The sequence below is a fragment of the Capricornis sumatraensis genome, chromosome 9, assembly GCF_032405125.1.
Source record: "Capricornis sumatraensis isolate serow.1 chromosome 9, serow.2, whole genome shotgun sequence".
NCBI classification, from domain to species: domain Eukaryota; kingdom Metazoa; phylum Chordata; class Mammalia; order Artiodactyla; family Bovidae; genus Capricornis; species Capricornis sumatraensis.
Genome location: NC_091077.1, coordinates 35,479,226 through 35,767,583, shown reverse-complemented (window position 1 = coordinate 35,767,583; position 288,358 = coordinate 35,479,226).

Here is a 288,358-nt window from a genome sequence, read left to right as displayed (position 1 = left end):
CCTCCCTGTCCATCACCATCTCCCGGAGTTCACTCAGACTCATGTCCATCGAGTCCGTGATGCCATCCAGCTGTCTCATCCTCTGTCGTCCCTTTCTCCTCCTGCCTCCAATCCCTCCCAGCATCAAAGTCTTTTCCAATGAGTCAACTCTTCACATGAGGTGGCCAAAGTACTGGAGTTTCAGTTTTAGCATCATTCCTTCCAAAGAAATCCCAGGGCTGATCTCCTTGCAGTCCAAGAGACTCTCAAGAGTCTTCTCCAACACCACAGTTCAAAAGCATCAATTCTTCATCATTCAGCTTTCTTCACAGTCCAACTCTCACATCTATACATGACCACAGGAAAAACCGTAGCCTTGACTAGATGGACCTTAGTCGGCAAAGTAATGTCTCTGCTTTTTTATATCCCTCCCCTTCAAATCTTTACTTCAAGGTTGAAAAGTATTTCTATAATTTGGAAAAAACAGAATAGGATGTATAAACTCCCAATAAGTTACTGATGAAATCATGTCCCCCACACCCTATATGCATTTTATTCAGCAAATAAAAAGTGAATTTGTAAATTGAGTTCACTGAAGCTTAAATCAGATTTAAGCTTGAAAAGCTCATAGCATTTGGTTTTGCTTATAAATAGTGCCTGACACTTCCCAAATTCAATTAGCTTCAATTCTTGCAAAGTCATATTCTAAGCAAAACTTGAGTCTATAAGCCTATTTTAAAATGGCCTCAGTACATTTTAGTGTGTGAGATTTTAATTTTGCTTTGTGTTTTAAATTGTTACTGCGTTTCAGGGAGTAGATCAGTTCATTTTTTAAAATCACAAATGTAGCACTATTGGAAATTTGGGAGACTGGAGATTTTTATTTGATCCTTTTCAGATTTTGCATTCTTTAATAACTTCATTTCAGTGCTGAAATCAGGGAAACTATGGTTAATTTTTTCTTGCCTTATACAAGCTAGAAGTGTCTGGTCAAGTAGGCCTTACTGACAACTGTTATCTGACAACTGTTATCTGACAACTGTTTTATGCAGAGATGTTCTCATTTATTTATTTATTTTTCCCTTAAAGACTCACAACAGGTGTTTGGAATAAATATAGTAAGCAAACGTCATATCAAATAAAATCCAGGTCAAGAGCTATTCCTTGTTTGTGAAATATTACTTTTAAAATATCTTTTTTCCAAAATCAATCTTGGTCTCTAGAAGAGATACTGATTATAAGAAAAATAAAAAGGAAAGCAAGAAGAAAAAAAAAGAACTAAAAATCTTCTACCTTGAAGGAAAGTTATGACTAACCTAGCTAGCATATTAAAAAGCAGACGCATTACTTTGCCAACAAAGGTCCGTCTAGTCAAGGCTATGGTTTTTCCTGTGGTCATGTATGGATGTCAGAGTTGGACTGTGAAGAAAGCTGAGCACTAAAGGATTGATGCTTTTGAACTGTGATGTTGGAGAAGACTCTTGAGAGTCCCTTGGACTGCAAGGAGATCCAATCAGTCCATTCTAAAGGAGATCAGTCCTGGGTATTCTTTGGAAGGACTGATGCTAAAGCTGAAATTCCAGTAATTTGTTCACATCATGCGAAGAGCTGACTCACTGAAAATGACTCTGATGCTGGGAGGGATTGGAGGCAGGAGAAGAAGGGGATGACAGAGGATGAGATGGCTACATGGCATCACCGAATTGATGGATGTGAGTCTGAGTGAACTCCGGGAGTTGGTGATGGACAGGGAGGCATGGTGTGCTGCGATTCATGGGGTCACAAAGAGTTGGGCATGACTGAGAGACTGAACTGAAGTGAAGTGAAGTCGCTCGGTTGTGTCCGACTCTTTGTGACCCCATGGACTGTAGCCTTCCAGGCTCCTCTGTCCATGGGATTTTCTAGGCAATATACTGGAGTGGATTGCCATTTCCTTCTCCAGGGGATCTTCCCAACCCAGGATTGAACCCGGGTCTCTCACACTGTAGACAGACACTTTACCATCTGAGCCACCAGCGACTGAACTGAACAGTAGAACATGAGATGGGTGTCCAGCAGAACATTTAGAAAAGAGAGGCAGGCATGAAAATAAAATAGACAAAAAATTCGATAACCTCAAAACTCAAAGATAACTTTCGTTAACGATTTTATAGACATTCTTAGTAATTCTTTCTTCTTTATGTAAATGACATTTAAAATAAGAAAATTACTTAAAATGTGCCCAGCAGTGATACTAGTTGTCATTGCTGTTATGGCTATATTTAATCCACTCCATATTGGGTTAGTCATTCATATATTCATTCAGCACAGATCTTTTCAGTATCTACTATACTTCTACTATTCTTGGAAAGTGGAAAAAGCAGTAGAGAAGGCATTAGAAGCTATCTTTCTGGTGTTTACATTCCATGTGGAAGGAGGCATACCAGGGAGTGTGTGTGGGTGTGGGTATCAGTGTGTAACTGACAGACCTTCAGATAGGTGCTAAAAGGCAAAATTATAGGATACTGACAGAGGAATTTCCCAGGTCGGTAAGTGCCAATATGCTACTAGAGATCAGTGGAGAAATAACTCCAGAAAAAATGAAGGGATGGAGCCAAAGCAAAAACAATACTCAGTTGTGGATGTGACTGGCAATAGAAGCAAAGTCCGATGCTGTAAAGAGCAATATTGCATAGGAACCTGGAATGTTAGGTCCATGAATCAAGGCAAATTGGAAGTGGTCAAACAGGAGATGGCAAGAGTGAACATCGACATTCTAGGAATCAGTGAACTAGTGAACAAGTTCATTGCAGTGAACAAGATGGACTGCAATGGGTGAACTTAACTCAGAGGACCATTATATCTATTACTGCGGGCAGGAATCCCTTAGAAGAAATGGAGTAGACATCATGGTCAACAAAAGAGTCTGAAATGCAATACGTGGATGCAATCTCAAAAATGACAAAATGATGTCTGTTCATTTCCAAGGCAAACCATTCAATATCATGGTGATCCAAGTCTATGCCCCAACCAGTAACGCTGAAGAAGCTGAAGCTGAAAGGTTCTATGAAGACCTACAAGACCTTTTAGAACTAACACCCAAACAAGATGTCCTTTTCCTTATCAGGGACTGGAATGCAAAAGCAGGAAGTCAAGAAACACCTGGAGTAACAGGCAAATTTGGCCGTGGAGTACAGAATGAAACAGGGCAAAGGCTAATAGAATTTTGCCAAGAGAACACACTGGTCATAGCAAACACCCTCTTCCAACAACACCAGAGAAGACTCTACACATGGACATCACCAGATGGCCAACACTGAAATCAGATTGATTATATTCTTTGCAACCAAAGATGGAGAAGCTCTATACAGTCAGCAAAAACAAGACTGGGAGCTGACTGTGGCTCAGATCATGAACTCCTTATGGCCAAGTTTAGACTGAAATTGAGGAAAGTAGGGAAAACCATTAGACCACTCAGGTATGACCTAAATCAAAACCCTTATGATTATACAGTGGAAGTGAGAAATAGATTTAAGGGCCTAGATCTGATAGAAGGAGTGCCTGATGAACTATGGAATGAGGTTCGTGACATTGTATAGGAGACAGGGATCAAGACCATCCCCATGGAAAAGAAATGCAAAAAAGCAAAATGGCTCTCTGGAGAGGTCTTACAAATAGCTGTGAAAAGAAGAGAGGCAAAAAGCAAAGGAGAAAAGGAAAGATATAAGCATCTGAATGCAGAGTTCCAAAGAATAGCAAGGAGAGTTAAGAAAGCCATCTTCAGTGATCAATGCAAAGAAATAGAGGAAAACAGTAGAATGGGAAAGAATAGAGATCTCTTCAAGAAAATTAGAGATACCAAGGGAACATTTCATGCAAAGATGGGCTCGATAAAGGACAGAAATGGTATGGACCTAACAGAACCAGAAGATACTAAGAAGAGGTGGCAAGAATACACAGAAAAACTGTACAAAAAAGAGCTTCACGGCCAAGCTAGTCATGATGGAATTCAGACATCCTGGTATTCAGATTCAGACATCCTGGAATCTGAAGTCAAATGGGCCTGAGAAAGCATCAGTATGAACAAAGCTAATGGAGGTGACAGAATTCCAGTTGAGCTATTCAAGTCCTGAAAGATGATTCTGTGAAAGTGCTGAACTCAATATGCCAGCAAATTTGGAAAACTCAGCAGTCGCCACAGGACTGGAAAATATCAGTTTTCATTCCAATTCCAAAGAAAGGCAATGCCAAAGAATGCTCAAACTACCACACAATTTTACTCATCTCACACGCTAGCAAAGTAATGCTCAAAATTCTCCAACCCAGGCTTCATGAACCGTGAACTTCCAGATGTTCAAGCTGGTTTTAGAAAAGGCAAAGGAACCAGAGATCAAATTGCCAACATCCGCTGGAACGTGGAAAAAGCAAGAGAGTTCCAGAAAAACATCTATTTCTGCTTTATTGACTATGCCAAAACCTTTGACTGTGTAGATCACAAGAAACTGTGGAAAATCCTGAAAGAGATGGGAATACCAGACCATCTGACCTGCCTCTTGAGAAACCTGTACGCAGGTCAGAAAGCAAGAGTTAGAACTGAACATGGAACAACAGACTGGTTCCAAACAGGAAAAGGAGTAGGTCAAGGCTGTATATTGTCACCCTGCTTATTTAACTTCTATGCAGAGTACATCATGAGAAACACTGGGCTGGAAGAAGCACAAGCTGGAATCAAGATTGCCGGGAGAAATATCAATAACCTCAGATATGCAGATGACACCACCCTTATGGCAATAGGTGAAGAGGACCTAAAAAGCCTCTTGATGAAAGCGAAAGAGGAGAGTAAAAGAAGTTGGTTTAAGGCTCAACATTCAGAAAACTAAGATCCTGGCATCTGGTCCCATCATTTCATGGGAAATAGATGGGGAAACAGTGGAAACAGTGTCAGACTTTATTTTGGGGAGCTCCAAAATCACTGCAGATTGTGTTCTCAGCCATGAAATTAAAAGATGCTTACCTCTTGGAAGGAAAGTTATGACCAACCTAGATAGCATATTCAATAGCAGAGACATTTCTTTGCCAACAAAGGTCAGTCTAGTCGAGGCTATGGTTTTTCCAGTGGTCATGTATGGATGTGAGAGTTGGACTGTGAAGAAGCTGAGCGCTGAAGAATTGATGGTTTTAAACTGTGGTGTTGAAGAAGACTCTTGAGAGTCCCTTGGACTGCAAGGAGATCCAATCAGTCCATTCTGAAGGAGATCAGTCCTGGTTGTTCTTTGGAAGGACTCATGTTGAAGCTGAAACTCCAATACTTTGGCCACCTCATGTGAAGAGTTGACTCATTGGAAAAGACTCTGATGCTGGGAGGGACTGGGGGCAGGAAATAAGGGGACAACAGAGGATGAGATGGCATCACCAACTCGATGGACATAGTTTGAGTGAACTCTGGGAGTTGGTGATGGACAGGTATGCCTAGTGTGCTGCAGTTCATGGGGTCGCAGAGAGTCGGAAATGACTGAGTGTCTGAGATGAACTGAACTGAACTGAACATGCTAGGAAGAGATAATTGCTATGAAGCAGTTGAAGAGAATATAGAGGCAATAATAGAGGGTGGGGAGGGGTTGCAGTTGGAAATAAGTTGGTCATGGAAGCCTTGCTATCAAGGATATTTTGAAAAGACTTTAAGAAGGTAAGGAAGAAAAATTACACTAAAATTTAGGGGCAGAGTATACAGGAAGTGAGTGCCACTCATGTTTGGAAGAAAGTCAGTGGCAGGAACAGTATAGGTAAGGAAGAAAAGTGTAGGAGATGGGGTGGATTGCAATAAGGTAGGGTTTCAAAGGCCACTAAAGCATTTGAATTTTGACTATGGTATTAAATGGTTTGCCATTCCAGAGTTTTGAGCAGAAGAGTGGCATACTCTGGTTTATAATGTCCAACGACCATCTTGAATACTGTGTTGCGGTTAGAATGAATATGTGGGACATGGTGAGCAAGGTTGCAGGAGAAACAAGGAAATGAGTAAGAAAGCTGTTACAACAATCCAGTTGAGAGAAAATGATGGGCTGAACCAGGGCGATAACAGCACAGATAGTAGAAATGCATTAGGACATATATAAGAAAAAGTGTAATCTAGAATGACTCCAAGGCTCTGGGAGGAAGAAGTTGCCACTGATGTCAAGTTTAAAATGAAAGTTGTTCAGCACTATTTGACTCTTTGTGACCCTGTGGGGTATACAGTCCACGGAATTCGCCAGGTCACAATACCAGAGTGGGCAGCCTTTCCCTTCTCCAGGGGATCTTCCCAACCCAGGGATCGAACCCAGGTCTCCCAGGTTACAGGCAGGTTCTTTACCAGCTAAGGGGTCTATTATACACCCAAATGTAAATATTTAATAGGAAGTTGGATGGGTGAGTTTGGAGTTCAGTGGAATCTTCAGAGTAGAGATGTACAACTGATAAGAATTAAACGAAAATCAACTGGGTGAATATAGTAGAGATAAAAAGGATTAAGGGCTGATCACTAGCAAACTACAATCTGGAGATTGTATATGTGAGGAAAGATCTTCAAAGAAGACAAAAAAAAAAAAATCAGTGAGTGAGTTAAGAGTGCAAAAGTAGTTGGTGACTAGAAGCCAAGAGAATGCAGTGCTCCATACAGAAAGTACTAATGAATTGTTTTAATGGTAGATGATTGAGGCATTCCTGGATTCTATGGTCTGGTGATATGCTATTCATAACTGAAGTTTTTTTGCAAGAAAGGAGGGAAGATAGTCTGAAAATGGCATTGAGGAACAAGAAGGTTATATGTTCTACTTAAGGTCCAAGAGGATGACAGATGTGGGAGGAAAAGAAGAACCACTGTGTGAGAGGACATCAGGGGAAGAGTTAACTTAGGAAAAGATGGCTTTTTTATGAGAACAAGAAGAGAGGAAAACATTGAGATCACAGAGGAGTTGGCTAACGATTGATGTTTGCTCTTAATGTGCACAGTAGAACTGAAAGAACTGGGGAAAAAAAGGAGGGAGGGAGATGAAGATCAGAAAAAAAGGACATTCAGAGCCTTAAACAGTAGAAGCCAGAATACAATGAAATACCTATAAATTTTGAGTATCTTGCAACCATTGACATAAAGAAGAACTGTACAAAAAAGATCTTAATGACCTGGATAAACATGATGGTGTGTTCACTTACCCAAAGCCAGATATTCTGGAGTATGTCATTAAGTGGGCCTTAGGAAGCACTGCTGCTGATATAGTTAGTGGAGGTGATGGAATTCCAGCTGAGCTATTTAACTCCTAAAAGATGATGCTATTAAAGTGCTATATTCAGTATGTCAGCAAATTTAGAAAACCCAGAAGTGGCCACAAGACTTGAAAAGGTCAGTCTTCTGCCCAGTTCCCAAGAAGGGCAGTACTAAAGAATGCTCAAACTACCAGATAATTACACTCACCTCCCATGCTAGTGAGGTTATGCTCAAGGTTCTTCAGGTTAGGCTTCAGCAGTTATATGAGTTGAGAAATTTTAGGCATTCAAGTTGGGTTAAAGACAGAGGAACTAGAAATCAAATTGCAAACAATTTGCTGGATCATAGAAAAAGCAAGAGAATTACAGAAAAACATCTGCCTCTGTTTCATTGACTACACTAAAGCCTTTGACTGTGTGGATCATGAAAGACTGTGGAAAACTCTTAAAGAGGTGGGAATACCACACCATCTTACCCGTCTCCTGAGAAACCTGTATACAGGTCAAGAAGAAACAGTTAGAACCCTGTATGGAACAACTGACCAGTTCAGGATTGAGAAAGGAGTATGACAAAGCTATTTATTGTCACTCTGTATATTTAACTTATACACAGAGCACATCATGCAAAATGAGAGCTGGATGAGTTACAAGCTGGAATCAAGATCGCTGGGAGAAATAGCAACCTCAGATATGTAGCCTTTGACTGTGTGGATCATAAGAAATTATGGAAAATTCTTAAAGAGATGGGAGTACCAGACCACCCAACCTGCCCCCTGAGAAATCTGTATGCAGGTCAAAAAGCAACAGTTAGAACTGGACATGAAAAAACACACTGGTTCCAAATCAGGAAAGGAGTACTTCAAGGCTGTATATTGTCACCCCGCTTATTTAACTTATATGCAGAGTACATCATGAGAAACGCTGGGCTGGAAGAAGCAGAAGTGGAATCAATATTGCCAGGAGAAATATCAGTACCCCCAGATATGCAGATGACACCACCATTATGGCAGAAAGTGAAGAACTAAAGAGCCTCTTGGTGAAAGTGAAAGAGGAGAGCGAAAAAATTGGCTTAAAGCTCAACATTCAGAAAACTAAGATCATGGCATCCAGTCCCATCACCTCATGGCAAATAGTTGGGGAAACAATGACAGACTTTATATTTTGGGGCTCCAAAATCACTGTTGATGACATTACACTGTATCCATGAAATTAAAAGATACTTGCTCCTTGGAATAAAAGTTATGACCAACCTAGACAGCATAATCAGAGACATTACTTTGTCAACAAAGGTCCATCTAGTCAAGGCTATGGTTTTTCCAGTAGTCATGTATGGATGTGAGAAAGTTGAGTGCTGAAGAATTGATGGTTTTGAACTGTGGTGTTAGAGAAGACTCTTGAGAGTCCTTGGACTGCAAGGAGATCCAACCTGTCAATCCTAAAAGAAATCAGTCCTGAATACTCATTAGAAAGACTGATGCTGAAGTCCCAATACTTTGGCTACCTGATGAGAAGAACTGACTCATTGGAAAAGACCCTGATGCTGGGAAAGACTGAAGGCAGGAGATGGAGATGATAGAGGGTGAGATAGATGGCATCACCAACTCAATGGACATGAGTTTGAGTAAGCTCTGGGAACCAGTGATGGACAGGGAAGACTGATGTGCTGCAGTGCATGGGGTCCATAAAGAGTCAGGCATGACTGAGTGACTGAACTGACTGACCACTTTAATGGTAGAAAGCAAAGAGGAACTAAAGAGCCTCTTGATGGGGGTGAAAGAGGAGAGCGAAAAAGCCAACAACTTAAATCTCAGTACTAAAAAAACTAGGATCATGGCATCTAGTCCCATCACTTCATGGTAAATAGAAGAGGAAAAGTTGGAAGCAATGACAGATTTCCTCTTCTTGGGCTCTAAAATCACTGCAGATGGTGACTGCAGCTAGGAAATTAGAAGACAATTGCTTTTTGGCAGGAAAGCTATGACAAACATAGTGTATTAAAAAGAAAAGACATCAATTTGGTGACAAACGTTTGTATAGTCAAGGCTATGGTCTTTCCAGTAGTCATGTATAAATGTGACAATTGGACTATAAAGAAGGCAGAGTACCAAAGAATTGATGCTTTTGAAATGTGCTGGAGAAGAGTTGAGAGTCCCTTGGACAGCAAGGGGATCAAACCAGTCAGTCCTAAAGGAAATCAACCCTAAATACTCACTGGAAGGAATGATGCTGAAGCTGAAATTCCAATATTTTGGCCACCTGACCCTAACAGTCAACTCATTGGACAAGCCCATGATGCTGGAAAGATTGCGGGCAGGAGGAGAAGGGTATAACAGGATGAGATGGTTGGATGGCATCACCAATTCAATGTACTTGTTCTTGGGCAAACTCTGGAAGGTAAGGGACAGGGAAGCCTAGCATGCAGTCCATGGGGTCACAGAGTCGGACATGGCTTGGTGACTGGACAACAATATGGACATATTGTTTCTTCGGTTTTATTTTCCTATTTTTTAATATAATTTTTATGCAACTAGAATAGACAAGTGGAATCATGGAAGAAATAATTAAAGATGTCCCTAGGAATTAAACTTTTGGAGTAAGAGGCTAAACATGCTATTTCTCAACAGAAAACATGCAGGAAGTTTTGACCAGTATCCCTGGGCTTCCTTGGTAGCTCAGCTGGTAAAGAATCTGCCTGCATTGCAGGAGACCCTGGTTCAATTCCTAGGTTGGGAAGATCTTCTGGAGAAGGGATAGGCTACCCACTCCAGTATTGGAATAGGCTACCCACTCCAGTATTTGGCTTCCCTGGAGGCTCAGCTCATAAAGAATCTGTCTGCAATGCAGGAGACCTGTGTTCGATCCCTGGCTTGGGAAGATCCCCTGGAGAAGGCAACGGCTACCCACTCCAGTATTCTGGCCTGGAGAATTCCATGGACTGTATTGTGCATGGGGTCGCAAAGAGTCAGACACTACTGACCAACTTTTACTTTCACTTTCCATATTAGAAGAGACTTTGTTTAAGAGGCCTTAAAGTTACTTATTTGCCTGGACTTTCAATTTAACAGCTCATAAAAAAACAAGGATAAATGAATCTAACTGCCTTTTAAGATTGTTGTGACGATGTAAAGTATATAGCAAATGTTAACTATTATTTTTATCACTATTTTGCTGCTAAGTCACTTCAGTTGTGTCCGACTGTGCGACCCCATAGACGGCAGCCCGCCAGGTTCCCCTGACCCTGGGATTCTCTAGGCAAGAACACTGGAGTGGGTTGCCATTTCCTTCTCCAATGCATTAAAGTGAAAAGTGAAAGTGAAGTAGCTCAGTCGTGTCCGACTCTTAGCGACCCCATGGACTGCAGCCTACCAGGCTCTTCTGCCCATAGGATTTTCCAGACAAGAGTACTCGAATGGGTTGCCATTGCCTTCTCCGATCACTATTTTAGCAGGACCAAATACATGTCCCTGGGATGACTAGAAAAACTATTAAAAAGGAGAAGAGCATTCAGAGTTATTTTATTATTTTAAATATTCAATTTTTTGAATTTGTTCTATTAAAAAGTCTTGACAAAAATGCTTGGCTTTGTTAGACAAAAGCTTAATTGGCTAAGGAATCAGGGTGCTCTCAAAACAATACCTTCAGAAAGAAGCTCAGCTAAGATATCAATTGTATTAACTCATAGAACAAGTTGCTTCTAGGATTATCCAAGCATATTTCTGGTATAAGTCCATGTAAATTATAAAGGAAATAATTTCTCCTCTGCCCTCCATTAAAAGTATGCTGGGGAAGTGCCCCAGAAAATGGCTGTGATACATCATAGCTGGCTGTAATCTAAGTTATATTTAAGGTAAGTGGTTCTGAAAGGAGATAAAATTAAAATTCATAAAGCTTTTCACAAAAGGCATCAAGTTGGTAACTGCAGTTATTAGTTCATATCCAAAATTTTTATGTGGACTTTTGTAACTCTATTCTATCCATATATTTGAAAGTACAGTAGTCTTTATTTCCATATTGTAGCTTTTGTTTCCATATTGTTTCATGTTTACGCAGACTTGAGGAGTAAATACTTTCGGTCAACACATGGACAAGATGCACTCAAATAATGGTGAAATGTCAGCCATCTCATCACTATGATCAATATAAATTGGAACCTATGAAAAAAATCACTGTGCTTGATTAAATATTGGCATTAATATTTTAGTGATAGAAATTTCAAAATGTCCTTTCTCTCCTTGAGTTCATTAAGCCCTCAGAGAAGCTTTGCAGACTCATTATCTCATTCCATGTTGGGATTTTCATCTGTGAATCTTGAAGAGTAAAAATGAGATTTAATGACTTTTGAGGTCATGGTACTTTTCACACCTACAGTATTACACAAAAGATATACTTCATTGACTTTATTTTGACCCGCTATTTGACCCTGAACTTGCAAAATTTAAATGCCAGAGTCTTTTCTTTTTTAACTGAAGTATGATACAAATAAAAAAACTGCACTGATCATTAAGAGATAGTTCAATGTATTATCACAATTGAGCATATCTGTGAAAGCCCACCCAGTTCCAGAAATAGAATGTACCAACACCTCAGAACATCATTTCTCTAAACATAAAAGAATCCTTTTTCTTCTCTCTTTCTTCTCATTTTTATTTTTAATTTATTTTTATAAATATAAAGGTTACATTTACAGTTATTACAAAATACTGGCTAAATTCACCATGTTGTACAATACATCCTTGCAGAATATCTTACACACAATAGTTCATACATCCCACTCCCTGACCCCTATATTGTCCCTCCCCTCATTTGTGAATGATATGACTGGTAAGGGATTAATATCACTTTCATTCTTTTTAATATAAATTAAACTACAACCTTCATATCCATTGAATCTGTATACATACTCATAAACCCCAGAGAAAAACATCTTGAAATCTCTGAATTAGAGGAACTAATTATTTCTATTTTCCATAAAATTCTAAACCCTAGCCTATAGTATTATTCAATTGATTTAATTTTTTAGGATGTATAAAATTCTCCATCACTGGGATTCATTCAAATAGATTTATCTCTACATTATTAAGCAGTGTTCCCTTGAGTTTATAACTGTCTATAGCTTCCAGTAAATAATCCTAATATAATATTTTACAACAACACAATAATTTAATTTACATTTCAAAAGCAGATTTTTAGACTCTTTTTTTTGAGTTTGAATTTCAAAACTAGTGATCACCAATCAGTAGTTCTTAGGTGAGGGTCAGTCGAGTTCTTTGAAAGATCATAGGTGGAGTTTGTTTTCCTCCCACCTGAATGCTGATTTGCCTCATTTACCTTCTCAAATATATTACTTCATGAATACTTAATCTTAAGTATAAAAATACTTGATATTACACATTAATTTTTAAGTCCCCAATTAATGAGTGATAATTTTAGTTAAAGTTCATCTGTCTTCAACATAGGTAGTCACAGAAGTAAGAGTTTGCTTATGTGATTAAAAACTGTGTTTGACTTATGCAAATAACTTTTAAATTATTTTTTAAATTTAAGAAATTTCTAAGTGAAAAAGGTTTCAGATGCAGCAAAAACTCCACTCCTTATCATTTTTCACTTTCTAATAATTGGTAATCCTATCCCTAAAGTTCTCTAAATTATCCCTATGTATGTCTATGTTTTTTTAATAGATGTTTATAATCATCAGTAAGATGACTATATCATACTATATGTATCCTTTTACAACTTGATTTTTTATTTAGTATATATTTGGCAATTGTTTTAGGTGGTAAATTTATTTCTGTACCTTTGTATTTCATTTGTATTTTAGTAAATAAATCATAGTTCCTCCATTCCCTTTTTAGGAAATGAAGTTTTTCCATTTCTTTGTTAATATAATAGTGCTCTAAAGACCATCTTTATAGCCATTTCCTTGTACATATGAAAGTTTATGTGGGCCAGAATTCAAAAGTGCTGTCTCTAACTTTATTCAGAATTCCAAATCATTTTTCCAGAGCAGTTACATTAATTTTACTTAAAATAACAATATGCAACAATTCTCCTTTCTTAAAACCTTATCAGTAGTTAGCATTTTCAAATATTGTGTCATTAAACTGAGGACTGAGAAATCTATAGTTCCAAAGCACTGAACAGAGCAGTCAAGTTTGAACAGAGTAGTCAAGAAACTAGAAGGTCAAAAAAAAAAAAAAGAAAAAGAAAACTTCTGCATGCCTTGGGCTTCCCTGGTTCAGATGGTAAAGAATCAGCTTGCAATGCAGGAAACCTAGGTTTAATCCCTGGGTTGGGAAGATCCCCTGGAGAAGGGAATGGCACCAGTATTCTTGCCAGGAGAATTCCATGGACAGAGGAGCCTGGCAGGCCACAGTCCATTGGGTCGCAAAGAGTCAGACAGAACTGAGTAACTAACACTTTCACTTTGACTTTTCTGCATGTCTTAAACTGTCAAATCCAAAATTATATTTTAATTTTTAAAAGTGGTATTATTAGGCCAATCACCAACACAGACTTTTTTTTTTTTTTTTTTTGTATTTATAACACAGCATGCTAGCTAAATACTCTGGAAAGACTAGTGAGTATGAAGAGATGTTTTTCTCTCCTATTTTCTCTTTTAAAATTCCTCCTGCCAATGCAGGAGACATAAGAGATACAGATTCGATCCCTAGGTCCAGAAGATTCCCCATGAGGAGGGCATGGCAACCCATTCCAGTATTCTTTCCTGGAGAATTTCATGGACAATGGAGCCTGGCAGGCTACTGTCCATAGGGTCGCAAAAAGCTGGACATAATTGAAGCAACTTACCACAACACGCATTTTCTCTTACAAAGAGAGCCACAAATATCAGATGACAGTCATCCATATTTTGGCCCCAACTTAAATATTTACTGAATATTTGAGTCTTTTTCCATCTTTTATCCTTTCCTTTAGGGGCTTCCCTGGTGGCTCAGAGCATAAAGCGTCTGCCTACAATGCAGGAGAACCGGGTTCGATCCCTGGGTTGGGAAGATACCTTGGAAAAGGAAATGGCAACCCACTCCAGTATTCTTTCCTGGAGAATCCCATGGACGGAGGAGCCTGGCAGGCTACAGTCCACGGGGTTGCAAAGAGTCGGATGCGACTGAGCAACTTCACTTTCACTTTCTTTCTTTAGGTACTATGACAAAGATATCCAGCCTCTTACGTAATTATTTCACCTATATGCTGCATCCCAATTATTTCCTTCTTCTTCCTCAAGGAATTGGTGTCATGATTCACATGTCCTCTTCCCCGTTCTTTTCCTTTCTCCTCTTTCAAGGGTCGTTTCCTCAGCATTTCATTTGGCTCAAAACTTTTCTTTATTACTACTCCACGTTTCCCACCATTGCTCTAACACCCTTTCCCTTTACTGCTGAGGTCTTTAAGAGTAGACTCCTCTTTAATATCCATTCACTGCTTGCTCATCTGCTTACTGATGTGTGCCAGCAGACTCCAGAGTAAAGGGTCTCTCCAGGCCTTTTCTTTATTAAATTCTACTTGATACACTTCCATTCCTATTTCACTAAAATTTATGTAGCATTTGACACTACTGATTTATCACTCTATTAAACAAACTATCATCTACTGGTTTACTTCTGATAATACATTAAACAGTTTATTTTAGAAAGTTTCAGACAGAAAGTTGTTTTATGATCACCTTTAATACAACCATGCAGAAGTGCCTACATTTAGTGTGTGTATGCAAGACTCTTGTTTTGGTTTCAGGTTTGTTTACTGTAATTATCTATAATACATAATGATGTACACTGCTTTCTCACTCAATATTTTGAAATTGCCATTAAGTCAAATTTGAATTTTTACTTTAAAAGGTAACGTTGCTTAATGTTATGACAGCATGTATAATAACAACTCTTATTTTTCCAACATAATTATCTTACTAATTGTAAATAAGACTATAATTAATATACATATAAATAAATCCTTGTGAATATCCCTCATTATTAATAGGACTCGTATCTGGCAATAAAATAATGAGGTAAAGGTTTTTGAAACAATTATTTTTAATTTCACTATATACATTTTAGAAAATATAAAAATATGCAAAGATTTAAAAAAAAAATACCTAGTTAGAAGTTCTTTTTGAATGCACATCATTTCTAAAAATATTTAAATTACTACCATGCATGCTAATTTCATGACAAATATTTTATGTAAAGAATGAAAAAATATTGATAATTTCATAGCATAGTTAATATTCTGCAAAAATATCATTTTTTTTAACTTAGCAAGTACTTATCTCTCATACATTCACTATAATAATAGTTCTGCTCCAATCACAGAATGCCTTAACTAGTATGCTTTAAATTTTGGCATTGTATTTCCTATTAAAACACTTTTTCATAATAATAGCTATTCTAATAGATGAAGTATGTAAACATCAAGTGAAAAGTGAGGTCGCTCAGTCATGACCAACTCTTTGTGACCCCGTGGACTAGGTAGATAGTCCATGGAATACTCCAGGCCAGAATACTGGAGTGGGTAGTCTTTCTCTTCTCCAGTAAACATAAAGCAAAAGAGTAAAATTATTTTTTTTACTTTTAACTTACCAAAATGATTTCAAATTCAATGGAAAATGATTTATGGCATTATGATACTAAGTAATCAGATTTGATAAATACTTCATTTTCTTTTTAATTCAACAAATTTTCAGTTTTTGACATATTTATTCAGCAATACGTGAATTGTGAACTTCCAGATGTTCAAGCTGGTTTTAGAAAAGGCAGATGAACCAGAGATCAAATTGCCAACATCTGCTGGATCATGGAAAAAGCAAGAGAGTTCCAGAAAAACATCTATTTCTGCTTTATTGACTATGCCAAAACCTTTGATCGTGTGGATCACAATAAACTGTGGAAAATTCTGAAAGAGATGGGAATACCAGACCACCTGACCTGCCTCTTGAGAAACCTATATGCAGGTCAGGAACCAACAGTTAGAACTGGACATGGAACAACAGACTGGTTCCAAATAGGAAAAGGAGTACGTCAAGGCTGTATATTGTCACCCTGCTTATTTAACTTCTATGCAGAGTACATCATGAGAAACTCTGGGCTGGAGGAAGCACAAGCTGGAATCAAGATTGCCAGGAGAAATATTAATAACCTCAGATATGCAGATGATACCACCTTTATGGCAAAAAGTGAAGAAGAACTAAAGGGCCTCTTGATGAAAGTGAAAGAGGAGGGTGAAAAAGTTGGCTTAAAGCTCAACATTCAGAAAACTAAGATCATGGCATCTGGTCCCATCACTTCATGGGAAATAGGTGGGGAATCAGTGGAAACAGTGTCAGACTTTATTTTGGGGGGCTCCAAAATCACTGCAGGTGGTGATTGCTCCTTGGAAGGAAAGTTATGACCAACCTAGATAGCATATTTAAAAGCAGAGACATTACTTTGCCAATAAAGGTCCATCTAGTCAAGGCTATGGTTTTTCCAGTAGTCATGTATGGATGTGAGAGTTGGACTATAAAGAAAACTGAGCTCCAAAGAATTGATGCTTTTGAACTGTGGAGTTGGAGAAGACTCTTGAGAGTCCCTTGGACTGCAAGGAGATCCAGGCAGTCCATCCTAAAGGAGATCAGTCCTTGATGTTCATTGGTAGGACTGATGTTGAACTTGAAACTTCTATACTTTCGCCATCAGATGTGAAGAGCTGACTCATTTGAAAAGACCCGGGTGCTGGGAAAGACTGAGGGCAGTAGGAGAAGGGGATGACAGAGGATGAGATGGCTGGATGGCATCATTGACTCAATGGACATGGGTTTGGGTGGACTCTGGGAGTTGGTGATGGACAGGGAGACCTGGTGTGCTGCAGTTCATGGGGTCGCAAAGAGTCGGACACGACTGAGGGACTGAACTGATCTGAACTGATTTTTGTATCATTTATCTCTTCTTTTGAAATGCAAATAATTTAATTCTGCTAAAGTATGAATGGAAATTTTATTTTCAGTAATTTTCCAGAAGGTTGTTACTATTTTAACTAAGTCTGAAATATCTGCATTTAATTTGTCTTTCTATGCTAGACATTAAGTCCTTAAGTGGTTAATTGTTAATTATATAAATAGTATTTGAAACAATGTGTTTTTCTCAATTTCTACAACTTGTATATCTCTATTACTGCTTCAAGACTTATTACTTTTTTAAATAACTTCTAAAACAATATTAAATAATAATTTATATAGCAAATGTACTTTGCTTATTACTGATATTAATTGAAATGATAGTTTTGGATCATTTTATGATGGAGGCAGAATATTGGGGTAAATTCATCAAAGAATACCCATGATTCCAAAATTATTAAGACTTTGTAAAGAAAGAAAAATAATTCATGTTTTTCAAATATTCATTAATAAAGTCAGGGTAGTAATATAACTAATAGCTAATCTATATTAAACTATCATTGGTTTAATAGATGAAAACTTACATTCTGGATTTCCAGATATTGAAAGACAATAGTAGATTTCAGGGATTTCTCAATAATCCCTTCAAAAACAGTACAAAACAAGAAAAAAAAACACTATACAAAAATCATGTCCTCAGCATAACTGAATATAGAACACACATAAACATCAAAATATTAAAAAGGCAAAAATATATGACACTGAAAGATGAACCCCCTAGGTCAGTAGGTGTCCAATATGCTACTCAAAAAGAGCGAAGAAATAACTTCAGAAGGAATGAAGAGGCTGAACCAAAGCAGAAATGAAGCCGAGCTGTGGATGTGTCTCATGGTAAAAGTAAAGTCTGATAGTGTAAAGAAAAATATTGCATAGGAACTCGAATGTTAGTTCCATGAGCCAAGATAAATTGAAACTTTTCAAACAGGAGATGGAAAGAGTGAACATCAACATTTTAGCAATCTGTGAATTAAAATGGATGGGAAGAGGCAGACTTAATTCAGATGACTATTATATCTACTACTGTGGGCAATAATCCCTTAAAAGAAATGGAGTAGCCTTGATAATCAACAAAAGAGTCCAACAATACAGTACTTGGGTTCAACCTCAAAAACAACAGAAGGATCTCGGTTGTTTCCAAGCAAACAATTCAGTATCACTGTAATCCAAGTCTACACCCCAACCACTAATGCTGAAGAAGCTGAAGTTGAATGGTTCCATGAAGACCTACCAGACCTTCTAGAACTAACACCAAAAAAAGATGTCCTTTCCATCATAAAGGACTGGAATGCATAAGTAGGAAGTCAAGAGATACCTAGAGTAACAGGCAAGTTTGGCCTTGGATTACAAAATGAAACAGAGCAAAGGCTAACAGAGTTTTTTGCCAAGAGAATGCATGGGTCATAGAACATGGTCTTCCAACAAAGATGACTCTGCACATGGATAACACAAGATGGCCAATACCAAAATCAGATTGATTGTATTATTTGCAGCAGAAGATGGAGAAGCTCTACGCAGTCAGCAGAAACATGGCCAGGAGCTGACTGTGGCTCAGATCATGAACTCATTGCAAAAATGAGACTTAAATTGAAGAAAGCAGGGAAAACCACTTGGCCATTCAGGTATGACCTAAATCAAGTCCCTTACGATTATACAGTGGAAGTGACAAACAAATTCAAAGGATTAGACCTGATAGAATGTCTGAAGAATGATGGACTTGAAAGTTTGTAACACTGTGCAGGAGGTGGTGATCAAAACCATCCCCAAGAAAAAGAAATACAAAAACACAAAATGGTTGTCTGAGGAGGCCTTACAAAAGCTGAGAAAGGAAGAGAAGTGAAAGGCAGAGAAAAGGAAAGATATAACCTTCTGAATGCAGAGTTCCAAAGAATAGCAAGGAGAGATAAGAATGCCTCCCTAACTGAATAATGCAAAGAAACAGAGGAAAACAATAGAATGGGAAAGACTAGCGATATCTTCAAGAAAACTAGAGATACCAAGGGAATATATCATTCAAACATAGGCACAGTAAAGGATAGAAACTGTATGGACCTAACAAAAGCAGAACATATTAGGAAGAGATGGCAAGAATACACAGAAGTACTTTAAAAAAACAGGTCTTAATGATTCAGATAACCACAATGGCGTGATCACTCACCTAGAGCCAGACATCCTGGAGGGTGAAGTCAAGTGGGTCTTAGGAAGCATTACTTAGAACAAAGCTACTGGAGGTGATGGAATTCCAGCTGAACTATTTCAAATCTTAAAAGACAATGCTGTTAAAGTGTTGCAGTCAATATGCCAGCAAATTTGGAAAACTCACCATTTGCTACAAGATTGGAAAAGGTCAAATTTCACTCCAATCCCAAAAAAGGTCAATCCCAAAGAATATTCAAGTAAGTAAGTAAGTAAAGTCACTCAGTCGTGTCCGACTCTTTGCAACCCCATGGACTGTAGCCTACCAGGCTCCTCCCTCCATGGGATTCTCCAGGCAAGAGTACTGGAGTGGGTTGCCATTTCCTTAAAGAATGTTCAAACTACCACAAAATTTCACTCATTTCACATGCTAGTAAACTAATGCCCCAAATTCTCCAAGCGAGGCTTCAACAGCACATGAACTAAAAACTTCCATATATTCAAGATGTATCCAGAAAAGGTAGAGGAACCAGAGATCAAATTGCCAACATCTATTGGATCATAGAAAAAGCAAGGGAATTCCAGAAAAAAAACATCAACTTCTGCTTCATTGACTACACTAATGCCTTTGACTGTGTGGATTAAAACAAACTGTGGAAAATTCTTGAAGCAGTGGGAAAACCAGACCACATTACCTGGCTCCTGAGAAATCTGCATGCAAGTCAAGATGCAACAGAAACAGACATGGAACAACAGAGTGGTTCCAAATTGTTTAAGGTGTGTGTCAGGCTGTATATTGTCATCCTGCTTATTTAACTTATATGCAGATTGCTTCATGTGAAATTCCAGGGTGGATGAAGCACAAGCTGGCCTACAGGTTGCAGGGAGATAAATATCAATAACCTCAGATATGCAGATGATACCACCCTAATGGCAGAAAGTAAAGAGGAACTAAAGAGCTTCTTGATGAATGTTAAAGTAGAGAGTAAAAAATCTGGCTTAAAATTCAGAAACCTAAGATCATGGCATCTGGTTCCACCACTTCATGGCAAAATGGATGGACAAAAATTGGAAACAATGACAGACTATTTTCTTGGACTCCAAAATCACTGCAGATGGTGACTTCAGCCAATAAATTAAAAGACACTTACTCCTTGGGAGAAAAGCTATAGCCAACCTAGACAGTGTATTAAAAAGCAGAGATATTACTCTTCCAACAAAGGTCTGAACAGTCAAAGCTATGGTTTTTCCACTAGTTATGTATGGATGTGTGATTTGGACCATAAAGAAAGATGAGTGCTGAAAAATTGATTCTTTTGAACTGTGGTGCTGGAGAAAACTCTTGAGAGTCCCTTGGACTGCAAGAAGATTAAACCCATCAATCCTAAAGGAAATCAACCCTGAATATTCACTGGAACAACTTATGGAGAAGCTCTAATACTTTGGCCCCCTGATGCAAAGAGCTGACTCATTGCAAATGCCCCTGATTCTGTGAAAGATTGAAGGCAGGAGAAGGGGACAGCAGAGGATGAGATGATTGGATGGCATCACTGATTCAGTAGGCATGAGTTTGACCTAGCTCCGGGGGTTAGTGAAGGACAGGGATCCTGGCCTACTGCAATCTATGGGGTTGCAAAGAGTTGTACATCACTGAGCGATTGAACAACAAACAACAAAAATACACATAACTAAGAAGAGAAAAATCCTCCATACATCCCAGAGCATGATCTTACATATTCCTGCTCCACCTTGTCTCTGCCATGAGCCTTCACAGACAGCAAAAGCAGATTCTAACATATACATACTACTATATACAACAGATAATCAACAAGGACCCACCATATAGAAAAAGGATCTATATTTAATACTCTGCAATAACCTTTATGGAAAGACTGAGAAAGAACTAACATATGTATGTGGATAACTGAATCATTTGGCTATACTCTTGAAACTAGCACAACTATAATATAAAATTAAAATTAAAATCAAAAGCTGATTCTTTGAGAGGAAATAAATTTATAAATCCCTTATCAGATTAACCATGAAAGAAAAGATGTATGTTAATAACATAAGATTTGAAAGAGGTGACATCACTACAAGTTCTAGTCAGCTTCAATGTGGAATAGGGGAGAAAAATATGAATTGTGGAAAACTAAGGAGAAACCTATGGGGTTGTGCTAAAATTGGAGTTGTCAGAGTGAGGTCACAGTTAAATTTCTCAGCTCTGTTCCTGGAAAGGCCCTAGAGGCAATCACATCCAAATATCAGTGAGCCCACATAGCACCCAGATTTTGGCTTCAAAATAACTATTTCAAAGGATATTGCAGCATTTCACAATTATTGACAAACTGCAGTAAAAATACAAAAAAAAAAAAAAATACAACTGAGACAAACCCAATTAATGGAACACATTACTTGGACAACTTCATTAAGCACAGAAAGTAACTTGTATAGTTTTCAGTGATCCCTTCTACCCTCAAAGTTCTTAGTGCTACATTCCCAACTAAGACCACTGGGTCTCTGACTTAGAGTAAAAAAAAAAAAAAAATTATTAAAAATGTCCACAACCACCTCTCATGATTCAGTTCAGTTCAGTTCAGTTGCTCAGCCATGTCTGACTCTGCGACCTCACAGACTGCAGCACGCCAGGCCTCCTTGTCCATCACCAACTCCCTAAGTTTACTCAAACCCATGTCCATCGAGTCGGTGATGCCATCTAACTATCTCATCCTCTGTCGACCCCTTCTCCTCCCTCCTTCAATCTCTCCCACCATCAGCATTGTCTCAAATGAGTCAGTTTTTCTCATCAGGTGGCCAAAGTATTGGAGTTTCAGCTTCAGCATCAGTCCTTCCAATGAATATTCAAGACTGATTTCCTTTAAGATGCACTGGTTGGATCTCCTTGCAGTCCAAGGGACTCTCAAGAGTCTTCTCCAGTACCATAGTTCAAAAGCATCAATTCTTTGGCACTCAGCTTTCTATATAATCCAATCCTCACATCCATACATGACTATCAGAAAAACCATAGCTTTTACTACACAACATTTGTTTGCAAAGTAATATCTCTGCTTTTTAATATGCTGTCTAGGTTGATCATAACTTTTCTAGGAGCAAGTATCTTTTTTATTTCATGGCTGCAGTCATCATCTACAGTGATTTTTGCATCCTCTCCCAAATAAATAAATAAATAAAGTTTGTCACTGTTTCCCCTGTTTACCCATCTATTTGCCATGAAGTGATGGGACTATATGCCATGATCCTAGTTTTCTGAATGTTGAGCTTTAAGCCAGCTTTTTCATTCTCCTCTTTCACTTTCATCAAGAGGCTCTTCAGTTCTTCTTCATTTTCTGCTGTAAGTGTGGTGTCATCTGCATATCTGAGGTTACTGATATTTCTCCCAGCAATCTTGATTCCAGCTTGTGCTTCATCTTGTCCAGTATTTCTCATGATCTACATATAAGTTAAATAAGCAGAATGACAATATACAGCCTTGATATACTTCTTTCCTGTTTTGGAACCAGTCTGTTGTTCCATGTCCAGTTCTAACTGCTGCATCTTGACCTGAATACAGATTTCTCGGACGGCAGGTCAGGTGATTTGTTGTTTCCATCTCTTTAAGAATTTTCCACAGTTTGAGGTGATCCACACAGTTAAAGACTTTAGCATAGTCAATAAAGCAGAAGCAGATGTTATTCTGGTTCTCTCGTTTTTTTGATGATCCAATGGATATTGGCAATTTGATGTCTGGTTCCCCTTGAACATCCAGCTTGAACATCTGGAAGTTCATGGTTCACATACTGTTGAAGACTGGCTTGGAGAATTTTGAGCATTATTTTGCTAGCATGTGAGATGAGTGCAATTGTGTGGTAGTTTGAGCATTCTTTGGCATTGCCTTTCTTTGGGATTGGAATGAAAACTGAGCTTTTCCAGTCCTGTGGCCCCTGCTGGGTTTTCCAAATTTGCTGGCATATTGAGTGCAGCACTTTCACAGCATCTCTTTTAGGATTTGAAATAGCTCAACTGGAATTCCAGCACATGCACTAGCTTTGCTCATAGTGATGCTTCCTAAAGCCCACTTGACTTTGCATTCTAGGATGTCTGGCTCTAGGTGAGTGATCACACCGTCATAGTTATCTGGGTCATTAAGATCTTTTTTGTATAGTTCTTCTGTATATTCTTGCCACCTCTTTTTAATATCTTCTGCTTCTCTTAGGTCCACACAATTTCTGTCCTTTATTGTGCCCATCTTTTCATGAAATGTTCCCTTGATATCTCTAATTGTCTTGAAGAGATCTCTAGTCTTTCCCATTCTATTGTTTTCCTCTATTTCTTTGCATTGATCACTGAGGAAGGTTTCTTATCTCTCCTTGCTTTTCTTTAGAACTCTACATTCAAATCAGTATATCTTTCCTTTTCTCCTTTGCCTTTTGCTTCTCTTCTTTTCACATATTTATAAGACCTCCTCAGACAACCATTTTGCATTTTTGCATTTCTTTTTCTGTGGATCATCTTGATCACTGCCTCCTGTATAATGTCACGAACCCCCGTCCATAGTTCTTCAGGCACTCTGTCTATCAGATATAATCCCTTGAATCTATTTGTCTCTTCTACTGTATAATTGTAAGGGATTTGATTTAGGTCATACCTGAACAGTCTAATGGTTTTCCCCACTTTCTTCAATTTAAGTTTGAATTTGGCATTAAGGAGTTCATGATCTGAGCCACAGTCAGCTCCTGGTCTTGTTTTTGCTGACTCTATAGAGCTTCTCCATCTTTGGCTAAAAAGAATATAATCAATCTGATATCGGTATTGACCATCTGGTGATGTCTACGTGTAGTGTCTTCTCTTGTGTTGTTGAAAGAGGTTGTTTACTATGACCAGTGTGTTCTCTTGGCAAAACGCTATTAGCCTTTGCCATGCTTCGTTCTGTACTCCAAGGCCAAATTTGCCAATTACTCAGGTGTTTCTTGACTTTCTACTTTTGCATTCCAGACCCGTATAATGGAATGCACATCTTTTTTGGGTGTTAGTTCTAGAAAGTCTTATAGGTCTCCAAAGAACCATTCAACTTCAGCATCTTCAGCATTACTGGTTGGGGCATAGACTTGGATTACCGAGATATTGAATGGTTTGCCTTGGAAATGAACAGAGATCATTCTGTTGTTTTTGAGATTGCATCCAAGTACTGCATTTTGGACTCTTCTGTTGACTATGATGGCTACTCCACTTTCTCTAAGGGATTCTTGCCCACAGTAGTAGATATAATGGTCTTCTGAGTTAGATTCACCCATTCCAGTCCAGTTTAGTTCACTGATTCCTAAAATGTCGACGTTCACTCTTGCCATCTCCTGTTTGACCACTTCCAATTTGCCTTGATTCATGGACCTGACATTCCAGGTTCCTATGCAATATTGCTCTTTACAGCATTGGACTTTACTTCTATCTCCAATCACATCCACAACTGGGTGTTGTTTTTGCTTTGGCTCCATCTCTTCATTCTTTCTGGAGTTATTTCTCCACTGATCTCCAGTTGCATATTGGGCACCTACTGACCTGGGGAGTTCATCTTTCAGTGTCCTATCTTTTGCCTTTTCATCCTGTTCATGGGGTTCTCAAGGCAAGAATACTGAAGTGGTTTGCCATTCCCTTCTCCAGTGGCCTCTCATGATTAAGTCCGTACAATGGGGCTGGAAGTTATAATTCAGATACAAGACTGAAAAAAGACCACAGCATTCTGTAACTTCTGAGTGAGAGTCACATTTTCTCTTCTTTCTAAAACAAATATTAATCTTATCCATTTACTCTGTTCATGGTGCTAATCTTATGTATATGTCAGTTTGCCCTTGGATTTATCACTAGTATTTATTTTAATCTGTTCCCAGGAGGCAAGAGACATGTTAAATTGATGTATCCACTACTCTGCACAAAAGATAATTTAATGAATTTTGCCTTAATGATAATTAGAGTTTTAAAAAACAGTACTAAATGGGAAGTTTACAGATTTGCCTCCTCTTACTTCTGATGGTCATTGCATTGACTGTGATGAACAGATGGTATGTGGAGAATTGTAAACTATTTCCCACAGAGATGATGTTCCTTCTCAGGTTTCCTCAGCCTGAAATATCATGTAACCTTATGGCTTTTTCCTAATGATACATTGTGCCAAGCATTCCATGAAATTCTCTTAGCTTTTAAAAATCTTATCACCAACATATAATAGTGGTCTCAAACAAAATGTTGAAAGCCTAATTGTCATATAAATTCACAGTGAGCATGTGTCAAAATTTTGTTTGACTCACTAATGATGGGCCAGCAGAATGACAAAAGTGGTTCAAGAGAGAGTGCAAAAAGACATATAAGAATGGAAAAAACTTTGCAAAAATGTGTTTAGATTTTTTAAAATGATTCAAAAAATAATAATCTTGGAACATATCTTCTTTATAAGACAGAAATCAATAAATCAGTATTGTACCAAAATAGCTTGCATATTATCTGTTTTCTCCAAGTTAAACTTTAACGTTAAAGAATCTGGGTCCTGATTAATCCTAAACAGAAAGTCAAATAAGTCACATTCCCTTAGAAATTCAGATGACCTAGTTTGATAGGTAAAACTCTAATATGACCTTGAAAGAGCATAAAACCATTTAAGCCTTATTTCCAGGTTTTAAGTTACTTTTACAAAAGAGTAAGTTTATTTTTAATGTTAAATACAACATATATTAATGGGTTATATAAAATACAACAAAATACTTCTCTAAATTCTCATAAAATCAAGTTACTTTTTCTTTTTTGGGCCACACCATGCCCTAACCACTGAATTGTCAGGGAATTTCTTCAAATTACTTTTTAATAGTTGAATTTTGCAAACTATATTTCCCAGACATGGGAAGTATAGAGTAAAAAGGTGCAATTTTTCAGTTTAAAATACACACATAAAATACACATGTGTATATATGTACATACAAACATACTCATACATAAGCAAACATATACTGATGTGAATATAAGTTTCCATGTTGGGGCATTATTTTATAATCTTAATCTGGTCAAGGAAGTAAAATAGTAAAAGTGAAGCTGAGCAAAATATCTGATGTCATTGATGTTGGTTTGGCAGTGCAATATATAATGTGTGTGCATGGGTGTGTGTGTATATCATTTATTTTATAATCTTAATCTGGTCAAGGAAGTAAAACAGTAAAAGTGAAGCTGAGAAAAATATCTGATGTCACTGATGTTGGTTTGGCAGTGTAGTATATAATATGTGTGCATGGGGGTGTGTGTGTGTGTATATCACTGATGTTCAGTCATTGTGATCCCATGGACTGCAGCACTGTCTCCTAGAGCTTGTTCAAACTCACGTCCATATGGTTAGTGATACGATCCAACTATCACTTCCTCTGTCATCCCTGTCTCCTCCTTCCTTCAATCTTTCCCAGCATCAGGGGCTTTTCTAATGAGTTGGCTCTTCACATCAGGTGGCCAAAGAATCGGAGCTTCAGCTTCAGCATCAGTCCTTCCAATGAATATCAGGATTGGTTTCCTTTAATATTGACTGGTTTGATCTCCACGCAGTCCAAGGGACTCTCAAGAGTCTTCTCCAACACCACAGTTCAAAAGCATCAGTTTTTCAGTGCTCAGCCTTCTTTATGGTCCAATTCTCACATCCATATTTGACCACTGGAAAAACCATAGCTTTGACTAGACGAACTTCTGTCAGCAAAATAATGTCTCTGCTTTTTAATATGATGTCTAAGGTAGTCATAGCTTTACTTCCAAGCAGCGAGCATCTTTTTTTTTTTTTTTTTCCTTAATTTCATGGCTGCAGTCTCCATCTGCAGTGATCTTGGAGCTCAAGAAAATACAATCTGTCACTATTTCTATTGTTCCCCCATCTATTTGCCATGAAGTGATGAGACCAGATGCCATGATCTTCATTTTTTGAATGTTGAGTTTTAAGTCAGCTTTTTCACTCTCCTCTTTGACCTTCTTCAAGAGGCTCTCTAGTTCTTTGCTTTCTGCCATAAGGGTGGTATTATCTGCAAATCTGAGGCTATTGATATTTCTCCTGGCAATCTTTATTCCAGCATGTGCTTCACCCAGCCCGGCATTCCGCATGATGTTCTCTGCATAGAAGTTAAATAAGCAGGGTGATAATATACAGCCTTGATATACTCCTTTCCTAGTTTTGAACCAGTCCATTGTTCCATGTCTGGTTCTAACTGTTGCTTCTTGACCTGCATATAGGTTTCTCAGGAGGCAGGTCAGGTGGTCTGGTATTCCCATCTCTTGAAGAATTTTCCACAGTTTGCTATGATCCACACAGTCAAAGGCTTTAGTGTAGTCAGTGAAGCAGAAGTAGATGTTCTCGAATTCTCTCACTTTTTTTTGTGATCCAAATGTTGGCAATTTAATCTCTGGTCCTCTGCCTTTTCTAAATCCAGCTTGAACATCTGGAAGTTTTCAGTTCCCATACTGTTGAAGCCTAGCTTGGAGAATTTTGAGCATTACTTTGCTAGCCTGTGGAATGAGTGCGATTGTGCGGTAGTTTGAACGTTTTTGGGACTGGAATGAAAACTGATCTTTTCCAGTCCTATGGCCCCTGCTGAGTTTTCCAAATTGGCTGGCATATTAAGTGCTGTACTTTCACAGCATCATCTTTTAGAATTTGAAATAGCTCAGCTGGAATTCTATCACCTCCTCTAGCTTTGTTCATAGTGATGCTTTCTAAGGTCCACTAGACTTCACACTCCAGAATGTCTGGCTTTGGGTGAGTGATCACACCATCATAGTTATCTGGGTCATTAAGTTCTCTTTTTTATAGTGCGTGTGTGTATGCTCAGTCATCTCTGACTCTTTGCCTCCTCATAGACTGTAGCCTGCAGCGCTCCCTTCTGGGATGATCACATTTAGAATACTGGGGTGGCTTGCCATTCCCTCCTCCACTGGATCTTCCTGACCTACAAATCTAACCCACATGCCTTATGTCTCATGCACTGGCAGATGGATTCTTCACTACTTCACTACCTGGGAAGTCCCAGATGTAATATATTATTGACACCTATTTGATGAGTGTTCAGGTCTCACTAGATAGTTCCTAGTTTCTTATCCTCAGTAGATTTATTGAAAAATTATAATTTATACTTGGTCCACAGATTTAGAAAATTCTTCTAGAAATTTGCTTTTGCATTTCAAATGCTCTATAGCTGAACTACTTAATATTCATAGTTATTTTTAATACAAAGAAAAATATCAAATTGCTCTTGCTATTTCAGAAATATCCCTACACTACTTTCCTAATATCATCTGTAGCTATATTCTGTTTCCCTGAACACATTTGAATGTACATGTTTTTCCTCAAAGATCGAAATTCATTTGTTATGATAGTCGCTTCATGTATGGGTCACTGGCATGATTTGGGTCATTTATTTCCTTGATAGCTTAGATTTATATTTGCATTTATTTGAAAAGAGAACACATGATTCGAGAACTATTACAAGGAGGAATATGTTAAATGTTTAGTTTAGGAAACTAATCTTAAGTGAGTTCTATTAAATTACTGTCATAATAAATCACTTTCTGCTTTCTGAAACTGATCAAAACTAAACGGTGCAGGTATTGAGTAATTTCAGGTTTCAGAATTTCAAAGCATTGGGAATGATGGCCTGCTTTTCTGTTTAGTCAAGTGATATGACGGAGAAGGCAATGGCAACCCACTCCAGTACTCTTGCCTGGAGAATCCCACATACAGAGGAGCCTGGTAGGCTGCAGTCTATGGGGGCGCTAAGAGTTGGGCACTACTGAGCGACTTCACTTTCACTTTTCACTTTCATGCATTGGAGAAGGAAATGGCAACCTGCTCCAGTGTTCTTGCCTGGAGAATCCCAGGGACGGGGGAGCCTGGTGGGCTGCCATCTATGGTGTCACACAGTCGGACACGACTGAAGTGACTTAGCAGCAGCAATAGCAAGTGATATGAAAGTGCATGAACATCCATAAGATATATTTAATACATGAATAAAAAATATTCTTAAATCCTTAAATTATTTTCACTAGCTCTCAGAAAACTAGGAAGCTTTAAGTCACCTTGATTGCTGATCAGGTTTTTAGAGAAAAGACCTCTCTCAGTTCTTACTTTTTTTGTTAACTAAGCACCATTTGATTCTCATTTTGCAACCTACCAAAACTATTTACAATAAGACACTCTTAAATGCACAGTGTCTGTACAGACTTTCTAATACAACAGTACTGATATGTAGAGTCTTCGAAATCGCATCTACTTTCTTTTCAGCAACTGAGCTATTACTGTCTGATATTATATACAACAGTGCATATACAGTGAACTATGTGCATTGAAGAACATTTACAAAACTGGAATCTACCTTAGGACACAAAGCATTCATTATTTAAAAAGTCAGAAATAATACACATCACTTCTGAATCCACCTATTAGCAAAACCTGACATTAATGATAGATTGGGAAGTTTTTTAACTCAATCACTTGAAAACATAAACATATAAAATGCTAGAGGTAGGTTACTCAATATATAAGCCAGTAACCTCCATGTGACCATTTAAATTTAAATCAATTAAAATTAATAGCATTAAAATTGTGTTCTTCAGTCACACTAGCCACATCTGAAGTATGCAATAGCCACATATATCTAGTAGTTATAATAGTGTATAGAAAGCTGATATGAATTATGCAAATACAGAGCATTTCATCATTGCTGAATGTTTTATTACACAGTGCTGGGCTACAGTGGCCAATACACACTTCTCTATTAGACTGGCTCTAATAATGTGCAGATAATTTTTATTCTGATTTTATCTACATCAAGTGAATGTTTGAATGAACCATAATCCATGTTTACATATATTCATATATTCATTTTTATCAGTTGAGTAGCAAAAAGCATTACTACTTTATTGCATACATTTTTCCTGGCCAGAACTGAAAATGATACATTAAAATTTACTACTAATTGGGTTCCTGTTAATTTACACTTGCATGTTTAACAATCTTTCCTTAAAAGTTATATTGCCAATTTATTTACTGCTTAGAAGTTGAGAGCTATAATATTTTCTGATTGACTTATAACTTTCATTAATAGAAAATTCATCCTTGCCCTATTTATCTTAAAAAAAATTCCAAAATGACTATGATCCTATTTTTGGTTGAGGACAATGATATATAGCAAAAAAAAAATAATAATAATAATAATAAAATTGGAAAACAATGTTTTATTTTCTTTTATTTCCTACTGTGACTTGCTTATAATCTAGTTTTTAATTCTCCTAGTGTATGGGGGGTGGGGGGAACGTATACTTAATACTCTAAGGAACACCGCAAGCCTGATTTCTTCCTGCTTCCAAGGTTTAAACTAAAATGTATGATTCACTATTTCCCAAACATATACTGAGTTTCCTATTTGCTTTTTTCAGGTTGTATCCTTTCCAGAATTCCCATTTCACTCCATTCCACCTTTAAAATTACTGCAGATCTTACCATTCCTAATATCCATTGAGTCATTTTTATTCCTATAATTCATTAATTATTCTCCCACCCCATTAACTTCCTGAGTGTGTTCTATGTATATGTTAGGTGTTTAATATATATTAGGCAGATTTAATTGGCTCATCAAAGTGTCAATTAACAATGAAATATGACTGTTATCTTTGAAAATAGGAAACCTGAAGACACTAGATTACTAACATTTTTTACTTAACAAAAACTTAGAAAATGAACACCGGGAATAATACAGTAATTTTCATACCTGTGAAAGTAAAAGTCACTCAGATGTGTCCGACTCTTTGCGACCCCATGGATTATACACTTCATGGAATTCATCAGGCCAAAATACTGGAGTGGGTAGCTTTTCCCTTCTCTAGGGGATCTTCCCAACCCAGGGATTGAACCCAAGTCTCCTGCATTGCAGGCAGATTGTTCACCAGCTGAGCCACCAAGGAAGCCCAATTAACCCTAAATTAAAGAATGTTATTCTCTTTTACCATATTTGCTCCAGATCATTCCTTTTTAAATAAATCATACATATTCAGTTGGATTACCTTTCAAACCTTCCCCAGTCTCATTTCCCCTCAAGGAACAACCACCCTGACATTGTATGCCTCCTTACTTATGCTTCAATTTTCACAGTAGTATGTTTTTAAGGTTAACTATTATGACAAAAACTCATTCAGAGGTGATTTATCCATGTGTACATTCAATCATTTATGTTAATATTTGTCAAGATTTTAGTTCTAAATGAATGACTTTGCTTACCATTTTGAACCATGAAACAACAAAGAATATTTCTTAAGTAGATAATTATTTTTGCTATATTTTATTTCTGAACTCTTGTTCGGAGGAAAATTACATGCCTTTGAGAGGTTTTTTTTTTTTTTTTTAATTCCTTTTCTCTGACTCCACAGATAAATAAATACTGTCTGCCAATTTTACTTTCATGATAATTGATCCAAATTATCTAGTCCAAAGCTCTTTGAAAAATGAAAACTGCAGTCACTCCTTAGAAATGCAATTAATTAGAAGTCCAGGTCTAACTGGACCTGGACTATGCCCTTGAAAGATGCACAAAGTGTTCCTTTAGAAACCTCATGACTAAATCAGTGTTTTAAGAGGGCAATTATCAGGGATCTTTTAATGGCAGAGCACTGTGGTAGGTGTTGGGAATAAAATGAGACAATGGAAACTGGTGAACAATACATGACCTTGTGTAATTAAATCTAGAAGAGTCTTCTGCAAACTATAAATCCTATTGGATTTGTGAATTAAAAAAAAAAGATCAATGAGACCTGAAGTAACAGAAGAATATGTAATGAGAGTGATTTGAAGAGTGAATAGGGCTTGCATATGTTATAGCAAGAAGTGCATTCCTAGCAATGGAATCCCCTAACTGCTGTGGCTGGTGACATTGAAGAAAAGTGGAAATAGGTATGGATTAAAATAAAATAGGGGATATAATGGAATCTAACACAAACTCTAGTTAGTCTTTAAAAGTCCTTAACTTTTATGATTTCTTTCTGGTTACAACCTTGATTAACCAATAATTATAAGCTCTTAACACACCTGTATCTTTCTCTTTCACTTCTTAAAAAAAAAGCTTGCAAAAGTATAGGGCTGTTGTAATGTCAGGTGATAGAACTAAGTTTGAATCCAAACTTAAGGCGAAAATAATCTTTGCGGGTGGGTTTTCTTACAGCCATTCCACCAGATGTGTTAGAAGAACATTCACAAATTTATTAGGAAGAGAAATGAGGCGTAGAGAAATAAAGTAGTTCAGCCATCAGCCAACAGTGCTTCTGGGACAGACTGGAAGAGAATCCTAAGGTTGAAAGAAACAGTCAGAGGTCATCAACTGTCACTCTCATTGGACTGCTGCGTTATTCAGTGCCCTCCAGAGGAGACATCTGTGTCCTTTTTCACTGACCTCTCCAAAGTTTACAAGTCCATGTTAGTTATCTCTCCTAGAACTGCTCCTGCCTGACTGCAGCCCACTTAGAGTGAATATCTCTCCAACCAATGTGTTTCCTAGTATTTCAATTGCTTGCACATAAAGCACAGTACTGCCAGTTTGATTCATTTCCAATGTAAATTTGAAAACCATGTCCACTACAAAGTTAGGAAGGATTTTTATTTTTTGGTCACATCAGGTGGCATGGCATGTGGGATCTTAGTTTCCCAACCAGGGATTGAACTGGTGCCCCCTGCAGTGGAAGTTTAGAGTCTTAACTGCTGGATCACCGGGGGAGTCCTTAGGAGGTTGGACTTTAATACATGAAATAAGGTATAACTAAGTTACCACACACAAAATTTGAATTTATGTGACTTGTTACATATTCTATTTCTCTTCAGTATAGTGTGTTCATGTGACTAGCATGCTCTATGCTGAAAAGCAATTGAGTTGACAAGAAAAATACATGTCATCCCAGTAGGAGTCACAGAACATCACCCTATTCCTCTACTCCAGATTTCTATACCACCTCATTTGTACCACTAAAATGTGTGTTTCGGGCCCTGGGGTTGGGGAATGGTAGTAAAGTACGATACCACTGCAACAGGTTTCAGAAGCTTTCAGGCCAAACTTCACAAATGTGAAAAACAAACGTTTTTTCCAACATGATTTCCAACTTCTCTTCAAATGTTAAATATAATGGCAGAATAACATTGTTATAGGTTGCTGAACTCAATAATTTGATGAGAGATCTATGAAAGGAAACTCTTCTAGAGTCACCTTCTAAAAATGACTTTTTTAAAATGAGTAGGAAACAACCTAAGATTTCCTTCCCTAGGTTTTCCTCTAATAAGCATAAATTTAATGTCACTGAAATATTTAATGGGGAAAAGAAATAGGTCACTTTATAATTAGATGCATACATTTTGATAACCACTGGTTAACACTACTTTGTTCAAAGATCAGTTAGATGCCAGTTTCTTTCACCTTCAAAGGTACATCACTCCAGCAATTCCCCACTCTCTTGTGTTCATATTTTCCCTTGATGCTGGATCACTGCACAGAAAAACTCCAGCGACCAGCTTCAGGGTTTGTTTCAGTTGCAGAAAGCTGCCTTACCCAACCAAGCACATGCCCCTCCCAGTGCACATGCATCCAATGACTGATTGTACCAGGTTATTAATATCCAGATATTTGAGCCCACACCCTTGACACTCCAGTTATGTTCTTAGCACTCCATAGAACTGCCCAACCCTTTTTAGAACCTGCCTCAACATGCAAATGCATCATGGCTCAGGTTCATCCTCTACTCCATTTTGCTTTCTTATTCTCCCTCCACAGGGGTGGATCTCTAATATATACCTAGGATGCTGAGGTCCATATCAGTGTCTGCTTATGTAGAATGCCATGCTGGGAAGTTCTTGTCAAAGTCAGAATATGGCCATCATGCTGCTAAGTCTAATGACCACCCTTCAGTTCTTATCCACTTAGACTAGTAACTGGCTTTTGTCCTCTTCTCATGCCCTAAATTCTTCAGTCTATTCACATATAACAACCAGAGCAATCCTTTATAAAATATAAGAAAACTCATCTCTCTCTTCTGCTCAAGACTCTCCAATGTTTGCCTGCTCGATCTTAGTAGCAGTTTTCCCTTTCTCACCAATGTTCAACATAGTAACTCCTTCACTCCAACCCATTGATTTCATCCCCTACTACTCTTCCTCTGGTTCATTTTGCTTCAGTCACATTAGTCGTAATACTGTTCCTTGACCCACTGTATGATGATGCCAGTCATACTCCCGTCTATTGGCATATCCTAAATACAAAGCGAGTAGAGGTGATGGAACTCCAGTTGAGCTGTTTCAAATCCTTAAAAGATGATACTGTGAAAGTGCTGCACTCAATATGCCAGCAAATTTGGAAAACTCAGCAGTAGCCACAGGACTGGAAAAGGTCAGCTTTCATTCCAATCCCTAAGAAAGGCAATGCCAAAGAATGCTCAAGCTACTGCACAATTGCACTCATCTCACACACTAGTAAAGTAATGCTCAAAATTCTCCAAGCCAGGCTTCAGCAATATGTGAACCATGAATTTCCAGATGTTCAAGCTGGATTTAGAAAAGGAAAAGGAACCAGAGATCAAATTTCCAACATCTGTTGAATCATCAAAAAAGCAAGAGAGTTCCAGAAAAACATCTATTTCTGCTTTATTGACTATGCCAAAGCCTTTGACTGTGTGGATCACAACAAACTGGAAAATTCTGAAAGAGATGGGAATACCAGACCACCTGACCTGTCTCCTGAGAAATCTGTATGCAGGTCAGGAAGCCACAGTCAGAATTGGACATGGAACAACAGACTGGTTCCAAATAGGCAAAGGAGTATGTCAAGGCTGCATATTGTCATCACCCTGCTCATTCAACGTATATGCAGAGTACATCATGAGAAATTTTGAGCTGGATGAGGCACAAACTGGGATCAAATTGCTGGGAGAAATATCATAACCTCAGATATGCAGATGACACCACCCTTATGGCAGAAAGCGAAGAACAAATAAACAGCCTCTTGGTGAAAGTGAAAGAGGAGAGTGAAAAAGTTGGCTTAACATTCAACATTCAGAAAACGAAGATCATGGCATCCGGTCCCATCACTTCATGGGAAATAGATGGGGAAACAGTGGAAAGAGTGGCTGACTTTATTTCTTGGGGCTCCAAAATCTCTGCAGATGGTGACTGCAGCCATGAAATTAAAAGACGCTTACTCCTTGGAAGAAAAGCTATGACCAACCTAGATAGCATATTAAAAAGCAGAGACATTACTTTGCCAACAAAGGTCTGTCTAGTCAAGGCTATGGTTTTGCCAGTATTCATGTATGGATGTGAGAGTTGGATTGTAAAGAAAGCTGAGCGCTGAAGATTTGGTGCTTTTGAACTGTGGTGTTGGAGAAGACTCTTGAGAATCCCTTGGATGGCAAGTAGGTCAAACCAGCCCATCCTAAAGGAAACCAGTCCTGAGTGTTCATTGGAAGGACTGATTCTGAAGCTGAAAAATACTTTGGCCACCTGATACGAAGAACTGACTCATTTGAAAAGACCCTGATGCTGAGAAAGATTGAAGGCAGGAGAAGGGGACGACAGAGGATGAGATGGTTGGATGGCATCATTGACTCAATGGACATGAGTTTGAGTAAACTCTGGGAGTTGGTGATGGACAGGGAAGCCTGGCTTGCTGCAGTCCATGGGGTTGCAAAGAGTTGGACATGACTGAGTGACTGAACTGGACTAAACTATGACTAGCTCCCTCATTTCCTCCCATATTCTAACAGTGCCTTTGTAGAGTGATTTCATCTAGCTACATTTTTTATACCACCCCTTCCTACCTCCTTGCTTTTCTATTTCTTATACCTTTATTTTCCCATAGCATTTTTAAAGTGTTGATTTGTTGTTTGTCTCTTCCCATTAAAAAGTAAGTTCCATAAAGCAAAAGGACTTGTTTGTTCACTATTGTAATCACAGGATGCAAATAATTCAATAAATTCCACAAATTTAACAAATAATCATAGAATGACTGAATTAATGAAGGAATCAACTTCTGAGAATTCAATGCATCTTCTTGGGAATGATAATAGAGCTACATTGGGTATAAAATATATTGTAGTCTAGTATTTTACTATATGCTGTGAATCCACAGCAATCTCATACACTTATGAGGTGAATGTATCTGAAACACTCACCTATTGTTTGACATCCTTTCTGAGTAAATGCCTTTCCAAAACCGTGGCTATTGGAAGAATCACCAAACATCCTTTGGCTTGGGAACATTTCTAAGTTCCAGGGCTGTTCTGAATGCTGCCATTATATATGGAAATGACAGTAAAGTTTTATCTAGATTTCTATTTTAAGAAAAGGTTAGGAGGTTCAGTTACTACAATAATGACTCTGGTATATATTAGTTTGCAAGGAAGATAGACCAGGATAGGGTGTTCTCAAAATACTGTAGAGTTTAAAAATTCTTTTTGAACTAAGTAAGCAAAGATCTTATGCCAATTTTAGGATAAATGCCACTAAATCAAGAATGCTAAGTAGTATTTAATCAGCCAGACTCTGTGGCTAATGGACTGACCTGGTCAAGGCCGCTAAGGATCCAGACTTACTTGCCAATCTGCATTACCTTATCTAAATATAGGGTGTGGATGTCATTAATAATGAAAAGGCATCTTGACTACATTGACCTCGTGCAGCAAGGTAGTTTGATTATAGCTGTCTCCAAGGATAAAAAGAAAAGAAAAAAGAAGAAACACATTTAGGATTCCTGGTTAAATGATGATCATGCTGGCAGAAAAATGAACATCTGGCTACATCTGCCAATTTTTCATGAAAAAAGCATCTACACTTGGGGTATGTACCTGCATTATGAATACATGATTTCTTTTTTATGCAAATGTAGAGGGGAAATATAAAACTTTTTCATTAGTAATGAATAAAGCTCTAAGAATAATTTATTTGAGGAAAAATACATAAAAGTTGTTATGGTTGGGACAATCTGTTTTCAGATGTAAAGAGGGACCAATTTTTTAAAAATTTTAATAAACAAGTATTTGCAATTGACAAATGTAAAACTTTTTACATTTTATATTAAAAACTAGATGGAGAAATATACAGTTTAAAACACCCCAAGTTTATAGTTAAGTACTAATAGTATATCATAATCATATATTTAATTTTGCCTTTAACTTTAAGAAAACATTTTAAATTTTTAAAATTAAAGGCTTCAACATTGATCAGAGCAGTAGTCTCCAAAAGTGCGCAATGTCCTAACTATGAAAGTAAAGATAAGTGGAATTTTAAAATGATTGTTTATAGAAAGGATTGTTCCCTGAAGCTTATGGGTAATTTTATAGAATTGAGTTATCAATAATATTTATAATATTAAAATATTCATAGCTAACCTTTATTAAGTGCTGTGTGCCAGCTAGTATTTTAAGCTTTTTCCATGTATTTTTCTCTTATTTTCTCTCCTCGGGTGTGAATTACTATTTTGATAACCATTTACAGATGAGAAAACTGAGACTGAAAATTCAAACACTCTGGGCAAGGACACGGAACTGATAGGTGATGGGGCCACAATCCTGCCCCTTGTACTCTAACCTCAAAGCCCATGTTTTCAATTCTACAGTGTTAACACAAAGTACTAGCTTGGGGAATAAAAGGTTGAAGTAAAGAGCTCCAGCTGTAAGTCTGTCTTGTTGGTGCCAGCAAAGGCAGTTGTAAATCGCAAACTCCAGGCAACCTTCAGGTCATTTTCTCTCCCCAATGGCAAATAAACAGCTTGACTAGTAGTTTTGACAGGGCACATCAGTTGATTTGGCATCAGCAGGCAAAGTCATTGTCTAGCCACCATATACTATAGGGAGGCTCTTGGCCAGAGTCTCCGTCAGCATTGTTTCACAGCACCGTGAATCATGTATTCCCAGCAGAGGTTCAGGCCACAGCAGAGTACATCAGCCCCAGTCTTCACAGCTCAGCGGGTTTCAGGGAAATTTAGAGGACAGTACCATGCCCTCTACATCATCTTATTGCCAGCTTAACAGATTTACTCTGAGACATGACTTTAGGAGTTTGGCTACACAAAGAACATTTTCAAATCCTAGAAGAGTTAAATAGGTTAGTGGTAACAAAGCTTTTCAAAATGAAGTTCACATGCATTTTTGTTACAAATTAGGTGTGATAGCAAATCAAATTAGGTGTGATTGCAAATGTTACAGAATGGTTGGGTGTCAGAAAGACTAGATGTACAAAAACTATTATACTTACCTGCCACACACACATATATACACCATCAAACTTTTTTAGCCTCTACATTCCACATTTAGAAGGTTCATCCTTTATGTTTTAATTTGACTATCCGCTCTAGGTGAATAACCCTCAAACAACATCTAAGTTTATAAAATTAGTAGGCCTTAGCAACTCAACTTCTTGGAAGGAGACTACTATTTTGGCATCTTTTATAGGTCCCTTGGGATACAGTTAAAGGGAGACACTTGATGTTGAATTTTAATGACATTCAGAACTTCAGTAAATAGCATCTTGTGCCAGTCCACCTGGATCTCAAAGTTGAGAGACCAGGTTTACTGTCCAGGCTGACCTAATCCAGAAGTTGACTTGATTGAATATACAAATCTGAGTCAGAAATCACTAGATGGCAAGGAAACTAGGTCATGGGGATCCTAAGAAGGACGAGTTAGGGAAGTAACAGTCTAAAGAGAGGGATATAAAGACAGGTGGGATCATAATGATGCTAATGAACAATCCTATGGGTTTTATGCCTCCAAGGAGCATTAGTTATATTTTGTGTAGCAAGTTACCCCAGAATTTAGCACCTTACACTAAGTATTGATTATCTCATAGTTTCTGTGGGTCAGGAGTCAGGGCACAATGCAGCTGGTGCCTCTGGTACAAGGTCCTCAGACAGGCTGTCAGCCGGGCTACTGCCCTCATCTCAAGATTTGCCTGGGGCTGAAGGATCCAATTCCAGACCCACTCTCTTGAGCCTCTAGATCAGCCTCACAACAGGCAGCTGGCCTCCTGCAGGGTGATTGTCTAAGGGAACGGAAGAGAGAACAGAACACACTGGAGCCCTAAGTTATGTTCTCTTTGTAGCCTCATCTCAGAAGAGAAGTCCCATTACTTTGTCATTCAACAGAATCAAGTTATGAGGTTCAGCTGACACTGAGAAAGGAGATACACAAGGGAGTGACTACCAGGAGTGAAGAGCAGTTGGCAGCTGCTTTAGAAGATATCTACCAAAAAGGATAACAGAAAAACTAGAATAAGTACTATCCAGCCAGAAGAAGCCTAGCTTCATTTAGATTTTATCTAAATACATGCCTTTGCATGTCAGTGTGCATTAAAGGCACCTGGAGAGCATATTAAACCCTTAGCTTTTATATCTCATCACTATAAAGCTCAATTCAAGAGGCCAAAGCCGGGGGGAGGTGGACCCATATTTTTATCACTCCCTCTAGAGATTACAACATAAATGATGTGCAGACCATGATTTGAGGGAACAGTGATCCAGGTAAATGGTTTTTTTTTTCATGACCTAAGCATTGAATTAATTATAGTCCCCACTCCCAAAACATACACACACACACTGAAATGTTTTTAAAAATAAGAATATTAGACTTTAAAATAAGTATAAACAAATGTAACAAAATTCCATTTTTTACTTACAAAGCAATTTCAAAGCTCTTTTTGAAATGTCACCTGAAAACGTTTACCCCCTCTGTTGGGTGGAGTTCTGAATTTGTTGCTTCCTGCAATTAGTTTGCCTATTGAGTCATTCCTAGGGAATTCGAATGTCAATTAGTGGAAAGAGTGGCCTGATGTTTCTAGGGATTGAATTTTCATGCTATCAAGGACTATATGTGTGGACTGTTTCAACTTGTCCAACTTCTGTTTTTTCGTTTTAAAGGTGTGGGTAACAGCATCTGTATCGGTTGAGAATTCAATGGGCTAGCAAATAGAAGTGAACCCATTAGTGCAAAGGAGGTGCTCAATTTGCAGCATTCAAAAATAAATCTTGAACTCAATGAGTGTTAACTGTTGTCATGATAACTGCAGTAGATGCTTTGTGATTATAGATGGTTCTAGTTCTCTTTGAGTGAATTTTCCCATTTGGGTAAGGCAAGATCATCACTGTTATGTGCTATTTCGTTTGCTCACTGTTTTATAGACACTACTATTCAGCTTCAAAATTTTTGAAAGCCTTCTTTCATGTGAATTTACCTGATTTTCAAAGTCATGAACTAATTGGTATCTCTTGAATCTCTTCCTTTTATATAAAACTAGTAACTCACCAGGTTTTCACTGACCTTTGATGATGTGTCTATTTTTTTAACATTTGTTAGTATGGGATTTGGAGTTTGGCATATGTGTCTGTGTTGTTACTTCCTATGTTTTAAATTACTTTGCCACTATATGGCTATATGTTGTAATAATTGTCATGGCTACATGGGCAATTGTATGTTTAAATGGCTTCAGAGATCATCTCCATCCCATTAAACAAAACATTCACTATTCTTGAGCTTTACTTAACTAAAATGTCACTGTAAAATATGTGTGTGTGTGTGTGTGTGTGTGTATTTCAGTAGCAGGTTGATAATGTTTTTAATGCTTTGTTTCTGCTATAAAATGTTGCATTCAGAAAGATAATTTCAGTATATATTTTACAAATTGTAAAATTTTCTCTTGAAACTTTGCAGTTATTGCTCCATTATTGTTCCATATTTATTGCTAAAGAGTAAAACTCGGAATTCATTCTGACTTCTCTTATTTGGTAAGGAAACCATATTTTTAGCACAGATGCTTGTAAAAATTTGTTTTCGATCTCTGTAATTGTTTTGCCAGAATGTGTCTAGACTCATTGACCTCTCTTTAGATATACTTACATTGTTATAAGCCATTTTAATATGCTCTTACTGATTCTTTTTCTTTGTTGTAAAGCAGGGTTCATAAATTCCAATAACTCCAGTGTCTAGGCAAGTAATGTAAACATTAAAATGTATCCTGAGGGAAAATACAGGCCCAACCTAAGGGGAGCAGTTGCTACTCAAACTTAAGAAATGGTTGCCATTTGGAAATGGGGTCTAAGTGTACCCAAACAGTCTCATTTTTCAAGAGAAGGTATGAAATCACACTGTCTACATGTTGGATTAAATCTGTTTCTCTTTGAGTGACATTGCACGAGCCAAGTAAAATATACCTGCTAGTCTTATTTGCTTATAAACTATCATTTGACAACATTTAGGTAATTATCATCAATTAATCTTTCCTTAATTCAAACATTTAGCAAGTATTAACTGAGTGACTATATTATCCAGTCATGATCTAGGAGCAAGGTATATAGTTGTTTCTTTTGTAGTAAATACTACTGATTTAAACTTTTTTCCTTTGTAATTTTTCTGAACTTCCTAAGAAAAGTTTTAGGTTGGATGCCATTTTCTGCACTTTGCATTTTCATCTCCTTTCTTAGTTTTATGTCTTCTATTTCTATTTTAAAGTTTATCATCCACATCATGGATTCATTTTCTGCAATGTCAGATCCCTTCTTTGTCTTCTATGATGAGTTGAATTATACTACAATTTTAGTCTCCTTGAAATTCTTCTTTATTTTGCACATTCCTTTTCAAATTTCTTCTTTTTTTTTTTTTTTTTTTGCTTCTGCTTAGTATAGACCATATAATCATGGATTATACCAAAAATCACTTTTGAAATACTCTTCCTCAGAATATTTAAGATTATATTTTCTATCTTTTGTACTATAGTATCTGTTTGTAGGTCCTACGTTGGTTAGTTTTTTAAAAAACAAACAACTTATTCTTTCTCTTATTAGGAGAAAAACTCTCTTGATGCAGTGATTGCTCACAGAGAGGTGGACCTTAGAACTACGCTCAGATCTTAGATCTGTACTCTTATTCTGATGAAAAGCTTCACTTAGATTTAAGAAGTAGAATAGCTTTATATGAACGGTACCCAGCGAAATGCTCAGTGTCCTGTATAAATGTGATACTGTGGTTGTGATCACTGAGAACAAGATGACAAAATAAGAGCCGTCTGGAGCTCACATTGCTACTGAGTTTCCTCCAGGTTCCAATTCTCCTATAACACTGAATGTGTAGACTCTATAATTATATAATTTTTATGATAAAATGTGCTTCCACTAACCTCCTTGCCCTTCCCCTTTCCAGCAAACTCCATTTCCTGTCTTGATTAGTTGTTCTGAATAGAATAAGAAAGATGAAGTACAAAGATGAATAATGTCTTCTCAGCACTACTATTATGCTGGCATGTATAAACCCCCAGTATATGATCAGAATCCATCAGATCAAATTTTAGTTTTTGAATTTTTTTAATCAGGTCTAAATATTTGTGAGAATTAATATTTAATAACTTTTATTCTTGCTTAAATTTTTCCTGGTATCAGAGAGAAATTTTACTCATTTTGCAAAACATAAAATACATATTCAGTCTTGCTATTACCCAATCCATCCATAGAGCCCTTTATATGCATGCCACATTATGGAACTTTTGGTCTTAATTTTTGTATATCTTCATATAGTTTATTATTAATCATTTTAGAGATTATTAATCATTTTAGAGTTTATTTTATCATTAATGTTCATTATACATCACTTATCACCACTGATGTTTGAAACAGGAATAGAGAAAACAGGATAGAAGAGTCCAGAAGGATGATATATTTCCTTCCTTAGTTTTCTTATTATATTGTCTAAAGTTTTATACCACCTTTCAAGAAAGTATAAAAGAAGGCTGAAGACACTTGTTGTATTTTGTTTTTTACTTATATTAGATACAAATGAGAATTCAGAATTTTTAAATTTCTACCCAAACCACCACAGGAAGAAAACTGACAGAAGGAGATGTCTCACAAGTCTGAGAGCAGAACCCTAGACTTTAGTAATGACAGTGCAATTGTTCCTATAAGTGAAATCTGAGATGAATTTTCTTAAAACTAAAGAAGTTCTGAGTGAAAAATGCCTTTGTGAGAACAGAAAGAAAAAACATATTACCAACCAGTTAGCCATAAAACAAGTAGGACCTTAACCTAACTATCCACGTACTATTTCATAGCAAGAACCTAGATGATCCCATTTTGCTAAAAAATATATGTGACAATATTCTTTCACCTTTTATCTGGTTGTATACCACAGTTCTTTGATACCAAAAATGTTGCCAGGTTTATATTAACAAATCTAGTTATTTTTATTATCTCCTTATTCTTATTGCTGTAAATTTTCATAAAATGACAAAAATTTACAACAACCTAAAAAGGTTTATTGGACCCAGATGGTAAATGCATTAAACCATATTCCTGGTTTCCTAAAGGCTTAGTAAATATTATATGCTGCTAAGTGTTTATAGTTAAAGTATATTTGGTGGCTCTCTTTGGTTATGGTTGTCATAATTCTCATCATCACCAACCTAATCATTTAAGCCATGAATGGGCCCCTGATAATTTATCTTAATTAAAACATACCTTCACTATAATGACAAGAGGTACTCTGCTCATCTTTACTTAAGGCAACATTCCCTCTTTACTTCCATGCACGCATCGGTGGGAAAATAGGAAGTCTACAGGGAAAACTGTTGAGTGTCATTTTAAATTAGAAGTCTGTACATTTGTTTGTTGTAGGGAAAAATCAGAGAAAATGAAAGAAATCTAGATACAAAAATGACAAAGGAAAATAAAACCAGAAATAAAAAGAATAATCAATGGAGAAAATAAGAAAGCCAGTTCAGAGAAAAAGATATAAAGAGTTGAAAGGACCTTTGGAAAGAGTGAGAGATTATCCAGTTCAAACATTGTAACACTAAGACACTTATCAGCCACATATTTACTCAGCATTGCATCTAAATGTGCCAAGAGCTGTGCTAAGAACACAAAGATAGAATACTATCTTCTAAGGATTTGTAGTGCAGTGGCACAATTAACAAATAAACAACCTTCACCTATCCCGAGTTTCACAGAACGTCTTCTGTTTCCTGCGCAATTCCATCCTGACTGACATATTCAGGTGGACTAAAAGTTCTGCTGCCAGCATTAATGGAGTAGCCAGATGAGATGAGCCGACAAGAAATAAAAGTACAATAGAAGTCAAAAGTGGAAAGGTAGAATTCTACCATTTACCAAGAAAATAGCATGCTATCTCATCTTTCACCCACTAAGAAACCCCACTAAACACTGTACAGTTCCATTTAGAAATAAATGTGAAATATATAAGAAGACAGAGAAAGAAGGAATTAATCATGGTTGGTGGAGATCTTAGGGGAATTAATCAAGGTAGGTTTCACACAATAGGTGACATAATAATTGTCTTTTTAAAGTAAGAACCTTGGGTGTATAAGAAGGAAAAGGACATTTTAAAGACAGAAAAGAAATGCACAGGGCTTGGCAGGAAAGAAAACTGTTGTATTTAGGAAACAGAAAGTCACCATATTTGAATAGAATCTAAGTATACACACAAGATATAAAATTTTGGTGGCAGAAAACATTGCCAAGAAACCACCCATACTAGACAGTGTCCAGGCTGGGATCAATACATCATTCAGAAGGCAATGAGAAGCTATTTAAGCAAGAAGTGCCAATCTGCAAACATGTGTTGGAAGAATAAATACTACCAAAATGACTATACTACCCAAGGCAATCTACAGATTCAATGCAATCCCCATCAAATTACCAATGGCATATTTCACAGAACTAGAACAAAAAAAATCTTATATAACTATGGAGACATAAAAGAGCCTGATAGTCAAACAATCTTGAGAAAGAATAACAGAGCTGAAGGAATTGGGCTCCCTGACTTTGGACTATACTGCAAAGCTAGTCATCAGAACAGTATTGTACTGGCACAAAAATAGAAATATAGATCAATGGAACAGGATAGAAAACCCAGAAATAAACCCATGTGTCTATGGCCAATTAACTATGAAAAGGGAGGTAGGATTACACAATATTGGAAAGAAAGTGTCTTCAACAAATGGTGCTGGGAAAAACTGAACAGTTCCATGTAAGAAAATAAAATTAGATCATTCTTTAACCCCATACAGAAAAATAAGCTCAAAATGTGACCTAAATGTAAGACCAGACACTATAAAACTCCTAGAGAAAACATAGAATATTCTCTGACATAAATCCCAGTAACATCTTTTTTGATCTGTCTCCCTGAATGATGGAAATAAAAATGGCACCTACTTAAAAGCTTTTACACAGCAAAGGAAACAATAAATGAAACAAAAAACAACCCACATATTGGGAGAAATTATTTGCAAATGATGTGATCGACAAGGGATTAGTCTCCAAAATTTACAGAAAGCTCATGGTGCTTAACAGAATCAAAACAAACAACTCAATCAACAAATGACAGAAGACTTAAATGGACATTTCTCCAAAGAAGACATATCGATGGCCAAGAGGCACATGAAAAGATGTTCAATATCATAAATTATTAGAGAAATATAAATCAAAACTACAATGCAATATCACCTCACAGCAGCCAGAAAGACTAGCATCAAAAAATCCACAAACAATAAATGCTGTAGTGGGTGTGGAGAGAAGAGAGCCCTTCTACACTGTTGATGGGAATGTAAATTGGTACAGCCACTATGGAGAACAGTGGATATTCCTTAAAAAACTAAAAATAGAGCTACCATGAGAGTGAAAGGGAAAGAAAGTGTTAGTTCCTCAATCATGTCCAACTCTTTACAACCCCATGGACAATAGCTTACCAGGCTCTTCTGTCCATAGAATTCTCTAGGCAAGAATGATGGAGTAGGTAGCCATTCCCTTCTCCAAGGGATTTTCCCAACCCAAGGATTTAACTTGTGTCTCCTACATTATAGATGGATTCTTTACCATCTGAGCCAACAGGAAAGGACACTGCAGTCTACTCCTGGGCATATATCTGAAGAAACACATGATCCAAAGTGATACATGTACCCCAGTGTTCATTGCCGCACAATTTACAATAGCCAAGATACAGAAACAACTTTAATGTCCATTGACAGAGGAATGGGTAAAGAAGATGTGGTACATACATACAATGGAACATTATTCAGCCATTGAAAAGAATGAAATAATGCCATTTGTAGCAACATGGATGGATCTAGAGATTATCATAATGAGTGAAGTAAGCCAGAGTAGGAGAAATATCATATGATATCTCCTATATGTGTAATATAAAAATAAATGATACAAATGAACTTACAAAACAGAAAGAGACTCAGAAATTTAGAGAACAAACGTATGGTTGCCAGGGGGACGGGACAGTTAGCGAGTTTGCAATGGACAGGTATACACTGCTTTATTTAAAATGGATTACCAACAAGGACCTACTGTACAGAATATGGAACTCTGCTCAATGTTATGTGGCAGCCTGGAAGGGAGGGGAGTTTGGAGGAGAATGGGTATATGTAGATGATGGCTAAGTCCCTTTGCTGTCCACCTGAAACTATCACAACATTGTTAATCAGCTATGCCCCAATACAAAATAAATAGCTTAAAAAATTAATGAAAAAGTATAATTTATATTTTCTCTCCATTTTTATAAATGATAAAATTGAGTGATGTATAAAAATGATAAATGATAAAATTTAAAGTAGGATTTTAAAATTGATTTTATGATATCCTGGATTCTGTTTTTGCTGATAACAAAAGGAGTGCAAGGTAAATAAACTTAACCTGCCCAGTGAAAAACAACTTGGTTATTCTGGTTTAAGATAGAGTTTTTTAGCTTTACTTTTTCTATCAGTTCAAAGCTCAGGTTCAAAACCAAGTCTGCTTCCCCTTCTGAAAGCATTTTCTTCCCTTTTCTCTTGCTTAAAATGTCCCAGGCGCAGAGAGAAGAAAGAGCTCATCTCCTCTTAAAGGAGGAGGAGGAGGGCTCTCTGGTTCCTATGCAATGTGTATTTGTGGGAATTGATGAAGGCATTGTTTCTTAAATGTCTTGATCTGAGGATCCCCTTCACATTAAAAACTATTAAGAAATCCATACAAACTAGTGAATATAACAAAAAGGAAACAGACTCACGAATATAGAGAACAAAGCAGTGGCTACCAGTGGGGAGCGGGACAGGGTGGCAGAGGGGCAATATTGGGGTAGCTGACTAAGAGGTACAAACTACTATGTATAAGACAAGCTACAAGGATATGTAACTATAAATGGAGTCTAACCTTTAAAACTGTGGATCACTATACTGTACACTCGTAACTGATATAATATTGTACACTATACTTCAATTTAAAAAAAAGAAACCAAAAAAAATGTGTTTATGTGGGTTGCTTTGCTTTTGTGATTATGTGGGTCATTGATAATCACCATATTAGAAATCAAAACAGAAAAATGTTAAAGGCACATTAATTTTAAATTAACACTAAAAATTCATTATATTAACATAAAAATATTCTTATGAAAAATAACATTTTCCAAAAAGTAGTGGTAAGAATGGCATTCCTTTACATTTTACAAATCTCTTTAATGTCTGGCTAACTAACCTAATAGAAGCTACTTGGATTTTCATAAATATTTCACTCAATCTGCTGAGATATGTTCTTTGAATTGAAATATTTGAAGAAAATCCTGGCTCATACACATATTTTATTAGCAAAAGAAGGAGTATTATAATAGTCTTTTCATATGATTTTGGATATTCTTTGATACTGTAACAAAACCCAACTCAATGGGTGAGAACATCTTGAAAGCAAATAATAGCTAAGTAATCGGAAACCATATCAATAATCTTTTGTTTGTTTTTTCCTTCTCAAGTTTACTTTGTAATTTGAATAGCTCTTCTAGTCATGTATGATTTCCCAACATCTCTTGGAAAATATTGGTTGAATAATTTATGCAGATCTTCCATTTGGTTGACACATTTCATTACACAGAGTCAAAAATAAAATCCATTAGTAATACCACTGATCTCATGAGCAATGTCTCTTGAGCATAAGGTAACAAATAAAAGTTTTCCAAATGTATCAGTTTTCTGTTGTTGCCATAATAAATTACCACTAGTTTATGACCTCACAGTTGTGTTGTTTGGGAGTCCCAGTTCTGCAGACCATATTTTGATAACTGCTAAGCTCCAAAGCCTACATCTTTTGAGAAACTATATGTTTGACTGTGGCAAAAATTAACCCTGAAATATAAGTGATTTAATACACAAACGACTACTTCTCACTCATAAAATGCCCACTCCTGGGGTAGGAGAGTCACCCAGAAAATTCTTCTCCATGTAGGATGAAGTGTTCCTGGCCTGTCATGCAATTATCTATTGTACTGTTGTCCTGTCTCTCATGGATCTGTGGACTAACAGCTCTATTGAAGGGTTATAACTTAAGGTTCCTTATATAGAAACATCTGAAATCAACTGAGGTTACAGATATGCTTAAGAGAGCAGCTGGGTTAGGCATCCGATCTAGTTCTCTTATATCACTGGATGCACCTGGCAGGTCAGCTGAGGCTGTTGACCTGAACACCTGCATGAAACTTCCTCTTGTAGTTTGAGCTTCTCAAAACAATGAGTTTAGAGATTCTCAGAGGGTGTGTCCCAAGAGCATGTGTTTCAAGAGACAGGAAGAAAAGTGTGCCTGCCCCAGAAGGCCTGGGTATGAAAACTGGCATGTTATTTCCATTACGTTATGTTGGTCAGAACATTTACAGAACCTGATCTGATATAAGGGGAGGGTGATATAATCCCCACTACATGATGGGAGGAATATAAGAAAATTTTGGTTGTTTGTATTCTATTATTGCTTGGCTGAATCTCAAGAAGCAATAATGTCCACCATACTGTCCTGTGGACACTCACTGGAAAATAGTCACTCTGATCTGGTCCCTGGTACTCTACTGCTAAATTTGTTTATCAGAGCATCAAAAGTGTATCAGCTTTTGAAGTTCATGGTCCCTTATAGATTCCACTATTATGAACCTATGAAACCCCTTCATCTCAAACACCAGGCTTCTTAACTACCTGTCCTTTCAGTACCTTGCTGCTTGCTTCCAGGGCAACAGGATATTGTAAATCTCCTCTAAGCCATCAGCAACTAAGTATGCCAGAAGAGATACTCAGGCCATGTCAACCACCACCTTCTGCCAAAGTTGCTCTACAACATTTAATAACTTGGGGATAAGGTACCTCTTTAATGAGCTATAATTTGGAGGGATATACATTGGGAGTTCATGACAATTTCCAGTCTTCTGAAATCTTTCCCTCCAAATTTTTTACCCTTATCCTTGTAATTTGAGTTAAGACCTTGTGAAAAAAAATGCAAGAGCTCTAATGTCCACTTGCATTTCTCTCATCTTTTTCTTTGGCTTCACCTCTCAGATCCAGAAAGTCTTTCTACTTCCCTTTCTTGTCTTTTAGGAATATCCCATAAATCCATTCCTCTGTTCAATAGCTAATTGTAAAAATGCTCATTTCCTTAGAACTAGTTCTTACTTTTCTTCCTCAATGAAATCTGAATTGCAAGAATATTTTCACTATGATAAAATTCATCATTGCCCTATTTGTGTAGCAGGCAAGCTACAGGGGTGTACTTAGTTGCTCAGTAGTGTCCAGCTCTTTGCTACCCCATGGACTATAGCCCGCCAGGCTCCTCTGTGCATGGGTTTTCTCCTGGCAAGAATACTAGAGTAGGTTGCCATGCCCTTCTCCAGGGGATCTTCTCAACCCAGAGACGGAATCCAGGTCTCCTGCATTGCAGGCAGATTCATTAAAGTCTGAGCTACCAGGGAAGCCAAGCTATAGTATGCAAGCCCAATTCAGTCCCTGGGCTAAACTGAGTCTGCTTTTGAATGGTCCAGGTACTAAGAATAGACTGTACATTTCACAGATGTTTCAAGATTTATTATATATAGAATGAATAAACAACAAGATCCTATCATATAGCACAGGAAGCTATATTCAATATTCTGTGATAAACCATAATGGAAAATAATTTGAAAAACAGTATGTATACATAACTCAATCACTTTGCTATGCAACAGAAATTAACATGACAGTGTAAATCAACTATACTTTAATACAGTTTAATAAATAAATTAAAGAAGTTGCTAAAGAACAAACAAATGGCCAAAGAACCCTTAGTCAAAGAAGAATATGAGACAAAAATGATACTTGGCTTAATGAGTCTTCTACAGATAAAGCTTGCCAATCCTTGTTCTCTTTGGTATCTTCTCTCCTACAGAAGTTATGAACGACTTAGTTTAAATGCTTGGAAAGGCACAGTAAAGCTTGGTAAATGTTTAACACTTTAAAAACATCCCCATTTCAAAGATAAGAAAAGATCTATTTCAATATCTGACATATACTGAGTGTTCAATAAATGTTCATTTCCTTTCCAGACCTCTTCTTCTCAATGAGGATGATGAGAAAGAATAAAAGTATGTAACTTAAACCAAAAAGATCAAAACATTGTTATTTTAGGTGCTTAAAAGGCATTTGCTTAAGTGAAACTGAAATGCTTAAAAGGAATCTCAGGGGAAGAGAATGTGGTAATTTCTTTCTTTTTTTTTTTTCTTTTTTTACATACAAGCTGAGCTTCTAATGGTGCTAGGGAGTCATTTGTAAATATGGAAGTAATTTGAAAAAACAATTGGGTTTTGAGTAGATAAACATGCTTCACGTTTGGGAAAATATGTGACAATTGGAACTACCAGAGTATAAGAGTCAATTTATTAAAAAGGAAATCAGAAATGAGGAAATCCAAATACTGGAGACCAGAAGCAAGTTAAGAGTTTTAAGAGATAGAAAGGAGAAATCAAAGAAAAATCAGTCAGAAAGGCAGCAATACAATCAAGAACAAGTTTTGTTGGGTACCAAATTAATCATTAATAAGGAAAATAATATCCTAAGAAGATAAGCAATTTCCCCAAGACCTTCCAGCTAGATAATCACAGAGTCATTCTTCCAGATATCAAATCTAGCACTACTAAATCCTGACATACCCCTCCTTCACAATTTCCATTAGTTTCCTGTTTGCTATTGTTAACAAAATTAAGTGTATTTCTCTTACAATTCTAGAGACAAGGGGTCTGAAATGGGTCACACTAAGCTAAAAGCAACATTTCAGTAGGGTTGGCTCATTTCTGGAGGCATTAGAGTAGGACCTATTCCTTTGCCTATTCCAGCTTCTAGAAACTGCCTACATTCATTGGCTTGTGGCTTCTTTTCATTTACAAAGCCAAGAGAGGCCCCTCAAGTCTGACATGGTATCACTCAGATATGGAAACTTCTGCTTCTTTCTTCCAAAACTTAAGGACACTTGTGACCACACTGGGCCAACCTAGATTATCCAAAATAATCTGCATATTTTAAGGTCAGCTGACTAGCAACCTAAATTCCATCTGCAACCTTAATTCCCCTTTGCCATATAACCTAACATATTCACAGGTCTCATAACAGGCATATAAATTTGAGGGCCATTATTCTCCTCTAGATAGCATATTGAAAAGCAGAGAGATTACTTTGCCAACAAAGATCCATCCAGTCAAGGCTATGGTTTTCCCAGTGGTCATGTATGGATGTGAGAGTTGGACTGTGAAGAAAGCTGAGTGCTGAAGAATTGGTGCTTTTGAACTGTGGTGTTGGAGAAGACTGTTCAGAGTCCCTTGGACTGCAAGGAGATCCAACCAGTCCATCCTAAAGGATATCAGCCCTGGGATTTCTTTGGAAGGAATGATGCTAAAGCTGAAACTCCAGTACTTTGGCCACCTCATGTGAAGAGTTGACTCACTGGAAAAGACCCCAATGCTGGGAGGGACTGGAGGCTGGAGGAAAAGGGGACGACAGTGGATGAAATGGCTAGATGGCATCACTGATTCAATGGATGTGAGTCTGAGTGAACTCCGGGAGATGATGATGGACAGGGAGGCCTGGTGTGCTGCGATTCATGGGGTCGCAAAGAGTCAGACACGACTGAGAGACTGAACTGAACTGAACTGATGCTCCCTAGTGTACCACTCCACTTCAAATGCGTCCCATCTTTTAGTCATTCCATCTCAAAAGCTAGGAGCCACTTTTGTTTCAATTCTACCATCAGTTGTTAATGACAAGGCTCCTTTTATTCATTTATTCATCATTTAACAAGTACCTACAGAGTGACTTCAGGTTCAAAGTATTATTTGTGACTTTAAAAAAGGAATAAGGTATAATGCTTGTCTTCATGGACCTAAAATATGCTGAGTCAATCTGATATGCTTTTTTCCTTCCTTTGTCTTCATATCTGAACTAAAATCCTGTTCTTTCTGTTTTCTTTTCTATCTCCTTTTCTTTAAATTTTGCACACATCCAGTTGTTATATTTATCTGAATGTTCAACTCAGTATCACTTTTTTATGTACTTGCCTCTTTATTTCAACATTTACAGTGTTCTTTACCACCTGCCCACTGTTCAAAAGCTGTCTTGTCAGAGATAGACCTTGCAGCTTTTTCCATCTCCTGTACTGCTTATTCTTGTATATGAACCCAAATATATCTTCTCTCACTTTTTTTGTAAACAGATACTTCTCCCAGAAACTTCCTGATTCACAGTGCTTCTTCCTTGTTCAGAGTCTGTACAGAAGCTTCTCTTAACCTATCAAGCTTTTCAACACCCAATCTAAAAAGCCCATATTTTATTATCAGAACCTCTCTGCCTATGAATTCCATGACTGGGATGGAGTCACCTTCTACTGCAGACAATCCATCTCCACACTTTCCAATCCTATCATGCTCATACCACCCTTGAAGACTTAAGTTTCTTCTCCTGTTCCTGCCTGGAGTAGCTTCTCACTTCTCTGCCCTGTCCCAATCATCTTTGAATCTCATGCCCAGGATTCTTCTGAAAGCCTCCCCCTTCAATATTTTCTGCCTAATGATGATGTAGTTTTCACTGTTTCAGCTTCCATTTCATAGAACTGATTGTCTTTATCACTAGCATATCATAAGACACCAGCCAGTTAGAAAACAAACCGTAAATGTTAAAATAGCTGGGCAGAAGTTAAGAACAGGGACAAAAAAGATGTTCGGATATTATGAATATATAACAAATACACGTCACAACTTGGTCTCACAGAACGTGCAAAAATTAGCATCAATAAACATATTCTTTGAAAACTAACACTACTCTCCATTATGTAGTCCTCTAACTATTAAGTATTTGTAACTTTAGACATATCAACCGTATATTTGCTTTTTCCAAAGTAATTCACGCCTCATATATATCCAACTAAACTTGAAGTATTTATTATAGAATTGAACATTTTCTTCATAGTTTTATAACTTTAGCATCTCACAGTAGAACAACAATTTTTTAAAATAATGTAAAATTCATACTTGAGCCAAATCATGCCCAAGCCTTATTAGTGTCCAAAAACAATTTTTACTGATGAGCCAACTCCCAGCCAAAGTCAATTTACATCCCAAACCACTTTTTATTGATGAGACATTTAAAAACTGCAACAGAAAATTTGCCACCTTAGAACAAAACAGGCACAAATAAATATTGAGGAAACAAATTGAAATAATCAAGCCAAAGCATAAGCTGACAAGTAAGAAAGGCTGAGAGAAGTATCAACTCCAAGAACTAAACAAGTGGGTCATATTGTCTTCCTTATGGCTCTGTTGCCCAGTTCTACTCAATGACATCATGTTTAATTTCTTGAAAAAATAATCACAATCATCCCTGCTTAATTCTCAGAATCAACTAAATCATCTTAGACCACTGATGATAGCCTTCCTGAATCCTCCTCTTAAAGAAAAGTCACAAACACACTCATCTAAAAGAGGGAGAAAGAACAACAAGATGTTATCTCAGAGACGGTACCTTGTGGCCGTCCTTTTACTTCATCTAGGTATTGACAATGGTATTTCTAAAGCTCTTCAGGGCTTGATCTGGAATAATGCAATCTTTCTACAGAAAAACAATCTTACATCCCAACATGTGAGCAGAGGAAAAAAAAAAGGTCATAGTACCTCATTATGCACAGAGTTGCTGAGTTATTGCAGAGGTGATGAGACATTGCTGTAAGCAACAACAGGTTTCTCAGCCTGAGATCTGAAACAAAACAAGACAAAACAGTCAAAGGGAGTTGTTGTACATGTATCCACTCTTCTGGTGCTCAGAAGGTTTTAATTGTATATCATAAATCATATTATTTGAGATGTACTAAAATGAAATACAAAGAATGATAAAGTGTTTCCATTGTAAATGATTTTCTAATTGTAAGAATTGGGAAGTATGTTGATAAATCACTTTGGAAATACTTTCATATTTCTGCATATTATGGGGCATTTCATTTGAAGATATCAAATTTTCATAACCAGTAGCCAGATTGTTATACAGACATTTTCTCTAGAGTACCTTCCCAGAACTCTCCTTTAATTCATTTCCGAAATAAAAACCGTCAAAACTCAAAAGGACTTAGAGAAAAAAACTGAAGGGATGAAGATAGTCTTTGAGGATATGTATTTAAAATTGGTTGACTTATTTGCATGTAATAATATATTTTGGCACATGACAAACATCATCGACCAGCCTATCTTGAAATTCCTTTACATGTAAAGCACTATGTTTATGTGAGTAGTTTCTAGCATTACCTAACAAAATCAAACATCAATAGGGAATGTGAGGTTTGACACTGATTACCAGAAAATGTAGGAAAGAGGAAACTATTATCTAGGAATCACCTCAAATAAATATTTGTGCATTAACTTTTTGTGTGTATTGTGCATTAACTCCAAAAGTTGTTGTTTTGTCACTAAATTGTACCCCACTCTTTTGCAACCCCATTGACTGTAGCCCACCAGGCTCCTGTGTCCATGGGATTGCTGGACAAGAATACTGGAGTGGGTTGCCATCTCTCTCTCCAGGGGAACTTCCTAACCAACTCCAAAAGTGCATTATTCCAAATGTCTCCATTACGTGAGAACCATGAGAGTTTGGAAGTGATTAACCTGAAATCTCCTGAAATGATTCTTTCTTGGACCACAAATGATGCTAACATTTCCATTTTAGTATTTAAGATAAACTGTCTTGCTTCCTTGGTTTCAAGCCAAGGGCCCATAGTGCTGTATTTGCTTGCCCCCACATGTGAATGAGGGCTTCACAGGTGATGCTAGTTGTAAAAAATCCACCTGCCAATGTAGAAGCACAAGAAATGTGGGTTCAGTCCCTAGGTTGGGAAGATTTCCTGGAGGAGGGCATGGCAACCCACTCCAGTATTCTTGCCTGGAAAATCCTATGGACAAAGGATCCTGGTGGCTTACTCCATAGGGTTGCAAAGAGTCAGATAGAACTGAAGCAACTTAGCACACAGCACACACATAACATATGTGAATTATGGTAATGTCTAAGATAAGAATGAAAAAGAGAATCTAAGGTTAAAGAGAGGTGATATATTAATCTAAGGACTAAAATGTTAGCTAGAAGGCTTGTCTGGCTATCTCTAACTCCCAGGAGGAGTTAAAGGATAAGAAAGAAGATTGTTTTCACAGTTACACTTAGAAAACAACTTGGATAGGTGATCTTAAAGTGTTGGTGAACTTTATTTCATTTGTTTTGTTCTCTACATGTTATTATTAGTGAAAACGCTGAAAAGGAAACAGACAATAAACCTGAAAATGTGTTCATTCCTAAATAGCTACTGTATGGGAAGGAGAAGATTTTATATCATTTGGTTTCAGACTGTAAAAGAAGGATAGTTATAAGAGGAAAGAGCTGCAGTTTTTCTACAGCAATGGTTTAGAGAAACAGGTCAATTCCTATAGTAGAAAACAAAAAAAATCTAAGAAGTATTCAGGAAGCCATCCCTAAACCCAGAAGTGATTCTTGAGGAGTATTTTCAGGAAGACTCTTAGGTAAATCTAGACATATCTCAATACAGCTGGAAAATGAGGAAAGGTATTGAATCACCAGATGAAAGGTGAAGAAAACACGAAGTATCACATATGACCAGCACCTGCCCACCATTCTCTCGACAAGAGACAACAGTCCATAAGAGGTGATCACATTAGTGAAAACCAACTCTGTGTCGGAGTCAGACTTTTGAAATACTGAATTCAAGGCCTCAACTTAAATCATAACCTCTGGGGAAGAGATTTAATAATCTCTGTCTTTTAAAAACTCTTTAGTGATCTTGGTAATCAGCTCTTAATACTTGAGAAACTACTACTTTATAAGTAACTCTTACTTAGAGAAGTGTGACTTTTTTGGAAGAGTTTGAAAAGCACTGACTTGATTCAAAGCATTCTTCTTTGAATGCTTTGTACAATTCAATAGTGATGTCATCTGGTCCCAGGGTTTTCTTCATTTGTAGGAAGGTTTTTGAATACTGATACAATCTCCATACTAGTGTATCTGTTTGCTTGCCCTCTTTCTCTATGATTTAATTTTATCATATTATACATTTCTAGGAATTTATTCATTTGTTCTCAGATTTCCAAATTGTTGGCATAAAATCTCTTATAATCATTTTAATTTCTGTGTCATCAGTTGTAATGTCTCTTCTTTCACTGGATTTTATTTAATCTCTTCTCTTTGTTAGTCAGTCTAGCTCAAGTTCTGTTAATTTTATGTTTTCAAAACACCAACTCAGTTTCAATTATTTTCTTCTTTTGTTTTTCTATCTTATTTATTTGTGCTCCTGTCTTTTTTTTTTCCTGTCCCCCTTGTAAATGTGGGTGTGACTTGTTTTTCTAGCTCCTTGAGATATAAAGTTAAGGTGTTTGAGATATTCCTTCTCTTATAATCTACTTCTTTAACTTCTATATGTTTTAATATCTGTATCTATGAATATACCTAGGATTACAGTAGTTATGAAAAATGAAACTGATAAAACTGATATAAAGTTTATATATTAAAAATCTAGCAAAATATCTATTATAAAGCAGACAATAAATGAATTACTTATCATTATTTCATGAAAAACATTATATATGATCAAAGTCTATCTTTACTGAACTATAATGACATATTATATACACACTGTCAATGAGACGTACTCTTTGAACAGTGACAATTAGAATACAACTCACAACTTTTAAATAGAGACTAATCAACTAAATTCCATTAAATAACATTGGAGGGCATTTTTAGATGTCTTGAAATTTGCAAGAATACTGTCTTTATTGACATTCTATTTGCCATATAAAAACTTTCACACCCCCATGCATTCTCATATGCATTTAGATGTTGGCCTTAAAATGAATGTTGACTTGGCTCATCTAAGACATAACTGAAGCATGAAAGAGCTAAAACTAATTAAAGAATAAATCATGTAAATATATAGATCATAAATTTTCATTTTGTTTCAGAATTACTTAAAAGTAGCACCAACTAAAGAAGTTTTTAATAGAACAAATAAATGTCAAATGTTAGATACATATTTATGCCACTGTGTAAGAAAGCATAATATATCCAAATGGTACATAATGATCATATATGGTAAGAGAAAAAAAAAATTTTTTTTCATTGAAGCTGGAGATGTACATATGCTCAGTATACTTCATAGAGTATTACAAATCAGTAGAGAATTTATTGATTATTGAGGGAAAATATAATGAGATTCTCATTTAACATAACACATAATTTCCAAATGGATAAGAGTTATAAATAAACAGAAGAAACAAAGAGACAAAATAAAACAAAAAAAACCTATAAATTATAGGGATAATGTATAAATAATTAACCCTATGAACTCAAACTTTTAATGAACTTGATGGTATAATGACTGAACTTACAAAATAAAATGTATTGGTAAACTAACAAAAGACAAGCCATGTAATAGGGAATCATCTGAAATACATCTCTCTACCCTGGCTAATATTTTCAACATGCAAACAGTTTCTACAAATCCATAACCAAAAATATCTTATTAGACAACATCAGAAATCATTCCAGCGATCTATTTCCTTCATCTTTAAAACGGGGATTATAGGGGCATCTCATGATTTAAAAGGTTGTTGTGAGGATCAAGTAAATCAATAAATGTTAAACACTCAGAATAGTCCCTGGTATACATTAAGTGTTAGAAAAAAGTCTTGTCAATAGGTTCACACAAAAAACCCACAGAAGTCAAAGTATTGGTAAATATTTAACTATAGTACTAAAAAAAATTTATAACTCAATATAAAATGACTGTGCCATGAAATCCATATTTTAAAATAACAATGTTTAATAGAATAAAATTACTATGCAACAGATATTCTCAACCATTTTTTGTTTGAAATGAATACAATCATTCTGAAAAGCAATTTGATAATATATATCAACAACTTTTTACACATATTCAAACATAATAGACAAGAAAATCTTTATTTTAAAATTCAGATAAGCTACAGCCCAAGTTATTTCATAATTACTCTTATCTATAATATGGAATTATTTAGATGCCTAATAATAGAAAACATGTTACCTATAGGAAAATTATCACTTATATAATGGAGAGTATGCTTTGGTTATTGTGATATTAAGAAACAACTTTAGGACATGAGAAAATACCATTATTTACATTTATGTACTTTTCTCCATTCATTCAACAAACTTTATTATACTTATTGAGTATTTATAATGTGATAGAAATTATATTTAGCTAAAAGACAACACTAAAAATGTTAACAGATCTTATTTTAATACATAAATAATATATAAAATTTTAATATTTTTCACTTTTTTTGGTATTTCCTACTTTCTATAGTGAGGAGAAATTACTTCTAAAACTTTTTTAAACATTTATAACTAGCACTGTATCATTCTATGAGGATATTAAAAGCAAAATTTAAGCTTAGAGAAATCTGAGTCAGAGTATGGCTCTATGCATTGTTTATGAGATCAGCTACTCAATTTGTAAATCAATAAGTGAAAGCTGAGTTGTTTTGAGCTTTTCCTTGGGCTTTGCTATTGCACTGGAGTGTAACTAGAATTGTTTAAAAACATTGATTTAAAACCCTGAGCTCTAAGAGTAAACAAAAAAATCAGTGAGAAGATGTATTTTAACTTGCCACCACATATTCTGAACTATACAAACCTAAAAAAAAGTAAATAAACATACAGATTTGTCTTTTAAAGATCAGATTACACCCACAAAACAGCCATCATTTGGTGACTCTCACTGAAAATGAAAACGAATGAGTACATTCTTACTTGGATGAAACTGGATTTGGATTATCACAGAGTCCTAGTATGTCCTGTCAATGGACAAGCAACCTCCAGAAACAGACTGACTTCAGTTTGAAAAGAGAAACAAGACAAAGAAAAATTTAATCTGACACATACTGCTATTATTCAGCAAAATGTAGTTAAGAACTGTCTCATAGAGAAACACAAGGATGTGGTTCAAAAGGGATATTTAATCAAAATAAATGGTGCTCTAAGCTTAGCACGTGGGATTCTCAAGAGATGTTGTGCCAAAGTTCAAATGATTTTGGTCTCATTTTATATGTGGTACAGCTTGAGGTTTGCCCAGCGTGTCACAGAAAAGCAGTCTATGAAGAAAAGTAACCTAGCCCTCTGTCATTTATCACAGTGACTTGAACTGCAAACTGGTGTTTTTCAATGATGGTTTAGAAAAGGAATTTGAATGGCACCTGTGCAAAGTCCACAGCCAATGAAAGCAAGCAGAGTGAAAGGAACTCTGGGAAGCAGAAAATGTGAAAGATCCTACATTCAAACAGGGTATAGGTATCAGAGAAGATTTTGATCTATGGGAATGGCATTTTAGAATGATTATTTTGAGTGGAATGAAAAAAAAAATGGACTGGAGTGATCAATAAAGGAGTCAGAGGGATAGGGTAAGAAATATCAGGTGATGACTGCCTAAGCTAGGGCTGGAACACTGCAACTGGAAAGTAGTGGACAGTTGGGTGAGTTAAAGAGCATGGGAAAAGCAGCCCTTAGTGACTGATTGAACTTGGGAGATGTAACAGATAGCGAAGAATCAAACTTGATTCCTGGTTTTTCTTTGACAAATGAAAATGTTTTCACTCACTGAAATTGGTAACATAAAAGATAGGACAGTTTGGTCAGAAGTGGAAAATAGAAAAATGCCAATTCAATAAGGGAAAGGTGGACATATCCAGTAGGAAAATAGTTATAAATGTTTGAAGCTCAACAGAGAGTTCTGACCCACAGAGCATTTTTTTTTTTTTTTTTTTGCCACAGGTATAAAGAGGACCATCTAGAAAGAGAAAAGAATATGATGGGAATAAAAAAATTGAAGGATGAGCAGTCACAGAAATAAGAGAAAATGTGGTGATAGCAATGTCACAGAGGTCAAAGAAATAGTATTTTAAGAAGGAAGAAATGGTTATCAATGTTTACTACTATGCAGAAGATTATACTGGAACTAAAGAATCCTTTAGGCTCAGAGTATAAATGGGCATTGGTGACTCATTGAGAGTTATTATCAGTGAAATCGTGACAGAAATGAGGGAGATAAATCAAGAGCAGAAATTATTCTTTTTAAAATGTTTATAATAAAAACTATGAAACTAGGCTGAGGGAGGAATCAGTTTACTTAAAATAAGGTAAAGACTTGAATGCATATTAAAGAAGTTGGACATAGAGGAAGTCATAATTCACAGAGAAACTATAAGAGCTAGGATTCAGGGTACAAGCATAGAGATGAATTCTATTAATTTAGTAAGAGTGTTATCATTGTAGTAATTTTTACATGTAACTGTGTTCTTCCAAGGGATTCCCTGGTGGCTCAGATGGTGAAGAGTCTTCAAATATGTCTCACATCTTACAGAAATACACGAAGCAATGTAGCAGATTGATCAAGATGGCAGAGTAAGGGCTTCCCTCGTGGCTCAGTGCTAAAGAATCTGCCTGCCAATGCAGGAGACACAGGTTCTATCTCTGATCCAGGAAGATTCCAAATGCCTCGAAGCAACCTAAGCCCATGCACCACAGCTACTGAGTGAGCCTATGATCTGGATCCCAGGAAGCACAGCTACTGAAGCCCGTGCGCTCTAAAACCTGTGCTCCACAGCAAGAGAAGCCACTGAAATGAGAAGCCTGTGCACTGCAACTATATAAAAGCTGGTGCAGCAATGAAGACCCAGCATAGCCAAAAAATAAACAAATTAGGAAAAAAAAGATGGCAGAGTAAGAGAATATGGAACTCACCTCCCCACAGGAATGAATCAAAAATCTGTCTACATGTGTAATAATTCTCACTGGAAACTAACTGGAAACTGGCAGTAGAGCTTCTGTACAATCAAAGCTATAAGAAAGATACACATGTAATCAGCCATGTAGGAAGGGAAGAAAAGCAATCAAGCTTGGACCTGTACCCTAGGAGGGGACCCAGAAGAAAAGGGAGAATATATGGGCAGACACCTGCCCTGGGGAGTGAGTGATGAGAACCATAGCCTGGGCACCCTAAGCCTGAGGTCCTATGCACAACAGACAAGCCCACTTTGCTAGCTGAAAGACCTCAGGGATTAACAGAGAGACTGAAGGAAACCTGGAATCTACTACTGAGGAGGAACACAGGGATGCTGGCTTGCCCCTCGGCAAGGCAGAGAGAGGTCTGCCAGATTAGATGATAGGTTTCCCATGACCCAAGTCAAGTGAACAATCTAACCTTGTTTGAGCAGCACTATGTCATATCACAGAGCAGAACTGGATATGGGGCAGTCATGACCAGGAAGAATACTTGACCACGGACACAGAGGTTACCTGGTCTGAAGAAGAACTTGAGTGGGTAGATACAAGCACTGTTGGCACAAATTAAGCAGTGCATCAGAAACGGTCCAGATCTCTGACAGCAGCCACTCCATCACAGCTCACCCACTGATGTATGCTGAGAGTCCTTGCTGATGCCCACAGCCCCGCAATGTAGCCCCACAACCAGGCAGGGGTGGCACAAGTGGGAGGCAGCAATCAGCTGTGAGGGACAAAGGGGACTTGCACCCGAGGCTGAGTCTAAGTGGAATGAGGAAAGCCAGCTGCAGTCATCTACACAGGTAGCTCATTGAAGACCACTTAGACCTCTGTCTGGAGCCAACACAGGCCAATAGCCCCACACAGGCCCCACTCACAAAGATACACGAAAACCCTTTCAAGACTGCAATAGAGGCAAAAAGAATTAAGAAAAACGAAGAGGCAGAGGAACTGGTCTCAACTTAAAAAGCAAGGGCAAACTCCTAATAAGTAAATAATGAAACAGAAATAAATGATCAACTAGATTAAGAGAATACATTCAAGGCAATGGTAATAAAAATATGAACTGAATGAAGGAAGACAAGAGATAGGCACACTGAATATTTAACAATGAACTGGAAATCATAAAAAACACACAATCTGATATGAAGAATTTAATACCCAAATAAAAACACGCTAGAAGGCATGAATAGCAGACTAACCTATATAGAAGAATGCATAAGTGATCAGAAAGACAGAATAATGGGAATCATCTCATCAGAAGATTAAAAAAAATTTTTTTAAATGAAACCTGTATAAGAGACATTTCAGATAAATTAAGAATACCAATATTGAGAGCATTGCGAGAAGATGGTAGAGGAATAAGACGGGAAGATCTCCAGGTTCTCACAAATACACCTGCTCCTGCTTCTGCTAAGTCGCTTTAGTCGTATCTGACTCTGTGTGACCCCATAGACAGCAGGCAGCCCACCAGGCTCCTCTGTCCCTGGGATTCTCCAGGCAAGAATACTGGAGTGGGTCGCCATTTCCTTCTCCACTGCATGCATGCATGCATGCTAAGTCGCTTCAGTCACGTCCAACTCTGTGTGATTCTATGGACAGCAGCCCACCAGGCTCCTCTGTCCATGGAATTCTCTTGACAAGAATACTGGAGTGGGTTGCCCTTTTCTTCTCCACACAAATACATCTAAAACTCATCAAGATATGGAACAACTTCTACAAAGCAACCTCTAGGCGACAGCAGAAGACCCCAGGCCTCCATGGGGGCAGTCTAAGCTCCCTGGAATTATATAGGAGAGAGGATAAAGACATAAAAAGGAAAAAGACAGAGAACTTCTATAGGAGCTTGTGCCCCAGGGAAGGGAGTCATTAAGGAGGAAGAGTTTCCAGGCCCCGGGGAGCTCCCTCACAGGTGGAACCAAGGGGGAGCTTTAAAACCTCTGAGAGCTGGGCAAGGCGGGGACCCAGAGGGAAGAATGCAAATAAAGCTGCACTTCTCAGCTTATAAGCAGCTCACAGACCTTGGCTCCAACCAGAGAGTGGCTTCTGGGAGCCAAGAGATGTGCACACAAGACCCATGGCACAGAGGGCAAGCTCAGAGTGCCAAGGGAAGCACACACAAGTCTCCACTAAGCAGAGGGCAAGGTCAGTAGCTGAGAAAAGTACACCACGCAATCGCCTTCCCAGCAAGCTTCGGCCTGCAATGCAGGGCAGGACCTGGGGATGGAAGCTATGACAAACATTCCAGGGATAAGTAGGGGGCTGGCAGTGGTGAGGATGCACAAGGTCCTCTATGATCCGCTTCCTAGAGTAATGGAAATAAAAACAGAAAAAAATGGGACCTAATTAAACTTAAGTGCTTTTGCACACCAAAGAAAACTATAAACAAAGTAAAAAAAGACAACCCTCAGAATGGGAGAAAATAATAGCAAATGAAACACCTGACAAAGGATTAATTTCCAAAATATACAAGCAGTTCATAACAACTCAACACCAGAAAAACAAATGACCCAATCAAAAAGTGGGGGAAAGACCTAAACAGATATTTCTCCAAAGAAGACATACAGGTGGCTAATAACCATATGAAAAGATTCTCAGTATCACTCATTATTACAGAAATGCTAATCAAAACTACAATGAGGTATCACCTCACACCAGTCAGAATAGCCATCATCTAAAAGTCTACAAACAATAAATTCTAGAGAGGATGTGGAGAAAAGGGAACGCTCTTGCACTGTTGGTGGGAATGTAAATTGATACAGCCACTAGGAAGACAGTATGGAGATTCTGTAAAAAAAACTAGGAGTAAAACCACCATATGACCCAGCAATCCCACTCCTAGGCATATTCCCTGAAGAAACCAAAACTGAAAAAGACACATGTATTCCACTATTTATTGCAGCACTATTTACAATAGCTAAGACGTGGAAGCAACCTAGATGTCCATCGACAGATGAATGGATAAAGAAGCTGTGGTACATATACACAGTGGAATACTACTCAGCCATAGAAGGAAACAGTTTGGAGTCAGTTCTAATAAGGTGGATGAACCGAGAGCCTATTATACAGAGTGAAGTAAGTCAGAAAGAGAAAAACAAATATCATATATTAACACATATATATGGAATTTAGAAGGATATTAGTGATGAATCTGGTTTCAAAGCAGCAATGGAGATGCAGACATAGAGAACAGACTTATGGACAAGGGTCGGGGAGAAGAGGGAGCAGGTGAGATGAATGGAGAGAGTAGCATGGAGGCATATACACTAACATGTGCAACTAGACAGCCAATGGGAATTTGCTGTATGACTCAGGGAAACCAAACTGGGGATCTGTAATAACCTAGAGGGGTGGCCATGGGTGGGAGGTTGGAGGGAGATTCAAGAGGGAGGGGACATATGTACACCGATGGTTAATTCATTTGATATATGACAAATCAAATCAATATTGTAAAGCAATCACCAATCAATTAAAAATAAATGTTAAAAAAAGAATACCAATATTGTGTTATAGAGGCCCCAGGAAGATAAGAAAGAGAGGGAGAAAGAGAAGAGAATCAAAAATGTACTTGAGAAACATACGCCTGAAAATTTCCCAAACCTAAAGAAGGACACAGATATCCAAGTACAGGAAGCACAGAGGTCCCCAAACAATATAAATCTAAGCAGATTCAAACCCAAACATATCATAATTAAAATGGCTAATTCAAAGATAAAGAATTCTAAAGTCAGCAATATAAAAACAGAGTCACATACAAAGGAATTACCAGAAGACTATTAGCTTATTTCTCTGCAGAAAAATTGCAGGCTAGAGGGATTTGTATAAGATATTTGAAGTGCTGTAGGGGAATACCTGCAAATGAGGCATTCTACCCGATAAGATTATCTTTTAGAATAAAGGAGAAACAAATAACTTGTCAGACAAGGAAAAACTAAAAACGTTTCTCAATACAAAAGCAATCCTAAAAGAAATGTTAACAGCTCTCATCTAAGTGGGAAAGAAGAAAGAATCAATAAGAGAGGTAGAATCCCAGAAGGAAAGGCAAATATATAGTATGGGCTCAGGATTGACCATGGTTTAAAAAAAAAAAGTTATAAAGGTACAAAAAACAAAGAAACAAAGATATAAAAAACAAAAATATGTAAAAGCAACTATGACTACAATAAACAGTAAAAGGGTAACCATAAGATGATATGATATCAGGAACATGATGTGGGGGAGGGGAGAAAAAGGTATATCTTCTGAAAAGTGTTTGAACTAAATGACTATTAGTTTCAAACAAGACGATAAAGTTATAGCCCAAACATATATGACTACTATGGTAATCACAAATAAAAATCTACAACAGATACATGGAAACTAAAGACAGGAACGCAAGCATACTATTAAATAACACTATTAAATAAAACTAATAAAACTTCCCTTTCAATGAAAGAGAAGAAGCAAAAGAAAAAGAGAGGAACATAGAAGAAATACAAAAATAATCAGGAAATAAGTAATAAAATGGCAATAAGTACATACTTGTCAATAATTACTCTAATTATCAATGGACTAAATGCTCTAATCAAAAGACATAGTGTGTGGGACTTCTCTGGTGGTCCAGTAGTTAAGAATCTGCCTTCCAAGGTAGAGACATGAGTTTGATCCCTGGTCAAGGAACTAAGTGGAGAAGGCAATGGCACCCCACTCCAGTACTCTTGCCTGGAAAATCCCATGGACGGAGGAGCCCGGTGGGATGCAGTCCATGGGGTCACTGAGAGTTGGACACGACTCAGTGACTTCACTTTCACTTTGCACTTTCCTGCATTGGAGAAGGAAATGGCAACCGACTCTAGTGTTCCTGCCTGGAGAATCCCAGGGACGGGGGAGCCTGGTGGGTTGCCGTCTATGGGGTCTCACAGAGTCGGACACGACTGAAGCGACTTAGCAGCAGCAGCAGCACGGAACTAAGATCCCACATGCCACAGGGCAGCTAAGCCCCACATGAACCACAACTAGTGAGCCCTGATGCCACAACTAGGGAGAAGCCCACACACTGCAGTGAAGAGCCTGCATGCCTCAACCAACACCCACTGCAGTCAAGTAAGTAAATGAATAGTAACAACAACAAAAAGACCTAAATATACGATCTGAAATAATAAAATGCCGACTTGAGAACATAGGCAGCCTGCATGCCTCAACCAACACCCACTGCAGTCAAATAAGTAACTAAATAGTAACAACAACAAAAAGACCTAAATATACGATCTGAAATAATAAAATGCCGACTTGAGAACATAGGCAATTTAAAATAAACTGTAGCAATATTTTTTTTGATCTATCTCCAAGGCAAAAAGAAAAATAAAGCGAACTTCAAGGGGTTAATACTCTAAATATATAAACAGCTCATACAAGTCAATATCAAAAAACAAAAACAAGCAATCAATCAAAAAATAGGCAGAAGATCTGAATAGTCATTTTTCCAAAGAAGACATACAGCTGGCCAACAGGCTCATGACAAAATGTTCAAATCACTAGTTATCAGAGAAATGCAAAACAACGAGATATTACTTCACACCCATCAAAATAGTTATCATCAAAAAATCTACAAGTAAAAAATGTTGGCAAGGATGCACATAAAAGGGAACACTCCTACACTGATGGTGGGAATGCAAATTGGTGCCATTACTATGGAAAACAATATAGAGGTACCTCAGAAAACAAACAAAACATTACCATACAATTCAACGATTCTACTCTTGGGTATAGAGCCAGAAAAAAACAACACTCTTGAAAACATATATGCACCCCAGTGATCGCAGCAGCATTATTTCTAAAAGTCAAGATATGGAAGCAACTAAAGTATCCATAAACAAAAGGATGGATTCAGAAGTTAGATGTATGCACACAGACACACAGACACAATGGAATATTACTCAGCCATAAAAAGAATGAAATTCTGCCATTTGTAGAAACATCGATTGACCCAGAGAATATTATACTTAGTGAAATCTCAGACCCAGAAGGATGAATGTTATATGGTATCAGTTATATGTTGAATCTAAAAAATAAAATAAATGAATGTATATAGCAAGACAAATCAGACTCATTCATATAGAAAACAAGCTACTGTTTACCAGTGAGGAGAAAGAAGGGTATAGTGGCAAAACAGGAGTATGAGATCTTACAAAATACTAACTACTAGGTATAGTATAAGTAAGAAGCAAGGATATATTGTATAGCGTAGGGAATTATAGCCATTATCTTGTAATTACTTTTAATGGAGTATAATCTCTAAAAACACTTAAACCTTTCTGCTGTACATCTGAAACTAGTGTATTATAAATCAACTATCCTTCAATAAAGAAGAAAACACACAAAGAAAAAAAAAATAATTCAATTACTAATGATACAGTTAAAGCCCTTTTAATTCTTGTAAGCTTTTCCTCTCTACATTCTCTGTGATCATGAGCGAAGGTGTTGTCAGCAGTCTTCTTTACCCTGATGAGAGTTTCAGAAAGCCAAAGAAAGGGATGTATATCCAGAGAGTGAATGGCAATAGATGAATTAGAGACCTAACACGTTTGGGAATCGAGTTTTAAAAAGAGATTCTAATCTATCGATTAGGAACACAGACCGAGAGGAAACAGCTGGTGAGTACTTTATTGGGGGAAATGTATTTTCAGATCAAGCAAAGCAATATAAATTGTGAAGTAAAAGAAAATATCCGTTTGCTGATACCTTTCCTTGTGGATCATTCCAATTATCGACCATTTGCTCTAACAATGTCCCCAAACGTCGTCACTTAAAATAATAATGCTAAATTATTTGAGTCAAAACTCTGCAAGGTGGGCAAGTTCATCTCTGCTCCATAAGAAATCAGCTAGGGCAGCTGGATCAGGGTAGAGGGACAGTTTCAAAGATAGCACTTTCCTACTGGCTGTTAATGTAAATTCATCTAGAATGGGTAAAGAAGTTGTGGTACACATATCAAATAGAAAATTACTCAGCTATAGAAAGGAATGAATTTGAGTCAACTGAACTGAGGGGGAGGAAGCTCCACCTGTTATGCAGAGCCTGTTATACAGAGTGAAGTCAGAAAAAAACAAAACAAATATTGTGTATTAATGCACATATATGGGATCTAGAAAAATGATACTGATGAAACTATTTCCAAGGCAGGTATAGAGAGGCAGATGCAGAAAATGAACTCGTGGACGCAGTGAGAGAAGGAGAGGGTGGGATCAATTGAGAGAGTAGTGTTAAAATATATACATTACCAGATGTAAAATAGCTAGCTAGTGGGAAGCTGCTGCATAACACAGGGAGCTCATCCCTATGCTTTGTGAAGACCTAGAGGGGTGGGCTGAGAGGGCGTGGTGGAAGGCAAGCTCAAGAAGGAGGGGATATATATACATACATACATATATATACACAAACACACATATACATACACACACCACACACATACACACATATACACACACTCACGGCTAAATAATTTTGTAGGGCAGCAACCATTACAACATTGTAAAGAAATTATCCTCCAATTGAAAAAAAAAAAACTCATCTAAAACTGTGATCTGGGGCCCCAGCTCCTCTCTACAGGAGCCTGTCCAATGGCATTGCTTTGGTTTCCTCACACCTGGGTTCCAAAAGTGACTGTCAGAGATACCAAATGGACACTTGCCACATCTAGAGTCTGAGTGTGAAAACACACAAAATCGCTTCACGATATTTTATTGGCCAACACAGTCACAGGGTCTCCTCATACTTAAGGAGAAGAAACACAGACCTCCATTTCTCGATAAGCACCGTGTCAAGGAGTGGACAACCCTCTTTAATCTACTCCTGTACATGTCTTTTTAATTTCTCTAACAGTAGGAGATTGGGAGGGTTTCCATTCCTCTTCCTTTTAGGAAGCTATCATGTTGTCTTGAGCAATGCTTTTAGTGAAAATATTAATTTAAGATCATACATATGTTTGCCTTTCAAATGGATGTGGGGGTGGGGAGTATTTTCAAACACATGTACCAAAGGATCATTTGGGAGGCACAGGTTTCTGAAGAACTCTGCCAGATGTACAGTCTAATGACTATTTCCCCCAGGAAATCCCGATGAGTCTAGAGCCCCTCTGTGTGCACATCTGGCTTCATTTGCAGCTTCTTGGTCCCCATCTCCAGAATAACTGTTAATTTTAGTGATACTGCCCATAGAGCTGAGGTCTATTAAGGCCAGCCAATTACATTAGCTTGCTAATTGTATTAGAATATTTAACCAAGCAGAGCCTCTTGCTGTGTTGACAGATAGATTGTACTCCATAAATAAAAGTGTTTATTCAAAGTGGCAAATGTGCTTCCAGATTTTCCTAGGAGATGGCAGTTAGGTAGGTATGACCCTCTGCCATTAGTTTTTAGGATTCACATTCCACATTTTCTAGACGCTTTTGGAGTCTCAACACAGGAAACAATAATACTTTGTCAAGTACTTTAGCAGAATCAGCAAATCCACCTCCTCCCAATGACAGAGGGATGCAGATCCTGGTCATGTTTTATCATCTTGCTCTAATGCACAGAGTCCAAATCTCTAAAATGTGAGTTGTTGGTTTTAAACTTTGGTCTGGGAGATTTGTCATTCTAAACTGGTGCCAGGGACTATTTTCCTATCAGCAAAACAGGGGAAACCATATTTGCAAATTCTTCAAGATCTCCCAAGTCAATCTGTTATAAACATGAAAACTATTATTATGACAGGACTTAGCCCATAATTTATTTGTTGTGCCATAGTAATCTCCTTATTTATTCTGATTGAAGGCAATCACAAGCCTGCTCAACACTCAGAGTGAGTGGAAGAAAGCCAGCTGCAGTCTGAACACAGAACAGAAATCATAGGCACTCGGGCAATTTCAGAGTAAATGCCTGAGTGTGCAAGGTGACACAGGGTGCTGACCTTGAGTGTGCAGACAAATTCAATACTTGTACTAGAATCTAAAAACTGAGACTTCATCCTACCCCCAAAGAAAGGAGTTTAACTTCATCTACTGTAATAAGCAGAGGTCAGTTAACGCTATCAAAAATGGCATGAGTTATAAAAATGCATACGGTAAAGGAACATTTTTTTTTCTTGGCTCTTGACATGTCTTCCTCCCTTACCTCCACTTCATCGCCCAAAACAAGAGCCCTCACTGAGCCCTGAGTAAAGGTCTTCAACTGCTATAAACCTGGGATACCAATGAATGCTTCTTGTTAATTATTTCCAATGGCATTCTATCTAAACCAGTCTGAAATTCATATTCACATATTTGCTTTGATCTTTGTTTAATTCAAAACATCCAATTCAATGGTTCAAACTTTGTGAACTATCTCCTGTTATTTTAGGATAACCTCTAAGGACATATGTACATATTTGGAGACCAAAATAACTTTAATGGATAGAGGCTATTGAAAAAGTGACCCAATAAAGCATTAAGCTAATTATGACTTGGCATGACGCTGAGTTTCGGGCAACTGAGGAGAAAACAAATATCAGTGGTTTAATGGATCAGGGAGCTTACATGTTTGAAGCAAGGTCCTGGAGCAACACCCCACAACGCGCAGTAGAGGGTGGGCAGGACATGGGAGCTGTCTTTGCTGGGGTGACGGTGAGATTGCCAGATTGCCAGTTACAGGGGGAATAGATATCAGGTGGGCTCACCAGTTACCAGGGAAACCAGCAAAAGGGCATGCCCCTCACCACCCCTTTGATTAAAACAATCACCAGCTGGGGCCCGGAGTAAGTATGTAGTAAGACCAGTCATGTGAAGAGCATGTACATGAAGCAGGCCTTGGTCAAGCAGACGTACAGAGAGCAAGAGAACAGTCACCTTGAGTGGCCTGACCATACAGGACCCAGCCTAGTTGAGAAAATATTTTGAATCACATTTATGTGCTGATTTATCTTTCTATGAGCCTATCCAATTAGGAATCACCTGTGACCCTCACCATAAATGCTAAAAAAGGCATCTGATGATTAACTTTCTACCCTGCTTTTGACACACACTATAAATAGATGCATATTTCATTCTTTTCTTCCCTATCTCCATCAATTTTCCAAAAATGTATTTTTAAGGTAGAAATTACTATAATTGAAATTACTAAAGTAGACGATGCCAGCTGTCCTACTGGTTCTTTCATATTGTTGTTTAATTACTAAGTCATGTCCTACTCTTTGTGACCCTGTAAACTGTAGCCCATCAGACTCCTCTGCCCATGGGATTTCCCAGGCAAGCACACTGGAGTGGGTTGCCATTTCCTTCTCCAGGGGATCTTCCTGATCCAGGGATTGAACCTGCGTCTCCTGCATTGGCAGGTGGATTCTTTACTGCTGAGCCACCACGGAAACCCAGTGTTCTCTATATCCTTGTTACAAACTTCAGTAACATAGTATCCTATGTAGCTAAAAGCATAGGAGGGAAATAAAATAGATGTGAATGATTAAGCAGTCTTCATCACAAAGTGAAAGGGAAAGTCATTCAGTCTTGTCTGACTCTTTGCCACCTCATGAACTATAGAGTCCATAGCATTCTCCAGGCCAGAATACTGGAGTGGGTGGTTGTTCCCTTCTCCAGGGGATCTTCCCAACCCAGGAATTGAACCCAGGTCTCCTGCACTGCAGGTAGATTCTTTACCAGGTGAGCCACAAGGGAAGCCCTTCATCACAAAAGCCTATATAATAAGCTTTAGTGTATTATGATAACAAAAGTATATATTTCAAGATCACTAAGACCCAAGTCTCTAAAATCTAAATTTTTCTCCCTTTCAGAGTAATTTTTTTAAATGAAAATAGCTCTGCACCTAATGCCTTCATTTGTTCCCACCTGCAATATACCTCATTCTAAGTAAAATCACTCTTATCTTGTCCATCAACCAGCTGCAGCTATTTCAGTGATTGAGTCATTTAATCCCAGACCATGATTTGCCTTGGTCCAGGGCTTAGAAGAACCTTGTGTTCTCTCTGCATGCTATTGTGTTTTCAGCTCACTCTCTAGGCTCTGTAGCTGAGAATCAACTCCTTAACTCTGTAACTGAACACAGCTAATAGGCAATCCCAGTGGCTTCTCTCCTGTACCCTCCTATCCTCTGGGGAACCACTGCTTGAATCTTTGCACGAGTGCAACTACTTTTGACTTAATAAGGTAGAGTGCTCGGAGCATAATCCTTGACCCCTGACTCCCTCCATCCAAATGTCTGAACTTTAGGAGCACCTTTCCACTAACTGTTGTCACTATTCTACATCTTTGGGAATTGATCTCACTATCTAAATGCTCCTCCATGTCACCCATAATCAGGAGAGAGAGAAGGCATCCTGAGAAACATAACCCAAAGTGTTCTGGATGAGTTTACAGTGTTGATGCTAAGGAAAGTACTAATTAAGCAAATCTGAGGCACAGTTAAATGGAACCAGATCCAAAAACAGATTTCCTGGGGCTATAAAGTATTAAGAAAGGGTTCTCAAATTCAAGATAAAAGGAACAGAAAGTCGTTTGATAGGACAGTGACAGTAATAAATACCTCAGAGACTGTTAAACTTGCACCAAGATTCTCAGTTGCCAAGACTTATTTTCTACATCTGCATTAGGGGAAAAAATTAAAATGCACTTATTTTCAGTCTCCCCACGATCACCTTCCTTGATTATATAACCAATTTATTCTTGAATTTCAACTTGCTGAAAATAGACCCCAAAGCAGTTTTCTCAAACGTCTGCCCTAGGTGTATTACATCCAGTCCTTTTTCTTACAGGATAATGACTTTGTTAAGAAGTATTGAGTTTTCTATGCTCTCCCTTTTCCTGACCATTCAGAATCTCAATACATTTTTACTGAGACTCAGTTTTGCCAGTTCTTTTGAAGTTATAATCTTATTTTTAATTAAATAGCATCAACAGACTTTCCCGTCCTCTTTCCTCAATCTTCCCCACTACAGCGATTACGGTTACAGAGACTGAATCGGTAGTTGCCCAGGGACAAAGAGAGAAGAGCAAGGTTTCCCTTCACACAAACCCGCTGTCTGATGTGGGAGCAAATGGGACAGGGGAGGCAGAGCTTTGCCGCGTGAAGACCCAGGGCTGCTTTGCAAAACCCTCTCTGTTCTTAACTGCTTTCTCTGAGGATTGTCTTTCTGTGACAGTATACAAATCCCAGCTTCTGCTTGAGGTATGTCGTGTCTATGCTCTCTTCGACGAGCACCCCCATACATCCGGGTGTGACCTTCGCCCATATTCAGTCTTAGGACCTGGTAGTACAGCCCTTGGGGATCTCGCAGGACCCTTAGGAGCCTGGGGTACATGGAAGAGAAACAGAACACTGTAGGACCCTGGGTCCACCTGACCTAATTTCAAAATCATACAGTTTCTCTTTAAATATGCAGGGGTGATTATTTATCAAAAATAAATTCTTAGAAGCCAAGAAATACAAGCACGTGTCAATACGGTTTTTGGTTTCTACTCATCGTTCTTTTAATGCCAACGGTCTCTTCTTTTTACTGAAGATAGAGAGTTAAATTTCCACTTGCAGGATCTGGATATTTCATTTAGGAGGCAAAGAAAACCAAACAAAACCACTACCAGAACCTCTATTTATGCTAGAACAGCATAGATCCAGTTCTGAAATAAGAGCTTGAGAAGAAGAGTAGCTAAACTGCTTTCTCCAAGAAGGTTGGGAATTGTCACGAGTTGGACAAGAGGATGCTTTCTGGGAAAGGCATGAAATTAGTGAGACTCCAGGAAATCTGAAGTTTGCTACTCACACTGGATGCTTAGGAGAATGTAGCAGAAAAGAAATGGGGGAGTTGTAAGCTTTCCCTGGAGAACCTCAAAAATCCTGAGGGAACATGATAATCCCTACAATTTTTGTAGCCACACTTGTATGGTAAATGCCCTACGATGGCTGTTCATTGAAAGACAAATAAAGGCTAATAGATGAGGGACAAAATCAATACCAAACAGTCAAGATAGTCACCTTCCCTTGATCAGAAAACACACTGCAGTAAAGAACAAAAATAAAGAAGAATTGGTGCAAAAAAATGCGCTATTGTCATTTCACTGATGTGGAAATAGAGCCAGAGTTATTTTCTTTGTATAATAACACAGAGTTGCTAATGGAACCAAGAATAGTTAAACTACCATGTGGTATCCATTAGCGTTCATTCTTTAATCTTATTTTTAAAAAAGCATTGATAATCAAACCTAAATAGCATATAGTGAACCTTTGTACTCTAAAAAGTTTTCAAATTCCATACGTTTCCAAGTACACTTTCCATCATCTGGTCTGTTAGTATTTCAAAGTAGCATTTTACTATATACTTTTACAGCTTCCTGGGTGGCTCAATGGTAAAGAATCCACCTGCCAATGCAGCAGATGTGGATTTGATCCCTAGGTTGGGAAGATGCCCTGGAGAAGGAAATGGCAACTCACCTGAGTATTCTTGCCTGGGAAATCCTATGGACAGAGGAGCCTGCCGGGCTAGTCTTTGGGGTTGCAAGAGTCGGACACAACTGAGTGAGTGAGCACACACACTAAGCCTTACATTCAGATAATAAACTGGCAAAAACAGTATCATATTGAAAAATAGTAGAATATACAATCTAAATTGGTTTAAATACATCACAAATTTGTATACTCAAATGAGATAATTCAGAAAATTTGGGGTGAGCCATCTGAAACTCTTTTCAAATATAAGGTCTCATTAGCTGGTATACTGCCCATTTTTCTTTAGCTTGTGATAGTTTTAGTGAAGTAAAGAAAATTCTCATGGTATTTCTACTTGAAGGAGCTGGTATTATGTGGAAACTTTATTTTCTATTGTTGTCAGAGTGGTAAGCACAAATATTTGAAAATGTTTAACTTATTTTGAAACAAGACTCCCTCCTGTCCTCTCCCATCAGCTTAAAGGAAAATGGATTTTTATTTAATTGCTTAAGACATGCTATCTATTTCTGAAATTAGCAGAAAGATCCAGTCTCAGAATTCATTTAAATCATGTTTCACCACCACAGAAAATAACAGAACTCAGTATTATGGCTTTTTTTAAAACATGGAAAGTCTCTGGATAAAACTGTCAGGCTTTACTGTGCTCAGTTTCACTATTAAATCCTTATAACTCTGTATGCAAATATGATACTTATAAGGGATCTTCATCTGATATTTTCATTTTAAAATAAGCTAACTAAAGGTTCTCTGAGTTCATTTTTCCTATCTCTTTATTGTTATTCACATTATTATGTTAATATTATCTATTTATTAAAACACCTTTCAGCTAAGGATATTAAAGAGCTTGACAACCACGAATTGGCACAAAGCTACAATAGACTGATAGGTGGTAAGACAAAAAATAATGTAGAGGTTAAGTTCCCCTACTCTAGGACAATCCATGAGATAATGTCTGTGCTTCATCCAAAAGTTTAACCCTTTGCAAATGAAGAACCCAAGTGACACTATTCAGACAAAATTCTTGCAAGGCTGAACTTCGGAGAATGAGGTTTCTGAAAAGGCAATGTGACAAGCTCTTAAGCTTGACTACCTCTTAAGTGCAACTAATGAATGGTCCTCATAAGTACATATTTTGGTGATAGTTATTGATGTATACACTGGGCTGATCATTCCAGTCTTGGGAGGCAAGAAATTAGGAAAAAGCCCACATGGTCTAAGTTTGCTCAATCCATAGGCATCTCATTTTTTCTTCTAGTATTTCTAGTATGTGTTTGACATCAAAGAAAGATGCATATGAAAGAACCACCTAGTATCCCTCTATAATTTCCTTCAACTGAATCTAACACACATATCTGCTTCTGTTATGAAATAAGTGTAAGTCACATTGAAGACATAATTATTTTATGCATGTATTTAAGATGCAGTAGGAGAATGTCAATAAATAGATTAGTGGTTGAATAAGTTTATAGTTCTGTAGAAGGCAATGGCACCCCACTCCAGTACTCTTGCCTGGAAAATCCCATGGACGGAGGAGCCTGGTGGGCTGCAGTCCATAGGGTCGTGAAGAGTCAGACATGACTGAGCGACTTCACTTTCACTTTTCACTTTCATGCATTGGAGAAGGAAATGGCAACCCACTCCAGTGTTCTTGCCTGGAGAATCCCAGGGATGGGGGAGCCTAGTGGGCTGCCGTCTATGGGGTCACCCAGAGTTGGACACAACTGAAGCGACTTAGCAGCAAGTTTATAGTTCATTGACATTTGGATTGTTCAGAAATACTTAAAAACATTAGGCAGTTCCAAGTTCATGGACATGAGGAATTCTAATATGTATTTTCATATTTTAAATTGTAGAACATTATGCCATGATCTTACTGATTGCAGAAAACATCTCTGCTATATATGAGTGCATGCTTGTATGATTCATAAAAATTAAGGATACAAGCTCTGTTTGTTTCTACAGAGGGAAGTAGAACTGGTAAGCAAAGGAATTTCAGCTTTTGCTGTCTGTATATGTATTATTCTAATGCTTAGGAATTGTGCATGCACTTATGTTATGTGGACAATTTATACAACTCGAAAAGGCACCATACCATAGTGATTAAGAGTACAGGCTCTGGAGCCATATTGCCTGTGTTCAAACCCAGATTAACACTCTGTATGGCCTTGTGTAATGTACTCTGTGTGTCTAATAAAAGGTGAATAACAATGACTCACACCTTATAGAGAGTTACAAGCAAAATTAAACGAATGAATATAAGCTATTTGTTTAGAGTCATCCTCAACGAAAAGAAAGGATTTAAAAACATTTACTATTATTATCTTCATATTAGATGATTTTGAGGATGATGATGATAATAACAGATAGGGCATCAGAGGAGAATCTTGTATGAATAAGGAAGGAACGTAGTTAAGTTGAAAAAGATGATGTGGGTGGCATCAGCATTAAACCATGGCAACATTTAACCTCAAAAGACACTAGAGAATTAGGAACTTTGAGAAACAAAGTGTGCTCCAAGGACTATATAACATGATAGGGAGTCACACAATTATTAGGAAAACAAATAGTAATGTTGAAATAATCAAGCCAATACAGTACCATAAACATTGCTTATTACTTGTTAAAGTCTGTCTAGAATACAGAACAGTACAGAGATTAAAATAGCAAATACCACGTATTTAACAGTTCCATTCTATGTCAAATCTTCATGTTTTATCTACTCCCCCCACTTCTGCCCCATCTCTTACAAATACAGCTGAACTTATTTCCTCTTGAACTCTCCCATTCCACTCTCTCTCCACTCATGTCTAAGTGTAAATGCTTGTCTGAATTTAATGTTTATATTTCCCATGAATGCTCCAGGAACTTATTTAAAATGTTTATTAAATAATATAATAAACTTCTGCATGTTTTAAACTATATATAAAAAGAAACTGAAAATGGGATTTTTCTTGCTTCAGTTTCAATGAAGGCCTTAATGTGATAGATACCCAATACAACAGTTAGGATGTATATCAAAAGGCACATTTTCCAATGTCGGTTTTCAAAAAGTAATTGTATTAGTTTGGGGTCCTTCTTAGGTACTCTTAGATTAATAAAATAAAAATTCTACAGATTAGAGAGGAGAAAATAAATTTTTGAAAAGATTCCTTGGAGAGAATTACTTCCATAATATAATCTGCCTTCCAGGGGGAGGGGATGCTGCTTCCTTCAGCATAACCTTAGAAAGAAGAGGCTTTGAAAGAACCATTTGGGAGAGTCAGAGATGTTGCCCTTGAGTCTGAAATTTCACTTGACTCTGAGCTGACACATACCTGATGAATCTAAAGATGGGAAGCATCGGAGAAGAGAGAAAAGAGGGCATTGTCTAAGGAGAAATAACCCACTGACAGGTGAAGAAGTTGAGGTTAACATTTTCCCTCTACAAAAATGTCAAGAGTGTGAAGGGTCTGAGACTTTAGCTTACTTTTGAGCTAACAAGGCATGCTGCCCAAATTTCCTATAAACTAACAGGAGAAACAAGAGTCCTGAGTCAGAGACAAAAGCTGATTTACTAGTCACAGAAATAGTAATAGCTGGAGAATCAGCGTTTGAACTACTTGCCCAAGCCCCAGCACCCACAGGGTGATACGAGAGAACTAAGACACACTTTCACAGGCATTGGGCTGGATCACAAGAGAGGAACCCTGAGCTTAAAGAACACAGGGCTTTAGAGCTAGCAGTACTCCATATGATATTTACCCCAGGGGCAGATATTATTTGTATTATACTGAACAACAAATCAATCCCTCTTTGCCCTGGAGTTAGAAATTCTTTGTTTTCCAAGAGTGCTCCCTATACAAACATTCTTGGAAAGGTAGTCTGGAACAAAGACAGATGGTGCCTAGGCTCAAAAGACACACATGAACACAACAGACACTTGGATAACTGTCTCCCAACACAGATATGAAATACTGAGAAATAGATCCACCCTTGAGCCAGCTTACATCCAGCTGAAGGAGGACAGTCTGGCAAGGGTGGGTGATCAACCCTGGAAAACCAGATGCTGAGGATGGAAACCACTAGCAAAAGAGAAGGCATAATCTTATTCATGGGCACTGCAGCCTGAGAGACCCAGCAAAGGAGGAATTATAACTTATTTAAGACACCAGGAAAAATATGGCCTTTAAATTAAGAATGAGTTGATCAGAGTTGAGATTGAACATATTCAGCTGGAAGAGAATATGCAGTCAAAAATGGGAATCAAGGTGTGGTTTGGGGAACAGAAAGGAATCCAATGTTAGTGAAAGGAAATTCAAGAATTATTTTGATGAACATTTTAAATTCTCATTTCTCAAAATACTATATCCTTGTTCCTCTCTCTGGTCATGTATTGGATTGGCCAAAAAGTTTGAATTTTTTGTATGATGTTACAGAAAAACCTGAACAAACTTTTGGCCAACCCAATAGTAATTTGAAATGGGCAGCAGTCTTCCAGATGACTCAGTGGTAAAGAACTCACCTACAGTGCAGGAGACATAAGAGACTCGGGTTCTATCTCTGGGTCGGGAAGTTTCCCTGGAGGAGGGCATGGCAACCCACTCCAGTATTCTTGCCTGGAGAATCCCACTGACAGTGGAGTCTGGTGGGCTACAGTCAACGGGGTAGCAAAGAGTCAGATACGACTGAAGCGACTTAGCACATAACGTGCACACACAATGAGCAGCAATGCTGCTTTCAACTGGTCATACACGAGGGAGGAGGAATTGAGTCTGTAAAGAACTAAGCTGAATACAATTCACACTACAAAGATATTTAATATTTCTATCGGCTAAAAGAAAATGTAATAGAAACCTACTTGGATTTTCAAAGACTGAACACGGCACCAACAACCATAAGGAATTTGAAAGCAAAGTCTTTGTAACAGCCAGCTAAAATATACATTGTCTTTATTATTGCTTTACTTTCTAGAAGAATTTAATTTTTTTAAGCTTTCTGTCCCTTTTTTGTAACTATACAAATGCAACTTATTTTCATGAATGATAATAGATTCTGATCTAAAGTAACATGTTTTACTTTGACATTTACAAACACACAGCTGCGGGAACAGATAAATCTGGCACAATGTTTATTTTCTAAGTGTGTGAAAGGAAATGGGACACTTCTGCTTCATAGAACTCGTATAGCATTATAAATCTGAACAATATTATAAAACTGTCCCTGAAATGGAAAAAAGTGATAGCATAATTTGACATGTCCTTTATATTATGTAACATTATGTTGTCTTAGTGTTTCACACAACATGATATACAGCCATTTAGAATCAGGTAACACTGAATTGCATTTACTCCAATTCACACATTTGGAAAATGAGAAAAGGATGCTTAATATATGCATAACAGTGAAAACTTCTATTAAAAATTCAGATGAAGAATGAAATGATTGAGCTCCAATCATGTAGTCCAAGAAAGACTTGATTATCATATATGCCTCTAGAATACAGCTATTAGATATTTCCAGTGATAAACCACCCCTGAAATATTTTACAAATCTCCCGAGGATTAAACAGCCATCGACTCTCTCCATTACACTTTTCATTCTTTCTGCACCCAATTTCCATCTTTTTCCAATTAGATGGTTTCTCCTACACTCACAGCTACCATGACCTAAACAATGATAAATATTAAGTGAGGAACACATTCCTTAGATGAACAGACAATACTATTATTCAACAAAAACAGAATATAGGATTAAAACAATTTGAGAGGGTAATTAAAATATAGTTTCTCTCAGATCAGTTGTTCTTAGTGGAAGATGAGAGTGGAAGGTAATTTTACTTCTGGGGGACAAATGGCAATTTGGAAACATTTTTGAACATCATGATTTTAGGTGGGGGTTACTACTGAAATCTAGTAGATCTTGATTGAAAGGAAAAGGCTTAATATAAGAGATATGAGTCTCAGTTTTGTTCAGGGACTTTACAGAGGACTATAGCCAAGGAATATATATACATATATATATATATATATATACATATATATATATATATATTCTTATATTCTTATATATATTTGACTATGTAGTAAAGGAATTGCAGAAAAATATCTACTTCTGCTTCACTGACTACCTCTTTGACTGTGTGGCTCACAACAAACTTGGAAAATTCTTAAAGAGGTGGAAATACCAGACCACCTTACCTGTCTCCTGAGACACTTGCATGCAGGTCAAGAAGCAACAGTTAGAACCAGATGTGAAACAATGAAATGGTTCAAAATTGGGAAAGGGGTACTTCAAGGCTAAATATTGTCACCCTGCTTATTTAATTTTTTATATGAAGAGTACATTCAGAAAACTAAGATCATGGCATGTGGTCCCATCACTTCATGGCAAATAGATGGGAAACAATGCAAACAATGAGAGATTTAATTTTGGGGGCTCCAAAATCACTGCAGATGGTGACTGCAGCCATGAAATTAAAAGATGCTTGCTCCTTGGAAGAAAAGCCATGACCAACCTAGAAAGCTTATCAAAAAGCACAGACAGCACTTGGCCAACAAAGGTCTGTCTAGTCAAAGCTATGGTTTTTCCAGCAGTCATGTATGGGTGTGGGAGTTGGACTATAAAGAAAGTTGAGTGCTGAAGAATTGATGTTTTTGAACTGTGGTGTTGGCAAAGACTCTTGAGAATCCCTTGGACTGCAAGGAGATCCAACCAGTCAATCCTAAAGGAAATCAGTCCTGAATATTCATCAGAAGGACTAGTGCTGAAGCTGAAGCTCCAATAATTTGACCACCTGATGCAAAGAGCTGACTCATTGGAAAAGACCCTGAGAAAGACTGAAGGCAGGAGGAGAAGGGGATGACAGAGGACTAGATGGTTGGATGGCATCGCTGATCAATGAACATGAGTTTGAGCAAATTCTGGGAGATAGTGAAGGACAGGGAGGCCTGGCATGTTGCAGTCCATGGGGTCACAAAGAGCTGGACAGAACTTAGTGACTAAACAACAACAGTCTAGGAAACAGCCTCCCAGAACATCTGAAAGACCTCTTCTGAATAGACAGAGGGAAAAGCCAGAATATATAGGATTTGGGGCTAAGGAATACATGCACTAAAGCTTATATCTTGGTGGAAGGTCACTGCTAGTCTAAAAGAACATATATCTCAAGCCATTGATATTAGTGCCCTCCTCTGTATGAGAAGATCCAAAACCTTGGTTCCTTAAAATGCTTTCTGAGATATACATCTAACTATCTAAGGCAACTGTTTTTCCCAAAGCCCAGAGTTACACATGTTTTTTTTTGTCCTGAATTCCTTCCATACTGCATTGTTGGTCAGTGAGTGCAGTGGCTAGTGATTTAAACCATGCAGAAGTGAATAGTGGGCAATAGTCTTTGGTTTACAGGATTAAAGCCCAGGAATGATGCTTAATATCCTGCAGTGGATAGGGCATCCCCCACAACAAAAAAATCATCCAACCCCAAATGTCAATAATGTTGAGGTAGAGAAAAGTGAAAGTGAAGTCTCTCAGTCGTGTCCGACTCTTTGCGATCCCATGGACTGTAGCCTATCAGGCTCCTCCGTCCATGGGATTTTCCAGGCAAGAGTGCTGGAGTGGATTGCCATTTCCTTCTCCAGGGGATCTTCCCGACCCAGTAATCAAACCTGGGTCTCCCGCATTGCAGGCAGACGCTTTACCGTCTGAGCCACAAGACCTGCCCAAGAGAGATACTTCACCCCACATCACTTCCATCTGGTCTTCTCCATGTCTTTTCTCCCAGCAAACTTTTGCCTCCTATAATAGAATGTTTCTTGCAAAGCACTAGTTGTCCATGCGCCAACTAGTTTCAATCAACTCTTCTAACGCCTATAACTTGTTCTTACTTATTATCTCCAGTTTAATGGAGTGCAAGGCACTGATGGCCTTCTAACTATATAATATGAGTCTGTGGTCCGTGGAAACTCACCTATTTCTATAATATTCCTTGAACAACAGCAACAAAATCTCTGGGAAAGTGATGACATTTGTGGCTGCCCATTCTCTGGGTCTCAAAATGCCCTTTGCTCCTGAGGATGCTATCAAAAATCTTTTGGCTTGTTAGTTAGTTAAATCATCAGGCAAAATTTGTGATATATCTTGCGGAGTCAAATCACCCTCATCTCAACCAAAGTATGCTTAAAAGATTGAAATAATCAGGAATTCAATAGTGGGACATTTGTATTCAAGGATTTTCACCAGTATTTATTTTGGGAAGAAATATGATAGTTAATTTACTTGGGCAAGTGATTTTTTTTTTTAAATTCCTGCATCTGCCTGGATCCTTCAACTGGATTGTTATAACTGTCGTTAGCCTGATCTAGTGAACACTCGGCTGTGCAGCTGGGATCCCCCTTCAGAATTCATAGGTTTGTTCCCTGAGCTGTTGGGAGTGCTGTCATTTAAGTTCTGTCCTGAACTTGAGGATAGTCACCTTGGCCAAGGTCACACCCTTTCCCCTGACCATCCTGTATATAGTGACTGATCAAGAGTACAAGGACCTAACCCCAAATCTATATATCTTGGGTGGGTATCCAAGGCATCAGGCTCCTCGTGGGAAAGGATGTACCTTTGGTATTACTGCCTGGGAGCCCACCTTCTTCCTCTGTATCATCCAGCTTCCTTCGCTTGCTGGGACATTGCCTGGTAAACTTTCTGCTAAATTTCATTTCAGAATCTCAGAGAACTGACCTGCAGCCCCAGATTTATTAGATCACCTTGTTTTTATACTGTAACAAGCATATATTTTGTACAACAATAATGCCTATTATATATAAAAATAGGTAAGGCTCATGACAGTGAAGATGAAATTGGGATTTAGACCTTCATTGTTAAGTAAAATATGTTCAACCCAAATGAGTGCTTTTTTTCCCTCTACGTGCCAAGGATTTCAATAGAGGGCTATATTTATTCCACTTCCTAACATGCATCAGTGTGCTGATGATTATTTGCTTGTTGAGTACAAATGTAGAAGGGTGCAATTTTGCTAACAGTTCTTTCTCTCCTTTCCTTCCTTTTTTTTTTTTTTTTTTTTGACAGAGCCTGGATTGATGGACTAACTAATTTATGGGACCCGCTGTGAGAGATAAGACTCAGTTTGATTATCAGGACTGTCTCAGGTGGAAAACTGAAATCACTATGTATTCAATTAGTTATCGAATCTTGACACACCAGGTGCAGGGGTCACTCCACAAAGTGGTTGCTGTGGAGTAAGAAAACATTCAGAAAAGGAGTTTAGAAAAACTTGGCACTGTTGAGCCTCTTCGTGATAGATTACCTGAAATGGCCCGTGTTCAACATCAGAACAGGGCTGCTTTGACAGTAGGTAAGAGGATAAATCAATGCATTTGGCAGTGCTGTAAACAAATCAATATAAAAAAGGAAGAAAAATTGGGCTTTCAAGAAATGGTCAGACGCACTCTCTGGATTCAGATAAAACAGGCTGGATATCATGAGGCCCTCACATTTAGGGATAGAACAGGCCAGGGCGAAATAAGGCTGCACCATGTCCTGGCCTTGTCATTTGTGAATTTGCTGATTAAAAATTAGCAGGTGGAAGGAGGAAATACACATAAAAATTCAGCCTTTTTCATAAACGTTGATCATGGGAAGGAATTCCCTAGGTCCTGGGTTTATGATTAGAAGAATGAATTAACCTTACCAGCCAACATACATCTAGCTTACTCTGGGGACATACCCATAAGTCAAGGAAACTGTATTATATAATGTGAATCTCTCCAGCTGTTTCACCTGCCTTGTTTCACCCTTTGTTTCACCCAGATGAAAAGGTAGGCGATGGGGAGTGTGGGGACAGGAGAGCAACGACAGGTACTGCTGAGTCTCCCTTCCCACTCATTCGCTCGCTTCAAGAAAAGCAGGTGAAAATTAAACAAGTCACCTGGTGATACTAGTTTCTCTTGTGCTCTCTGCAAAGAAAGCTACCACTCTGCAAGCCTGGCCACAATTGGAGCTCCATCACCTCTTTGATGGGTTTTGAGGGCCTTGTCAGAAAAGCTTGTCGTTATCAAGAATCTTCTCCTCTGACCTTATCCTCTTTGTTTACATGCTGTTTACAGATCTTCTCCTCTTCCTTCATTCTCCTATATCAAGAAAGAGTAATTTTATTTGAGACAGTCTCCTCAAAAGTCACTAATCCTTCCTGGGAAATCTTTAGATCTCATCTACACAGAAATGATTCACACAGAATCATGGCATGACCATCCTCACATTCTTCCCCAGAACAGTAGTTATCCTTGGCATTAATTACCGGGAAGGAAAAGAAAGATGTATAAAAATATCACTTCTGGCTTCTTTCTAATAGATTATCCTGTCTTTCAGTGATGTAAATATTTATCCATATTCAAAGTTTTCCCTAACCACAGTGCTCAGAAATACACCTGTTGCACAATATACCTGTTTCTGTATAATTGTGTGTTTGTTTGTTTTTTTTTCCATTCTCCTTGAACCAAAATCACCAAGTGGCAGAATTTAGCAGAAAGTTTACTAGGTAATGTCCCAGGAGGCAAAGGAAGCTGGAATGCAGAGGAAGAAGGTGGGCTCGCAGGCAGTAATACCAAAGTTACATCCTTCTCCACGAGGAGCAGAATTTGTCACTCCAAAAATATGTCGCTTTGGCATCAGGATTATCCTGAGTTAAAGGCAATTGAAACCCAGCAAATTCAGGAAAAGCTTTTTACTGTGTCAACTGTCTACATTTTCTTTGGAAAGGGGGCCTGTACCAGGAAGAGAACCACTACCAGAGACACCTTTTGAGCTCAGAAACTTACCTGCATAACAGAGAAACCTTTGTTTTCTAAACATCCTCTCTGCCCTCCTGGGAATGTTCTTTCTCTCCTTTGTATTCCCAGACCCCTTTCCTTCTTTTAGCTCATGATGTTATGTAAGCTTTAATTATCTGGCTGCCTTTGGAGTCTTCATACCTTTATGGCACGCCTGTATGTAAGTAATTTTGTTTTTTTTTTTCTCCAGTTAATCTCTCATGTCAATTTAATTATTAGATCAGCCAAAAAACTTAGAAAGGAATAAGGGAAATTTTTTCCACCCTTACAATTTCTTCTCGCATAACTTAGATAATACTGTGAATAGTAACAACATAAAAGGACAAAGAGCCTTACCAACATCCAATTACACAAGGGTAATATTTCAGCCCACTGAGAGTGCACCCCAAGAGGGAGAGGAATAAAAACAGGGTGAGACACTCTGCGCTTTGTTTGAAGCATGCCTTTAGACAGTTAGATGCATATCCCTGGAAGAATTTCAGTGACCACGGATTCTTCTTCCTATACTTAAGAAAGCACTAAAATCATTAGTTTGAAATATCTATTCTTTGAGATTAGCACTAAACTTTTACCAAAATGTGTGCTTGACTACACATCATAGCAGTTCCTCAAAGCTGTCTTTTCAGGCAATAGTCCCAGGTAAGACTCTAAATAAAACTTAAATTCACAGTTCTTATGCTGCATATCTTTCTGCAAGTCAGCAATACCCTGCTCCCCCAATTCATATATGTATTCACTTCTTTTTTGTGTCAGACAAATCTGGTAAAATGTCTTGACGTTTGACTTCAGATGTAAGGCAAAGGGTTTCACGGTCTGCAACTTCAAATTACTTCCAGACTTTTTGAGATGCTGGTCTCTGTAAAATTTCATACACATAAGTGCATGAGTTTTACAGAACAAATATTATTTCTTCAAACTGGTCTCTTAAATTTTGTTGTGTGTGTATCTCATTTAAAATGCACACTTGGTAAGACTTTTGAAGTCAAACGTATAAGGTAGAACACATGAATGTAACTATCGTATTTATTGTGGGTGTATGCACTCAGTTGTTTCTGACTCTGCAACCCTATCGACTGTAGCTGCCAGGCTCCTCTGTCCATGGGGATTCTCCAGGCAAGAACAATGGACTGGGTTGCCATTTCCTCCTCCAGGGGATCTTCTCAACCCAAGGACTGAGCCCACATCACTTGCATCTCCCGCGCTGACAGGCAGATTTTTGCTCTCTCTGCCACCTGGGAAGCCCATCATATTTATTAGTATAAGAAAAAATGAAATAATGACAAATTGGTGACAGATTGACCAGAAAAAGAAAGAATACAAACTTTGAACCCAGTTTGGCTTTCAGATAGGATGACCAATTTTATCAGTTTGCCCAGGATTGTTCTTGTTTTAAAGCTAAGAAATCTCACAGTCTGGGAACGCCTCAGTTCTGGGCCATTACTCACTTTATTTCCAAAAGAGATCTCAAAACATCAAAAACAATTTATAGCAGAAAGTCTTAATCATCTACCTTGAGAGCAACAGCATAAAAACATCAATATGGTGGATAAAACAGACAAGCCCTTTGAGGGCTACAGTAATAAAATATGCTGCATACTTTGATTATTCAGAAACGTCTACATTGACCAACTGTCTCAGACTTGAAGTTGGAAATCATTGATCGTGTAACATGTGTTTATGATTGGATACTGTTTCAATCAGCAGCATGTATATGCATAGTCAAGAAAAAGGCAAAAGAAAGCATTTTGAAAAATTCAAAAAATTAAGCAGTTATGATTCTAAACAGTTGCATGGATGCAAAATGAACATGATATTTGGGGCAGCAGTGAGATTAACAATGATTTAAAAATAGAAATAGCATTTAGTTCAAAAATGAGACCTGTGTAATAGTGTACAGGCTAAATGAACAATTTGAATCCTAAATTAAATCTTATAGAATACCTTAAACATTTCTGAATTTAATGTAACTATGGCCTACTAGCAGGGCTTAGAGGCTCAGCAGTAAATAATCTGCCTGCAATGCAGGAGATGTGAGTTCAGTCTCTGGGTCAGGAAGATTCCTGGGAGGAAGGCAAGGCAACCCATTCTGGTATTCTTGTCTAGAGGATTCCACAGACAAAGGAGCCTGGAGAGCTGCAGTCCATGGGGTCACTAACAGTCTGACGACATGACTGAAACGACTGGGCACACAAAGGTCTGCCAGAATTTCTAGAATGAAATTCTCTGAAGAAAAGATGTGAAATGTCTATGGTTCCAGGTGAGAGGGAGCAAAATCTACAACCCAAATACGCCTCTTTGGCATACTGATTATTGTGAGCTGGTTATTTTTAAGAAACAGCAAACTAAGGTGAGGCTATGTAAACTAAGTAGGAGTTACCCTTTTCAGGAGATATTTATATTTATAAAGAAAATTTCCATTTATAAGAGTGTCTTCCTCTTTGTACCAGTAAGAGAATGTTGACTATGAATCTGCAGAAGCTCATTAATGCATCAGGCAATGATTTATATCCCCATAACAACCTTATTCGGTTTATTGTGCTTTTCCTGGTAACCTCCCATAACTGACTCCCCAGTCGGAACATCTTCTTCTGTCTTTAACTTAAGATGGTATTTAAGGTGCTAAACCAATTCAGGGTTTCCCCCATGGCACAGATGGTAAAGAATCTGCCTACAATGCAGGAGACCTGGCTTCAATCCCTGGGTTGGGAATACCCCTGAGAAGGAAATGGCAACCCACTCCAGTATTCCTGCCTGAGAAATCCATGGACAGAGGAACCTGGCGGGCTACAGTCCATAGGGTCACAAAGAGTCAGACATGACTGAGTGAACAGTCTTGGACTGTTTCAGGGAGTTTCTCAGTTTTCCTGGGTATCTCCCATGTATCCAGAAACTATACATGTTATTAAACTTCTATTTGTTTTTCTGTTACTATTTGGGGGGAGAGGTAGGATCTCAGCTAAGAGCCTAAAATGATATATAGCAGAAAAATTACTTTTCCTCCTCCACACAGGCATAGAGTGGGACATTAAGGATGCATCCCAAAGATCTATATCTAGACACAGTGGAATATAATTAGATAGGATTTGAAGGAAGATTAGACCCAGTGTTCCACAGCAGCTGAATCTGAGTCCCCCTAAAACTGAACTCCCCTAACAAGTTTATGATGAACTTCTCCATCCAAAACTTATTTCCTTTCTTATCCTATCCTTGTTCCCCTCAGTATTGAGGAGTATTAAAGGAAAGGGGAACTTGAAACTGAGCAGGACCCTATGGGGCCTTCCTGGGTACCAAAGCCCCTCTGGTCTCTCATTGCTATTTGTAGGAAAGGCTTAGTTTCCTAGGCCCTCCCTGAGTTCCAAAGAGTAGACTCAAGCAGACTCCCTACTAATTAGGGAAATGAAGAAATGCAAAAACAAAGAAAAAGCAATCAAAAAACTATAATTTAGCAATCAAACAAAGTCCTAGTTACTACTCAAGGGATGTCTGAAGCATATTTTTTAGTTTTTCTGCAGAAAATAACCACCCCATCCAGGTAGCTGACCACTGCTGACCACAAGCATGCAGACCCTAGACTGGTTGAAACCAGAAGGATGAAGATTGAGAGTCCTGAACAGTCACCCTGTTATCTCACTTGGCAGTGAGAATGAATTCACAATCAGAATGAACTCCATGACTAAAACCCTCACCCCAAGTGCTATCTTTTAAAACTCTTTCCTAAATGCTATCAGGGAGTTCCAGTCTTTTGAACAAGAGTTGCCCTTTGTTCCTGGCCTGTTGTCGTGCAAATAAACACCATCAGTTCAGTTCAGTTCAGTTCAGTTCAATTCAGCCGCTCAGTCATGTCCAACTCTTTGCGACCCCATGGATTGCAGCACGCCAGGCCTCCCTGTCCATCACCAACTCCCGGAGTTCACTCAGACTCACGTCCATCAAGTCAGTGATGCCATCCAGCCATCTCATCCTCTGTCGTCCCCTTCTCCTCTGCCCTCAATCCCTCCCAGCATCAAAGTCTTTTCCAATGAGTCAACTCTTCGCATGAGGTGGCCAAAGTACTGGAGTTTCAGCTTTAGCATCATTCCTTCCAAAGAAATCCCAGGGCTGATCTCCTTCAGAATGGACTGGTTGGATCTCCTTGCAGTCCAAGGGACTCTCAAGAGTCTTCTCCAACACCACAGTTCAAAAGCATCAATTCTTCGGCGCTCAGCCTTCTTCACAGTCCGTAGCCTTGACTAGACGGACATTAGTCGGCAAAGTAATGTCTCTGCTTTTGAATATACTATCTAGGTTGGTCATAACTTTTAATGACCAAGGAGTAAGCGTATTTTAATTTCATGGCTGCAATCACCATCTGCAGTGATTTGGGAGCCCCAAAAAATAAAGTCTGACACTGTTTCTACTGTTTCCCCATCTATTTCCCATGAAGTGATGGGACTAGATGCCATGATCTTCGTTTTCTGAATGTTGAGCTTTAAGCCAACTTTTTCGCTCTCCTCTTCTACTTTCATCAAGAGGCTTTTTAGTTCCTCTTCAATTTCTGCCATAAGGGTGGTGTCATCTGCATATCTGAGGTTATTGATATTTCTCCCAGCAATCTTGATTCCAGCTTGTGTTTCTTCAGTCCAGTGTTTCTCATGATGTACTCTGCATAGAAGTTAAATAAGCAGGATGACAATATACAGCCTTGACGTACTCCTTTTCCTATTTGGAACCAGTCTGTTGTTCCATGTCCAGTTCTAACTGTTGCTTCCTGACCTGCATACAGATTTCTCAAGAGGCAGGTCAGGTGGTCTGGTATTCCCATCTCTCTCAGAATCTTCCACAGTTTATTGTGATCCACACAGTCAAAGGCTTTGGCATAGTCAATAAAGCATAACAAACAGGTGTCAAAATTGGAACAAGCAGACCCTGTCATTTCAGTAACAGAGTTTTGGGTGAATGCCTATGGAAAGTTACTTAGGAATACACTAAGCTCACAAAGATATCAAAGAGAACTGCTCTAGCTACTCAACAATGTCCATCAACACTTCTTATGTTCCCATAGTTTGATCTCCTAAGTGAAATATTTCATATGTTTTCCAGTTTTCTCAATATGATATCCAGTGGTCTTGGCCTGCAGCAGTTTGGAGTGGGACTTGGGTTACTAGCTGAAGAGTGAGGCCAGGCTGTGGTGGTGAAAGCACCAGATCCTAACTACTAGACCAGCAGTCAGTGACAAGGGCCCTGGCTCTTCGGCTTTGCAGAAAAGAATATCCCCAAGGACAGAAAGTAGTGAAGCAAGTAAAGTGTTTATTAAGAGGAAAGAGAGTACAGTACATGTGAATAGACACATGGGCAGACTCAGAGGGAGAGTCCCTGAGTTGGGCCTGTGTGGTGGTTTAAATTGCTTAGAGAGGGCATTTCTTCCAGTTTTACTCCAGCCAATCATTTTGATTTACCTGGTTCATAGTCCATATTTGGTACATCTCAGGACCCTTCCATGTTTGCACACACATCTCTTAGCCAAGATAGATCCTACCACAAGCATCTGGGTAGAGCATCCCTTGACATCACTCTTCCTTTGGCCTGCAAGAAGCCCTTTTTGTGTGGATTTGGTCAAGGAGGTCTCCTGACTTCAGGAACAAGAAACATGTGGTCTGGGCAGGGCTCAGCCTCCCTGCCTTAATTATCTGCTGTTCCTGTCTTGAAGTTTTGGTTAACAGGGAATGAATCTCCAATTACTTTACCCTGGACCCATCTGCCTCCTACCTCAAAACTTCCTACCAATCTTTGACATTCACCTTAAAAAATTATTTTTGCTTTATTTATCCCAGATACAGTAAATGCATTCTGTAAATTTTCAGTCACCTAATTAACAAATTGTTCTGCATTCACACCCATCCTTCCTCATTCTCTCTGCTTACAATGAAGTTTACTCCTTTCTAAGACAAATTGCTCAACAAAATCTGGAGAATTCATCACCACCCAACCTCTCAGGGAACTCACACTATTCCATTTCCCTCTCACACCCTACTTCCCCTTCCTTTAGCATTTTATTTTTATTTAATTGCACCTCTTTTCTGTTTTTATTTTCTTGATCAGGACTCCCCTAAAATTTTCTACTGTAAAGGCTTAAAAAAAAAAAAAAAGAATTAGCTTTCTTTTCTTCTGATCTCCTTTCATACATTCTTGCTTTCAACCATATTCCCTTTAAATCTTTATTTTCTTCTTCTACCTTCTTTTATTTTCTGTTTCTTTTTTAATTACTTGAAATGTACTCTTTGCTCACTATTCTAATATAAGCCTATGTTTTATGCTAATGTAAATCTGTATTTTATTCTAATACAAACCTATCAGGTTATATTTTTCACAGCAAAGATTTATCTGCATCTCACAAAATTTTATATTTAATATTTATTTTTAATTGAAATAGTTTTCTAATTTTTTAAGATTTCTTTTTTCATGTGCTTGACCGTGGCTAGACAGCCACTCCAATATTCTTGTGTGGAAAATTAATATGGACAAAGGAGCCTGGTCAGCTATAGTCCACGGGGTCACAAGGAGTCAGACACCACTGAGCACGCACACATACATTTTCACTGCATTTGCTTTGAAAAATGGTCAGCATGGACTATTAATTAGAATATATCTGAACTTAAAGGAAAATGAGTAGTGTGGGTTCTCTAAATCTGAATGTCCTTCACTGATCCATTTCAGAAGGCAAAATAATCCCTCTCTCAAGATGTTCATGTCCTAAGTCCAGAATCAGAGAATATATCACATAACAGGGCAAAAGATACTTTGTACATGCTATCAAATTAAGGACAATAAGATAGAGGGAGTAGTCTGGATTACCCATAGCAATCCTGTGATTACAACAGCCAATATAACTGCACAAACTCTTAGAACAGAAAGTTTCCAAGCTGTGGTCAGAAACAGAGAGATGATATATGACAAAGGGGGAAGGGTCAAAGAGATGCAATGCTACCGGCTTCAGAGATGCAGAAGAGGGGACACAAGCCAGGGAAAGTGGGGGGACTCTAGAAACTGGGAAGGGTGAAGAGACAAATTTCCCCTAGAATTTTCTGAAAGAAATACAGCTCTGAAGAGTCCTTGATGTTTGCTCAGCAAGACCCTTGTCTTCCTTGAACTCTTCTGCCATAGGAAAATAAAATTCTGTAGTTTTAAGTCACCAAGTTTGTAGTGCAACAGCAGTATCAATAGGAAATCAATGTTTATCTTATTTTTATGTTTTCCATATAATTTAGCACTTCTTTCTTGAACTCTCCTCATGGTTTTATGATTCCATACTCCTCTGTTTTCTTCCTTTGTTGGGGTAGACTTTATTCACTATGTTTTGAAAATGGTTCTTTGTTTATGTATGCAATTAATGTTGGTGTAACTGGTAATTTTTCCCTATCCTAGTAAATTTCCCAACTAACTTTTTGCCTTGGTTATATCCTCTATGGGCTTCCCTGGTGGCTCAGCTGGTAAAGAATCCACCTGGAACGCAGGAGACCTGGGTTCGATCCCTGGGTTGGGAAGATACCCTGGAGAATGAAACACTACCCACTCCAGTATTCCGGCCTGGAGAATTCCATGGACTGTATAGTCCATGGGCTTGCAGAGTCAGACACGACTGAGCAACTTTTACTTTCACTCTTTTTTCATATCCTCTATGTCAGTGCTTCTCATTCGGGGCAATTTTGACCTCCAGGGGACAGCTGACAAGGTCTGGAGTCTGTTTTCACAGCTTGAGGATCTGTGACACCTAGAGAGTAAAGGGCAGGGATGCTACACAGCATGTACAATGCATAGAATATTACCCCACAACAAAGAGTCGTTGTGTACAGGATGTCAAGGTTGAGAAATCCTAATCTAGTCAACCACTCTATATCTAAAAATTGAAATGATAATATCCCCTCCAACTTGCTAAAATTTTCATTATTAAAATAAATGGCAATATCATTTTGCTAGTTTCTCAAAATGGTATTTGGGGTATCATTTGTGTCTCTTTTAAATTCTATCATTTCACAAATCCTGTGACTTTCCTTCTCTGAAACTCCATGTAAACTTAGATTTTTAAGAGAGTTCTCAGGGCAAAATTCTCATTTTATGGTGGAATAAATACTTTTAAGGATCTTATTGTAGTTTATCTCTTCAGCCTTTATGTCTTATCATTTCATCTCTTATAGGCACAGAATAACTATTAGCACTGTCAACTTAGTAATATCCTCAAGAAATCTCGTATCTAACAAGAGATTTAGAATAAACTGTCAGATCCCTAGCATCAAAGACTGACTCAAATGTAAAAAGATAGCTAGCATTTGGGGTATATCTCCGGGAGATGGTGATGGACAGGGAGGCCTGGCGTGCTGCGATTCATGGGGTCACAAAGAGTCGGACATGACTGAGCGACTGAACTGAACTGAACTGAACTGATGAGAGAATTTAGTGGAAAATAAGAATGGATGGTAATCTTGCTGTCCTGGAACTGGACCCAATAGAAGTCAGCACCCTGTCCTTCTTCCATCTTATCAAAGGAGAACTAGCTGGTTAACAGCATCTGTTTGCATAACCTGTACTTCTTGTCATCATCACTGTGACACGGAAGGAAAGAATTAGAATGAGAGTGAAAGGTAGTCAGGAGAATCAAAGGTGCTTTGCCTCAGTGGGGTTTAGATGCCTACCACTTTCCACTCTACCAAGAAAGGGCATAGGATTGGAAAAGGATGATGGAGTTAGACTTCATATACTAAGAAACTGGGTAATGCAGAGGCTTCTGAAGGACTTTCCAAAAAATTTACACATGTGCTCCAAGGAGTTTTTGGATTCAGACACCTCAGAACAATGGCACACTTCCATGCTTGGTTTCAGGGAAAATACTTTGTTTCTTTCCTCTGATGCATCCTTCCTACTCCAGTACCAGAAAAAGAAGAAACAGAATGGAAAGAATGGTCCGTTCCCCAGTTCCCTCCAAGCCAAGGTCAAGACAAAGTGAAGAAGATGAGATCAGAGGTTTAAAATGGGCCTACTTGTGCTTTTAAATAAACAAAACTGACAGGAAAATTATATGATAGTTTAGTGATGATAAAGGATGATTTGATATGCATAAATACATACTATTTGAAAGAGAGATGAGATTAAAAATAATTCTACTTCAAGTTTAATATCACTTCAAGTTCAGATTGTTTAATAGATGGTTTAATTTACAATTCTGATATTTAAAATATCTAGAAAAATCACCCTAGAGTACAGTTGGGGGAAAATGTCTGCAAGAATATTCATTCATGAAAAAATATCTGAGGTAGCAAACTTTTACTTTAATCTTTATATTTTTATTCTGCTATTAAAGAATATTATACAGAAATAAACCAAAAAAAGAGATTATTAATCTCATTACTCAAAGAACCCCTGTTGACATTAAAATGCATATTGCATGTAAATGGTCAGAAAATACTTACAAAAGTCTTTGATATGAAATGCGAATATCCTTTTTTAAATTCCTATACCCAATTTCCTTTGTGTATTTCCTCAAAGGTAAGGACATTTTTACAAATGTGTTTTTCTGATAGAGTGTATATGCTGGCATATATATAGTATTTACTTGTTTATTTTTATCAAAAGGATCCCATATCACTATGTCAAAACATGCAGATTTTACTTCATTCTATTTAACATGTGAGAAGTACAATTAAAATTTTTACCCACTTCCTAGCTAATATTCTAGATTTTCACTATTATAAATAATGCTACAAGGCATATCATATTGTGCATTTTGGCTTCTTTCATGAAATATAAGAGTTTCTGCTTGGCAATTTATGTGTCAACACCAAACATCATTAAGATTTTTAAATAGTTGCCAACATTATGGATTAAAGTATTATCTGTTATTTTGCCTTATATTTATTTAATTACAAGTAAGACTGAGTTTCTAATATATTTATTAATATCTTTAGTTTTTATTCAATGAAATAATCATGCATATAACTCGTATATTATTTTCTATAAGTTTTTTTGTTTTGTATTTTTCTCATTAACTTGCATGTGATCTGTAAATCAAGAAAATGTGCTTTTTGACTGAAATTTGCAATACATTCATTTTTCATTATGTATGATGTATCATTTAACATTTTCTTGGTTATTTTTATCATCTAAAAGCAGTAAAATTACCCTAATCTTTCTCTTTATAGACTCTCCTCTATTGTTCAGAATAGCCTGTGTGTGTGTTTGTGTGTGTGTGTGTGTTTGTGTGTGTGTGCATGAGCATGCTAAGTCGCTTCAGTCATGTCCAACTATTTGTGACCCTGTGGATCATAACCCACCAGGCTCCTCTGTCCATGGAATTCTCCAAGCAAGAATGCTGGTGTGAATAGCCTACCTTATTCCAGTAAATAAATTCATTCTTACCTTCTTCTAACAAGTTTATAAATTAAATCTTTACAATTAAAGCTTTACTGCACCTGAAATGTATTTGGGTATATGAAGAAAGACATATATAAAATGAAGTAGCCGGTCATTTCTCTATCCTATGTATAGAATAATCCTCATATTTCCCCACTTATATGAAATGCAACTTGCTCACATAGAGTATATTCATATTTACTAAGTCCAGAACAAGACATCAATCCCCATTGTGTCACCACTGTTGTTTACCCTTTCTAGAAGATCATGATGTAACTTGACAAGATACAGAAATAAGCAATATAAAACTTATACAAGAGTAGAAAAAATGTTCACTTTCTCTCAGATAATTTGACTGCAATACTAGAAATTTCCCTCATAAAATCAACTGACAAACTATTCAAAATATAGGAATTTAGTAACTGGCATGGTGATAACATTAGTAGTTTTTAAATTTCCTCATTCTCTACAGTATTGTATTTGTTACCATTGAGTAATGGTTTCTTTTCTTTTCTTCTTTTTATACATGGCATGAACTTTAACTGGCCATGATATACTGGCATATTATGCTTCTGCATCATCTAATTCAATTTGCTAATACAGGCATTTCTTTATCTGAATGAATTCTGAAAAGTCTTTGAATATTAAATTTTGAATAACAGGAGTCTTTGTTCTATTATTTTAAATGTGAAAAATATTTTGTTCCAAGTCTATTTCAAAATCTCAACCAATTTTCCCCAAATACTACTTATACACCCTAAGTACTTCCATAATAACTTACTGAGAATTCCTTTACTGTGTAATACATTTAAAACACTCATTATCCAATTATTCAATAATTAAACACACAAAGGCATATATATATATGAGAGATAAATAAAAATTCTGTTTAGAATACAATAATACAACTTTAGATACAAACTATGTTTTGAGTTGATAAGGAAAAAATAAAACCTTTGATATGTAACAAAACTTCACCTGAATTTATTGCTAGAAAAAGCAGGAAAACTTTAATACAACACAGAAGGGTTAGACCTTGTGGAATGAGGTTTTCAGGGAAAGAAATGAGTAGGATTTTATTTTATTTCATTTTATTTTATTTTATTTTTTTAGTGAATATCTCCTAAGCAACCTTAAATCATATTAGCCCTGGAGAATCGCTTGTTTGACTGGTTGAATCCAAACGGTCCAGTTCAATCATGCATAGTAAACAGTCACAGTTTCATGCCTAGGCCACTTCTCTGCTCTTTGACTATCAGGGCTTCCCTGATAGCTCAGTTGGTAAAGAATCCACCTGTAATTCAGGAGGATTCGATTCTTGGTTTGGGAAGATCTGCTGGAGAAGGAAAAGGCTGCCCAGTCCAGTATTCCTGGGCTTCCCTTGTGGCTTACCTGGTAAAGAATCCACCTGCAGTGCAGGAGACCTGGGTTCTATCCCTGGGTTGGGAAGATCCCCTGGAGAGGGAAAAGGCTACCCACTCAAGTATTCTAACCTGGAGAAGTCCATGAAGTCTATAGTCCATGGGGTCGCAAAGAGTTAGACACGACTGAGCAATGTTCACTCACTAAGAAGAGTACTTCTATTGCCTTTTTCTGATTGCTTATTACTTTCTATTCTGAGGTACTGCATACTTCTAGGCTAGGCTTCTGTATAAGTGTCATTTGAGACTTCTATCCTATAATACATCCCATAGAAGTCACCTTCTATCCTGTGATACATTCCATATTATAAGTGAAAACTAAAATATTATAATAAGAATACCTAAAGCATTGAATTAATAGATCAAATTCAGTTGGATTCATCATAGGCTCTGGCGTCCTAGGGGCTTCTTTTTCCCCATCCTTATCCTCTTGGATTTTCCTTCCATTATGTGTGCATTAAAAAAAAATGATAATAACTCCTGATTTTTAAAGCTCAGCTAGGTAAAATAGGCAAGGGTGATTGGAACCAAAGGTGAGTCTCCCCATCACTGTTGTTCTAAGGTGAGCCTGTGCCGCTGTCTCAAGAGCCTTCTTGAGCTTTTAGAGCAGGAGGCCACAGGAGGGAATATTTCAGAGGACAAATGAGATCTAGCGCCAACCATACGATCGTTCTGATGGAATTACTCATCAAATTCAGAGAGAAACTGAGCGAAACAGCAGAGTAAAAGATTTGAATTTGCCTCTACCGTGAACAGGTCAAAAATATATCTACATATAGAACAATTCTCACTGAAAATAACTGGAAAATAGCAGAAAGACTCCCATACAACCAAGAGGTAACAAATATTAAAAAATGAAAACAGCTTAAAGGATCTCAGCAAAATACACATTTTTTTCAAGTGCACATGTAATGGTCTCCAAGATTGATCACACACTAGGCCACAGTATAAATCTCACCAAATTTTTTTTACTTATTATTTTATATTGGGTATAGCTGATTAAGAATGTTGTGATAATTTCAGGTGAACAGCAAAGGGACTCAGCCAAACGTATACATGTATTCATTCTTCCTCAAACTCCCCTTCTTTCCAGGATACCACATAACATTGGGCAGAGTTTAATGTGCTATACAGTAGATCCTTGTTGGTTATCCATTTCAAATACAGCATTGTGTACATGTCCACCCCAAATTCCCAAACCATCCTTTCTCCCTATCTTTCCCCATAGCAACCATAAGATTTTTCCCTAAGTCTGTGAATTCTCACCAAATTTAAGAGGATGGAAATTATGTCAATTTTTTTTTTCCTGACCACAAAGGTATGCAACTAAAAAATCAACCACAGAAAGAAAAATGGGAAAAGAACAAACATAAAGACTAAACAACATGCTACTAAAAACTCAATGAGTCAATGAAGAAATCAAAAAGAACTCAGAAATACTTGATAAAAATGAAAGCAGAAACACATCACTCCAAAATCTATGGAATTCAGTAAAAGCAGTTCTACGGAGAAAGTTTATAGTGGTAAAGGCCATCCTCATGAAATCAGAAAAATAAACAACCTTATCTACCACCTAAAGGAAAAAAAAAGAAGAGATAAAGCACAAAAGAAGCAGGAGAAAGGAAGCAATAAAAATCAGAGAATGAAACAGAGAACAAAATAAAAACAAGAAAAGATCAATGAAACCTAGAGTTATTTTAATTTTAGAGATAAACAAAATTGATAAACTTTTAGCCAGGTTCATCAAGAAGAAAAAAAGAGAGGCCTTAAGCAAAATAAGAAATGAAAAGAGAAAAATAATGGATACCACAAAGGTTGAAAAAACATTCATAAGAGAATACTGCAAGCAGATGTATGCCAATAAATTAGAGAACTTAGAAGAAACAGACAGATTTCAAGATACATAAAACCTGCTGAGATTGAAGCATGAAGAAGCAGACAATTTAAACTAACCAATCACTACCCATGAATTTTAAGAAAATCAGAAATAAAATAATATTTAAAATAAAGTAAAACTCCCAGCAAACACAAGTCCAGGACAAGATGGCTTCAGAACAATCTTACCAAACATATTAAGAAGAGCTAATAACTAGTCTTTTCAAACTATTTTTTAAAAAATTGAAGAGACTGCAACACTCCCAAATTCATTCTACAAACCCACTATTACCCTAATACAAAAACCAGACAAAGGCACTACATTCAAAGAAAATTACAGGCCAATATCTTTCATAAATACAGATATAAACATTCTCAACAAAATGTTAGCAAACTGAATTAAACAACATATGAAAAGGAATCAAGTAGGATTTATTCTAAGGACCTTTGGATAGTTCAATATTCACAAATCAACCATGTGGTCCATCACACTAACAAAATCAAGAGTAAAAGGCTTACAATCTTCTCAAAAATGCCAAAAAGTCATTTGGCAAAATTCAAAATCCATAAAATCTATAAAATCTCTCATTGAAGTGGGTTTAGAGGGTACATGTCTCAACATAGTAAAGCCTGTGTATAACAAACCCACAGCTAAGATTATCATCATGATGAATAACAGAAAGCCTTTCCTCCAAAATGAGGAATAAGACAAGTATGTTCACTTTCTCCACTTCTATTTAAGATACTATTGAGAATTCCAGCTATAGCAATCAGACAAGAAAAAGAAATAAAAATCTTCCATTGGAAGGGAAAAGTAAAAATGTCACTATTTGCAGATAACATGATACTTCATATAAAAAACTGAAATCCTCACCAAAAATTATTAGAACTAATAAATCCAGTACAGGTATTTGTAGAATATAAGATTGATACACAGAAATCTGTTGCTTTTCTACATACTAATAATAAACTATATGAAAAAAAGCAAAACAAAAAAATCCCATTTAAAATCACATCAAACAAGGTAAATATCTAAGAATAAACTCAACCAAGGAGGCAAAAGAATTATGCTCTGAAAATTATAAAACAATAACGAAGGAAACTGAAGATGATACTAAGAAATAGAAAGATATTCCATGCTCTTGGTTGAAAGAATTAAAGTTGTTAAAATAGCCATAATACCCAAAGCAATCTATAGATTTAATGCAATCCCTATCAAAATGCCCATGAAATTTTCCATGGAACTAGAGGAAATAATTGTGCAGATCAATGGATTTTTTCAAACTAAACATATTCAAGAATCAGTGTCCTGGAAGCGATTTAGATGTCTATCAACAGATGCATGGATAAAGAAGTTGTGGCATATATATACACAGTGGAATATTACTCAGCCATAAAAGGAATGCATGTGGGTCTGTTGAGCTGAAGTGGATGAACCTAGAGCCAATTGCACAGAGTGAAGTAAGTCAGAAAAACAAATATCATATATTAATGCATATATATGAAATCTAGTAAGTACAGTACTGATGAATCTATTTGCAGGGCAGAAATAGTGATGCAGATGAAGAGAATGGACTTGTGGACACAGCAGGGGAAGGAGAACTGGATGAACTGAGAGAGTAGCATTGACATATATACATTACCATACATAAAATAGATAGCTAGTGGAGGCTGCTAAAGAACACTTAGTGCCCAACCTGTCCCTCTGTGATGACCTAGAAGGGTAGGATGAGGGGGTAGGAGGCAGATTCAAGAGGGAGAGGAATTTTGGCTGATTCATGGTGTTGGTTTCTATTATGCAGAAACCAACATGACATTGTAAAGCAATTATCTTATAATTTAAAAAATTAAAAGATTCAATGTCCAAGCCTAGACACAAAATTCAACCACATGCTAGACTAAGAAACTGACACGCTTGCATCCCCTTTCCACATGGAAGCACTTCTTGTCATCGTCCTCTTCCATCACTAAGCTTGCCAGGGAAAGCTCTATTCAGACTTGGTAGCTGAAATGAATTCTGCTCATTTTACCATGAATTTTTGCCAAAACAATCACCTTTGGCATAAAGATCTAAACAAAAATAAAAGAAGCTAATTATATGGAGATCTTGCATAAGAGCATTTCTGGCAAAGACCAAGTTCCTAGATTGGTTTGACTGAACTGATTTGAAATAGTAAAGCAAGGTAGGCAGGCATCAGGCCATGTAACACTCTATGGGCCAAGCAAAGATTTTAGGATGTATTCTAAATGCAAAATTTTCTGCTCTGATCTTCATTTTACGGGGAATTTTTCCTCTGGTTCATTCTATTTGTCTCCATATTGAATGCAGGGGCCAGATACTGAGGAGATTTTTCATGATCTGTCCCTTAACCTTTTTTTCCCAACTTGTGAATGTAAAAGTTATAGTCATATCTGACTCTTTGTAACTCCAGTGGACTATACAGTCCATAGAGTTCTCCAGGCCAGAATACTAGAGTGGGTAGCGTTTCCCTTCTCCAGGGAATCTTCCCAACTCAGGGATAGAAGCCAGGTCTCCCACATTGCAGGAGGATTCTTTACCATCTGAGCCACCTGGGAAGCCCAACTTGTGCATAGGAAGGGAATTGGACTGATTAAGCAATAGTTATTTAAAACCTTCTCTTTTATCTTTGACTATGTCTTTTCGATATATATAACAATGCATTTTCTTTTATCATTTTTTTCTGACTTTTATTTATTTATTTGAGTTTCTTTTGTAGGTTTTGAGGGACAGAGATAGTTTTCTTTTACCATGTCCCCCTTTACCTCTGAAGATATTAACTGCTTTTTCACTAAAAAGCAAAGATGTGAAACACAACCATTTAAATCATTATTGCCTACCTGTGACTTTTTCAGTTGATTGGTTTCAAAGCAAAAACTGTATCTGGATGCATTTTTCTAAACATAAGACATTCCGGTGCTCTGTGACAACCTGGAGAAATAGGGTGGGGAGGGAAAGGGGAGGGGTTTCAGGATGAGGGGGGACACATATGCCTATGGCTGACTCACATTGATGTATGGCAAAAAAAAAAAATCACACTATTGTAAAATAATCATCCACCAATTAAAATTAATAAAAATTTTAAAAAGCTTGTGAGTTACAGCTAAAATAGACAAGAAGTGATTTTCTAGCCAATAAATATAGAAGTATGCCAAAACAGAAGTTGAGGTTAACTAGGTAATTTATTCATCAATTTTTTGTAAATGAGTTAAGGAGAAGAAAAGCCATGAGATAAGAAAAATGGATGCTGAGCTTGTCATAAAAACACACAAAGGAACTTCAGGGGAGAAGGAGAAGTTCTGTCAAATGTCTTTTTTTGTTTGTTTGTTTGTGTGTTTGTATAACATAGTAGTTCAGCTGGTAAAGAATCCACCTGCAATGCAGGAGACCCCAGTTCAATTCCTGGGTGGGGAAGTTCCTCTGGAGAAAGAATAGGCTACCCACTCCAGTATTCTTGGGCTTCCCTAATGACTTAGATGGTAAAGAATCTGTTGGCAATGCAGGAGACCTGAGTTCGATCTCTGGGTTGGAAAGATCCCCTGGAGGAAGGCATGGCACCCCACTCCAGTATTCTTGCCTGAAGAATCTCCATGGACAGAGGAGCCTAGTGGGCTATAGTCCATGGGATCACAAACAGTTGGACACAACTGAAGCAACTAAGCACAGTAGAGCACAAGGAGAGAGAGAGAGTTCACAGTTTTCAATAGAATGCTCAGTTCTGGTATTTTGTGCAACATTCAACCAAGCAAAAGTTAACAGGAGGGTGTGTGTGTGTGTGGTGTGTGCATAAGGGAGGATGGTTATGGGAGACAAAACAATGTGAAACTCAATCTCTGTATTTTTCTCTCAAGCTAGTAGTTCTAGTAATTTACAGGAGAAAAGTCAAGAGAGAGCTTCTCAGGTGGCTCCGTGGTAAAGAATATACCTGCCAATGCAGGAGGCGCAGGTTTGATTCCTGAGTCAGGAAGATCCTCTGGAGAAGGAAATGCAACCCACTCCAGTGTGCTTGCCTGGAAAATCCCACGGACACAGGAGCCTGGTGAGCTAAAGTCCAAAGGGTCACAGAGTCAGACATGACTGAGCCCATGAGCACAGAGACTTGGACAACTTGATTCATTTGTTTTTCAATAACAAAATATAAAAGCATCTGTCAATGTTATGTAAGATGCTAAAAATATATTCCTGATCTCAGGTTTCTTTTCCCCAGTTCTTGAACTCTCCTCAGTCTTGAATTATATTTCCCTCTCTCACTCTCATCTAGGCTTAGGGAGATGGTCAGAGATGGGTAAAGTAGATTATGTCACAAGTTGTGCATCAAAACATGAAAAGGACTTTTTCTGTCAACCAAAATGGCATAACTGAGACTAGATTTACCCTCTCACTTGATACGACTGAAAAACCAGACAAAAAATATGAAACAATAGTGTTCAGACATTGGAAAGCACAGAACACAAACAAGATCAGCCTCACAGTAACCCCGGTATACTACCTGGAATGATTAAAAATCATATCTTCAACGACAAAAGTAGAAACCCAAAAAGAACAACGTCATTTCCTTGCATGAAGTACGCTGAGTTAGAAGTACAGGGAAGCCAAGTCAGCTTGAAGTGGCAAGGTGAAGCACAGGAAAGACAGGCTACACAGACACACGACTGTGAGGATCCCCAGAGGTCCCCTCCTGCATCAGCTGAGAGTTAGTCAGCAGAATGCGTCATCAGACCAGCTGGCTCTGAAACACACACACTCTTGAAGTACATCCGCCCTGCCTCTCCACAGAAAGACCACAGGGAAAGGGGGGATTCCTTTCATCTGCGTTTAGATCTTTTAGTCCCTCTTCTTATTTTCCTATTTAGTTAGCATTATTATGAATGTTTGGAGATTTCCTGGTAGCTCAGACAGTAAAGAATCCACCTGCAGTGCAGGAGACCTGGGTTTGATCTCTGGGTCAGGAAGATTCCCCTGGAGAAGAAATGGCTACCCAGTCCAATATTCTTGCCTGAAGAATCCCAAGGACAGAGGAACCTGGTGGGCTACACTGGTCCACGAGGTCAGAAAGAGTCGGACACAACTGAGTGACTAAGCAACACATGAAGTTTCTCTTTTATTATTAATTCATATTAATTTTGCTATTTTTTAGAAGATATCTCTAAACCAGTAGCCACCTGAGTCTTTTAGTCAGTTCAGTAGCACAGTCGTGTCTGACTCTTTGTGACCCTGTGAATCACAGCACGTCAGGCCTCCCTTTCCATCTGCAACTCCCAGAGTTCACTCAGACTCACATCCATCGAGTCAGTGATGCCATCCAGCCATCTCATCCTCGGTCGTCCCCTTCTCCTCCTGCCCCCAATCCCTCCCAGCATCAGAGTCTTTTCCAGTGAGTCAACTCTTCGCATGAGGTGGCCAAAGTATGGAGTTTCAGCTTTAGCATCATTCCTTCCAAAGAAATCCCAGGGCTGATCTCCTTCAGAATGGACTGGTTGGATCTCCTTGCAGTCCAAGGGACTCTCAAGAGTCTTCTCCAACACCACAGTTCAAAAGCCTCTTTCGACACATGAAAATTAGACCTAATCTTTTCATCACTTTGGCACAGACAATAGAATATAAATAGAATATATGGGCAGACTTGTCCAAACAAAGCCAGTTGTTTTTCTCATTTAGTTAAATGGTATCTTTAAGTAAAGCAGTAAAAAAAAAAAAAAAATGTATATTACTGGGTTTTTCTATAAAGCATTTACTCCCTATGTTTACTGTTTACCATTTCTTATAAATAATGAGTAAAGGGAGAAGTTTTTTTTTTTTATTTTTCATATTAAGGGCAATTTAATGGAATAAACATAAGAAAAAAATCATAGAATAAAAGGTCAACTGAGAATTCTAACAATTGGCTTCCAGTAAAATTTTGCCAATTTATGTCACCTAGGTCAGACACGACTGAGCGACTTCACTTTCACTTTTCACTTTCATGCATTGGAGAAGGAAATGGCAACCCAGTCCAGTGTTTTTGCCTGGAGAATCCCAGGGACTGGGAAGCCTGGTAGGCTGCCGTCTCTGGGGTCGCACAGAGTCAGACTGCAGCGACTTAGCAGCAGCGGCAGCAGGTAAGCCATAATGTCTTGTTTCAATTTTCTCATTTGTAAAAATGGAGAACCATGTGGAGATTCCTTAAAAAACTAGAAATAGAACTGCCTTATGACCCAGCAATCCCACTGCTGGGCATATACACAGAGGAAACCAGAATTGAAAGAGACACGTGTACCCCAATGTTCATCGCAGCACTGTTTATAATAGCCAGGACATGGAAGCAACCTAGATGTCCATCAGCAGATGAATGGATAAGAAAGCCTGTGGTACATATAGACAATGGAGTATTACTCAGCATTAAAAAGAATACATTTCAATCAGTTCTAATGAGGTGGATGAAGCTGGAGCTGATTATACAGAGTGAAGTAAGCCAGAAAGAAAAACACCAATACAGTATGCTGCTGCTGCTGCTAAGTCGTTTCAGTCGTGTCCGACTCTGTGTGATCCCGCAGACGGCAGCCCACCAGGCTCCGCTGCCCCTGGGATTCTCCAGGCAAGAACACTGGAGTGGGTTGCCATTTCCTTCTCCAATGCATGAAACTGAAAATTGCAAGTGAATTCGCTCAGGCGTGTCAGACTCTTAGTGACCCCATGGACTGCAGCCCACCAGGCTCCTCCATCCATGGGATTTTTCAGGCAAGAGTATTGGAGTGGGGTGCCATTATCTTCTCCCCAGTACAGTATACTAATGCATATATATGGAATTTAGAAAGATGGTAATGATAACCCTGTATGTGAGACAGCAAAAGAGACACAGATGTATAGAACAGTCTTTTGGACTCTGTGGGAGAGGGAGAGGGTGGGATGATTTGGGAGAATGGCACTGAAACATGTATAATATCATATATGAAATGAGTCACCAGCCCAGGTTCAATGCATGATACTGGATGCTTGGGGCTGGTACACTGGGATGACCCAGAGGGATGGTGTGGGGAGGGAGGAGGGAGAGGGGTTCAGGATGGGGAACATGTGTATACCTGTGGCGGATACATGTTGATGTATGGCAAAACCAATACAATATTGTAAAGTAATTAACCTCCAATTAAAATAAATAAATTTATTTAAAAAAATAAGACACTTAGAATAATCTCTAAGATGTTCCAGCTTCATAATCTCATGAGCTTTAAGCTATCAAACAATGTTGCTGAGACAAATCTAACTGGTATGAACCCTGGGTTTCCAATATTCAAACACATTCACCAAATGGTGTATTCATTTTAAAATTCTTATAATTTTATTTCTTTTAGATAATTTATTCATGTGTGATTATAACAGGAGCAACAACAAAAGAATGTCTGCAACTTCTTCAAATTCAAACACTAAGGTAAAGAAAAAATAAAGTGAAAAAGTTTAGGCCATTTTACAAACTTACCATTTATTTTTTGTCTTTTTCTCAACTTCTGAGTTGTCTGATTTTCTGAAAATCACATCAGTCAATTCTGTAAACAGGGAAAGAAAAACTTTTATTATGATTAGATAGTCATGCTTTCCCCAGGAGGTAATCTCAAAAGAATCTACTCTTGTGGAATTTTAAGTTCAAAGAGATCTGGATAATTTTTCTGATAAACATCTTCTATATTTCATGTTTTAATCATGATGCAGCTTTTATGTTTTAGTAATTATTCAGAAAATGTCTAATGACAGAATCATAGGTTTGCATAATCTAGAGATAAATAAAAGGTTCCACAGATTAGCCTATTCACCTCCCATCAGGAAAATATTCAAATTTGTTCTGCCAATTTAAAATGTATACAGGCATCCAGGTTTGCTTCATAAACTCTTCCATCCAATTCAACCCATGAAGCTTCCAGAAGAGCTTTACAGCACTCCTTAGCGTTAACAGTCCATTCACTGTGCAGTTATCTGCATGTGAATAACAATGTAATCTCTTGGACTGTATCCCATTATATCTGGCTTTTCCTGTTTAAATACTTTGAATCTGAGTCAAAATCAGAAAGCCATGAGATTTTCATGTGTAATAGAAATGTCTGTGCAATAAAAAAACACATATCTAAGTTTGAGAAATATTTTTAGGAAAGTGTTTTGCTTTGCTGTGTTTTAAAATTTGGTGTTAAGAGACTCCTACTATTGGTAACCTACTCCAGTACTCTTGCCTGGAAAATCCCATGGACAGAGGAGCCTGGTAGGCTACACTCCACAGGGTCGCAAAGAGTCAGACACGACTGAGTGATGTAACTTTCACTGTATTCTCCAGGCTTCCCAGGTGGTGCTAAGTGGTAAAGAACCACCTGCCAAAGCAGGAGATTTGGATTCAACCCTGAATATTCATTGGAAGGACAGATGCTAAAGCTGAAGTCCCAACTTGTTATGAAGAGCCAACTCACTGGAAAAGACCCTGATGCCTGAAAAGATTGAGGGCAGGAGGAAAAAGGGGAGACAGAGGATGAGACAGTTGGATGGCATCATTGACTCAATAGACATGAGTTTGAGCAAACTCTGGGAGATAGTGAAGGACATGAAAGCCTGGTGTGGTGTGTTGCAGTCAATGGGGTTGCAAAGAGTCAGGCCTGACTGAGTGACTGAACAACACTATATTCTCCTAATTTCTCTCGATTTTATTATTCCATTAGTTAACCATTTTTTCCTTGAAACTCCTTCCCATTTACAATTTGCTTCCTAAAATACCAACTCAAGATGATGTACATGGAACAAGTAGATGAACAAGTCTGTGTCTGGGGAATCACCCTTTTCATCCATTTGTATTTAGAATGCAAACCTCTCTTCAGGGCAAAGATATTGACCTCATGTGGGACCTTAACAGCTTTCTACTCCTTTCCGCTGGCATGCCTGCTCTTGCCATCATCGCTGAGACAAAGCCAGCAGGACTCAGTTTTAGACCTGAGGTTGGAAGGAGTCCCTGCTAACTTCCAGTACTGACATTCTGAGGGATACTCTTGACGAAAGTGGTGCCATAAGTGGTAATTAGGTACTCAGTTTAACCTACATATATCCAGCAAATAGTGTTTCTTAGAAGTAGTAATGTAAGGCAAATGAGACTACCACTTAATGGGTAAGAATATGAATTTTGATGTTTGACAGTCTTGGTTTCAAATAAGGACTCTGCCACTTCCTGAATGCTGCTGCTGCTGCTGCTAAGTCGCTTCAGTCGTGTCCGACTCGGTGCGACCCCATAGACGGCTAGTGGCACACTAAATATCTGTAAGTCTTGGCTCTTCATTTATAAATTGAGTATAACATTTGCATCTATTTCACTGGGCACTTGGGAAGGATAAATGAGATAATGTACATATAGTTTTTATTGTAGAATATTTAGCATAAGTTCTCAGTAAATGGTCACTCATTATTATTATTAAACAAGTATGTTGTAGAATATGTTAGGTAAGAAATCATGTCCCCAGTAGGGAATAGGACACAGAGCCTGATACATAGTATGTGTGCCATAAATATAAATTTAAATTAACTGTATTCTAATTACTATTTCTTCAATCATTATTATGGAAAATCCATTCCCTATTGCAAAAAATAAAACTACAAACAAGACTTGGATGTCTAGTTTCTGAGTAAGTTGTAGACTATTTATGCTATTTTTACATGCTTTCTTAATATTTTAACAAACTATCAATATATGCATATATCCTGTCAATCACACACAGGATTTTTAAGTTTGAATAAGTGGTACAGAGAATATAAATTAGATGTTCCATTTTAGTAAGGCACAATAGAATTAAAAGGCAAGAAATTAAGAATAGATAAAAAGAAATAATTCTCTGCATAAAGCTGAGTTAACCCATGGAACTAGTTCCCAAAGGAAATTATTGAAGCAAATAGTTTAGTATGATTCCAAAAAGGATTAGGCATAATGAAGCAACATTTGAAAGTGGCTTGCAAATTTATGCCTGCAGATTTTCAAGGGAAAATGAGATTTGCCCATGAAGTGTGCACTCTGGCATGCAGAGAAACCAGAGGTGAAAAATTAACGGTCTATCTCGAAAGCTAAAAGTTGATTTTGCTTCTGTAAATTGATTTCAATTAGTAAAATATTCCAAATTTGGTACTGCAAACAGACTAAGACATTTATAGACAGAAATAGAAAACTGTCATCAGTCTGTAATCAAAGATGGAGAAATTTCAAATACACATAATGCATTCTAACCTATTTGGGGAAGAAAGATTTTAAAAATGGCAAGCAAATAAATGATTACTACATACAGAACCCAAAGGAGTATTCTACTCAGGGCAGAGGCAGCCCTGTGCCCAGTATTTTCTATAAGACCAGAGGCTCCACAATGATTGGTGATGTTCCTGACTATGGTAGTAACAATGGCATTTGGGAAGGGCATTGCATAATATACTCAGCATAAATGTTCTTATTAATCTCTTCAGCCTTAAGAGCAGATGTTAGTCCGTTTTTACATTATTTTTTAAACAACTGAACAAGCTGAAATTGAAACTAAAATTATCTAACCTCACATTCAATTCAGTTCAGTTGCTCAGTCCTGTCAGACTCTTTGTGATCCCATGGACTTCAGAACACCAGGCTCCTGTCCATCAAAAACTCACAGAGTTTACTCAAAGTCATGTCCATTGAGTCAGTGATGCCATCCAACCATCTCATCCTTTGCCATCCCTTCTCCTCCTACCTTCAATCTTTCACAGCATCAGGATCTTTTCAGATGAGTCAGTTCTTTGCATCAGGTAGTCAAAGTACAGGAATTTCAGCTTCAGCATCAGTCCTTCCAATGAATATTCAAGACTGATTTCCTTTAGGAGGCACTGGTTGGATCTCCCTGCTATTCAAGGGACTCTCAAGAGTCTTCTCCAACACCACAGCTCAAGAGCATCAATTCTTCCGCACTCAGCTTACTTTATAATCCAACTCCCACATCCATACATGACTACTGGAAAAACCACAGCCTTGACTAGATGGACCTTTGTTGACAAAGTAATGTCTCTGCTTTTGAATATGTGATCTAGGTTGGGCATAGCTTTTCTTCCAAGGAGTAAGCATCTTTTAATTTCACAGCTGCAATCACCATCTGCAGTGATTTTTGGAGCCCAAAAATACAAAGTCTGTCACTGTTTCCATTGTTTCTCCATCTATTTGCCATGAAGTGATGGGACCGGATGGCATGATCTTAGTTTTCTGAATGTTGAGTTTTAAGCTAACTTTTTCACTTTCCTCTTTCCCCTTTATCAAGAGGCTCTTTGTTTCTTCTTCACTTTCTGCCATAAGGGAGGCGTCATCTGCATATCTGAGCTATTGATATTTCTCCAGGCAATCCTGATTCCAGCTTGTGCTTCATCCAGTACATTTCTCATCATGCACTCTGCATAGAAGTAAAATAAGCAGAGTGACAATATACAGCCATGACATACTTCTTTCCCGATCTGGAACCAGTCTGTTGTTCCATATACAGTTCTAACTGTTGCTTCTTGACCTGCATGCAGATTTCTCCAAAGGCAGGTAAGGTGGTCTGGTATTCCCATCTCTTTAAGAATTTTCCACAGTTTGTTGCGATCCACACAGTCAAAGGCTTTAGCATAGTCAATAAAGCAGAAATAGATGTTATTCTGGAACTCTCTTGCTTTTCCATTGATCCAACAAATGTTGGCAATTTGATCTCTCATTCCTCTGCCTTTTCTAAATCCAGCTTGAATATCTGCAAGTTCACGGTTCACGTACTGGGGAAGCCTAGCTTGGAGAATTTTGAGCATTACTTTGCTAATGTGTGAGATAAGTCCAATTGTATGGTAGTTTGAGCATTCTTTGGCATTGCCTTTCTTTGGGATTAGAATGAAAACTGACCTTTTCCAGTCCTGTAGCCACTGCTGAGTTTTCCAAATTTGCTGGCATATTGAGTGTAACACTTTCACAGCATCATCTTTTAGGATTTGAAATAGCTCAACTGGAATTCCATTACCTCCACTAGTTTTGTTCATAGTGATGCTTCCTAAGCATCCCATTTGATGCTTCCCACTGACTTTGCATTCCAGAATGTCTGGTTCTAGGTGAGTGATCACACCATAATGATTATCTGGGTCATGAAGATCGTTTTCATATAGTTCTTCTCTGTATTGTTGCCACCTCTTCTTAATATCTTCTGATTCTTTAAAGTCCATACTGTTTCTGTCCTTTATTATGCCCATCTTTGCATGAAAAATTTCCATAGTGTCTCTAATTTTCTTAAAGAGATCTCTAGTCTTTCCCATTCTATTGTTTTCCAGTGCAGCATGGAGTGACTGTGAGGAGATATCCCACATTCAAGCGAAAAGGTGAAGCCCAAAAAGAATGGTAGGAGGGGTGAAATCGTGTTTAGAATCAAACCCCATACCCCCAGAGAAACTCAGAGGCCTCAAACATACCTTGTGCACACCAGGACCCAGAGACCCCACAGACACTGAGACAGAACTGTGTTTGGGTGTCTCCTGAGGAGGTACGTGTCAGCAGCGGACTGTTGGGGGGGCAGGGGCTCTGGGTGCAGTAGACCTGGGTATGGCATAGGCTCTTTGGAGGTGTCGCCATTAACCCACCATAGAACCACCAGAACTTACACAGGACTGGGAGACAGACTCTGGGAGAGCACAAACAGAACCTTGTGTGCACCAGGACCCAGGAAAAAGGAGCAGTGACCTCACAGGAGCCTGGCCCAGACTTGCCCGTGAGGGTCCAGGCGTCTCCAGTGGAGGTGTGGGTCGGTGGTGGCCTGCTGCAGGGTAGGGGGCACTGAGTGTACCAGAGCCTGCATGAGACCTTTTGAAGGAGGTCTCCATTATCTTCATTATCTCTAGCACAGTTTGGCCTCAGGTCAAGTAACAGGGAGGGAACACTGTCCTGTCCTTCAACAGAAAATTGGATTAGAGATTTATTGAGCATGGCCCTGCCCATCAGAACAAGACCCAGTTTCCCCCTTAGTCAGTTTCTCCTTTCACGTAGCTTCCATAAGCCTCTTATCCTTCTCCATTAGAGGGAAGCTAGACTGAAATCCACAATCACAGAAAACTAACCAATCTGATCATATGGACCACAGCCTTGTGTAACTCAAGGAAACTATGAGCCATGACAGGTAGGGCCACCCAAGACAGACTGGTTATGGTGAAGAGTTCTGACAAAATGTGGTCCACTGGAGAAGGGAATGGCAAGCTACTTCAGTATTCTTGCCTTGAGAATCCCATGCACAGCATAAAAAGGCAAAAAGATAGGACACTGAACTTCCCAGATCGGTAGGTGCTCAATATGCTTACTGGAGATCAGTGGAGAAATAGCTCCAGAAAGAATGACAATACAGAACCTCATGCAAGTAGCAGAAAAAAAGCCAGAATAAAAGTGGTCTGACCTGAGATTATTTATTTTATGATCTTGAAAACGTATACGAGCAATCTTCAAAGGAGGTTGTCTTTTGGTTAATTTTATTGTTGATTACTTCCTTTTACATTATTTCTGAGAGAGTATGAGTCCTATAACAGATTATAAATTAAGTAATATACAAAGTTTCTATATACATGTGATCTCAAAAAACTGTTATCATTTATGCACCTAAACATAAGACTGCTTTGTAGTAAAGGAACCTCAACCACATGAACACATCACCTCCTTTTTTTTTTTTTGGTCAGTATATAATTTTACATCTCTTAGGACTGACATGATAGTAAAGGTCAAGAAACGACTTGAGAATGTGGACATTATGAATTTTGGACCTTATTTGTTATTAATTTTTAGTTATCTTAGTTGTCTTCAATTTTTCAGAAGGAAAATAAAATATTCTTTGCCACAGCTATCTCCTTTGCCACATCATTGTGACAGTTTCATCTACAAAAGGAAATTAAATAGAAAATTAATTTAGTAACTATGGTAGTATCTGCTTTTCACTATTTGCCAGATTGTTTAAGTACGGGATCTCAGATCCTCAAAACAATTTTAACCACATGTTTTAATATCCTCATTTTGTAAATATGGAAATATTTCAAGTTAAGTAATTTACCTGCATACATACAGCCAGGGTTGTCTGAGTTGACAATCAAACCAAGTCTATGGGACTTATAAACCAAATGCTTACCAATATCCCAAGCTGCTTCTTATCTACCATTTATATTTGGTTTTCTGCCTCTAAATTGATATTGTATATATTTTGGACAGACGGAAATAACTCTATTTAAACATAAGAACCAATAGTAACATACTAATAGCAATATATAAACTTCACAAAACCCAGTCAATATTCTTATTATTATCATTAATGTTTAATGAAATATTAGACACTGATATTATTTATATAATATTAAGCTTAACTGACACTGCAAGATGAATTTGAGGCAAGATGTAGATGAGCTCCCAGGGCAAAGAGTTGGAGTTCATTTTCTGTATACTCTAAGACAAAAACAGCAGGATAATCAAAGGAGGAGGCTGGGCCCTGCCCAGATAGAAGAGACCACATATATTTCTTATTCTCAGAGTCAGGAGACCTCTTCGACTACACATGCACAGAAAGGCTCCTTGGAAGTCCAAAGAGAGGGAACGTCACCTCATAGTAAGTGATGTCAACCTACCCATAGGCCTCTTTGCTAGAGTCCATCTTGGCTAAGAGATGCACGCACACTCATGGAAGGACCCTGAGATAAATCAAATACAAACTCTGAACCAGGAAAAGCTAGATGACTGATTAAAGGAAATCCAGAAGAAATGCTCCATAAATGTGATTTAAACTATCACACTATCACAAAAGAGCAATTATCTCTGAATCTACCCATGTGTCTATCTACACGTGCTGTACTCTTTTTCCCTGCTAATAAATTGTCTGTTTCACTATTTTCTGTCTTTGTAGGGATGCTTTTCTGCAAAGCAAAGGGCCAGTGGTCTTGTGGCTAGGATTCAGTGTTCCCCGACTTCAATCTCTGTCTGGGAACAAAGCTTCACTTGTAGCTGCTGCAGGCTGACACCACCCAAGATCAAGATGATATCAAGTTTTTCCATTAGTCTAGCAGTATCCACAAGGCAGGTGACACCTACCATGACCTTACAAAGAAGTCCAAAAATAAGTAGCAATTCATATATGATCACACCAAATTAGTTCAGAAGCAGAGCCCAAACATAAACTTGGCTACTCAGACTCAAATTCAAAGGCAGAAATAACCTGCTTTATAATTCTTTTGTAAAATAGATTAATGGAGCTTGAGGCAACATGAGTGAACATTTTAAATATGGGATTTAGAGCCCGTAAATCTGATTCTAGCTTTGGCTCTATTATTTGCTAACTGTATGAATACAGAAAAATGCTTTTATTTCCAAGACTGTTTCCTCATCTGTGAAGTAGCAGTCAATAGCAACTATGAAATAAAACTGTGTTAAGACTCACTGGAAAAGACCCCGATGCTGGGAGGGATTGGGGGCAGGAGGAGAAGGGGATGACAGAGGATGAGATGGCTGGATGACATCACCGACTCGATGCACATGAGTTTGGGTGAACTCCAGGAGTTGGTGATGGACAGGGAGGCCTGGCGTGCTGTGATTCATGGGATCGCAAAGAGTTGGACACGACTGAGCGACTGAACTGAACTGAACTGAAGAACTAATTGAAAGATATGCCCAAATGGTTTTTGACAAGTCATCAAGATTTCATACAGTTCCTCTGACCCCAGATTTAAAACAAATCTTTTTGCTTTATATAAATGAAATAAAAAGTCTATAATTTAGGCTAATATTAGGTACATGATGCAAAAAAAAAATGCTAACATGCTAGCCTTTTAATGTACTAATTGATCCTTAAATCTTATAAACTTCTTACTATATTGTTTTCAATCTCTCCTCTGACTTCCATCAACTTTGACTGATTAAAATAATTTCCTTACTAGTTGTTACCATTAGAGACACAATATCTTCTGTCGCAGCCGATGTTCTTTTCCCCTTAGATTTGACTAAGAGGTAAGCTTCTGTCTAGATTCAGAATACAGCAAAGCTGTTTTTCAGATGGTGCTCACACCACAGTTTCTACACTACATATTTACTCTGTTGTGCTGACAGAGTGGAAAATAGATTTTAATCATAGAGTTTAACAGATATGACATCGGGGTTACATGGAAATTAGATTTATGTAGTAACTAAGGGTTATTTAGTCTCAGTCTTCTGACATATCATAAAGCAGGAAGAAGCCTACAGCCACATATTATCCTGTCTTGCCCAGTTGTATTTTCACTAATCTTTGTCCCAGATCCACCAGTTCATCTGGGCATGCCCAGGAAACACAATTTCGATATGTCACCTTTGCTGTGTAAAATCTTTTAGTGTTTCCCCATTTCTATTAGAAGAAAAACAGTCCAAATTCCTTGTCGTTGTTTAGTCGATAAATTTTGTCCAACTCTTTGTGAGCCCATGGATTGCAGCACACCATGGGCACATCCTCTGCCCTCCCCTATCTCCAATAATTAGCTCAAATTCATGTCCATTGAGTCAGTGATGCTATCTAACCATCTCATCCCCTGCTACCCCTTCTCCTTTTGCCTTCAGTCTTTCCCATCAGCAAGGTCTCTTCCAAATTCTTTGACACAGCAAACAAATTTCCTTAAAACCTAGTCTTAAAATGCCCTCCTCTCACACCATTAACTATACAATTTATGCTGATGCCAAAATGTGAATGTCTGAGTAACCAGAACTTTCCCAGGGCTTTCTCTTTGTCATCTACACTCCATCTGATATGCTTCCCTCTGTTTATATATTAAAATTCTTTCCTATCTTCTAGGTAAGTTTAAGTATCCCTTCCTTCTGGAAGATTCCCCTGAAAAACTGAAGTCCACCTCAGAATACTACCAATATTTCTTTTGTAATAATTGTCTCATTGTTCCTTAGAAGTAACTAAATGTGAGTAGCCTTGTATACTTTTATAGTTTATAAATCTCTTGGAAGCTTAACTTTGCTTTATCTATATATCTGCACCTTTCTCAATGCTAAATACAGTACCTGACCCCAGTAATTATTTAGTAACTCTTAAATCATTATCCTTGGGCTATGAAATCACTTCTTGGGCTCTAAAGTCACTGCGGATGGTGATTCCAACTATGAAATAAGAAGACAATTGCTTCTTGGCAGGAAAGCTATGACAAACCTAGACAGTATGTTGAAAAGCAGAGACTCTGCTGACAAAGGTCTGTATAATCAAGGCTATGGTATTCCTGTGGTCACATATGGTTGTGAGAGCTTAACTGTAAAGAAGGCAGAGTGCCAAAGAATTGATGCCTTCCAACTGTGGTGCTGGAGAAGACTCCTGAGAGTCCTTTGGACAGCAAGGAGATCAATTCTGTCAATCTTAGCAGAAATTATGTTTTCTGGAGAGTAAATACCAGCTGCTATTATAAAGGAATAAGCAAAATCAAGAAGCAGCTTTTGTTCTTTCTCATCTTTAGATTTATGCAGGCACTTGAACACAGATGCTTTTTCCAACAGTGCCATGTTATATCCTTGAGCCATAGAAGCATCCTCTGGCTGCAGAAAGTGAAAGTAAAAGTCACTATGTCATGTGTCCAGCTCCTTGTGACCCCATGGACTATACAGCCCATGGAATTCTCCAGGCCACCATACTGGACTAGGTAGCCTTTCCTTTCTCCAGGAGGATCTTCCCAACCCAGGGATCGAACCCAGGTCTCATACACTGCAGGCGGATTCTTTCCCAGCTAAGCCACAAGGGAAGCCCAAGAATATTGGAGTGGGTAGCATATCCATTCTCCAGTAGATTTCCCTGACCCAGGAATGACTGAGAAATAGATTTAAGGGTCAAGATCTGATAGATAGAGTGCCTGATGAACTATGGAATGAGGTTCGTGACATTGTACAGGAGACAGGGATCAAGACCATCCCCATGGAAAAGAAATGAAGAAAAGCAAAATGGCTGTCTGGGGAGTCCTTACAAAAGCTGTGAAAAGAAGAGAGGTGAAAACCAAAGGAGAAAAGGAAAGATATAAGCATTTGAATGCAGAGTTCCAAAAAATAACAAGAAGAAATAAGAAAGCCTTCTTTAGTGATCATTGCAAAGAAATAGAGGAAAAGAACAGAATGGGAAAGACTAGAGATCTCTTCAAGAAAATTAGAGATACCAAGGGAACATTTCATGCAAAGATGGGATCGATAAAGGACAGAAATGGTCTGGATCTAACAGAAGCAGAAGATATTAAGAAGAGGTGGCAAGAATACACAGAAGAACTGTACAAAAAAGATCTTCACGACCCAGATACTCATGATGATGTGATCACTAATCTAGAGCCAGACATCTTGGAATGTGAAGTCAAGTGGGCCTTAGAAAGCATCACTATGAGCAAAGCTAGTGGAGGTAATGGAATTCCAGTCGAGCTATTTCAAAGCCTGAAAGATGATGCTGTGAAAGTGCTGCACTCAATATGCCAGCAAATTTGGAAAACTCAGCAGTGGCCACAGGACTGGAAAAGTCAGTTTTCATTCCAATCCCAAAGAAAAGCAATGTAGAAGAATGGTCAAACTACTGCACAATTGCACTCATCTCACATGCTAGTAAAGTAATGCTCAAAATTCTCCAAGCCAGACTTTAGCAATATGTGAACCCTTCCTGATGTTCAAGCTGGTTTTAGAAAAGGCAGAGGAACCAGGGATCAAATTGCCAACATCCACTGGATCATGGAAAAACCAAGAGAGTTCCAGAAAAACATTTATTTCTGCTTTATTGACTATGCCAAAGCCTTTGACTGTGTGGATCACAATAAACTGTGGAAAATTCTGAAAGAGATGGGAATACCAGACCACCTAACCTGCCTCTTGAGAAATCTGTATGCAGGTCAGGAAGCAACAGTTAGAACTGGAAATGGAACAACAGACTGGTTCCAAATAGGAAAAGGACTACTTCAAGGCTGTATATTGTCACCCTGCTTATTTAAATTATATGCAGAGTACATCATGAGAAACGCTGGACTGGAAGAAACACAAGCAGGAATCAAGATTGCCGGGAGAAATATCAATAACCTCAGATATGCAGATGACACCACCCTTATGGCAGAAAGTGAAGAGGAGCTAAAAAGCCTCGTGATGAAATTGAAAGAGGAGAGTGAAAAAGTTGGCTTAAAGCTCAACATTCAGAAAACGAAGATCATGGCATCCGGTCCCATCACTTCATGGGAAATAGATGGGAAAACAGTGGAAACAGTGTCAGACTGTATTTTTTTCGGCTCCAAAATCACTGCAGATGGTGACTGCAGCCATGAAATTAAAAGATGCTTACTCCTTGGAAGGAAAGTTATGACCAACCTAGATAGTATATTCAAAAGCAGAGATATTACTTTGCCGACTAAGGTCCGTCTAGTCAAGGCTATGGTTTTTCCTATGGTCATGCATGGATGTGAGAGTTGGACTGTGAAGAAAGCTGAGCACCAAAGAACTGATGCTTTTGAACTGTGGTGTTGGAGAAGACTCTTGAGGGTCCCTTGGACTGCAAGGAGATCCAACCAGTCCATTCCGAAGGAGATCAACCCTGGGATTTCTTTGGAAGGAATGATGCTAAAGCTGAAGCTCCAGTACTTTGGCCACCTCATGTGAAGAGTTGACTCATTGGAAAAGACTCTGATGCTGGGAGGGATTGGGGGCAGGAGGAGAAGGGGACGACCGAGGATGAGATGGCTGGATGGCATCACGGACTCGATGGACATGAGTCTTAGTGAACTCTGGGAGATGGTGATGGACAGGGAGGCCTGGCATGCTGCGATTCATGGGGTCACAAAGAGTCAGACACAACTGAGCAACTGAACTGAACTGAACTCCTGCATTGTAGGTGGATTCTTTACCAACTGAGTTACAAGGGCTTCAGAGAAGTTACATTTTTCCTCATCCACTTTTCCAATCATAACATGTATGCCTCATTCATGTTCAATGACATTCTTGTAAGCAATGACCATCAATGCATGCATTGCAGGAGCTTGAAAAGAATCCCATCCACCTTATTTTTTTCCAGTTCTCTATCTTATTCAAAGAAAATACAACGTCAGGGATATAGCTTATACTTTTGAAGGTAGCAGTGTATCACTACTATAGCAGAAACATAATAGCAAATTGCTCTTATGTCACTTTGAAGAAATATCTGGGTTTCTAGCTGACAGAGAGTATGATTTGCCTCTTGGTAATTTTTCTTTTTTCATACTGTTCATGGGGTTCTCAAGGTAAGAATACTGAAGTGGTTTGCCATTCCCTTCTCCAGTGGACTACATTTTGCCAGAACTCTCCACCATGACCCGTCTGTCTTGGGTGGCCCTACACAGCAACAGCAATGGTGGCAACAAACAACAGTATGTATTGTTGCTGTTGTTTAGTAGCTAAGTCATGTTTGACTTGTAATTCCATACACCACAGAGAGTCATGTTCGACTCTTTTGCAACCCCATAGACTGTTACACAGGCTACTTCTGCTCATAGGATTTCCCAGGAAAGAATACCAGTGTGGCTAGCCATTCCCTGCTCCAGGGGATCCTCCCAACCCAGGGATTGAATCCACATCTCCTGAACTGGCAGGAGGATTCTTAAACTGCTGAGCCTCCAGAGAAGCCTACCAGTCTATATACCAGGAGATTAATATATGCTGCTGCTTCTGTCATTTAACCAATCTGAACCCTGAGACTGCAAACAAGGGATTTTGCTTAGATTATTTCTAATGTCTCTGATGAGGGTAGCAGTGTATCACTGCTGTATCATTTCTATATCCATATCACAGCATCACTTTAGTTCAGTCACTCAGTCATGTCCAACTCTTTGTGACACCACGGACTGCAGCATACCAGGCCTCCCTGTCCATCACCAACTTCTGGAGTTTACTCAAACACATGTCCATTGAGTCAGTGATGCCATCTAACCATCTCATCCTCTGTCATCCCTTTTTCCTCCCACCTTCAATCTTTCCCAGCATCAGGGTCTTTTCCAATGAATGAGTTCTTTGCATCAGGTGGCCATAGTATTGGAATTTCAGCTTCAACATCAGTCCTTCTAATGAACACTCAGGACTGATCTCCTTTAGAATGGACTGGTTGGATCTCCTTGCAGTCCAAGGGACTCTCAAGAGTCTTCTCCAACACCACAGTTCAAAAGCATCAATTTTTCAGCACTCGCTTTCTTTATAGTCCAAATCTCACATCTGTACATGACCACTGGAAAAACTATAGCCTTGACTAGACGGACTTTTGTTGGCAAAGTAATTCTCTGCTTTTTAATATGCTGTCTAGATTGGTCATAACTTTTCTTCCAAGGAGTAAGCATCTTTTAATTTCATGGCTGCAATCACCATCTGCAGTGATTTTGGATCCCATAAAAATAAAATCAGCCACTGTTTCCACTGTTTCCCCATCCATTTGCCATGAAGTGATGGGACCAGATGCCATGATTTTAGTTTTCTTAATGTTGAGCTTTAAGCCAACTTTTTCACTCTCCTCTTTCACTTTCATCAAGAGGCTCTTTAGTTCTTCTTCACTTTCTGCCATAAGGGTGCACTAATATCACAAAGGGTGCAATAATATCACAGCACATTATTGCTTAATTAGAAATAAATAATAATTAAAATGATAGTGTCAAGAATTTCTACCACCTGTCAGGGACTATTAAATGGACTTTAGGTGCATTTACTCATGTAATCCTCCCAATAAACTTATAAAGGTAAACTCATCAAGATCCCATTTTACAGATTAGGAGACTGATGCATAGTGTATTCATCCCACTTTCCCATCTGGGTACGTGTTAGAATGCACAGTTCGACTCCTAAAGTAAAAAGTGCTCCAAAGCTTTGCCACTCACACTGTGTTACACAGCCCAGCAGTATTCAACATCTCTTAGAAGCTTGTTGAGTTTTTCTTCACTTTTCTGCCTTTGCATTGAAACATTATTTATATTTTTAAAAGAAATATTGAAAATAAAATGCATAATCTATTGCTATTAAACTTCAAAAAGCTATTTTTAGTGTATGATCTCACTTCCTCAAAAAAAACTGGTACCCTTTCCAAAACAGGATGGCTTATTTCTTAAAGGGAATCATATTTGGATCATGTGAATACGTTTCTTCAAGCTTATCATCATTTCTTGAGGAGAAGGTTGCAATAAACTTTCTGAGAGTGGATGAGAAATGTCTTCATATAAAAGGAGATTCATATGTGAGATTATATTAAGTTTCTTCTGAGAACTTAAAATTGATGCTATATTTGACTATTAAGAGGATCATATCAAAAAATGGAAGTCTGTCTCAAAAATACCTGGTCTGCAAAGAATTAGTCAAGTTAAATCTCTCACATGACATTTCAATTTCTAAATATATTTTTAAATGTTATGTTTGACTATGTGGCTTGTATAGCATTATTTGTTGAAATCAATCTCTTCCAAATACTCTAAAATAAAATTATTCCTAATTTTAAAATGTCTATTTATATCTGCCTTCATATGATTATCATTGTGTATTATATTTATAGTTACATAATATTTTGTTGTCTTGAGAATATACTGTTTAATATTTTCCAGAGGAAATATATCTGACGAATAAGTCAGAGCAGGCATAATATTTTTTTCTGAAAGTTGCTAATAGCCTTGAATTAACTGCTTTACCAAATCTGAAAGATACAGAAGTTTATTTTGGAAGAAACATTTATCTAAGACCAGGGTACATAAAAATGATCTATTCAAATATCCAGAGGTCAAAACCGAAACAATATTTTTGAATCTCTTTGATGTATTTTGCTGACCTTGTATATTTTAGCACAGGAGCTGTAACAAATGGATAGAAAGAATAAACTTTAAATACCTAACTATAAAGTACTCAAAAAATAAGTAAAGGTGCATCCTGTTGAACTTTAAGAGGAAAATGGTGAAATTTTTTCACAGATATTCTCCACTGTATGAACGGGGCATTAATTATTTGATGAAAAGGAAAAAATGTCCCTGTTACTTTTAGCTATCACTTTATGTGACCTTTCCCTATCTCTTAACGAAGTTCCTTATTTCTAACTCTTCTTATCTGAAAATCAATATTGACAAAACTTAATGCCATCCTCTAAAGCATCTAAGAATTTCTGAAGGACCCCAGCTGTTAATATGGGTGATCATTAATATGGATAAATAAGTTTAAGATGAAAACAGGTAAAAAACTCAATTTTTAAAATGAGTTAAGGATATGAACAAGCAATCTATGCACACACACACCCTTACATAAACCTTTAAGTAACCAACACAATTATTGAAAGAAAAGCACATCAAAATTTTGTGATATCAATTTTTCTCTCTTAGTTTAGAAAAAGAAAGTTTATTATAGACAGTGTGAGCATTCACACATTCTTGTTGGAAGTATAAATTTGTACTGTCTCTTTGGAAGATATTTTGGTAGTAGCTAATAAAATTTTAGATGTACACATTTTTTGAGCCAGCAATTTTACTTCCAAAAATCCATTCTATAAATATAAATAACACTGAACATATTTGTTACATGTACAAATCATTAATTCTTAAAACTAGCATTAAAAAAACTGGCATAAATGAGACATTCTACATGTACTGATAAATGGAAAACTATTAATTAACTGTTTATTTAACTTGGGTCAATAGCATATTAACCTGATCATGTTGTGATATAGAACAGTCATTTGTATTACTATGTGTATGTGTATTTATGGCATTTTGAGGTATGGTTCATAGTTTCATTGAGTTACACAAGGCTCTGGTCCATATGATCAGATTGGTTAGTTTTCTGTGATTGTGGTTTTCAGTCCTCTGATAGAGAAGGATAAGAGGCTTATGGAAACTTCCTGAAGGGAGAAACTGACTGAGGGGGAAACTAGGTCTTCTTCTGATGGGCGGGGCCATGCTCAGTAAATCCCTAATCCAGTTTTCTGTTGAAGGGGAGACTGTGCTCCCTCCCTGTTATCTGACCTGAGGCCAAACTGTGCTAGAGATAATGAAGATAATGGAGACCTCCTTCAAAAGGTCTCATGCAGGCTCTGGTACACTCAGTGCCCCCTACCCTGCAGCAGGCCACCACCGACCCACACCTCCACTGGAGACGCCTGGACCCTCATGGGCAAGTCTGGGTCAGGCTCCTGTGAGGTCACTGCTCCTTTTTCCTGGGTCCTGGTGCACACAAGGTTCTGTTTGTGCTCTCCCAGAGTCTGTTTCCCAGTCCTGTGTAAGTTCTGGTGGCGCTATGGTGGGTTAATGGCGACACCTCCAAAGAGCTTATGCCATACCCAGGTCTACTGCACCCAGAGCCCCTGCCCCCTCAGCAGTCTGCTGCTGACACGTACCTCCTCAGGAGACACCCAAACACAGTTCTGTCTCAGTGTCTGTGGGGTCTCTGGGTCCTGGTGTGCACAAGGTATGTTTGAGGCCTCTGAGTTTCTCTGGGGGTATGGGGTTTGATTCTAAACGCGATTTCACCCCTCCTACCATCCTTTTGGGGCTCCACCTGTGCCCATGGACATGGGGTATCTCCTCAAAGTCACTCCAGCACCATGCAGCCGCTGCTCCAGCACCTACCGTCTTGCTGGGGCTTCTCTGCCCTTGGACGTGTAGGGCCACCCAAGACAGACAAGTAATGATGGAGAGTTCTGACAAAACGTGGTCCACTGGAGAAGGGAATTGCAAACCACTTCAGTATTCTTGCCTTGAGAACCCTATGAAAAGGCAAAAAGATAGGACACTGAAAGATCAACTCCCCAGGTCAGTAGGTGCCCAATATGCCACTGGATATCAGTGGAGAAATAACTCCAGAGAGAATGAAGAGACAGAGCCAAGGCAAAAACAACGCCCAGTTGTGTATGTGATTGGTGATGGAAGTAAAGTCCAATGCTGTAAAGAGCAATATTGCATAGGAACCTGAATGTTAGGCCCATGAATTAAAGCAAATTGGAAGTGGTCAAACAGGAGGTGGCAAGAGTGAATACTGACATTTTAGGAATCAAGAGAACTAAAATGGCCTGGAATGGGTGAATTTAACTCAGATGACTATTATATCTACTACTCTGGGCAAGAATCCCTTAGAAGAAGTGGAGTAGCCATCATAGTCAACAAAAGAGTCTGAAATGCAGTACTTGGAGGAAATATCAAAAACGACAGAATGATCTTTGTTTACTTCCAAGGCAAAATATTCAATATCACAGTAATCCAAGTCTATGCCCCATAAAATAATGCTGAAGAAGCTGAAGTTGAATGGTTCTAGGAAGAACTACAAGACCTTCTAGAACTAACAGCCAAAAAATGTTATTTTCCTTATAGGGGACTGGAATGAAAAAGTAGGAGGTCAAGAAATACCTGGAGTAACAGGCAAATTTGGCCTTGGAGTACAGAGTTAAGCAGAACAAAGGGTAACAGAGTTTGCCAAGAGAGCGCACTGATCATCGCAAACACTCTCTTCCAACAACACAAGAGAAGACTTATATATGGACATCGCCAGAAGGTCAATACCAAAATCAGATTGATTATATTCTTTTTAGCCAAAGGTGTAGAAGCTCTATAGAGTCAGCAAAAACAAGACGGATCTGACTGTGGCTTAGATCATGAACTTCTTATTGCCAAATTCAGACTTAAAATGAAGAAAGTAAGGAAAATCACTAGACCATACTGGTATGACCTAAGTCAAATTCCATACAACTATTCAGTGGAAGTGACAAATAGATTTGAAGGATTAGATCTGATAGATAGAGTGCCTGAAGAACTATGCCTAACACAGAACTATGTCAGAGTGCCTGAAGAGGTTTGTGACATAGTACAGGAGGCAGTGATCAAGACCATCCCCAAGAAAAAGAAATGAAAAAAGGCAAAATGGTTGTCTAATGCAGGTATTAAAACGCCTAAGAAAAGAAGAGACGTGAAAGGCAAAGGAGAAAAGGAAAGATAAACCCATTTGAATGCAGAGTTCCAAAGAATAGCAAGTAGAGGTGTGAAAGTCTTCCTCAGTGATCAATCAAAGAAATAAAGGAAAACAATAGAATGAGAAAGACTAGAGATCTCTTCAAGAAAATTAGAGACACCAAGGGAACTTTTCATGTGACCTAACAGAAGCAGAAGATATTAAGAAGAGCTAGCAAGAATACACAGGAGAATAATATAAAAATGATTTTTATGACTCAGATAATCATGATGGTGTGATCATTCACCTAGAGCCAGACATTCTGGAATGCGAATTCAAGTGGGCCTTAGGACACAACACTACAAACAAAGCTAGTGGAGGTGATGGAATTCGAGTTGAGCTATTTCAAATCCTAAAGGATGATGCTGTGAAAGTGTTACACTCAACATGCCAGCAAGTTTGGAGAACTCAGCAGTGGCCACAGGACAGGAAAAGGTCAGTTTTCATTCCAACCCCAAAGAAAGGCAATGCCAAAGAATACTCAAACTACTGCACAATTGCACTCATCTCACATGCTAGCAAAGTAATGCTCAAAATTCTCCAAGCTAGGCTTCAACAGTATGTGAACTGTGAACAACCAGAGATCAAATTGCCAACATCCGTTGGGTCATCAAAAATGTGAGAGGGTTCCAGAAAAACATCTATTTCTGATTTATTGACCATGCCAAAGCCTTTGACTGTATGGATCACAACAAACAGTGGAAAATTCTGAAAGAGATGGGAATACCAGACCACCTGACCTGCCTCTTGAGAAACCTATATGCAGGTCAGGAAGCAACAGTTAGAAGTGGACATGGAACAACAGACTGGTTCCAAATCGGGAAAGGAGTGTGTCAAGGCTGTATATTGTCACCTTGCTTATTTAAGTTATATGCAGAGTACATCATGAGAAACGCTGGGCTGGATGAAGCACACATTAGATTAAGATTACTGAGAGAAATATCAATAACCTCAGATATGCACACGACACCACCCTTATGGCAGAAAGCGAAGAAGTAAAGAGCCTCTTTTTTCAGGATTAGGAACACATGTACACCCATGGTGGATTCATGTTGATGTATGGCAAAACCAATACAATATTGTAAAGTAAAAAATAATAATAATAATAAAATAAAATATGAAAAAAAAAAAGTGAAAGAGGAGAGTGAAAAAGTTGGCTTAAAACTCAACATTCAGAAAACTAAGATTATGACATCTGGTTCCATTACTGCATGGCAAATAGATGGGGAAACAGTGGAAACAGTGTCAGACTTTATTTTTGGGGGCTCCAAAATCACTGTAGATGGTGATTGCAGCCATGAAATCAAAAGATGCTTGTTCCTTGGAAGAAAAGCTATGACCAACCTAAACAGCTTATTAAAAACCACAGACATTCCTTTGCCAACAAATGTTCATCTATTCAATGCTATGGTTTTTCCAGTGGTCATGTACAGATGTTAGATTTGGGCTATAAAGAAAGCTGAGCACCAAAGAATTGATGCCTTTGAATTCTGGTGCTGGAGAAGACACTTGAGAGTCCCTTGGACAGCAATTAGATCCAAACAGTTCATCCTAAAGGAAATCCATTCTGAATATTCATTTGAAGGACTGATGTTGAAGCTGAAACTCCAATACTTTGGCCACCTAATGCGAAGAACTAACTCACTGGAAAAAACTCTGATGCTGGGCAAGATTGAAGGTGGGAGGAGAAGGGGATGACAGGGGATGAGATGTTTGGTTGGCATCACCGACTCAATGGACGTGTTTGAGTAAACTCCAGGAGTTGGTGATGGACATGGAGGCCTGGAGTGCTGCAGTCCATGGGGTCACAAAGAGTTGGACATGGCTGAACCACTGAACTGAACTGAACTGAAGGTACGGTACCGAAGGTATTTAATTATAATTCTAATCTGTGAAATTTCAAATAATAAATATATATCCACATTTCCTAAAGCAGAGCATAATTCTACTTTTATAATGACTAGAACTTAACACTACAGAGTCTTTAATAATATAATATGATATTGATGAGAATTGTAATTTATTTGATAACTTCTTAATACAATAAGTTCAATTTTGGCATTGCTCTGTAGCAGAGCATGTTCTTTGGCCAGTTAACTTCATAATCTGGTTTCAAGGAATATATCAAACCAAAAAGAGTACTAGTGGTATAGCAATAATAACAACAAATATGTATACAACTATTACTCAGTACTACATTTTTCTCTGTACACTTGACACCTACTGATTATATCATGAGAAACTCTGGGCTGGAAGAAGCACAAGCTGGAATCAAGGTTGCTGGGAAAAATATCAATAACCTCAGATATGCAGATGACACCACCCTTATGGCAGAAACTGAAGAGGAACTAAAAAGCCTCTTGAAGAAAGTGAAAGAGGAGAGTGAAAAAGTTGGCTTAAAACTCAACATTCAGAAAACTAAGATCATATGGCATCTGGTCCCATCACTTCGTGGGAAATAGATGAGGAAACAGTGGAAACAGTGTCAAACTTTATTTTTTGGGCTCCAAAATCACTGCAGATGGTGACTGCAGCCATGAAATTAAAAGATGCTTACTCCTTGAAAGAATTGTTATGACCAACCTAGATAGCATATTGAAAAGCAGAGATATTACTTTGCCAACAAGGTTCATTTAGTCAAGGCTATGGTTTTTCCAGTGGTCATGTATGGATGCGACAGTTGGACTGTGAAGAAGGCTGAGCACCGAAGAATTAATGCTTTTGGACTGTGGTGTTGGAGAAGACTCTTGAGAGTCCCTTGGGCTGCAAGGAGATCCAACCAGTCCATTCTAAAGGAGATCAGCCCTGGGTGTTCTTTGGAAGGAATAATGCTAAAGCTGAAACTCCAGTACTTTGGCCACCTCCTGCGAAGAGTTGACTCATTGGAAAAAACTCTGATGCTGGGAGGGATTGGGGGCAGGAGGAGAAGGGGACGACAGAGGATGAGATGGCTGGATGGCATCACTGATTCGATGGACGTGAGTTTGAGTGAACTCCGGGAGATGGTGATGGACAGGGAGGCCTGGCGTGCTGTGATTCATGGGGTTGCAAAGAGTTGGACACGACTGAGCGACTGAGCTGAACTGAACTGATTATCATCTCTGTTTTACAGTTGTAAAAAATGAGTCACAGAGACGTTTAGTAACTAGACACAGTTAATAGATCTAGTAACGCAGAATCCAAATTTGAATCCAGGCCATACTCTTTACTACAGCATAAGATTTTTTCCTTAAAAACCTAACTAGCAGAGAGGTCTGATGATGATAGGAATGTGTTGGCATTATATAGTGTCCAAAATTTACTAGATTAGGTGTGTCATTTCATGTATATGTGTGTGCAGGTATGCATTAAACCGTTTATTGTTTTTAGTTGCTAAGTTTTGTTCCTCTCTTTTGTGACCCCATGGCCTATAGCCTGCAAGGCTCCTCTGTCCATGGGACTCTCCAGCTAAATAAGCAGGAGGGAGATACACTTAAATGAAAACCTAAACAGGCATCATTTCAAAGAAGGATTCCATGTGATTAAGAGTGCTGATATAAGACTGAGGTGGTAACATAGTTGGATAGCTCAGCTCATTCAAGTCAGATTTTTTTAAAAAAAAGAAAGCTGTGTTTGTTTTTTTTTTTTGTTTTCCTGGGGTAGGGGGTGACAGGGGAGAGGGGAGAAAAAGCTCTTATTTTCAACCTTGCCAGCACAAACATAAATCCACAATTAAAAAAATAGATGCCCCATAATTTCCTGGATTTGGGACTTGGCATGTGATCTGCAGTTGAAATTGTGTATTAAGAGATTTCATACATACACTGCATCCACCACCTCCCCCCCACCAAGAATAAACAACAACAGCCCTGGACATTTGTTTACAGCCTTCCAGTAAAGAAGAACTTTGATGCTAAAGGAAACATGCAAAAGAAAAAGCTTTTTCAGGTCCAGTTATTTAATCTTACAGCAAAACACTATACTGTCATGTATGTGAGTTATTTGAGAGAAGAATAGGGTGTCAAAATGCAGTATGATGATTTGGCCAAGGAACATCCATCTGATGAAGATATTTATACAAGTCTCAAGCTCTCCTTTTATTACCATCTTTTAGCTTTATAATCACTGATCCATTTGGTGTTTTATATCTAGCCTCTCAATTTAACAATTCAATAACTCACATAAAAAAAGTTTCTTAATTTGTCTCACTTTTCTAGAGTTTAAATACCATAAGTAAAAATGAGAGTGATTTTATCAAAGTAGTCAATAAGAAAATATTTGCCTTACATTGTGTACATGGCCCTTTTTTATACTAATACAGTGTTTCTCAATTCTTGGCTGCATGTTAAAAACACCTGTGGAGATTTTTTTTTAAATCTGATGACACCCAGGCCACACTCCAGACCAAGTACATCAAATATTTTGGAAAGGGATACAAACAGCAATATTTTTTTAAGTTCCCTCAGTGATACCAATGTATAACTCATTAAACACTATGGAAAGAGAAATGCTCATAGAAAAGCTCATAGAAATACATGATCTTCAGGAAGGCAAGGATTTTTGTCCGATTTCAGTAATATATTCCAATTCTTGTAACAGTGCTTAGAATTCATTAAATACTTGTGAAAATAAATACTGTATTTTAAAGATTTATTCCTTTAGAATCTTCTGATGTCACCTAACCTCAACATCATGAAGTCTTATTTTGAGAAAAATGAACACATATAAATGGAAAATACCCAGGACCTATTTACAAGTAGAAACAAAAGGCCAAAGTATGTGCCTATTTGTAAATAGAAGTCTGAAACAAAGTTAAAGAAGGAAACTATAGGACCAAACTTCATTTACATCAATTCAATGAATTCAAAGAAAATAAAATTTCTGCATGAAACTATATGAATAGCATCTGATAACTAGTATCTTAGTCCGATCAGGCTGCTGCAACTCAAAAACTTGGACAAGATGACTTAAACAACATGTATAAATTTGTCACAAGTCTGGAGGCTGGAAATCTGAGATCAGGGTACCAGCACGGTTGGCTCTGGCTGGGAATTCTTCTCCCGGTTTACAGATGGCCATCTTTTTCCAGTGTCTTCCAGTGTCTTCACAGGTTAGAAAATAGAGTGGAAGCAAGCTTTCCAGTGTTTCTTCTTTTAAGGACACTAATCTCACTGACAAGGGCTCCATCCTCATAATTTAATCACCCCGAGAGGATGCACGTCCTAATACCATCATATTGAAAGTTAGGCTTTCAACATATGAACTTCTGAAGGATACGTTCACTCCATAACGATGAACCATTTTAAGTAGACAAAACAAACCTATAGATTTTTGTATTACCCACTTTTCTCATCTTTTTTTTTTTTTGTCATCATTATTTTAATTTTCTTCTCACTTCTGTTGGTGTGCTGTGGTTTTGTGTGTGAGCTTCTATGATATTTTAAATTTATTTTGGAGTAAGGTAAGCTATGAACTAATGAATAGAACTGAAAACTGATAATGTAGAAAATTATTTAAATTCAAAGAAAAGGCTTAAGAAAGACATTATTGACTCAAGGCCTATATTACATTTAAGTTACTCTTTAACATTACTAAGAATGCATCCCTTTGCGAAGAATACTCCCCTTAGATTCCTAGGACAAAGCCTAGGGACCTGAGAAAGATGGACCAATGGAAGGGAGACTGGGAGACAGACCTTGCTTAGAGATACTCCAGAAGGTATATCTACATGACTAAGATGTTGGAATATTTGCTTCTGATGTCCCTTTTGAGTCGAAGGTGTTGTGTCTCTCCTGAGGTCTTTTTCTTTTCCTACCTTCCATGTGAATCGAATTCTTAGTGAAAGAAAGAAAAGGGAAAAATTGTCTGAAGGTTTGTGTATAAAGTGACTGAAGTCAACCTGGCCAAGCCTAACACTTTGTCAATAAATCCTTCATCTATCTAGAAAACTGAGACTTAAAGATGCTTGCCCAAGGAAAGAAGCGGAAACTTAATACTATCAAAGTGCAAATGTATTAGTCTGAAATATTTTATTATATTGTATAAATATTTTCTTATAGATAATATTGCAAATTTTAAATTATATTTTAATGTTCAAAGTGCTGAGAGTTGTTTAGAAGAACAAACCAGAAGGATTTCAATTATAACCAGTGGGACCACATGTCCCATTCTCTCCACTTCCCTGAACTGGGCCAAACAATCCCCAAGGACCAACCCAGCTCTGACTCAAACTTCAAGATCGATTCTCTTCAAGCAAGGAGAGAAAGAAAGCCAGGAGCTCAGAACACTCTAAAATAAATGCCACTGTGGCGTCAGGCTAATTTTGAGCCTAAATCCCTTGGCAAAGGCTCTCCATCAAAAGCAAGGCAAGTGACTTTCTCCCTCGGATGCTCTTTGCCTAGATTTTCTCTCCACATCTCATGACGGAGGATTCGCTTTCTCTCTTTTGTCATGTTCCTGCAAACCCTCCCATGCCCAGAATCCTCTCTATGCACAGAGGCCAATTCTCAGGCTCAGTCCCCCTGAATGAGCTGCTTGCCAAGTTCAGCTCATAAGGTTTTCAGATATACTATGTGCAAATTTATGAATTTTCCAGAAAAGTATTCAGATGTACTAAAATGACCTTTATTTACTTTTCTTTTCCTCTTCTGCTGCATCAAAAAAAAAATGGTAACATTTCGGTAAATTCAGTTACTATTTAAACTTCAAGTCTAAAGGTTTTTTCCTCCCTGCCTTCTCCTTAGGGTGATACTTAAATTCAAAGGCCTACCGCACTGTCATGGACTGTAGGGGGGACGGTGTGGGAAGTATGAATTCTTTTGATGTACTCTTTCAAAGAGTTATTGATAGTATTAAATGAGATGAAGGATGTGAACCCCTAACATCACTAGTCTGATGTTTGAGAGATGCTGCTAAATGAGAAACATCTTTTTATTAACATTGGTTGTCATTTATTAGTATTTAAAGAAGCTCCCCCACACACACAAATTTCACTTCTATATTCCTGATTCCAACTTGTAAATGGTCAGCTCCATTGTTACTTTTGAATTCTCTCAGTTTAGTTCAGTTCAGTCGCTCAGTAGTGTCTGACTGTTTGCGACCCCATGAACCACAGCACATCAGGCCTCCCTGTCCATCACCAACTCCTGGAGTCCACCCAAACCCATGTCCATTGAGTCAGTGATGCCATCCAACCATCTCATCCTCTATTGTCCCCTTATCCTCCTGCCCTATATCTTTCACAGCATCAGGGTCTTTTCCAATGAGTCAGCTCTTCGCATCAGGTAGCCAAAGTATTGGAGTTTCAGTTTTAGCATCAGTCCTTCCAATGAACACCCAGGACTTATCTCCCTTAGGATGGACTGGTTGGATCTCCTTGCAGTCCAAGGGACTCGCAAGAATCTTCTCCAACATCACAGTTCAAAAGCATCAATTCTTTGGTGCTCAGCTTTCTTTATACTCCAACTCTCACATCCATACATGACCACAGGAAAAACCATAGCCTTGACTGGATGGATCTTTGTTGACAAAGTGATGTTTCTGCTTTTTAATATGCTGTCTAGGTTAGTCATAACTTTCATTCCAAGGAGTAAGCATCTTTTAATTTCATGGTTGCAATCACCATCTGCAGTGATTTTGGAGTCCAGAAAAATAAAACCAACCACTGATTCCACTGTTTCCCCATGTATTTGCCACGGAGTGATGGGACCGGATGCCATGATCTTCATTTTCTGAATATTGAGTTTTAAGCTAACTTTTTCACTCTCCTCTTTCACTTTCATCAAGAGGCTCTTTAGTTCTTCTCTTTCTGCCATAAGGGTGGTGTTATCTGCATATCTGAGGTTATTGATATTTCTCCCAGCAATCTTGATTCCAGATTGTGCTTCCTCCAGCCTGGCATTTCTCATGATGTACTCTGCATAGAAGTTAAATAAGCAGGGTGACAGTATGCAGCCTTGAAGTACTCTTTTCCTATTTGGAACCAGTCTGTTGTTCCATGTCCACTTCTAGCTGTTGCTTCCTGACCTGCATATAGGTTTCTCAAGAGGCAGGTCAGGTGGTCTGGTATTCCCATCTCTTTCAGAATTTTCCACAGTTTATTGTGATCCACACAGTCAAAGGCTTTAGCATAGTCAATAAAGCAGAAATAGATGTTTTTCTGGAACTCTCTTGCTTTTTCCATGATCCAACAGATGTTGGCAATTTGATTTCTGGTTCCTCTGCCTTTTCTAAAACCAGCTTGAACATCTGGAAGTTCACGGTTCACATATTGCTGAAACCTGGCTTGGAGAATTTTGAGCATTCCTTTACTAGCATGTGAGATGAGTGCAATAGTGCGGTAGTTTGAGCATTCTTTGGCATTGCCTTTCTTTGGGATTGGAATGAAAACGGACCTTTTCCAGTCCTGCGGCCACTGCTGAGTTTTCCAAATTTGTTGGCATATTGAGTGCAGCACTTTCACAGCATCATCTTTCAGGATCTGAAATAGCTCAACTGGAATTCCATCACCTCCACTAGCTTTGTTCGTAGTGATGCTTTCTAAGGCCCACTTAACTTCACATTCCAGGATGTCTGGCTCTAGGTGAGTGATCACACCATCCTGATTATCTGGGTTGTGAAGATCTTTTTTGTACAGTTGTTCTGTGTTTCCTTGCCACCTCTTCTTTATATCTTCTGCTTCTGTTAGGTCCCTACGATCTCTGTCCTTTATCGAGCCCATCTTTGCATGAAATGTTCCCTTGGTATCTCTCATTTTCTTGAAGAGATCTCTAGTCTTCCCATTCTGTTCTTTACCTCTATTTCTTTGCACTGATCACTGAGGAAGGCTTTCTTATCTCTTCTTACTATTCTTTGGAACTCTGCATTCAGATGCTTATATCTTTCCTTTTCTTCTTTGCTTTTCGCCTCTCTTCTTTTCACAGCTATTTGTAAGGCCTCCTTAGACAGCTATTTTGCTTTCTTGTGTTTCTTTTCCATGGGGATGGTTTTGATCCCTGTCTCCTGTACAATGTCATGAACCTCCGTCCATAGTTCATCAGGCACTCTATCAGATCTAGTCCCTTAAATCTATCTCTCACCTCCACTTTATAGTCATAAGGGATTTGATTTAGATCATACCTGAATGGTCTAGTTGTTTTCTCCACTTTCTTCAGTTATAGTCTGAATTGGGCAAGAAGGAGTTCACTATCTGAGCCACAGTCAGCTCCCGGTCTTGTTTTTGCTGACTGTATAGAGCTTCTCCATCTTTGACTTCTCTAGAGGTACTCAAAATGAATCTTTGAACAATCCTTCCTGAGCCTTACTCAGCCCTCATGACAGGAGGAACATCCCTAATGAGGATAACTGGAAGTCACCTCACTTCCATCTGGGCAGGCTTGTGAGTAAGGAAGTTACTGGGTTAGAGGTCCCTCCTTGGAGGAGGCACTTCCCTGGGGTTTCCCTTCTCCTCCCTACCTGGAGCGTCATGGTCAGGTCACTTCTCTGCTTCCCAGCACCTGCTTATAACCAGCTTTCCCCTCCTTTGGAAGGAATTAAATCTGTCTGAAAAAGTATGGTCAATTCAACATGGAAGATCTTTCCAACAGCAGTACTCAACTCCTCTTCACCAATAATAATTATGATATATTTAGATCCTAGTTTCCTTTTCTGTTCAGTATGATTTATCACCCCCAATGCTCTCCCTCACTAGGATAAGCTTCTCATTATTGTGTTTATTACCAACACTGTATTCTCATGATAATCCAGGAAGTGAATTACCTACTAAAAAGTTAGAAAGGAACACATAAAGAGAACAGAGTACACCTGAGAAACGCTAATTTTTCTTTTTTTCCAGCTTTGCTGAGAGATGTCTCCCATGAGAAGATGAAGTACATTTTCTAATTCTTAGATGTGGCAAAGTTCTAGATAAGCTAGGCTGTTCCTGTCTAAAAATCCCTATAAGGGAAATTTATAGCCTGCCTAGTTTATCCTGAGAAGAGATTTCAGATAAACTCCTAGGCACAGAGACAGAGGAGGAGAAAGAAAATGATGGCTGGGAAACAGAGGTCAGAGGATCACAGAAAGGAATTGGGCTGTTTCACGGAAGGTGGGTGGGAGCCACAGAGGGTCAGTAAGGCATGAGGATGAGGTGGGGCACACAAGGAAAGAATCAAGCCCTCCAGAGGCCAGGAAGGGAGCATGTTGGCAACTCCACTTGGAGGGAAAGGAAATAAGTAAGACATTTAACACTGTAGGAAATCAATATCAGAATGCAAGGTGTTGAAAAAAAAAAAAAAGGTTATCAAGAGACCTAAACCTTAGACTCTCCTTTCATGTTCATGACTTTCATCTGTGTCTAGATCATCATTTTAAAATCTTTAAACTTAAGGAGATAGACATGATTATTTTTCAGGTTTCCTCCAGCTCTGACATTCAATTCTATGAAGAAGGAAGTTGTTTCTTTAAAATCCAAGTTGTTACCTTTGACAACAGAGTGAAAGAGAGTCTTTAAATCTAAATAATCTGTCAAGGTAAAATAACAGTGAGAGCAAAAAGGATACCAATGTGGCTCCTAAAATTCTCTTTCCTTGTAACAAACAATGGCTGTTGTGAACTCAGGCCATCTATGTAAGTTGGGAAGTGGTCACAAAAAGAGAAGGGCCCAAGAGCTTCCTCAAGCCAAATAATAATAATAATAACAATAACTCTAAGATATGGCTTTATGAAGTAATGTACACATTTCCTTAAAAGAAAGACTGTTCATGAAAAGGGAATCTAGTCTTCTATTTAAAGGACAGCAGGAAAAGAGGAGGGGGCTGGAAGTGCCATAATCATTAATTAACATGACAGTATCAGGGAACATTTATCTGAGCTCTTAAAGTGACTGTGAATCATGGAAAAGTAGTCAGTGGCCAGAGACAGCCACCTTGCTTCTGAGGTGAGTTTTTACCTCTCTCAGAAGTCTCAAAGTTTGTAAAAGCTTTCGCCAGATCATGCTAGATGAACAAAAACTCTTCCACTCTCACTTCAGTTTCTCCTAGAATAGTTAAGAGCTGGAGTCTGTTTCCATTTTTTCTAAGGTGACAAGAGTCTTCAATGGATATCAAGAGAGGCCTGTTCAGAAGTTCTGCCAGGAATATATACGGGCAGAGTAGTTTGCCCCTTTAAAAAGAGACAAGAAAGAGAAAGAGAGTTTCTCTGAACAGCCCAAGAAACTTTTGATTTGGCAGATCCTTGCTTTCTACATACCAATAGGTTTATCTTTAGAATCCCAAGCGAAGCTATTCTAAAATTTGAAAGTGTTCAGGTTTAGTAGGCTGAGACTTTTTCCTTCTGATGCTGAGAGCCAGGAGATGACACTTGTACATTAGCTCCATGCTAAAATGCAAATTTTTACTTGATGTCTAACTCTGGCACATTCCATTTAATTTTGCAAACTCACACACACATATCACAAAGTACTGTTTATCTGCATCCTTTCTGAACATGAGCTTCTAAGTGTCCCTGACTAAAAAACATTTAGTTGTTACTTGCTTATATATGAATTATGAAGCTACACATTGTAACTTCTTAGTAATTTAGGTTACAGGGGTGGGGGGGGGAACCCTTCAGCCTGGATTAGCTGCACAGCTTGGTTGAGGAGATCCATAGTGTGCCATCCATAGTGAGGATCAAGCAGGGCTCAGGGAACTATTTCTACTCCCTTTTGAATGCACTCCTTATCAGAAGTCCCTTTTCTACAATTTATATAAAAACAGACAGTTATTTAAGTTGATTAAGGGTAGGATATTTTTTATGCCTATTATCTCTGAGCTCATTGTCAGCTTTCACAAACATGCTCATTTACCAGAGATAATTACGTGTGATTTTCTCCTTTAATGAAAGATAAATAATTTGGCAGTCTTGCCTCACATATTTTTTTCTATTTCAGTACCATTCACTGTTTGGTGGGATGTCCTTTATTCTTGTTCTAGTTAGTGTGTACAATGAATTTTCTTTAAATCAATTGTGCTGCTTTTCTGAGAGGCACTGCTGTTCATACAAGGTTTATAAAAAGACCATTAAAAGCTGATATTACATTAGTTTCTGCTCATAATGATGCAGCTCTTTGTTTACAACTTACATAATTCACTATAAGGGCAAAGCTTCACCAAACTGGGACAATAGAAATAGAAAGTACATTTCTAGGAATTGAAATAGAATGAACAATCTTTGACTGGCTCTAGTTTTCATTATATTTCTTTGCATTAATACAGAAACCATGATCCCTGGCCTCAATTCCAAAATGCAATGATTTGTTGTTTTACTATATGAGTTGGTGTGTGTGTGTTTAATATTTTCAAGGTAAGATCCATAAAGGAAAAATTTGGAAATAGATGGCTCCAACTTACTTGGTAGTTCCAATGATAAACTCCCTGTTAAATCTGAATCTAGACTAGATTATCCAAACTAAAGAAATATCTGCTTTTAGTCTCACTAGAAAGAGGTTGGACTAAAATACAAAAATAACTCCAAACTCTAATCCATTTCTTTCTGTCCAAAAGAACTTCCTGTGATAGAAATATTGTGTCTGTGTGCCCTGTTCATTATGATGGCCACTAGCCTCACGTGGCTACTGAACCCATGAAATAAAGTTAGTGTCACCAAACAACTGAATTTTAAATATTATTTTGATTTAAATAAATTTAAATAGCCTTGTGTGCCCAGTGACTACTGTACTCTACAGCATAGCTTTATACTCATCAGTAGAGTAGGAGAAAGTCTACCAGTTTATTCAACTACAAGGGGTAGTGTTAGGATTTATCCTTGGAGCATCGCTCCTAAATTTGTGTAGGCACAGTCTGCAGCCTTACATGATGCTCTGTGGAGGAGTTACATAATTAAATGGAAAGCGGAGGATGTCTCATTTTCCTCCTCCATCAGGAAACAAGAACCAAATTAATCTGGCAGACAGCTAACACCAAGGGAAATATTTAAACCCTCATACCCAACTCCACTATGAAACCCAAATGATGTTTGGAACTCTTCACTATGACTACACCTCCTTCTTAAACCACCTCCTCCTTTAAGTATGTGTATTTAAATCACACTTTGACTACAGTTTGGTTACTAAGAGTAGGGTGTGAGATAAGAGTGCTTCCCCAACAATCTGTTCTGTGTCAAAGACAGAGATTTTTAAAATGCAGCCATACTTGTACCCAACTTCATAATCAAATCTCTACTTGGACGCTTAAAAGGCACGTCTGAATGCATACCCTGACGTGGCAAAATGCTCAAAATATGATATGATAGGATTCTTAATTTCTCCCCAAATCCATTCTTTTCCTAATCTTTTCCATCTCAGCATATGCCATCACCATTCACCTAGCTGCAGAGACCTAAAACAAGGTTAGTTTTGCTTTCCATCCTCTCTCCATCTACATTCTCCACCTAATCCATCAGCAAATATTGTTGGCTGTACCTTGAATACCTGTGTAGTCTCTGATCCTCTTCCACAAACCACCATCCTCTCTTGGCTGATTTATAGCAACAGCCATCCAACCCTTTGCGTCAATCCTTTTATGCTCCCCTGCTCTTCATAACCCCTCAACCATAACTCACTATGGGAAGACACTAATAAACAAATCAGGTAAGACCTTGATATTTAACCCCTGACTATCTTAATTTATCTCAACTCATATCCTACCAAAGCGTCTCTTGCATAGCCTTCCTGCCATTCTTCGAACACAATAAGCTCACATCTTCCTGAAAGACTTCCGCTTACTCTTCAAAGACTAGAATGTTCTTCCCCCCGTCTTCCTACAGCTTACATCCTAATTTTTATTTTCCTGATCACCTTATCATTTTGTATCCTCTTAATCTTTCTTCCTTAATCTTCCTCTTAATAATCTTCATATTATTATGTGAAATTATAACCTTTCATTATTTGTCTTTCTCTTTTATCCCCCTCTGGTTTCTTCTGGCTTTTCCTAGGAGAATGCATGTTCCCATTAAGATTTTATATGTGTCACGTAAAGAATTCATCTCATCTCAGCACAGAGAACAATACTTAAAGTGGTCAAATATCTATTGACTAGAGTAACAGAATTTGATTAATCACTCATTCTAACACACACACAGTAAAACACACATATTACACAGACACACATGCTATAGAAACACACACACTCACACTCCTTAAAAATTTAAGAGCCATCTCCTTGTTCTTGTGGGAAAAAAAGAAAAGAAAAGCAAAAGCCCTTAACGTGGGTAACAACGGTTTGCACAGTATAACTTCCACCTGTCTCTCCAACATCACCTCAAACCATGCTGAACCCTCAGCCTCTTTATTCCAGCCACACCAAACTTTTGTCTGTCCAGTGTACCCAGCGTGTCCCCTAACTAAAATACCTCTGACATACCCTCTGCTTGGAAGGCCTCTTTCTTTCCTTTTGTTCAAGTTAACTGCCCCCAATCATTCATGTAGTAGAACAAGACCACTTTGCCCATAGAAACATTTCCTGAACTCCCTAAATAGGTCAAATCTTCCTGCTTAAGCTCGAGATGCCAATGAATAAACAGATAAATGAGTGTCAATCCGGTCCTTATGACTCTTGAGTCTCTGAGGACATGTAAGTATTGAAATTTTATCATTACTTGCTGCTTATGGTATTCCAAGTCACTGAAGCTCATATGTAATTACACATTAGTTGTATTCCCCCAACTGCAAGGGCTGTAGGCAGGGAGATGGAACGGACCAGCAGGCTCTGCATGCTTTCCATCACCATAATGGTGACAGAGATAAAGCTGACACTGCAGAAGTTACCAGAGCTTCTATTTACTTACTGATATTTACTCGGTTCCCCCAGGAGAGCAAGTAACATCATTTACTTCAGATAAGGCAGGTTTGACAATGTGCTGAACGTTAAAAGGAAAAGAGCCTGGATAAAATGAAAACAACACTGTACCCTGGTGAGGGGAAGAGATGGATGGGCTGTATATAAATGTGAGTTCATTAAACATCAGGAAACAGCAGTTACAACAAGGATCGGGATGGTGTGCACTATGTCATTTTCATGTATATTTTCTAAATATCATTTACAAAGAGGTTGCGAGTGAGAAGGTTATCAGGAAAAATACTTTTAAAGGCATATACTGAATTGTGAGAATTTGGGAGATTAACTGGAGCATCAATTAGTTAAGTAGATGCTTATTCATTCATTCAAAAAGGAGAGAAGCATGTCAACTTAAGAAATTGTCAGATCATTGAGCAACTAACTGGCAGGTCATTGAACAAAATCCTCCAGGTACAATACTGACAACTGGTTCCATGTCTGAATGGAATTCCTTTTTTCTTGGAGAAATTTGGCGATGAGGGACAAAAGATAGACTATTCATAAGATGAGTCTGTACTACAACTCTGCTGTACCTAGGACCCTGTATATTTAAGGGGAAAATCTGTGTGTCGTCAAGTAAAAGGGAGCTCATAGCCAGAGTGTCGTCACACAGCATAATAAGGTCAAGGGTTACATTAGATGTCAACTCTATTTTGTATCTCTCCTGATATCCTTAATTAACTATAATTAAATCCATCTCGTACTCATAAAAGATTCATTTCTACTTCTGCCACTTTTTCCTAAAATGACAGTCCCCCGGTCTACTCTCCAGCCAGATGGCTACCTGTCCACCCAGCTATGTCTCACTCAAACATAGTTGTGTCCTTCTCATAAGCAACCATGGCTCATCAGGATATTGACACTGACATTGCCTGAGCATCCGCTGGATTGTCTACTTTTGCTCAGCTCGAGCTCTCAGACAGAACCAAACAATAACACTGTTTAAGCTTCCTGGCGTGAAAAAGTAACATAACTGTGTTCTATGAAATGCAAGAGGGTAACATAGATGAGATGTGTTTTGACCATCAGCAGGCTTATACTGAATTATAAAACAGTAAACTAAGCTTAGTTTTACAGGTTCTAGGTTTTATATTTCTGTATGGATATTTCAAGGAACAATAAACTCAATTTTCAAAACAACTTCAGTTCTAATACAAAAAAAGTTATGTGATAAATATGTATTGTATAAGCACAACTTTAGGAACATGGGTTTAACTGTTCGGGAGATGGTCTCTGATCTCCACGGTTTTATACTTTAGTGATCAACACCAAGATGTGTATGTACAATCAGGTTGCAAAGTAGGAAGTGCTCTTAAAGGCAAATTCAGGGCTTACAGGAGTAAGTTACAGTCCCTAGGCTCTGCCTTGAACAATCACAAAAGATTCCTTAAAGCAGTGATGTTTCAGCGGAGATCTGAACTGCCTTTGAGTTGTTCAGGCCCCAGGTAGGATAGCTAGAGGGGAAGCAGCAAGAAAAGATCTCTTCAAAGAGAATGCTACATCATCCTGCATCAGAAGCATCAAAATTTAACCACATTCTGAAATAATGGGAATCACTAGGAATAAAAAAAAAATCAATTAAAGAGTCTCAAAATTGTCATTTCTACATGGGGAAAGAGAAAAACATACATGACGCCCTTCCATTGATTAAACTGTTCCATAGGTGGGGTTTGTGGTAAGTTGAGGTCAAATTTGACTTATAAGGTTGTATTTAAATTGCCTCCTGAGGTAATGACAACAGAGATGGAAAGATAGTAATATACATTATATTTAATAGGGAGAAATTGGAAACCAACTCTCCAACAAGGCCTTAAAAACAAAAAATTTTTATCACAGGTAAGGCAGTGGTTTTCCTCCAGACTCAAATAATTTGGCAAGTGATATAAGATCTACATCAAAGATAATTGAGGTCAATGAAGATAAATATGCCAGTGTTTTATATTCTTTCTCCTCACCACATGTAAATACTTCTTAAACCAACATTTATTTCTTTCAAGATCTTTGGCTACATACAAAGATTTTTAATTGGAAAAATGAAGTCATTTTTCCAAAAGACAGATCAGATCAGAGAAAACTAATGATTTCTAATGCCAGGTGACAACTTTTATGACAAAGGAAGACACAGGGACTAACAGAGAGTGGCCCACTTGGAAGAGAGAGGAATTCCGAAGTTCCTCAGGTGAGCTCATGCTTTGACTTTCCTACGTAATGCTTGGACACTGCCCACTGGGCGAGCTGGAGGTGAGCATGGGGGTGCGTCTTTGGTCCAGGGAAGAGCAGGAGCTAACATACGGGAGGGATGAGAAGAAACTGTTAGGAACTAAAGATAGTTTGCTATGGTTGCGCTAGTTTACCCTGAGGGAATGGATGAGGCTGGGTGAGTAAAGAGCAGAAAGATCAGGAAGACAGGGAAAGGCTTACTTGACATTTTTGGAGTTTGGGCTTTATTTTACAATCAGTGTCTCGCCATTAAGGGATTTTTGAAAGCTTGAAGCAGCATACCCAGAACTGCAGTTTTGAGGATCACTTCATTGTAATGGAAGAATTTAAACTGGATCATCCAGAGGGCAAACAGAAGTAGGGGTTCAGGTTTCCAATTTTATAAGTTAGATGATTTTAATAGCTTTCTACAGTGATCATAGTTGGGAAGGAATGGATACTACGAATTAACACAAATTGTTGCAAATGGACAAAACTCTCACCCCAAATTCAGTACTCACTCATGCTCTGACAAGTATAAATATTTTCATGAGGAAAATGGAATAATGTCTTTGAAATAATAACTGTGCTGTCAGTTTATATGGATACTATATACCAAAAATTACCACTAACTTAAATGGCCACTAATTATATGGAATTTCTTCTCTTTCAGGAACTGATAGAAAAGTGTTTACATAGGCATACACAAATTTCAGAAAAAGAGGTATGTGTCAGGATGGGAGGGAAATTAAATCTTTTAGACTATTCAAATAAAAGGTTTTAGAAAACACTTTCCCATTTACTATTTAATGAGTAATCTCTAAAAAAATACTCAGTCATATCAGAAAAAAAGACTTCGAAAAATAGAAATTATTACAGACAAAGAAAATTGTTTAAAATAAATGAAGGTTTACTGAACAAAATCTGCTTAATAATTTTGGCTGGAGGCTCTAGACAACATGTAGCAATAGAAGCAGGTACCTTAACATTTCTGCCAGGCAAAAAGAAACAATTCAGCAAGCAACCTTGAACTGATATGCAGCTAAATAAACATACAGCAAGAAACACCTGCTGTGCAAGTGCTTTTTATATAGCTAAACCAAGCTGGGTGGCTTTAGAGTTAGAGAAGGAAGTGCTAAATATGTAACAGCCTGGGGCCTCACTGGACCAAATAATAGTTATTTTTGAGTGGGTCAAGCAAGAGTCAATAAAAAAGAAAGTAGGATTGAATGCGGGGTTCAGAGCAGGCTAATAATGCCCTTCTGGGATAAACTTGGGTTTCAGATAGTCAGAGCTCTGGAAATATAAGTTGAATAGCTAGAAAACTGATAAACTCAAACCAGAATCATTCTTAACACAGATTCTCTAAATCAATGTTTTATCAACATGGTTAGAAGAAACACACAATGGAATCATAGGTAAGCTTATTAAATGCAGTCCTGGGTACCACTGCTGACCTACTAAATCAGAATTTCTAAGTGAGAAGCTTGGGAATTAAATTATTTATTAAACTTACCAATGAGTATGACTTCGAAGGAATGAAAACTAGTTTTGGTTGGTATACTGCTTTTGTTTTATTTTCAGATATCATAGCTCATATAAAAGTATAGGATGGATAGTTAGATGATAGATAAAGAAAGATACAAACCTACAAAGAGACAATTAGACATAGCTAATTCTCAGTCATTTTTTTTTTCTTTTGCAGCAAGCAAGAGCACAACTGCTTAAAAGTGAAAGTGCTAGTCCCTTATTCCCTCATTCACGTCCTGCTCTCTGGGACTCCATGGACTGTGGCCTGCCAGGTTCCTCTGTCCATGGAATTCTCCAGGCAAGAGTATTGGAGTGGGTTGCCATTCCCTTCTCCAGGGTATCTCCCCAACCCAAGGCTTGAATCCGGATCTTCCACATTGCAGATAGATTCTTTACCATCTCAGCCACTAGGGAAGTCCCAACTGATTAACCAGCATCATATTAAAAACAGAGCCTGTTTAGAAAGTGGGTTCTTTTGACATAGAACAAATATATATGCACCAATTAGATAATATTTAAAGTATAATCAAGTATTGAATGGTGTGGGGCAGACCATGTTCACCAAAGTGAAACAAAAAATGAAGAGGTCCTTTTTCTTTCTACTCTTGGGCTTGCCTGCATTCATTCAAGTAATTAAGGTTTCAGTACAATAGCCTATCATAGTAACTTACTATTATTTGAACTGCCTTTGATAATAGTGAAAGTGAAATTTGCTCAGTCGTGCCTGACTCTTCGCAACATCACGGACTATATAGTCCGTGGCATTCTCCAGACCAGAACACTGGAGTGGGGTAGCCTTTCCCTTCTCCAGGGGATCATCCTAACCCAGGGATTGAACCCAGGCCTCCTGCATTGCAGGTGGATAATAGATTTAAATTCATTTACCTCTTATTTACCAGTGGCTTCCCTTGTGGCTCAGATGGTAAAGAATCCACCTGCAATGCAGGAGGCCTGGGTTCAGTTCCTGAGTTGGGAAAATCCCCTGGAAGAGGGCATGACAACCCACTCCAGTATTCATGCTTGGAGAATCCCCATGGACAGAGGAGCATGGCGGGCTATAATCCATGGTGTCGCAAAAGAGTTGGACACAACTGAGCCACTAAGCACAGCACAATAACCTATCATAGTAACATTAATATTTAAAAAACTTTAATAAAACATTTTGAAGGACTTGAGGGAGTATCATTTATTAATTTCTTTGAAAGATGAAAAATTTTTTGTTTCTGGTGGCAGAAAAGTAAAATAATAAGGATATACTTAATAGATTATATGTAAACAATACCTTCAAGGGCATATAGTTTTTCTCCCTTACACATCCATGAAAAAGTGGAAGTCTAAACACTTTGGAGAAAAACTCTAGACACTTCACTTTCTGCTTTTTCAGTGGGTTTCTAGTGAAGGGAGAGGACAAGTGGGGTCAGGTTTGTGGAATGATGGCAGTTGTCAATTAAACACTATAAAATTTTATAGGCCTATGAATATATGCGTATGTTGTGAAACCATAAATCCACCTAATTATTATGAAATCCATTTCTATAGACCATGAACCTAAGGTAATATCGAACTGGAAGGTTATGAAAACTACAAACGAAGTTTGTAAAGACAAACGTAATTTACCAGCTCTAATTTAGATCAGCAAATTATTCCCTCCTGATGGACACAGCTGAGAGAAAAATGAATGAAACCTGTTGCATTGTCTGCTCTCTCTTCCACAGAGTCATATAAGCTTGGGCAAGTAGGTATGTGACAGTTTTCAATGCCATTATCAACAATGTTTGTTTAGTTAATGTTCTTGGTAAATAATTTTTGACTCCAATTCTTATGAGAGTGCTGAGAAATGACAAATTACAAACTTCTAATGTCCTAAATTCTTTTTACAAACTAAAAATGTCCTAATAAAAGAATAAATGATCACACTCATCTCAAACATGACAGTTGCTTCTAGATGCAAAATTCCCACCTGCCAGTCAGTTGCACTCCTAGCAGGAAGACACAGAGGGGTGGTAAGGAAAGATTCAGTTTGCAGCTTTACTCAGTCCTATTTGGAAATGACCCAGCCTTGTGCACAATTGACCTTGCCAAATTTCATCTTTTTCCAACACAGAATCTAGGGCAGACTCATTTTTCCCCCCATGGCTGACCAGAAGATACAAAAATACCAAAGCAGTTGACCTCAGGATATGATGCTATAAGTAGCAAGTCATCTCCAAGTTGGGGCCCTAGAACAGCCATTCAGTATATTATTATTCCCTTAAAGATTTGTTACGGTGAAAGTTTAATAACAAAAAAATAATTCTAAAAAATATCTGTCTTAGACTCTGACTCATACTGCCTTCACCAATTTAGGGAATAATCTCCACTTATTTAAAAAAATAAAAATTGAAGTACTTTCCACAGAATACTTTTAGTTACCACTGATAAATTCATCTCCAAATGGATTATAAGAAAGAAACACCCACCCAGTGATTCCTTAGCAGACCACTCATCTTCCACGTCCATCACCAAATTTCTTTTAGGAAAAACAAAAATACCTAAGGGTTACAAATTAAGTGGGAAGATCTTTAAAAAGAATGTATTTGTAAAGGTCTTCATGAAAGACAGATTGCATTCCTCATAGGTACTACAATATTACTGGATAAGATGGTCTGTTTCGTTTTATGTCCTGCAGTGACTTGTGGTTTTACTAAAAATTGTAACACTCAGTGCTAAAATAATTCAGTAGAGTTGCTCAGTCGTGTCTGACTCTTTGGGAGCCCATGAATTGCAGCACACCAGGCCTCCTTGTCCATCACCAACTCCCGGAGTTAACTCAAACTCACGCCCATCGAGTCGGTGGTGCCATCCAGCCATCTCATCCTCTGTTGTCCCCTTCTCCTCCTGCCCCCAATTCCTCCCAGCATCAGAGTCTTTTCCAATGAGTCAACTTCTTCGCATGAGGTGGCCAAAGTAATTAGGTAGGTCTTAAATTAAGCATCATTCCTTTACCAAGAACACAAAAAGTCCCCATCAATTGGAAAAATCCACATCAAAACTCTGGGTTTGCTCAAGCTAATTTTCATCATAGCCATAATCCTGTTTATCAAAGGATACAGACTTCACATGGGAATACCAGACCACCTGACCTGCCTCTTGAGAAACCTGTATGCAGGTCAGGAAGCAACAGTTAGAACTGGATATGGAAAAACAGACTGGTTTCAAAGAGGAAAAGGAGTACATCAGGGCTGCATATTGTCACCTTGCTTATTTAACTTATATGCAGAGTACAACATGAGAAGTGCTGGGCTGGAGGAAGCACAGTCTGGAATCAAGATTGGCGGGAGAAATAACAATAACCTCAGATATGCAGAGGACACCCCCCTTATGGCAGAAAGTGAAGAGGAACTAAAAACCCTCTTGATGAAAGTGGAAGAGGGAGTGAAAAAAATGGCTTAAAGCTCAACACTCAGAAAACTAAGATCATGGCATCTGGTCCCATCACTTCATGGTAAATGCATGGGGAAACAATGGAAACAGTGGCTGACTTTATTTTTCTGGGCTCCAAAATCACTGCAGATGGTGATTGCAGCCATGAAATTAAAAGACGCTTACTCCTTGGTAGGAAAGTTATGACCAACCTAGACAGCATATTAAAAAGCAGAGACATCACTTTGTCAACAAAGGTCCATCTAGTCAAGGCTATGATTTTTCCAGTGGTCATGTATGGATGTGAGAGTTGGACTGTGAAGAAAGCTGAGCACCGAAGAATTGATGCTTTTGAACTGTGGTGTTGGAGAAGACTCTTGAGAGTCCCTTGGACTGCAAGAAGATCCAACCAGTCCATCCTATAGGAGATCAGGCCTGAGTGTTCATTGGAAGGACTGATGTTGAAGCTGAAACTCCAGTACTTTGGAGTTGGCCACCTGATGCAAAGAGCTGACTCTTTGGAAAAGACCCTGATGCTGGGCAAGATTGAGGGCAGGAGGAGTAGGGGATGACAGAGGATGAGATGGTTGGATGGCATCACTGACTCAATGGACATAGGTTTGGGTAGACTCTGGGAGTTGGTGATGGACAGGAAGGCCTGGCGTGCCATGGTTCATGGCGTCACAAAGAGTTGGACACGAATGAGTGACTGAACTGAACTGAACAGACTTCACATTACTTCAGGTTTTTCCTAGAGGCTGAAATACACATTAAAAGCTTCTTTTTCTTCCTTTCTTATCCCAGCAGACCTCCATACACTTATGGAATATTTTATGGATCACGGGCAAGCTGGGGGAAATGATATTTATGTATTTTTGCATTACTGAGGAAAACACATATCAGGCAAGTATATCACATGTCACTCAGTTTCCAGAAAAAAAAAAAAAATATATATATATAGTTGGATTTCATTCCCTTCATCCTTGGGAAGCTTCCTGAGTGGCTCAAATGGTAAAGAATTTGCCTGCAATGCGGGAGACCTGGGTTTGATCCCTGGGTCAGGAAGATCCCCTGGAAAAGGGAATGGCAACCAACTCCATTATTCTAGTGTGGAGAATTCCATGTACAGAGAAGCCTGGCAGGCTACAGTCCATGGGATCTCAAAGAGTTAGACACAACTGAGCAAATAAATCATAATCATAATTCTTCTTGGTGTATGTGTTCAGTTAAGTGCATGTTTTGCACCTTCAAATATTCAATTATCTTCCAATAACATCCCAAGTCTTTTTTTTTTTTTTTTTTTACATTCCAGAATATAGTGCCATCAGCTTGTAAGGGTTAGGCTGATTCAGTAGTTGTGTTAGTTTTGATTACTCTTCTCCATATTTTTAAGTGGTCTGCAACAGAGATCAGCAGCATTCAAATTCAGATCTTAATAAGATCATCCAAATTTGAGGGAGATATTTAGGCTCACATCTGTGCCAAAATCATGGCTGAAATGGAGATGATTTTATAGCTATGTATAACAGACATTTCATCATTTGGTTTAATGACTAAGATGTGACATGGTTGTTGTTGTTCAGTTGTTAAATCATGTCCAACTCTTTGTGACCCCATGGACTGCAGCACACCAGATTTCCCTGTTCTTCACTATCTCTCAGAGTATGCTCATACTCATGCCCCTTGAGTCAGTGATCCCATCCAACCATCTCATCCTCTGTCACCTCCTTCTCTTTTTGCCCTCAATCTTTCCCAGCATCAAGGTCTTTTCCAATGAGTCAGGTCTTTTCCAGTGAGTTGGCTCTTTGCATCAGGTGACCACAGTATTGGAGCATCAGCATCAGTCCTTCTAATGAATATTCAGGATTGACTTCCTTTAGAATTAACTGGTTTGACCTCCTTGCAGTTCAAGGAACTTTCAGGAGTCTTGTTTAGCACCACAATTCAAAAGCATCAATCCTTTGGTACTCAGCCCTCTGAATGGTCCAACTCTCATATCCATAAATGGAATGTACGGAAAAACCATAACTTTGACTGTATGGACCTTTGTCAGCAAGTAAGGTCTCTTTTTTAATATGCTATCTAAGTTTGTCACAGCTTTTCCTCCAAAGGGCAAGCATCTTTTAATTTTGGGGTTGCAGTCACTGTCTACAGTGCTTTTGGAGGCCCGGAAAATAAAATCTGCCACTGTTTCAACTTTTTATCCTTCTATTTACCTTAAAGTAATGGGACCAGATGCCATGATCTTAGGTTTATGAATGTTGAGTTTTAAGCAAACTTTTTCACTCTCCTCTTTCACCCTCACCGAGAAGCTGTTTAGTTCCACTTCATTTTCTGCCATTCAGTTCAGTTCAGCTCAGTCACTCAGTCGTGTCTGACTCTTTGCAACCCCATAGACTGCAGCACATCAGGCCTCCCTATCCATTGCCAGTTCCCGGAGTTTACTCAAACTCATGTCCATTGAGTCAGTGATGCCATCCAGCCATCTCATTCTCTGTCGTCCCCTTCTCCTCCTGCCTTCAATCTTTCCCAGAATCAGGGTCTTTTCAAATGAGTCAGATCTTCCCATCAGGTGACCAAAGTATTGGAGTTTCAGCTTCAGCATCAGTTGTTCCAATGAATATTCAGGACTGATTTACTTTAGGATGGACTGCTTTGATCTCTTTGAAGTCCAAGGGACTCTCAAGAGTCTTCTCCAACACCACAGTTCAAAAGCATCAATTCTGCCATTAGAGTGGTGCCATCTGCATATCTAAGGTTGTTTATATTTCTCCTGACAATCTTGATTCCAACTTGTGAGTCACCAGCCCACCGTTTCTCACGATAAATAAGAAGGGTGACAATATACAGTCTTGATGTACTCCTTTCCCAATTTTAAAACAGTCCATGGTTCCACGTCCAGTTCTGTTACTTCTCAACCTGCGTACAGGTTTCTCAGGAGGCAGATAATGTGGTCTCTTTATTCCCATCTCTTTAACAATTCTCTAATTTGTTCTGAGTGCAGGCGGCTGCAACTGGCGCACTAAGCACAGGCGGCTACGACCAGTGCACTAAGTACGACCAAGAGGAGTTACCCCACGTCCGAGGTCAGGGGCAGCGGAGGAGAGTGCCAGGCTGCAATGGCCCAGGAACAGCCAAGATGAGCTACCCTGCATCTGAGGTCAGGGCGGCAGCCGGGAGGAGCCACCCCGTGTCTGAGGCCAGGGGCGGCAGCTGGGAGGAGCGACCCCAGGTCCAAGGAGCGGTGGCTGCGCGGGCACAGGAGGGCCTAGAGGAGCCATCCCATGTTGAAGGTCAGGAAGGACGGCAGTGAGGAGATACCCCTCATCCAAGGTAAGGAGCAGCGGCTGGGCTTTGCTGGAGCAGCCATGAAGAGATACCCCACACCCAGGTTAAGAGAAACCCAAGTAAGATGGTAGGTGTTGCAAGGGGGCATCAGAGGGCAGACACACTGAAACCATACTTGCAGAAAACTTGTCAATCTAATCACACTAGGACCACACCCTTGTTTAACTCAATGAAACTAAACCATGCCTGCGAGGCAACCCAAGACGGGTGAGGTCTGACAGAATGTGGTCCACTAGAGAAGGGAATGGCAAACCACTTCAGTATTCTTGCCTTGAGAACCCCATGAACAGTATGAAAAGGCAAAATGATAGGATACCGAAAGAGAACTCCCCAGGTCAGTAGGTACCCAATATGCTACTGGAGATCAGTGGAGAAATAACTCCAGAAAGAATGAAGGGATGGAGTCAAAGCAAAAACAATACCCAGCTGTGGATGTGACTGGTGATAGAAGCAAGGTTTGATGCTGTAAAGAGCAATATTGCATAGGAACCTGTAATGTCAGGTCCATGAATCAAGGCAAATTGGAAGTGGTCAAACAAGAGATGGCAAGAGTGAACGTTGACATTCTAGGAATCAGCTAACTAAAATGGACTGGAATGGGTGAATTTAACTCAGATGACCATTACATCTACTACTGCAGGCAGAAATTCCTCAGAAGAAATGGAGTAGCCATCATGGTCAACAAAAGAGTCTGAAATGCAGTACTTGGATGCAATCTCAAAAACGACAGAATTTTCTCTGTTCATCTCCAAGGCAAACAATTCAATATCACGGTAATCCAAATCTATGTCCCAATAGTAACGCTGAAGAAGCTGAAGTTGAACGGGTTCTATGAAGACCTACAAGACCTTTTAGAACTAACACCCAAAAAAAGATGTCCTTTTCATTCTAGGGGACTGGAATGCAAAAGTAGGAAGTCAAGAAACACCTGGAGTAACAGGCAAATTTGGCCTTGGAATGCGGAATGAAACAGGGCAAAGACTATAGAGTTTTGTCAAGAAAATGCACTGGTCATAGCAAACACCCTCTTCCAACAACAAAAGAAAAGACTCTACACGTGGACATCACCAGATGGTCAACACCAAAATCAGGTTGATTATATTTTTTGCAGCCAAAGATGGAGAAGCTCTATACAGCCAACAAAAACAAGACCAGGAGCTGATTATGGCTCAGATCATGAACTCCTTATTGCCAAATTCAGATTCAAATTGAAGAAAGTAGGGAAAACCGCGAGACCATTCAGGTATGACCTAAACCAAATCCCTTATGATTATACAGTGGGAGTAAGAAATAGATTTAAGGGCCTAGATCTGATAGATAGAGTGCCTGACGAACTATGGAATGAGGTTCGTGACATTGTACAGGAGACAGGGATCAAGACCATGCCCATGGAAAAGAAATGCAAAAAAGCAAAATGGCTGTCTGGAGAGGCCTTACAAATAGCTGTGAAAAGAAGAGAGGTGAAAAGCAAAGGAGAAAAGGAAAGATATAAGCATCTGAATGCAGAGTTCCAAAGAATAGCAAGAAGAGATAAGAAAGCCATCTTCAGCGAAAAATGCAAAGAAATAGAGGAAAACAACAGAATGGAAAAGACTAGAGATCTCTTCAAGAAAATCAGAGATACCAAAGGAACATTTCATGCAAAGATGGGATCGATAAAGGACAGAAATGGTCTGGACCTAACAGAAGCAGAAGATATTAAGAAGAGGTGGCAAGAATACACAGAAGAACTGTACAAAAAAGATCTTCACGACCTGGATAGTCATGATGGGGTGATCACTCATCTAGAGCCAGACATCCTGGAATATGAAGTCAAGTGGGCCTTAGAAAGCATCACTAAGAACAAAGCTAGTGGACATGATGGAATTCCAGTCGAGCTATTTCAAATCCTGAAAGATGATGCTGTGAAAGTGCTGCACTCAATAGGCCAGCAAATTTGGAAAACTCAGCAGTGGCCACAGGACTGGAAAAGGTCAGTTTTCATTCCGATCCCTAAGAAAGGCAATGCCAAAGAATGCTCAAACTACCGCACAATTGCATTCATCTCACAAGCTAGTAAAGTAATGCTCAAAATTCTCCAAGCCAGGCTTCAGCAATAAGTGAACTGTGAACTTTGAGATGTTCAAGCTGGCTTTTAGAAAGGCAGAGGAACCAGAGATCAAATTGCCAACATCTGCTGGATCATGGAAAAAGCAAGAGAGCTCCAGAAAAATATCTATTTCTGCTTTACTGACTATGTCAAAGCATTTGATACTGTGTGGATCACAATCAACTGTGGAAGATTCTGAGAGAGATGGGAATACCAGACTACCTGACCTGCCTCTTGAGAAATCTGTATGCAGGTCAGGAAGCAACAGTTAGAACTGGACATGGAACAACAGACTTGTTCCAAATAGGAAAAGGAGAATGTCAAGACTGTATATTGTCACCCTGCTTATTTAACTTATATGCAGAGTACATCATGAGAAACGTTGGACTGGAAGAAGCACAAGCTGGAATCAAGATTGCCAGGAGAAATATCAATAACCTCAGATATGCAGATGACACCACCCTTATGGCAGAAAGTGAAGAGGAAATAAAAAGCCTCTTGATGAAAGTGAAAGAGGAGAGTGAAAAAGTTGGCTTAAAGCTTAATATTCAGAAAATGAAGATCATGGCATCCAGTCCCATCACTTCATGGGAAATAGATGGGGAAACAGTGGAAACAGTGTCAGACTTTATTTTTCTGGGCTCCAAAATCACTGCAGATGGTGACTGCAGCCATGAAATTAAAAGACGCTTACTCCTTGGAATGAAAGTTATGACTAACCTAGACAGCATATTAAAAAGCGGAGACATTACTTTGCCGACTAAGGTCCATCTAGTCAAGGCTATGGTTTTTCCAGTGGTCGTGTAAGGATGTGAGAGTTGGACTGTGAAGAAGGCTGAGTGCCGTAGAATTGATGCTTTTGAACTGTGGTGTCGGAGAAGATTCTTGAGAGTCCCTTGGACTGCAAGGAGATCCAACCAGTCCATTCTAAAGGAGATCAGCCCTGAGTGTTCTTTGGAAGGAATGATGCTAAAGCTGAAGCTCCAATACTTTGGCCACCTCCTGCGAAGAGTTGACTCATTGGAAAAAACTTTGATGCTGGGAGGGATTGGCGGCAGGAGGAGAAGGTGACGACAGAGGATGAGATAGCTGGATGGCATCACTGACTCTATGGACGTGAGTTTGAGTGAACTCTGGGAGTTGGTGATGGACAGGGAGGCCTGGCGAGCTGCGATTCATGGGGTCGCAAAGAGTCAGACATGACATCATCAAGTGGGCCTTAGGAAGCATTACTATGAACAAAGTTAGTGGAAGTAATGAAATTCCAATTGAACTATCTCAAATCCTGAAAGATGATGCTGTGAAAGTGCTGTATTCAATTTGCCAGTAAATTTGGAAAACTCAGCAGTGGCCTGGAAAATGTCAGTTTTTATTCCAATCCCCAAAAAGGCAATGTCAAAGAATGTTCAAACTACCGCACAAGAAGTTATGTAGCATTTTGAAAATTTGGTTATTTTAACATGCATATGAAGAATGCTATTCTTTAAAAATTTAAGACAATGAATATAGGCTTAGCTATGCCTGTTAAACACATAGTCTATTAGCTTAATTATCAAATGACATGATCAAGCAGTCTTTTAGGCAGTGTAGGTATCTTCCCTGCCATGAATGTGCTAGCAGTTTTGTGTAGTAGTTTAGCAACTTTTTAGAAGTAACTTGCTTTTTGCTAATAAAATTATACATAAATTCCTAGCACATATATAATTAATTGAACTGCCACACTATTATGATAAATTTATTTCATAAATATAAGGTTAGAAAGTTATTGATGAAATTAATAAGAGGAACAATGCTTTTATTTTTAAAAATTTTGTGTGAGGGTTGCAAGTCCAACTTGGCCTCTACAGCATTTATTTCTGTCATGTATGTGAACTAATATTTTAAAAGCTTATTTGCTCTCTAATTATTCACAAAGATTAGCTGTTATTATACTACTTATCATGACAATTGAATACATTCTTCATGTATATACAAACAGAAAGAAAGCTCACAAAATGAATTAATCTGGTAGACTTATGCTAAAGATTTTGTGGCATTCAACATTTGATTATATATTTATTATAATTTTTAAACTATTTAATTGGAAATTATTTTAGACTTATATAAAAGTTTCAAAAATAGTAAGAAAGTTCCTCTGTATCTTTTACCCGCCTTAGGCTAAAGTTACCATATTTTATAACTATACAGCAATTATTGAAAATAGGAAATTAACATACCATTATAGTACTATTAATATATCATTATAATGCTATTAATTAAACTAAAAATCTTTTCACAATTTCAAGTTGTTTTCATAAATGTCTTTTTCCCATTCTCAGAACCAGTCTAGGATTCCAAATTGCATTTGTTACTCATAATCCAAGACGGTCACTTCCTCAGTGTTTCTCTTGTCTTCTATAATCTCAGCACTTTCTTAAAATGCTGACAATTGTTTTGTAGACTATTCATCATTTTCTTTGATAATGTCTCATTATTAGAATGAAGTTATAGAAACAGATTTGCCTTTTGTCAACTCTCATCATTTACACTTTTATCTATATCTTGATTATTTCATCAATTTGGGGGAATTCTTGTCATATTTTCCCTTCAGTTCTGCTTCTGTCCTTTAGTCTCTCTATATAAATCCTTTTATTCATACATTAGACTTTTGTAAGCTTCCTTGGTGGTTCAGATGGTAAAGAATCTACCTGCAATACAGGAGACCAGGGTTCGACCCAGGGTTGTGTAGATCCCCGGGGAAGGGAATAACCCCGCCCCCCACTACAGTATCCTTAGGGCTTCCCTGAGGGCTCAGAAGGTAAAGAATCTGCCTGCAGTACAGGATACTTGGGTCAGTCCCTAGGTTGGGAAGATCTCTTGTGAAGGGAATGACTACCCCAAGTTCCTCATGGCTTTTGTGCTCTTTTCTATATTTTCAAACATTTTTCTTTCTCATGCTGTAATTTATTTTCTACAGACCAAGATTTACAAGTTTTTTGACTCTCTTTAGCTTTAATTTTTTTTTTTTTTACAGATTCTAGTTCAGTTTTTCCATATGTCTATCTATAGCTAATAAATTAATCAGTTATTTTGAAACCCATACTCTCATGGTATCGATACCTGGATTAGCTGTTGGTCTATTTCTTGGCTTTTGGTTATTGGACCGTTAATCTTGAAATCCCTGGTAGTTTACTGAATGTTGGCTGTTTATTGCAAAAATGTTTTGAAACTCAAGGCGTTTTTACAGATCTCTAGAGAAAGCATGCTACTGCTGCAGACAGAGAGAATATAGGCAGATTAGTTGAGGACACATTCAGACATTATGAAGGTTAATCTATCTAAGATTTGCCCTTAAATCAATTGTAATAAATCACTAGAGATTTCAACTGAAAGCCTTAGGCATTTACCCTGACCCTTCTTACTAAATGAAGCCTAACAATGCTTAAAGTTAACATTTTTGTTTGTTTGTTTGTTTCTACAGCACTGTGAGACTTCATAAATCTCTGCTTATCATACTAGTTTTAACTGACTTTCTTTTTAGTTCCTTGTGTCTCATCCCATGCATTTACATATCTTCTCTCCAGAATCTTGTCCCATTAACTGCTGCTTTCATAGACAACTTGAAAAACATTTTGTTTGAATATTTCTTTTTCTCTTTAGCCCAGTGATATTGCATATGCTCTGAGCTACTGCTTTTCCCTCAGCATTTCTTCCTAACACTAGTAACTGGAAATGCCTTAAGCTGAAAAACAGGGATAAGGGTAAACCTCTATGCATCTTCTTTCTCTTCAGGATCTTGGCCTTTGTGATATATTCAAATTTGCTGTACATTCAGTTATTTCTTGTAAAGTGTTAACTACTGTGTCATGCTGCTGCTGCTAGAGTTAGAAGATAAAGTCTTGTTATAGTCACTTTACTCAAGTGCATGTCTAATGCAAGTACAAAGTTCCTGCTCCCTGAAGAGAGCACTGTGGTCTCTTTGCAGTGGTCTGCACTACTGTCTTGAAGGAGAGGGCCAGATCCCATCCCCCACTCAAAGTTTCCTACCTACACACCCACCAGCTGTCTCCACAAGTCTTCCTCATTGAAGTCTCCACGTCTTCTGACTCTTAAGACGTTTATATCTTTGATATTGGTATTAGACTCTACTCACTCTTTATCAGTGCAGTTTAATCTCCCATTAACTGGGGTTTCCCTTATGGCTCAGTAATAAAGAATCTGCCTGCAATGCAAGAGACGTGGGTTTGATCCCTGGGTCAGGAAGGTCCTTTGGAAAAGGAAATAGCATCCCACTCCAGTAATCTTTGCCTGGGAAATCCCATGGGCAGAGGAGCCTGGTGGGCTACAGTCCATGATTTTGCAAAAGAGTCAGACACAACTGAGCAACTGAACCACGAGAGCCATCATCCAGCTAATGTGGAATGTTGCACCTCGAACCAAAATCAAGTACAACTGAGTCCTTGAAAATATCACATTCATCTAAAATACATATTAAGGATGTATTGACTCAATGGGCCAATCTGATCATACAGACCATAGCCTTCTCTAACTCAATGAAACTAAGCCATGCCATGTGGTTTAGTTTGGCCACCCAAGACAGGCGGGTCATGGTGGAGGGGTCTGACAGAATGTGGTCCACTGGAGAAAGAAATGGCAAAACACTTCAGTATTCTTGCCTTGAGAACCCCATGAACAGTATGAAAAGGCAAAATGATAGGATACTGAAAGAGGAACTCCCCAGGTCGGTAAGTGCTCAATATGCTACTGGAGATCAGTGGAGAAATAACTCCAGAAAGAATGAAGGGATGGAGCCAAAGCAAAAACAATACCCAGTTGTGGATGTGACTGGTGACAGAAGCAAGGTCAGATGCTGTAAAGAGCAATATTGCATAGGAACCTGGAATGGCAGGTCCATGAATCAAGGCAAATTGGAAGTGGTCAAACAGGAGATGGCAAGAGTGAACATTGACATTCTAGGAATCAGCAAACTAAAATGGACTGGAATGGGTGAATTTAACTCAGATGACCATTGTATCTACTACTGTGGGCAGGAATCCCTTAGAAGAAATGGAGTAGCCATCATAGTCAACAAAGAGTCCGAAATGCAGTACTTGGATGCAATCTCAAAAATGATAGAATGATCTCTGTTCGTTTCCAAGGCAAAACCATCCAATATCATGGTAATCCAAGTCTATGTCCCAACCAGTAACACTGAAGTAGCTGAAGTTGAATAGCTCTACAAAGACCTACAAGAACTTTTAGAACTAACACCCCAAAAAGGTGTCCTTTTCATTATAGGGGACTGCAATGGAAAATGGAAAAGGCGATGGCACCCCACTCCAGTATTCTTGCCTGGAAAATCCCATGGGTGGAGGAGCTTGGTAGGCTGCAATCCATGGTGTTGCAAAGAGTCAGACATGACTGAGCGACTTCACTTTCACACTTTGGAGAAGGAAATGGCAACTGCTCCAGTGTTCATGCCTGGAGAATCCCAGGGAAGGAGGAGCCTGGTGGGCTGCCATCTATGGGGTTGCACAGAGTCAGACACGAATGAAGCGGCTTAGCAGCAGCAGCAGCAGCAGCAATGCAAAAGCAGGAAGTCAAGAAACACCAGGCAAGTTTGGCCTTGGAGTACAGAATGAAGCAGGGCAAAGGCTAAAAAAGTTTTGCCAAGAAAACACACTGGTCATAGCAAACACCCTCTTCTAACGACACAAGAGAAGACTCTACATATGGACATCACTAGATGGTCAACACTGAAATCAGATTGATTATATTCTTTGCCACCAAAAATGGAGAAGCTATATACAATCAGCAAAAACAAGAACGGGAGCTGACTGTGGCTCAGATCATGAACTCCTTATTGCCAAAATCAGACTTAAATTGAACAAAGCAGGGAAAACCACTAGACCATTCAGGTATGACCTAAATCAAATCTCTTATGATTATACACTGGAAAATAGAAAGAGATTTAAGGGACTACATCTGATAGAGTACCTGATGAACTATGAATGGAGGTTTTTGACATTGTACAACAGACCGGGATCAAGACCATCCCCATGGAAAAGAAATGCAAGAAAACAAAATGGCTGTCTGAGAAGGCCTTATGAATAGCTATGATATGAAGAGAAGTAAAAAGCAAAGGAGGAAAGGAAAGATATAAGCATCTGAATGCAGAATTGCAAAGAATAGCAAGGAGAGATAAGAGAGCCTTCCTCAGTGATCAATGCAAAGAAATAGAGGAAAACAACAGAATGAGAAAGACTAGAGATATCTTCACGAAAATGAGAGATACCAAGGGAACATTTCATGCAAAGATGGGCTTGATAAAGGATAGAAATGGTATGGACCTAACAGAAGTAGAAGATATTAAGAAGAGGTGGCAAGAATACACAGAAGAATTGTACGAAAAAAGATCTTCACAACCCAGATAATCACGATGGTATGATCACTCACCTAGAGCCAGACATCCTGGAATGTGAAGTCAAGTGGGCCTTAGGAAGCATCACTATGAACAAAGCTAGTGGAGGTGATGGAATTCCAGATGAGCTATTTGAAATCCTGAAAGATGATGCTGTGAAAGTGCTGCACTCAATAAGCCAGCAAATTTTGAAAACTCAGCAGTGGCCACAGGACTGGAAAAGGTCAGTTTTCATTCCAATCCCAAAGAAATGCAATGCCAAAAATGTTCAAACTACCACACAGCTGCACTGTCTCACATGCTACTAAACGGATGCTTATAATTCTCCAAGCCAGGCTTCAGCAATAAGTGAACTGTGAACTTCCAGATGTTCAAGCTGGTTTTAAAAAAGGCAGAGGAACCAGAGATCAAATTGCCAACATCCGCTGGATCATGGAAAAAGCAAGAGAGTTCCAGAAAAATATCTATTTCTGCTTTATTGACGATGCCAAAGCCTTTGACTGTGTGGATCACAAAAAACTGTGTCAAATTCTTCAAGAGAGGGGAATACCAGACCACCTGACCTGCCTCTTGAGAAACCTGTATGCAGGTCAGGAAGCAACAGTCAGAAGCGGACATGGAACAATAGACTGGTTCCAAATGGGAAAAGGAGTACGTCAAGGCTGTATATTGTCACCCTGCTTATTTAACTTATATACAGAGTACATCATGAGAAATGCTGGGCTGAATGGAGCACAAGCTGGAATCAAGATTGCTGGGAGAAATATCAATAACCTCAGATATGCAGATGACACCACCCTTATGGCAAAAAGTGAAGAGGAACTAAAAAGCCTCTTGATGAAAGTGAAAGAGGAAAGTGAGAAAATTGGCTCAAATCTCAACACTCAGAAAACGAAGATCATGGCATCCAGTCCCATCACTTCATGGGAAATAGATGGGGAAACAGTGGAAAACAGTGTCAGACTTTATTTTTCTGGGCTCCAGAATCACTGCAGATGGTGATTGCAGCCATGAAATTAAAAGATGCTTACTCCTTGGAAGGAAAGTTATGACCAACCTAGATAGCATATTGAAAAGCAGAGACATTACTTTGCCAACAAAGGTCCATCTAGTCAAGGCTGTGGTTTTTCCAGTGGTCATGTATGGATGTGAGAGTTGGACTGTGAAGAAAGCTGAGTGACAAAGAATTGATGCTTTTGAACTGTGGTGTTGGAGAAGACTCTTGAGAGTCCCTTGGACTGCAAGGAGATCCAACCAGTCCATTCTAAAGGAGATCGGCCCTGGGTGTTCTTTGGAAGGAATGATGATAAAGCTGAAACTCCAGTACTTTGGCCACCTCATGCAAAGAGTTGACTCATTGGAAAAGACTCTGATGCTGGGAGGGATTGGGGGCACGAGGAGAAGGGGAATACAGAGAATGAAATGCTGGATGGCATCTCTGACTTGATGGACATGAGTTTGGGTAAACTCCGGGAGTTGGTGATGGACAGGGAGGGCTGGCGTGCTGTGATTCACGGGGTCGCAAAAAGTCAGACACAACTGAGCAACTGAACTGAATTGAACTGAATGGGAGGAACCCTTTCACAAAGTATATATACATCTAGTCATCACATTATATATGTTAAATATTCTACAGTTTTGAACTGGACCCCAATAAAACTTGATAAATATCCATCAAATATTTTATTTCATTTTATTCAGAAAGGTATAGAATATGTCTTTATCTTAAAATCTAAACCAGCATGTAGTTTCACTGAAATATCTCTCTTCCTCAAGCAAATATCAAATGAAAATTTTCTCTTTTCATGGAGTTATCATTAATTTGCATATTGGTCATAGGTTACATATTCACAACAATTAATGGAGTATTTCCTGTGGTATCAGTAAACAAAGGATGTCACAGTCATCAGCCATTGCAATCACCAGTGAGGTGCATATCAAAAGAATAATTTCAGTGAGCCAAGACTCTGGCATCTTCCCCTATATATAAAAACCCTAAATTCCTTAACTTGTGAAATCTGTTTTTCTTTAAGAATAATCTTTCAATATCCCAACTATTTGTCCTTTGTTTCAAAATTCCTACATATTCTGGCTACTCCTCCACCACCTCCTTGGAACAGTTCTATCAGAGTTTCTTGACATGTTGCCTCCCAGATTTGAAGTCCTAAAACATCCCACCGAATAAAATGTAACTCTCTACTTTTAAGTTGGAATATTTTTTAAGTCAGCAACATCAAATCAAACATTAAAATTCTTTTTCATTGCCCTTTGCTTTTAGGGCAATGAAAAAGCTTTAAACCTTCTTTAACTTTATACTTCGGTTTTAGTTTTCTGCCAAGTTAAATCATTCTCATAGTCTCATATGTTTATCTTTCTTTCCCATCATTTTTATCTGACTGCCTAAAGCTCAAATTCAAATGTTCATGGATCCACAGTGAATTCTTACATTACATTCTTATTTTCTTATTCACTGCAATAGTTTTCTTAATCAATACCAAAGTTATACAAGCCTTCTAAGATTAAATAAATTTTTCCCATAATCTGATTGTGTGGAGAAATATCCTATTTTCTGAAGTGTTTGAAATCTAACTTCTTTCATATCATCCACTACCCAAAGATACAAAACAAGACACTAAAAATAATCTATTATGTTACATTCTTTTACAAGATTTTCTGAATTAACAAATTATATTTTATTCAACAAATATTTACTTTTGCCCACTTCAGTTTTTTGATATACTGGATTTATATTATTTGACATATTACAAAATATTTTGAAAAATATTTAATATTTTGTATAAGACTCAATTGAAATTCATACTAATTTCAATATTCTCAGAATAAGAAAATATTTGTTGATATGTATAAGGGACCAAGCACAAATTAGGTATTTTAACAACTTTCCAATATAATGACCTATATTGGGGCATGGTCTTTGCCAGCATATTCATTATTATAATTTAACTTATTATGTTTATATCTATTTTTGGCTGTACCACATGCCTTATAGGATCTTATTTCCCCAAGCAGTGAGTGCTCAAAACCAGGTCCCCTTCATGGGAAGTACAGGGCCTTAACCATTGGAACACTATAGAATTCCCATAATTTAACTTTAAATTGTGCAGAAAATTAAAGGAGAATCTTTCCCAAATTTAATTTATCCTTGAGTAGCTTTATTTGTAAGCCTTAGAAAAGAGGTATTGATAAAGACTATTTGAAATGAATCTTTTATGCTTATGTGTAAATATCACTGCTTGGTTTAGTTAGTTCACTTAATAGATTAATGATAATAAATAATCTTGATATCTCATGTATAACTAATTGATCTATTTCCAGATCCTTATGTGGATATGGCCATATGTCATGTCCTTACAAACTATTTGTCACAACTATCATCACTCTAAGTATAATGGTCTTATCATGCACCTCACAAATCAGAGAAGCTACTTGTAAAGAAGTTACTTATAACCATTAGACATATTTTATCTGTGATGGACTATTTATTTTTGGCATATATAGGAAGTCACTGTAGCTTTTCAAACTGTCAAGAAACTGGAACTATTCGAGAACTATAAGCCTATTTGCTCTGTGTGGTTAATGACACTAGGTCCAAAGAGGGGTATGAAACATAAGGCTTCAGAACTGAGGAGGAACATTTAAAGGTCTCATCTAATGGGAAATCTCAGTGGGATTTCAAGTAGTATGTAATGTGGAAGGTCATAGACAGAAACATCATAATAACTCTTTCTGTCTAGAAAAGAGTCTTCTGTATAATAACTCATCAAACCAGCACATTAAACAACAATAACAAAAATCCTTGTTAATTTCACAAGTTCAACATACTACTTCTGTCTAATTGGATATCCAAATATTTGGTCATGGAAAACAAATATGATATAGGCTGATATCCAGAGAAATCTCATGACCTTTATTTAGTGAATTCTTCCAGTTGTTTGTTTTAAAATTTGAATGATCCCTAAGGAAGCCAAATTGACAGCTTAAAATGGCATTATTTTTCTTTCCTGAGTTTAATTTCTACTTAAGTGCTATGAATCACTTAAAAGAAATGAAAAGGAACAGAAAAACGCACAGACTTGGGAAGATTAAGTAACCATCATCTGAAGACAATGAATACATACACACAAACACACACATATACAGGTGGAGCCATACAACAACTCTTTAACACTATTAAATCATAGAGCTCTCCCTAGAGAAAAATAGTGTTTAATTAACCAAAACCACAATAATTCAAAATTCCATTTACATTATTGATCCTAGCACATCTTTGCTACCTTGAAATAGTAAAGCACTAAAGATGAGGTATATAAAAATATAATAATGAGCAAAGATTGAATATAATAACAAAATGGATTCTCCATAAAGTAATTTACTATGTTTAGTTCAATGAAGAAATAGTGGTTTCTTGTGTGTGGTCAATGCTATCTACTGATTTATTCACTAATGTCTTTAAAAATGCTTACTGACAGTATGGTACTGACACAAAGACAGAAATATAGATCAATGGAACAAAATAGAAAGCCCAGAGATAAATTCACGCACCTACGGACTCCTTATCTTTGACAAAGGAGGCAAGAATATACAATGGAGAAAAGACAATCTCTTTAACAAGTGGTGCTGGGAAAACTGGTCAACCACTTGTAAAAGAATGAAACTAGAACACTTTCTAACACCATACACAAAAATAAACTCAAAATGAATTAAAGATCTAAATATAAAACCCTTAGATGAAAACATAGGCAAAACTCTATGACATAAATCACAGCAGGATTCTCTATGACCCAACTCCCAGAGTAATGGAAATAAAAGCAAAAATAAACAAATGGGACCCAATTAAACTTAAAAGCCTTTGCACAACAAAGGAAACTATAAGCAAAGTGAAAAGACAGCCTTCAGAGTGGGAGAAAATAATAGCAAATGAAGCAACTGACAAAGAATTAATCTCAAAAATATACAAGCAGCTCATGAAGCTTAATACCAGAAAAATATATGACCCAATCAAAAAATGAGCCAAAGAACTAAACAGACATTTCTCCAAAGAAAACATACAGATGGTTAAAAACACATGAAAAGATGCTCAACATCACTCATTATCAGAGAAATGCAGATCAAAACCACAGTGAGGTACCATCTCACATCAGTCAGAATGGTTGTTATCAGAAAGTCTACAAACACAAATGTTGCAGAGGGTGTGGGGAAAAGGGAACCCTCTTATACCATTGGTGGGAATGCAAACTAGTACAGCCATTATGGAGAACAGTGTGGAGATTCCTTAAAAAACTGGAAATAGAACTGCCATATGACCCAGCAATCCCACTGCTGGGCATACATACCAAGGAAACCAGAATTGAAAGAGACACATGTACCCCAATATTCATCACAGCACTGTTTACAATGGCAAGGACTGGAAGCAAACTAGATGTCCATCAGTAGATGAATGGATAAGAAAGCTGTGGTACATATACACAATGGAATATTACTCAGCTATTAAAAAGAATGCATTAGAATCAGTTCTAATGAGGTGGATGAAACTGGAGCCTATTACACAGAGTGAAGTAAGTCAGAAAGAAAAACACCAATGTATATTAATGCATATGTATGGAATTTCTAAAGATGGTAACAATGACCCTATATGCGAGACAGCAAAAGAGACATAAAGAACAGACTTTTTGGACTCTGTGGGAGGTGGGGGTGGGATAACTTGAAAGAATGGCACTGCAACATGTATTTTACCACATGTGAAATAAATCACCAGTCCAGGTTTGATCCATGAGACAGGGCTGGTGCACTGGGATGATCCTGAGGGATGGGATGGGGGGGTGGGGGAGGGGTGTTCAGGATGGGGGACATGTGTACATGCGTGGCTGATTCATGTCAATGTATGGCAAAAGCCACTACAATATTGCAAAGTAATTAGCCTCAAATTAAAATAAATAAATATTTTTAAAAACCTAAAAAAATTGTTTAGTGAGCTTACATTATGTGACTTGCAATTATGTCACTGGAATTTAGCAGCTAAACCAAGCTAAAATGATCTTCAGTGATTAGAGGCGGTCACTCCATGTTTATGCCAAAGAATGCTCAAACTACCACATGATTGCATTCATCTCACATGCTAGTAAAGTAACGCTCAAAATTCTCCAAGCCAGGCTTCAGCAATATGTGAACTGTGAACTTCCAGATCTTCAAGTTGGTTTTAGAATAGACAGAGGAAACAGAGATCAAATTGCCAACATCCACTGTATCATCAAAAAAACAAGAGAGTTCCAGAAAAACATCTATTTCTGCTTTATTGACTATGCCAAAGCCTTTGACTGTGTGGATCACAATAAACTGTGGAAAATTCTGAAGGAGATGGGAATACCAGACAACCTGACTTGTCTCTTGAGAAACCTGTATGCAGGTCAGGAAGCAACAGGTAGAACTGGACATGGAACAACAGACTGGTTCCCAATAGGAAAAAGAGTACGTCAAGGCTGTATATTGTCACCCTGCTTATTTAACTTATATGCAGAGTACATTATGAGAAATGCTGGGCTGGAGGAAGCACAAGCTGGAATCAAGATTGCTGGGAGAAATATCAATAACCTCAGATATGCAGATGACACCACCCTATGGCAGAAAGTGAAGAAGAACTAAAGAGCCTCTTGATTAAAGTGAAAGAGGAGAGTGAAACAGTTGACTTAAAGCTCAACATTCAGAAAACTAAGACCATGGCATCTGGTCCCATCACTTCATGGCAGATACATAGGGAATCAGTGGAAACAGTGTCAGACTTTATTCTTCTGGGCTCCAAAATCACTGCAGATGGTGATTGCAGCCATGAAATTAAAAGATGCTTACTCCTTGGAAGGAAAGTTATGACCAACCTAGATAGCATATTAAAAAGCAGAGACATTACTTTGTCAACAAAGGTCCATCTAGTCAAGGCTATGGTTTTTCCAGTGGTCATGTTTGATTGAGAGTTGTGCTATAAAGAAAGCTGAGCACAGAAGAATTGATGCTTTTGAACTGTGCTGTTGAAGAAGACTCTTGAGAGTCCCTTGAACTGCAAGGAGATCTAACCAGTCCATCCTAAAGGAGATCAGTCCTGAATATTCACTGGAAGGACTGATGTCGAAGCTGAAACTCCAGTACTTTGGCCACCTGATGCGAAGAGCTGACTCATTTGAAAAGACCCCAATGCTGGGAAAGATTGTGGGGAGGAGAAGGGGACGACAGAGGATGAGATAGTTTAATGGCATCACTGACTCAATGGAGGTGGGTTTGGGTAGACTCCAGCAGTTGGTGATGGTTAGGGAGGCCTGGTGTGTTGTGGTTAATGAGGTCTCAAAGAGTCGGACACGACTGAGTGACTGAACTGAACTGAACTCCATGTTTATCAGAGGATATACATTTTCACTAGTCATCTCGTCTCTCCCCAGCTCTTCCTTGTAGCTGAGAAGTCATAATTTGGTATAGAAAGAACAGATATTTTACAAGAAGGGAGAATAATTTAAAATGTGGAAAGCTATCAGAATCCTTATTGTAAAAGTTGCATCTACTAAAATGCATTGTACTTCATCATGTTTATGTTTGTTCTCTTCTAACTATGGCTTTGTTAATTGCTTCCTTGCAGTATGTCAGCTGTCATGAACAGTGCTTTATGTATTAAATCAGGTAAGTTTGGTTCACCTCCCTGTATAACTCTCCTCACTCTATGTTCATAAGAACAACACCTCTAACATGTACACTTCCCTCAATATCTGACCTTTACATAAAAATGAGAGTTAAGAAGGTAAACTTACTCTGTGGCAACACTGATAGAATTCTTGAAAGTGGAAATGTTAGTTGCTCAGTCATGTCTGACTCTTTGTGGCCCCACAGACTGTTGTCTGTCAGGCTCCTCTGTTCGTGAAATTCTCAGGCAAGAATACTAGAATGAGTTGCCGTTCCCTTCCCCAGAGGACCTTCCCAACCCAGGGACTGAACCCAGGGCTCCTGTGTCATATAATTCTTAGACTGAGTTTTGTCTTGATTAACAGTGAGTACCACAGAACTGATTAGCTTTCTCTGACTCTTTCAGGAGTCCTGATGTCAACACCAAAGTTCTGAAAGACTTCTAAGATTAAGTAATTTTTTCCCAGAATCTCATGGTGAAAAGAAATAGCTTCATCTTTTCTTAAATGTTTGAAGTCTTACTTCTTTTATATCATCTCCTACTGAAAGATGCAAAACAAGATACAAAAACTTATCTGTCATGTTACATTCATTTACACTACTTTCTGAATTGACAAATTATAGTTAACTCAAAAAATATTCACTTATGCTCGTTTCAGTTTCAAACTATATTAAACTTACATTTGATACATTACAAAAATATACCTGCAGATAAATGGAATCCTTCATGCTCATCTTAACAACATTTTAGCTGCCTCTGTTTCTACCCAGACAACCTCCTCCGTTTCCCCATAAGATATTGAAAATATAGGACAATAAAGATAACATTTATGTCATATATGTGGGACCAAGAATTGTTGCTCAACACTGCACCATGTTGTACTCCAACTTACAACTGCGAAGTATTTCTAAAGTAAAGCCACACAACAGTTAAATTCTAAGATATTCTTTACCTAGTTGCTGTTTAAGAGTTCAAAGCAAAAGAGACAAGCATCACTGTTCCTGTTATACCTGGTAAGTCTTTCTGACATTTTAATTACCTGAGTACTGGTTCATGCAGAAAGAGGTACCAGAAAGAGTTTCATGTAATTGTATTCTTATGCTGGCAGCAATGAAACAAACCCAGGCTCTCTCCTGGGAGATCCAGACACAGTGTTTTGAAAATAGTCCTAACAGGGTGACCGTGAATCTCCAACCTCCTGTCTAACCACGTCTTTTCCTTTACTTGCTCCCAGTTCTCCACTCCCAGTTCCCCTTATTTCTTTCCAGTATCTGAGCACCGATCTTTCTTGGCGCTCAGCAGTGTATCAACGAATCCCTAATAACCAAGATGTTAGCCAATAATCACTTCTATTTAACCCTCCCGTGGTTATGCACATACCAAAAGGGGGGAGATAGTGCTGACAGTCTAAAAAGGAGTAAAGTATAGGCTGGACATTTTGAAAACGTCATGCCTTTCTCTCCTCAATGGCTTATCATATGTGACTTCCAATGTCAGTTGCTCTTATCAAGTAGTAGACAGTAAAAACAGAAACTAGAGTATCTTTCTGTGCTAGGAAAACAGCTGTCTGTTGATGCCTGATAGACAGGGCAGGTGATCCAAACATACGACCAAGCAATGCTACAGGGGAGCTAGAAGAAAGCAGCAAGACTCCTTTCACCAGAGCCGCATGCTGTATTGTTCCAGTTATTCAGTGGCAGCTTATACAAAAGTCTAGAATTCGAGTAGGGATTCTCATAATTTTTTTTATTTTTACATCATATAGTTAGATATACCTCATTTTATTTCTCATTAAGGAACATCATTATCATAGAGACGATGAATATAATTAAATATTTTAATTAGTATTTTTAAAACATACCTCAATGCCGTATAGCAACTTAACAATTACAACAAAATAGTTAAACAATAGTTAGACAAGAATAATAAAAACAAGAAAAAAATCTCCAATGGGATATTTGGGATCAGAAATTCTACCCAATGTCCCAAGACCCAATGCCTTTAAAAATTGAAAAATGATAAAAAAAAAATAGGAATAGGCAACTTTACAATTCCAAATAGAACTAGAACATAAGTTGAGGTGAATACTCAAACGATGGGTAGGTCAGAGTTTATTGCCTTAAGCATCAGATCTTTATAACAAAGTGAGGCCTGTGAGACATGCTCTCAAGGGGTTAATGGAGCATGATAAGGACTCTTTTCCCGTAGAATTTTCCTAGCGCTGTTATCTGTCAGTTCTATGACATTAGACAAACCAAATGCCCTTTCTGAGCCTCAGCTTCCTTGGTAAAAAAGAGATGAGAAAATCTACCTAATAAATTTACCAGGTAAATTTTTGGCTTATTCAATGTAAACATAGTTGAGTGCCTTAAATGTCTTCTGTAGATAAAATATATAGGCTCATTTCAGTAAATATAATAAAGTATAAAAAAGGAAATTCTACCAGTTCTTAAAAAACTTAGTCTTTTTCTTCCATAGTATTTTAAAAATATTTTTTGGCATCATAATCCCAAATCCTGGTTTATTTATGAGGTATCATGCCATGAGAGGTACATGAATTTTAGAGCTAGCAACCCCAGAAGTCTGAATGCCAGCTCTTCCATGAAATTGAAAAAACTTGCTTAAACTCTGTGAACCTCAATTTCTTTTCTTAGAGAATGGGGATATTAGCTACCTCATCTTCATAGGTTCATTTAATGAGATAAGGATGGTAAAATGCCTAACACAGAGCTTAGTGTATAATTCATCAATAAATGTTAATTCATTCCCATTCTACACCAAAATCTAGTGAAGTCAAAACAAAGGAACCATTAGGCAAATCCATCCGTCACCTAAGAATCATACTCAGCACTTCAGCGCTTTGAAAGGTGCCAGCAAGGTGTGCGTGTGTGTATGTATGCATGCAGGTGTGTATGTGTGTGTCAGCATATGTGTGATTGCATACACACATGTGCATGCTTCCATGTACACTTCTTTAAGACCCAGTGAGTGGAAGCTGCTTCAGAGGCAATGACAAGGAACATGTCCTGGGAGATGGATGGCTTCTGAAGGACTCCAGAGAAAAACTGAGGCAGACCGCCAATCACTCTGCAGTCCTACTTGATATCTCTGTCACCAACTGAAAGGGGCCAGCATTCATGTTAGAATCTGCCAGCCTTTAACCTGTGTAGTCTCCAAACAGCAGGCATCTCCATCCCTCACCATAGAGCATCTGTGCTAAGATGGCATGCTGAGATTTTGCAAGCTCTGAACCAAAAGGATTATTTTTCAGCCTGATATGGCTCAGAGAATCTAAGAAGAGTGCAAGGTAATAAAATCAAGACTCTGCCAACAAAATTACCCCCTTATTCCCTGCAATAAGATAGTTCTGCTTTACTCTGCAGGATATAAAGAGGATTTGTTGAATAAATCCTATTATTTATTACAGGTGCCATTTACAACAGAAATAGTTTCTACCTGCCTGCTTAGCAAAATGGGCAAATTACTAGATCATTGCTTATGGTCACAGAAACATAAGTCTTCTAGCTGGCAGTGAACTCCATGCTGCAGATTAAAAGATTCAAGATGATGGAGACAGAAGGTGATAGAGCAAGGAACAGTGACTTCATCCTTTCTAGCATTTAGTCTAGAAGTCACAGAAATATGGTGGACTTCTAGAGACAGCAGTAAGAGCTATGAATATAGAAATACAGGTTTTCAGGTATATCCACAGAAATTTAACCCTGAGAGGAGGCAAAGATTTGACCACAATCCACAGACAGGTTAAATTTCCTGCTTTCATAAAAACATTGTTGAAAATAAGAGTAAATAAATAGAGTCCTTTCAAATAAACACATTCTATCTTTCGTCCTCATCCATCCAAGCTCCAAGTGAAACATAATGCTTGGATACATTTAAGTTCCTTGACAGTTAAATGCATTTGTAACGTTGGTAAAGGAAAAATTATATACTGTAATGCATTAAAGCAAGAAAGACCTCTATCCATTACCATCTTTGAAAGTTTATATCTATAATTTTCCCTTTCTAAAGCTGTGATTGTTCCAACCCATCATGTTAGGTTAAAAGTAAAATAATTACTTTTTAAAAAATTACACAAACATTTTAAATATTTTTTGAAGAATAGCCTTTAGTCAGTTACTAATTTGATAATTATTCTGCCAACCTTGTCTTCTAGTGTAGCTTCTCTTTAATTAGAGGCTGTAAAATCTACAGATATCAATATTTTTGAATGGCTATTGATTCTACAAAGTCAACCATATAGTTAAGCATTCCTGCTGCTGCTGCTGCTGCTGCTCCTGCTGCTAAGTCGCTTCAGTCGTGTCTGACTCTGTGCGACCCCACAGACGGCAGCCCACCAGGCTCCCCCGTCCCTGGGATTCTTGAGGCAAGAACACTGGAGTGGGTTGCCGTTTCTTTCTCCAGTGCATGAAAGTGAAAAGTGAAGCTGAAGTTGCTCAGTCGTGCCTGACTCCCAGCGACCCCATGGACTGCAGCATACCATGCTCCTCTGTCCATGGGATTTTCCAGGCAAGAGTATTTGAGTGCCATTGCCTTCTCCTAAGCATTCCTAGTCTCCTGCATAGCTGGGAAAGACACACACTTGGACAAGATACTAGGCTCTTGCCTAAGGAGTTGGAAACTGGCTTCTGGTCCCTCCATCTCTGATGAGCATTTGACTTCAAAACAAGTGACTTAACTCCATAAAGTCTAGTACACATGTCTGCTTCCCATATCATTTTTAGGCCTTTAAGGGGATATTTTTTAAACAAGAAAAAAAAAAACATTTTCTGGATAAAAAATATTACAAGTTTTACAATTAAATATTGTAGAAATACATTTAGAGACAGTTAAATTTTCATTATCCTATCTTATAGAGATAATTCCCTTCAATAGTTTTAATATTTCTCTAACTTAGTGTGTTTATATTACTATTATTTTTATTCTGATAGTATGACTGTTTAAACAAAAATATAACCATGATATACATATTGCCCAACAACTCTTATTTTACTTTGTAAGCCTACCTTCATAGTATGGAATTATTTCATTATGAATAACAAACTACAAGTTTCTTACATCGTGTGTATTTAATAACTCCTCAACTGAGAGGCATTTGGGTTAATTCTCGTTTACTATTAAACATGATATAACTAAAATTCAATTCTCTTTTACACATGCACACACACAAACATACACACACATTTCACCATCAAAGAAACATCCAGAAATGGCAGTGGCAATGTAGAATAAAAGAAATATACATTTCAAATAATTCTGCCCAATCATCCTGGGAAAATGTACCAAGTTTCAGCCTCATCAACAGAGTTGGAGAATGTGTATGTCTTGAACTTCTTTACTTTCTCCTTGTATTTCCTGAAAAACATGTTATACTTCTTGGCATGTAACCAGCATTGATACTTGCCTGAAGGGGTGAATAAAAGCATTGATGTTGAATAATCAAATCATTCATCCACACAGTTATCAACATACATAGGCATATAGGTAGGTGCATGTATCTTTATAAATGTCATATTATATACCTCAGATTCAACAAGCATCCCAAATAGATCTATTTAGAAGACTTGAGATATGAAAATCCCCATGCTTCAATACAGTGTGATTGTTTAGTTTAATATAATTTGTAGCTTCTGAGCAGAGGGGACTTAGTCATGCAATGCTTTTTGGCATTTTCCATGATATACACTTGCATTTTAAAGCCTTGAAATCAATGTAGCATCTCTATAATAACTTTCTTTAGGAGCACTCAACTACACTGAAAATAGATTTATTATGTCTCTATACTTTGAAATGTAAGCTTTCACTTCAAACTAATGAACTAGTTTCTCTGATCACAAAGTACTCCCTGAAAGCAAGTTCTGTTTGGAAGCTGCTTAACTCTTAGGAGGCAAGAGGTTATAAATGTTTACATTATTATTTGGGGGAAGCAGTAACCTGGGCTTTGAGAGAACTGAACCAAGTTGATATTGTGACCAATACTAAGGCCCCTTCTCTTATGCAAGAGATACTTTTTGTTAAGCAGTCATTAAGAAGGAGAAAAAAAAGAGGTGTTAAATTATATTTTAATTTCCCAGGAAAAAAAAAATAGACCACTGGACAGGAGACCTACTTAAGACAATGTAAAATAGAGTTTACAGAACAATAGAGATTTTTAGTAAATAACATTTTTATTACTCTGGTTTTTGGATCTGTAATTCCACCTAAAGAGTTCTTAATTGGCATGTATGAATAGTGTCAAATTCAGAACTTAAGTTTAGTACTCAATGAGAGTAGCATAGTGGTGTCAAAGTTGTGAGTTCATTTGAACTAATGGGGCAAGAAGAGGAAAGACTCAGAAACCAACAGCCAAAATCACACTGAAACAAGAGATAAGGCAAAGAAGTGGCTTAAATGCTAGTAAATATTCCAGAGGCAGAGGTCATGAAGACTCAGAGTCAAGAAAGCCAAGTGGCAGAAATGAGGCAGATAGATGGGAAAAGAGCTAACATGTATTGATTTCTCAAGATATACCAGGCACAATGACACTATCATTTCAGACAGCTCTTATTTCTCTTAATCCTCCCAAATGCCTCTGACAGTCATTTAAACTGTTATTTATAGAAAAGGGGAGAACTTAAGTGGCTTTGCAAGGGTTACCCAGTGATAAAAGTCAAGGTTAAAGCAACAAAGAGAGTGTTCTTTGAACTACCCCCATGTTACAGCCCAGTGTGAAGCCCCAAGTCAGAACAATCTATTTTATGAGAGAGAGAAAGCCTGTCTCTGAAGTAAGTATCTGAACCTCTCTCAATGGGAGTAGGAAGCAATAACTGATTTTCTAATATAAGATTAAGTTTTAGTCTAGCAGTTTCTGTAAGTATCAATCCTGGTCCACTTCCTTAAATGCTATCTGGTTTCTATTAAAAACTTAAGTTTCTCAACCTAATTATTATCTCAAGTCAGAGTCTTCAGGGGTTGGGAGGCTAGGAATCAGAGATGTAACAAATATCCCAGGTAGCTTTTAAATACGGTGATGTTTTAGAAACACTGATTCAAAGGCTCACAAGCTGTGGATGCTTGACACCTAGCATATCCAGATAGACCTGGTATTTAAAATTCAGAGGAAATCTATCCAATTTTACAGTTTCTAAGTATGATTGAAAATGATAATGAAGTGAGGAAAACAAAGTGGTTTCCATCTTTAACTGATGAATCAGTTAATAGCAGAAGAAGAAGAGAATACATATTGCAAGTCAGTTTCAACAAATGTCAAATAACAAAATTACTAGACACTAATAACAGAAGTATCAGTTGAATTAAAGCAAATTAAAGGTATCAAAATGACAAACTACCCAATCCTGATATCACTGATGAGTTTTCAGACCTCTGAGGCAAGATGTGATAGTTGAAGAGTGTTTTCTAAAGCAGTTCTTCACCTGGTGTTTCAGACACATGTGAATAAGGGCTCTGATAACTCAAGTTCTACCTTCAGTTTAATTATCAACTCATTTCTTTGCTTGAACTTGCTAGATACTACATAGGAAGGTCAAGGAGGCCAAGGATCAAAAATACTTAAGAGTTGGGAACTTCCCATAAAAAATTTTCTAATGGGCAAATTGAGATTTTTTTCTACACCACTTTTAGCAGTTACAATGGATTATATTAAAATAATCAAGAAGAAAAACTGTTATTAGGAAAGAAATTTCATTTTCTTTTATTCTACATGCCTTTCAGAAACATTTGTGTTTTTCTTTTTTTGCATTTCAAATACCATCTATGCCCACAATAATTTCCTGACTCATTCACCTAGAATAATTACATCTTTCAGGCATAATATTCAAGTATAAAGATATTTTTAACCCATGAACAAGTTACATAGTCATTCAGATAAATAGAGTTAAATTTGCTGCAGAATCTATGTTCCTAGTACTGCTCAAATTATTTATATGATTCGTTTAATTTAATTCTCATAACAATTCTATGAGATATAATGATTATGATATTCTCATTTTCCAAATAAGAAAATACAGGTCCACAAATGACAGCAAAGTTGCCCAAGTTATGGAAATATCAAATATTAATAATAAGATAATAAGTTCAAGATTTGCTCTTATCACTGCAGATGGTGACTGCAGCCATGAAATTAAAAGACACTTGCTCCTTGGAAGAAAAGTTATGACCAACCTAGATAGCATATTCAAAAGCAGAGACATTACTTTGCCGACTAAGGTCTGTCTAGTCAAGGCTATGGTTTTTCCAGTAATCATGTATGGATGTAAGAGTTGGACTGTGCAGAAGGCTGAGTGCCAAAGAATTGATGCTTTTGAACTGTGGTGTTGGAGAAGACTCCTGAGAGTCCCTTGGACTGCAAGGAGATCCAACCAGTCCATTCTGAAGGAGATCAGCCCTGGGATTTCTTTGGAAGGAATGATGCTAAAGCTGAAACTCCAGTACTTTGGCCACCTCATGCAAAGAGGTGACTCATTGGAAAAGACTTTGATGCTGGGAGGGATTGGGGGCAGGAGGAGTAGGGGACGACCGAGGATGAGATGGCTGGATGGCATCACTGACTCGATGGACGTGAGTTTGAGTGAACTCCGGGAGTTGGTGATAGACAGGGAGGCCTGGCGTGCTGCAGTTCATGGGGTGGCAAAGAGTCGGACACGACTGAGCGACTGAACTAAAGTGAACTGAATCTGGCTTTAAATTGCATATCTTAAGCATCATGCTACACTAATGGTAACAAGAACAGCATGCACAGATATCCGATATCCACATTAGCAAACAAACGTCTCCTTTAGGGTGCACTTCATTATTAAAATATTAATACTAAGTTTTATAAAATTTCAGGTAGTAAATGAATTCAGTAAGTAACTTTTGAAGTACAGCACAGACTCCATCTTGATTCTATCTAGCTCATCTTCTAGCATCTTTATTTATAATGAGGATCAACATTTACACTGATGAAGCTGAATCTCCTACAGATTATCAAGTTTATTTTAAAATTGAAAAAGAATAGGAATGGTTTCAGTATAATTAATATGTAGCTAGTTGTTAGATAATGTATTTAATTCTTTCAACACTGACAATTCACATATGGTTTTGGAATAATAAAGACTGGGTTTCAATCTGAACTTATTCAGTCACTATTGATGTGCTCTTCGCCAAGTAACTTTACTAGTCTAAGCTTTACTCTTATAATTCTTAAATTAACCTGGTAAACTAATTATTATACAAAATAATAATGAGCAGGCTATATCAGAATACATATGGGTACTGGCTAAAATTACTTTGTAGGATTTAGCCCAAAATATGCTAAATCAAGGGCTCCCCTTTTGGTTCTGATGGTAAAGAATCTGCTGCCATGTGGGAGACCTGGGTTCAATCCCTGGGTTGGAAAGATTCCCTGGAGGAGAGCATGGCAACCCACTCCAGTATTCTTGCCTGGAGAATCCCCATAGACAGAGGAGCCTGATGGGCTATAGTCCACAGGGTCACAGAGTCGGACACAACTGAGCAACTAACACTTTCTATGCTAAAACAAATTCTTGGATGGTGGGGCTCATCAATTAAACAAGCTCTTGAGGTGAACCTTTGAGAACAAGTAAGCACTGGACTTGATGACTTAAAAATTTCTAAGGCACACTTTCCCAATTAAGTTCAAGACAAATTAGAGCTTCTTTCCACCTCACCCATTTTAAAGAAAATAAAGATCAAAGAGCTAATAATTTAATTATATCAAAAATATAATTGGCAGTAATAAAATTTCTATTTATTATTGTAAAATTATACAGAAAGAAAATACTTTACGAAGCTATTTGATCTTTTCCCTTAAATTAAGGCTAGTTTCATCAGGATTGACATGTCACGTTTGGAGAGGGTTTCTTTCCATCATGCTGTTTATCCAAAAATGTAATAGATTTCAAAAATGATCATGAGCAGATGTCCAGATAGTTACAATCCCATTAAAACACTAATTTCTGCTATCACTAGCTTGAGGGAATATTGCTTGAAAATTGCTCTATGTAAAAAGTAATTTATACTTACCTATAATTCATCCACCACAGTTAAATGTGAACTTAAAACACTAGAGCACCATAAGGTTTCCAGGTGGTACCTTCATCAATTACAAGGATAAAATTCTAAGATTCTCTCTTGCCTCATAAAAGTAATGCCTTCACTGTTTTTAACTCTAACAATATGGGAGAAGTTACAATATTTGGAAACAAGTCAAAATGGAGTGCATTTCCATAAATCATGTCAAACTAAATTTCCTAATAAAAAGTCTAAAGATAATTAACACTAAATACATAAATAGTACTCAACAAATATTTACTGAAATAATGCATTAGTTAACCAATTTATAATGTTTACATAGGCCTGAAAGAACAGTAATGAAAAATTCAGATAATTCAATTTTTTAAATGAGCAAATGAGTTAAACAGGTACTTCTTCAAAGAAGATATACAAGCGGCCAATGAGCACATGAAAAAGATGTGCAACATCAATAATCGCTGGGCTGATGTAAATCATAACCACAAGGCAACACCATCTCACAATGAACAGAATGCCCATCATCAGAAAAGCACAAACAAAAAACAGGACCAGAAAATAACAAGTACTTCAAAATATGGAGACAGCAGAATCTTTATATATTGCTGGTGGAAATGTGAAATGGTGCAGCTGTCAAGGAAAGCAGTACATGGGTTCCTCAAAACTTAAAAACAGAATTACAATATGATCTAGCAATTCCACTTCTGGGAATATACTCACAAATAATTGAAGTCAAGGTCTTGAAAAGATACTTGTATTCCTATGTTCCCAGCAGCATTATTTGCAATAGTCAGTGCAGAAGAAACCCAAGTGCCCATCAACAGATGAATGGATAAATAAAATGCAGTATATACATAAAGTGGAATATTATTTAACTTTATTATTTGTTTATTTTAATTGGAGGTTAATTACTTTACAATATTTTATTGGTTTTGCCATACATCAACATGAATCCGCCACAGGTATACACATGTTCCCCATCCTGAACCCCGCTCCCACCTCCCTCCCCGTACCATCCCTCTGGGTCATCTCAGTGCACCAGCCCCAAGCATCCAGTATCATGCATCGAACCTGGACCGGCGATTCATTTCATATATGACATTATGCATGTTTCAATGCCCTTCTCCCAAATCATCCCACCCTCTCCCTCTCCCTCAGAGTCCAAAAGACTGTTCTATACATCTGTGTCTCTTTTGCTGTCTCGCATACAGGGTTATTGTTACCATCTTTCTAAATTCCATATATATGTGTTAGTATACTGTATTGTTTTTCTTTCTGGCTTACTTCACTCTGTATAATCAGCTTCAGTTTCATCCAGCTCATTAGAACTGATTCAAATGGATTCTTTTTAATGGCTGAGTAATACTCCATTGTGTATATGTACCACAGCCTTCTTATCCATTCATCTGCTGATGGACATCTAGGTTGCTTCCATGTCCTGGCTATTATTAACAGTGCTGTGATGAACACTGGGCTACACGTGTCTCTCGATTCTGGTTTCCTCAGTGTGTATGCCCAGGAGTGGGATTGCTGGGTCATAAGGCAGTTCTATTTCCAGTTTTTTAAGGAATTCCACACTGTTCTCCATAGTGGCTGTACTAGTTTGCATGCCCACCAACCGTGTAAGAGGGTTCCCTTTTCTTCACACCCTCTCCAGCATTTATTGCTTGTAGACCTTTGAATCACAGCCATTCTGACTGGCATGAAATGGTACCTCATTGAGGCTTTGATTTGCATTTCTCTATAATGAGTGATTTTGAGCATCTTTTCATGTGTTTGTTAGCCATCTGTATATCTTCTTCAGAGAAATGTCTATTTAGTTCTTTGGCCCATTTTTTGATTGGGTCATTTATTTTTCTGGAATTGAGCTACAGGAGATGCTTGTATATTTTTGAGATTAGTTGTTTATCAGTTGCTTCATTTGCTATTATTCTCTCCCATTCTGAAGGCTGTCTTTTCACCTTGCTTATAGTTTCCTTTGTTATGCAGAAGCTTTTAAGTTTAATTAGGTCTCATTTGTTTATTTTTGCTTTTATTTCCAATATTCTGGGAGGTGGGTCATAGAGGATCCCACTGTGATGTATGTCAGAGAGTGTTTTGCCTATGTTCTCCTCTAGGAGTTTTATAGTTTCTGGTCTTATGCTTAGATCTTTAATCCATTTTGGGTTTATTTTTGTGTATGGTGTTAGAAAGTGTTCTAGTTTCATTCTTTTACAAGTGGTTGACCAGTTTTCCCAGCACGACTTGTTAAAGAGATTGTCTTTAATCCATGTATATTCTTACCTCCTTTGTCAAAGATAAGGTGTCCATAGTATGTGGATTTATCTCTGGGCTTTCTATTTTGTTCCATGTAACTTTAAAAAAGAAGGCAATTCTGACACATGCTACAACTTGGATGAAGTTTAAGAATATTATGCCCAGTGAAATAAGTCAGTCATAAAAGGACAAATATAAAATTCCACTTATGTGAAATACCTAGAATAGTCAAAATTCAAACAGAAAAATTAAACAGCGATTCTTTGATGCTGGGGCTGGGTAGGGGCAATGAGGAGTTTTTGGTTAAGAGGTACAGAGTTTTAGTTTTGCAAAATAAAAAGAGTTCTGCAGATGTACAGTGGTGGTGAAAAGACAACAGTGCATGTGCTTAATGACACTTATCTGCATACTTAAACATTCTGAACCCTGAAGTTCAAGTTTCAAGTAAAGAAGATGCCCTACTTAAAAAAAAAAAAAAAAAAAAAAAAACTGTTTTAAACTCCTTGAGCATAGGACCTGCATGTTACTATTTGTATTCCAAGTGGCTAAAACAAGACCCAGAATGCAGTTTCTTAACAAATGGCAATTTAACTGATCTACAAAATAAGCATTTTTTTAAGTTCCTTGCCTTTTTTTTAAAATAAATTTATATTTATTTATTTAGTTGCAGCATGTGGGATCTTAACTTCTCAACCAGAGATTGAACCCAGGCCCCCTGCATTGGGAGTGCAGAGTCTTAGCCACTGGACCACAAGAAGAAGCATTTTTAATCAAAATAATTTTTTTTTCTTTTAGGTGGGGAGAAGGAGTGGAATCTGTATGACATGAGCTCTATGAGTTAAACTTTAAGATACAATTTTAATGAAATGCTAAAGAAATTGGATTTTATGGGCCAAATGCAGAGAAAACAAAGTTTTATATATATATAAAACTAGGTTATAAATATATTTATATCTTTATATAAATTCATATATATATATGTATATATGAATAAACACTCAGGAAAAATTTCTAGTTCCCAGATAGCAGAACAAATAAAAGAAGTCTGGAAACATAAGGCAGAATGGTAAGACGTATGCACAATACAAATTTTTCTATTGGAATGGAAAACTGATGACAAATTTTACATCTATTCCTCTGATAATTGAAGTAATAATATGGGGGTTAATTGTAATCTGACTAGGAGGACCTAGAAAAGGATCGTGCATAAAATTCTCACTGAAGAAGTCAAGGAAACTGGCTTTTCTGAAGACTATAAAGTTTTACAAAATAATTTTACCACAAAGAAGCAAAGTCTAACCTAAGTTATAAAAAAATATTACTTGATGTGAGTGATTTGTACTGTTGAAAAATACAACAATACAAAATGGTACCTTATTAATGAATGTAAAATTCTAGAATTGTAATTCTAATTAGTTACATATAATTAAGTCTATATTTTATTGCAAAAGAATTGAATGAAAATAAAGTTTGAAAAGCGTAAAAACTTAAGCTTTATTTTGCTATTTCATAATATTATTGGATACTCCTCCTTAGTGTATGGAAACACATCTTCTTATATTTAAGTATGCATGCTAAGTTGCTTCACTCGTGTCTGACTCTTTGCAACTCTATGGACTATAGCCTGCCAAGCTCCTATGTCCATGGGATTTTTCAGGCAAGAATACTGGAGTGGGTTGCCATTTCCTACTCTAGGGGATCTTCCCGACCTAGGGATTGAACGCAAGTATCTTATGTCTCCTGCATTGGCAGGAGGGTTCTTTACCACTAACACCACCTGGGAAACCCATATTTAATATACATATCTGATTCATAAATAGATTATCAGAGTGGGAGGAAAAAACTGCTTTATATTTTTTAAAAAGCTTTTCATGAATTAAAGGCTATGAAAAACTTGAAATGCACAAGGTTTTATAAATACACAGAGATTAAAGAGGTTGCTCTATGTGCTCTCTGTGTTCTCCAAAGCATGCTGCCTTCTGTCTGAAGGACCCTCATACAAAGCTCATTGGAAGAAACAATCCTTCTGAAGCTTGTTGAGTCTCTGAGCTGAAATTACATAATTTTTTTTTTCTAATTCAAAAAGATAAATTTATTGGAACCCAAAGCATTTAAACAATTAAAAACTGATGCTTTTCTGAGATGCCAAGTTATTGTCAGACAGCAGTGAAGCTAGAGGAGCAGGTCTAAACACTGCCCCTAAGTCCTCTGATCCATGCTCTCTCCCTTTGTACTCTGGGGTCTGAGCTCTCCAGGCTGCATTCTCAGGTTTCCCCACCAGGGCTACAGACTGACTTTGGCATATGGCAGGTCCTGGAAGAAGCCTTGAAGCAGGAGGAAGGGAGGAGGTAATTACCCCTGCCTCTACCTTGGGAAAGTTATTTTGTTACTCTCTTTTCCCTTATCTGGCTTCATTTTTTCTTTTTTCATATAGCACCTGTGATTGTCTGTAATTGTATTATAGGTTCAGTCAGTTCAGTCACTCAGTTATGTCTGACTATTTGTGACCCCATGGACCACAGCACACCAGGCCTCCCTGTCCATCACCACTTCCTGAAGTTTACCCAAACTCATGTCCATTGAGTCGGTGATGCCATCCAGCCATCTCATCCTCCGTAGTCCCCTTCTCCTCCTGCCTCCAATCCCTCCCAGCATCAGGGTCTTTTCCAATGAGTCAGCTCTTTGCATTGGGTGGCCAAAGTATTGGAGTTTCAGCTTCAACATCAGTCCTTCCAATGAACACCCAGGACTGATTTCCTTTAGAATGGACTGGTTGGATCTCCTTGCAGTCCAAGAGACTCTCAAGAGTCTTCTCCAACACCACAGTTCAAAAGTGTCAATTCTTCGGGGCTCAGGTTTCTTTATAGCCCAACTCTCACATCTGTACATGACTACTGGAAAAGCCATACCCTTGACTAGATGGACCTTTGTTGGCAAAGTAATGTCTCTGCTTTTGAATATGCTACCTAGTTTGGTCATAACTTTCCTTCCAAGGAGCAAGCGTCTTTTAATTTCATGGCTGCAATCACCATCTGCAGTGATTTTGGAGCCCAGAAAAATAAAGTCAGCCACTGTTTCCACTGTTTCCCCATCTATTTCCCATGAAGTGATGGGACCAGATGCCGTGATCTTCATTTTCTGAATGTTGACCTTTAAGCCAACTTTTTCACTCTCCTCTTTCACTTTCATCAAGAGGCTCTTTAGTTCCTCTTCACTTTGTGCCATAAAGGTGGTGTCATCTGCATATCTGAGGTTATTGATATTTCTCCCAGCAATCTTGATTCCAGCTTGTGCTTCCTCCAGCCGAGTGTTTCTCATGATGTACTCTGCATTTAAGTCAAATAAGCAGGGTGACAATATACAGCCTTGACATAATCTTTGGAATGAGTCTGTTGTTCCATGTCCAGTTCTAACTGTTGCTTCCTGACCTGCATACAGATTTCTCAAGAGGCAGGTCTGGTCGTCTGGTATTTCCATCTCTTTCAGAATTTTCCAGTTTATTGTGATCCATTCAGTCAAAGGCTTTGGCATAGTCAATAAAGCAGAAATAGATGTTTTTCTGGAACTCTCTTGTTTTTTCCATGATCCAGAGGATGTTGACAAGTTGATCTCTGGTTCCTCTGCTTTTTCCAAAACCAGCTTGAACATCAGGAAGTTCACGGTTCATGTATTGCTGAAGCCTGGTTTGGAGAATTTTGAGCATTACTTTACTAGCATGTGAGATGAGTGCAATTGTGTGGTAGTTTGAGCATTCTTTGGCATTGCCTTTCTTAGGGATTGGAATGAAAACTGACATTTTCCAGTCCTGTGGCCACTGCTGAGTTTGCCAAATTTGCTGGTGTATTGAGTCCAGCACTTTGGTAGCATCGTCTTTTAGGATTTGAAATAGCTCAACTGGAATTCCATCACCTCACTAGCTTTGTTCGTAGTGATGGAAACGAACGTTTGTTTGCCTTGGAAAGGAACAGAGATCATTGTTGTTTTTGACATTATCCGAGTACTGCATTTTACGGTACTGCTTCCAAGCACTGCATATTATAGGTAATAACATCAATGAGACTTTTTCTGTTGCTTGCAAATTTTCACTAAAGCCAAAAGGGTGAGGACAAAGCATGATAAGCAAACAGACTTCTGAAAGAGAGGTACTAAAAATATCCATGCAGGACTTACTCACCAACAGCAAGATCAGTCCAAGGACCACCACCCCATCCAAGCTACTTAAGACTAAAGATTTGAAGCAGAATTCTTTGAAAGGAAATGATCAAAGTAAGGAGTAATTATATTTTTATCCTCCTTCTCCATTCAGATAAAACCCAGGAGTGGTATTTCTGCCTGTTAGAGAAGCTCTCAAGGATGGAGAATGCAAAGAAAGAGAGAAGCATTTCCCTCAGGCTGGAGCTCAGGAAGCTACCGAACTCAAAGGCTCAGCCCCAGAGGACCCACCACATGGTGAGGAATGAGAAGAGTTCTCAGAAGAACATGGCTTGTATCACCAAGATTCTGGAGGGAGATGTGAACCCGAAGACGGATGCCTGCTTCTCACCTTGAGAAGGCCTGGTGCTGCCTAGAGCATCACATGTGCCTCTTCTTCTAAACCTCATTCTGCTGATGTAGTCATGAAAGTCACCCAGTAGGAGTAAGGAAGCAGTAGAGAAAGAGTGAAAGAAAAAAAAAAACCCCTTGATTAAACATCTTGTGTGTGTGTGTGTGCAGCTGATATCTTGTTTTATTTGAAATTACTTTGTTTGTCCTAGTTGAAAGTGAAAAAGTGAAAGTGTCAGTCGCTCGTTATATCAGACTCTTTGCAACACCATGGACTATAGCCCACCAGGCTTCTCTGTCCTTGGAATTCTCCAGGCAAGAATTCTGGAGTGGGTAGCTATTCCCTTATGCAGGGGATCTTTCTGACCCAGGGATCGAACCCAGGTCTCCTGGATTCTTTACTGTCTGAACCACAAGAGAAGCCTGTTTGCCCTGGTTAATGGTAACTCACTGATAATTACATTATATTATGAACTTTTTCAGTTAATTGCTACAGTGTAGAAAATGTGGCAAGTCAGTTTCAGACATAGGAGTCAAATGTGTTTTAACCCACTAAAAGGAGTTTTTAAATACTCACAGTATAATATAATGCCAAGATTATTAAAAACCATTTCTTTGGTAAGGCATGTATTACCTAATTAACTGAGAACCAAGTCTGCAAAGTAGGACTCAGTAGTAGTGGCTTTCTCTTACTAGAGTGCTGCTGCTAAGTCGCTTCAGTCGTGTCCAACTCTGTGCGACCTCATAGACAGCAGCCTCTCAGCCACCAGGCTCTCCCATCCCTGGGATTCTCCAGGCAAGAACATTGGAGTGGGTTGCCATTTCCTTCTCCAATGCATGAAAGTGAAAAGTGGAAAGTGAAGTCTCTCAGTTGAGTCCGACTCTTTGCCCCTCTGTCCGTGGAATTCTCCAGGCAAGAACACTGGAGTGGGTTGCTAGACTAGGTGCATCTTAAATGTCAGTGGTTAGAAAAATTGAGTTAATGAGTCTGTATCCTTAGTAAATGTTTACAGTATTGGTCAAGAACCTGGACTGGCTTCCATGCCATGTATTTTCAGCTACTAAAACTCAGCTTTGTACAAGGTCAAATCTCAGTTTGTTGCTGTTCAGTTGCCCAGTCGTATCCAACTCTCTGCAACCCCATGGACTGTAACATGCCAGGCCTCCCTGTCCCTCACCATCTAACGAAGTTTGACCAAGTTCATGTCCACTGCACCAGTGATGCCATCGAGCCAACTCATCCTCTGCACCCTCTGTTCCTTATGATCTGTGAAGGGAACCCCCTTCACTGCCTTGTTGTGACAAAGGGGCTTGTGTAACTCAATGAAACTATGAGTCACACCTTGTAGGGCCACCCAAAACCAACAGGTCATAATGGAGAATTCTGACAAAACATGATACACTGGAGGACGGAATGGAAAACCACTCCAGTATATCTGTGGTGAGAATCTCATGAACTGTATAAAAAGACAAATCTCAGTAAATAAATAAATAAAGGATTAAATAAGCACTTAAGAAGGATCTAAACAAAATTCCATACCAATAAGAAAGCAAATTACACATTGAGCTCATGCTTTTTTTTTTAATTCTATTTATCTCTAATGCTTATCATAAATAATTGACTGAAATGTAGACATTTCAGTGAATCATGAGTTTTGCCTAAAGCATCATAGAAGTTTTATTCCCCACTCTTCACCCCCACTCTCACATGTATACAAATATACTGAATCAGTTGCCTTTTTTTTCTTTTCTTTTTTTGAATATTTAATGGAATAACTAGATATTTTGGTTTCACATCATCACAGCCAAGTATGCAGTAATTAAAAAGATGATTTCAAATGGTATTTACATTTAACAACATGCACCAACTTCGCCATATGTTTTCTACCCTTGTCAACTTGTTTATGTGGCATTTAATCTGCAGAAAACAGCTTTGTTCCTCATGGCTGGAGTCACAAATGGTGAAAACAAACAGAATGAAAGGTAAAAGCAAACTGCTCACTGAATTCACCTATGCACAAGGCAGTATCTCTTCCTGAGACTCCAGTGTGATAATTCTAGGGGAACTCACAATACAAAGGGACACACTCAGCACAGGGATTTTCACAATTCCTTTTCCTGAATTCTTAACATAGGGTGGTATCCAAATTCGAGTGGCTACTGACTAGGGCAAGCTTCTCTACTGGGTATGCATAAAAGTGCATGCCACATGTGGGTATGACTTTGTTCCCCAGAAAGATTGTCCCCTCAAAAAATATCAGTAGTATTTACCTCATGAGAGGGACTGGTAAGCTGGAAATTGACATTTTACTCTGCTTTATAATTCTCCATACTGATGCTATTTTTTTTCCCTTTCTGGTTCTACAATTAACATTAAAATATAATCAATAAACCAAGGTGTCATGGTTTCATCAGATGATAATTTCTGACTCTATATTTGTGACTGCAAGTATTAATGTCTCAGTCACGTCAGACTCGTTGCAACCTCATGAACCATAGAACCCACCAGGCTCCTCTGTCCGTGGAATTCTCCAGGCAAGAATACTGGAGTAGGTTGCCATGCCCTCTTCAGATTTGCAACTAGATTTGTGACTAGACTGTCCTATATGAGTAGAATCTTTATATAGAGGAAGAGATTCAAAATGCACGGAACAAACACAAGCATTATTTATAACCATGTTCCGTCATCCAGTGTGGGAAAGAGGGATAACTGTCAGTTAAAACAAGAAGTTATGTTTTCACCACCTCCAGTCAGAATTTGGTTGGCTACAGAAAACACAGTACAATAACATTAACTGAGTGTCTGTCTTGTTGCCATAGCCTGTCCAAAGAAACAGCCACTGAACACTTAAAGACCATGTGACTGTCACACTATCAGTAAGACTGAACAAGAAAGCATTGAGCTGCTTAGGTTTGGGCTCCCCACTGAAAATTAAGTCATCTAACCTCATGCAAAGAGTTGACTCACTGGAAAAGACTTTGGTGCTGGGAGGGACTGGGGGCAGGAGAAGAAGGGGACGACCGAGGATGAGATGGCTGGATGGCATCACTAACTTGATGAACGCGAGTCTGAGTGAACTCCAGGAGTTGGTGATGGACAGGGAGGCTTGGCATGCTGCGATTCACGGGGTCGCAAAGAGTCGGACACGACTGAGCGACAGAACAGAACAGAACAGAACCTTTTTTAAATGTTCAGATAAGGCATTAATATTCTTAAATATCAAAAAGAACATTCAAACATATCATGACTTACAACTATAGTATAAAAACAGCTTATAACAGGCAACTATATTCCTAAGACATGGAAGCTTAGTATCTGGTCACCAAAGAAAGAAAATTCCATTACCAGGGGGTAATTGCTTCAAGAGTTTCTCGGCCTAGGAGAATATTATCCTAGCATTTCACAGTCTCAAAATCTTCCTTAATGTGTCTTGGGTTGGTTTCCTGAGAAATAGACTCTGATACTGCTATTTGCATGCAGGAGTGTTGTTGGGAGTGATGTCGTGAATCATATAATCTATTTGTAGGACATATATTTTTAACCTTAAAAATGCATTCCAATATGCATTGCATGTGTGGGTGCATGCCAAGTTGCATCCAACTCTTTGCAACACTATGAACTGCAGCCCACCAGCTCCTCTGTCCATGGCATTCTCCAGGCAAGAATACTGGAGTGGGTTGCCATACTCTCTTCCAGGATATCTTCCCAACCAGGGATCAAAGCCCTGTCTCTTGCATCACCTGCATTGGCAGGCAGGTTCTTTACACTAGCGCCACCTGGAAAGGCCATACAGGATGCCTAGAATGGTCAAATTCAGAGTCAGAAAGTACATTGGGAGATGCCAGGGGCCAGGGTGTGGGTGGTGGTGGTGGGGAAGGGGAATGGGAAATTGGTGTTTATGGGGAGAGAGTTTCAGTTTAGGAAGGTGAAAAATTTGGGAGATGGGTGATGGTGAGAATTGCACAATGTGGATTACTTAGTGTCACTGAACTGTACAGTTAAATATGGTTGAAATAGTATGTTCTGTATTAGGTGACTTTTGAAAGTGGAAGTGAAAGTGGCTCAGTCATGTCCGACTCTTTGCGACCACATGGACTATACAGTCCACAGAATTCTCCAGGCCAGAATACTGGAGTGGGTAGCCTTTCCCTTCTCCAGGGGATTTTCCCAACCCAGGGATCAAACCCCGGTCTCCCACACTGTGGGCGGATTCTTTACCAGCTGAGCCACAAGAGAAGCCCAAGAATACTGGAGTGGGTCGCCTATCCCTTTTCCAGAAGATCTTCCTGACCCAGGAATCAAACCAGGGTCTCAGGCATTGCAGGTAGATTTATTACCAACTGAGCTATCAGGGAAGACCCAGGTGACTTTCACCCCAATTTAAAACCAAAAATTAAAACTAAAAAAGAAAGCAAAACAAGGCTGAACAGATGGAGAAATTGAAACATGACTGGATTTGCAACTGAGGCCTCGGTCAGTTCTCCAGGCTGTGGAACTGGTGTAGCCTTTCAGAACTGTCTCAAATGAGACAAGCAGTCAGGGACTTAATACCTTTCTATCAATCAGACAGGGACTTTCCTGGTGGTCCAGTGGTTAAGAATCTACCTTGCAATGCAAGGGATGCAGGTTCAATCCCTGGGTCAGGAAGATCCCCTGGAGGAAGGCATAGGCAACCCACTCCAGTATTCTTGCCTGGAGAATCCCATGGACAGACAAGCCTGGCAGGCTCCAGTTCATGGGGTTACAAAAGAGTCAGACACAACTTACCAACTAAACAAGAAATCAAACAGTCATAAGATAAGGGTGTAATTTGGGGGCAGGCATCTCTCTGACAGAGGGCAGGCATTGAGGAGAACTCAGCTGTAAGTAGTCTATAGACAACAAACCTCCCTCCCTCCCAGCTGAGGAAATAAGTGTCTTGGTCAGGAAAAATGGATGAGGCAGCACTTCACAGCATCCAATAGACAGGATGCCTTAACTACTGGGAAACGTACTGCCTGTGATAAATATCTCTGTCTCTCTGATGTTGCCATCTCTCAAATTAGACTGTGATGAATATATATATATATTAAAGAATAGTTAAAATCCCATGAATTTTATCTTTTGCCTATCTTTTTAACTTGGGCCTAAAAGGCCATGTTTCTGAATGACAGACAAGATGACCGCCCCCAAAATATGGAGAGGAAATAATGTATTGATGAAGAAGAATACAACATTTGCTATATTGTTTTCAGTGAATTAACCAGTATGAAAAATTTCACTTTAATTGAATACAGTTGACAGCAATAACAATATTAGTTAACAGTGATGAATGTTAAAATGAACTGTGTTTTACAGTCCAGGGGACTTGGATAAGTTCTTCTGTCTATAGTAAAAGCCTGCTATCTGGGGGAAGTCATCTGTTCTCAATAATAATGGTTAGCAGTGGGTACAGAACCCTGAGGACAACTCTCAAAGCTGCTATGACCACAGGCGATATAAATATGTGAAATGATGACACTGGGGATATTACCTGTACATCATAAGCAACAGTATTTAGTCATTCACTAACTGAACTTCCTGCAGTGTATCAGGCAATATGCGTGTGTGTGCTCAGCTGCCCAGTCCCGTCCAATTCTTGGTGAACCCAAGGAATGTACTAGGCCAGCCTCCTATGTCCATGGGTTTCTCCAGGCAAGAATACTGGAGTGGGTTGCCATGCTCTCCTCCAAAGTATCTTCCAGACCCAGGGATTGGACCTATGTCTCTTGAACTGGCAGCAATTCTTTTTACCACTGAGCCACCTGGGAAGCCCAGCAGGCAATATACAGATGCCTAAAACAAGATCTTATGGTAAAGTTAATGAGTTCAAAATTGTGTATGTGTATATATACATAGATATTGTGTGTGTATACAGACATACACAATATTTATTTGATTCTAAGGATTTGTGATGCAAAAAAGTTTCAGATCTAGAGTTACAAAGATAAATATCATGGTCTCTGCCTATGGGTCCATTATCTCAGTGAAGATACTGCTGCTGAGGTGTGCTTGGTCAACACATGCTCTGAGAATGGAACACAACTCCATAAGAAGGCAAAAAGACCAGGAGTTTTAGTTTGTAATTTAAAGACATGAATCCTAGGCTTTTCACTCACTGCATGAACATGGACAGCTTCTTAATCTTACCAAGTTTCAGACCATTTGTGAGAAATAGGAAGACAAGTGTCTACTTCATGGGACAGACTTCAGTATGTGCCCAGTTTTGTATGGTGCCTGGTATAGAGTACAACACACTAGATATTAGCTAGTATTCGTAGTTATTGATGTTTTTACGGTCTCCTTCCTGCCTCTATCAACATTCATTTTTAACATGCAACGAGTTCCCAGGAATAAAAGTAGGATGAAGTGAAATGAAGTCGCTTAGTTGTGTTTGACTTTTTGCGACCCCATGGACAATACAGTCCATGGAATTCTACAGGTCAGAATACTGGAGTGGGTAGCCTATCCTGTCTTCCCAACCCAGGGATTGAACCGGGGTCTCTTGCATTGCAGGTGGACTCTTCACCAACTGAGCTATCAGGCAAGCCCAAAAGTAGAGTGAATAAAGGCAAAAGAAACAAGAAAACCATCCAGGTCTCAGAGGGTAAGGGTTCAAGACATAACTCTGCACCCATGCTAATATTATTTCTCACCCAAAATATGTCATAATACCTCCTAAGTTACGTAAAGCCTAACATGGACTAAAATCAGTGTGTGTGTGTGTGTGTGTTAAGTTGCTTCAGTCATGTCTGATTTTTTGTGACCCTATGGACTGTAGTCCACCAGGCTCCTCCATGTCTATAGGATTCCCCAGGCAAGAATACTGGAGTGGATTGCCATGCCCTCCTCCAGTGAGTCTTGCTGACCCAGGGATCAAATTTGAATCTCTTACGTCTCCTGCAATGGCAGGCACGTTCTTTACCACTAGCACCACCTGGGAAGCTCAAAATCAATATAGTGTACTGATATTAAATATAATACATATTATAATTAGAGCCCTCTGGTTGCCAAGGGGTATCAGTTGGTGGTGAGAGGAAGCTAAGAGAAAAAGACTATTTTATTACCAGATCGATACTAAAGGCAACCATAAGTCAGACAGTGAACAAAATTTAATGAGTTGGTCATAACAGCAGTCTCTTCATTGATATAAGCCTTTAAAATGGAGGCATTGTCCCTTTCAAGAAGAGACAGCTCTAAAGTCTTCCCGTCCTCTTATGATATGTACAAAGACATACTAAATGGATTCTTCCAGTATGTAAAATCTATTACTTCTAAATATTAAATCACTGACAATTCAACAATGTTTATTTTGAATGCTAAGAGCATACCATAGCCCATTTGCAATAGTTTAAATCAGCTTTCAGAATCTTAAATGATTCCATGTCCATTTTCTGCCCAGTGGGATTAGTGTGGGAGAAAAGTAGAGAATGACTGTACTTGGGAAGGACAAGGAAAGGGAAAGGAAGAAAATTTTTAATGTTTCATGTGTCCTTGGAGAGGCTGATTTCAATGAGGCATGGTAGTCTGTCCAGTACTGAATTCATTAGGACTCTTGATTGCAAGCAACAGGAAATAAATCTGATGGATTTAAACATAATAAAAAATTGAACTATGTACAGATAAATATAAATACTTTATATTTATAAATATTTTATATTTAAAATATACATCTATTCAGGGTAACTCACACACTCAGAATGGCTAAGGGAACATGAATACATGCAGCTAGAACCCTATCAAAAATCACACCATAGGATCAGTGTGGTGAGAACACTCCAGCAGCTGCCTCTGGGCACTAGACACAGACCTGGTCCAGTATCCCCCCTTGAACAGGATGCTGCGGCTGTGTCCACATGACCACCCTTGGAAGCTGGAGGTGGACTTGACATCTCGGTGTTCAGAATAAATTGTCTCCTGCCTTTGCCTTTATGTACAATTAGCTCCGGATTCAGATTCTGATGGGTGAAGCCTGCCTAAAGCATTGAAGATCTGCACTTTCCAGCTTATAGATGGGAGGCGGGCTCTACTTCCTAACGTGACATACGGCAGAGAGTTTATCAAGTGAAGGAAGCAATTGAGAGGCTAGAAACTGAAAGAAAATGACAGGTTTCCTCTCGAAGGCCCAAGGAGAAGTACCAATTCCCAAAAGCCTTCCCTCCTATGACTTCAAAGTTATTTTTTTTCCATCTCTTCAGCTGTTAGAATATTTCTAAGTCTTATGTAGATCATTTTGATAACTAGCATGTTTATGAAATTATCTCCAGCTTTTAGACAGTTTGCTTTCTTTAAATTTAAATGCCTTGTTGAAGGTTGCACACAACAGTGAAAAGGAATCAGATTTAAGGCACAGATACTGGCTTCCCTGAATTTAATGCTAAAGACATTGTGTCCTCTTTGTGTTTTCTAAGGATAACAATTCATTATTCATTCAAATTGAATTGTTCTAGTGAACAACATGAAAATTATCTTCCTTCACCTATTCACAGCAAACTAAAAAAGCCAAGTGGGACTCCTATTGAATATTATAAAGGACAGATTCCAATAAAGCCCTTATCTCTTGATAACATTCACTAGTAACTCAATTCAGAAATTACCTAACAAAGTTCAGCTGTGAGGCAAGGCATTCAAATGAAATGCTAAAGCATGACCGAAAAGACTTGTGCCAAAAACTGATTCATGACCCTTCGGGGCCTCTCTGAGTGATTTTCTTTGCCTATCACTATGATATATATGTTGACGGGGGGTGATATATGCTATCTGATGTGAAAGCCCCAAAGAGTAGATGAGGACCTAACACCTGGTACATCTGTAGTGCTGCAGCCACAACAGGCAGAGGGGTCAAAGGAACCAGGTCAAAGAAATGGTCCTTTGCTTTTTCAGGCTGTGGTCTGTTTTGGAATTTTCTTACCGTTGTTTGCTTTTGTCTTAGAGGATATTTTGCTAGTGTAGGCAGATTAATTCCTAAATTTTAGGGAAAAAAATGTTTCTTCTAAGTTTTCATGGCTAGCTTTTATTTACCCTTGATACATGAAAATGTGTGTTTATGTGGAAGGTAGGCTGCCTTCTGTAGGCAAAAGAGTCCTTCACAGGGTTCAACCATCTCACTAGGAAGATGGCATTGGGGTTAAAAGCAAGAGATTCCTACAACTAATCAGTGCCACTTTATGCACGTGTGTGTGTATCTCCTTTCTGAACCTAAGCTGTGTGTCTAGGAGAAAGAAGTAGGGACCAGACAGCATGGAATTAAGGAAATCCAGATTCTGAATGCAGCGTGCTTGTGTGCTAAGTTGCTTAGGTCATGTCCGACTCTTTGTGACCTATGGACCATAGCAGCCTACCATCTAAATCCAGTTTCATTTGCTACAGAAACTATACAACAATTCAGGAGACAAAGAGGGCAACTCTCTGCCCTGACTTTTCCTGTAATGTAGATCAACTGAAAATTTAACAAGCTACCCAATAAGCAGGCTGACCTAGGCAGATCATTTAAACACTCCCAGGTAGCCCTAAGGATACTGATTTCAGTTCAAAAAAGTGGCTTCCTAACAACGAAAGCTCCTCAACAATGGAGTTGTGAGCCCCTGACCCCAAAGGCATTCTAGCAGAGAAAGGATGGCAGTAGGTTCCACATCCTACACAAGGTGCTCAGTTAATGGATTAATGATGGATAGCAGTCAGTGGTCTGCAAAATGCCTTCTAACCTCAAGGCCCCGTGATTCTAAAAGCCAGCTATTAGAAACAGAACTGCAATCACACCAAACAGCTGCCAGATGAAACAGATAATGAAGACAAACATCGATGACAGGGTGGAGCCTGAAGAGCAAACTCTCAGAATCAATACCTCAGTTACTGAGTGATGGGTGGCCAAGATACTTGCCAAGGAGTTGCTGGCCTCTCCCAGGCAGGTCAACCTCTCTGACTTATATGTATGTCTGTTTGGCAGCTGTCCTAATGTAACTACTGCAGTACTTCATTTGTAATTCTTTGATTTAACTTGAACAACAACAACAAAAATGTATCATTTCTGTATAAATTTACCTCTTTTGCTAAGAAATTTTACAAAGGAGCACTATATTCTTAATTATCCTTATAAATAGCAGTACAATCTAATGAGCTCAATGCAACATTGCAAGCTTTTAGGAATGGCTTGAGAGGGAGATGTTTAGAAAATAGGATTTATTTCAGCATCTAAGCTCTTACAAACATTGAAATATGTGAGGATCATCTTTTTAAGTAAAAAAAGTAAAATTCCTGTTAATTTACTTCTTTCTGCCTTCATTGGTTGTCAGTTTTTTTGTGTGTGCCTATATGATTTACCTTTTTTTGTTTTTGACATTGAGTTTGGTAGAAAAGAAGGACTAATGGGTATTATGGGCTCAGAGGGAATTTTATCAACCTGGGCAGCCAGTAATAAAACTTTTTTTTTTTGTTTTCCCTAGCAACCATTTCTTTCCTAAGTAAAAGTCAGAAATGAGACATAACTAAAAGGAGGCCACCCATTTTACGTTCAAACTCTTCCAAAATAGCTCTGATTGCTCCTCCAAAGCCAAGCACTTCCTTGGAGTAGGAGTTGCTTTTGACTTGCTTTGATGCAACATTAAAAATCATTCCAAATTTCATCTGTGAGTCTGAATTTTTAATCTACTGTTAATGTTTCAATTTTTTTTTCATTCATTAGGCAACATTTTCAAACCACATTTCCCTGTAATTTTTACCTCATTTACCATTATTACTTGAAATTATTCTGGGATGCGGCTCGTTGCAAGAATTTTCCATAAAATGATGTTTCATTGCTCTGCTCAGTTAAGGACACAGGTGATCTTAATAAAGGGAATGCAGATTATAAGCAACATGAAGTATGGAGTCAAGCATATGTGAGAATAAACATATTCATAATCTGTAAAAATTTCAACATCATACTCTCCATTGTTAACAGAAATAAAAACTGTACAAGTATGATTCTCATAAGCAGATTACAAAAGACAAACTGTCCCCTCTACTTTCTTCTCTGCAAGGCTACTTCATTTCCATTTAGCTGTTGGAAACCCAATGAACACCTTGTGGGATGTTCAAATACAGTACCTGCAATTGCCTAACCCTTTGTCGTGTACACCTGCTTCAATTCTGTATTTGAAGTGAAAACTGCTTCACCAGGAGTTAAGGAAGGACTCTAGAATTAAGATAGCCTAAGTCATGTCAAGCTAATTTAATACAACTGGAAGTTAGGCATTAGCCCTAGGATCCAGGAATAACTATAATTGGAAATAATTCAAAAATTTGGAATAAGAGAGAGAGAAGGATTTAGACACGGCTCAGCTGAATCATTTTAGCCTGAAATTTTGGCATTTGTAATAACTGGGAGAGAAATAGGTTAGGAATTGGGGGAGGGTGCGGGGGGGAGAAGATGCACTTTCTCTGTAGTCATGCACACAGCCAACAGGAAGCAGCTCTCTGATTAACTGGGGTATCACTTTGCACCTTCCTTGAGGGACCCACAGAGGCACTGTGGAATGTACTTTCATTATTCACCCTTTTCTTCTGCACAAGCTGCTCTGTCAGCCACACATGGATCTTCTCATTGACTCCCTATCTCTATGGCATCACAGTTAACTTCCATTTTTGCTCCAACTTCAACTCACTACCTAGTTGGTACCTCTTAATTCTTCTCTGACTCAAGTCTACATACATTTGTTGGAAGATTAAGTGAAAAAATGAATGCAAACCACTGATTCCAGCACCAGGAGTGAGGGACTAGAAAAAGCTAGCTTTAATCAGCAGTACCAGCACTCTTCCTATTCCTTCTGCCTTGAAAATATTCCTTATATTATCAAAAATATTCCTCATATTATTGAAAATATTAATGTTAGTTCCATTCTTTAAGATACATAGATACTAGAGCTCAATTTATTTATTTACTAATAAATTTTCTGGGACAGCTGAACCTCATGGGAGAAGTGGGAGGAAATGACATACAGTATGTTGTTTCGTTACTAAGTCATGACCAACTCTTATGTGACCCCATGGGCCCACCAGGCTTTTCTGTTCATGGAGTTTCCTAGGCAAGAATACTGGAGTGAGTTGCCATTTCCTTCTCCAGGGGATCTTACCCACCCAGGGATTGAACCCGCATCTCCTGCATTTCAGGCAGATTTTTTAACACTGAACCACAAAGGAAACCCAACACACAGTGTACCTTGGAAAAAGTACCAAAATATTTTCCATAGAATTAATTGGAAAATAAAATTGAGAGACATTTTACAGAAGGCAATGTCACTTTATGATAGTAAAGCATCTCTTTTGCAAAAACAGCCTCACTTTTATTGTTTTAAAATATTTATTTATTTCTCATATTTCCTTAATAGTCTTAACCAATCATTTGCATCAGCAACTCTTGTTAACACAGCCTTCAGTAAGAACTAACAGGCTAATTTTTAATAAATCTAGAGAAAAGAATGGAATTCTGGACAAATCCACAAAGGAATTAAAGGGGAAATTTCCTAGAGTATTATCAAGTGTATTTGAGTCTTGAGATTTTAAGTGTGGTCCATTTTATCCACTATCCTTCAAGTTTGCCTTTAGCGAGGCTACTGTCACCGAAGCTTTAGTAGTGGGCAATTCCAGACAAGTTTGCAAATCTGCTGAGGTTTATCTTTGGCACAGGTATCTTCCAGTTTAATTGTCTCTTCTCTTTGTGGTCACTTCTCACTTCTAAGTATAGTAACTCAGTCAAATAGTCATTTTTGGCAGTATACTACTACTACGTTGCTTCAGTTATGTCCGACTCTGTGCGACCCCATAGACGGCAGCCCACCAGGCTCCCCCATCCCTGGGATTCTCCAGACAAGAATACTGGAGTGGGTTGCCATTTCACATCCATCCATTCTCTTTACAGTAGAATTTTAAGCTAGCAAACTAGTTTTCTGAATATTTCAAATTCAAACTCTCCAAAATAGAGGTTCAGATTGGTTTTGATAATGCCTATTACAAGCTGTACAGACTTCTAACATCAGCTCCCATAGAGCCACTTGTCAATTCACTGGACAGTGCAATAGATGTCCACCTTGGGTCATACGCTGTCTCTGACCCAATAAACTGTGAAACAGGACAGTGAAGATCTTAGTGACTTCAGAGTGAAGAAGGTTAGGGATTATTATTTCATTACAAAGATGAAGGATGGTATCTCTGTAGCAGCTTCATTAATGATTGTCAAGACTTACAGACAATCAAGATGTCCTTCAGTAGGTGAATGGATAAAAATAAACAAAAAACTGGTATCACCACATGATAGAATAGGAAGGGATACTCAGGGATGAAAAATGAGCTATTAAGACACTGAAAGTAATGGAGAAAACAAATGAGTATTGCTAAGGGACAAAAGCTTATTTTAAAAAGGCTACATAACTGCGGAAAAGAAAACAATGACAACAGTAAAAAGACTGGTGTTTGCCAGGGGCTCAGATAGATAGAGGGAAGGATGAACAAGTAGAGCACAGTGGATTTTTGGAGCAGCAAGACAATTATTCTATATGAGTCTGTAATACATAGTAGATTATATGTCATTATACATTAGTTCAAACCCATAGAATATACAACACCAAGAGTGAACCCTAATGTAAACTATGGACTTTTGCTAATAATCATGAATCAGTATAGGCTCAACAATTGTAAAAAAAAAAAAAAATTGTACCACACAAGTGCAAGATGTTAATATTAAGAGAAATTCTGGCAGGGGAAAACTAGGAGGCATATGAGAACTCTCCCTACCTTCTGATCAATTTTCTAACTGCTCTAAAAAATAAAATCTATTAATTAAAAAAAAAAAATTAAGGCAGGAGACAGAAATAAGTACACAGTGACCAGTAGGGAAATATAAAAGACAAGACAAAAGTCTGTAAAAAATTCCTTTAAAACACTACTTTTTTCTATAGGTCCCAGTTTCTTAATAAAAAGTACTGAGTTATGCAACCAATGTGAGGTTTTTTTTTATTTTAAACAATGCACATAAAGCCAATCACATTTCATCATTCCCCTGCTAGCAGATAAAAGTCTGAAATAATATCTAACCATCCAGCAACTTTAAACCAAGAATCTAGCAATAAGCAGAATAGCTGAAACATTAAAATGTCTGGGTTTTTTTTTCAGTTAAAAAAAATAGGTTGCTTTCTATCTGAAAATGTAATGGAGTACATAATCAAGCATAATTCCCTAAAAGGAAAATAATTAAATGGCATATATTAATCTTGGAGAAGCTATAAAATATCTTTAATTGGTCAAGACTTGAAAAAGGCATTGCTTGTGAAAAGAGAAAAGTAAGTCTTTAAGTAAAAAAAAAAAAAAAACAAACAAACACCACACCACCAGAAAGTACCAACACTCAGATTTAAATGCAGTCTCCTGTCTCACAGTTTGGATCTCTTTTCACTACATCACAAGTGGAAAATAAGGCTGCAAGGATGGTACAAACCTATGAAAAGTAAATATGAATAGGAGAGTCTTAATTACAGAGAAAATAGCATTTTGAAGAAGCTTTTTATAAAGCAGGAGAGGTCAGGATATACTGGAGTGGAGAACAGAAGTCAACCTTGACAAGTACCTACTTGATACTTGTATTAAAAATTAGAACTTGAAATAAAAGGAGGCCACATTAAAAAAAAAAAAAAGATTTTGAAATATATACCAGTGTTTTTCACCCATGAAGAGATCTGGGAGTTCATGAAAGTCAGCAATTACTATTTGTCTGAGACTTGAAAAAAGTACTCTAGAGCTTATGTAAGAAGTGCCTTTTGAAATGAAGTTGAGTCAAGAGAAGTAATAACTTGTAGGATACAAGAAGTCCTCAAAAGACATATTAAGAAAAATCTTTTGTAACAGAACATAAAAGAGACTTTCTTACCCAACAGATAGGAGAAATAATATTTAGAGAAAGGAAAAAAAGAATAGGATTATTTCCCATCACTTTATTATATAAGGGATATAATATCATGTAGTCTAGCCAAATAAAAAATGTAGCTCCAGAGAATATCTACATAGAAGAGTCTGAGGATTGACAAGATGCTGGAGTGGGGGTGTGGTGGGTATGTCTATGCTTTATATAGGATTATATAGAAGAAAAAAATGATTATCCATGCGAAATAATTATCTTTCAATTATTTTGAAACAGTCACTAAACATCAATACTAAAGTTCACTAGCTTTATTCAGTTCAGTCGCTCAGTCATGTCTGACTCTTTGCGACCCCAAGAACTGCAACACGGAAGGCTTCCCTGTCCTTCACCAACTCCTGGAGCTTGCTCAAATTCATGTCCACTGAGTCAGTGATGCCATCCAACCCTCTCATCCTTTGTCATCCCCTTCTCCTCCAGACTTCAACCTTTCCCAGGATCAGGGTCTTTTCAAGGAGTCAATTCTTTGCATCAAGTGGCCAAAGTATTGGAGTTTCAGTTTCATCATCGGTCCTTCAAAAGAATATTTAGCACTGATCTCCTTTAGGATGCACTGATTGGATCTCCTTGCAGTCCAAGGGACTCTCAAGAGTCTTCTCCAACACCACAGTTCAAAAGCATCAATTCTTCAGGGCTCAGCTTTCTTTATACTCCAAATCTCACATCTATATATGACTACTGGAAAAACCACAGCTTTGATTAGACAGACATTTATTGTCAAAGTAATGTCTCTGCTTTTTAATATGCTGTTTAGGTTGGTCAACTGGCTTTATTACTTACTGACAAAAACAATTATGGAGAAGACTAAAGCAGACTTTCAGCTTCCATTTAGTGCATGGTAAAGTAGGAAAGTATTCGACGTCACAGCAATCCAAGCCTATGCCCCAACCAGTAATACTGAAGATGCTGAAGCTGAGTGATTCTATGAAGACCTACAAGACTTCTAGAAATAATGCCCCCAAAAGATGTCATTTTCACCATAGGGGACTGGAATGCAAAAGTAGGAAGTCAAGAGATACCTGGAATAACAGGCAAATTTGGCCTTGGAGTACAAAATGAAGCAGGGCAAAGGCTAACAGAGTTTTGCCAAGAGAACACACTGGTCATAGCAAACACCCTCTTCCAACGACACAAGAGAAGGGTCTACACATGGACATCACCAGATGGTCAATATTAAAACCAGACTGATTATATTCTTTGCAGCCAAAGATGAAGAAGCTCTATATAGTTGGCAAAAACAAGACTGGGAGCTGACTGTGGCTCAGATCATGAACTCCTTATTGTAAAATTCAGACTTAATTGATGAAAGCAGGGAAAACCACTAGGCCATTAGGTACGACCTAAATCAAATCCCTTACGATGATACAGTGGAAGAGACAAATAGATTCAAGGGATTAGATCTGATAGACAGAATGCATAAAGAACCATGGATGGAGGTTCGGGACATTGTACATGAGGGAGTGATCAAGATCATCCCCAAGAAAAAGAAATGTAAAAAGGCAAAATGGTTGTCTGAGGAGGCCTTACAAATACCTGAGAAAAGAGAAGTGAAAAGCAAAGGAGAAAAGGAAAGATATACCTATTTGAATGCAGAGTTCCAAAGAATAGGAAGGAGAGATAAGAAGGCCTTCCTCAGTGATCAGTGCAAAGAAATAGAGGAAAACAATAGAATGGGAAAGACTAGTGATCTCTTCAAGAAAATTAGAGATACCAAGGGAACATTTCATGCAAAGATGGGCACAATAAAGGACAAACATGGTATAAGCCTAACAGAAGCAGATGATATTAAGAAGAGGTGGCAAGAATACACAGAACTATACAAAAAAGATATTCATGACCCAGATAATCATGATGGTATTATCACTCACCTAGAACCAGACATCTTGCAATGTTAAGTCAAGTGGGCCTTAAGAAGCATTACTATGAACAAAGTTGGTGGAGGTGATGGAAATCCAGTTGAGCTATTTCAAATCCTCAAAGATGATGCTGTGAAAGTGCTGTACTCAATATGCCAGCAAATTCAAAAACTCAGCAGTGGCCACAGGACTGCAAAAGGTCCATTTTCATTCTAAACCCTAACAAAGGCAATGCCAAAGAATGCTCAAACTATTACACAGCTGCACTTATCTACACTAGTAAAGTAATGTTCAAAATTCTGCAAGCCAGGCTTCAACACTATATGAACTGTGAACTTTCAGATGTTCAAGTTGGATTTAGAAAAGGCAGAGGAACTAAAGATCAAATTGCTAGCATGTGTTGGGTCATCAAAAAAGCAAGAGAGTCACAGAAAACCATCTATTTCTGCTTTGCTGACTATGCTAAAGCCTTTGATTGTGTGGATCACAGAGAACTGTGGAAAATTCTTAGAGATTGGAATACCAGACCACCTGACTCCTGAGAAATCCTGAGAAATCTGTATTCAGGTCAAGAAGCAACAGTTAGAACTGGACATGGAACAACAGACTGGTTCCAAAGAGGAAAAGGCGTACATCAAGGCCGTATATTGTCACCCTGCTTATATAACTTGTATGCAGAGTCCATCAAGCAAAATGCCAGGCTGGATGAAGCACAAGCTGGAATCAAGATTGCCAAGAGAAATATCAATAACCTCAGATATGCAGATGACACCACCCCTATGGCAGAAAGCAAAGAGGAACTAGAGAGCCTCTTGATGAAGGTGAAAGAAGAGAAGGAAAAAGCTGGCTTAAAACTCAACACTAAGAAAACTAAGATCATGGCATCTGGTCCCATCACTTCATGGCAAATAGATGGGGAAGCAATGGAAACAGTGAGAGACTTTTTTGGGGGGCTCCAAAATCACTGCAGATGGTGACTGCAGCCATGAAATTAAAAGACACTTGCTCCTTCAAAGAAAATCTATGATCAACCTAGACAGCATACTAAAAAGCAGGGACATTGCTTTGCCAACAAAGGTCCATCTAGTCAAAGCTATGGTTTTTTTCCAGTAGTCACATATGCATGTGAGAGCTGGACTATAAAGAAAGCTGAGCACAGAAGAATTGATGCTTTTAACTGTGGTGTTAGAAAAGACTCCTGAGAGTCCCTTGGACTGCCTGGAGATCCAACCAGTCAAAAGTCAAGGAAAAAAAAAAAACACAAGAACAACAAATCTTGGGACAGAAAAGATGCCTGTTGGTGATGCTGCCTGGAGCAGAAAAGCAAACACAGTTGTGGAGAAGGCATGAAACCTGGCCTGGAACCTGGCCTGGAACTCTCTTCCTTCAGGAACAAAAACCTTGAGGGCAAGGGCATCAAAAAATTGTCACCCAGAAGATAACTGTGAAGAGTCACTGTGGCTGGGGCAAGGGCACAGGTTTAAAAACCTCTGTCTCTGGAGATGGCAGATGACTACCCAGGACCTAGACTGTTTGGGAGGGGCAGGGTCACTGAGAAAGTTCCGCTCCCAAGGCCAGGGGACGGAGAGGCTGTCTAAGACTGTGAATGAAGAAGAACAGAGAATAGCACTCCATCTCTTCCTCAACAGGCTCTGAAGGGTAGGGAAGCAAGGCCTTCTTTCTCGGGTGACTTTCTATTGGTCAAGCTGGATTTAGAAGTTTGTTTTGAATTCTCTTGTGATCCCACAGCACATTCTCTTGAATATTCATGGTATGGACTCATCACTGATGTGGAAAGTGATCTAATTTTTAAACACAATCTAATCATTGAACATTAACAACTTGGTGACTAATGAGTGCATTACCTATTCCACTGCTATACAAAAGTAAGCAAATTCAAAATCAAATGAAATAAAATAAAATGAAATAACATGATAGGTCTGCTTATTAAGTTATAAATGGAAACTTACACTAAAAAGAGAGTTTCTCAAATAGGAGCAAGGACAGCTTAGTTGAATACATGTATAATGTGCCAAGATGACTATTTTGAAAGTCAGCTTCTATTTGGACATACATGTCACGCCATTTCATCACTGTGTTAGCGAAACTTCATCCATTTCAACTACTGAATGTAAACAGTTTGGAGGAGGGTTTTGTTAGCTTTGCTGTTAACAAAAGTAACCACCTCTGACTAATTCAGCTAGTGATCAGCCCTAACTCCTAGAGCCCTCCACTGTACTTGACCACTGCCAGTGATGCCCATTTTACATCTGTGTTCAGTCTCTGCCCAATTACCCAGGCTAATGGAGGAGAGAAGTGGCGCAAATCGTCTCAAATAGCAGCTGACCATAAAACATTTCATTTTTGTTTGTTTGTTTTGGAATACATGAAAAACTTTGCAAAGAATATACCTTCATATTTATAGCTGACTTAGGCTAGCATCAGAGAGAGAGCAGGGCGGGGGTGGGGTGTGTGTGTGTGTGTGTGTGTGTGTGTGTGTGTGTGTGTGTGTGTGTTTCTTACAGGCACTCCTGAGCAGTAGGAAGTCATCCAAGAGCAAGGAGGGCAGTGAAGCACAGCTGGTTCAGTGGGTAAGAGCTGGTCAGTAGGAAAACTCTCCAAGAATAGTTAAAAATGAGAGTTGCTTTATGTAGTTTTAAAAATTTTGTTTTTATTGCCACTGATATACTGCCTACTTTACATTTTCCTATTTGTACATCATATACTTTAGCCAAACTGGAGTACTATCTTTTTTTTTTATTCATGAACTTATTCGTTTATTTAATAAAAATATATTGAGCATTATCTGTCAATAATTACTCTAGGCATTGAACAGAATAATAATATTATTATTTAATAATAAATAATAAATACACCTTAATCTTGCTCTGATATATACTTCTTTGCTAAAATAATTCCTTATGCCTGAAATTCCCTCCTTTCTGCTCCAGACTCTGGGGCATCTCCCTTACTTTTAAACACTGATCATTTCCACTTGGGTATCACTTGGTTCAAGAGATGGGGCTCCTCCCTGAGGTCTAGGAGTCAAACATTTGATCCCAGCAGGCACCCTGAGGGAATCCCAGGCCTCAGGCAAGGAATCCCAGGACACATGTCCTGGTCTGCTATGCACTCTGAGGAATGACATCTGGAGCGTGGAATCTACCACCACAAGAGAGACTGATTACCGACATTAGCCGACATTGATCCATGAATAGCAAGACTAAAATGAGGAGGTTAATTTGAGACTTTGATCAAGCATTTGTTTCAGTACTTTTTAATGACATGAGCAAATTATTTTGTTTTATTATTTAAATCACTTTGAGAGAGGTTTTCTGTCACTTGCAAATAATGATGTCATAACTGAAAAATATTCACTGCCCTGTAAGATACTACTGATACTTCAAGAGCCATCATAGAAGCTTTCCTGATCCCTGAAACAGAGCACAGTATACTTCTTGTGAAAGGCACCCATGGCCCCAAAGACAAAACCTGGACTATGCGCTCCTCCAGTAGCACATTTGCTGCAGCCTTGACTTGGATCGGGGGCCTCCCCTGGTAGCTCAGGAGTAAGGAATCCACCTGCAATGCGGGAGACACGTGAGACTCGGGCTCAGTCCCTGGCTGGGGACGCTCCACTGCAGGAGGGCATGGCAACCCCTCCAGTATTCCTGCCTGGAGAATGCCACGGACAGAAGAGTCTGCTGGGCTACAGTCCGTGGGGTTGCAGAGTCAGACACAACTGAAGCGACTTTAGCATAACATGACTTGAATCAAGGTGAGATGTAGCTTTTCTCCACTGAGCTTTCCTGACGCTTCACATGAGCCTCTCTTATTAGGCATTGCATTCTACTTTGTCTTAAGATTATTTCTCTGTTTACATTCTTCCTCCTTCTACACTGTAGTCCTTTAATTGAATTGTCCCCACTGAATTTCATTTGTTTTCTTTTCCAGCTTGCCTCAGTAATTTTAAATTTTAATGCCAATGTCTGTGCCACCAGACTCTCCGCTCAACATAATGTCATTAGAGAACCAGAATAGCTCATTGTCTGTGTCATAATCCAAGATCAATACTTATATAGAGGGTAGAGTAAAACTCTCAGTAAATTACACCTCAGAGTTAGCTATTTAAATATTTCATTTTCACTTTAGGTTTCCTGCAACTGAATGAAAACAGAGAAGCATGATCAAAGTTATTCATATTCTTGAAATCAGAGAACCTGAGTTCAAGGGCCAAATCCATTACCTACTAGCTATGTGGTTTTTAGCCAGACACTTTTCTGAGCCTCACGTTACCCAAAGAAATGGAGATTGTACTTGGTTACTCATTTATTTTTTAAACTATAAACATCTTCCAACTTGAATGCCTTCACCTTTATACTCAACAATATTTGTTGAACTTCTAAGACTAGTCAATGTGAAAGCCGTCAGGGATACAAAATAAATGTTGTCAATTACTCCAATATGGGAAAATAGCAATTGAAGGAAAATTAAAATTCGGAGAGTGGCAACTTGGAAAAATTTCTTCATTGGTGATGACACGGACTGCTAGTTGTTCATACATTTTAAAAAATCTATTTCTTATTATGGTACACATAGCAATACCACATTTCCAAACATCACATGCAGGTAGGTGTGACCATACGACTGAGTAATTAGATACGGAAGCATAAGTCAAAAAGGTACATACCATTTCCAAGTCCTAAACTAAGAAGTGGATATATATCCTTCAGCAATATTCCTAAACTGTTAACTGAAAATAACAGTGAATCCCCAGGGGATGGTGGCACCAGGCATAAGTTAGAGAAATCCTGAATAGCTGACTCATTTCATGAAAGAAAGGCATTCCCTATCCCAGGACATCTGACTTAAATCATTAGGTCATGGAAAAACAAATATCTGCTCTGTTTCAACCGTTAAATATTTGTTGTCATTTTATTACTTAAGACTAACTTGCCTTAGTCTATTCTGCTTTATTGACTATGCCAAAGCCTTTGACTGTGTGGATCACAATAAACTGTGGAAAATTCTGAAAGAGAATGAAATACCAGACCACCTGACCTGCCTCTTGAGAAACCTGTATGCAGGTCAGGAAGCAACAGGTAGAACTGGACATGGAACAACAGACTGGTTCCAAATTGGAAAATGAGTACGTCAAGGCTGTATATTGTCACCCTGCTTATTTAACTTCTATGCAGAGTACATCATGAGAAACGCTGGACTGGAAGAAGCACAAGCTGGAATCAAGATTGACGGGAGAAATATCAATAACCTCAGATATGCAGATGACACCACCCTTATGGCAAAGTGAAGAGGAACTAAAAAGCCTCTTGATGAAAGTGAAAGAGGAGAGTGAAAAAGTTGGCTTAAAGCTCAACATTCAGAAAACGAAGATCATGGCATCTGGTCCCATCACTTCATGGGAAATAGATGGGGAAACAGTGGAAACAGTGTCAGACTTTATTTTTCTGGGCTCCAGAATCACTGCAGATGGTGATTGCAGCCATGAAATTAAAAGACGCTTACTCCTTGGAAGAAAAGTTATGACCAACTTAGATAGCATATTCAAAAGCAGAGACATTACTTTGCCAACAAAAGTCCATCTAGTCAAGGCTATGGTTTTTCCAGTGGTCATGATGGATGTGAGAGTTGGACTGTGAGGAAAGCTGAGCATCAAAGAATTGATGCTTTTGAACTGTGGTGTTGGAGAAGACTCTTAAGAGTCCCTTGGATTACAAGGAGATCCAACCAGTCCATACTGAAGGAGATCAGCCCTGGGAGGTCTTTGGAAGGAATGATGCTAAAGCTGAAACTCCAATACTTTGGCCATCTCATGCGAAGAGTTGACTCATTGGAAAAGACTCTGATGCTCGGAGGGATTGGGGGCAGGAGGAGAAGGGGACGACAGAGGATGAGATGGGTGGATGGCATCACTGACTCGATGGACATGAGTCTGAGTGAACTCTGGGAGATGGTGATGGACAGGGAGGCCTGGCATGCTGCAATTCATGGGGTTGCAAAGAGTCAGACACGACTGAGCGACTGAACTGAACTGAACTGAACTGGCCTTAATCGCTATCCTAGGTCACTGATCTTTGGTTTTGTAGAATGGCTACCCACTCCAATATTCTTGTCTTGAAGAGGAGCCTGGTAGGCTACAGTCCATGAGGTCACAAAGAGTTAGACTGAACAATTAACACTACTTGATTTGCAGTTCTTTCTCATTCTTGCTTCCCTGGTGGCTCAGATGGTAAAGAATCTGCCTGCAATGTAGGAGACCAGGGTTTGATCCCTGGGTTGGGAAGATCCCCAGAGAAGGAAATGGTAACCCACTGCAGTATTATTGCCTGGATAATCCCATGGACAGAGGAGCCCAAGGGCCACAGTCCATGGGATGCAAAGTCAGACTCCACTGAGTGACTAACACTTTCTTAGTCTTTTCTCTGGTTCCTTCAAATCTTTAATCTTTAGATTCCAAAATGTCCCTTGTCTGTGACAATTTCCTATTTATAACTTCATCCTTGGTGATTATAGGATTTTGGCTTTCACTCTGAGTTAAGAAAGGAAACCATCCAATTGTATGGATTTAACTACCATCTCCATGATAGTCATTCTTAAATGTTTCTCTCTAGCGAAGACCTTTCCCTGAAGTCCAGACTCAATTATCCAACTGTGTACTTGACATTCCTACTTGGGTAACTCATGGTCATCTCAAACTTAGCATGCCCCAAACTGACCTCCTTATATGCTTTCCCAATCCCATCCCCTGTCTTTCCATGTCAATTGCTTATGCCAAATTCTCATACTCTACATCTCAATTCTCAGCTATAATATTTAAATATATGGAGAATTTAACTACCTTTTCATCACCACAACCCTAAACAAGTCAGTATCACATCACATTAGATTATTACAGTGGCTTACTAAGTAGTCTCCTAACTTTGATCTTTGTCCTTTCACTGTGTACTCTCAATTTAACAGTCCAAGCCATTCTTTGCTTTCCACTTAAAATGTTTCACTGGTTTCCTGTTCCAAAGTCATACAGGGGTCTCCATGTCCCTATAAGTGGGTCTTTTACTACATTTTTAATCTCATTTTCTACTCTTCTGCCTTTATTAGCTACTCCAGCTTTCCTTGTTTTCTTGTCACTCCTCAAGCACTGCAGGTCTCCTTATCCCTCAAGGTCATTGCGATTACTTTCGTTTGTGCCTGATCTGATTTTCCCCCAAGATGACATGCTTCATTACCCTCTTTAGGTCTTTACTCAAAAGTCACCTCTTTATCCCATCTAAAATTGTAACCCCAAATAGTTATCACTCTTCTCTAATTAATCTTTTTGGGTACTTCTGACTAGCCATCACTTTATGTACTTTATGTATTACTTTATTGCCTATCTCTGCTATTGGAATATGAATTCTAAGAGGTGGACTTTTTGCTTGTTCTGTTAACTTTGCATCATCAGAACATAGTGTAATATCTGATACATAAGAATAGTTCAAAGGATATTTGCTGTGAATAAATAACTAATGGTGATGCTTGCTCCTTGGAAGGATAGCTATGACAAACCTAGATAGCATATTAAAAAGCAGACATATCACTTTGCCAACAAAGGTCCATATAGTCAAAGCTATGGTTTTTCCAGGAGTCTTGTACCAGATGTGAGAGCTGGACCATAAAGAAGGCTGAGCACTGAAGAATTGATGCTTTTGAACTGTGGTGCTGAATAAGACTCTTGAGAGTCCCCTGGACTGCAAGGAGATCAAACCAGTCAGTCATGAAGGAAATCAGTCCTGAATATTCATTGGAAACAATGATTCTGAAGTTGAAGATCCAATACTTTGGCCACCTGATACAAAGAGCTGACTCATTGGAAAAACCCCTGATGCTGGGAAAGATTTAGGGCATGAGGAGAAGGGGCCAACAGAGGGCAAGATGATTGGATGGCATCATGGACTCAATGGACATGAGTTTGAGCAAACTCTGGGAGACAGTGAAGGATAGGGAAGCCTAGTGTGCTGCAGCCCAAGGAGCCACAAAGAGTAGGATGTGACTTTGCAACTGAACAACAACAAGAGATTGAGATATAGAAATAAATTCAGAAAAGATTGGAATGATGCTGACACATGTGAATCTTTTCAGAGTTCCTTAATAACCTACTTCCTTTCCCCCTGGGTTAGTTTCACCTGAAGAGGAAACTTGATTTCTTGACCGACCACCAAGAGCTTAGGTGATGCAGTCTGAAAGTTAGTTCCTCAGAGTGTGAATACTGAGCAGTGGAATATGTGAAACTATGGCGAGAATCAGGTATTTAAATTCCTCCTCTGTTCTCTCTTCTGTAGAGCACTTCAAGGCATGACTTCAACTTGCAACATGGTCAGAGAAGTTCTGCAGGCCCAGGAAACACACTTAATGAAGGATTTGCTAGTCTGTTGCAAAGAAAGCATCAACCTAACAATGGGTCTCACATGGTTTACATATTTCCTTACCTTGTGCTCCTTTTGTCCTCATCCTCACCATCCTGGACTTGGATTTCTCAAATAAAGTGCTAACACTTTAGTCCTTGTGTCAGGATCTGCTCTCTATAGCACATAAATTCTAATGTTTTAAGTTGGATTTCAGGTCAATTTGGTGCTATTCAGTCCCTAGGTCATGTCTGAGTCTTTGCGACACTATGAACTACAGCACACCATGCTACCCTGTCCTTCACTGTCTCCCAGAGATCACTCAAACTCATGTCTATTGAATTGGTGATGCCATCTGACCACCTCATCGTTTTTCACTATCTTCTCCACCTGCCCTCAATCTCTCCGAGCATCAGGGTTGGGTGAATAGTGTTGGGCTTTAGAAGAGCGTTAATAAAATCCATATTGATAAGATTCTGCATCAAGAGTTATAAAAAGTGAAAATAAATAGTCTGCTCTGGAATTCAAAGAAGAATGTTTGAATGAGAGGTATAGATCTATAAAACATAGGCATAAAGATTTTGGTAGACCCTTGAGTGCTATGGACTGAATGTATGTGTGCCCACAAAATACATATATTAGAAACCTAATGCCCAGTGTGATGGACTTGGCATGTGAGGTCTTTGGGGTGTAGGTAGGTCAGGAGGCCCTGTCCTCATTAATGGGATTAGTGGCTCTATGAAAGAAATCTGGAGGGGCTCCCTGCCCCATTCCACCATAAGAGGATACAGTTAAAAGTTCTCAGTTCAGAAGAAAAAATGCTGGCCTGCTATCACCCTGATCTCAGACTTGCAGCCTCCTGAACTGTGAGAAATAAATTTCTGTTGTTTATAAACTACCTAGCTTATGGAATTCTGTTATAGTAAAGCAAGCAGATTAACAAAGAATAAGAAGAGACAATGTCTGTGGCATATGAATTTGTAAGAACTGTGTAGATATCAGACAGGAATGACTCAAAATATAGAATAAAAATAAAAGAATGGTTCAATAGAAGTTAAGAGGAGAGAGAGTTGCAAGAGGGACAAAGTGTACAATAGTGTCAGATGTGTTTGAGATGCCAAATACAGAAAGGAGTATAAAAAGACAGATTTTGCAATTGGTCTGTTATGGTTGATATTGTTGGGTGCTCTTGCCATGGAATGGAAGTGTCAGAAAACAAACTGTAGTAGGTTAAGCAGTGTCAGGGAAGTTGCAAAGTAGAAATTATACATTCCTCTTATAAGAGACATTATTTGGAAGGGAAAGAGGTCACTGGCACTTTCACCCTAGAGAAAAATTTCACTGCCAGCGTGCTTTTCTGAATGACATAAAGCAGCAGTGGCATTTAAAAACCATGCAAAGGTTATTAGAGATGGCATCCTTCTATAGCTATTGCTAGTATTAAACCCAGTGATTTTGTTAGCTAGAAGAAATTACAAATCATGTATAAGCATTACACTGAAGTTATTGGATATGCTGATACTGTTGCAACAAAGTAATATGGAATTAGTGATTCTTTTTATACCAAAAAATAATGCTAATCCTGGAAGATATTCTTTCTATAAGGTATCACAAAAAAATCTATAAAACTACTTCCATTCTCACAGAACAAATCAGTCATTTCTGACTGAGCTACAATAAATATTTATAGGTAATGATAGAGAAGAGGGGATATCATTAATGCCCAAACCATACAAATCTGTTCAATAACAAAATTAAATCTAGCAGTAGACATAACCATAAATATCCAGTTAAAGGCTCCATAAAGTCTGATATGCAAAAAATTTATTCAGGTTGATTAAGAATTTTAAGCTGTTACTAGAAAGAGAAGATATTAAGAAGAGGTGGCAAGAATACACAGAAGAACTGTACAAAAAGAGCTTCACCACCCAGATAATCATGATGGTGTGATCACTCACCTAGAGCCATACATCCTGGAATGTGCAGTCAAGGGAGCCTTAGAAAGCATCACTATGAACAAAGCTTGTAGAGGTGATGGAATTCCAGTTGAGCTATTTCAGATCCTCAAAGATGATGCTGTGAAAGTGCTGTACTCAATATGCCAACAAATTTGGAAAACTCAGCAGTGGCCACAGGACTGGAAAAGGTCAGGTTTCATTCCAATCCAAAGGAAGGCAATGCCAAAGAATGCTCAAACTACTGCACAATTGCACTCATCTCACATGCTAGTAAAGTAATGCTCAAAATTCTCCAAGCCAGGCTTCAGCAATACATGAATCGTGAACTTCCAGATGTTCAAGCTGGTTTTAGAAAAGGCAGAGCAACCAAATTGCCAACATCCACTGGATCATGGAAAAAGCAAGAGAGTTCCAGAAAAACATCTATTTCTGCTTTATTGACTATACCAAAGCCTTTGACTCTGGATCACAAAAAACTGTGGAAAATTCTGAAAGAGTCTGAAAGCTTTGTTCGTAGTGATGCTTTCTAAGGCCCACTTGACCGCACATTCCAGGATGTATGGCTCTAGGTGAGTGATCACACCATCATGATTATCTGGTTGGTGAAGCTCTTTTTGTATAGTCTTCTGTGTATTCTTGCCACCACTTAATATCTTCTGTTTCTAGTAACAGCTTAAAATTCACATGGCAATACCAGACCACGTGACCTGCCTCTTGAGAAACGTATATGCAAGTCAGGAAGCAACAGTTAGAACTGGACATGGAACAACAGACTGGTTCCAGATAGGAAAAGGAGTACGTCAAGGCTGTATATTGTCACCCTGCTTATTTAACTTCTATGCAGAGTACATCATGAGAAACACTGGGCTGGAAGAAGCACAAGCTGGAATCAAGATTGCCGGGAGAAATATCAATAACCTCAGATATGCAGATGACACCACCCTTATGGCAGAAAGTGAAGAGGAGCTAAAAAGCCTCTTGATGAAAGAGGAGAGTGAAAAAGTTGGCTTAAAGCTCAACATTCAGAAAACGAAGATCATGGCATCCGGTCCCATCACTTCATGGGAAATAGATAGGGAAACAGTGGAAACAGTGTCAGACTATTTTTTGGGGCTCCAAAATCACTGCAGATGGTGACTGCAGCCATGAAATTAAAAGACGCTTACTCCTTGGAAGAAAAGTTATGATCAACCTAGAGAGCATATCAAAAAGCAGAGACATTACTTTGTCAACAAAGTTCCATCTATTCAAGGCTATTGTTTTTCCAGTGGTCATGAATGGATGTGAGAGTTGGACTATGAAGAAAGCTCAGTGCAGAAATATTGATGCTTTTGAACTGTGGTGTTGGAGAAGACTCTTGAGAGTCCCTTGGACTGTAAGGATATCCAGCCAGTCCATTCTAAAGGAAATCAGTCCTGGGTGTTCATTGGAAGGACTGATGCTAAAGCTGAAACTCCAACACTTTGGCCACCTCATGCAAAGAGCTGACTCATTGGAAAAGATCCTGATGCTTGGAGGGATTCGGGGCAGGAGGAGAAGAGGACGACAGAGGATGAGATGGCTGGATGGCATCACTGACTTAATGGACGTGAGTTTGAGTAGACTCCGGGAGTTGGTGATAGACAGGAAGGCCTGGCATCCTGCGATTCATGGGGTTGCAAAGAGTCGTACACGACTGAGCAACTGAACTGAACTGAGAAACACTCTAAATCAAGAAGGTGATGACTCTGGTGCTGCTTAGTAAAAGAAATATGGTAACACAGGACTGATGCTCAAGATGAAGCGCCAATACTTTCACCACCTGATGCATAGAACTGACTACTTAGAAAATACCCTTATGCTGGGCAAGATTGAAGGCAGGAAGAGAAGGGATGACAGAGGATGAGATGGTTGGACTGTATCACCAACTCGATGGACATGAGTTTGAGCAAGCTCTAAGAACTGACAAGTAAGCCTGGCATGCTGCAGTCCATGGGATCATGAAGAGTCTGACACAACTGAGTAACTGGACTGAACTGAATGTAGAATCAAGACTATTAGGTAATAACCTGAAAAAAATGATAATCAAAAACCAGCATCTGGATATATTGAAGACAAAAACTCATGGATTGCTTTCACCAATAAGAAGATTGGAATTCATATCTAAGCCACATTATTTATTATTTGGTGTCTATACAGGCATTTCCCTTAATAAAAATAGTGCAAGCTCTCATCAGACTCCATAGGAAATCCAACTTTGGATTTCCTTCTCCACATATTTCCAGGAATCCTCATGGAATTTACTCAACATTTCATAAACACAAGAAGGCTGTAGCTTGTCTTCTCCTCCGTTGGTCTTCCTGAAGACATTTATTAAGAGATTCTCTGTCAATCGTGTCTTGACATCATACACCAGTCATCCCAGACTGCCATCATTCCTTCTGTATCATTTTACCCAAATTTAAACACAGATCTCTCCCTAAACTTCGATTAGTCCAGATTTCAAGCAAGACTTGATTGAGAAGTTTAATAAAACTTCCCTGACACTTCAAGATAAAAGGAGGAAATTGAACCCCAGGAAAGAAAATTGGAATTAAGTTATGATCAGAATTCACAAGTCAAGACACTTCCTTAATATCTTACTTCTGAACCCCTAGTTTTTTAAACCCTATAGGGGTCACTAACAGACAAATCTGGGGCTATGACTCAATGAGCCTCCTCACCCTGAAGTCTAGACCTTCAACCACACTGAGGCCCTCACAGAAGAAAATTATTTGTTTTCTAAGAGTAGGGTATTTATAGATGCAACACAAACACCTCCTTTTTACATCTTCATTTTCTTGAAATTGCCAATGCCTCTGGTTTAATTAGCATAATGGAAAACTCCATTAAGCTGTTTTTCCTAAAATAAAGGAATTCTGCCCTCAAAGGTGAACTCAGCTACATGTCCGCTGTCGTTATTATTATTATTTTTAATGGGGGCAAGGAAGTTCAGTCTCAGCTAGGGCAGGCATTACAGCATTATGAAATTTATTTCTTAATTTTTTTTTCAAACATCAGAACTCAATGTATCAGATATGTGGCAATGGAGGACAAGGACTCCTGAGATGGGGAATAAATGAGATATAGGCAACAAAACAATGGCAACAGCTTACTACCTGGAAAAACTTCTGGGTTGCAATGTCGACAGAGGGGACACAAGTAGATGCCACTGGTTTCCCTGAATTGAAAACATAACTGAGAGCTCAAGAATTCAAGGTGACCAGAGTTCACAAGGCAGAGTGCCAGTCCCACTCTAGACACCTTATTTTGGAACATAAGCTTCTGTGTAAACATCCAAGGCATCTACTTCCGGTTTTATCCCTGTGGAAATTTTCCCCTCCAAATTATCTTTTAGGTAAGCCAAACTACTTGCAATTCTCTGAGCATTACTTTTTCTCTGTCTTCCCAGTGAGGATTTTTCACACTGTCCATTGCTGGATACCTTGTGTTCACAAGCGAGTATTTACTCAATGGCCAAATCTCGACTCAAACAATAATACTTCAAAGAAGTCTCCTCTAATATCCTACATCCACCCACTCCTAAAATGCAAAATATCATTGCTCTGAACTCCACTATAGTTGTGGTACATTAGGTACTGTTTCCCCGCAAAACATCAAAGTCCAAATTCCAAGTGCCCAGGTGATCCCAATATAATCATGAGCGTCTGGAAAATCCCATGGATGGAGGTGCCTGGTAGGCTACAGCCCATGGGGTCTCGAAGAGTCGGACACGGCTGAGTTGACTTCACTTTTGCTTTTCACTTTCATGCACTGGAGGACATGGCAACCCACTCCAGTATTCTTGTCTGGAGAATCCCAGGGACGGCGGAGCCTGGTGGGCTGCCGTCTATGGGGTTGCACAGAATCAGACACAACTGACGCGACTTAGCAGCAGCAGGGTGATCAGAGTCAGAAGAAGTAATGCAGTGATAGAAACAGGAAGACAGAGTGAAACTGGAAGATGCCATGCTGCTGGCTTTAAAGATGGAGAGTAGAGCTACAAGCAAAGGAATGCAGGCAGATTTCGAAAGCTTGGAAAGTCAAGGAAATGGACTCTCCCATTGATCTACATAAAGAATGCACTCTGCAGTGTTTTGATTCTAGGACTTTAATATGGATTTTAGAACCATAAGAGAATACATTTGTGTTGTGTTAGGTCACTGAGTTTGTGTGTGTTTTTTTAGCGGTAACAGGAAACAGATAAAATAGCCTATGGTCATTTCTCTTACAATGTTTATCTAGAATGCATTATTACTGCATATCTTGTTTATATGTATGTCTTTTCTAATGAAATATAAACTTTCTAAAAAATTTTATTGAAATATAGTTCATTTACAAGGTTGTATTAATATCTGCTGTACAACAAAGTGATTTATTTATACACACATGTTATTTTTCACATTATTTGCATTATGGTTTATCACAGGATATTGAATATAATTCCAGTAGTACCCTGTTGTTTATCCATCCTATATATAATAATTTGCATCTGCTAATCCCAAACTCCAATCCTCCCTTCCCTTATGACCTTTACCCCTGGCCACTACAAATCTGTTCTCAAAGTCTGTGAGACTGTTTCTGCTTTGTAGATATGTTCATTTGTGTTATATTTTAGATTCTACATATGAGTGTATTTTAGGGTATTTGTCGTTCTCCTTCTGACTCACTTTTCTTAGTTGATAATCTCTAGGTCCACCCACTTTGCTGAAATGGCATTGTTTCATTTTTCATGACTGAGTAGTATCCCACAGTATGTATAAGTGTGTGTACATATATACAAAGAGAGAGAGAGTGTCACATCTTCATTATCCATTCATCTATTGATGGAAAGTTGGGTTATTTCCATATCTTCACTATTGTAAATAGTGCTGCTATGAATATAAGGGTGCATGTATCTTTTCTAATTATACTTTTGTCTGGTATAGACTCAGCAGTGAGATTGCTGGATCATATGGCAACTCTTAGATTTTTGAGGAACTTTCATACCATTTTCCCTAGTGGCTGCACCAATTTACAGTCTCACCAACAGTGTAAGAGGGTTCCCTTCTCTCTATATCCTCTCTAGCATTTATTTATAGACATTTTAATGACAGTCACTCTGATTTGTGTGAAGTGGTACTCCATTGTAGTTTTGATTTGCATTTTTCTAATGTTAGTGATGTTGAGCATCTTTTCATGTGCCTATTGGCCATCTGTATGTCTGTTTAGTTTTCCTGTCCATTTTTCAATTGGATTTTTTAAATTATTGAATTGTATAAGCTGTTTCTATATTTTGGAAATTAAGCCTTTGTCTATCATATCATTTGCAAGCATTTTCTCCCAGTGCAAAGATTGTCTTTTCATTTTGTTTATGGTTTCCTTTGCTGTACAAAAACTTCTAAGTCTGGTTAGGTCCCATTTCTTTATTTTTACTTTTATTTCTACTGCCTTGGGAGACTGACCTAAGAACACATCAATACTGTTTATGTCAGAGAATGTTTTGCCTATGTTTTCTTCTAGGAGTTCTATGGTGTCATATCTTAAATTTAAGTCTTTAAGCCATTCTGAGTTTATTTTTGCTTGATGTAAGGATGTGTTCTGTGTTCTAACTATATCGATTTACATGTGGCTGTCCAAATTCCCAACACCAATTGCTGAAGAGACTGTCTTTTCCCCATTGTAAGATGTAAAATGAGTTTTTGGACTATCATTCCAGGGCAGCCCTAAATAAAGAAATGTTATAGAATCACAGAAAGAGGTATTTTTGAAGAATTGTTTTAATCTATAGAAAACAGGTGTGTATTAGTTACTCAGTAATGTCTGACTTTTGTGCAACCCCATGGACTGTAGCCTACCAGGCCCCTCTGTCCATGGAATTCTCTAGGCGAGAATACAGGAGTGGGGTGCCATTCCCTTCTTCAGGATATCTTTCCAACTCAGGGATTGAACCCAGGTCTCCTGCATTACAGGAAGATTCTTTACTGTCTGAGTCACCAGGGAAGCTAATGAGAGGTGAACAGGATAGAAAACAGGTGAGAGGCTGTAAATCCATGCTGATCCCAGCCTGAGCAAATATTTCATGCCTGAGAAAACAAATCTAACCACTGGATTGTGAGCTGAACTGGGCAGCCTCCTACTGCTGTCTGTCTGTAGATGGATACTTTTCTCACATATCCTTACTACCCAAGCCTAGCCACCACTCCCTGCCTGTGAGCCATACACCCTGCCCCAACTGTGATAGCTACCGCAAGAGACCTACTAGTCAGTTAGTTCTGTTGCTCAGTCATGTCCGACTTTTTGTGACCCCATGAACTGCAGCATGCCAGGCTTCCCTGTCCATCACCAACTCCCAGAGCTTGCTCAAACTCATGTCCATTGAGTCAGTGATGCCATCCAATCATCTCATCCTCTGTCATCCCCTTCTTCTCCTGCCTTCAATCTTTCCCAGCATCAGGGTCTTTTCCAATGAGTCGGTTCTTTGCATCAGGTAGCAAAAGTATTGGAGCTTCAGCTTCAGCATCAGTCCTTCCAATGAATATTCAGGACTGACTTCCTTTAGGACTGACTGGCTGGATCTCCTTGCAGTCCAAGGGACTCTCAAGAGTCTTCAAAAAACATCAGTTCTTTGGCACTCAGCTTTCTTTCTCACATCCATACATGACTACTGGAAAAACCATAGCTTTAACTAGACAGACCTTTGTTGGTAAAGTAATGCCTTTGCTTTTTAACATGCTGTCTAGGTTGGTCATAGCTTTTAGGAGAAACAATGGAAACAGTGACAGACTTTATTTTCCTGGGCTCCAAAATCACTGCAGATGGTGAGTGCAGCCATGAAAATAAGACACTTGTTCCTTGAAAAAAATGCTATGACCATTTAATTTGTCTGGCATCAGAGAGGAGAGAAAAGGCTGATGCTAAACAAGAAATGCTAGGAGAGAAAATCATTGAGGTTGTTTGCCTGTGACCATCAGTAAATGGGACTTTGTTCCCCTTCCAGGGTCTTACTTTACAATATAGTGGCTCTATAGTGTCACTGCCAAGTTAGGAGAGTGTGAGACCTCTATATTTTTCTAGCTTCAAAATCACTAGGGAAGTTGAAGTTGTAAATAAAAAATCAGATTTAAATTTTATTCAGCTCATCACTCCTCTTATCAAAGGCGTTAGCAGAGATGACTTTCCAGTCAACTCAGTTTGGATCTGTAAATGCATTTTCTATGGAAATATAATCTTTACAGTCAGGTTCAAGATGTGATAACAAGATTCTAGCCACAATGTCTGTAATGGGTTGAATATATCTTTACTGGTTGATCTATGAATCTCACCATCATTTAAAACATTTTGATGGTACATGACTTTGGGTCTCAAACAGACTACTTAAATATCATAGTGCATCTAGCTCAAACAGAGTCTTAATTTCTAAGTAACTAAGCACACATCATGCCAAGTAAACAACTTTGGAAAAAGCATATGTTTTTCGTTCATCAGAAGCTCAAAATTTGAGCAGAATAAAATTTAAATCTGATTTTTTATTTACAACTTCCCTAGTGATTTTGAAGCTAGAAAAATATAGGGGTCTCACACTCTCCTTTCTTGGCAGTGACACTAAAGAGCCACCATATTACAAAGTAGACCCTGAAAGGGGAACAAAGTCTCATTTGCTGATGGTTACAGGCAAACAACTTCAACGATTTCTCTCTCCTAGCATCTCCTATTTAACATCAACCTTGTCTCTCCTCTCTGATGCCAGACAAACTAAATGATCAGGGCTACCACTTGCTATTGAACATCCAAAGAGATTAAATTTCAAATATTCACAAGAGATTGATATTGCTGGAAGAAAAACTGGAAGCCAATAAATTGCTAGATTGAGTTTATGGCTCCATATGTAATGTCATCTAAAAGAGTATGTGACAGTTTGCAAAACAAGCAGGCTCCAGGCAGCATAAGCATTTGGCTCAGGCATTTTAACAAGAACGGCAAAACTGGATTCTTGCATCCGCAGTGCCTCCAACCCTCTCATGATTCTATCACTATTTGGGTGTCTCTCTTATTGTGTTCTAGCTAGCAAACTCACAGCAAGGTGACCCAGCTTAATAGACTCATTCAGCAGTTCATGGCTCAAGAAAACCCCAAATGAAATTACATGACATTTGGAGTAAACATTACAGATTCACTTAGGCAAAATAAATCACTCTGATATTTCAAGACTCCCAGTAGCTCTAATTCAATGGGAAAAAGAAAACAGAAGGAGCCTGCCATCTCTGTTTCTCATCAGATTATGTACAGGTAGTTGGCATGAGTCACAGAGAAAGGCAATGGCACCCCACTCCAATACTCTTGCCTGGAAAATCCCATGGACAGAGGAGCCTGGTAGGCTGTAGTCCATGGGGTCGCTAAGAGTTGGACACAACTGAATGACTTCACTTTCACTTTTCACTTTCATGTGTTGTAGAAGGAAATGGCAACCCACTCCAGTGTTCTTGCCTGGAGAATCCCAGGGACGGGGGAGCCTGGTGGGCTGCCATCTATGGGGTTGTACAGAGTCAGACACGACTGACTGAAGAGACTTAACAGCAGCAGTTGGCATGAGTCAAGTCATTCCCTTTTTTAAGAAGCTGTTAATCATCAAAAAGAGAGAGAGAGATGGTAGTGTTTTGAGTACTTTTCCACAACAATTACCTTTTCATTTGTAATTTCAGAAACTAGTTTTTTTCTCTCCATCCTACAGGTGAAAATGTTTTCCTAACTCTGAGAGATATTCATAGTGAAAAGCAAAACTTATGTTCCAGTGTCTTTTTTTCTTTTAATTCACTTATAGTATAGGTAATAGATCTGTTCTAGATATAGATATACTGTCAATAATTAAAGCAAACAAAAATATCATTTAGGCTGACTTTGCTTGGGATTTGTGCTAAAGTATTCTAGGCTTTTATGGTCTTAGAGAAATCACTACACTGTTTATATGAATAGATTTTTAGTCACTGATCATATTAAATAAATAATTTCCCAACCTTTCAGAATAGAAACAACTTCAGCAGGACAAAACCCCTTTTCTTTGTCAAGGATACTACCCCACACAGAACAGTGTATGCATTGCTCCTGATAGCCTGTCCAGGCCCTTTTCTCAGGCCTTGGGAAAGAAAGCTTTGGGCAGGATGTAGCAGAGAAGAGACCAGGAGCTGGAGAAAAACCACCCTCCCTCTTGAGGCTTTGTCTGTTTCTTCTTTTCCCTCTGTCACTTCAGTACATAACTGACAGTAGGTAGCATTCCACTGAAAATGTTCTGACAAGACTGGGGTTAGTGGTAATAACATAATTCTACCCAAGGTTCTAAAGCCATACAGTTATTCAGGGCAAAAAGGCAATTCAAATGTTTTCCTTTTCATCTTCATAGTCATACTATCTCATCTTTCAGCATATTAATTCATCTCCTTAAATTATAAATAGCATGAGCTTATTTTGATATATTTTAGAAAAGGCATTGAACTAAACAAAACTCATTTGTCCACTTTTTTTGGGAAGGAATCTGTGTCCATTTAGACTTAATCTTTTCCTTTTTTCCATTCATATTCCTTCTTCCCTCCCTTCCTTCCTTCTTTTCGCAAACATACCCCAAAGGTATTTTTACTCTTACTTCCTATGTCTAACATTTAAATTCTTATTTTGACTGTGTCAAAATAGAAGTAACATATAAATATTCTGAGACTTGGAGAGCTAATTAAATATATGTCAAAGAAAATAATCATGTAAAAAAGGAAAGTACCATATCTTTTATGGAGCTCTAGCTTCAAAATTGTTTTAGACATCTGTCTGATACTTTCAGCTCATAAATTGTTATCATAATACAAAAACAAGCCTGAATTAAATCAATTCTTACTGTTCTATGAATATCTTACTTTCAGAACTGAAACATACTTAATATTTTTGTTTATAGTAAGATTTTGTATTTTTCATAATATCATTATTTTTAAAATATTAGTGCTTATGACATTCTAACCTATAGGGAAATTTAATCTCAAATATATTTATGATAAAACTATATTTTTGGAGAAATATATCCTCCTTTCATATTCTCTTACTCTGTGTCATCAGTTGTATGGGATCTGTGGCTGCTACTGCTGCTGCTAAGTCACTTCAGTCATGTCTGACTCTGTGCAACCCCATAGACTGCAGCCCACCAGGCTCCCTTGTCCCTGGGATTCTCCAGGCAAGAACACTGGAGTGGGTTGCCATGTCCTTCTCCAATGCATGAAAGTGAAAAGTGAAAGTGAAGATGCTCAGTTGTTTCCTACTCTTAGCAACCCCATGGACTGCAGCCCACCAGGCTCCTCCACCCATCGGATTTTCCAGGCAAGAGTACTGGAGTGGGGTGCCTGTGGAGGCAAGTCCTAAACATTTTCTCAGCCCATCTAGATAGCAATGTGAGAACTTCTTTCCATATATTCATATTCATATGCACTATACATACTTTCTGATATATTTATAATAAAACTGGGTAAAGTTTCTAATTCTGTCTTCATTTCCCTCTAAATCTTGATTAATGGATAAAACACTTGCACCCTAAAAAACATGAACTGAGTTATAACCTAGCAATATCACCTGCATTTTGTACACAGCAATGAAAAATGTCAGAATTCAGCTCTGTGCTAAGTCTGCTGACCTGTTAGGTTAACGTTAAGAAAGGCATTTTCCATCCCAAGGCCTGAGTCTCCTGATATATTAAATAAGAAAAATTTAAAAGCTAGTTTCTACATCTACTTTCAACTCACAGATTTTAAGCCTTTTCTTTGTTTTATTGTGTATTGTGGTTTCATTTTAAAATCAATGTTATTAAAGTATGAAGCAGAAGTTGCTCAGTTGTGTCTGACTCTTTGCAACCCCATGGACTATATGGTCCATGGAATTCTCCAGGCCAGAATACTGGAGTGGGTACTTTCCCTTCTCCAAGGGATCTTCCCAACTCAGGGATTGAAACCAGGTCTCCCGCATTGCAGGCAGATTCTTTACCAGCTGAGCCACCAGGGAACACTTTACAGATAAAAAAAGTACTAATTTTAAAGTGTATCATTCATGAATTTTGACTGATATATATATACATCAGTTGAGTGATTATATCTATCTATCTATCTATCTATCTATCTATATAAAACTAGCATTTCAAACAGAAGACATTTCCAGCTTCTCAGAAAGTGCCTTCAGGGCCTTTTCTGGTGACTACTAAGCCTTCCATGCGGCTGCCAGCAATCACCCACTGATAGCCCCTCTGACTGTCCTAGAAGAACATGCATATGTAGTCATTCAGGATGGCTTCTTTTGTCTGAATTATACTCAGTATAATCTGTTTGAGAAATGTACATATTCTTATGAGTATCACCAGATTATTTCTTTTTATTGAGAAATCACATTCTTTTTTGTGTATTTACTATATTTTGTTTAACCAATCGCCTGCTACTCTGAATATCTGTATACAAGTTTTTGTGTGGACATATGTTTTCATTTCTCTTGGTCCTTTATCTAGGAACAGAATTGCTGGAACTCATTATAATTCTGGTGGCTCAGAGGTTAAAACGTCTGCCTGCAATGCAGGAGACCTGGGTTCAATTCCTGGGTCAGGAAGATCCCTTGGAGAAGGAAATGGCAACCCACTCCAGTATTCTTGCCTGGAGAATCCCATAGACGGAGGAGCCTGGTGGGCTACAGTCCATGGGGTCGCAAAGAGATGGACACAACTGAGTGACTTCACTTCACTTCACTTCATTATAATTCTAAGTTTAATCATTTGATAAACTGCCCAACTGCTTTCCAAAGTGACTGATCATATATTTCCCAGTTAATGAGGGTTTTAATTTCTCTATCCCCTTGTCAAAATATGTTATTATCTGTCTTTTTTGAATTGTTATCTCATTGTGGTTTTGATCTGCAATCCTCTCATGTCTAATGATACTGATATATTCATGTACTTACTGCCATTTTTATATATTCTTTGGGAAAATATCTATTCATATTATTTGTCCATTTTTAGTTGTGCTATTTCTTATTTTTGAGCTATATGAATTATCTACATCCTTAACAGATATGTTATTTGCAAACTATTCTCCTATTCTGTGAGTTGTATTTCACTTTCTTGATGGTGTCCTTTGAGAATTTTTCATTTTGATGATGTTCAATTTATTTTATATTTGTAAGTATGGGCTTTTGTTGTCATATCTAAGAAACCATTACATCATACAAGATTATGAATATTTATGCTTATATTAAAGACTCTTAGTTTTATCTCATATTTAGGTCTTTGATCCATTTTGAATTCATTTTGGTATGTGGTGTGAGGTAGGGGCCCACTTAATTCTTTTGCCTATGGATGTGCAATTGTCCCTTTATTGAAAATACCATTCTTTCTCTGTTGAATTATCTTGGTATCCTTGTTAAAATCCTTTGATTGTAAATGAGGATTTATTTTCGGACTCTCAGTTCTGTTCCATAGCTCTATATGGCTTAAGCTATACCATACTATCTTGATTGCTGCACCCTTGTAATAAGTTATTAACCTTATAACTTATGAATTTGCTAAATATATTTACTAGTTCTAATGATTTTGGTAGGGCTCTTTGGATTGTATATAGATATAGATATATAGATATAGATATAATGTCATCAACAAATAAACAGTTTTTCTTCCTCTGTTTAAACTGGATATTTTTTATTTATTTTCATTGCCTGGTTGGAATCTCTATTACCGTTTTAGTTAGACATAATAAGAATAATTCCCCTGTCTTATTCTCAAATTTACAGGGAGAAACATTCATTCTTTTACCATTAACTATGATGTTAAGCGTAAGAGTCTATAAATGTCCTTTTATAGTCTCTTCTTTATTTGCTAAAAACTTTTATCAAAAATTGATGTTAAATGTTATTAAAATAAGTCTATTTGTTTTAAACAAATATAATATTTTGCTTCCTGTGAACTAGGCACTACTCTAAAATGCTTTACAAATAGTATCTCATTTAATCCTCTACCAATTCTAGTAACTTGAACTAGTTTTGAACCAATAATGAACTATTATTGCCCCATTCACAGATAAAGAAATAGGCAGAGAGAGTTTAAGTAACTTGCCCAAAATGACATGGCTAATAAATAGCAAATGTGGGATCTGAACTAACAGAATTTGTCTCCAGAACCTGTAGTGGTAACCATTATGTCATGCTGCTCATTTTCCAAGTGTTCCTTGCAAATGGTACAGCCTAAATAAGCACAGCCAAGATTAGTTTTCTCTAACAATGAGTAAGCAGTTGTGTAAACCATGCACGAATTGCCAACCACTCAATACATTAAACAAGATAGTGCATGGATAGAGATAAAACAGGTGATAAAGATTCCAATATATTTCAATAAAGTCATTTGACAATCTGTTTTCCTCATGCTTACTTAGCACAATTCCAAGTACTAAGTCTTGTAATATACTTCTTCATTCTTACTGAAACATACGGGCTATATACCAAAATTTCAGAAACTATTTTCTCAGAGAAACAGTTTATATGAATAAACGATTATATTCTTCAAAAAAGCACACACACACACAAAGCCTCTGTAACTCATGGTGATGTTTTAGTGATGCATTCAAGATTGGCCTTCTAATCAACCTGCTTGATGTTGAAGTTCATCCCCTCCTCTGGCAAACAGGATACTCTTGGACAAATCATTTAACTTTCTGTTCTACTTGTTTCTTCATCTATGTAATTGGGATAACAGCACTACCTATTGTAAGAGCATTAAAGAGAATGCTGAATGGTAAACTGCATATGCGGTACCTGAAACACTGCTTAGTATGTTCAATTAGTGTCAATTTTACTTTCATTCATAAATTGTACTAATTCAGTGAAACCTATCATATTTTCTTACACTGTTTCTATAGGAAAATCAATTCTGAATTCCAAATGGGACACCAGGACCACATTTAAACCAAAACAGAGGAAATGTCATTGGCAAATGCTTGGGGCCAAAGTAGAAGCTTTGTGTTATCATGTTGATTTTATTGCTCAATATAATCTTGAGATAGTATTTGTAAATCATTTATTATTGAAACTCCTACAATGGAAATGTTAAAAAATATTCACAAGAGGTTCCCATTGAGTTACAATATACTCTGAATTCTCTACTGGTAATATCCTGTATCTATATATTCTTGAAATTGAGCTCTATCAGTTTGATATGATTCATGAATGCATTCCATGCTTGTACTATAAAACCAAGAGGGAAATAATGCCTTCACTTGAAAAAGAATCCATAGAGATCTGGCTTCGTTATGGGATGTTCTTCTCACTCATATTTTTTTTTTGTTTTATTTATATTTCAGTTTCTAGCAGCTACAAAACTGTATTCAAAATATCCAAAGTGTTAAATCTTCTACAAAGACCAGCTGTCTACCCAACTGCAAGTTTTTAAAATTCAGCTTTCTAGATTGGAGGGCCAAAAAGGAAAAAAGAAGGAAAAATAGAGGGTAGAATAGGTCGATTGAGTACATATGAAAGTCAAAGCCTTGGTTTCTATTATAAGAAAATGGCTAAATAGATCAAAATCTTACAATATATGAATCTAAAAATGCTTCCGTATGTTATTCTCTAATGAGAGTGATGGACAAACCAAGAATGTCAACAACTTCGTATGTTGGTCCAGCTATACTTTTCCAAACAAACCCCAAATTATGTGCTAACAAATGCTATTCCTGCCAAAATGATAATTTTTTACCATAAAAATGTCATGAGGAATAGAGCAAAATTTTTATAGCGGAAAAATTTGGAGCAACGAACTGGGGATACGACTGATTCTCGTTCAGTAGAGCTGGGATAAATATTAAATCTTAGTAATCAGTTTTCTAATAGAAACCTCATTTCAACCTTAATTATATCTATTCTCTTGGTGCCATGACTATAAAAATTCAAGGAGAAAAATATTTAAGAATAAGTTGTCATTCATGAAAGAGTTTCAGTCCCTTTGGAATGGATCATGATTCACTGTGACCAGCACAATTATTTCTTGCTAGCACAAGGATCACTTCACTGGGTGAAATACCTTAGGCTTCTCCCCATCTCATCTATACCTTATTAAGAAAATCCTAAATACATTTTTTTTTTCTTTTTTGCCTGCTCTTACTATGGTAACTAATAATACTGATACACTAAAGCATAGTGTCTTGAGTTTGCTATAGACTGCGTTTAGAAAATAGTAACATTTTAGGAAACAAGAAGGGTAGCTTTGTGTATAAATAAAGAAATATATTTGTTTTGGTTCAAAATATGTATATGTGATATATCTGTGTGTATGTATGTGTGTAGGACATGTGTGTGTATATATGTATACACACATATATATATATATAGAGAGAAAATTCCCTGGTGGCTCATATGATAAAGAGTCTGCCTGCAGGCAGTGCAGGAGACCTGGGTTCAATTCTTGGGTCAGGAAGATCCCCTGGAGAAGGAAATGGCAACTCACTCCAGCATTCTTGCCTGGAAAAACCCATGGGCAGAGGAGCCTGACAGGCTTCAGTTCATGGGGCTGCAGAGTCAGACATGACTGAGCAACTAACCCTGGAAAAGAGACAGAGTAACTGATTTTGTAAACAAACATTTTGGCATATGATTAAATATTCAAATGCTTTATGGTCATTTCCAAACAACAAATTCCAAATGTGTGGAAGAGAGTTACTTGCTGTCATAAACTCAGTGAGGAAGATTTTTTGGGGGGTGACCCACTTTCAGAGGAGAACGATATTATCCAGATGTGGCCCTGCTATTACTGACATCTGCTGAAAGAGCTGGGTCACTATCAGCTGAAAGACCCCAGCATGTGTTAATCAGGAGCACTCTTGCCGACTTTGGGCAGTGGAAATATTTTAGTTTATATATGGCCTGTATCACTTGAATGCCTGGCAACTTCAATTATTTCTCCTCTCTGCCCTCTATTAAGCCCAGCTTCCTCACCGGAAGGGTCTTGCTTTATGGGTACCCAACCCCGCACAATCAAGTCAGTAAGTCCTGCTGATGCCTCTGACTCAGGGAGGTAAACAAGCAAGTTATGTTTATCCTGGCTCCTCAACTCCCCAGAATGGAGCACCTAAAAGCAAGCAATACTCTTTCTTGCAGACTCTTTGCAGTGTTATCTGAAATGTCTCCCTCCATGACAGGACTAATGATCGGCATGGAAGAGAATGCGAGAAATCCCCTTTTGCCAAATCAGTTAAGGTGAGGAGAAACAAAGGAATTAAAACTATTCAGAGGACAAGAACCTCCATCCTGCCATATGTACAGTCAGAACCTAACCACTCACCTTGGTGGCTCAGTTGGTAAAGAATCTGCTTTCAATGCAGGAGACTCAAGTTCAATCCCTGGGTCAGGAAGACCGCTTGGAGAAAGAAATCACAACCCACTACTGTATTCTTGCCTGGAGAATTCCATAAACAGAGAAGCCTGGCAGGCTACAGTCCATGGGGTTGCAAAGAGTTGGACACGACTGAGTGACTAAACCACCAACCACTCACCAATAATCAATGGAAACAGAGCAACTAGAAATTGTTCAGAGCAATCCTTTATGGTAGGAAATAACATTTCCAATATTTTTTTTTTCTCTCAATGAAGCTTAAGAATATGTTCCAAGCTACTCACCATAATTTTGTTTTGGTTGGCTATTGTAAATCTAATGTTTCTTGTGGACTAAATGGTCAGAATCTCCAAAATAAATACAAAAGACATTGTTAAATATCATCAGTTGTGAACTTTTCATCAGAGTGAGAAATTATTTTAAAAGAAACTATGTGTGAATAGTATGAAAGGCGAAAGTGTTAGTCATTCAGTCATGTCCGACTCTGCATGGACTATGGCCCACCAGGCTCCTCTGTTCATGGAATTCTCTAGGCGAGAATACTAGAGCTGCCATTCCCTCCTCCAGGGGAGCTTCCCAATCCAGGGATCAAATCTGGGTCTCCTACATTGCAGGCATATTCTTTACCATCTGAGCCACCAGGGAAGTCCCTTATAAATGGTAGAGAACACTATATAAATATATACAATTTCTACCTGATTTGAAGACATTTAATTGCATAATAAAAATGACCATCTCTTCAATAATTCTTAGTTCTTATACTATATAACAAACTCACTCTATCTCTACATTTCAAAATTATCCTATATCCAAGTGTATATATATATATACACACACACACACACACACACACACACACACACATACACACACTCTCTTTTTTGAATAATTATATTGTCTAATCTTTTTCTTATTGACTTTGCTAATTACACATAACCCTCATATGATTGATCAATGTTTTGAAGGTATGGCAAGTGTCTCATACAATGCTTTAGGGATTCAGGACAGCTTCCTATCAGAAGCCATTAAAAGTAGTTTTCATCTATAAATTTTCCTTGAGTTTACTTAGTAAGTGCTGGGTCTCTCTGATGTGCAACATCTCATGGGCAGAATCTATTTGCTTTTCTAATTTTCATATTTTTGCCAGCTTTCTAACCAAGGGAAAAAAATTCTAGGCAGGGATAATGTTATCTCTCCACTTCAAGACCTCTTAAATAATACAAAATTAATTGCAATCTTTCTTTCTCAATGAAGCATAAAGACTTTCTAAAGAAAGCAGTTGTTGCTTGCTAGGTTAACCATACATTTTGAACATAAAAGCTTTTTTTTTTTTAATTACCAAGATCATACTTGATACAAAGAAAAATTTGCTGGTTTTTGAAAACTGTTTTTAAAGCTAGTTTAACTATAGGACTTCATTGAGGGTTCCTCCATCCTGGGATTTTCCAGGCAAGAGTACTGGAGTGGGTTGCCATTTCCTTCTCCAGGGGATCTTCCTGACCCAGGGATGGAACCCAGGTCTCCCGCATTGTAGGCAGATGCTTTTACCATCTGAGCCACCAGGGAAGTCCATTAAGGGTTTAGACTTAGAGAAGACAATGAGGAAAGATGCTTAGATGGTACAAATAAGCTAAAGAATAATATAAAAGGATCTAGCAATCAGTGAGTCACTTTTTAATTAAAAATAAAAATTCATGAGATCCTGTGCAAGCAGTAAAGTACAGAAAGCTAATATTTGTTCATAAAACCATCTCAATGAAAGTTGAATGCAGAATATTAAACTATTAGACTACTTATAAGATAGAGCAAAGGAGTTCATTTAATTCCTTAATAAATGGAAATAAAAAAATGTACTCTGAAAGGGAATAATATGCAATCAATGTCTTACAAAAGATACATTGGCCATTGAGATGCAGGATGATTTATATTAGGATAATAGGCTTTTTGTTTGTGGATCTCACATTTGTAAAGAAATGATTTCTTACTTTTTGCCCACTAAATTCCCCCCAGACTTCAAGCCCAGCTAGTCTTTCTTCAGTTCAGTTCAGTCAGTTCAGTTGCTCAGTCGTGTCCGACTCTTTGCGACCCCATGAATCGCAGCACGCCAGGCCCCCCTGTCCGTCACCATCTCGCGGAGTTCACTCAGACTCACATCCATCGAGTCCGTGATGCCATCCAGCCATCTCATCCTGGGTCATCCCCTTCTCCTCCTGCCCCAGTCTCATTGGAAAAGTCTTTCTTATTACCTTGAATATAGATCCTTTCCTTCTAATTCCACAGGCATCAACCTAATGCAAATATTGTTACCTCATACCTGAATTCTGATTGTGGACTCTTAACTGACCTGTTTTTTTTTTTTTTTGCTCCATCTACCTTTTTCTACCTACTTCTTCCAGAGTAAAACCTTTATAGTAATGCATCTTCCCTTTTATCAAACCTTTTCATATTTCTCTGAATCCTACCAAGTAAGTCAAGGAAATGTGGCTTAGTGCTAAAGGTCCTCACTGAACTGATCTCAGCCAACCATGCCTCTTTCTTCTCCATGCTGTGACAGAGCTGGGGTGCCTGTCAAGACCTGCATACACTCTGTGTTCCCATCCTGCCTGTTCACTCTGTAATTCCCTTAGCATGAAAGGCTCTTTTAATCTCCTTCTACCTATCTTCATTCTATTCATATTTTGCAGCCTTCTCAAATTAGATGTCATCTCCACAGACTACACTTTTTCATATTTTTGCAGTTGAAAATTATTTCCATCTTTTAATCCACAAGCCTTGCTCTGGCATAAGTGAAATTTATCAAGTGTAATTGACCAAGGGCTTAAAGTTTGCCTAACCCTGACACTTTTCATGCTTTATGTCCTCTACTGCTTCTGAATATCCGGAGTATCAAGCCCAAGGCTGTCACATAGCAGTAACACACTGAATCATTGTTGAATAAATGGTACATGCAAAATCTTAGTGGTAACGTAGTAATGAACAATGTACCCTCTAATCATAGTTGGTGAACTTACAAGATAATTACCAAAAAGTATACTACCTATCCTCCACTTGCTACTTTTTGAGAAATCTAACAAATTTATGCATATCAAGTGCTTACCACACAATTTCTAGTAATAGTAAATGCCCAAAATGGTACTGTTGTTATAAGTATTAGTAATTATATTAGTAGTACTTGTAAGAGTATTGTTGTGTGTAAAGGCTTATGTCTGTCTTAATCTGCTTTGCATATGTTCCTACTCAGTGAGTTTAAAATGTGTTTATACAAAAACAGAGTAAAGAGAGAAATATTGAGTGTTACATGTCACAATTAGCACTCAAATTAAGCACAGAAATTACAAGTCCATTTTTCAGTTCAAAAGTGAGTTCACTTTTTACCACCTTTTCTAAAGTGAGATGTCATGTCTAACAATCTAATGACTAAAAGTGAAAAGTCATCACTGCCCTGTGAAATCGCCACACTTATTCTCCAACTTCTAAGACAGAGCCTTGTCCTAGTCTTTATTTTCTTGTTTTAAATTTACCCAAAGCCAGAATTTTCCTCACCCAAATTATAGTCAGTCTTTGGCAGATAGATTGGTTGTACACAAAGTTCAAAATTTCATGATTAAGAATTCTATAGTTTCTGAAAAGAGAAAGATTTTTCTCTGAAAGTTAACTGCTGTAAATTATAGGAGGAGGAGCTGGGGGAGACAAAGATGCCAACACTCCAGGAACAGACTAAAATTAGAAGCAAGCAAGCTGACGGACAATGATGAATCAGCTTTACTTTCGTACCATCCTGACTGAAAGAAATTAAGAGGGACTAGGAAAGTGACAGCTTTCTGGTCTAAAGTTAGGAAGTACATGATCTTGCCTGTTTGAATACAGCTTGGATCGTCCATGGATTATTGTAAAATGTTATATTAATACTTCAGTTAGTTCACGTTTTCTAATACTCTGATCAGCTCATTTTCCAAAGAAGAAATAGATTGCCCTCTGAAAAATCTGGATAGAGTAAAGCCACTTCAGAAGTATGTAACTGCTTAACAATAAGCAAAAGCCTTCAGTCAAGGACGTTAATAACACAAGGAATTTGCATCTAAAAATTCTATCTAAAAAATATTGGTTGATAGAGAATGGGTAATATTGACCTAGATCAGTTTTAGTTGCCCTTAAATGTTTATTTTCACTACGATTAATCTTATAGCTTTGAAAAATGATACTGTCTTCATCAGATGAGTGGGCAACTAGATAGGGGGGCATTTCATTCAAGGACTACAGACAACTATGAGTAATAACAACAACCTGTGAACCAAAGGACACAGTTTAAATGTCAATATCACATATCCATTTGAGGAAAGATTTTTTGGGTACTATTTGTGTGGTGCATTGGAGAAATTAGGAAGCATATTTTATTGTCTAAAAATGCTAAATAAAGTTGCATCATTTCTAGCATTACACTCAGCTTCTTAGTGAACAATCTCCAAACTGCAGTTCATAGCCTAGGAGTACAAAGATGAATATATCATTAGGATAATTTACCCAACTTAAAGGTTTCAGTGTGTGGCCATCTGGAGCAAAACTATATTCTCAGTTGGAAATCCAGTTTCTCTTTCTTATTGAAAACACTTCTCTGTCTTCAAGAAAAGCAGGTTGTTTCATATAATGGGTTCAAGGTTAAATTTTCAATGAAAAAAAATTAGAAATATTTCTGAGAAGAATTTAACCTTTTATTTGAAAGAGGTAATTATGAAGCAATTTCCCAAAGATACTGAGAAGCTGATTTTGTTCTCTTCTGTTCTTTTTCTTTAAAAAAAAAAAAAAAACAAACCTAAAAGGATATCTGTACAGCTATACACACATGTACCAACAAAAGTATAAGTTACAGACTGAGGACTAGCAAGCCAGATCAAATACAGTGATGATGTGGCAGAAGGCAAAGAACAACTTTTCTAAATTTTATGTCAGGCAACTTCATCCTAAATATAAAGTAGTAGTAGAAAACAAAATGCTTTGGGAAATCAAGATTGAATTTGTCACGTGATCTTAGAAATCCATACAACTACTGGATACTACATCAACAAAGCACCAAATCAAGAGGTAGAAGACAATTAGGAAAATTGCGTTTTTAGGCATTTGTATGTGAAAAGCATACAAACAGCCCACTCCATGTTAAACATTTTTTCTACCCTCAAGGCATTTATAACCTAATGAAAGGGAATAACATGTTCAAAACTAACATTAATATAAACAAAATAAAACAAATACATAAATAAGGTGTGAAACTTTATTTTAAACATAACAATGCTAAGGAGTTTTAATCATCAGATCGGAATTTCTTTTTAAGTTTGATCATATCAAGAGTTAAAGTGAATGAGAGAAAATAATTTGTGTAACAAGAATTATATGAAAAGCAGTTCCTTATAGCTACTCCAAAGAGAAAATTGGCAGATTCTATTAAAATTTTTAGAATACACACTTTTTGTGATCCAGAAATTACACATTTTGGTTTGTCTTCTAAAGCAACACTTATCCATGGGCTTAAGGCAACATGAACAGAGATATTCATTGCAGTATTCTCTTTAAACAAAACTAAAAATAAAACCAGCTTTATGGCAGATGCAATTTATCCCACCAGGAGTAGCAATCAACTGTTAAACTTTGCTAGTACAGACTTATTTTATTTTGCCTCTCACATAATCCTTTGGACAATAATTGGGCTAATATTCAGTGAAGCTCTCTTGTTCAAACTCTCTTTAGACCTTTACTTTCGAGCAGGGTGACAAGAACTCAAGAAAAATAAATTGGGACTCACTGGCTCTCAAAGTATCCTTTCTGACAAGACAAATGTTCCCGCTGCCTCAACTCTTAGAGATGTACAGACTCTGCTCTTTTTGGATTTGGAAATTTGCCAATAAACTATTAGACTAAATTGTCATGTTTCAAATGCTGCCCAAATAGGATTGCAATCTTAGATGAAATATGTCAGATATAAGACTGATATGGAAAAAAGCAATAGTTTTTCTGTATACCAGCAAGATAACATGTATATGGATCCCATTCTTCAAGAAACTGACAAAATTGCCTATGATTAAAACTAACAATTATATGAAAAAATTAGAAAAGTTAAAATTATAAAAATTAAACACAAGACATAAACTAGCACTTAATTAACCAGAATGTCACACTTAATTTTTTTTTAATGGAGAGACAAAATACATTAAAAAGCCCTTTATAAAAGAATGAACAATACTAAGGTAATCCCACTTAAAATTTCAATGAAGTTTAACTTAACAAGTTAAGCTTATTTTAAACATATGAGTGGGAAATGTGTGATAGAAAAGCTAAAAATCTTTATAAAAGGACAATTTCAGGGTAAAGGAAATGTAGGATATTGATATATGCAAAATACATGAAATTTTAAGAGTTTTTTTTGTAAAATGTCTAAATATACAAAAGGAAAACAATGAAAAGTCAACAAGCATACTTGTCTATTCAGAGAAATTAACTTAATGATACCTGCAGCACTGCAACTTAGTGAAGTAAAGAATTTCATTAAAGGCTTGGGAAAATCTGGAGAAAACAAAACCAAATGTCTTTTATAAACCATGCCCCCAAATAAACTGCAGGTATGTTAGAGTAGCAGAATATAAATTTAAAACCACAATACATTTTTTTTAAAATAGACAGCATTTTTATGATCTTGATTAGAAAGCATTTTTGTACATAAGACCAAAAAAGTAAACAAGTAAACGATAAAAACAAAACCCCCCAAACCCAGAAATCATAACATTTTTCTATGTTAAAAACTTTAAAATTATTTCAAATAAAGCGTATATCATAAACAAAGTAAAGAAAGACAAATCTTTACATACAGGATAGAAACAGACTGTGGAGGAGATGGACTGCCAAGCTAAGTAGAGTAAATTTCCATCTGTGAGCAACCAGAAAGCATAAAACCATTTTGATAAGAAGACTAGAGTGATCAAAGATGCCTTTTAACAACAGAATTTGTTCAGCCATATAAAGGATGAATTAGAGTCACAGCAGCAGGCCAGGTGGAAAGAGAATGCTGTGTGCACAGCTGTTCAATTTGGAGTCAAAAAGATCAATTATGAGGTAGTAACAAGGCAAGACACAGCAAGGGCCACTGTGATGACTATGGGAAGGTGAGAATCATATGTGAGAATTGTAAGACAGGTCCAAGAACTAATATTTCTTGAATATGTGTGTTTATTAAAGATTTTAATTTGCCCAAGGGGACACAGAAATATATTACTAAGTTTGATCTCTCCAATGTCAATCCTATGTTTTCTCTGTATATATATATTTCAAGTGAAGTGAAGTGAAGTGAAAGTTTTAGTCATTCAGCTGTGTCTGACTATTTACAGCCCCATGGACTGTAGTTTTCCAGTTTTCCTCTGTTCATGGATTTCTCCTAGCAAAAATACTGGGGTGGGTGGCCATTTCCAACCCCAGGGGATCTTCCCAACCCAGGGAACAAATTTAGGTCTCCTGCATTGCAGGCAGATTCTTTACTGATGGAGCTACCAGGGAAGCTCAAAATACCTCATAAATAACCTACCCTTAAGCTAGGTGTGGTGATCCATGGTCCAATAAGAAAATCAGTTCAGTTCAGTCATGTCCGACTCTTTGCCACTCCATGGACTGTAGTACACCAGGCCTCCCTGTCCATCACCAACTCCCGGACTTCACTCAAACTCATGTCCATTGAGTTAGTGATGCCATCCAACTATCTCATCCTCTGTCGTCCCCTTCTCCTCCCTCCTTCAATCTTTCCCAGAATCAGGGTCTTTTCAAATGAGTCATTTCTTCACATCAGGTGGCCAAAGTATTGGCGTTTCAGCTTTGGCATCAGTCATTCCAATGAATATTCAGGACTCATTTCCTTTAGGATGGACTGGTTGGATCTCCTTGCAGTCCAAGGGACTCTCAAGAGTCTTCTCCAAGATTACAGTTCAAAAGCATCAATTCTTCAGTGCTCAGCTTTCTTTATAGTCCAACTCTCACATCCATGCATGACTGCTGGAAAACCCATGGCTTTTATTAGACAGACCTTTGTTGGCAAAGTAATGTCTCTGCTTTTTAATATGCTGTCTAGGTTGATAATAGCTTTTCTTCCAAGGAGCGAGCATCTTTTAATTCCATGGCTGCAGTCACCATCTGCAGTGATTTTGGAGCCCAAGAAAATAAAGTCTGACACTTTCCATTGCTTCCCCATCTATTTGCCATGAAGTGATGACACCAGATGCCATGATCTTAGTTTTCTGAATGTTCAGTTTTAAGCCAGCTTTTTCACTCTCCTCTCTCTCTTTCATCAAGAGGCTGTTTAACTCTTTAGTTTCTGCCATAAGGGTGGTGTCATCTGCATACCTGAGGTTATTGATATTTCTCCCAGCAATCTTGATTCCAGCTGGTGCTTCATCCAGCCTGGCATTTCACATGTTTTCTGCATATAAGTTAAATAAACAGGGTGACAATATGCAGCCTTGACATACTCCTTTCCCAATCTGGAACCAGTCTGTTGTTCCATGTTCAGTTCTAACTGTTGCTTCTTGACCTGCATACAGATTTTTCAGGAGGCGGGTCAGGTGGTCTGGTATTCCCATCTCTTTCAGAATTTTCCACAGTTTGCTGTGATCCACACAGCCAAAGGCTTTAGCATAGTAAATGAAGCAGAAGTAGATGTTTTTCTGGAACTCTTTGCTTTTTCAATGATCCAACGGATGTTGGCAATTTGATCTCTGGTTCCCCTGCCTTTTCTAAATCCAGTTTGAAAATCAAAAAATATCAGGAAGAAGTATCAGACAGAGTATCTGTAAGTGGGGTAAGTGCTGAAAGGGGTTAACTCAGCAGGCTGAGTTTTTCAAACTCAATGTCTTTCCCCCAAAATCAAAAAAAAAAGGGCTTGTATTCATGATTGGCCCTTCACCAACTTCTAAGAAATGACCTTGGAATATTCTGACCAATACAAGAATTTTTTTATATCTGAAGTCTTGGGCCATGAGTTAGCAGTTTAATCCAATAGTTTATGCGAACCATGTGATGTATGATGACTTACTTTTACTCTGAGGGGTTGGAGTCTGAGTACCTGATGTTAGAAACATCACTGTTGGATGAAGGAAGCCAGTCCCCAGACAACTCCTCTGGGAGGGAACATATGGAAGACTATGCCTTGTTTCTCCTCTGCCTTTTCCTTTTGCTGATTTTACACTGTAACCTTTTGGGATAATAAACTTTAACCATGAGTGTGACATCTTTGCTGATTCCTGTGAGTCTTCTCAGCAAATTTTGGGTACTATGGGTCCCCTTAGGGAAGTCTGACACAGTGCAGTTGCTCTAGGAAGGACTACTCTCTGATGCATATGAATGATTTTTCTTCTAGGATGGCTAGTGAAGGAATTTGAGAGAGCCAAAAACAAGAGTACAGTGTTTTAGATAACAGGGAGGATGGAAAGAAGAAAGGAGGGAAAGGTGGTGGGGTGCGGAGAAGGAAGGAAGAAAAGAAGAAAAGGAGATTTCAAAGTAAATAAAGAATGAAATTATAGCTTCCCAGGTGGTCAAGTGGTTAAGAATCTGCCTGCCAATGCAGGGGACATGGGTTAGCTCTCTGGTCAGCAAGATCCCACGTGCCCTGGAGCAGTTACGCCTGTGTGCCACAGCTGCTGAGCCAGGCACCAAGACCCTGTGCTCTGCAAAAGAGAAGCCACTGCAGTGAGAAGCCTGCACCACAACAACGAGTAGCCCCCACTCGCCTCAACTAGAGAAAAGCCTGCACGCAGCAATAAAGACCGCAGAGCTAAAAATAAATCAATCTTTTAAAAAAGAATGAAATATAAAAAACCAGTGATAACTTCATGAAAAACGCAGTCAGTACAATGAAGAAACCTAATTATAAAAGGGTTCAAGAGTCAGCAGGACATGAGGAACCAGGATTTACATGTAGACTACTCAAGAAACCTGGTGGGATAATGGAAAAAGACCAGAGTTTGACTCAGTCATAGAGGTAAGTTTTATTTGCTTTTAATAGCATGCTACTAAGACATATAAATTCAATCACAAGACCTGGATTCAATTTCTGCTCTACCATTTATTTTCTCTGTGACTAATACTTGTCACACAATTTCTCTGGACCCCAGTTATCTCATCTGTAATCAAAGGGGCTAATATCATTATATTTGCTTTCCAATGCAGTTATTGTGAAGGTCAAATGATAAGTTCTTTTGTGAAAATGTTTGGGAGAAATCTAAAATACTCAACACTTTTAATGATTATTTTTACCTCCATTTTATGTGTATACATAAAATATAATTAGGCAAAATGTTAAAAAGAACCTAAACCACCTGATTCTCTCTGGTTTTAGTTAATGGATATACAATGAGTGCTTGAAGTAATGTACAAAAAAAGTATCAGTATGGAGTATAGTTCTTTACTATTGCTTCTAAATTACTAGAGTTACTGAAAAAGCATCAAGTTGTTGAAGTTTTTCATCTCTCACTATTATATTAATAGACAGGGAACGATTACAATTTAGGCTGGAAATGATCCTCAAATTTCATCCTCCTTTGTGTGGGGAGCTATTATTTAACCATCTAGTAAGAACACTATATACCAGATAAGAAGATTAATTCTAGATCATTGTTGTATAAGAAACTGAAAAGATTTTAATTTGATTTGCCTTCTTGATCAATGTATTCTTCAATAAAATTTGAACCACAATATTAAAAATAATTATTTTTTGAAATATTCAAATACATACCATAAGTTTAAATACAATTTTTCCTGAAAACAAAGCAGTTAAACTAGCTTATAGCTGAGTGTTATTTTTTAAAGACTATTTCTCTTCTCCTAACAGTGATATATGCCACTTCTGAAATGCTGTGATCCCATCAACATGAACTTTATTGCCTCCTGAACTAAGAAGAGAATACTGGAATCAACAGAATGGGGATTATAGGAATCTGGATCCACTGTGTGAACTAAAGGAGAAAAAACAGTCTCAACACTCAAAAGTTGGTTATTCAGAAGCAGCTTCATAAAACAAGCTGGCTGATTTCAAACTAACCTTATTTAAGGAGAGCCACTAACACTTCTTGGAAAAGGGAATGGCTACCCTTTATTAAAATTAAAATTAAGTGATGCCTGCTCCTTGGAAGAAAACCTATGACCAACATAAACAGCATATTAAAAAGCAGGGACATTACTTTGCCAACAAAGGTCCATCTAGTCAAAGCTATGGTTTTTCCAGTAGTCATGTATGGATGTGAGAGTTGGACTATAAAGAAAGCTGAGCACTGAAGAACTGATGCTTTTGAACTGTGGTGTTGGAGAAGACTCTTGAGAGTCCCTTGGACTGCAAGGAGATCAAACCAGTCAATCCTAAAGGAATATTCATTGGAAGGACTGATGCTGAAGCTGAAGCTCCAATGCTTTGGCCACCAGATTCGGAGAACTGATTCCTGGGGAAAGACCCTGATGCTGGGAAAGATTGAAGGCAGGAGGAAAAGGGGACAACAGAGGATAAGATGGTTGGATGGCATCACCAACTCGATGGATATGAGTTTGAGCATTCTCCAGGAGTTGGTGATGGACAATTAGGCCTGGCGCACTGCAGTCCTTGGGGTGGCAAAGAGTCAGACATGACTGAATGACTGAACTGAACTGAATCCACCGCAGTATTCTTGCCTGGAGAATTCCATGGACAGAGGAGCTTGGTGGGCTATAGTCCATAGGGTTGCAAAGAGTCTGACATGACTAATTAACTAAGCATGCATGCCTCTTTAGGTAGCAGTGTAACAACAAACATGTCATGCTCCTGAAATATCTAAAATTTGCCATGATACTTCTAATATTTCTAATAAGAAACAGAGTGATAGAGTGAACCTGCCAAGATGTACATGGAGAAAAATTAGTAAACGAGATAATGTGCAGAGACACACAGTGAAGCACTATGTCATAAATCATGCTGCTATGTTCTTTCTCTGCACATTTTCATACAGTCATAAAGTGAAGTAGACATCCAGAATACCTGAATAGAGGTTTTTCCAAATAAGACATACAGATGGCCAAAAGGCACATGAAAAGATGCCTACCATCACTAATCAGGATCATGCAAATGAAAGCCTTAATGAAACATCAGCACACACCCATCAGAATGGCCATCATCAAAAACACCACAAATAAAAAATGGTGATGGGGATGTAGAGAAAAGGAAACCCTCACACACTGTTAGCGGGAATGTAAATCGATAGAGTCACTATCAAAAACAATATGAAACATGCTTAAAAGACAACTACTTGACAATTCCACTCCTAGGCATATGTATTAATAAAAGGAAAATACTAATTTGAAAAGATGAATGCACCCCAGTGTTCATAGAAGAATTATTTATAGTAGCCAAGATACAGAGCAACCTGTGTCCATCAACAAATAAGTGAACAAAGAAGATGTGGTATATACACATACATACACAATGGAATATTACTGAGCCATAAAAAAGAAAAGCATTGCCATTTGCAATAATATGGATGTACCTGGAGGGCACTATGCTTAGTGAAATGTCAGACAGAAAGATAAATACTGTACATCATCACTTATATGTGGAATCTAAAAAAAAATGAATATGACAAAACAGACTCAGAAATAGAGAACAAATGCTTACCAATGTGTAAGGGAAGAGTGGAAGGGCAAGGCATGGTTAGGGAATTAAAACATACAGACTACTATATATAAAACAAATAAGCTACAAGGATATACAGTACAAGGAATATAGTCAATATTTGACCATAACTGTAAAAAGAGTATAATCTATAAAGTATTGAATCATCTTATTGTACCTGTAAAACTATCACAATACTATAAGTCAGTTCAGTTCAGTTTAGTTTCTCAGTCATGTACAATTCTTCGTGACCCCATGAACTGCAGCATGCCAGGCCTCCCGGTCCATCACCAACTCCTGGAGTTTACTCAAACTCTTGTCCATTGAGTCGGTGATCCCATGAAAACATGTCATCCTCTGTCGTCCCCTTCTCCTCTCGCCTTCAATCTTTCCCAGCATCAGAGTCTTTTCAAATGAGTCAGTTCTTCACATCAGCTGGCCAAAGTATTGGAGTTTCAGCTTCATCATCAGTCCTTCCAATGAATATTCAGGACTCATTTCTTTTAGGATGGACTGGTTGGACCTCCCTGCTGTCCAAGGGACTCTCAAGAGTCTTCTCCAACATCACAGTTCAAAAACATCAATTCTTTGACACTCAGATTTCTTTATTGGAGAAGGAAATGGTAAGCCACTCCAGTACTCTTGCCTGGAAAACCCCATGGATGGAGAAGCCTGGTAGGCTGCAGTCCATGGGGTCGCTAAGAGTCGGACATGACTGAGCAACTTCACTTTCAATTTTCACTTTCCACTTTCATGCATTGGAGAAGGAAATGGCAACCCACCCCAGTGTTCTTGCCTGAAGCATCCCAGGGACGGAGGAGCCTGGTGGACTGCCGTCTCTGGGGTCACACCGAGTTGGACAAGACTGAAGTGACTTAGGAGCAGCAACCGCAGCTTTCTTTATAGTCCAGCTCTCACACCCATACATGACCACTGGAAAAACCATAGCTTTGACTAGATGGACCGTTGTTGGCAAAGTAATGTCTCTGCTTTTTAATATGCTGTCTAGATTGGTCATAACTTTTCTTCCAAGGAGCAAACATCTTTTAATTTCATGGCCTCATACACCATCTGCAGTGATTTTGGAGGCCCCCCAAAATAAAATCTGTCACTGTTTCCACTGTTTTCCCATCTTTTTGCCATGAAGTGATGACACCAGATGCCATGATCTTAGTTTTCTAAAAGTTTTAAGCCAACTTTTTTGGTCTCCTCTTTCAGTTTCATCAAGAAGCTCTTTAGTTTTTCTTCACCCTCTGCCATAAGGGTGGTGTCATCTGCATTTCTGAGGTTATTGATATTTCTCCCAGAAATCTTTATTCCAGCTTATGCTTCATCCAGTGCATCATTTCTCATGATATACATTGCATATAAGTTAAATAAACAGGGTGACAACATACAGCCTTGGCATACTCCTTTCCTGATCTGGAACCCGTCTGTTGTTCCATGTTCAGTTCTAACTGTTGCTTCCTGACCTGCAAACAGATTTCTCAGAAGCCAGGTAAGGTTATCTGGTATTCCCAGCTATTTAAGAATTTTCCACAGCTTGTTGTGATCCACACAGTCAAAGGCTTTGGTGTAATCAATAAAGCTGAAGTGGATGTTTTCCTGGAAGTCTCTTTGTTTTTTCGGTGATCCAACGGATGTTGTCAATTCAATCTCTGGTTCTTCTGCCTTTTCTAAATCAAGCTTGAATATCTGGAAGTTCACAGTTCACATACTGTTGAAGCCCGGCTTGGAGAATTTTGAGCGTTACTTTTCTAGTGTGTGTGATGAGTGCAATTGTGCGGTAGTTTGAGCATTCTTTGGCATTGCCTTTCTTTGGGATTGGAATGAAAGTTGACCTTTTCCAGTCCTGTGGCCACTGCTGAGTTTTCCAAATTTCCTGGCATTATAAATCTGCTATACTTCAATTAAAAAAAAAAAAAAGTTGAGTACCTCTCTAAGGGATCAGTATTAGAGACAAAGCCACAGTACCAGAAAGCAATGCTGCCAACATCTCTGGTTTCAAGAACAAATTATAGCTCTAGAGTAAATGCATATTCAAAACATTTATTTTGATTCTCTCTCATAGCTGCAACAAATGGTTTGTCTCTGAGGAAATTATTACTGAGAGCTTTTTAAAATCTCTTAGATCCTAAGAGATGTGTCATGTAAAATATCTGAATAGGACACCCATCTTTTTAAGATATATAGACATTGGCTTACTTAACATTAACAACCAATTGTTCAAAACTGGTTTGCAGGTTAATTTTTACCAGAGCTTAAGTGTCTGGTTTACAGATTTGGCCTTCAGAATCATGTGGTGATTCACTTCAGAAATTGTTTTTATTTATAATAAAAAGACTAAAGATGGTCTGGCGGCCAGAAATAATTGATTGTTTCAATAAAATTTCAAGGGTATATTCATGGTATCTTCCCACTGAAAGACAGAATTAGTCAATTCAAACTGAATCTCTGTCCAATGATCCTTTAGGAAAGTAGAGTCTCAAAAAACTAGACTTTCAAATTCTCTTGGAATTTTGGCATAAACCAAATGCAGACTATAAATTAAACACAAGTCATCTGCCAATAGTACTTTACTGCTTTTAGATAATGCTAGCATGTTGAATGAACAGTTATTACACTGATGACAAGTAACAAGTGCTTTCTTGCAATTTTAAAACTCATGCATCTAGTTTAAAGCTATCACTTCCTTCCTCCCTCCTTCCCTTCCTCTGACTCAACCCTTCCTACCCAACCCTTCCTTCCTAGCTTCCTTCCTTCCTTGCTTCTTTGCTTTCAAACAGGAATATAGAAGTATATCAACAAAGAATATTTTCTGTAAGAAAGAAACAGGAGATTACCAATAAAATTGCTAATTGATACCAGCTAATCTACTGGTGTGGTTAAGTAACTATTGAGTAATTGGTTTTTTAATTTCATATTAGCCCAAACAGATGGGAGGGTTTGTCAACTAAACACATATTTGGATTACCTTTTAAAGGCATGAATTTATTTAAATTTTATTTGTAAATAGTCTCCATGATTCCAGTCAACTAATGTCTAAACCATGCTTTCAAAACTTTAGGGCACTTATTTATTTCTGACAAAATACTCAATAAATCTCTAAATATTGCCTCTTGGTTTATGAATATCTCTATGTTCTTGTCAAAACAAAACCTAAATTACTGTGTGCATAAGGAGGGGAATAGCAACAGGAGTACACAGAGATGATTGGATTTAGAAATCTGTAATTATTTTCCTGCTTCCCCCCTCTTCCCTAACCAGAACCAATATGCTAAAAAGTATATTGTTTGGTTTTTATTTTCCAATTAAGTTAGAAGAGCTTTCTGCTCCTTAGAACCACTGCTTTCTATAAGATATGAAAATGGTATGCCTAATCATGTTATTCAAGCACTGGGAAAAGTATTACTGATGAAGTCTAATGTTAAAAGCCAATAATCCCAGTATATCTTGGACAGAATTATGCCCAATTATCACTGACTCCAGGAAATCCTGGGTATTTTTTTTTCTTAACTGTACTGCCATTAGTGCCTAAAATGAGGGAACTATAAAATTCTTTTGGTCACAACTGATATAATGAAGTGTTTCAGCAAGTGTGGAGGATCACTAGATTCCCTCCAGAATCTGCTGTGACCTTTCTTACTAATTAAGTTGTTGCCCAGGAGACACTGGCCAGACACGGGTTACATTTCCCAGCTGACCTTGCAGCTAGACATAGCCACGTGACTAGTTCTTAACATGGGAATGGTGCAGAATTAGTTCCCACCACTTCTAGACTGAAACATTTAAAAGGTGGTTGCGCCTCCTTAGCATATTTACCCCTCTTTGCCTGGAATGTCCATGAGAAGAGGGACCTTGAAAGACGACCCACTGAAGATGGCAAAGCCACTCTCAGCCTAGACCTCTGAATGACTGAGGAGAGCATTGCCACCTGTCACATCACAATAGATGATCACAGGAAAGAGAAATAAACTTTAGGTCACTGAATGATTCAAGACTTTTCATTACAGCAACTAGCACTATATCCATGAAAACTTCAAGAAAGTGGATCATTTACAAGAAACCATCAACAGTGACAATACAAAATGCCGCTGAGGATGTGGAATCTCAGGGATTCTTGTTCAGTGCTGGTGGGAAAGCAAACTTGTGCAGCTACTTTGGAAGACCTTTTGGCGGTTTCTAACAAAACTAAACATATTCTTATCCTATGGCTCAGCAATAGATCTTTTTTTCTATTTACCCAAATGAGTGAAACTTAGGTCCACACAAAAAGCTGCACATGAATGTGTAGAGCAGCCTTATGCATAAATGTCAAAACTTAAACGCATCTAAGATACCCTTCAATATTTCTGCAAATAAACTGTGGTATATCTATAGAATACAATATTATCCAGTGATAAAAAAGAAGTGGGCTAGCATGCTATAAGAAGACATAGAAGAACTTTAAATGCACGTCAGTAAGTGAAGGAAGCCACTATGAAAAGGCTACATACTGTAGATTCTAACAATATAACATTTTGGAAAAAGTGAAACCATAGAGACAGTAAAAAGATCAGTGATTGCCAGGGGTTATAGGGAAGGAAGGGTTGAATATGTGGACCCTAGGGAAAGTTTAGGCCAGTGAAACTGGCCTGTATGATACTGTATGGTAGATTTATATCATTATACATTGTCAAATGGGCTTCCCATGTGGCTCAGCTGGAAAATAATCCACCTGCAATGTGGGATACCTGGGTTCAATACCTGGGTTGCAAAGATCCCCTGGAGAAAAGAAATGCTATCCACTCCAGTATTCTGGCCTGGAGAATTTCATGGACTGTATAGTCCATGCAAAGAGTCAGACATGACTGAGAAACTTCCACCTTACTTTACTTTCTACATTCAAAAGCCAGAAAATATTCAATGCAAAACAAGTACTTAAACCATGAACTTTAGTTAGTAATAATGGAACAATATTAGCTCCTTATTTTTACCAAATGTAGGTTATTAATACAAGATGTAAAGATAATGGGAAAAATGTGGGAGAGAGGAATGATTAAGGGACATATGGGGGAATTCCGTGAAGGCCCAAGGTTAGAACTTTGTGCTTTTACTGCCATAGGCCCAGGTTCAGTCCCTGGTCGGGTAACTAAAATCCCAAAAGCTAGGCTATATGATCCAAAAAGAAAAGAAAGAAAGAAAAAAAAAAAAAAATATATATATATATATATATATATGGGAACTCTTTGTGCTCTTTGTTCATTTTTTCCATAAACCTAAAACTGCTCTAAAATATCTTATTAATTTAAAAATCTGTGCTTTTTTCCATCATTAATGCATCTATACTCACACATACACACACATGTATACAAAACAGGACTTGCTGAGGAAACGAGGAAGAACATACAGAGGAAACTTAAATTGACATTTTAAAAAGTGATGAAACTGGAACAGGGAAACATAAAAAGCGAGGAGTTGGAGTATCAATGAGAGAACAGTGAGAATACGGAACACATTTATGCTTAAGCACAAAAGAAGATTTAGAGCAAAATGTTCACGGCTTTCATCTCATCCTTGCTGTTTATTGTCTGCTCATTTGCCCGTGGGAAACTCAAAAGTGGTACTAGATCTCCAAGATCACTAGATTTCTCATCATGTTTTCAACTATAATCACTTAAGCCCTATACCTACAGCCTAAGCCACACACAAAAGCAATTTTACCAAAGCAGTATTTAAACAATATCATTGGCTGTTCATTTGTTGCTACAAGCACTTTCACTTGTTTACATACTTTATATTTCTATTTTAAAGACAAAGAACTGCAGCTTACAGAGTCAAACAACTTACCTAAAGTTGTGCCTTGAGTTCAGAGCTTGCATTTGAGCCCTAGTGACTTATCCAACATGCAAGCTTTCCTCCTAGATTCCCAGCATACATCTGTTGCCAACAGTAACCACTGAGCTTCTGAGAAAGACCCTTGATTAGTAATTCAGTTTCTATTTTATATATAGAATCCCCTATTAATCCCAAGTTTAACCTCACCAACCCCTCTGTGGAGAAGCTGGAATCAAGATTGCTGGGAGAAATATCAATAACCTCTGAGATGCAGATGACGCCACCCTTATAGCAGAAAGCAAAGAGGAACTAAAGAACCTCTTGATGAAGTTGAAAGAGGAGAGTGAACAAGCTAGCTTAAAACTGAACATTCAAAAAACGAAGATCATATCATCTGGTCTCTCACTTCATGGCACACAGATGGGGAAAAATTGAAAGTGACAGACTTTATTTTCTTTGGCTCCAAAATCATTGCGGACAGTGACTGCAGCCATGAAATTAACAAATACTTGCTCCTTGGAAGAAAAGCTATGATCAACCTAGACAGCATATTTAAAAGCAGAGTCATCACCTTGCTGACAAAGTTCTGTATAGTCAAAGCTATGGTTTTTCCAGTAGTCATGTATGGATATGAGTGTTGGACCACAAAGAAAGCTGAGGGCAAAAGAGTTGATGCTTTCAAATTGTGGCATTGGAGAAAACTCTTGAGAGTCCCTTGGACAGCAAGGAGATCAAACCAGTCAATCCTAAAGGAAATCAACCCTGAATATTCATTAGAAGGACTAATGCTGAAGCTAAGTTCCAATACTTTGGCCACCTGATGTGAAAGGATGACTCATTGGAGAAGACACTGATGCTGGGAAAGACTGAAGGCAAAAGAGAAGAGGACATCCGGGGATGAGATGGTTAGATAGCACCACTGACTCAATAGACACGAATTTGAGCAAACTCCAGGAGATGGTGAAGGACAGGGCCAAAAGACCATTTGCTTAGATCCACAGCAATGAAGCCTGTGTGACTTCTTGTATTTGAATGACAAGATCATCAGAAGTAAGCAGAGCCTCTGAGTCAGCAACATCTGCTTAAATCAAGCCTTAATTAATAACTTGTGCAATTCTCTTTTGAAATCACTTCAACTGATGGTGCCTCCCACCCCACTAGACCTATGTCACATGTTCCAGTATTTCTTACAGTCATCACTATGCTAGTTATTGTACCTGAATGTGAATACCTTGGAATCCATTGTAAGATGTGATAGCCAAGAATCAGAAATCATCACTTTCCCAAACTATGGCTTTCTATGGGGTTAAATTGCAAGTCAAAGATTGTTTGAGCAACACTGAGGAACTCCTAATGAGGCTCTGAATAAAACATACATGCTTATGGAAGACAAGTGAGGCATGTTTATTTCTTGAAATTAACCAGTCAAAGAATAAAGTAAATTTTGTTAGCTCTCCCAGATTTTTAGATGCATATACAATCTATTGATTCCATGGGTTGCTTTAGGGCTAATTAAAGTCCTCGGGTTGGTTCTGGATGACTTATATGTTCTGATTTTTGTTTTGAGGTTTATAGTTTTCTGTTTGGTTAGTTTAAAACTTTTACAGATGGATTCTTATAACTTTTGAAAAAATAATTACCTTTTTTTTTTTAGATGATCAGAGAGCATGGAGCATACAGGGTTCCCCCTACTCTGCCCCAATGTGGCTCAGCAAAAATATTGACTGAGAAGATTTCAAGACTTTTATAGGATAGATACAGTTCGCTGAAAATGTTTTTCAGCAAAATAACTGAAGGAAATAATATCATGAATTTCCCAAATCATAGAAACTTACAGTTATTTTGCTGCAGCCTCAGTGTCTCAAAAGAACCCAAGTCAAAGGGGAAAAAGAAAAAAAGCTGAGCAAAACATCCTACAAGAGGAGTTCAATAAAGGGTGTGTGTGCTAAAACACTTCAGTTGTGTCCCACTCTTTGTGATCCTGTGGACCACAGCCTGTCAGACTCTTCTGTCCATGGAATTCTTCAGACAAGAATACTGGAGTGGGTTGCTATGCCCTCCTACAGGGGATCTTCCTGATAAAGGATACCTAGATTGTGGTGAAGTATCTAACGCCTGTAATTTGGGTTATTTTCAATGGATTCAATCACAAAAACAGTTTGATAACATTGGAGATTCATAGGAGTAAGTGTTATTGCTCCCTAAGTGCACTGATTATATTCACTGATGGTGTTAATTCAACCATTCTGAATGTGCAGTGATTCACTTCAATATGTTTACACTCTGTGAGTTCCTAGCCAGCAGTATCTATAGAGAATTAGACAATATGGGTACAGAATAATGTTCAGTAAACTAGTGTCTATGGGAATAGAGAAGTATAGTCCTGGTTTAATGGAAAAATAAATAAATAAACAGCATCTGAAACTTCAGCAAATCACTTAACTGGTGTAAAATTTCTTCCAAGACAGAAGGGAAATCAAGGGAAAATCAACTTCAAAGTCTATGTCGTGTGTTCTGAGAGTCAGTTTCCCATGTGAGGCTGGAGAGTTCCACTGACACCAACAATCAATTCTCAGACACCAGCAGGATGTCTATTCTGTCCTACCTACCCAGAGATAGCATCAGATTCCACAGGTTAAGGGCTCAGTCCTAACAGGACTCCCCCACACACCACTTTAGACACAAGTTCTGAGCACTAGCTGTTAACCTGTGCTTCTAACCTATGGTCTGTAGAATGGAGGTTCCAATGACCCTCTCCTACTCAAGATACCACTTCCAAGACCTAAGTTGTTAACCTGTGCTTCTCAGCAACTGGCTATAAATCAGAGGCTCTCAAGACCTTCTTCTCAAATTTGCTTAATTTACTAGAGTGCCTCACAGAAGGCAGAGAAACATTTTACTAACTAGATTATCAATTTATTATAAAGGATAAAACCCAGGAACAGCCAGATGGAAGATACACACAGGGTATGGTATAGGAAAAAAATCTCAGAGCTTCCAAATTCACTCTCTACTCCTCACTCACCAACACAGAAGCTCTCCAAATTGTCCTTATGGGGTTTAATGAAGCATTCATTACAAAGATCATGATTGATTACATCCTTGACCATTGGTTATTTCTTTGTCCTGGGGGTGGGGGAGTGTCCTCTCCGCCTCCCCAAAAGTCAGGGGGTGGGGCTGAAAGTTCCAACCCTCTATCACCTGTTTGACTCATTTGCAAACTGCTTCCATTCTTAGGTGCTTTCCCAAAGTGGCCTCTTTAACATAATAAAAGATACCTCAATCACTCTCAACCCTTAGGAAATTACAGGGATTTTGTGAGTCATTGACTGTGCCTAGTGCGCCTGTGCATGCTTGTTGCTGAGTCCTGCAGGACTCTGCGACCCTATGGACTGTAGCCCGCCAGGCTCCACTGTCCATGGGGATTCTCCAGGCAAGAATATTGGGAGTGGGTTGCCATGCCCTTCTCCATCAGCGACTGTGAATGAAGAACAAATATATGAGAAATACATTTTGTTCATCTGAATGACCAAATAAATATTTCTACCTGGTAGTCCAGTGGATAAGACTATGCTCCCAATGCAGGGACCTAGGTTCGATCCCTGGTCAGGGAACTAGATCCCACATACCACAACTAAGAGGTTGCATCTGGTACAGCAAAAAAAATAAATAAAAAGAAATATTTAAAAGAAATATTTCTTATAAATCATGGGATTTATTTCTTATAAATCAGATATATGATATATGCACATATTATTCTACACTGGATCAAGAAAAGGTAACTGGAGCTAAGTTTTAAGAAACCATTATGCTGCTGCTGATGTATCTGTTAGATTGTGTTTAGTTATCTGCTGCTGCTAAGTTGCTTCAGTCGTGTCTGACTCTGTGCGACCCTGTGGACTGCAGCCTACCAGGCTCCTCCGTTCATGGGATTTTCCAGGCAAGAGTACTGGATTTATCTGCTAGCCATGCCCAAAGGATCGGGCACAAGTGAGCGACTGAACAAGCCATGTCCATTACACAAGAAAGTGAGCTCTTAGCTTTTAACCTGTATAGATAAATTACTTCCTTATTTCTCAGCACTATCTCTAAAGACACAGAGATTTAAAATCCAGAATGGGAATTTGGGGTTTTTGGTTTCATTTGTAGGCATAACTCATCACATGATTTCATCAATGAGCCAATTAACAATACTTCAGAGACAAGAGTCATTTAAGATAAAACAGTAATATACGCCATAGAGAGCTGTGCCATATATTACACATGGGGAGTTGGACAGTTAAAAAGGCTGAGCACCGAAGAACTGACACCTTTCAACTGAGGTGCCTGGCATGCACCACAGAACAGGGAAGCCTGGTGTGCTGCAGTCCATGGGGTTGCAAAGAATCGGACATGACTGAGCAACTGAACTGACTGAACTGTGGTGCTGGGCCAGACACGACTGAGCAACTGAACAAGAACATAATACGCCATAGAGTCAAAGCAAGCTAAAGAGAAACACCCTAGGCATAGGTCAGCTCACTTACCTTCTTATATGAGCTACTTCATTCAAGCACTTCAGAACCCACAGGGCACTCAGGATTACAGTTCATAAATGGTAGTTCAGGAAACATGTGAAGGCCCTAAAAATATCTGAAAGGGCTGTTTGAAGTAAATGTCCACACTAAATAAAGGAAACACTTAAGTTCTCAGGGAAGAGTACAAACTTATTTCTTGTTTGAAAAATGAAAATTATTGATTTACATATGATTACTATTTCCAAGTTGAGTTCCAAAGTAATAAATATTATCTCGATTTTTTTCCAGAATTTTCAGGTGAAGAATAAGTTTTTTATCTATTCTTGTTCACACAGGCAAAGAGTGTGCATAATGTATAAACAATGACTCTTTCCTCAGTATTTGTTGGTTTTCTGGTTTTGCTTATTAATCACCATCATTTCCACTCACAATTTGAAATACCGACACCTTGAAGAACCATAATCAAGGCAAAATTTCTAGTTCAGTTCACAGACATTCTAAGAAAGTGCACTAAACATAACATAATTTCTGAATAAACTGTAGGAAATGTCCACTGCAGCACTGCAGAAATAGCAAAGACCCATGTTGCTGATTCTTTGCTTCGCTGCCTTCAAGGCAAGTCATCTACCAAAGAAATGAGGCAGAAGACAGAAAATTTAATATTAATTTTGTGAGGCCCATTCAAACCTTTTTCCTCCCAAGAAAATGTTTCTGTGGTTTTACTTAAACTAATATCACCTCTTCGAAGAGATCACTCTTTGGGTTTGTGTTTGTGAAACTAGACTACCGAGGTTGAAAAAAATGTTGCAGTGTCTAACATGAACCTTAGCCTAGAGCAAAACAACAGCCTCTACTTGGTAAAGCTGAACTGCTTTTATGAAATGCGGCAGTTGATTTCTTTATCAACAATTGATTTTTATTATATTCCACAGTCAGGCCTCTAAGTGAATTTAAAGAGTATCTGCAGTATGTGTTCTTAGAAGAAAAATGATTCACTTAAAAAGGTGGTTTTGGAACTGTTTCTGTAAATGTGTCTCACCATTTAATATTATCAGTAAAAAGAAATCCTTGGGCATTTGCAGCATTGATCAGAACAAAAAAATGGATAATGTCAAAAGCGATTTTTATAGCAACATAAATATACTAACTGCAATAGGAAATATGAAGTTGGAATTAATTGTAATATTAGAACATAGAATAGAAAAGAGAATATTTTTCTCTTGTAATTGTGTTTGTGCTCTTGACTCTTCCATTCTTTGTCAACTGCTTCTTATATCACACTTAATTTCCCCGTTTTTATCCTTGTGTAGAACTTTCTTGTGTGTGAGCAGGAGGAATAGCTGTAATACTCTAAAAATATCCCATTTCCTACTCTAATACCAATTTTACATCCTGTCTGCTACAGCTTAGACCAGACAACGCCTTTAATGAATTGTTTCTTTTCCAGAACTCACCATGGGCTATGCTGACACTTCAGAAAACAGCTCTGATACATTAGTGGGTCCTTAACTCTGAACTCAAAAAGCTTATTTCTAAACTGAAAATGACCTACCACCCTGGGGACTTGTGGTCCTTTATAGGACGCTGAGAGGTTGTCTAGGCTGATGCTGGAGCCTATGCAACTCTGGTACCTCTCTTACCTGTTACATTATTTTCTAGGAAAAAGTGATTGAGAATAAAATTAGTTTTAAAAAAATCCTATTATCAATTTAATAGTGTAAAAGTGTTATTATTCCTATCCTCTACCACTATCCAACATAGTGCCATTTCCTAAGTTACTATAGTTCATTAGCTGAAAAAAAAAGCAGCTCTGCTGGTATAAATTTTTTTAGATAAGTTCACCTTTCTCAAAGAACAAATGAAAAGGGCAAAGCATGACAATTTCTCATTTTATAATGGGAAATTTATTCAAGACTCCCCCCCCCCCATTTATCACGGAAGAGACATTACAATTAAATGCCTTCATTTGCACATAAGTAGCCTACAAACTCTTCTTTTTAAACCCCTCAGGTATTTACAGTGTGTTTCTCTCTAGCTATTTTAAGTTTCATTTTTACTTTCTTCATCTATTAAGCAGTCTGACTCAGAACCTGGATTAGGAACAGCAGTGAACAACAAAAGGGCCGTTGCAGAATGATTTTCACTGTCTTGCTCACTCTCTTGCTCAGGTAATCTAAGCCGAAATAAGAAAACAAAGTACAAAAGAAAATGCACGTATTTCTCCTCTCTGATTATCAACATGCTGATTAATGGAATAATCATTTTTATGACAATGTTGACAGAAAATAGGAAACTAAAAATTATGGAAAAGATTATTTCTAAACATTCTATTACATCTTTGGTAGAAAGTGACATAATTATTTTTCTTAAAACTGAAAAATCTTATCACCTAAATACTTTAGAAGCTGAGGTACACACTCTTCATTACATTATATGCCTTCTCTTTTCATTTATTAATATATAGATGTGGTTGGATTTGCTCTTGGAATTAAGAAGCAGTCGCCATGGTATTCTTAATCATGTTAATAAGCAGTATCTTTGTAGTTGTCCCATAGAGGTCTAGAACAGAAATATACTTTATATTGTTTAGTATAAATATTTCAATTTTACCACTCAGTTTCCCAAATTGAATTATGAATTACCAATCCTTGTGTAATATTATAAAGATGTAGGCTGAAAATTTGAAAATGTGGGTTCTAATGCAGGTCTCACTGACTTTGCAAAAGACTAATAACTACCTTGGGTTCTCATATTCTGCAAAGTTCTTTAAAAATATAAATATTGTTATTACTATATCTTTATGTATAAAGTGAAAGTATTGCATTAAATGATCTCTGATGATACTATTTGATAAATGATATTTATATGTCAAAAACTATGACTATTTACTCAAATATAAATAGTACTGATTTCTATTATTTCAATTAATTTCAAACATGAGCATGCACAAGAATAATTACTTATACAAATCACTAAAAGACAATATATTCCATATCGCAGAGAATATGCTGAATATTAATATTCAGCATAGGTGCAGAATCTGATTTCAATTTCTCCTTGACTTTAAGAAGATGTAGGTCGTTTATATAGGTCATTTGAAAGGTAATTTTTCCTAGATTTTCAATAAAGTCATGAGTTTTACCGTTTGAACTCTAGGTCAACTCTAATAAGTTGAAAAATTAATTTTCAAAAAAATTCTTTAAATTCTTAAATTTATAAAGTTTAGTTTTTTATGTTGGGTTTTCCCTGTATTTCTTAATTAAATCTTTACCATTTGATTACTGCTTTACAAACCTTGGAAAACTATAAAATCCTTTTTAAAGCAAACTCAAGTTATATAAAAGAATAGTAATAAGAAATGTGTGTGAAACACCATAAACCCCCAGGCAAACTTATGATCAAACATCCCTAGAAATGTTTCCAAAGTTCATGAATATATATGGAGTCAGTGACAAAGTGAAGACAGAGGATTTTTGTAGAGAACGATCTTGCACGGTGCTTTTCCTGTATTCTCCCTCTACATGGAAAATTCAAGAGGAATGATTTTGAGATCTTGGCATTGTGAATTCTGAAATGTTGAGGGGTACAGGAGTTAACATCTGACCATCGTTAATAAAAAACTAAAGCAGCTAAGAATTTGCATCTGACAAGATGTTTGAGAGTCCCTTGGACTGCAAGGAGATCAAACCAGTCAATCTTAAACGAAATCAACCCTAAATACTCATTGGAAGGACTGACACTGAAGTTAAAGCCCCAATACTTTGGCCACCTGATGCAGAGAGCTGATTCACTGGAAAAGATTCCGATGCTGGGGAAGATTGGAGGCAGGAGAAGAAGGGGACCACAGATGATGAGAGCGTTGGATGGCATCATGGACTAACAGACATGAGTTTGAGCAAACTCTGGGAGATGGTGAAGGACAGAGAAATCTGGCATGCTGTAGTCCTTGGGGTCCCAAGAGTCAGACACGACTTGGCAACTGAAGAGTCAGACAAGACTTCATGCCTGAACAACAACTTGAACAAGAAGATCAAGAGAACAAGACAAGAGCTAACTAGGGCCTGCAGAGACAGAGACAGAAGTACATGGTCCATGCTGGGATCAGTCTTCTGTTGCATTGGGACTAATTCTGAGTTAGTTCAAGATGGGTACATGAGTTTCCCATGGAGGAGATGAGGCCATACAGCAGAAGACTTGAGCAGGCACAACCTAGGTGCTTATCATCAAATAATAAGACTGAAATTAATGCAAAGGTAACACAGGGAACAGAGGTAAGTACACTGTCAGCCAGCCAGTCAAGACTCCTGCGAGAAACCAATGAAGACGCTACAAGAATATTCCAGGAGAGAAAGATTCAAGTTTAATTTTCAAGACCAACTAAGAACTTCAGTTCAGTTCCGTTCAGTTCAGTTCATTCGCTCAGTCGTGTCTGACTCTTTGCGACCCCATGAATCACAGCACGCCAGGCCTCCCTGTCCATGACCATTTCCTGGAGTTCACTCAGACTCATGTCCATCGAGTCTGTGATCCCATCCAGCCATCTCATCCTGGGTCGTCCCCTTCTCCTCCTGCCCCCAATCCCTCCCAGCATCAGAGTTTTTTCCAATGAGCCAACACTTCGCATGAGGTGTCCAAAGTATCGGAGCTTCAGCTTTAGCATCATTCCTTCCAAAGAAATCCCAGGGCTGATCTCCTTCAAAATGGACTGGTTGGATCTCCTTGCAGTCCAAGGAACTCTCAAGAGTCTTCTCCAACACCACAGTTCAAAAGCACCAATTCTTCAGCGCTCAGCCTTCTTCAAAGTCCAACTCTCACATCCATACATGACCACAGGAAAAACCATAGCCTTGACTAGACGGACCTTAGTTGGCAAAGTAATGTCTCTGCTTTTGAATACACTATCTAGGTTGGTCATAACTTTTCTTCCAAGGAGTAAGTGTCTTAATTTCATGGCTGCAGTCACCATCTGCAGTGATTCTGGAGCCCCAAAAAAATAAAGTCTGACACTGTTTCCACTGTTTCCCCATCTATTTCCCATGAAGTGATGGGACCGGATGCCATGATCTTCATTTTCTGAATATTGAGCTTTAAGCCAACTTTTTCACTCTCCTCTTTCACTTTCATCAAGAGGCTTTTTAGCTCCTCTTCACTTTCTGCCATAAGGGTGGTGTCATCTGCATATCTGAGGTTATTGATATTTCTCCCAGAAATCTTGATTCCAGCTTGTGTTTCTTCCAGTCCAGCGTTTCTCATGATGTACTCTGCATATAAGTTAAATAAGCAGGGTGATAATATACAGCCTTGACATACTCCTTTAGCTCTAATCTTTTTTGAAACCAAAATCAGTGGTTTCATCAGTATCTTCAATTTTACATTCTAAAAATTGTTGTGGAATCACTGTTTCCAACTTAAGGTAGTTTTAGGACCTAGCTGTCTGTTATCTAGAAGAGCATACAAGTGTGGTTGTCCAGTAGCTAAGACTCCATGCTCCTAATGCAGTGGTCCCAGGTTTGATCTCTGGTCAGGGAATTAGATCCCACATGCTGCAACTAAAGATCCCACAGATCATAACTAAGACCCAGCATAAATAAAAAAATATTGTTTAAAATTACGAGATCAGCTAGCATTGCTTTCTGGAGCAAGGAAAGTTTTTCCCACTAACCAAACTCAATGACATTGGAAGATAGAAATAAAATTGTATTTAATTATTCATTAACTGTGCTTTTCCAGGGACCTGCCTACTATCTCAATCCCACTGCACACAATATACTTCCAAAGAAACTCTTAATTTCACCAAAACTGATTTGAAAACCATGCTGTGCACCATCGCTATTGGAAACAACATTTTAAATATTCAAAGTTAATCAAATGGACTCTTACCTAAGGACTCAATATATAAAATATCACTGGCACAACACTTTAAAATCAAGGTATACAACCAATAGTTAAATTTTCAATTATAGACTCAAACAGAATTTCTAGATACTGTGACAATTTGGAGTTGGAAAACTTTCTCCTAACTTAGAAAGAGGGTATATGAGAGTAAATATTAATTTATGGGAAAATATGGTAAAAATATGAATTTGTGGGAAAAAGGATGTACTATGCACAAAAAGAAGTGTAACAAGTAGACTTCAAAGTAGAAATAAAACAAAATCAAAACAAGATCATTTAAGATATAGAGTAACTTGTAGGCTTTAACTAATGAAACCGTCTTTCTTATTCACAACTGTGATATATTTAATTCCAATTTAAGAAGACTAGCAAACCTCCAAACTAGCAGTTAAGGGCATTTTGAGAAACACAAAATAATTTATATATATTTCTATATATAGTACTTCTTCAAACAAGTTCAGGAACTTTATTTTCCTAAAATATTTTAAAGAACACAATTAGGAAGTAACCAAAGGAAATCAGTGAGAAATGAAGATTTGTTAAACAGTATTTAATTGTTGTGTGTTAGTTTATCAGTCGTGTCTGACTCTTTGTGAACCCATGGACTATGGCCCAATAGGCTCCTCTGTCCATGAGACTCTCTAGGTAAGAATACTGAAGTGGGTTGCCATTCCTTTCTCCAGGGGATCTTCCTGACTCAGGGATTGAACCCAGGTCTCCTGCATTGGAGGCAGAGTCTTTACCTTCTGAGCCACCAGAGAAGTGTTTAATTGCATATATATATATTTCAATCCATGTTCCCCAAGCTTTAGTTACATAGATTGTCTCTAATTGTATTTATAATTTGAGAAATTAAACCAATGACACAATGAGTGGACTATGCACCTGATTTCACATTTCAAAAGAGATGACCAATATAGCTTAATTGAATTCAAACAATAAAGTTTTTGATGTTTTACAAAAACAACGAAGATGTTTCTTTGTGCAAAATAATGTGTTGCATATGAAATCAAATTATTGAGACTCATGGCAAACCACTTCAGCATTCTTGTCTTGAGAACCCCATGAACAGTATAAAAAGGCAAACAGATGAAAGATGAACCGCCGAAGTCAGGAGGTGTCCAATATGCTACTGGAGAAGAGTGGAGAAATAGCTCCAGAAAGAAGGAAAACACTGAGCCAAAGCGGAAACAACACCCAGCTGTGGATATGTCTGGTGGTAAAAGTAAACTATGATGCTAAGAAGAACAATATTGCATAGGAACTTGGAATCAAAAAAAAAAAAAAAACAAAACTTGGAATCAAAGCAAATTGGGAGTGGTAAAACAGGAGATGGCAAGAGTAAACATCTACATTTTAGGAATCAGTGAACTAAAATGGATGGGAATGGGCGAATTTAATTCAGATGACCATTATATCTACAACTGAAGGCAAGTATCCCTTAGAAGAAATGGAGTAGCCCTTGTAGCCAATAGAAGATTCCAAAATGCAGTACTTGGGTGCAATATCAAAAGCGACAGAATGACCTCAGTTCATTTTCAAGGGAAACTATTCAAAATCACAGTAATCCAAGTCTATGCCCCAACCACTAATACTGAAAAAGCTGAAGTTGATTGGTTCTTTGAAGACCTACAAGACCTTCTTCAACTAGCAACAACAACAACAAAAAATGTCCTTTTCATCATAGGGGATTGGAACACAAAAATAGGAAATCAAGAGATACCTGGAGTAATAGGCAAGTTTGACTTTGGAATACAAAATGAAGCAGGGCGAAGGCTAACAGAGGTTTGCCAAGAGAATGCATGGGTCACAGCAAGCACCCTCTTCCAACAACAGAAGAGAGGACTCTACACATGGACATCACCAGATGGTCAATACTGAAATCAGATTGATTATATTGTTTGCAGCCAAAGATGGAGAAGTGCCATACAGTCAGCAAAAACAAGACCAGGAGCTGACTCTGGTTCAGACCATGAAATCCTTATTGAAAAATTCAGACTTAAATTGAAGACAGTAGGGAAAACCACTAGACCATTCAGGTATGACCTAAATCAAATCCCTTACGATTATACAGTGGAAGTGACAAATAGAGTCAAGGGATTTGATCTGATAGAATGCCTGAATAACTATGGATGGAGGTTAAGGACATTGTACAGGAGGCAGTGACAAGATCATCCCCAAGAAAAAGAAATGCAAAAGAGGCAAAATGGTTGTCTGAGGAGGCCTCGCAAATAGCTGAGAAAAGAAGAGAAGCTAAAGGCAAAGAAGAAAAGGAAAAATATATCCATTTGAATGCAGAGTTCCAAAGACTGCCAGGAGAACAAACCAGTTAATTGAAAAGGAAATCAACCCTAAATATTCACTGTAATAACTGATGCTGAAGCTGAAGCTCCAATACTTTGGCCACCTGATGCAAAGAGCCTACTCATTGGAAAAGACCCTGATGCTGAGAAAGACTGAATACAGGAGAAGAAAGGGACAACAGAGGATGAGGTGGCTGGATGACATCACTGATTCAATGGACATGAGTTTGAGTAAACTCCAAGAGATTGTGAAGAACAGGGAAGGCTAGAATGCTGCAGTCCATGTGGTCGCAGAGAGTCAGACATGACTGACCGAATGAACAACAACAAATCTTTTCTATTTAAATGCAATTTTGAAACAAAGAAAAAGAGACAAAAGGAAAAAGAATCAAGAGAATAAAACCAAAAAATAAATCTCAATCAAGTAATTTTGTGATTTACTGAAAAAGAAATCAATTGAAAACATGATTCATCATTTAGGGCTTTGATTAACAAGATACAATTAAGAAGAGATTAAGTTTCAAAAGTCTACAATTATAGAAAGCAGAAGTGACCATCGCTTAGTCATGTCCAACTCTTCGACCCTACGGACTGTAGCCCACCTGGCTCCTCTGTGCATGAAATTCTCCAGGCAAGAATACTGGAGTGAGTAGCCATTCATTTCTCCAGGGTTCTTCCTGACCGGGGGCTTTAACCTGCATTGCAGGCAGATTCTTTACCATCTGAGCCACCAGGGAAGAAATGGAGGTCAGAGTTATACTGATCACTTATGCTTATATCACTCTTATCTAGTGTCTAAGCTCAATAGAAATTAAGTCAAGACCAGAATCTGTTAAAATGTTAAACAACTGCAGAGATGTTACTTAAAACAGTTAACAAAATTAATTTAGCTAATTTAATAGATAAACCGCTGCAAGAAACACACACACAGATACACACACATGTACGTACACACACACACACACAAAGATGTGCAAATACTTGCAGACACACACAGAGATGCACACACGAGAGATAACTGTCCTGAAATGATGGCTGTATTTGCTTAGGAATGGGACTTCATCAGTACTCAGATAGCTCAGCCTCAGCAGGAACCCTTAACTTCTCTGTTTAATCTTGCCTTGTATTTAATTCCATATTTTTTGAAGAAAGCAATATTAATGTAGTTGTAATTCATTTACACTTAGATAATAATCAAAATGTTGCCTTAAATATTCTTCTAGAAATGGAAGAAACTGACAAAATTATCTCTGTCCTTTTTCCCCATTGTGACTGTGCTTTGAATCTCAAATGATATATACTTCGAGGTCTAAACTGAGCAGTTAGGCAGTTCAAGCAGTGCATCTATTTTCTAGGGCATTATTGCTGTTAAAGGATTCATTCTCTATTAGGTTAACTGAGGATAAAGTACCCTTTAAAAATGTTGAAACAGATATGGAGACTATAGATTTCATGGCTTACTGAAGGTGCTGCAATCTAGCTGGTAAATAACATGCATTTTAAATTGGTAAAATATTTGGGTACAATACTCAGTGATGAGCTTGTGGCCCCTGTAGAGACATTGTAATATACTGTGCCACACTGAGTTGGTATTTGCAACTGATCTTTTTTCTCCCTTTTAAAATATGTTAATTTTGTAAACCCAAAGAGCCCTGAATCCAAACACTAAGTACATAAAAATAATGATTCTGTTTACAACTTTTAGTCATAAATTTCTAAATAAAATTCAAATGCATCTGTTTTCTAAAGGATATAAAGGTATTTCCATCATTTTATGCTTATTAAGTTGTAATAGCAAGCATCAAATGCTACAGGGAAGTAGCAGAGCTGACTGTGTTAAGCCATTAAAGTCATTATTGTTAGCAGAAAACACGTTTAAGACAAATTTTCTTGCCATAGACTTAATCCATCTTTCAGAATGTGTGAACTCTGGGGTCACAGACTGGTACCCTGAACACCAAATTCATTCTCAGATATGATATTTGTGGCCTCCATGGTGATAAAATGTTTTATTGGTTGCTGACATTTAAAAATTCAGAGATTTTGCACAAAAACTTTGTATTTCTAAGATTTTTGAAAAACTGAGGATGTCTGGTAATATGTGGGTTGCCATTTGGGGCTTTCCTGGTGGCTCAGAGGTTAAAGCATCTGCCTGCAATGCAGGAGACCTGGGTTTGATCCCTGGGTTGGGAAGATCCCCTGGAGAAGGAAATGGCAACCCACTCCAGTATTCTTCCCTGGAGAATCCCATGGATGGAGGAGCCTGGTGGGCTACAGTCCACAGGGTCGCAAAGAGTCGGACACGCCTGAGCGACTTCACTCACTTCACTATTAAGTAATAAGACAAGAAGCAGCAGAAGTTGAGCTGTGGTTCCTCTTTTCTAAGGTAATTTACACTCTACTACACACAGTCACCACCATCCTCTATTTTCTTGCAATGTTGAAGGTGCAAATTAGCTACTATTTATTACAAGTGTTTGGTATTATCTCATTTATCTTAAAACCTTCTCAAAATATTCATTTATTTTACTGCCTGTGTTGTGCATTAGTCACTCAGTCATGTCCAACTCTTTGTGACCAAATGGACTGTAGCCCACCAGGCTCCTCTGTCCATGGGATTTCCCAGGCAGGAATACTGAAGTGGGCTGCCATTTCCTTCTCTAGTGGATCTTTGCCACCCAGAGACAGAACCCAGGTCTCCAGCATCGCAGGCAGATTCTTTATGCCTGAGCCACCAGGGAAGCCTACTTCCTAATAAAGGGTACTTAAGACCTCTTTTATCTATTCAATCTCTTCCCATGAAATCTATATATATGACCTTTTCTATATGGCCACTATATTTCACTACTAAGTCAAAAAGTCTTTAATATTAGGTGACCTCAATTATCATATATCTTATAATATGTATTTTCTTTCTCCCCTAATAAACTGTAAACACCAGAAGAATTATGCCTTGTCAGGTATTTGATTTCCCAGCTTTCAGAGTATGTCCAAGATATAATGGATCCTTGATAAATATTTTGATAATACTGTTACTGGTGGTGCTGTTAATGTTACAGCTCAAATTCTGCTCCAGTTATCACCTCTAACAATTTCCCCAGAGTCTTGTGTACATGCGTGCTAAGTCACTTCAGTTGTGTCTGACTCTTTGTGACCCCATGACTGTAGCCTCCCAGGCCCCTCTGTCCATGGGCTTCTCTAGGCAAGAATACTGGAGTGAGTTGTCATTTCCTTCTCCAAGGGATCTTCCTGACCCAGGAATCATACCCATGTTTCTTACGTCTCCTGCATAGGCAAGTGGGTTCCTTACCACTAGCGCCACCTGGGAAGCTCCCCAGAGTCTTGAGGGGATATGAAAGTCAATATTATCTAGAAACATGTGGATTTTAGGAAATGGACAAAAGGGGTGGGATAACGCTCATTTGAGAATAAAAAATATATATATACTTACCCAATACAAAGCATTATACTATTGAAAATAATGAGACTATTTCAAACATCTAAAATAAAACTGACATTCCATGATTTTAGTCATTTATACATAAAATCTAATCACTAAATTTCCCATCATGTCATGTTCAGAGTTACTGGCACTGAACTTGTCCTTCACTCTAAAGAGCAACTCATAACATATATGAGGCAAATGTCTTAAGATGGGAAACAACAGGCGACAAAGGTTTGTGATCCTTAAGATAAAGAAAAGATACAAAGTAGATTGTCATACACATTCTGGATCTCTGCCAGGGAGCACTTCCTGTCATACAGCAGGGAGGCAGAACTCAAACAGACCATCAATTTACTGAACTGAGAAAGCAGAAATCAGAGGTCATGACCTTGGTTCAGGGCAGGAGGTAAACCAACCAGGAGGTCATGGATTGAGAGATCAATAAAAGAGCTGAGATAATAAATTTCCCACAGATTTGTCTGATCAATAAATTACACATGAGTGTGGGAAAGTCAGGAAGCCCAACAAAAATGAAAGCCAGGGGAAACTTGAGAACTTGAAAACTTTTAGCATGCTCCTCATACATAGCAGCCAGGAAAAACATCGCAGCCTTAAGATGTCTGAGCATGTATAACCTCTGCCCACGTCAGTAGCTGAGCCCTCCATCACACAGATACAGGGGATATCTCTAGGAAGGCAGAGAAAGAATTGAGCAGAGATATCAGCAGTTACACACTGCTATAGGAAGATGAATTCTGCCATTTAAGTTGAGGCAAGTTAAGGAAACAAACAAAACCCCAAAACTTTGGGAAAATTAAAAAAAAGAATCCAGAGTTGCTCCAACATATATTGACGGTGTTGTTTTTCAATCAAAAATCAATAAATGTGACCTATAACCATACTCAGGAAACAAAATAGAAAATGATCTATCCTCTGCTCCTTCAGCTCAGTGAAACCATTTTGGATGTTTTAGAACCGCTGATCTAAATAAAGGACATGTTATCACTATGAGATTGAAGAGAGGTTATCAACAGAAAAATTTAAACTACACAAAGAACCACACGATAATTCAAGACATTAAAAGTTAAATACCTGAAGGGAAGCTTTCACTAGATGGGCCCAAGGACAGATTTGAGACAGCAAATCTAAGAAACAGCAGACCCAAATAGAAGTCACCAAAATTATCCAGTCCCAAACTAATGAATCTTGAATGTAGCAAGAAAAATAATCACCACACATCACATAGAGAACAACAATAATGATGGTCAATTTCTAATCAGAAACACTGTAGACAGAAAACTATCACCTAAGAATTATATATCGGATGAAACTATCCTTTAATGAAAGTGAAAACATTGCTATAAATCTCCATATATACATATATATACACACACACATATACATACACCCATATATATGTTCTTGTGTATATATATTTTGTTTCATTGATGCATTTTTATAATCATTAGACTGTTTAATGCCAAATTACAACTTTGTATTATTGTGTTCAGAATACAGATAATGGAGAAATTGTCATAAACTGTATTTTCAATAACTAATTCTTTTAATAAACAGTTTTTTCAGTAGATACAACATTTCAATAAATGGTACCAAAACAGATATTCAAGTGCAAAAGAACAAAATTAAACAGAACTCAATCTTAACTTTAGGATGCAATCAAAAATTTCCTAAAAATGGACCACAGATGCCTAATATAAAACGTGCAGAAGAAACATGGTAGAAAAATGTGTGACTTGGTTAGTAAAAAAAAAAAAAGCAGGTATTATCTTGACAACAAAAATCTGAACCACTTATGCAGACCAAAAGAACTGGACAAAATGACTGGGAAATAAATCAATAAAGTAATATGTTACCAGATAGAAAAAGATAAGCAAGTGAAACCTGCATAAGTTTCTCTAAACTTTCTGAAATAATTATCTTTGTCACAGCCGTGTAATGCCCATACAGTCTAAAGCACTCATGGCATTAGCACAATTTCTATTACCATAATGTTTATTTTTGAAAGATTACTGGAAAAGATGATGGATTTGGCTCCAAAAGCAAAGCAAAATTTTGGCATTATTAAATATACCTATTCAAAAGCAGAGACATTACTTTGCCGACTAAGGTCCGTCTAGTCAAGGCTATGGTTTTTCCTGTACTCACGTATGGATGTGAGAGTAGGACTGTGAAGAAGGCTGAGTGCCGAAGAATTGATGCTTTTGAACTGTGGTGTTGGAGAAAACTCTTGAGACTCCCTTGGACTGCAAGGAGATCCAACCAGTCCATTCTGAAGGAGAACAGCCCTGGGATTTCTTTGGAAGGAATGATGCTAAAGCTGAAACTCCAGTACTTTGGCCAACTCCTGCAAAAAGTTGACTCATTGGAAAAGACTTTGATGTTGGGAGGGATTGGGGGCAGGAGGAGAAGAGGACAACAGACGATGAGATGGCTGGATGGCATCACTGACTCGATGGACGTGAATCTGAGTGAACTCCGGGAGTTGGTGATGGACAGGGAGGCCTGGCTTGCTGTGATTCATGGGGTTGCAAAGAGTCAGACACGACTGAGTGACTGAACTGAACTGAACTGAAACAGTTTTACCAACTGATGCTAAATGGTAATCTGAATAAAACATATTTGAATCATTATAAGAAGGTATTAGTGTCTTTAGTATGTAAAGAACTCAATAAAATCAATGAGAAAAAATAGCAACCCCAATAAAAACTAGAAAAATGATGATGCACAAACCCCCATGGTGGGGGGGGACTTGTATTTAGAAAAGATCTTCATCTCTAGAGTAACCAGTATTAAAATTAAAATATAATTGCATGACACTTAGTTGGTTAATAATTACATATATTGATATTATCCACCCTTTATTAAAGAATTGTATTTAAGTTGGTATTATCTTTGTCAGGATTCCGGCAGGAAAAAGTATACTAAAACTGAGTAATCAAAGGGAGTTTAAATTAAGAGAACATTTATAAAAGGTATGAGCAGAGCTTTCAAACAGTAACAAAGAAAATCATCCCTACAATGGGAATAGTGGAAGTGACTGCCACATCTAGGCCGGCAGGAGCAAGGGAAAAGAGCAGTTGCCAATATCCCCTGGAATGAGGGAGGCCTATTCGACTCAGGGCAACTGGTAGGAGCTGTGGCCTTTATCCTACAGCCACTAGCAACCCAGCAGGAAGAAAGAGAAGGGAATAAATCCATGACCTCGCTTTCCTCCTTCCTGCTGATCTCCAGCTGGTGCTTACTTTGCTTGAACTCAGCAAGATGCCAGAGAGGAATGGAGATTTACAGGTCGACTCCCAGGGCACAAAGTCTTGTGGAGCACAGTGGAGAGTAGGTACAGAGAAACACCAGATAACCAGCCCAGACACACTCTTGCAAGGAGCTGTGTTTGGGGGGTGTGGGGGGAGCACTGCTGTAATTTTTAAAATCTTTCACAAGGTTACTTGATGATCTATTAAGAGCCTCAAAAATATCATTTATTTGGCCTAGTATTTCTATTTCTAGAAATTCATCCTAAGGAAAGAATGTACGCAACAATCTCTGCATAATTATGCTTATTGCAGAATGATCATATAAGTTTGAAATAACTTTTCAACAATAAGTGAAAAATTATATGACTGAATATAATTAAATATCATTCATGTTCTATAGAAATTAACTAATGAGTTGGAAAACTTTAAAAAATTATTAAATTTAAGATGCAGAAAGCAAAATTCCCTATATAGTGAGTTGGGAAGATCCCTTGAAGAATAGAAGGGCAACCCACTCCAGCATTCTTGTCCGGAGGATCCCATGGACAGAGGAGCCAGGCAGGCTGTGTTCCATAGGGTTGCAAACAGTCAGACACGACTGAAGTGACTTAGCACACAGGCATGCACATGTGAGCACCCTGGACAGAAGCTTGGATTTACTACTATGTATTTTCTTCTATATATTTACTTCTATTTATTTTCAGCATCTAGAACAATGCCTGGCATATAGCATAAGCTACAGGCAAATATATATACATCAGGCAAAATTACGGAACACATTTCAGAAAATTAACAGTGCCTCTTTGTGGATGGTAGATTTAAGGGTGGTGGTTGTTACTTTCACATTTAAATTTTCCTATTTTATGATAAGAAAAAAAAAATCCTTTTTAAGTAAAGATCTTTTATAATTTTGTGAAGTATCATTATAGAAACCCTGTAAAACCTTCTAGGATCCTTAACCCATTGAGGTCACTTCATCATTATTGGAAATCCCCTAGCGAAGTTCAGCACAAAAATTAAAATCTCAGGGAAAAATAAAAGAAAAAAAACTGAAAATCCACTCCATTCTTCCACCAGCATTGGAAGCAGCAGCAAGATTTTCACTCTTCTGGAAATTCTACTTTCACATTTCCTGAGGCTGTATTGAGTCACCTTCTGTGGTGACAGGAGTCTTAGACTTGAATCCCTTTTCTGTAAAATGTTTAAAATAGTTCATGAAGAAGGGAGTGAACTACCTTTGAGAGAATTTAGAGTGTAACAGAACCATTAGGAATACTTTCCAGGATAAAGATTAAGAATTCTAAGCATCATAAAACCAAGCTCAACTTCTTTCTATAACAGATTTGGAAAATGAAGTTCATTGCATTAATCATTTGCTCTATTCTCATGGAACCCATATACAAGAATTTGGTCTGCTGAGTCCTTATTTAGAATATTGCTATTTTTGGTATGTGAAAACTGATTTCAACAAAAGAGTTCAAAGCTCCAGCTATGCCAGTCTAATTGAAATAAAGGTTTACTTAGTATTAGGAAACCTTAGTTGAATCCCCCTTCAGAATGAATTTGCTCTGTGCATACACTGTAATTCAAATAAATAGACATATATTTTTATATTGCCAGTTTCAAAATATTCTTGGGAGCTGTTGATTTCCTTGAAGGATTTAAAAGTTCAAGAGAGAGGTATAGGTCAAACCAGTGGACAGAAACCACTTAGTGACTTAAACAGGATAAGTTTCATACAACAAATTATTAAACCATGATTATACAGTAATTCTAAGATGGAATGAGAATGCTAAACGGCGCTGCATTGCTGAGAGTATCCAAGGACAGGAAACTTGGAAAAGAGGTCTCCTCTCCCAGGCTGAGGATCAAACCTCACTGGAGAAGGTACGGCTGCAGCCCAGTGGATGCTAGAGAATTACACTGCAATGTCCAGCTCAGAGCTGGACCAAAGTCAATAATTGAACAGAAAACAAGCCTGCAGGACCACTTGAGGGGCAACTGGTGGAAAATATTCTGCTGATGATCAGTGACCAGCTGCTGAACCCACAAAGAAGTTTTTCCTCCTACAACATCCGTCCAACAGCCTCTACTGAGAAAGTGTAACATTGTGCACACTTTAAAGCACAATTTTAAGAAATTCCAGCTGTTATTGCAGAGTGAGTTTTAAAGGGCAATTTTAGGCTGAGGCAATAAACTGATAAGAGGGGAAGGAGGCCTAAGTCAGGCTCCAGGCCTTATCCTCATTTCATCCAGGGCAGTTCTGCTATTGCATGTTTAATAAATAGTGGTTCCCTGCAATAGTAATTTGAAAGCCAAAAAATACTGAAAAACATTACTATGGAAAAGATAAAGTGACATAAACTTTTTAATTTTAGATTTAAAGAAAACCATTAACAAAATAAAGATGTAAATGGTATTAGCAAATTCTTATTACAGAGCAGCCCAGACTGGAGGAGGAAAGAGGGCTGCGAAAAGGGGCTCCAGAAAACAAAACAAAATGCAATAGTAATGATTTGCCCTTACCCTTTTGAAGAAAGGAAAGTATTAGCATGGAACAAATGAGTGAAGTATTTTAATTAAGCTGATAATTCCACTGAAATCAAGAAACTAGAAAAGAAGCAATTATTTTTGAAGTTATATAGGAAGGAAAATAATCATTGCCTGGTCCTTGGTTCAGTAATGAGAGGTATTTATATAGTCATAGTAAACACTGATTGTGAGAAAATTTGTGCTATGATTCCATCGAATTATTGGAGCAAGAGAAAAAGAGAGAGATTACAAAATAAACCCTACTGAATCAGACCAAAGATTTACTACATAATGCCAAAAAAACAGAAATCAAGAGTTGCGTAATATTTTTCTCTATCTTAGAAATATGGAAGCAAATACCAAATGCTATAAGAAATGGCCCAAGGGTGAAAACATTTTGGGGAGTGGAACTAGAGATTCAAGGAGGAGTGAAGGTTTTCACTATAATTGTTTTAGCTTTTGAATTTTTAAATTATTCATAGGTTTTAATTTGATGAGAACAGGCCATATCTTAAATGTACATGATTTTTACACTGTAAAATTCATAGGGAAAACATTGGGAGAAAATATTCTAAAATAAGAACAGTAATTACTATTCAACATGATTTTTAACTCTGCCTTTATATTTTTATTATTTCAAAATTATCTAAAGTGAGTATCTAACAGTATCATGGAGAGACCAAGCAAAGGGTTAAGCAAAGCCATTAGATTTATGATAACAGAAAATATAAAAGATAAATGAAAATGAATGCAAAAATGTCATACCATCAGATAAGCAATATTTATTAAGTAACCATTGTAAGTCATCAGTCAATGCTATGATTTTTCCAGTAGTCATGTAAGGATGTGAGAGTTGGATCTTAAAGAAGGCTGAGTACCAAAGAATTGATGCTTTTGAATTGTGCTGGAGAAAACTTTTGAGAGTTCCTTGGACTGCAAGATCAAACCACTCGATCCTCAAAGAAATTAACCCTGCGTATTCACTGGAAGGACTAATGCTGAAGTTCAATGCTTTGCCACCTGATGCAAAGAGCCAACTCGCTGGAAGACCCTGATGCTGGGAAAGATTGAAGGCAGGAGGAGAAGGGGGCAAAAAGGAGGAGATAGTTGGGCAGATTTATCAACTCAATGGCATGAGTTTGAGTAGACTCCAGGAGATACTGAAGGACAGGGTAGCCTGGCATGCTGCAGTTCATGGGGTCGCAAAGAGCTGGACATAACTGAGCAACTAAACAGGAACAATTTTAAGTCTAGCACTAGAAGTAATAAATAAACAAAAAATGATAAAGCAATGCCCATTCCCTTGAGGCACTTAAAATTAAATGGAAGAAAAGGTAAATGGAGGAAATAAAGGTTAAATATTAGATTATATTTTAATGACAATTTTTAAATAATAAAATAGCAATTAAAAACTTTGACAGGAAGTTTAAAGATCTGTTACTCAAAAATCAGTTGAAATGAAGGCATAATTTCTTCTCTTGTTCTTGCTCCTACAAAAGATAATTAGTTGTAAATATGTCTCACATAAAATTATGAACATTACTGTAAATTCCCTAAGTATATTATTCAATTTGCAAAATTGAACAGGACTTTTCCCTAAAGCTTCATCTTGTGTATTCTCAGGGCATCTGCTTATCCTAATACCAGTGGTAATAATGATCTTCTCTTATAACATTTACCACTTGCCTGAATTGGTTTCAAATATCAAGGCAAATATCAAGTCACTTTCATGTCTGCCTTTAGTTCATATGTGAATTAACCAACATGGTAATTGAGCTTAAATGTCAGAGCCTCCTCCTTGCATGGACCACTTCTAGCAATATATTCTATATATTTTTGTAGGATTTGCAAACACAAGGCATCTTAACCAAAATTAGGTAAGACTGTTATCACTTTCTGTTCCAGTTTACTTTCCAACATGCTTCTACTTAGGTCAGATCACATTCGGAGTGGCTATGAAGTAGCTGAGCTGGGAACAATGGAATCCTTGGAAGGAAAGTCATGACCAACCTAGATAGCATATTCAAAAGCAGAGACATTACTTTGCCGACTAAGGTCCATCTAATCAAGGCTATGGTTTTTCCAGTGGTCATGTATGGATGTGAGAGTTGGACTGTGAAGAAAGCTGAGCACTAAAGAATTGATGCTTTTGAACTGTGGTGTTGGAGAAGACTCTTGAGAGTCCCTTGGACTGCAAGGAGAGCCAACCAGTCCATTCTGAAGATCAGTCCTGGGTGTTCATTGGAAGGAATGATGCTAACGCTGAAACTCCAGTACTTTGGCCACCTCATGTGAAAAGTTGACTCATTGGAAAAGACTCTGATGCTGGGAGGGATTGGGGACAGGAGGAGAAGGGGATGACAGAGGATGAGATGGCTGGATGGCATCACCAACTCGATAGACATGAGTTTGAGTGAACTCCGGGAGTTGGTGATGGACAGGGAGGCCTGGTGTGCTGCAATTCATGGGGTTGCAAAGAGTCGGACATGACTGAGCAACTGAACTGAACTATACTGAATTATATCTGAGCATATGGATCACAGTCATGTCCAAGTATATATTATAGCATTTCCTAGCCACTGTGGCGGAGAAGGCAATGGCACCCCACTCCAGTACTCTTGCCTGGAAAATCCCATGGACGGAGGAGCCTGGAAGGCTACAGTCCATGGGGTCGCTGAGGGTTGGACATGACTGAGCGACTTCACTTTCACTTTTCACTTTCATGCATTGGAGAAGGAAATGGCAACCCACTCCAGTCCTCTTGCCTGGAGAAACCAGGGACGGAGGAGCCTGGTAGGCTGCCATCTGTGGGGTCACACAGAGTCGGACACGACTGAAGCGACTTAGCAGCAGCAGCAGCCATTGTGGTATAGATATGACTTCAGGAAATTCTCACAACCCATAATAGGATCTCTCTCATTGTTGAGACCAAAAGATGCAAAGCAGAGTTCTTATGGAGCGATTAATATGTCCTACTGAGATTCGCACCAAAAAAATTAGGATAATGAGGGGGAAAATGTTTCAAATACATAACAATAGAGCACAGAAAGCTAGCTTGTGGAAAGTTCCATCAATTCTTATATCTCATTTTAAAAAAAAGAACTTTTGATAAGCTTTTCCCCCCATATTTGACAGTAATAGTATAGTATTTACCTGACATTACAGTAAGTTGTGAAGTTGCAAGAAAATTTTTGAGTTATCAATAATGTAAAAAAATCAAAAGATAATCAAAAATTCTCTCTCTATGCTCTATAGAAAACAGTATTAAATTACATTCATATGAAATCACAATCATATGAAATGGCAATCAAATTGAAAGCCAAAAATAAATAGGAAAGAAATGCTATAAAGCTGTATTAGGCATCTAATTAATTAAAATATAATTTTTCTGGGTTTTATAATTTTGCTAATATCGAGTAGCTTTTTAAAATTTGCAGTTTATTAAAATTTATTTTCTCATCTTAAATAAATGTTCACTTTTGCAGCTAATTTTTTATTTGACTTGGTTTTCCTCTAAATTTTCCCAATATGTGTACAACTGAGGCCTCATAAAACTGAGACTCCCTGGATTTTTTTTTTAATCATTATTTCAAAGCACTTATAATACCATGTTATGCAATTCCTATTAAACAAACTTTATATATTGACCCAGCATTTAGATCACTTTCTCATAACAATATGCCTATTTTTCCCTTTGCTCCCCATGTGCAGGAAGTTCAGATTTCAGATAATGCAGAAAAAAAATTCCAAAAAATACAATCAAACTTGAGGTGAAACATCATAGTAAATATTTATAACAGCAATGGTGAGAAAATATTGTGTACATAAAGCCATTGGAAGCTGTTCACTGTTTCATTCCTTTTCCCTATTTCCACCCATGTTATCCTTCAGGAGGTAGCTGGCTCGAAGATGGAAAAGTGTCACTGGCCCCTACATAAGAACTACTAAGCAAACATAAAGAAACAAAAAATCCTAGAGAAAGAACAGAAGAAAAGAACATACACAAAAAGTAGAGGAACACTCTAAAGTGTAGCAAGAAGTATCCCAGAAAATAGAAAATGAATTCAAAGAAACAGATTATCATCTCAGTTGATATTACAAAAAAATTTTTTCTTAGGGAAAAGGAAATGAAACAAATATTTAAAGAGGAGATTTCAATATATAAAACAAATTAAAACTGGCTACTAGAAATTAGAAAAGAAATGGAAAAGAAAAACAAATATATTACACAGGGTTATCCTCTATTACAGAGATTAAACAATGAACATGACTGAAGATGTAAACACACAGTATTGATACATGGCCTTGAGGAAATTAGAAATGGAAGGGAAAAAAAACGGACAAAAAGACAAAGAAAAAAGAGATAAAGGCAATGATAAGGGAACAAATGTCCAGTAAGCACACTTCTTGTCCCTAGTCACAAAGAAAAACTTAATGTGGCATATCAGGTCCTTCAGGCCAAAAATTGGCAAAGAAAACACAAGAAAATAGATCTTCAGGAAGGCGTTAAAGTTGCAAGATGAATAAAAAATCATATAGGATCTGCAGCAGAAAAAATGTCATACACAATAGGTGAAAGTTGAGGTGGCCTCAACTCTCTTTACAACCCTCCCCAAGACCAGAGACAGGCGGAAATAGTTCTTTGCTTAGTGTTGGCACCCAAATGTGCCATTTGGAATTATTGGTCACTATCTTGGGACCCAGACAGAGAGAGACAAGAGGACAACTCAACATCCACACAGTGGCAAAAGCTGAAGATGTTTTCAGTCAACTCTAGATCCATCCAGCACATCTGAGTAATAACAATTTTTAATTATGTAAGCCACTGTGATTTCATTCCTTGACTAACTGTTGAAAGTTTATTACCTAACGCAAAGATGATATAAATATTATAAAAAAATCAACCATGGAAAAATAGTAACAGGAGTAACAGAAATCAGAGTAAGGGTGAAGGTGAAGAAGGGTGGTTAAAGTATACCAATTTCCTTATCATTCATAGGTAAAATTCAATAAATATACTCTAAAGTTGAAGCAGTATAATAATTACACTCTGAAAAAAAATTTTTTTTTCCTTTTCCTAATCTCCTAAAGGAAATCAGTCCTGAATATTTCTTGGAAAGACTGATGCTGAAGCTGAAACTCCAATACTTTGGCCACCTGATGCGAGGAACTGACTCATTGGAAAAGATCCTGATGCTGGGAAAGATTGAAGGCAGGAGAATAAGGGGATGACAGAGGATGAGATTGTTGGACAGCATCACCAACTCTATGGACATGAGTTCGAGTAAGCTCTGGGAACTGGTAATGGACAGGTAAGCCTGGCATGCTGCAGTCTAAGGGGCCTCAAAGAGTCAGACACAACTGAGTGACTGAACCGACTAAATCTTATAGGAATCTTTCAAAACCTAATATTTCTTATACTGAAGGAATTTACTGTTTTCTCAAAATATTAGCAATGTTTGTTTCATTTCAATGCTTTACTTTGATAAATTTAGATAAAAATAATATAATTTAAAAGAAAATAATACATAGTATAAGTTAATATTTTAAATATTTCCATGCTCCTCACCTTGAGTCTTTAATACAGAAATAGCTAAATTTTAAGATACCAAATATTAATATTAGTTACTCCTGGATAGTGAAAATTTGTGGTAGAATCTACCCTTTTATTTTTCTGCTTTTAAAAATCTACCCTTTTTTTATTTTCCAAAAAATACAAATTAAATAAAACAATAAAATAGATACAAAATAAATGCAATTTGCTTTTACAAAACAATAAAGGCATTAGTCACAAAAATGGACACCTATTTTGAACACTTACTTTACACTGTTACACCACAGACACAAGTTACAAGCGATAAGATAATATTTTGCTTCACATTTCATAATTACACAAAACTTTAACAGTTATAAAAATACATGCCAACAAAATTTAAACTTATTATTGAAAAAATATGAATGAGAAATACAGATATTAGAATTTAATCTTCTAGATCAAAATCTAAATTATATATTGCTTTAAATTTATATTTTTAAAATCCACTTTTCAAGGCAAAAATATTTCACATTAGGCTGCCTTATGAAAGTATAAGTATCAGATAACTGTTTTAAATGTTTTTAGAAAGAGAGTAAATCATATTTGGATCATAAAAAGTATTCCTAAAAGGGTACCAGAAAGCTTCTTACATGCAACAGGGCTTCTTGTGTTTTTCCACATTTGTTAATGCTCATCTGGGTACTATTTAGCCTTCAGAAATCACCTTGGGCATCATCTTGTTATAGTCTTTGAAATCCCCGTGTTAGTCCAAGTGAGTATTACAGTGACACCCTGTCTATATCTAAATTAACTCCATTATATTGAAATTATCTGTTAGGCTACATTCTCAAATTTGGCCTCCAAGCCAGCAGTGTCAGCATCACCCGTGGACTTGTCAGAAATGTGTGTTTTCAGACTTCACCCTAAACACATTAATTCTGGAATTCCACGGGTGGGGCCCAACCATCTGCTAATAACAAGCTCTCCCTGTGATTCTGATACATGCTAGCTTGGGAGTACTCACTGGTCTACTGTTTTCCCCAGTAGAAGGTAAGCTCTGTATGGACATGGCCTTTTCTCATTCATTGTTGTTGTATTCCTGAACCCTAGCCTCATGCCAGGCACACAGCACATGGTCTTTAAAGGTTCAGTCTAACAAAAACAGAGCCTCCACATAATGAAAATAACAGCTAACACTTCATGTGTCATTGTTGTGCTTTGGGCTTGCCCAGTGGCTCAGCGATAAAGAATCTGCCGGCAATGCAGGTGATGCAGGAGACACACGTTTAATTCCTGGTTCGGAAAGATCCCCTGGAGGAGGCTATGGCAACCCACTTCATTATTCTTGTCTAGAGAATTCCATGGACAGAGGAGCCTGGTGGGCTACAATCCATGCTATCACAGAGTCAGACATGACTGCAGTGACTAAGCATACACACACATTGTGTTTCATGCACACATATCATGTTCCATGCACACATGCCGTGTTCCATGCACACATGCCGTGTTTCAGGCATTCTGTTAAGCATCTCACATGTATTTATCCACTTAATTTTCCCAGTATTCTGATGGGGAAGATACTATTTAGTGTCCCCATTATGACACATTAAGAAATGAAGCACAGAAAATTTAGGAAACTTGCCAAGGATACACAATTAGCAAATTGCAGAGACACGATAGAATTTCAGTCAGTTCTTATTCAGAGCCCTGCTACTAATCATGAAATTATATAGACTCACAATTTGTGGAAATATTTAGAATAATTACTTTAGATTATTCTTCCTCCTCAGGTATTTGTAAGTGTCTGGGTTCTTTGTGCTCTTTATTGGTAAATATATATGTGACAATTTGGCCCAAGAAAGATTATTTTATATGCACACTTCCATTGATAACAGATGACCTCTTAAAATCACTTACCACTGAACTTCCCTCAATAACAATTGAATGGGATGGATTTTCTCAGAGTCATTTTAGATCCCTATCTGAACAATTTTCTAATGAAGACTCAGTTTTATTTTCTGATTACTAAAACCCCTTTTTGAGCTTGAGGCTCCCACTCAAATCCTACAGATGCTGAGAATTTGTTGAAAGATTCAGAATTGATTATTAATTACTGTGTGATGAATTAGAACTCAGATTGACAGTGTGACAAAACAAACTTGCCCATCATCAGATCCTTTAGCAGTTACAGCTAAATAAGATACATGTAGTATTTAGATAAAATACATATGAGTGTTTTTATCAATTGCTTTAATTGAAAGTTAAGCTGTTAGTTATAATTTTTAACAATATTTAAGAAAAGAAGACCACAAATTATAAAAAGCATAAGATGGCTACTTTCATAATGTCAGCTCACCTTTAGGTATACATGACTATAACAGATAATTTTGCTGTGGTTAAGTTAGGACAAGATGTGCTCAGGTTGCTTAAGAGCTGTGGTTTGCTCATTTTTACTGAATTTTACTTGGGACCATGCCTAATGCTCAGGCTCTACATGGACTGCAATTTCTACATGTAAAATTATGTTAATTTATTTTCATTTTGAAAAAAAAAAAAAGCCATTACCCTCCTCATTTCTTAAAATGACAAAATCCCAACAGATTCAACTGTTCACAATCGATTGCTAGAACCATCTTACAGCAAAACTAAGATTTAGTTGAATAATTCAAGTTACCATAAGGCTAATTATCATTTTTATCTTCATTATGTGAGCTGACTATAGCACTTCTTAATTCCATCATTCCTTGGTGCTCTGGCAAAACAGCTAGCTGCCAGGTGTTGTGACTCTGGCTCCTGGAATTCTGCCTGATCTCCATTTTGTATGGTAACATTGCAGCCAGGAAACAGATTAGATTATGCTGAGCTGAGCAATGGAAATCCTGCTCAGGCCAGTCTTCTTATAACAAAGCAGCCTGGCAGCATTAAAATTGAGGCTTAGTTAGAAGTAAAGTTTGATTCCATCACATTATGAGGTACTTGCCATGTGTAGAAATTAGTCATGTGAAGAAGGGAATAGGAAAAGGAATTTAAGATATGCCACTTGTCAACAATATATGCAAAGAAGCAAGTGGTCAAAGGAGACATAAAGATTGCTATTTTCCTTGAGCTGGTATATCTTTTGCTGCATACTTACGGAGGATAAAACTCTCTCAAGATCTGTTCATTGTGAAAGGAAGGATGGTGGAAATACACACACACACACACACACACAAACAAAAAACAGGAATCTCTGATGGATTTCTCTGGCAACATATGGCAATACTCTATGCATGAAGAGAACTCACTCTATTCTGATTTATTGACAGCTTTACTCTGTGGTTCATGGATCAGCTGTCAAAGGGTATGGAGCCAGAAACAGAGATTGTGCACTGAATCAGTCAAAGAATGAGTACATCACAGTCAGCATCTGCTAATTATATGCTGAATTTCCTACTGGCCTTCTCATTACTCTGAAGGGAAATTAGCCCTTAGAGAAAACTCTTTCGATACTGTCTATAGTTCACAGACAGATGACAAATACACCTAGATTAGGCAGATTGGCTGAAACTGAAGATGGATTGATCATATGTTGAGCTGGTTGCTTTGGGTGAAAACAGTCAAGACATTCAATGAGTAAAAGCAGAAAAAATTTAAATTCCAAACAGTTTATCCCATATTTATCTAGAACATAATTAGTGGTTTCTTTTCCTTAAAAATGTATCAGATAGTCCAACAGGTAGAATTCTAAGATTCCCCAGACCCTGATTTGCATATCTTGCATAATACCCTTCCTTGGCAAGACTTAGGATATCACATGACTGATGAGGTTATTAATAAGTTGACTGTGAATTCATCAAACTAGAGACCATCCTGTATTGTTGTTGAGTCACTACCTCTTCTCTGACTCTTTGAAACCCCATGACTATAGTCAGCCAGGTTTCTCTGTCCTCCGCTATCTAACAGAGGTTGCCTAAACTCATGTTCCTTGAGTCAGTGATACTTCTAACCATCTAAACCTCTGCCCCCACTTCTCCTTTTGCCTTATCCTGTGTAGACATGACCTAATCAGCTGAGCCCTTTAAAAGAGAAGGGCTGGCCTTGAAGATACAGCCTCCATGAGCTCTACGTCTGCAAAGAACTGAATTCCAACAACTACATGAATTTCCAAAAGATTTTCCAACCCTCGACAAGATCCCAGGCTTGCCTAACACCTTGACTGCAATCTGAGGAGCACCTGAGCAGAGGACCCAATTGACCTTGCCCAAACTTCTAACCCACAAAAATTATGAGGTAATATATATGTATCGTTTTACATTACTAAGTTTATAGTAGCTTGTTACACAGGAAGAGAAAATTAACAGATCTGATATTCAAAACTGAGCTTTTTAAAGCCTTTTTATCTGGAACGTTTCTTTATATGTGATGCTCTCCACTTCGTCAATAGTATTCTCCAGTATATTTCCCTGACTGAATCTGAACTGGATCTTATTTCTAATCCTCATTCAGTTCCATCTGTCACAGAAATCACTATAAAAGCCTAACTTTTCAGAACTATTGTGAAACCTCAAATACTTCAATTCCTCTGAATTAATTTTCATTTTTTTTCTGCAAAATTTTTGCTACATTCTGAGGGAAGATTGGTAAAGATAGTTGTTTTTCCTTTCAATTGATTTCGGTCAGCTTTTTGTCTTCCTAATTACTGAGGAAAAACAAAAGTTTTTTTTTTTTTTTTAATTTCATCTTGTTATAATTTAGTTACCTTATTTCACTTTAGAAAAATAATTTAGAAAATATTGTTTTGATGTTTAAAGATAGTCAAAGGAGATTCAAAAGCCATTCAGCAATCAACCTTGAATCTAAACATCTTCACTTTCCCCAGCATCTCACATAGTGCCTCCAGTACAGTAAAAACCAAATAAATTCTCACTGTATGAATGACTAGAAATAAGAAACTTTGATGTGTACAAAATGTCAATTTCCATTTATCTTTTCAGCATAATAGATGAATAATGTATTTCACACTTTGGATTCCACAATTCTATACTGAGAAATAACACACAAAGAAAACTCACAATGCATTGAATAGCTGATGGATGGAATAAAGATCTCTTTATGATGGAAACATAGATCATTATTTTTAAGGTCTGCATGTTCTCAAGAATATATCTAGATAAAAATTTCATAACATACAGGGGGATCTCCTGACTTAGTCTGAAAATCTTTCTTTGGAAGCCTTAACAAAAAACTGATGTTAATTAACTATTAATACATAGTGCATGAGCTTTCTCTTATAATGCTTTTATAATACTCGAAGTTTGCTCTCTGGAACCTGTTATTGTTGTTGTTTAGTTGCTAAGACATATCCAACTCTTTTGCAAGTAGCCTGCCAGCTTTCTCTGTCTGTGGAATTTTCCAGGCAATACTGGAAAATGGGTTGCCATTTCCTTCTTCAGGGAATCTTCCCAACCCAGGGATCAAACCTACATCTCCTGCATGAGTGGTAGATTCTTTATCACTGAGTCACCAGGTAAGACCCAGTAGAACCTGTACTGTGCTACAAAGTGGAGAAGATAGGAAGGAAGGAGGGCTATCCTCATGGAGAGAGGCCTTTCAGAATGTTTCCAAGACATGTTTTATGAAGTGTCATAAAATTCAAAAGAAATGTGTTGGTACTAGAGGATTATGGGTGGTGGACTACCACCACCACAGAGAGAACATGAGGTTTAATTGGGTAGAGAAATAGCATGGAAATCTCTACACTTGCTCATACTGTTTAGAACTTTTGCTCGAAGATCTCTGGTTTCTCTAGACTTGCCACAGTTTCAGACATCCACCTAGCTGTGGAAATGAGTCCTCCAGGAGCCCTCCCCTGCTCCTGTCTTATTCATTCTGCTCAGTGAATTTTCTGAGAATAAAGGATCTACATAGAGTGCTAACATGCACACCTTAGCTTTCCCTGCAAAGAACTTCTAAAAAGTCACAAGGACACTGGATCCCTCCTGCTGTTTCTCCATTCAAGAGGCTTGGAGATGTCTTGGCATCCATGCTATGGGGTTGTGTCTGGTCTAAGATGACTTCCATCTGGTTGACATTCATAAGAACCTTCTGAGAGTAGAAAAAGGCTATTACCAAACATGTCCTGTGCTGAACCAATAACACAGAACTGAAAGCATCAGTGACATGATTTTCAACATGTACGGAAGTAGGAACTATACAGCACACAATCTACAGCTTTTTTTTTTAACAACTACAGAATATTTGATGTACTACATTAAAGCCGACACAAAGACACTGAAACACGTAACACTGATCTCCTGTGTGATGTGAATGGCAAGTGTGGTCACTTTTGAAGCAATATCATTTCATGACCACAGAAAACAACTCACTGTCCCTCAATCATCAGAAGAGAGGGCATGACGTGCAAACAAGGAGAACAGTTCTGGGAACTGAAAGCTGTGAAGTTCAAGTGCCTTCTGCCTACTATGAAAACAAAAATCTCAGCCACAGAAAATCATTGTATTTAACTAAGTCCAACTGTAGCTAAATAGGACAAATAGTGAATCATCTGGAGACTTAAAAAAAGAAAAAAAAGGATTCCTTAGGTCCTGTCCAAGTATTATTGAAATACAGTCTCTAGGGATGTAGTCTAAGAATCTTTATTTTTGGAAAGCTAACTCAATTGATTCTTTCTATCATGATCCAGCTTCAAAAGCCAAATCTAGAGGATACCGTGGTTTGTTGCTCAAATTCTCCTCTCAGGAAGACTTAATCACCCTCAAGTTCCCACCTCCGTGGGTGCAGTAGGCATTCAATGACTGGCTGATGTGACAGGTCAAAGACCTCATACGCATACTTTGGTTCAGGACAATGTTAAAGAAACAAAAGCTGCAGAGTCTCTTCTGACCTTGAATGCCTCTCTCAATCCCTCAGAGGTGTTATTTCCGGAATAACAAGAAAAATCCTGCAAGCAGCTTTTCATCCCAGAGTAAGTCACTCCAGACACCCAGGCAAGGAGTGTTGGTTCTTAAGTTTTCCTTGAATATGGACCCTCAACTAGGCAGTAACTGACAGTGAAGCAAAATTAGAAAGATATAAGGACTAGGGGTCCCAAGCACCAGGAGTTAGAATATGAGCAATGCAGGAATTCAATACAGCATTCAGGCAGAGGATGGCCCAAGGGGAAGAGTCAGAGGCTCAGTAGGGTGAGGAAGACATGAGGAGGTTGGCCTGAACAGGATGTCTGAAGTGGGAAGGGATTTAGCTTGGAGCTGTGGGAGGTCAGCCCAGCACGGACAAATGAAGCTGGGGAAGGGTAAGAAGAAATCCCTCCAAGGCTAATGCAGCAATTCAAGTCCAGTAATGATTTTAGAAACCCAGTGTGGAGGGCGTTTGTATAAGGGGTGATACAACAGAAGCTTGGACTCGGGAATCAGCCAAAGTGAGTTAGGCAGGGTGTCTGCCTGGGTGTTGTTGAAAGGAGGCAGAAAATTAGTTATATAGAGAGGGGCTGATCAAATAAGCAAATGCACTGAGCATTTGAGTATATACTCTTTATATAAATATAATTATATAGTGATATAATGGTTATGATATTATGCGTATGTGCTCAGTCATGTTCAACTGTCTGCAACCCTTTGGACTATGGCCCACCAGGTTCCTTTGGCCATGGAATTTTCTGGACAGGAATGCTGGAGTGGGTTGCCATTTCCTGCTCCAGGGGATCTTCCCAACCCAGGGATTGAACTCTCATTTCCTGAGTCTCCTGCATTGGCAGGCAGATTCTTTATTAATGCACCACCTGGGAAGCCTGAGTATGCACCTGTGTTATAAATTTATAATTTTACATATATTTTTGATAATATTTATAGAAATATATACTTAATATATATTTATAATATATGTAGTTACAATTCTATATTTATATATTAAATATTTAAATATATACATTTCCACACACATTCTCTAGCCCTGTTTAGTAAGAGGGCCTGATAGTAACACCCCAATAGCAATGTGTATACTTAACATCCACACACATTTTTGCTCCTAAATTTAATTCTCCACATAAAAGAACCAGAATAACTTAGAGAAATAACTAATTCCAGGACTGACACAGAGGATGTACAACAGATGAATGTGGAACACCTTTCGGAGACAAAATAAAAAAGGACTCAAGATGATGAGATATATGCTGCTGCTGCTGCTAAGTCGCTTCAGTCATGTCTGACTCTGTGCGACCCCATAGACGGCAGCCCACCAGGCTCCCCCGTCCCTGGGATTCTCCAGGCAAGAACACTGGAGTGGGTTGCCTTTGTCTTCTCCAATGCATGAAAGTGAAAAGTGAAAGGGAAGTCGCTCAGTCGTGTCGGACTCTTAGCAACCCCATGGACTGTAGCCTACCAGGCTCCTCTGTCCATGGAATTTTCCAGGCAAGAGCACTGGAGTGGGTTGCCATTTCCTTCTCCAGATGAGATGTATAGAGCAAAAAAATCAGCTTGAAGGGGCTCCACTGGCAAATCTGGAACAAACTGAGCATCAGCATAAATAGTAGTGATAACAAATTAAAACCAATGAATAAAATATGAATTCATAAGTATATAGTGATATTAATTAATTAAAGTTTAAAGTGGGATATGTATTTAGAGCAAAAGTATCTCCTAATGAAATACTTATTAACACCAAAGAATAAAAGAGTAGTTTTATAATGGAGATCCTTTTAAGGATTCAAATAATTCAACTAGCAATGGGACAAATCAAACTTGTGCACTGCTTGGTATGATATAATGAATAATAGCATCATTCTGACATTTCTTCCAAATTACACTGTAGAACCCAAATCCAATGAGGAAGAAACATCCAATAAACCCAATCTGAGATGCATCCTACAAAATAAATTGCCTATAATCTTCAAAAATATCAATATCAAGAAAGTCAAGGAAAGAACTATTCCAGACTAGAGAAAACTGAAGAAAACATGACAGCAAAATGCAGTATATCATTCTGTATTGAACACTTTTGTGTAAGGGCCTAATTAATGGTACAATTCATAAAATTTGTATAGAGTCTGAAGATTAGACGGTAGTAATGTTTCTTTGCTATGTTCCTGATTGTGATGGTTGTATTGAGCTTGAAAAGGATAATATGCTTGTTTGTAAAGCAATACACAAAATATTTGGCAGTGATGAGATGATCTATTGGTGACATGTTCCCAGAAGTTTCAAGGAAAAAGTTATTTTTATTGTTCTTGAATTTTCTTTCAAAATCTTTATTAAAAAGTACATTTAAATTAAATATAATGAGATTTACTACCTTCCACACTGCACACAATGAAGACCCTGTTGCTAGTGGTAAGGGATATACTGGTAACTCCCGGCATGCTACAATCATGAAAGTGTGAAGTGGTCAAGGAAGTTGAGTTACAATAGTCTGTCAGTTAAAGGTGGATGAACATACTATATCAGGCATTCAAAAGGTTCAGAAGCAATCATTGCAAGTATAGTGGAACTGGATGACTGTTGTTGAAGACTAGGATTGCACTTAATAAAAAGGAAGGCTAAGGGTGATTATCAACTTGAGCATTAGTGTGAAAATTAGAGACACCAGTAAAGTATTACAATATGATGAGGGCTATGTCAACTTTCCCAACTTAGGCAATAATATAGTGCCAGTGGTTTTGAACTATCTGGATATCTCACCAAATATACCATAGGTCTACTATGTAATAGAGAGCATATACACCATTTGAAAAACAGTTCTTGGCATGACACTGGGCCCTGATAGAGAACCTAAAGGTTGAGCCTAAGATCAGGAGCAGGACTATATTAGATGCACTAAGAATAAGGCGATGGGCCCAGCATCAAGAATGGCGGAAGAAAAAGTTCCAACACTTATTGCAGATGGGTCAGTAAAATATGCATATGCAAGTCTTGGAATGACTGATAGTAAAGTATAGCTCAATTCAGGGAAACACTGGTGGGGAGAAATCCTGCAATGGGCAGTAATAAGCATAGTAATGAACTTGGACTCCTGGGCAGTAGTGAATGGCTTAGATAGATGGCCAGCATCCTGAGAAGAAAAGATCAGAATATTAGAAACAAGGATTTTGGGGAAAGACCATGTCGATGCACCTATGGGGCAGGGCGTGAATGGTGAAGATTATTGTGTCACATTTTAAACACTGTAGAAGTGTGATTCAACCATTCGCTATCTGTCAGCTTCTGCCATTGGCCACCCTCGTGCTTGCACAATGGACTTGTGAATACAATAGCTATGGTGGCAGGGTGGAGGCTCTTCATGGGCTCAACTGCCTATACTCCTCACCAGGGCTCATACAGTGTCTACTGCTACTGAATATCAAACTTTTCAGCAATAGAGACTAACTCTGAGTTGCAGATGTAACACCATTCTTTCATGAATACAACTAGGCCTCTGGTGGTGGTTGACTACAGTGGACTCCCTCTACTCCAAGATGGGTATCTATTAATATTTCTGGGGTTGAGCTTTATAATGGCTATGGTTTGCCTTAGCCAGAAATACTACCCAAGAGCTTAAACCCAAGTTTTAATCCACCCCCATGATATCTAACCTTAAATCAAAGGATCTCTATCACAACAGTCCAGCAGTAGTACCATGACCATGAGATCCACTCATGCCATCATATACTATGCCACCCAAAGGTACATAAGAGCAATGGAACAGCAACTTGAAAGTATATCTGAAGCACCAACATAGAGAAAAACACTGCAAAGATGAGATAACAATCTATATGATGCAATATATTTCTTAAATCTAAAACTATTATAAGCAGCTGTGTCTTTGATAGATAGAATGGATATTGGTTCCAGAATGAAGGGTTGAAAGTAGCAATGGCTCACTTGCCATAACTCCAAGTTACCCACTAGAATTTTTTGTGCTTCTTTTCAGTTTTAGGCTCTATGGATTTAGAGTTCCTTGTTCCCAGGGGAAATACTTCAAACAGGGGGCCCAATAAGTAGTGCATTAAATTTTAAGCTATGACTGCCACCTCTTCTTGCCAAGAGACCAGAAGATAAGGAAATGATGACCACTTTAGAAGGACATGAGGCTACTGTTACCCAATGGGGACATCCGTTTGAATTTGCTGTGCACAATAGCAGAGTCTCAAATCTCTAAGAGACCAGGATCTGTAATACTCTACTATTTAAGCCATAAAGTCCAGTGGAGGTATTGCGATGGGAAGAAATTAGAATGAAGGGAGATGACATGTGTCAGTTGCAGGCCTGAGACGGGGTACATCATCAGAGTCATAGTTCATCCTATTAATCTTACTTTCCTGAGATTTTCCAGGGAAAGGGAACAACCAGACTCCTGGAGGAACTTTTCCAGATTAAGTTGACTTACTTTGTGAAGCAAGCAGGAAACAGTGGTATAAGAGTTAAGTATAGTGGATATTAGGTGGGCCACCCTAGACCCCTTTTGGGCCCAGGCACTCATCTGTCCCTTCACCTAAGCAGCCCATGTTCTTCATTGGTGGATGCAATGATACAAGAGCTAAGGCATTTTGTTTAAATCTAGGATAACTCTTGAAGAACCATTTCAACTTCATAACTACCCTTGGGGTTGGCTTAGACCTCTGTTGTGTTTACATGGTGGTTCAACTTCTCCTCTGACATTCTTTCTTTCCTTTTTCCCACACAGGTACTGTTTTTGAAAACTCTTTCCAATAAACTTGCTGCATACAAACTCTGATATCAGATTGTTTCTTGGAAAACCTGATCTAAAAGACCACTGGATAGGAAGCATCTAACTCGGATCTATTGAAAAGAGGAATAACTACTTGAAAAACTTGGGTTCCATCTTGTATCATGCCTTGAGTGACTGTGTGCTAAGCCACTTCAGTTGTGTCTGACTCTTTGTGACCCTGTGGACTGTAGCCCACCAGGCTTCCCTGTCCATGGGGTTCTCCATTCTCTCTCCATGGAGTGGATTGCCATGCCCTCCTCCAGGAGATCTTTCCAACTCAGGGATTGAACCTGTGTCTTCTGCATTGCAGGTGGATTCTTTACCACTGAGCCACTGGGGAAGCCCAGTGTCATGCCTTAGAGTCTTGCAAAACAAAACACAAATAATTACAATGAGAGGGAAAAGAGTCGAGTCAAAAGGAGAGTGAATAAAGGAGAAGCCGCTATGTGTATTGGACACCTAATATGCCCCCTACTATAGAAGCTTTACACCTTTAGTCAGATTGTATTCTCAACAAGCACACAAAGAAATTATCATCCCAATTCATGGTGGAGGAACTAAGAGCTAGAGAATTTTAATAACATATAGAACTAGCCTCCATACTACCTAGACCCCAAACTGACTGATTTATTCTCTCTAGAACTTCTTCCTCCACTTTTAAGAATATGGGTTAAAGGAGACAAAGTTGAGAAGAGTGGCAAAGCCATATCAGGTTCCAGGCAATTGATAATAGATGGCTTAAGGGTCAGAGTATCACAGCTAGTAAGTAAGATGTATTGAATAATTCTATGACAAGAATTATTCAAAGATACTTACATGGACTTTTTTCACTTATTCCGTAGGACTCCTGCCAAAGTAGTGGTAGTATTATTAACCTCTTTTTACCAATGAGAGTGCTGATTTACTTGAAGGAGTTAAACATCTTATTCAGGCTGGCACACATAGTGTATGTTGGTTCCCAAACTTTATCATGGAGGATGATCTGGAAAACTTACTAAGACACAGAATATATGTTTCTACTCCAAGAGCTGATGATTTAGAAGATCTAGAGTGTGGGGTGTAAGAATTTGCTGTTTTTACAAATTCCCACATTTTGCTGATGGTGTTGGTCTAGAAACCACATTTCAGAATCACTGGGATAGTCAAGGACAAGGTTCAAAGTCAATCTCAGGCATCTTAACTACAGAGCCCACAAATTCTGTGCTAAATACACTTTTTAGCAGAATTAACCCTAGGTTAAGGATGAGAGCCATTATACCAGCCTGACCCACTTCATGATGCTAAGCAAGCCATTTTGTATTTCGAAGTCTTTATAAAATAATAATAAACCTTCTGCCAAACATATGAAATACTTGACACTTAACATTTTTCCTAATATAGATATAAATTTTCATAAGAGGTGTGACCAATAAGGAAATAGCAATTATTGTACTTAGTGGACTGAAAGCGATCCAGAGACTTAAGCACTTTCCAGAGGAAGCAAGTGACACACTAACTGCCCTTAAGAACAAAGGAAACTGCTGGGTATCAGGCAGGAAAGAAGAGAAGGACTAGAAGGTGGAAGAGATGAGGAAAGAGAAAGTTATCAGAAAATAATTCACTTACCGTAATTTCCCCTTAATTTGGCCTTAAAAGGGGGCAGTGGTTTTCTGCACATTTTTTAGAATTAAACCAGAGATGGATGAGTCAAGGTCCTGCTCTAGGAGGCCTTATAGTCACTTAAATCCCATTGCCTGACTCTATAGAGAATGGGTAAAATGCACACCTCAAGTGGCATGCAGTGTTTTGAGAAAGACATGGCTTACAGTCATGTAACCATTAGAAGATATTACTGAACAAGCACTTGCACGTGGGGAATGACTCAAAGCAAAAGTGTTAGTTGCTCAGTCATCCTTGACTCTGTGTGACCCCATGGACTGTAACCCGCCAGGCTCCTCTGTCCATGGAATTCTCCAGGCAAGAATATTGGAATGGGTTGCCATTCCCTTCTGTAGGGAATCTTCCTGACCCAGGGATCAAACCCCAGTCCTTCACACTGCAGGCAGATTCTTTACTGTCTGAGCCACCAGGGAAGCCTGATTAATGTTAGTATAAGTCATAAATAATAGAGTAGGAGGACTTCAAGGTGGAAGTGTCAGCACTCAACCCTGGGCTTCACAGAGCCCAAGACAACAAAATTCAACAAAGGAAATGATGGAAGTCATGCCCAGGCAAGTCCTCCAAAACAGAAAAAGTCTTAGTACTCTGTAGCACCTTGGATAAAGCCTGTTCTTGTGGCCCGGAAACCTGTGGGTTTTTTTTTTTAAGCTTTCTTCAAATTTTTACTTTTATAAAATTGAAAACAGAGTTGATTTGCAATATTGTATTAGCCTCAGGTATAAAATATTGTGATTCAATCTTTTTATAGACTATACCCCAGTTAAAGTTATTATAAAAAATTGGCTATCACAAGCATATTAGGCAATTATATACAACTAAATATAAATGACTGAATTAATTTTTTTTATATTTTTAATTAATTTTTATTAGAATATAGTTGATTTACAATGTTGTGTTAGTTCCTGCTGCATGGCAAAATTCATATATAGTCATATATAAAGTCTTCCCACTCTTTTTTAGATTCTATTCCCACATACGTCATTACAGAGTATTGAGTAGAGTTCCCTGTGATATACAGTAGATTCTTATTAGTTATCTATTTTCTATATAGTAGTGTGTATATGTCAATTCTAAACTCTTAATTTACACCTTTCCCCCTTACAACTCTTTTTTTAATACAAATCAAAAAGCAGCACTATGTATTTTACAACATAATTCTTCTGAGCATCTGAGAATACTTTCAAATGTTTTGTTCATCTTTCTATCACTTGGGAAGGATGAGGCACATGTAATTAAAAAGAAATTATATCCATTGCTTTTCAAGTGAGATGACTTTGGACTCTTTTTTTTCCAAAATATTATAGCATCTCTGCTGTTTCAACATAATTTTCTTCCTCTTAAAATTAATGCATTTTTAAAATTGGGATACAGTTGATGTACAATATTATATAAATTACAGGTATATAACAGTGATTCACAATTTTTAAACAGTATATTTCATTTATTGTTATTATAAACTTTATATGCCTTATGTTGTACAATATATCCCTGGACTTTATTAACTTTGTACATAATAATCAGTTCCTCTTAGTTCCCTGTCCTTTATTGCCCCTCCTCCCTTACCTCTCCCCACTGGTTAACAACTGGTTTGTTCTCTGTTTCTGTGGGTCTGTTTACTTTTTGCTATATTCACAGGTTTAACCTTTTCACATATAAGAGATATTATACATTATTTGTCTTTCTCTGTCTGACTTATTTCACTTATATATTTTTTCTACCACACCACTTAGGACTAATTACCTAGTTCAGGGAAATAACCAAATCTTGGAAATAATGCAAAAAGAGTTACATAATTTCT